Below are 288,358 nucleotides of genomic sequence, written 5' to 3' on the forward strand. Positions count from 1 at the left end.
TGTGTGCCATAGCGTGTAATGGGTGGGTGCCCTTGTACCCCAGTACTGGCATTCCTGTGTGGGGGCTTTTGTGACGGTGATTTGGTGGGGATGGGTATTGTGCAGTGGGCATGCTTTGGTGATGGGTGTCCGTGCTTTGTGGTCGCATGCAGGGCTTGGTGTTGGGATGGGTGGGCTGTGATGTGGAGACATTTGCAAGGAGCAGGATGTGATGGGGGGGAGGGTCAGGGTGGGGGTATGAGTTGGCATACTTGTGGGGTGGGGGGGATGAAGTAGTGAAGATGAGACTTACCAGAGTCCATTCCTCCGCCTACTCCTGCGAGGCCCTCAGGATGCAGGATCGCCAAGACTTGCTCCTCCCATGTTGTAAATTCTGGGGGAGGAGGTGGTGGTCCGCCGCCAGTCCGCTGCACCGCAATGTTGTGCCTGGATACCATTGAACGCACCTTCCCCCGTAGGTCGTTCCACTGCTTCCTGATGTCGTCCCTATTTCTTGGGTGCTGTCCCACAGCGTTGACCCTATCGACTATTCTGCTCCATAGCTCCATCTTCCTGGCAATGGTGGTGTGCTGCACCTGTGTCCCGAAGAGCTGTGGCTCTACCCGTACAATTTCCTCCACCATGTCCCTGAGTTCGGAGAACCTGGGGTGTCTTTGCGGTGCCATGGGGTGGTGTGGGTGATGTGTGGGGTGGATTGTGTGGTGATGTGTATTGGTGTGTTGTGTGAAGTGTGTGGAAATATTGCTGGGTGAAAGTAAAATGCGCGTCTGGGTGCTCAGTTCTCTTTTTCTCAGTGCGTGGTCCCGATTCTGTAGAAGTGGGGGTTTGTGGGTGATGTGGGTGTGTGTTTTATATTGTGTTGGGTGTGTGGGAGTGGTGTGTGTATGTGTATCAGCTGTGTGTTTTTCGATTTGTCCAATGTGGATGTGTTTTGTAAATGTGTGTGTATTTTGAGCGCGGCGTGGATTCGTGGGTCGTGATAGTGTGGGCATATTTCTGTTGGCGTGACGGTGGAGGTTTGGTCATCGCCAGTTTCTCGCTGGCCTTTGGTGTGGCGGACTTTTTTGGATGTCTGCATTTTGGCGGTTTGCCTGTTGTGGGTCAGAATGACCGTGTCGTTTTACCGCGGCCACGGCGGTATGTTGGCAGTCTTCTGACAGCGGTAAGCGGCTTTTACCACCAAGGTTGGAATGACCACCTTTGTCTTAATTCTGTACATTAGGCTATCAGTCTTCAATCAGGTTTTTGTACCGTATCATGACAGCTGATAGGGCAAATGACTTAAGCTACTAAATGGAGTGCTAAACCTGGTCAGGATATTGCAGCTGATTAAAGTTTGGCTGCTTTTGATGTAATTAATTGGTCATTATGCTCAGTCAGTCTTAAATTGCAGCAATCTAGCATGCAATCTAGCATGCTAATATTATCAATGTTATAATAATAATAATGCTTTAGTGATCGATAAGTAAATCCTGGAATGGGTTCTGCGGTAGATCTGATTTCCAAGACGGTCTGTAAAGTCTGTTGCTGAACATTGAAGTACAGCACAGATTACAAACAAGCATTCATGACAGAAGCAGGCTCACAGGTCTTAAAACAGTGCCACCCAATGGCAGGATCAAAGGATCTTGACAGTGAGATGTTATATAATCCACTGCTGAAAAGAACTTGGAACATTGTGTCTTCGGGTCCATTATGCTGCCTTCATTGAAGGGTAAATTTGCTTATTGCAGGATGAATCAATCTTGCTTACAGGAATGAGAAACTCAGTTTATCCATTTGGCATAGCAGGTATATGTAATGGATCAGCTCCTTCCTTCAGAGGGATCAATTTCTTGAAGAATGGACCGAATTAGGGGCCATATGTACGAACACATTTTCCCATAGACATAGAATGGGTAAAACCCTTTGCTACATCTGGCCCTAGGTTTCCCCACTGGAGTGCTGTGTGTGGCATGGATTTCATGTGATAACAGTGCATGTTATATGCAAGACAGGCCTGATGCATGTAAACATGACAGCATTTGATATTAGAGTAGCGAGTAATAGGTGCAGCATCTCCAAAAGCTTACTGTTTGAATAGTATATTTTCAGTTTAGGAACTCCATGTCTTCTGACACTGTTCAACATAAAGCAGAGAAGGAAAACCTTCAACTTGCAGAATGTGTAACTTGCAGAGATCTTTCTTAGAAGGAAGACGGGAAAAGCAGCATTACCTTTCATAGCTTCTGTATGCTTCTTTCAAGTGGCATTGTTTGCACATTTTAGCAGCAAATCACGAGTTAGTCACAAGTGATCCGTCATACTCCATTTGTTTGCAGTACAGCATGAACTTGACCTCAGGGTATTGGAGCACTTTACAGGAGCATCAGGTTATGTTATATAATTTAGGATTCCTTTTTCTTTTTTTAGGCACAGGAAGATTAAGTGCTTTGGCCAGAATCACAGGATGTTGAGCCAGCGCCACGGCTCAAACCTGGTGAACTTCAAAGCCAGCAGCTCTGGCCATTAGGTCACAAATCCATACAGGACAACTAGTGATAAAGCTCCATAAGGTACTGTTTCAGGGGTGGTGTTAGACACATTGACTGGTTGCTCTGAAGAGATGCTGAAGTGCTAACCTGATGACAGCATAAGGTGTGCGGGGAAAACTGTACATGGTTTGGCATAGTAAAAGCATACTAAAACTAATACAACCATATGAGTTGGACTGATGGCAACATTACGAGGCTTTGGTATGGAATATAATAAAAGGTTTGGCAAGCATGATGAAAAAAGATAAAATGTGACTGGGACCTACCCAACATCCACCTGTGGCGCTGTTTATAATTATCTTGATAGTCATGATTTGTAGACAAATACAGCAAAATAAATACTGCATACTGATATGGGGCAAAGGGTGGGACCCCATTAAATGTCAGCTGCAGATAAGATATTCTGTAACAGATTTGTGCAACCCCCTACTCCTTCCCATCTAATAAGTCATTCGAGGAGGAGTGAGAGACACCTGAGAGTTCCCCTTTTCTCTGAAAAAAGTGTTTTCTTTTGGGGCTGAGAGGAACTACCAGCCTTAACCCCGATAATATTGGGGTGAACATGATAGCAACAGTGAACAAAAATGCCACAACTATGCCAAAACAAACAAATGTTTTCGATAACCATCCTTTCGGGCTTCAAAGTCAGGATGATGCAAAAACATGGGACCTCGGCAGTTAAGACATTAGAAGGTTTGGTACACTCCACATGGTGTTCACTCTATAACGCTTTACATTAGCATTGCCTCGAGGTTATGCAGACCAGAAGCCTAGGGAATGTGGAGAACAGGCCTGTTGCAGGTGCCCATCAGAGACCAAATAACTGGACTACTAGGTCAGACCAAGAGACTTCTAAAGAAGGGTAAGCAAAGTAATTAGGGGGAGTTCGCTCAGTATACCTATGCCTGCCAGTTCTTTGTAATTTGCTCTCTGCTTCCAACTCTTGTGAGCTTGTTGTGTCCTGCACATTTGTTACTTTTCTTCCCTCCTGGTCCCTTCACATGTGGGTTCTCTGTCAGTTAGATTCCTTGCTGTTTTGCTCTTTCTTGGTGTGTTATTGCTTCATTCCATGGTAACTGCATATTACGACTACAGGGTTTTCCTGGGTTCCATGCCTACATCCTACTGGGTGTTGAGCTCATTACAGCATTCCATTCCTCAGAGAAGGGTGAGTCATACCATCATACTTACCTGCTAAATATCAATGTTTACCACTTTGTTTCTCTCTTATACCATATAATCCTTGTTTTCTGTTTGTGTAGAGCAGGCTTTTCCAACGAATAGCTTATGAACTGCTGATAGCTTTCTACCTAACTGCAAGTAGCTCTCTTGTGTGCAGCCCAGCCTACTCAATTAGAAGCTTTTTTGGTTCAATTAATATGTATAGCAAATTTGAGAGTGTGTATTCCAGACAAAAATCTGTGTATTTTCAGAAATGATGTGTGGAGAAAAACAACTGTATTTCCAAAATACATCTAAAACTGATATTTGAGTAATAAATCTTGCCATTTGTGGTTACTTATTAGAAATATAATTACTTTGGTGCCAGGGGTATGGCTGTTATGTATTACATACATAGTGGCATTGCACTCCCTCTGTTTTCCAAAGACTTCAGCAATGGAATGTGGCCTTTTTCTCCAAGTATGGTTACAGGACAACATGGACTCTCGACGGGTCCACCCAGTGTTTTGGAAGTGCGACGCATACAAAGCACAGAAACTTTTGGCCAATTTTACTTAACAATCTCAGTCCTGAATGCAATTGTCATGCTTAATATTGTTACTTGTTTATGACAACTTTGAGATTATTTTGTGTCATTATTCAGGTCTTTAGATGGTAATAATGATGTAGTCAATTAAATTTAAAGTGCTCAAGCAGATGGATACGCCTTATTAGAATCAAAGTGGAAATTGTTAACTAGTCAAGAAAACTAGTCAGTTTTCGAATATCTGTACTGTTTGATAACCTGAAGGATATCATTTTTCAGAGAAACTAGTATTCCTGTCATATTTAGGATCTGCATTTGAGCCCCTGGTGTGGGTTGGTGGGCACCACTGATTTTGAATTCATATACATTCAGATATGACCACCATTTAGGACATACCTCACAACTCAACTGGCTTTCAGTAGCACATGCTGCCAACCAAACAGTCTACAAATAAGGTGGGGGGGGGGCATTTACTAACTTTTGATGCAATACAAAACACCATCAAAATTTGCTGTGCTGTGTAGGTTCAAAAGGAGCGTAAAAAACAGCTCCATATCTACTAAAATATTGCACTGTTTTCTCCCCCAGCGCTGACGCACTTCAGGCTGCCATGAACCAAACACACACTCTTGTACCATTGTGCAAGGGAGTGTGTGTTCTTTCAAGCATAGGTTTTACACTTATATGGGAGCCTTTATTACAAAAACAATGTTTAATCAGAGGGGTAGCTTGTCAATAAGATTGGGGGGAGGGAGTGAACTTCAGATTTCCCAACAGTCATGCTGCCATATCCTATTAAAGCACATTTTCTGAAAGCAGAACATGAGGTGGGCTTAAGGGGCAGTGGAAGAGAGAGGAGGGAGGATTGTTCATTAATTAATCAACATTTTAAGGCCTTCAAAACAAGAGAGTGTGTTTGTGTTTGTCAGCGTGAACATGTAAAAATCCCAGGTGACATCCGACAGACACTTCATCTTACCCGACTGAGAACCATTGTACCCCACCACTCACTACAGAATACTTTTTTTTACAGGGGTGTAATACCCCAAACACCCCCTGAAGCTACGCCCCAGATTTTAATACTTTTCCCACCTTGCATGTGTTTCTTTACCGGAAATGCTTTATTTTTGCCTTCTGCAAGTCCCCTACCTACTAAGAGAGACAGGTCCAGAGGGGAACATCAAAGTGAAGTAGGGACTACACTACTCCTGTTCTGCTGCCAGCATGCATAAGGAGATTTAATGCAAGAGGTTTGTGCATTTAGAAAGACATTTCATAAATGGGTCTGCATGCTGACACCATCACAGTATTATGTTGGAGTGTATGTTTGATGGCTTGCAAGGCCTGGTCTTTCTCCAGCTCCCAGGTCCACAGGAACAATGACTTTGATAGGTTTCTTAGTGGGCCTGCATGGCAGCCAGGTTTGGGATAAATCTCTTTCAGTAGGTCTATGACCCACAGAAGCTTCTGACTTCCAAGGGGGATGCTGGGGTTGCTGCCACTCTGTTCTCTGCTCCTTTCACTGGGTCGACCTTGATGCCATTGCCTCAGAAGATGTATCTGTAGAACTCCATCTCCTGGCATAGGAACTGGCACTTTTTCTGACTGAGCATCAGACCTACTTTCCTGATCCATTTAAAGGGCAGTTTTTAGACAACTTTGATATTCCAATATTGAGACGGCACTAATGGCAAAGACCAACATGAGTTGAAAGGGTGGTTATGTATCGGCAGTCTTCCTGGAGCTTGAACTGGTGGTAACTTGAGTTAAGGTCCAGTTCGGAGAATGACTTGGAGCTGTTAAGTCTGATGAGGTCATTAATGGTTGGGGTGATGTAGCGTTCCCATTTAATGGCTTTTTTAGGCAGCCACATGTCTACACATTTGGGGATGCTGCCGGGATACTTTGCTATGTTTTCTACCATCATCAGTGAAACCCACAGGGTCGGGCCGGAGACTTTTTCAGTCACCACCATGTCCTCCATCCCCTGCAGTTCAGTCTCAATCATAAGGCGAAGGTGAAATGGGACTCACCTATGGCTCAAGGCTACTGGTCTCATTGATGGGTCTATGTAGTGGGGGCCCTTGGAGTCAGCCAAGCCCCTTGAAGAGGTAGGAAAACTCTTCCAAAATGTGGCTGATGCCATTGTTGTCAACAGCTGTTGCAAAGTTAATTAGTTGCTGCTTTTCTGTGGTTGAACAGCTGAGGGGAGCTGCGGTGCATTTGGAGGCGATGAAGAACTTGGTGGCACACCCCAATTCAAGATGAGTGATGGTGCAGTAGAACATGCCTTCAAGGAAGAGGGGTGAGGTGCCTCCATTTGCAAGTATCTTGGCTGCTGTGGGTAGGATTTCAGGAAGAGGTTTCAGTGCCTGGAATTGGGCTATGCTGATCATGTTTTCTGATGGTACCTGTAACAATGAGGAAAACAAGTGTACAGCCAATGTTGGCCTGGCATGTTGAGCAAGCTCGATGCAGGCCATTCTGGTTGCCCAGTGCACATGAGATGAGGAATATCTTCTTCCTTGTAGAATGGGATATAGGTGCCCCACTGGCAGAGTTGGAGCTGGCAGTGTTCACGATGGCCCGCACCCCTTGGTGTTTCAGAGTACAGTGTCTCTGCTCTGTAGAGGGCTTACGGCCACGCCTGCAAACCTTGGTGAAGTAGTTTGTTTTTTAGCAGGCAGAGCAAATTTTGCCCCTGACCGGGCACTCATGGAGGGGTTGCGATGAGAATACAGAGTAACCGGGGGGAAGTGACTCAGTTCGTTGAAGCTGGCAGTGGATTTGAGGTGCCTCCAATGGCATGCAGTGGTCTGTGCCAGAGCTGAGGCTGGGTGCCTGCTGTCATTGGTGACCATGTCTGCTGTTGGCCAGATGTGGCATTCACTCCACTCTTGCTTGCTGGAAGCAGATGCATTGTTACGTGCAGTACAGAGCAGAGCTGGTGCAGCGACAGCTGAGTGGAGCCGGGTGTCTCTAGCACCTCAGGTGTCCTGGAGTCCGTAGTCCATGGGAGGACATTTGAGGGAGTGAAATTCAGTCTCCGCCACGAGGGAGTGAAACTTGGACCCAGTTGAAAGCAGAGGCAGGCTGCAAGACGTGTACGGAGCAGCCGAGCCGCTGAGCCGTGGAAGCAGATAGCGCTCGAGTTTAAGTGGCCTGCAGACTCGCAGGCTTGCAGGTTTGTGGTCTGGGCAAGAGTGGATTGTGCAGATTGTGCAGACTGCAGCTTTGGGGGGCTTGGAGGAGCATGGCCTGCTGCGGGAGGCGTGTTGTATGGCTGGCAGTCCGGTCCCACACCCCCCTTACAGCTATCCCCATTGCCCCCAATTGCTCCTTGTCCATCTCCTCACTTTCTGCACTTTATCGCTGCCACAGCCATCGCCAGAGCCACAGATACCCCCCAGGTGCTCCTACCCACTTTAGGCCACATAAATTCAGGCGCCTAGCCATTTCGGCCTCACACTGGACTGTTACTGACCACATCTAGTTACACCTCCAATTGTTGCGGCCCGTATTTCTTACTGCATTCATCACCTGCATTTTCTGCCTGTACCTTCTGCACTCTACATTAGACCATATACTTAGCCACCAGTCTAGCCTCCACTAAGCCCCGCCACCTGCCACCCTGTTGTTACCCGCTGTTATCTGCAGCCTGACGTGCTCAAATCAAAGAACATCCATCTCAGAAGGCAATAGTGTGAGTGCAGAGGTCGTGGATGTCCTCTGCAGAGTTCCTGCCCAGGCCCTCTGTGGAAGGGGCTCGGATAGTCCAAGTGCGGCTTGCAGATAGCCTGTTGTGCCCTGCTTGCTCCATTGTTATAACAAGACTGCACAGCTAGAAGCCGATTCCTATCAAGCAAGCAATCGGCAATCGACTGCAGCACTGCTTAGATCCAATAGTCCACCAAGCCAACAAAAAAGTCACCCCCTGCCTGATTTGTACCCAAACCAGCACCAACGAGGACCACAGTTGTCTTAGAAGGCAATAATGCGAGTGCAGAGGTTGTAGCAGTCCTCTGCCGAGTGTGTGCCCAGGGCCTTTTCGAACGTGGCTCGTATAGTCAGAGTGTGGCTTGTAGATAGCCTGTTGTGCCCGCTCGCTCTCCATTCTCATAACAAGACCGCACAGCAAGAAACCGACTCTCCCGGTGATTCTCCTGAGAGACTGTTAAAATATAAATCTAAATTACTAGGCACAATGCATACTTCAATCCAGGCATTAAATATGCAGTCCGGCAAACTGGATATTCAAATTGACCTAACGATGTAATGGCTGCACATATAGTGGATATACGTGTAGGAGGCTGGCCTGGCTTATAGTGGGTACCCTGTGGTACCAGGTCCAGTTATCCCTTATTAGTAGAATAGAGGTGCTCTAGCAGCTTAGGCTAATAGAGGTAGCTATAGCAGAGCAGCTTAGGCTGAACTAGGAGACATGCAAAGCTCCTACTATACCACTTATATTATATAGCACTATATCATACTACTCAGAGTTACTAAAAATAAAGGTACCTTATTTTAGTGACAATATGCCAAAAGTATCTCAGAGGATATACTCCCTTAGGGGGTAAGTAATATGCACAAATTATATACACACAAACCAAAATCAGGTAAGTAACAGTTAGAAAAGTAGTGCAAACAATATTAAATCACAATAGAATGCAACAGGGAGAAATAGGCAAAGGGGCAACACAAACCATATACTCCAAAAGTGGAATGCGAACCACAAATGGACCCCAGGCCTAGTGTAGTGTGTAGAGGGTCGCTGGGAGCGTAAGAAAACACTAAGGGTGTCCAAGATACCCCACCCCAAGACCCTGAAAAGTAGGAGTAAAGTTACCCTACTACACCAGAAAGACAGTAAAGTCGAGATAGGGGATTCTCCAAGGACAACAACTGACTGCAAAACACTGAAGACGCATTCCTGGACCTGAGGACCTGTAAAGGAAGGGTACCAAGTCCAAGAGTCACGCAAGTGTCCATGGGGGGCAGGAGCCCACTAAACCCCGGATGAAGGTGCAAAAGGGCTGCCTCTGGGTGGAAGAAGCCAAAGATTCTGCAACAACAGAAGGGGCCAGGAACTTCTCCTTTGGTCAGAAGATGTCCCACGGCGTGCTGGAGGATGCAGAGTTATTTCCACGCAGAAAGACCACAAACAAGCCTTGCTAGCTACAAGAGTTGCAGTTGAGGATTTTGGGTGCTGCTGGGGCCCAGGAAGGACCAGGAAGTCGCCTCTTGAAGGAGGAGACAGAGGGGGAGCTCAGCAACTCAGAGAGCCCCCGCAGAAGCAGGCAGCAGCCGCAGAAGCACCTGGAGTGGCACTTAGAAGATCTGAGGAAAACAGTCAACTCAGACTCACAAAGGAGGGTCCCACGACGTCGGAGTCCAACTCAGTGAGTTGGGCAATGCAGGACAGAGTGCTGGGGACCTGGGCTAGGCTGTGCATGAAGGAAGTCTTGCAAAAGTGCACAGAAGCCCGAGCAGCTGCAGTTCACGCAGTACACAGGATTACTGTCTGGCGTGGGGAAGTAAGGACTTACCTCCACAAAATTTGGACAGAAGGGACACTGGACTGTCGAAGACACTTGAACCCAGCTCCTGTGTTCCAGGGACCACGCTCGTCAGGATGAGAGGGGACCCAGAGGACCGGTGATGCAGAAGTTTGGTGCCTGTGTTAGCAGGGGGGAGATTCCGTCAACCCACAGGAGATTTTTTCTTGGCTTCCTAGTGCAGGGTGAAGGCGAATGGCCCTCAGAGCATGCACCACCAGGAAACAGTCGAGAAAGCTGGCAGGATGAGGCGCTACAATGTTGCTGCTACTCTTCTTGCTACTTTGTTGCGGTTATGCAGGCATCCTGGAGTAGTCAGCGGTCGATCCTTGGCAGAAGTCGAAGAGGGAAGTGCAGAGGAACTGTAGTGAGCTCTTGCATTCGTTATCTGGTGAGATGCCCACAGGAGAAACCCTAAATAGCCCTCAGAGGAGGATTGGCTATAGAGAAAGGTAAGCACCTATCAGGAGGGGTCTCTGACGTGACCTGCTGGCACTGGCCAGTAAGAGCTGTCCATTGTGCCCTCACACCTCTGCATCCCATCCTGGGAGGTGCTGGTCAGGGGAGTGGTCACTACCCTTTCCTTTGTCCAGTTTTGCCCCAGAGCAGGGCTGGGGGATCCCTGAACTGGTGTAGACTAGCTTATGTAGAGAGGTTCAAAGCATTTCCAGAGGCCAGGAGAGGCTACTCCTCCCAGGCCCTTCACACCTATTTCCAAAGGGAGAGGGTGTAACACCCTCTCTCAGAGGAAATCCTTTGTTCTGCCTTCCTGGGACCAGGCTGCCCAGGCCCCAGGGGGGCAGAAACCTGTCTGAGGGGTTGGCAGCAGCAGCTGCAGTGGAAACCCCAGAAAGTTAGTTTGGCAGTACCTGGGCTCTGTGCTGGAGACCTGGGGATGCATGGAATTGTCCCCCCAATACCAGAATGGTATTGGGGTGACAATTCCATGATCCTAGACATGTTACATGGCCATGTTCGGAGTTACCATGGTGAAGCTACATATAGGTATTGACCTATATGTAGTGCGCACGTGTAATGGTGTCCCCGCACTCACAAAGTCCGGGGAATTTGCCCTGAACAATGTGGGGGTACCTTGGCTAGTGCCAGGGTGCCCACACACTAAGTAACTTTGCACCTAACCTTCACCAAGTGAGGGTTAGACATATAGGTGACTCATAAGTTACTTAAATGCAGTGTAAAATGGCTGTGAAATAACGTGAACGTTATTTCACTCAGGCTGCAGTGGCAGTCCTGTGTAAGAATTGTCTGAGCTCCCTATGGATGGCAAAAGATATGCTGCAGCCCATAGGGATCTCCTGGAACCCCAATACCCTGGGTACCTAGGTACCATATACAAAGGAATTATAAGGGTGTTCCAGTGTGCTAATGAGAATTGGTAAAATTAGTCACTAGCCTGCTGTGACAATTTTAAAGCAGAGAGAGCATAAACACTGAGGTTCTGGTTAGCAGAGTCTCAGTGATACAGTTAGGCACCACACAGGGAACACATATAGGCCACATACTTATGAGCACTGGGGCCCTGGCTAGCCGGATCCCAGTGAGACAGTAAAAACACCCTGACATATACTCACAAACAGCCCATAAGTGGGGGTAGCAAGGCTAGAAAGAGGCTACCTTCGTACAATAAGTGCCAAGCTGGAGAAGTTAGCCATCTTAATAACGCGGGTGCAAGATACAAATCCCCCATTTACATTTTCCTGTTCATGCAGTCATACCATCGATAAATTAAGCACACTCCCTACAATCCTGGCAAGCATTATCAACTATAGAAAACCTGCTTATTCCAAATAAGTATTTTACGATAGCCAAGTGTTGATTGCCTCGATCCCACAGCCCTCAATTATTCAACAGCCACAAGCGCAAACCAACTCGCTCACTAGGGCAAATGATGAAAAAGCTAACGATAAAACCATAAAGGTATTCGACTTATAAGTAAATAGCACTAATTCCAACAACCCTAATTCAGATAGGTTATCCATTCGCCAGAGGAAGAAAGTAAGAAAAGCCAGGAATAAACTTCACTACCATACTTTTGACGCACTACCAAAGGTTTTCCAATATTTGCAGTCAAGGACAACAGGAAAACACCCCCACTACATTAAATCACACCTCAGTCCACACGAACACGGAAATTGTATTAACATCTGCTCCCCATAAAGGCATCGATCAGTCCGATCATCGAACAAACGGGGTATCATTGTCTTCAGCTAAAATAATTCCAAAAAAGGACGCCCTCTCGTATGAACTGGTGGTAGCTCAAGTACAAATTGAACCTGTGGAGGACAGTATACATCAAGCACAGCTCAAAGAAAGGCCATTGCAGATATCAGCTTGGCCTGCTCCTACAGCTTTTGCGTCTGCCCAAGTGGCAGCAACAGCCCAAACAGAAATTCAAAATAGTTCTGGCTATCAAGAATAAAATTTCACAAGAGCACACCAATTGCCTACTAAGACTTCAATAGACCAGAAGACACACAGTTCAAAACCAGCAGATCAATGGAGGAAATGAGTGACCTCTCAACTGCCACATCATGCCAATCTAGCTATACGTGGGGCAGGCTAATTTCCCTTTGATCCTTTCAAAGTGGAGAAAGATAAGTTAGCAAAGCAAATACTTCTAACGACACCTCTCCCAGATTGGTGGTAAGAATTATAGACTCTGCGACAAGTCGTATCCTGCAGCTAATCAAACAGAATGCTCAAAAAGCATTGCAATACAATGCAGAGGAAGGTCCTCGAATTGGCAAGAAGGAGGACCGCAAGTTGGGCTCCTGAGCCTCCGAGGTAGTAAGATCACCTAAGCAAGGAAATGAATACCAAGACCAACAATGTATCACACAGAGTCTGGCACATTCGTCTACGAGAGCTCCCTCTAATGCTTGCATCCGCATGACGCCTGAATACATCTCACAGGGCAGTTGTGACACCTTAAACAGTGGAAACATAATGTGGCTTCTGGCCGAAATTCTGCCAATGAAGCATTTAAACTTCTCAGATCTGGTCTCAGTTAAATTTCATCCTGGTGAAGACACAGATGGCATGGAATATACATTAACACAATGGTGATCAGGAGCTATAACACAGTCAATTTTAGCACAAGTAGATCGTTTTGAATCATGGGACATCAATATCTTAGAACAAACAAAAATGTACTATCCCACTCCTTCAATACGATCACTGAAATGTATTTCTAATTCATTGTCAGCTATCTCAATCTTCCAGGCTGCAAGATGTCCCCCAATTAGTTCTGAAGACGCAGTAGAATCAGCATCAGCTGCCACTCTGCATCAAAATCAATGGGCGCGGATCGCCCCATCGCCGCTCAATCCACCAAAAAGAGGGTGACCGCGGTTCCCCTGAGGCAGCGGGTTAAAGCAGAGGTCCTCCTCAGCATTGTTTCATAGAATATTGCTGATGCCAAAATGGTAATTCAAGACTGATCAATGCCAAGAAAGTGGCAGTTATATGACATAATTGCACTGCAAGAAACATGGCTATTGGAGCCGATGTCATTAGATGGATACATACATTTCCATGTAAAGGCAAAAAAACTGCAATGTTTTGGCAGACCACAGGGTAGACTAGCAGTCTATATAGGAACATCATTAAACATCACGACCAAACAACTTTTATCACCACACCCGGGTGTTCAAATGATAAAACTGAGCAACTGGAAATCTCATAAATAAAACAGTAGTGCTTTGTAACATATACGCATGCCCCAATCTGTGGGAGAAGCAGCAACTTTATTCTAAATTGATAACAGCATTAACACAGTTCGGATTCACAAACCACAAATGGGAGTTAATCCTGACCGGGACTTCAATGCCAACCTATTTCACCACATACAAGACGATGTAAAAACATCTATAGACAACGCATTCTGGGATATTCCAACACAGTACTGTCCAGCAAGTAAACGCTGCGATATCAAAGGCGAGCGGCTAGCCACCTCACTGGAGCACCTTGGGTTAAGGATAATTTATGGTAGGTCACAGTAGGACGTTCCCCCAAACTACACTTATTTTGGTCCAAAAGCACGTTCCTTCTTGGACTTTACTTCCTTATCACTCGCATTAATGCCTTTGTTATGTATATTCAAGATCGCTTTCACCACATTAATTGATCACGCTCTCCAGCAAATAACTCTGAAGCTGAACCCCTCGAAGCACGCCAAAGCACCGAATGACACCGGAATTCTTAAATCAATCATTTTAAAAAGACTAAAGTGTTCCAGTGCCATGATAGCCGGTTTGACGACTTGGGTGGAGAGTCTGCTACAGCAAGCAAGTGAATCAGCAGCCAGACATAAGGATCTCTGGAATGCCTTTCTTGGGATCTTGCAGCTGAAAGCCCCCTGTGTAACACACCGGCAAATTGGCAGAGGCACTCCAGCATTGTCAAAAAAAGCCCAAATGCTAAATAAAGAGCTTAAAAAGGAAATTAACAGGTCAAAGAAAGTAACCGCCCCATTAACAATATGGGAGTCAATAAAGCAGCTTAGAAAGCAATATAAAAAATAGGTTTAGGAGGAACAGAGGCTCAGGAACGAGTCATTTTGGTGAAGGCTCATCTATAGTTCCAAGAAAGCAAACACCAGCCTGTTTTGAGAAACAGTAAATGCTTTAGTAAGCCCCCAGGCTATCAGATAGCTCAAATGTTTCTGAAGAATCATGGGTTATGCATTTGAATAGCACTTTCTCCGAGAACCTTGCCTTTGGGGCCTTAGGGCCATTAAAGATCCAAATCTTGCAAACAAGGAAAGTCAACAGTGCCCCACCTTGTCTAACCAACTGCTTAGCAGGAAAAATGAAGCAGTTACATTGCATGCGAGTTACAGTCTCCAAGACAACTGCTTTAGCGCAACATATTATCTGAAAGAAGCAGAATGGATTATAAAAGAAGGGAGGTCTGATGGAGCCCCAGGCCCAAATGGCATCCCACAGGCCATTTTCAAAATGGATCCTCAGTACTGGGCATGTGTGCTGGCACCTTTATTCAGAGAAGTAATAGGGTCTATTCCACCGAGCTGGAGAGGATCAATAATACATCCAATTTATAAATGCGGTGACCTGCCACCTCCAGCTAACTACAGGCTTATTGCACTTACAGATGTTGAAGCCAAGTATTAGGCCTCATTGATCTTAAAAGAACTAATGCAGTGATCAACCACTAATACGTTGGTGCCAATCAACGAAATTGGATTTAGAAGGGACTTTGGCTCGATCACTTACAATGCTGGCTGACAAATGCAGGATACAGAGGAAGAAATTGTATCTGCGTTTCGTCGACTTTAAAGCAGCATTTGACCGAATTGACTGAGGGATCTTATGGTATAAGCTAAAAGAAATGAATATTCCTCATACTCTTCTGCAAGCCATTGAAGACCTTTACTCAAACATATGGCTCCAGGTCAAATTAGGCGACGGTTCAAGGCTATCAAGGAAAATTCCTACCAAAAAGGGTCTGAAACAAGGATGTGTGTTGACTCCTCTCCTTTTGAATCGGTTTCTGGCTGACCTATCCACTGGGCAAGATAGTGTAAACTCACACTCACCATGCTTGGGACCGTTGATGTTATCCCGCCTTGCTTATGCTGATGATGTTGTATTGCTGAGTCACACCAAAGTAGGTATGCAGAGAGCAATCACTGAGTTAAAAAAAACTATGTGGAAGTTAACAATTTAGAAATAAATACCTCCTATACTAAAACAATGTTAATCTTCAAAGGTCCAGTTCAGCCATCCGCAAAAGACTGGATGGGCCTTCTTTTAACCCTTTACTGTCTATAATAACTGCCAGATCTCTACCAAGAGTAGCATATTCTAGTGCTGCCCTGCACGGAATGGATGCTCCGCTTTCGGACAGCTTGCAAATCAAAATATACAAGGCAGTATTTGGCCTCCCAAAAAATGCCGCCCCGGAACAAGTACGCTTGGAATGTGGCCTTATTGGTCAATCGCTAGGAAGAAAGTACGCAGCAATAAAGGTTTGGTAGAAATTCAGAGTAGCACAGAGCGGTGCATTAAACAGTGCTTTGTGGTCAGCCTTAGTAAATGATCCTACCTCCTGTCATCATAAATACATTTTTTTCTGCATTGAAACAAACAAATACACTTGAACTTTGGGAAAAGAATTTACCTGTACCATCCTTCAATAAAGCAATTAACGGTGCAGCAAAATTTCATTTGGGTTTGCATGATAGGGACATTTTTGGCAAACAATCTCATGCATGGTGGTCATCAACAATTATGTCATAATGAAGCCTGCTCAGTACTTACCTCAGACATTTTCCCCTTTTATCAAGCGAAAACTGATGTCCTTATGCTTTGGCAACATTCCAGCCCTAGCAGACTTGCCACATTGGAAGTATAAGGGCCCAACAAATTGTAGATTACGTGGTTTGGGAAAAGAGGACCTTATACATCTAATATGCATTTGTCCCATGCTAAAGCAAGCTAGGGTTGCTTTATTGAAAAAAATGTTGTTGGACAGAGGGGTACGTTCATTTAGGTCAGCAAATATTTGTAGTTTTAGCCCAGAAAACTCTAGACTGATTTGCAATCTGATAACATTTCTTCTGCGTCATGCAAGTGAAGTGACCTCGAAACTGATCTTGCATCAGTTAGCACCCCCAGTAGTGTAGACTTAGGTGTCTGGTGACCTCAGGGCTGCTTAAATCGTGGGAACTGAGCGAGTAAAGACTGGAAATTTGGCACAATAGTGGATATAATCATGTCAACCTCATTTATTTTATAGTTGGGTAGCTATTCTTGTTTTACTTTCTGTGTTTAATCTACCACATTTATATTACAACAGGACTATAGCAGCCAAGTATGCAGTAGGTCCATGGCCGCCTTAATCAGATTACTACATGTGTAAGTACTTTTTGCTATGACACTTTATAGCAGGATAAATATTAAATTTGCCAAAAGCTATGCTGGGCTAGCTATCAGAATATTAAGTGCATAAAGTAATAAAAGCCATCACCAATCAACTACACAGTCTAGTACAAATAGCCAATTTTAGGATGCCATATTTTATTATTTGTTTGGTACAGTAGAATTGTGAGAGTTAGCAAGTGGTTATCTATTTAACATCTTGCCCTTTAAATGTTTAGAATTAGAAGTGGTTAGAAACTCCTAAATTGTATTTAGCTCTGTAATTATAATCTAAATAGCAATCTATTTTACATGATTTTGTCATTTCTTTTACAATATGTATATTGTTATGGTTTTTAGTCACTAAACAATAAAGATATTTACAAATATTTACTGAACTGGTAACTAGAACTCACAATAAAATAAAAGATGCCACTCCCCCCAGCTGTACCCACCTTGCTCCTTGTGGATGTTCATTCTAGATGGGACAGGTGCAGGTAGTGCCCAAGAATGCAGAGGGTGCTGGTGGCTGCCCAGTGAAGGTGGTGGTCTTGCGGCAGTGGACATGCTTGGGGGAGAGTGGGGAGGGGTTAAAGAGCTGAGGCCCCCCTAACCCCTTGATCGGATCACCTTGGCAGGTGGGGCACCCACCGTGGCGCACCCGCATGCTGTGCTTGGCAAGTGGGTTGGGCATGCTGGGCAAATGGCTCCCCTCGAATTCAGTGAGCTGTCAGCGAGGGAGGGGGTCTAACACGGGCCAAATTAGGAAGATGTGCACAAGGGATTGTTGGAGACCACTCGGTATATGTCAATGTAACTCACTTATTTAGAACTCCCCTGACCTCGTGCTTGGGGTGTGGATGCCTGTGCGTGCATGTATTGGTGTAATGTCATGAGGTATGCCCTGTGATTTATTACATTTCCTTTGCATGCTGGATCTCTTATTTTTGTGTACAACTGTCCTTCTTGCAAGATGGCATCAAATCCTGCAAGTATTTACCCACTGGGAAAAAGAAGAAGAGTCAGGGTTGCACCCCTGAAGGTAGGGGGTGACAGGAGCTGCGGTGGCTATGCGAGAGCAGGCAGCTGATAATGTTGATTTTAAAAAGGCAAGGGTGTTATATTTGGACCTGTAGCTGTATGGCGCTCCTACAAAGATATAAATCTCAGATGTAAGAAAAGCCCTGTCAGGTTTAAACAATGGCTTGCATAAACAGAAAATGTTGGAGACACAGATTGCCAGGCACGACCTTTGTGTTTTACTTGTTTTTCATTTCCCATGAAATCTTTACTACAGCCCATGTAAACTGCTCATCCTGACAGCTCCTTACATTGGCCACCTGGGGGTGCTGCTGTGCCCATCTTGTCACTGATCACTGGTCATGGCTGTTGTAACTTACCCGCTTCTAAAAACAATACACATTCAAATATGTTCACATCTGTGCCTATTTTAACTGGGATGCACTGAAAGTAATTGGTATTTTTAAAAGAAGGACCTTTAATAACATTTTACAAGCCATCAGGCTTTGCCCAGACATTTGAAACGAAACAGATTTGAGTGGGCGTACAAGTTAAAATGCAGTAAAAAACAAGTATTATATGAACGTCTTACCGAATGCTAAATGAGTCATTTGTATGTTTCTCCAACCACAACGGCTGGCTTAGTTTACATCCGGGTAACCACGACGGTTCCCAACAACCTAACATTCCATTGACTTATAAATCTACCAGACAGTTGACAAAATATTTGCTCTGTGACTGAATGCATGTGTACACACAACGCACTTGGCTTAGTGACAGAAAAGACATACCTCAGATGTTGGAGCATTGCGAAAGACCATAAACGTAAAGTGCACCTACATGAAGAGCAACCTAAATGCCCTCATTACTAGTTGACTGTAAAATTCCGAGTCCTGTGCAAAACCTGTTAGAGCAAGGTTCATATAATAATTTATGCAGACCTTATTACACACGTTAATTACCCGGTCAGAGCACCGAGTTCAACTTCACCAGGCTAAAACTGGCTAGAATTACACAAACATCCAGGTTTTCCTAGAAGATGCACATTTTGATGTGGAAGGCACCAAAATCTGCATGTTATTCCACTTTCAATGAATGCCATTTAATACAACTGATACCTGGAGATTTAATCAGTGCTATTAATACCTCACCAAGTACCAGGAAACTCATTAAAGAATTTTGAAGAAATATAAGATAAATCAAGACTTGAAGCAGGCTCATACAAAAATCATGTTTTAACATATTGTATATAACAAGTGGGTTACTGGTTGTCTAAATGTTATTTAGCACTATTCTCAAACATTTTTCAAAAACACATTTTGAACATGCGATAATTCTCAAAGAGACTATAAATGTGCAAAAAATGGGATGAATGTGCGTAGATCGACTTGCACACATGCCTCTTTGTGCCTTATGACGCATGGGTGGGCAAGGAAATGTGACAATCGCATTTCAGTGGATATCTCATTCCTAAAAGCCTGTGCTGGACAGGTGAGGGCTGCCAATAGTCAAGTCACAATGCAGACAGGTTCCGAGTTGTCCCTCCTTTATTGTAGAAACCATACTTCACCCATTAAATGTGTGAATCGTGGCGTATAGATTTTGTTTTGCACCATGTACTGTAGGATGGAGCTGAAAATTAGATAATTGACATGGATTAGCATTTTAAGCCCCATAAATGTCAAGAGAAATGCATGAAGGATGGAATCTTTCTGACATCTACAGGCCACATCACCTTACCAGTAAAGCTAGTAAGAGCTACTGGTTACCAGAGAACTGGGTGTGCACAATCTACTTCGTTATGCCGAAGTAGCATCTACTCTTGTTCTCCAAAAGGTTACACCCCAGATGTTTTACCCCATTGGCTAGGGAATGCCCAGGAGTCACCTCCACTCACCAGGTGGTGGCAAGTATAAATAAGCCACTCTAAGGGACCATCTTCAGAACATTTTCTTGGCTTGTAGATGAAGAGAAGAGTACCTGCTATCTGTGATTAGAGAGGAGCCCTGAAGGACCTGACCTGCTCCGTTTTGCACCCATTTCAGAAAAATGTACTCAAAGGATCAGTTGGCTGACCTTCTGTGTGCCTACAGGGACACAAGAAGCTGCAGAAGGCCTTTCATCTAAAGTTCCCAACTGACCAGTGGCAACTGAATATGGGCAGGGTTTTGCTGTTGGCCTCGGCCTGACAATCTGAGTGCCCCTAAGTGCCTCCCTCTGTGGTACTGGAAGCCTTTGAAGTGTATTCATGTGATGTTGGAACACCTGAAAAAAAGTTTGGCAACTTTGAAAACTTTTCATCCAGAGTTTCAGGGGACCTGCCGCAAAAAGATTATGACCGACAATTTCACAATGTTGGACATAATTGCAGCTTTTTTCTGCTCAAGACTTCCTCTACCGTAAAAAAAAACCACTGAAGGCTAGGTGTAAAAAGCATAATTGCTGTTGTAAATGACCCGATTCACAGAAATGCTTTTTGTAATGTACAAACACTAAATTGTGATTCTGTAACTTGTTACCGAATTACAGTTTGAGTTTGCGCACAACAACAGAATCTCTATTTGGGGCATCCCTTCCAAATATGGAATCTGATTGGTATGTACTAATGTTTTGCGACTGAAATGCGGTCGCAAAACTTTTGCACTTTGCCACCAATCAAAAGTTATTGGTAAACTATTCAGAAATGTGAAGGGGAACCCCTGGAATGCCTTCCCCTTTGAGAATGTTTGAAAAAAATGGTTTTAAGAGAAGGCAGCTAAGAACACTCAAGAAATAAAAATGAAACGTTAAATTTTTCTGTTGCAATGCATCCCATTTTCTTCTAAGGAAAACGGGCTGTGTTTAAAAGAAAAAAGCATTGCTTTAAAAGCAATCACAGACAAGGTGGTCTGCTGACCTCAGCAGGCCACCATCCCTGTAATGGCACCGAATCCTACTGGGTCGCAAATCACAACCTAACTCATTAATATTCATGAAGTAGGTCTCTTTGCAATCCACTAGGAATCACTAATGTGGAAATCAGGGCCATTTTCACTTTAATACATTAGTAATGGTGATAACCAAATAGTGATTTGCAAAAAAACACTATTTGGTAATCGCTATTACTAATCTTCGTACATCTAGCCCAAAGTCCCATTCTGCTTCAGGACCAAGAACATTTTCAGTAAGTAATCTTTAAAGCTCCAGAGCTCCAACAGGACCAACCTGCTTCAAGTATCCATCCTTCGGTTTCCCAGCAGTGTCTGCAATGTCGCAGGTGGCCAGCTCGGGTGGAGTTTTCTCTTCAAAAAGTGACAAAGTCTCTTTACGCTATGGAACTTAGAAGAAATGTCAACATTTTCTTCAAAAAAGAGACAAAATCCCCTTCTCACGTGAGAATTAGAACTTTCCCTTGCTTTCTGACTTCCAGACTTTCACTAGAACCAATCAACTTTGTGTATCCGACCAGGGCTACATTGCGGTTGGCCTCTAATCGCACCTCTGTCCCGATGTACTACTTTGATAAAATATCTGTTCCGAGGGGTGAGGAGATTTAAAAAGGGCTTTATTTCAGGCTCAAGTCAAACTTACATATAAGAGTCTCAAACTCATAGTATAGATGCACAGAATAACCAAAGGAGAATTAAAGAGTTGCACAGTATTGAATTTAATCAGCATTTATAACACCGCCAATTCAATAGCGATAATGAAGAAAATAAGGAAAATCATTTGATGCATCAAGTCCAAATCCAGGTTTCCCTGTCTCACCATTACTTCTATATCCCTAATATTCTAAGATCTATGAAATTTAGAGAAAAAGAAGACAGCACAACAGAATTTCTATGTTTCCTGCCACAATGGCCCCGGCGGTAGTAATCCGCCAGGGCAGCGCTGCTAGCAGCGCTGCTCAGAGGATTAGAGTCCCCCTACCGCCAGCCTTTTCCTGGTGGTTTCAACCGCCAGTAAAAGGCTGGTGGTACGGGGAGTCGCGGGGCCCCTGGGGGCCACTGCACTGCCCATTCAACTGGCATGGGCAGTGCAGGGGCCCCCTGACAGGGCCAGTGCAGCTTTTCATGAAAAGCGCGACAGGTGCAACTGCACCCGTCGCACGGCCGCAACACCGCTGACTCCATTTGGAGCCGGTTCCTGTGTTGCGGCCGAGATCCCCGCTGGGCCAGCGGGGATCTCCAAATGGCTGCGGCAGGGGTGCGGCTGCATTGACGGCCGCCCGGCGGCCCGAACTTGGTGGGCGGCTGAAGCCGCCTGCCAAGGTCTTAATGAGGGCCTTTATCCTTCCGAAGTCTTTGGCATTCGACCTTGGTGCACCCTTGCACTTTGGAGTTTCAGAAAATGTACAGGTACCAACTTAGAATACTCCTTCTGTACTTGATAAAATGTTTCTCTAGGCCTTCTTATCTTCCCTCATAATGGGCTCTTTATTAACCTGGACTTGTATCCTGACACCTGTATCTTTAGGAAAATATGTAATGAACAAGCTTCCACATCGAAGGTTAAAACACAAAGAATTTGGGCCTTTACTATGGCCAGGCTTGAAACGAACATGAATATACTTCAGTTTAAATTATTTTTCACACTTTTCTCATAAATGCCATAAATTTAAAATGTTTACGAAATAACATTTCTAAAATACTACAGCATAAACTTACTTGCAGTATGATGAACAAATGAGATTACATAAAGTTATATTAATTGTGCACTTTACCAGTGCAATTTGTGTATCACATTATTATGAAAATCACTTCACATGTTAACATAGAAAAATAACCACTCCTTTATTCTAAGATTAACTAAGTTATGCTTTCTCAACTGCTGTCCCCTACCCTAAATAGTAATCTAATTTCTTACAGCACTCACAAGAAGTGAACTGAAAGTCACAGCTTTAAGTGCCAACAAGGCAGATTCTGCAAACCATGCTCCTAAGCTTGGTAAACTGAGTACCAATAATCTTTAGTTACAGTGCTTAGAAATGGCAGGTTTGTCATGAAGAGGTATTATGAGTATCAAGTGTGTTGGTTCTGTTTGTTCACTGGAAGCAAACCAACATAACAATGCCCAGAACATAGTGGGGCCTGTTCACAAACTGTATTTTGTAGTGCACAAAATAGTTTACCGGTAGTACTACTGACTTAGTATAAAAGAAAAATTCACAAACCTATGTGCAAAGGCCTCCTACACCAACTCTCCCATCTTTTCTGTGTGGAGATCTTCACCATGTTTGTGAAGATCTCCGCCCAAGCATGCAAAGTTACTAGTACTCACTTTAAAATCATAAATCCTGTTGTAGAAAGGTCCACTCCTCTATTTTGTTGGGAAAGACACTTGAGTCTCCACAGAGTTGTAACTCTGCACTCACAAACGGTGACTAGCAAAAAAGTGTAAAGTTACGCCTATGTGTACTTGTAAATATATATTTTAATAAATATACATGTGTATAGTTACTTTTGTGAATAGGCCTTGTTGGGTTTTAAATATAAATCCCTAATCTAGAAACTTTAGAGCTCCTTTAGAGTTTAGCAGAGTGGAGGTCCCGCAGTAAATTGCAAAGGCTTCTGTATTGCCACACAGTTCTCAAGCACCATTTAAAGGTGGGGGAAGTGCACGGGAGCACTGGAGGGGTTTCCACGGGTGTACAATAATTAGCAATGGTCGTATTTCCACCGGGCTGCCAGCCTAGTACAGTGGGAGGTCCTCCCTGTTAAGGGCAGTCTTCCTGATACAGACTTGTTTCTCTGCCACTGTTCACTATGTGAAGCATGGATCCCCGCATGTAAAATGAACAATGGCCACCAGGTGCTGGGAGATAGCTCCCAGCACCTCATGGGTATTGTTTTTGTCTTTCAGAAACAAGCCCTTTTTTCTGAACTAGAAAAAACACCGATCGGGCCACAACATGTCAGACTGGTTGGCATTCAGTTTTGCTGAAAGTGCCTCTGCCTGCACTGGCAGAAGCACTTTCATCACAACAATATCCACTGGACAGACCTCTATCTCTCAATGCAGTGGGCAGTACTTCATCAGGGAGGCAGGGGGAGAGACCTCTACCAATCTGACTTACTTAACAGTGCACCTGACATGGTGTAAATGATCCTCTTGGTGTTATGGTGACATGAAGTGAGGTGGCAACCCTAGTAATAACACTTCTTCTACAATATGAGCAATTCAAATTGAAAATACTGTGCGAGGCATATTGGACATCAGCAAAAATGGAAGCAGCAGATTGTGAGTGATACATTAGGATTATTAACCTATTGTATTGAGGTCTTAGGATGCAACAAAAAAGGATCCTTTTTATAAGTCATAATAAGAATAAACTTTGAAATGTATTTATTCTTAATTCATATAAAAGCTAAGCCGAGGCACTCATCACAAATCATTATAAAGTCATCAAAAATAGCATAATTTCTATTGCACTTTTATATTCAATAAATGTGAATCTGGAGATCTACTAAATCAAATGAACAGCGTTAAATATAGGGTTTGTTCAACAGCTATGTTTATAATGATTGGAGAAACAGCAATGCTTAAGTGATGGGGTGCATGGCTGCAGGAAATCAACAGAAACAAACCAACATGGACGATTTCCAAAGTTCAGGTATACAAGTAAATGTGGACTCTACTCATTAGTACACTTGTACCATCAGAAACCAAGTGAATGTCAAGTAAATGGAGGTCTTAAATTGTGTGAAGAAACAAATCATATTCATAATATGGCTGGCGTGTGGCACATTGAATTTAGAAGAAATAAAAAAGCCACTTAAAATATGTGCACACAAAGAAGCCATAGGTGCATCAAAACAGAATCTATGAAGGTAGGAAACCACTAAGGAATGGCTGTGTATCTGTAAAAAAGCGATCTCCAGTGACCACTCCACTCATCAACGAACTAAGCACTAACAATAGACTGGATCCCTTCAATGTTACATAGTTAGCCCATGCCAGTGCCCTAAATACAGTGTGGAACACCAATTCATTTCAATTAACAAAATGTTCTCAAAATAGCGGGCCTCATTTACGAGGCCCTAGTGGAACAATATGCCACAAGAGCGTATTTTTTTTTATATGGTCTGGTGTCATAGTGTGTCAGCCCATATTTTCAAGGCCACCCAAAGCCACCTTGCGTGGCTTTTCATGCCCTTGTAAATTTGGACCCCTTTCACGCATAACACTGCGTGAAAAATGCATTCATTGGGTGTTGCTTGGGCTGTTCCCATGCAACACCCATGAAATCCAAAAGAATCTAACACACTCCTAGATTTACAAGTCTGGGAATGTGTCAGATTCCTATGCCACCTCAGGGGTGTCATAAGAATGACGCAACGGGGAGAAATATATTTATTTCTCCCTTTTTTCCTCTTTCTATGTGTGCTGTATTCTGCAGTACACATAGAAACAGAAAACACCTCTTTTGATTGTTTTGTGCAAGAAGGTGTACCTTCCTGCACAAAACCAATTACCCCCTCAGCAAAGGCACCCTTGCACCATGGTGCACGGGTACCTGCATTGATGCTAGGCAGCAATTTGTGCACCAGTGTAAGGGGAGAGGACAACAATGCACTGTATCTTGTAAATACGGCATGTCTGCCCATTCCCAGTGGTGCAGGGCCTCATAAATGAGGCTCAGAGTATTTCAAGCCCGAAATACCAATTTCAACTTTTGAGCAGCTAAACTCTGTTTATAAATATACACTTGTAAAAAATGAAAAACAAGGGTATTGATTAGATGCTGGAGCTGAATGACTGCTTCCAAGTTGAGCTTCCAGACACAGAGAGATTTGCTCTGGTGTGGGAAGGAAAGCAGAGACACAGGTTTTCACCTCAAACAAAGGTCACCTAACTGATTGATGCACACAGCCTGGACGTGGTGCTTCCAGGAGTGGTGTGTGGCTCCTCACACTCCTCAGTTAGAGATTGGGGAAGGGTCCATGGGGATTCCCGGGGCCTCTTGTTGTCAATGTCTCCTAAAGGCACCAGGGCTATTGAGGGAAGTTCTGAGCGTAGAGATTACAGTCTAAGTGGGAGCTCCTCTTGGGTATGGTAAAAACAAAAAATAAAGACCTTTTCAAAGATTCCAGAACTTTAATTTTAAGTGGTCAGAAGTACCACCAACTAGAGATGAAAGGAGCTGGAGTAGTTAATGGGAGTTTTTGTGGGCTTAGTCACACAAGCCTGTGGACTGATCCTGGCTAAATTGAAGGTTGTTTGTGACAAATCTAGTTTTGTTCATTCTCCTCAATGGTTGTTGATGTTTTGACCTCAATTATTTAGAATTTGACGAGGTCATTATCAGGACTATATGATTATTCAGTCACCATTCTGAATTACATAAATCTGAGAATAAAAACAGACATACTACATTATTCCACAAAGAATATTTCTGCAGTAGTGTGATTTAGGAACTGTTACATGAGGAAACCATGGCCGTGCCATAATCATCACCTAGACTGATGTTGAACATCAAATGTAAAAAGGTCAAAGATCGTGAGTGCTCAACAAAGCTGAGTGGTAAATAAATTGCCAATGAAGGTGCCTCCACAAGCAGTAGTAGTAGCAAATCCAAGTCTGTCAAAGATCAAGACCACATTAGAATTAAAAGTGCCCCAAAATAGGCCACTACCAAAGAGTATTTAAGATTGTTTGCCTTTAATCAAATCAATCAAATGGCTGAAAGGGTGCCATGTTGTTGCAAAGCCAGTCAACTAAACAATTAGGGAGATCAACATTACTTGAACTACTGCAGAATGCATGAGAAAAGAAACCTAGGGCTTCTTTACGAGTCTGGAGGTCGGACAAGCCGACCGCCAGACCCACAGTAAGGAGACCGCTGTGGAGCTGGCAATCTCCCCACTAGCCCAATTACAAGGATTCCATTGGGCTGACCGTCGGAAACAAAGGTGGAGTTGAGGCCAATGCCATCGCACAGTGGGGCCCCCAGCACCATCGGAATGTGCACTGTCTGCGATGCAGACAATGTGCATTCCGATGGGCATGGGCAGTACAGGGGCCACCTTGTGGCCTCCGGCACTGGCTTTTGGCATCTGAGAAAAAGGAGCACCTTGGGAAGATATTTCACAATGGTCAGACTGTTTCCAGAGTTCAGTGTAATTGTAATTAATGGTCGGTAAGGGTCCATAAAGCCAAATATCCCAAAAGGGGTATGTTCTAATCCAGGAAATTCCCATATAGCATCTATGTCCTCGTATATGGAAGCTCTCATAAATTTAGATTTCCCCATCAGATAGTATCTCAGCTCAGGCACTTCACAGAGATTCTATGTGTGTGTGTGTGTAAATATTGGAAGCCATAGATGCTAGCAGGTTAACAAGTGGAGAAGGAAATGTTGTAACATTTCTGTTGCAAGAGAGACTGCTCTTTCCATTTGTTGCTGTGTCACTGGCAACGGAAACATTAATTAAATTACATAGGATTTAAACAATCCCAACAACACTTTTGGACAGCCTGGATATGCCACATCTTACCAGTAGTAGCTGGGCGAAACATATAGCTTTTGTCTGAAGTATGTGGATGTGAATCACAGTGGGAATCCCTGAATTTCAGTGGATGGCATCTGACTACAGAAGATAAAAGAAACAGTCGAATTGGAGGTGTTAATTCTGCACTTGTGGACAGAAAGCTGGGAAACTACTAGTTTGTGGCAGTACATACTTTAGACCAGTTCGGAATCTCCAACATCACATTATTTGCCAATCCATCAATGTGTCTGGTAGCCATAGAATCATCCCCATCCATCAAACACTATCCCTGAAACGAACTTATATTCACGTTCAGCATCTCAGTATTTACCCACCTCAACCACGCTCACAGCCCTCCACCACGCATTGAACTCAAGAAAGTCTAACAGATGAGGCCGATTCCCATGATCTACATTTTACCTGAATGTTTTTAATTCTGTGTTTTGATTGGATAAAAAATGGTATGACAGTGACTGGACATTGTGGTTGGTTTGTTGCAAATTAAGGATTTTTCAAGACTATGGGCAAGTGTATATTGAATAGAACAGCAGGCTTGCATTTTCTGTCCTTTCTTTGTCCTGCTATTATTTGGTTAATCATGCTCGATCTCCCATGCCTTCATGAAGGCAGCATACCATGTACAGCAGTGGCGAGGTGGAGATAATGCCGAAAGGGCTTAAAAAGAGAGGCCTCTGTACAGGTGATGTGGGTTGGGTGGAGTCAGGGTGGGGGGGGTTCAGTGAGACAGGGCCGTAGGTAGACTGGTTGGCACAAGATGATTTCTGGATGGCAGTGATTATTTTTGTGCATGGTATACGACCAGAAGCTCAAAGAAGAGGAGTTTTCACCCAGGTGCAGCACACTTTGGTCAGTGTGCTCCCATCCGTTTGCAAATTGTTACAAGCACTTCCTAGAGGGAGCTGTTGTTGGTTGTCAAGCCTCAGGGGTGCATCTGAGTCTAGGGCCAGATGTATCATCACGGCCTATTGCGACTCGGTAATAGCGATTTTTAAGAAATCGCTATTACCGACTCGCAAAGAGCCATGTATCACATTTGCGATTCGGTAATAGCGATTTCTTAAAAATTGCAAATGCTATTACCGAATTGCAAATTGCGATACCGGCCCCATTCTCAGCTATGGGCCTATTGGCCCATAGCTGCAAATTTGTTGCATTTCCAAAATTGCGATTTCTGAACCAGAAATCGCAGTTTTGGAAATGCAAAAGGCCAGGGTGCTGTGGGCCTAAGGCCCCCTCTGCTGCACCCTAAAATAATTTTTTGCAACATGTAAGGTACACACATGCCAAAAGGGCATGTGTGCTTTACATGTTCCATTTAAAAATGCAGTTTAAATGCATTTTTTAATTTTGTACCAGGTTACCACCTGGTTGCATATCATGGTATTTTGCATGTGCAAAATGCCATTCTGCGAAAAATCGCAATTTGGGATTTTTTACAGCATTGCCTTGCGACCTGGATTTTGCAAATCACAAATTGCGACTCACAAAATCCAGGTCGCAACGCAATAAATCTCAATTTTAGCGATTTCTACTTTGTGGTCTGCGAATGCCTTTCATGCATTGCAGACCACTATTTTGCACTCGCAAACGGCCGAATTTACTGATTCGCACCGTTTGCGAGTGCAAAATATTTTCAAATATCTGGCCCTTAGTTCAGTACCTAACTAAAGGAACTGGAAAGTAGTTAAGCACTTCCACAAGTTGACTACTCACGTCTGACTAATGATAAATAGCAAGAAACATGTGAAGAACTCTTTATTTCACCATAATGTTTTTTGCCGCTTGCAGGGCACCCTCGGATTCCAATTGCCTGAAAGCACGCATGATAGACAGGAATGACATCAGAACTGCTGAAAAGTAGAAATAACATGTCAAAGGAATGTTTTACTTTAGAAGAGTGTCACTCTCCAAGGCTTTTCTGCTGCTACTTTAAAGTGCCCAGCCTGCCCCATTGAGTAAAGAACAGGAGGAAATACTGAAAGAGAAGAACTTAGAAGCAGAGGGATATGAAGGAAGAAGTCTTGAAGCTCTGGGATAAGAACTGCTGAAGATTGCATGCTCTGATTAGCACCTCTCCCTTCTTGAAAAAGACTGAGTCATATAGGATCGATCCACAAGACCAGGAAAAGTCCCAGCCTTGCTCAGTGAATGCACAATAGTGGTCTGGCCCGTCTTATACTGCAAAAGGCTATGGAGCCACGAGAGCTGTTGTAGTATTGATGTAGACAGGAAGAAATCTGTCATCATCAACCAGCAGCGTTGTATCACAACAAATCACTATGAACACTATGAACTGACTCCATTGATACATGGGAGGTCTGCTCCTTTATGACTCCGTAGTGTTCTACAACTGAATTTAGTTGTCTTAACCGCATTAATGTCCATACTCCTACTTGATGTAACTACTTTGACGTGTGGAGCAACCTACCCCTCACCGGGCAAAGGAAGCCAACAGAGGGAAATACACCACCAGGTGCAAGTAGGAAGCAACAGTGAGATCAGTGCCTTGATACTACTGAGCCCCTATTCATTTCAGGCCATGGAGTGTGAGACCAGTCAACTTTAGCATAGGAAATTGACCTCAGTCAACACTTTGACCCGGCTCAGACTCCAAACGTTGCAACTCACAGAGCTCATCATTGACCCAAAAGACTTTGTTAGGCACACTCAGGATGAAAGTTTCAATAACACATGCAACACACTATCTTCAAACTCCTGCCCCTTATGTGGAGTGACCATGCTGCCATTTCTGTAAACATTTCAATGCCGTTATGCTGCAAACTCCAAATGATCGTTTTAATCCACAATACAAATTGTGTTTGGAAGTTTCGAAATCTGGACTCTGTGGAAACTACTGTTACCAACTCAAGACAATCTTATAATGTCCTAGACTCCATGGCATAACGGATTCCAAAATTCAGTAGATGGCTGACACACATTGGACACACTGATCTCACACAAAAATGTTACTACTTTACTTGCTCTCCAGGCAGCTCAGTGGTTCACCGAACAACCTGCATACCCTCCAAGCCACCAACAGAACTTTTGAATGTGCATGGAGAAAAATTTAGACTTAGACAGTATAAACTGCACATCTGCAAAGCAACAAACAGGAAACTGACAGCTGTCTTTGATGAGTTGGCCCTCTCACAAATAGTTTGCGATGATGTGGTCTCTTGTTTCCTGAGAAACACCCACTAACTATACATTCTCCTAAAATCAAAGATACTATTGAATAACCCATACTCAGTCTGTCTCAAATACTTCAACAACCGAAAAAAACATCCTAAAGGCTTTATCTTCTGCTGGAGTGCACACAGAGGTCTTCCCCTGCCTATGATTCAGAAACCACATGTGATTTGGTGAGATGTCGCAACATGTCCAATCTACACTAGGGGTCAACTGAATCTTTGGACTCATTAGGGAGGGTTGTAATCAGATTCATTCAACATAAATCAGTAAAATCAGTAACACAAGGAACATAAACAGTTTTAAACACCATGACCCATTTAACCACAGTATCAAGTCATCTTGATGAATTCATACAGTTATGGCAAAATATAACACGTGTTTATCAATTGAAACTTAGCAATTCTTTCCCAGGGTGTACAGGATGTTCTAACAATTCTTATGCAAATATTAGTTAGGCAGGTTATAATTTACAACTCCCTGTGAATGGCTACGAATTCATGGATGGAATCCTGCAAGGGACAGTAGACCTCCATCCCTGCATTTGCTTTCTGAAAAGGGAAGAGTTTTGTTTTAAAGCAGCCCATGCCCAAGAAAGGCACAGGTGCTGCTTTTGTTAAAAAAAAATCCCATTTGGGAAAATATCCATAGGAGTAATCAGTGGCCTTCTGGACCACTGCCCGCTGCCACAAAAGCTACTAACATGATTCACAACAGGGAAGGTATCAATAAGGAACACCTTCCCCTCTGCAAATCAGTTACCTCCTCAACTTCTCACATCAACTGTGGCTCTATAACTCATGAATGTTTTGCAGCAACATTTGCAGTCACAAACCATTGATACATTTTTTCCAAATCATAAATATGATAATATGTTGGAAACTTCACATCAGAATGTAATTGAAAGTAATGTCAATGAAAATGTGCTTGATGAAGTTGCCATGTCTTTTAATATCACGTCTACTGATGTTGTTGCCAGTGGGGCCGATGAGGACGTTATTTCTGGTTGTTATTTCTGAGAGAAAATCGGTCATGCCTGTTAAACTTCAAGATTATCTCCTGTATTATTTGTATTATGTCTGTTGCCTTTTTATTTCTCTTCATTTTTGTGGAAGGGGAGATATTGTATTGTGGTACTTTATTGTTTTCTTTTGATCTTATGTCATGATATTCTGTCTACCTGAGGTTCCGCTGTTGTCCAGTTGTTCTTTCTGCTTGAGATCTCTTGCTATACAGCCATGTCTCCTCAGATTCTTCACCTGCTTCCATTCTGTGAATTTGCTGTGCTTATACCAGTCTACCAATAAAGCCAGTACCAGTATTACTTTTGTATCTTTGCCTTCCTTGGATTTTGACCTGAATTACCACAGCATGTCACTGCACTTTGGCCCCTCTGGAACCCCATTAGAAGAGAGCTGGGAAATGGGTTACAGAAGTCCACAAAGTCAAGCCAACAAAAACCTAGAAGAGATGTCATAGGCACAACAGGGGCAGTTCTAGATGTGATAAAATGTGATATAGCACCCTTAGTGGAAGACTCTCATGTAGGCAACAGAGCAGATTTGTAGTGGTAGCAATGCAATGTTTCAGGGTGAATTTCCCTGTCCTATTGTGCTGGATGGTAAAAGCCAAGGACCTAAAGTATCAAGTCAGATTTTAATGACGCAAAGAGGAAAGTGATCACCAAAGATATCTACCCGAGTCTTAGAAAGGTTAAGCTTGGGCCACCTAGGTGTCATCCAAAAAGTATACCTAACAAATTGCAAATGTAATCAAGTTTACAAATTACACTTAGAATAAAACTAAAATAAAGGGCCTGATTTGACCTTGGCGGGTGGGATCACAAATGTGACAGATATCCCCGCCATATTTCAAGTTTCTTTATATCTTATGGAACTTGTGAAACGGCAGGTGGGATATCTGTCACATTTGTGACGGAGTATCCCATCCACCAACGTCGTAATTAGGCCCGTAGTGTGTTAACAGACTGGCTAACTGTATAAACTTAAACTGTTGCGTATTGTTTTGTTTTAAGATTTTGATATGAGGCCCATGGTGCAGGTTGTCACTGTGCACATGGGCAGCTGTTTAATTAACTAGTGATGTAGCTCTCAATCTCCATCTCAAAATGTTGCTTTTCTCACGCAGTATCATATCATGAAAGCAAAGTCACATATAACATCTAAACTACATGGGGCATCAGTGACTGACAGCTGTTGGATTTTAGCATTCTAGATAGGGTAAATGCATGATTTTCAACCATTCATATTGTAACCACAGGAGTAGAACTTGTGCAAACTCTTCATGTATGTAGTGAGGAAAGTAAAAAAATTGTTACAGTTGCTCTTCATCTAGTATGGAAACTTGTTACTCATCCTAGTCTTGAGATCTGCCTGCATTCTAAGATCATAGAGGTTAGTTACAACACAGAACACATGTGATTATGGACATAAAAGAAAGCAGAATGAGCTTAATATACCATCCAAGCCAATAAGAAGGCAAAGTATAGATTCTGTCAACAAATGCATAACTAGTTTGTTGAGGACATCCCGCAAACTAGTGGAGGAGATCAGTTCTCCCCAAAAATGACACTTAGAATTTACTTCATCTTACATTGGAGCTGGACCTCCAGTTCAAATAGGTTCCTTTAGCCCCACAGCACTAGTTTTAAAAGTCTGAGCTGTACTGAATAGTAGAAGAAGAATGGTGACTATCAGCGAAGCATGATGTGAAGATTTTCTCTGCCCCAAAAGGTAAAGTCATTGTATGGTATTGTTCACTTTACTAGGCAGACTGGGGCAAATCAGAGAAGAGGTCATGTCATCTGTCCTCTCATTACTCAGTACTACCAGGTGGGGGCCTTTGCCTAGCTATCTTCACCATCAAAGCATCAAGTACAACTCAACCTCACCCCTCGCATGAACCGACCACCCCATCATCCACTTCCAAATCAACAAATAACAAACCAATGCACCCATAAACAATAGCCTACGCAGCCGCAGCTGGGCAAAATCTCAGAAGCAGACTACTTTAACGCCCTCAATACCTATTAACCAAACCCAACAGACCACCTTAATGAGGATATCATCAACTTCAACAACTGGATCAAGAACTGCGCAGACTCACTCGCACCCATCAAACCTAACATACAATGAAGAACCAACAAACAGACCAGTTGTTACAAGGAGGACCTTTGAGACTCCAAACAACACAGCAAACAACTAGAAAGAAAATGGACAGCCAGCCACAAAACCACCAACAGAACTACCTACAGATCTGCACTTGGATGCTACCACCAGCAACTGAGAGAAACCAAGAAAAGAGCACTGGCTGACCACATTTAAGGAGAAACAGCTGCCCTCATCCCGCTCAACCTCTCTGTGGCATTCGACACAGTCTACCACAACAAACTCACCAGAAGGCTCCATAAGACTAGATCAAAGGACCAGGATTCAACTGGATCTGCTCCTTCTTTAGGGAAGAACCCAAATAGTCAGACTGCCACCCTTCACAGTGGAGACCAATAACCTTATCTGTGTAGTCCCCCAGTGATTGTTGTGCAGCCCAACCCTGTTCAACGTCTACATCATACCACTCACCAACATGATCCAGTCCTGAGGCCTCACTTCCATCTCCGACAGCACTCGACTCATCCTCTCTCTAACCGACAACCACCACCAGAACCAATTTCACCAACTGCACTAACATGGAAGCAGAATGGATGAGAACCATACGGTAGAGGGAGAGAACCAACTGCCTGAAGCTCAGCCATGACAAGACTGAAGTTCTAGTCTTTGGAAAAAAGACCTCCCATGGGATGCCACCTAGTGGCTGACAGACAAACATCTAACAAATATGCCAGAAATCTATAAGTCATCATGGACGACAAGCACAACATGACAACACAGTAAGCTCCACCTGCTTTCACATCCTACAAATGTTACGAAAGATCTTCATGTGGCTGCTACAGAGCACCAGATGAACCATCGCACAACACTCATCCCAAGCAGATTCATCTATGGCAATGCACTCTATGCTGGAATCTCCAAGCAGCTCCTACAAATACTTGAGATCATTTAGAAGGCTGTCATGAGACACATACTCAGCCTCCTGAGCTACACCCTTATCTCACCTTAAATCAGAGAGCTTCCCTGGCTCCCCATCCCAACTCAGCCATTCAAACTTCTTATGCACACCTACAAAGTCCTTCACAACACTGGACCAGCATATTTTCACCAGATTGCCAGACCCCTTGTATTCACAAAAAGCAGAACAGGAGGGTGCTCGTTCTCCTACATGACACCCAAAACATGGAACCACCACCACAACACTTCATAGCTTCCTCCGTGTTCTTTGAGTGCTACAAAGAGATGAAGGCCTGGTTCTTCTAATAGCTATGCGGGAACCACATGCTCATACACCTGCTCAACTGCCTGGACACATTCTCAGGTGATTAGTGGGCTCTGCAAATCAACTTAACATAACATAACAGATGCCTACAATTTCAAGCTCAGGCTTATGATCTTAATGTGGGCCTTACGTCCTACACAGTACCCACCACTTGTCTATCTTTTGCTGCCCATATACATCATTTTTTACAATAATGGCTAGTGGAGGTAACTTTCATTGTAACTGTACCAAAATCTTAATGCACTACAGATTAGACTAAAAGACCCTCTTGTTTAAGGTGCTAAATGTCTTGAAATTCTGGGTGCAGTAAAGGTTCCCCAGACCATATACAAAACTCTATCCAAGTTCTGTTAAGGTATACAGAGATACCTGTAACATAACGGAAAAAGCACTGGCAAAGCCAAGAAATCTGGCTTGTGTTTTGAGTTATGATGAAAATCAAAGAGCCGGCCACAGTGAAAAAAACAATAGGTCTAGCCCGTATTTTAAGTCCTGACTGAAACACATAAAAGCCAGCGGCAGTGAAGAAACAAATAAAAAGACAATTACTTTCGGCATTAAAATGGATCAATGAAATAAAGAATTTAATTTTTGATGATTAGATGTACCTGTGAGATGTAAAATAATATCTTATGGAATACAAAGCACACACTGCACAGAAGGTGGGGTGATACATCAAATAGCCAAGAACATGTTTTGAGACAGAAATACTTCTCTGGGTTGAAACATAGCCCATTCTTTGAATAAGAATTGATAACAATAGATCTAGCAGACTACAATACTGAGATCTAAGAAAATTGGAAGCTTGTCTTTGTCTAAGCGTTCATTAAACGTTCAACATTTTTCTACTTCTATTCCTGCAGGTATGAAAATTAAGAGATGGCAGCACCATATATTTGGGCACCGGGAAGCGGTCTTTGTGCTCACATTTAGGGGCCTATTTTTCATGCATTTCAGTGCAGCAAGCTAAGTAGCTGTGCTTCATTGCATTAATAGGAGAGATCAGAACTACATGTATCTTCAAAGAAATGGTGGTGATCTGTTCTCTCCTTGCGTTTGCACACCTGTGGCTGCCTAGCTCAAATGCAGACACCCTTGCCCCATAGAGTAAAACACTCTGGCCCTCATTACAACCGTGGCAGCAAATGCCGCCTACCGCCGTGCTGACGGCCGCCAAGATACCGTGACCGCGGCGGTATTCCGCTATGGGTATTATGACTCACACAGAGAAATCCGCCACTATACAGACACCCACACAAGTCTGCCAGACCAAAGGTCAGTGATAAACTGGCGATAGCAAAACCCACACCGTTGCGCCAACAGGAATACCTCCACAGTATCACGACCCACGAATCACCAAGGCAGTCTTTCAACCGTGGTAAACCATTGGCGGTACACACCACCACGCTCAAAATACACACACATTAACAAAACACCACCACATTGGACAATTCAAACTACACACACCTGACACCCACACACTCACAACACTATAAAACACCCACCCACATTACCCACAACCCTTTCAATGAAAAAAAAGATTGCCAACAGAGAGAGACACAAGTCAGGAGCACCCACTCAATTTGAGCCACAGAACACCATCACCCATACACCATCCACACACCTCGCAGCACACATCACAACACATCACCCCACACATCCTCACACATACCACTCACACCATATCCATGGCACCCCAAAGACACCCCAGGTTTTCAGAGGAGGAGCTAAGGGTCATGATGGAGGAAATCATCTGGGTAGAGCCACAGCTATTCGGATCACAGGTGCAGCAGAAGTCCATTGCAAGGAAGATGGAGCAATGGCGGAGGATCATCGACAGGGTCAACGTCGTGGGACAGCACCCCAGAACCAGGGATGACATCAGGAAGAGGGGGAAGGTGCGTTCCGTGGTTGGAAGACACCAGGTAGCCATATAGAGGACTGGCGGTGGACCCCCACCTCCTCCCCAACAGCTAACAACATGGGAGGAGCAAGTCTTGGCAATAATACATCCTGAGGGCCTTGCAGGAGTAGCAGGAGGACTGGACTCCCAAAAGTCACATATTACCTACTTTATCCCCCCCAAATGCATGCCATCACAAACTCCTACCCCTGCCCTCACCCCATCACGCCACCACATCACACATACCCCACCATCACAACCCACCCATTTCAATACCAAGCCCTGCATGTAACACCAATGCATGGACCCCCATCACAGACCTGCATGGACACCCATCACCACAGCATGCCCAGTAGAGAGACTCACACAATCCACAAAATCACCACGAACACAAGGCAAAGCTGACCGGGAAATCACAATCATACAGGGAAACACACCCATGCACAAGATGGCACACACAGATACACTAACACTGCTTTTGCATCCCCACAGGACCCCTACTCAACGTCACCGGAGAGGAGATGCCAGCTACATCCAGTCCCCCCCAGAAGAGGCCCCCAGTGATGACAGCAGCTCTATTCGGCTGGACCAGGATGACCAACCTGGCCCACCAGGGACCACTGGACAGTCAGTTACCCTGCCACAGTCCCAACCCACCACAGAGCATCCCCCCTCAGGAAACACCAGCACAGCACCCACCCAGCGGGCCCATGCCAATGTCCCCAGGACACGTCAATCAGCAGTGTGTCCACCACTACAGGGACCCCAGGCAACCCCACAAACCCAGGACAATCAGGAACCTGGGGCCAGAGGCAGTGGGCACACAGTTCAGGGGACAGAGGCACAGGACAACAGGGAAGCTGGGAGGACAGCGGTGCGACAGGGGGAGAACAGGCCCAGGGAACCCACTCTCCAGGAGGCACTCACCAACATCCTGGGAGCATACCACCATTCCAAGGAGACAATGGGCCTGATACTGGCAAAGTTGCAGGAGACCCAGCGGCTGCAGGAGGGACAGTGCTTAGGGATGAGGGTAGGACCTCAAACACATCTACACCATCCTGGTCACCATTGCAGGGGTGCTGGCTGACATGGCCATCACCATGAGGGAGGCAGTGGCACACCAACGGGCCCCTCACACTAGCCACACCGATGAACAGGCCTCCCCCTCTGCCAACGCTAGTGCACAGGAGGCCCCGCCACAGGAACAACAGGCCACCAGCACCCCACCCCCTGCAGAAGGAGAACCACCCCGCAATCGGTCCCTGCGATCCAGGCAGAAGCCAGAGAACATTGCCAAGACCCCCGCCAGGAAATAAGACTCTCCTGATTGTTACCCTTCTGTCCCGCTCTGTCACCCTGTCCACCTTGAACTGCCATAACTCCCCTTCCTACGCACCATTGGACAATGCACCTGTGATACTAAGAGACTGGACTCTACCCTGGACTTTCCTCCACCATCACCCCAGCCCATTGCACATCCCCCTTTACTTATGAGCACTTAAATAAACACCCTTGGAACAAATACAAATCTGGAGTCTGTCAAATGATTAAAATATGCATTAGTTCAACATTCTCAAAACATTGCAAGTTAAATGTACATATAAACATGCTTTGGAATGAGCTTTGGTGGGCAGCAGCACACATAGAGAGGAGCCAGAGTGTGGCACATAGATCTGAAAATAGAGTTGCCAAAGGGTACAGTTAGTGGCCATAGACGTAGGGAAACAAGCTGCCATGTACATTGTCCAATAGAAAACTGAAAAGTTAGGTGAACTTACAGTCTCTTACCTGTGTGTCAATGGAAGTACTGCTGAATTATATTGCTTCTGTTGTCAAAATCTTCTTCCTATGCCTCCTCTTCCTCACTGTCCACAGGCTCCCTGCTGCCACAAGACCATCTCCAGGCACATCCTCCTGCAGAAAAGACACCTGGCGTCTCAAGGCCAGGTTGTGCAACATTCAATATGCAACGATGATCTGGCACACTTTCTTGGGTGAGAAGAACAGGGAGCCACCAGTCAGATGGAGGCACCGGAACCTGGCCTTCAGGAGGCCGAAGGTCCTTTCAATAATCCTTCTTGTATGACCATGTGCCTCATTGTAACATTCCTCTGCCCTTGTCCTGGCATTCCTCACTGGGGTCAGTAGCCATGAGAGGTTGGGGTAACCAGAGTCACCTGCAAATATCGAGGGACAACGGTTAGACCACACTAACCCTTAGGGACGACCCTATACCCAGACACCTACTTATACTGTGTAGGGACCCTGGGCTCACCCATTAGCCACACCCGGTGCCTCTGGAGTTGGCCCATCACATATGGGATGCTGCTATTCCTCAAGATAAAGGCGTCGTGCACAGAGCCAGGATATTTGGCATTCACATGGGAGAAGTACTGGTCCGCCAAACACACCATCTGCACATTAATAGAGTGATAGCTTTTTCTATTCCTGAAAACTTGTTCATTTCTCCGGGGAGGACAAATGCCACATGTGTTCCATCAATGGCACCAATGATGTTGGGGATATGTCCCAGGGCATAAAAGTCAGCTTTCACTGTGGCCAAATCCTCCACCTGGAGGAATACGATGTAGCTGTGCATGTGTTTCAGCAGGGCTGGCAAAACTCTGGTCAACACGTTGGAGAAAATTGGCTGAGACATCCCTGATGCCATGGCCACTGTTGTTTGGAAGGAACCACTTGCCAGGAAATGGAGAACTGACAGGACCTGCATTAGAGGGGGGATACCTGTGGGCTGGTGGATAGCTGACATCAGGTCTGGCTCCAATTTGGCACACAGTTCTAGGATTGTGGCACGATCAAGTCTGTATGTTATGATAATGTGTCTGTCCTCCATTGTCGCAAGGTCCACCAGGGGTCTGTACAACTGAGGATGCCGCCATCTCATATTCAGCCTCAGCGGTTGAAGGCTATGGAGGAAAACGGTGAGCAGAGGGTCATATTCAAACATCTATTGCACTAATGATGATTTGTTTACTTTACAGAACCAAGATGTGAATCCGACAATCAGTTGCTGTGCCAATGTCTGCTGTGATGCAGTTAGGTGCCACGCCCTGTGCCCCCCTGAAATGGTGGCTGCCTGACCTGTGAGGCGGGACAAGTGGAAATGAGGTAATTCCACTGGTGTTGTATGCCGTAGCGGTAGGCGGTCGAAGACCGCCGCGCAATTTCGCATTGGTTATCATTGGGCCCTATGGGTTCCAGGAGCCAATGGCGATGTACACCGGCGGTGACGGTACGCACCGCCGTGAACGTGACCGTCATTTTCTATCTATTCACTTGCTACCTGATCTTCAACAGAAGAGGACCTACACTGCAACTGCTGCTGTGACCTGTGTCTGGAAGCGACAATGGCTCATGTGTCTGGGGAAAGGGCCCCTGCCTTCACTGCGGAGGAGTTGGTGAAAATGGTGGATGGGGTCCTACTCCAGTACACGTTATTCTACATGTTTGTCCTCCAGACAAACAGGTGAGTACACTGTGAGCATGATGCCTGGGCCATGAATGTATGGATTGCTGTGTGTGTAACCATATGTGGGGGGGGCAGAGGCATCCTAGCCGGAGTGCTGCATGTAAGGTGGTCACTGTATGTGCATCAGGGGATGGGAGGGAGATGGTGGGCCATGAGTGTGACGGTCCGGACGGTTGACTAATTTCCTTTTCTGCTGTCTTTTCCATGCAGGTCAGGGTCCACCAGAAAAAGGGTATTTGGCGTGCCTTTGTCAAGGAGGTGCGGACCCTGGGGGTCTTTGACAGGCGGAGCACCCACTGCCGCAAAAGGTGGGAGGACCTGCGCTGCTGGTCAAAGAAGACAGCAGAGGCCCAGCTGGGGCTGGCATCCCAACGACAAAGGGGTGCCCGTCGTACCATGACCCCCCTGATGTTCCGCATCCTGGTGCTTGAAGGCATCACAGCTGCCACAAGGGGGTGAGTACAGATCCGGGAATCTTTGCGCCCGTTAAGAGGTACCTGGATGGAGGATGTGGGCTATGGGGGCACCTAGGCCAGGGCAAAGATGGCAGGGTAGGTCCCTTGTTGGGCAGGCTCTGAAGCACTCCTACCCCAAAAAATACTGGGCAGGGTCCTGTGGGTTTCAGGTGTGCAGCTAATGGCAGTAGGCATTGCACCCCATGGGCTGAAGACTATCTTAGTAACTGATAGTGCATGGCCTAGTGCATAGGGCTGCTCCCTGTGTGTTGTGTACGCCAACGGTAGTGGTGTTGCTGGCATTGACCAAGTGTATCCTCTGTCTCTCCCACCCTTTTTTGTTTTGTCACCCTGTCCTTGTGTGCCTTAGCATCATCTGGCGGAGGAGCACAGGAACCGGCGACAGAGGGAGCTGCATCCCACATGGGCCTGTATGCTGCATCCATCAAGGGTGAGGGCACCAGTGGGACGGAGGGCGAGGGGAGCACCACAGCAGGGACAGGAGGGGAGACCACAGACAGCGGCTCCTCCTCCGATGGAAGCTCCCTGGCAGTGGTGGGAACCTCTGTGCCCACCTTAACAACAGGTACAGCAGCCACCCCCCTACCAGCACCACCCTCCCAGCAGCCCCTCAGCGTGTTTCCCGTGCCTGCTCACCCAGGAGGGTGGGCATCTCCTTCGCCCCAGGCACCTCAGGCCCTGCCCCAGTCAGCCTTGCTGCCCTCAGTGAGGAGGCTATTGACCTCCTGAGATCCCTCACTGTTGGGCAGTCAACCATTCTGAATGCCATCCAGGGTGTCGAGAGGCATTTGCAACAAACAAATGCATACCTGGAGGGCATTCACTCTGGCGTGGTGCCCAACAGAGAGCATTTCAGGCTCTGGCCTCAACACTGATGGCAGTCCTTGTACCTGTCTCTAGCCTCACCCCTCCAACTTCCCCTACCCAGTCCCAATCCCCTCAACCCCAGCCTATCCCAAGCACACCTTCAGACCAGCATTCACCCAAATCAACACCCAGAAGTGGCTCAGGCAAACACAAGCACGAGACTTAATCTCACAGGTACTCACACAAACACCATCCCCATGCAGACACACCAACATCCACTGCCTCCACTGTGTTCCCCTCCTCCTTGTTGTCCACCTCCCTCCCAGTAGCTTCTCCACTCACACCTGCATGCTGTACATCCTCATCCACAACACCATCACCAGCACACCTAGCAGAACACACATGTCACTGGCAGTCACCACCCCCACATCCATGCACACGTCCCCTGTGTCCTCTCCCACTGTGTCTGTGCCCCCTCCTCCCAAAGTATACAAACACAAGCACTCAGATACCCAACAGCCATCCACCTCACAACAGCATCCAGCCCGTGCACCTTCACCCAAACTCCACAACCAGACACCTCCTACAACCACTCCCTATGCCTTCACCCCCAAACCCTCTCCCTCTTCCCACCCCAGTGTTTCTAAAAAGCTTTTCCTGGCAAACATTGACCTCTTCCCTACCCCTCCACCCGTCCTTCCTCTTGGGCCAGGGTGCCACCAAGTTGGCGTCCGCTGTGGTACCTGCAACTCACAGAGGCTCAAAGGGGTCACCCGTCAGTCCAGCAAGTGTGCCATCAGCCCCTGCAAAAGACAAATCCATTCCACCACCTGCCAAGGTGAAGAAGGGGACAGCATGCAGCAAGGACAAGGAGCACAAACCACCCAGCAAGACCTCCTCCAAAACTCCAGCTGCTAGATCCAAGGTCACAACACCATCTGCCAAGGTGAGGAAGGGGCAGAAAACACCAGGCAAGGCACTTCAGCCATCAGAAGCTGCAGGTGAAGGCCTGGTGGCCACCAGCACAACCGCCAGCCCTGCCACCGGCACAGTGGCCAGCACTGCCAGCAGCCCCGCCGCAAGCACCACCGCAAACACCGCCACCTGCAACGCCGCTAGCACCACTACTGTCAGCAGCAGCAGCCCCAGTGGGCAGCCATCTGAGGCTGTAGAAGAAGGGCTGGAGCCTCCATCCACCGCTGGCAGCACCAGCACCTGCACCACGGCCAGCACCGCCAGCAGCTCCGCTGCAAGCACCACCGCAAGCACCGCCACCTGCACTGCCACCTGCAACGCTGACAGGAGGGTCACTACCAGGAACAGCAGCCCCAGTGGGCAGCCGTCCGAGGCTGCAGGAGACAGGCTGGAGCCTCCCACCACCACTGGCAGCACCCGCACGAGCACCGGCACTACCACCAGTTTGCAGCCTTAGCCACCGCAGGATGGAGTCTAGCCCTGCCTCCATGGATTATCATGCAACCTGTTCCCTGCAAATCTCGTGCCTCAGACACCAAGGTGAGAGAATGTGAACTGCGACACCCTAAGTGCTGCATCACTGGGCACAAGCCCCCTCCAGAATCAGTGGAAATGTGCATCCACTCACCCCCTCCTAGGCAGGATGAAGCACGCTTGGCACAAGGCCCCCTCCAGAACCAGTGGAGATATGCATCCACTCACCCACTCCTTGGCAGGACGAAGCACACAGGGCACAATGCCCGCTCCAGAACCAGTGACGAAGCCATTCACTAGAGAGACTGTGGCCTTGCACTCCCCAGGCCAGGCAGTCGGCAAACCACCCACTAGAGATACTGTGGCTTTGCACTCCCCAGGAACAAGCAGTGGGCAAACCACCCTCTTGAGAGACTGTAGCCTTGCACTCCCCAGGACCAAGCAGTGGGCAAACCACCCACTTGAGAGACTGTGGCTTTGCACTCCCAAGGAACAAGCAGTGGGCAAACCACCCACTAGAGAGACTGTGGCCTTTCACTCCCCAGGACCAAGCAGTGGGCAAACCACCCACTAGAGAGACTGTGGCTTTGCACTCCCCATGTCCAAGCAGTGGGCAAACCACCCACTTGAGAGTATGTGGCTTTGCACGCCCCAGGACCAAGTAGTGGACAAACCACCCACTTGAGAGACTGTTGCCTTGCACTCCCCAGGACCAAGCAGTGGGCAAACCACCCACTTGAGAGACTGCGACTTTGCACTCCCCAGGACCAAGCAGTGGGCAAACCGCCCACTTGAGAGACTGTGGCCTTGCACTCCCCAGGACATCGTTGTGGGCATGGAGCCCCTTTGAGGAGCAGTGGCGTTATTCCATCTTCCGGCTGATGTCCCCCCCTCTTCCCATCCCACTGAGGTGCCTGTGTGTTTTCAACCTGATGCCCCTGCAGTGTTCTCTCTGTATTGAGACAGGAGTCAAGTGTGGGCTTGGCAAATAATTTTTGGCCCAGTGGCCCACGGACATTTTGAATGGACAATGTACGGCCTTCTGTACACATAGTATATTTTTGTAAATACTGTTTTTCTATTCATTACATTTATCTGCCTATTTCTAATATATCACTGATTTAACTTAATTCCTTTTGTCCTTGCGTTCTTCCAGGGGGTTACGGGGTGTAAATGTAATGTTGATGCATGTGTTTGTGTGTATGGTGTTGTGGGTGAGGGTGAGGGTGGGGGTGTTGCGTGTGTGTGTCACTCTCTTTTTCTTCCCCACTCCCCTGTGTGCTAGGTGCAGTACTCACCATGGTCGTCGCCGCCACCTTTCGTATTCCTGGTAGATAAGGTGGTAGACCAGCATGGGCAGGACCTGTAGCTCGGGCTCCATGGCGTCCTGGTTCTTCGTTGAGTGTCAGGAGGTGAGTGCTTTCCATTTTGTGTTCTCTTTCCGCCATGCTTTTGATGGCATTGGTACTGCCCCGAAAAAGCTGGCGGATGGGCGGGTTGTAATTCTGTGGGCTGCACATTGACTTCCGCCAGTCTGTTGGCGGTTACCGCTGTGGTGTTTATGGCTACTGCAGTGGTGGTCGGAGTGTTAAAGTGGCTGTCTGTGTTGGTGGTTTCCGCCGTGGTCGTGATCCCATTTTTTTTACCACTGGCCTGTTGGCGGTATTACTGCCGCTTTAACACCAACCGCCAGGGCTGTAATGAGGGCCTCCGTGTTAAAGTCAGGATTGTTTTTGTGCAGGAAAGGCTACTTTCCTGCACAAAACTACCCTTTGAGATTATTGGGAATGCAGCACACATGCAAAAAGGAAATAACAAGGAAAAATAAAGATATTTCTCCTCCTTACCCAAGTCTCTGGGCGACACAGGATTTTAGCACAAATCCATGTCTACAAGTGTTTGCAGATATGGGTTTGCATCAAAATCCATGGGTGAATGCACGAAAATGCCCTTGCACCACCCACGGAATGCCTCTCAAATGCACAGCAAGGTAAGTTTAAGTTTTGAGTTTCCTTTTTCTTTACAGAGGAAATAGCCATTTCCGTTGCTTTGTAAATACCATAAAAAAGATTTTGCAGTGGGTCTGCGTTAAATACAATAACTTAAACCCAACAAAAAAAACATTGCAAAGATGGGCCTTAGGCCCATATTTATACTTTTTTAGTGCCGCGTTCGCGCCGCTTTTTGATGCAAAAGCGGCGCAAACTTACAAAATCCAATTGCATTTTGTAAGTTTGCGACGCTTTTGCGTCAAAAAGCGACGCAAATGCGGCGCTACAAAATTATAAATATGGGCCTTAGTGTTTCCTAATTTCATGCAACTAAATTGTGCTCAAAACCTACGCTATAAACCTGTTTTTTTTTTTCACTTGGCAAAGTACCTAAAAGAATTTCTAAACTCAAAGGAAGATGGAAGGTCAAGGAATTCATTAAACAAAAATATGATACCACTTGATTTTCTGTAAATTGCCTATTTTGTCTTCTTCTTGGTTGGTGAGTCCGTTTTCCTGAATTCTCCGCACCACCGTTTTAAAGAGCTGTGCTGGGAAATACTTGACTATGGTTACTGTGGAGTAACCAATAAAGTATTTTGTGTTTTCATACTGACATTTCACATAACATGAAACCCAAACATATTGAATCTGGCTTCGTTTGTAAATTACTGGAACAAAAGAGTAGAGACAACGGCCTTCAATTTGTAAAAATAACACATTCGACTTCCTGAACTAAACCAGTTTTTCCAAACAAAAATAACACGATTAACCGTGTACAGCTTGAGACATCGAGCCAACAGTGGCTTGAGTATGTTTCAGGCAGTACTTGATTCATTGTTGGGTTAAGAAGAGTTACTGGTAACATAGCTTTGTGAGTGAAAGAGACTGCACTGTGATGTGTCGGGTTTGGGAGTATGGACCAAGAGTTTGTGGAATCTGTGCCCCATCATTGTGGTGTTCGTCCACTGCCCACTGCCCACATTAGAGAACTGCTTACAGGAACAGATAGTGTATCTGTCAGCAACCATTTTAGTTGGAAAACCGTAAGCTCTCTCGCAATGTTCAAGAATTAAAACATGGTTCCTCCTGTGCCATAGCAGGTTCTCATTGATGCAATAATTTGGGAATTTTTCACTTTTGAAATGTTTACTAGGCTGGTGCATCAAAGAGGTTTGATATAAATTAACAAGACAAAACAAGTTACTGTATCTTGAGACCATAAGTAACACAGAACCCCAGCGTTCAGTTTTTTTAATGTCATTTAATTGGAAAAAAGAATGATTCTAGATTGCAAAAATGGGAACCTGCTTTATAGAAATGTCTTTCTCTGACCAAGACTAGAAATAAGTTGGGGAATTGATACGAAAGTCAACATAATATTTATCACTGTAACACAGAATAAAATATTGCTTAGAGCCAACCTTCACTTCTGATTCAGCAGAGATGTTTATACCCTAATCAGTGAATGAGTTTTATAGTGGGCAGTGGTAATCACACAAAACCTGTTGGCTGGTACTCTTGCACAAAAGATAAACTATAGCACTAGAACTAAGAAAATGGTCACCTCAGAATAGGAAGTTGTTGCTGCTCTGCCTAAGAGTTCCTCCACTAATGCCCAGTTATGGGTTGGTGCACAGTATAAGTGTAGCACAATGGTTCTCTTTTATGCATTCCGTGTGTGACCATCTTGAAATGAGAGGCACCAATTCTTGGCAACAGGATGTGAAGGAATTGATTAGTTATATATGATTTTTCTTTGTCAGGGATTCTGGGGTGTGCAGTGTCAGTGAGGCACTAAATGGCACGGAAGAAGGCCTTTTTGAGAATCACTATCCAATACACAATCGGTTTGTGGGACCCCTTTACCTCATAAAAATTTTGATGAGCAGGGAGGAGGTAGACAGAAGGTAGCAGTTCATCCCTGTAGCTCATCTTGGTACTCAGCTGTTTTCTCACTATCATCCCCCAGCAAATATTGGTGGCAGGAGATCTACCTTCACAAAGTGATTTCTGGCTCTGTCATTGAAGTTTCAGTGTGTGCGCCCAGAATTTGTGTGGTAGTTTGGATGTCTGTGCCAGAGGGGCTGCGTGGGGGAGGGCAGAAGATGGATGTGAGCAGTAAGTGCAAAGGTGACAAAGGGGGTTGGGGGAGGAGTGAAACAATCTGTATGATTTGAGAAAGTTGTGGTTGCTTTTGCTGGGCGACGGAAAGAAAAGGACAGCTGGTACTTCAGTCATGGGATTTCTCCACTGTGCCCACCTCTCATTTCACCTGTCCCATTCTGCAGAACATGCTTCCCAACACATGCTTTTATGGCCAACACTTTTGTTCTCCCATAACCATGCAGCGGCATCAGTGTTTACTTCGAAAAGAATAAGGCCCTCATTCTGACCCTGGCGGTGTCTCACCGCCAGGGCAGAGGGCAGAGGAAGCACCGCCAACAGGCTGGCTGTGCTTCCGGGGCATTCTGACTGCGGCGGTAAAGCCGCGGTCAGAAAAGGGGAACTGGCGGTTTCCCGCCGGTTTTCTCCTGCCCCAGGGAATCCTCCATGGCGGGAACGGGTGTTGTGGGGCCCCTGGGGGCCCCTGCAGTGCCCATGCCACTGGCATGGGCACTGCAGGGGCCCCCTAACAGGGCCCCAACAAGATTTTCAGTGTCTGCTATGCAGACACTGAAAATCGCGACGGGTGCAACTGCACCCGTCGCACCCCAGCAAATCCGCCGGCTCCATTCGGAGCCGGCTTCATCTTTGCTGGGGCTTTCCCGCTGGGCCGGCGGGCGATCTTTTGAAGATCGCCCGCTGGCCCAGCTGGAAAGTCAAAATGCTCGCGGTGTTTGGGCGGTTTACGCCCGGTGTGCGGCGCCCGCCGCCCGCCGGGGTCGGAATGACCCCCTAAGTGCCAGTGCCCAATAAGTCCACAGCTGCCACTATGAATATTGGAAGTTCCCAAAGCCAAGGCTGTATAGTCTTGATTACACCTCATTCCTCTTTAATCCACCACGGGGCACTTGCAGTCTCTCAATCTTTCAGGTTCATTTCATCCTTGCTTTCTCCCTTTGGCACTGTTTTTCTGTCTCTCTCTCTTCGTCCTTATTCCCTCCTTGTGTGTTTTTCTCTTTTGCTCCGTCTTTAAGTCTTCTGTGAATGTTAAGGAAGTTTGCACTGCTGCTGCAATGTGTGTGTGTGTGTGTAATTGCGAGAGAGAAAGAGAGACAGAGAGAGAGAGGACCAAAAACTGCTATACAACAATATAGTTACACAAAAGTTGATTTAAGACGGTAAACAGACAAACTGGCACTTTGTGCAAAATGAAAAACAGATCTTGTATAAGATTGGTAGAATCATTAAGTCAGAAATATTAATTAAAAATGAAATGGTGCTGTTCACAAAAACTATGTTAGGGTATGGGAAGCAGAGATAGGAGGATGAGGGAGGGGTTCTTTAAAATGCTTGGCTGGTACCAGCGATATTCATGCAGCAACTTCATGACTCATGTAGCAGAGGGTGTGGGGAAGCAGTTTAAAGAGAATCAACATTTTCCATTTGGCTAGTAGACAATGCTAAGGGGAGAAGAAAGTAGAGTTGGGCAAAGAGAAGGGAGCAGTAGGCGGAGTTTCGAGAGAGTGTAGTGGAGGAAGGAGGGGGGGTAGGGTGTGGAAGCTGAAGCCCCCTTCAAGGTGAGAGGAAGAGGTAGCAAGGTACATAGGAAAGGGAAACAGCTGGAGCTCTTGGAAAGTGGAAAGGAGGAGAAAGGGGCTGATGGAGGTCCCATTGAGTGAAGAAGAGAAAGAAGAGTGGACAGGGGTGACAGATTTTCATGTAGCGGAGAATAGGAAGAAGCAGCATGGGGAGAGGAGGAAGGAGCATAGATCACATGATTGTGTTTAAGCTTTCAAAGTTTGGAAAACAGCCATTTGGAGTCAGGCCTTCATTCAAAAGAAAGCAGATGGCCATTTTAGGGATAATCTGGTACTCGAGTGCGGAAAGAAAACACGAAAAATGATGATTAGCCAAATATTCAAAAAGAAATCTGTTGTCCCTCCAGCGCCAGACACTTATCTTTTCGAATTATATTGAGACGGGAAGAGATGGCAATGATATTTCCCTGACCACTGCTTTTAGTGTTTCCCACAGTAATGGGAAAGGAGTATCCTCTGTGTTGTTCGTTTAAGATACTGATGGAAGGTTTATTACATTTCTTGCTGTGTGCTGGCGTATGTGAGGAATTTGTCATTAAGTCTCCATGGACGGTTTGTGAAGGGTGGTCTGGGTGTTGTAAAAATTTACAAGATAGGGGAGTAGTCAGATAGCCCAGCAGTTCTAATATCAATTGTTGTAATCATTGTCAGTGTTTTGGGTGATACGAGGAAGTAGTCTAGCCTGGTGTATAATTATAGTTAGTCACAGAAGAAGGTGTAGAATGTAGATTTGTGGTTGTGTGTTTGCCATCCATCCATCAGATCCATGTCTCCTAGCCATTGCAAGACTCTAGTTGAGAATGCACTAGCCTGCCCAGTTCGTTGGATCACCTACTGAGGAGTGGGTGTTGTACTAAGTCAAAGTCACCTCCTATAAGGAAGCCTTTTTCTGTGATGGACAGTACTCAATGAAGAGCTGCACGTATAAATTACTCCTGGTATTCCTTGGGGGAATTAAGAGTTGCCAATGTGAATGAGTGTCCCCCCATGGAAATCTGCAGTGAGAAGAGTGTGCCTGGGATTTTAGCCTGTGTCCATAAAACCTGTTTGTGGAATTTATGAACAAAGTAAATGGTGACACCTGCTTTCTTACTAGGCGCCGGCTTGAACTGAAGTTGTATCCAATCTTACTTGAGTAGGTGAGTTTTGTGAGAGTGTGAATTTTCTAACATGTTTATTAATGATTTTAGCATATTAATTATACATTGAATTAACATGTAAAAAACGGGTGACTTTTGAAAACGGCGCCACAGTTCATTTCTGTTCCTAACTGAGAAAATTTTAATTCAATGTTGTCGTTATTTTCCATAATTCAATGCTTACAAAACTGTGTATTCGATGTTCAAATAAGATGTGTCCACAGCTACCCCTAGTGGGTTACTTCATTATGTCTTACAAGGCCATGTTTAACTGACTTTTTAAATAAGTTGAGTGTTTTATTGCTCAAGAAGGTTAGTAATACGTGGTTTCTTCCTCGAGGATTGAAGTGAATGTAACAAGTGAGAAAGTTTCTTCCTGAGAAGAGAAGTTTGGATGAGATGGAACAATGGAGCTACAGACAAGACGGAAGAGGAAAAGTTACTGTTGAGAAAATATCTTAGTTAATATGGTGTTGTCGTATTTTAGGTTATCAATTAAAATTACTATTGGCTGAAACGTAACCACCCCATGAACTGACCAATCATAAGCTTTTTGAAGATTAGTATAACAACTTGGGTAGGATCTTCTTTAGTGAGAGTGAGCGAGTGATTTAGGATTCTAGGATCAGAGAGTTCCCGTTGATGGTTTGAGTTATATTAGCAGTGTGGGTTTGGCTGTCGCTAGGCCCGATTCTTCTGAAGATATACCTGATGATGTCCCCTTGCTGAAGTAGTCTGCATGTTGTTTTCGATTAGGGTAACATATGTTATTGTAATGTTATATGTGTCTCTTTTGCGTTGCAGGTACCAGCTGCAACTTATAATTTGATTGCTGCATACTAATAATGCTTTTATAATAATTCGAGTTAGAGAGTTTTTTCCTAAATTTATGTTTCTAAATTCTTTTTACATGAAGCCCAACATGTTGATGCTAATTTGTGGTTAGTGAGGGTATTTATTTAGAATGCTCAAGATTTATATTGACACCTTTTGAATGTTGTACTAATGCATACTTTGCCATTGTTACCAATCCTGGTGCTATTAACAAGTGTAATCATTTTGGAGATTATTTGCTTGATTGTTTTGATTAAACTTAGATATATAAGACGTTCTAATCAACCACTATTAATTCTAAATGCTTATCATTTGTGTTTGAGAGTTATTTTCGTGACAGTAGCATTGTGAATCTAGGGAAATACATTTTAGAATTATTTTAATAAACTGGTGTGGTTATTGTCTAAGGATTAAGATCTTTGATTACATTGATTTATTGTTGATGATTACAATCCTCATTGATGACATCCTCTCATTCCTATGTTGTGCCGATCCATTGACCTCTAGCGCAGAATCCACTATTGAGTTTAAGTAATGGCTCGGATTCCGTAGCCCTGCAGCAGTTTCCTGCAGTAGGAAGATGTCACATGTCTCGCACCATAGCAGAGCCTGCCTATGTTGTTCTGATGCAGGCTTTGCTGGGCAGCTTTTAGTTTTCCGGGATCAGCCTGTGCTCCTAACATGTCCCACCAGCAGATGCCTATCAACTGAGTCAAATCCTGTTTTTAAGTCAATGAAGGCTATATATAAGGAGTTCTTCATCACTGGATACTTTGGGCATAATAAAAAAAAACTCATGGCGTGATCAACTGCCCCCTCACCCTTCCGGAACCCAGCTTGAAAATCAGAAAAGATCATTTACTCTTCAACCCAGTCCTGGAGATGGTTTAATAACAAGTTCCCTGCAGCACCTGAAAGGAAAACTGACCTGTAGTTAGCAGAGTCCCAGTGGCATCCTTTTTACTAGATAGGAATTATAATAGCCTGTTTCCAAGTACTTCCTGATGATTTCAGGTGGTTTTGAATTTACATGTCATGGCTGGGACCCAGTGGCTAGATTATTTCTGAAGCCATCCAATAAGCCTTTGCCCAGCCCTAAAGCTTTTCTGAGTCTCTGACTTAAAGTTGCCCTTAAAACTTAATCCTCAGTGAATTCCACGGATTCAAGACAAAAGCCTGGCATGGCATCATAGATATATAAACTGGAGACATCATTGCGTATGTCGCTGGTTCTCAGGAGTGCGACTATAGAGGTTGGTTGGAGCATGTTGTTTATGCCACTGCCCTCTTCAGCTCTCATGGCATTTGATTAATGATCACACTTGCACAGGGAAGTAAAGTGATTTCTCCATTCAGTGCAATTGGCCCATGATTCCAGATTGTTTCTTTGGCCTTCGCACCCTTATTAGATCCAATCCCAAAAGGTTGTTGTATCTTTCTGTCTGGTCGCCAACTCGAGTAAATGCCAGGCTCTAAAAGAAGGTATGGAAAACTAAGTGGATATTAGTGGACAAAATCAGCCAAACAATTTGTTAGAGAAGATGACCACATGCAAACATGCATGCAAGAGGAGATACACAATAGTTGAATGCAAATGGTTACCACCACATTCAGATTGCCTTGCTCAATCATGTAAGTTACTACTGGTCCCCAATATTGACAAGATATGTGCGCGTACACAAATACCTAACTCCCTTTAACACACATAGATTATCAAAACTGCAAATGTAAATCATGCCAAAAGAACATGTATGGCCATAGAAACTAAAATGTACAGAAACAATTGAAGCAAGCACAGGACAGATGGTTGTGGCAAGCACAAAAACATTAAAAGTAGAGGCAACTGTAAAATAACATGGTAAACTAGTAGATAGAAGAAAGACATACTAAACATCTTCAAAATGAAAACACCCAACAATATCGCAAACACAACACAATTAGTCACTGTGCAGTTCAATTTATGATATACCCCTTCAAGAAACCTATTGAAACAAAGGCTGGAAACTCCACAGCGACTGCTGCGTGGTATGTAAACAGGTAAATATAATATGACACGAGAGACACAGAACAAAACAGAAATACTTGCAACTACACCTGGCACACATATTCAGGGGCCTCATCAAAAGTGGATGAAAACACGAAAAGAGAATGAGTATGACAGCAGACATCTAATTACAGCGGCATTCATTCCCACAGTTTCTTTGACACTGCTGAAAGGTCACGAGTTCCCTTTGGCCATTAAGCATTGTGCATCATTTTAAATTCGAAGGATTGCCGTTTCTGTGCTGGATGCAGATATAAATCCGGACTTTAGTTCATCAAATCAGTTACAATGTGCAATTAATTATTCTACTTGTGATGCTACACTGTTTCGTATGATTTTTTTTTCTAAAAGGGGGGAAATGGTTACTGTCCAGTTCAAGACAGTCCGAGACTTTGGCTTGAGTCAAGGAAGGGTTGCCCCCATTTGTGCGGAATGGACCAGGGTTGGGCTACTCACTTATAGTATGTTGGAAGGAAGTGGATCAAAGAAGTGATAAAAATGGTCTAGAATTCTTTACAGTCTTAATGAGTTTTCCTTCCATAACTTCTCTGAAGTTGCTCCAGACCTCATTTTCCTTTTTTTAAATAGCACAGTGTTTTACCAACTGATTGTGTGGGTGTAGAGGGTTTAATCTTTTGCTCAAACATACAGATAACTCTGCAGTTTTTATCTTTTGCATCTTTTGCGTCTTTTGATAGATCAGTTAGCGGAGGTTTATTGTTTTAAAATGTCAAAACGTTTTTGGGACAGTGTTTGGTTTGGTTTAGTTGAATGCCAAAAAAGAGACCTTTACCTCTGACCTTCTTCCTACAGTCATTAAGATCTTCAGAGTACCATTGTACTGATTTTTTGATTTCGGAATTTTTAACTTCCTTGAAGCTAATGCTAACCCACCCACAATATCCTTCTTCATTTTGTTTTGCTGTACTGTTATATAGTCACTATTAACTTCTCATTGGGGGTTATAATTTGAATGCTGTACAACTGGGTAAAGATATCAGTAGGTTTTGTTTCACTGAACCATTGCTTGGGTTTATTCACTGTGCTATTTGTTACTACTTCCTGTGAGATTAAGGAGAAAGGCATAGGGTGATGGAATGACAAATCTACTTTTATATAGGGTTCTATCTTCAGAACACCTTAATTTATGATAAGAAGGCCCAGTATAGATCCTTTGATATCCATGGGTGCCATACAGAGTCATGTCACATCAGCGTTTTTAAGAAAAGTGCCCATTTGATAGAGGTAAGGGTCATTTGGAATGATCCACTGTAAGATAATGTTTACAAAATGTTACTTATACTTTGTCAGTGATAATGCCTATCACCTGGTGGGTGGTAGGCAATGTGTATTTGCTGGTGGTCATGTTTGTTCTCTCCTCTTCTACTCAGGGTCAGCTTTAGGACTGGTGGCACCATGTGCAACAGTTTATTGTGGTGCCCCTCACCCCATGACCTCTTCCTCGGTTTCACTCACTACCACCCAGCAAATGTGCCCCTCATCTCTCCATCTCCATCGCTCCTCTGTCACCTACATTCATGTGTTTTAAAGCTCTAGTAAAGGCTGGCTTTACTAATCCACTCAGCTTGCCACATAAAATATAGGGGCATATTTAAAAGCCCCTAGCGCCATTCTAACGGCAACTTAGTGTCATTTTTTTAAGCTAATGTGGCGTTAGAAGGCCTAATTTGCTGTGCCATATTTACAAAGTGTCACAATGCATGCATTGGGCCACTTTGTATCCCTTTGCACTACATTATGCCTGCACAAGGCATAATGTATGCAAAGGTGGCCTTCCGCCGTTGGGGGGGGAATTGATGCAAAGAAATCTGACAGATTTTTTTGCATCATTTTTTCCTAGCTCAGAGCAGGCATTAAAATGAGGGTTCCATTGGTTACAATGTGCCTCTGGTTTCTTTGCAATATTAGTATCAAAATTGTTGACGTTAATCCTGCAAAGCGCCAGCCTAGCGTAAAAAATTCTGACACTAGTCCCCTAACTATCGCCATGGTGCCCCGTATTTTAAATGTGACCCACCCATGGTGGCGTTAGGGTGGCGCTAAGGGGTACAAGAAAAGTGGTGCTGCACTGTGTGCAGCGCCACTTTTCTTAAATATCCCCCATAGTTCTGTTTTTTGTAGCAAGCATATTAACCCTCTATGCTACTTCATGTTGAGTCAAAGGTGCCACTAGACAAAACTCCCATCGCTCTCTCTAGCAGGAACATTAATCACAAGAGGTATCTTGACCTTTTAATTGTTTCTTGAGGGCTAAACACACAAGGAACTTTTCAGCAGGTGCTTTTAAATGGCAGGTTTCAGAAGTTATTGCTAAACACAGCGCCCACCTGAGGTCAGCGCGCGGTGCGGTCGCACCGCTCGCACCGCCCAAAAACCGGCCTTGCTTCTACTGCCACATTGGAACATCAACCAACTTCCAGAGGGCCAGCAGATAACTGACACTCTTTGGAATGCCACATAAGGGGCACGAGCACCACATTCTAATGCTGCAGCATAAGTTCAAGAAACAAAAGAAAATTCCTAATCGTTTTCAGCTAGTGACTCACAAATGGGTACTCGCTTGCCCCATCTTTAAGCACCGATCCCTCTTTTGAGACATTCAGAAAGGTGTTGGAATACCTGTCAACTGTAGGTTTAACTTTCTAAAAGGAGTACAGCAGAATACAGTAGCTCATATATATATTATATATATAGCCTACTGGCGCTTGCCAGTAGGTAGTTACAGTAAGGACCATGTTTCCATAGAAAAAGTGTTTTTTGACTTGCCTATATCTTTGGCACTGTTTGATGAATTGTCACAAAAGTTTCCAAAAAAGTGCCCCGGTGATTCTTTTTGCGTACAGAAAGTTTTGGGGTGATCCGTCAAGTGGGGGCTGAGAAAAAGTGGGGGAGGAGGGGGGGTAAAAAAAAGTGTGTTTCCTATGTACATTCCTATGGACGTTTTGAACTCAACTACAGCCCAAATCACTGGACAGAATTACACCAAATGTGGTGAAAAGGTAGGTTTCGGCACGTAGGTCATGCTATTTCATATTTGGTGTAAATCTGTTCAGTAGTGTTTGAGAAATTGAAGAGGAAAAACATTTGTATATCTAGGGCTGTGGATCCATCGCAATGTTTTCGTGGTGATCGAGGCATAATCGCAAATGCACATGCCAACAGTAATGCTGTGATTGGCTGGCCACAACCTGACCGGAGTTTTGAGGCCGCCATTTTAGGTGTCGGGACACGGTCCCCCAGGCCTGAAAAATAAAATCAATAGTGGCATAAGGGGTCAAGGTGGAGGTACCTGACCACAGAGCTATGATATAGGGGTCTTTGAGGGTGAAATTATGTCCCTAAAATTTTTTTTTTTTCACACTGCATGATTTTCATGAATGTCATGATGGTGAGCGCGCCCCCGTGTAACATCATGACAAATTTGTGAATATCGGCAACAGCAAAAAAAATTCTGTCATTCATACACTAATTAATTGATTCATAGTAGCACTCTCACACTCACTCACAAACCCACTCAGACACTCAAACACCCACTCACAGACCCACTCAGACCCTCATGTGCTCACTCACTGACCCACTCAGACACTCTTACACACACTTGCAAACCCACTCAGACCCTCAGGCATCCACTCAGAGACCCACTCAGACACTAATGCCCCCACTCACAGACCTACTCTGACACTGACGCACCCACTCAAGAACCCACTTGACCATCACACATCCACTCACAGAACCATTTAGACCCTCACGCACCCACTCTCACACCTAGAGAGACACTCTCACACCCAGAGACACCCTCTCGTACCCAGAGTGACTGTTAGGGTTTGTGCACAGCAAAGAGCATGTCCCCTCTCACTGCACTAGTGGGTTCTGTAATAGCTCCCTTTTAAACTTACTATTCAAACCCTTTCTTGTTATCTCACCTTCCCCCCCCCTTAGGCTTCTGTGTATGTTGTTTAATGTGCTGTTTTGTTTACACATTGGGCCTTGCTTTTACCAAGGCTTCTTTAAAACACTCCTCCTTAGGCCATGTGTTAATTCAACTCATTTGCATAATAACTGAAACTCTGCACACCTTTCAAGAACATGTGCAGCATGTGAGGACCACACCCAGCCCTTCAAACCACACCCAGCTCTTCGAACCACACCCAGCCCTGTCTATAAAAGGCAGCCCCCGAGCCTCACCCAGTGCTTGTGCTCGTCTACCTCCCGCTTACCTGAGAACAGATCCCTCGGCACTGGCACTCCTGCTCTCTACAGACTTTCATTGGCTTCAATGCGCGCAGCTGCTGGCTCTTCCTTCTTCTGGTTTCCGGTTCCTCCTTGCCTCAGCCTCTCTCCTACAAACAACCTGCAAAAGAGAAAGAAGACAAGGTTAGACTGATCAGTATCTCTTGCCAGCAACAAGTAAGTGCAAAACTTTTTATTACCTGAAGGAACTTTGACAACAATTTCTGGATTCGTGTGTGGACGGTTTGAAGCAAGATACCTTCCACGAACATTGTGATTCAGGCTCTTTGTTGCAAGAATACCTTGCGGAGCTTTGTGAAACAAACATTGTTTTTTTTTTTATGGAACTTTTAAGAATCGAACAGTGGAAACCATTAACAGCAAGGCAAACAGTAAATCAAGGACTTGCACAAATTACATGCTGTATTTTGATGTAAAAGTACAGTATTTGTTTTCCAAAAGATTCTGGAGATATGGGAAAAGTGAGTCTGCTATTGGGAATTTAGGCTTTAGTTATATTAAGATGAATGTTTGATATTGGTAATTCTGATAACGGTATTTGTTTAATGTTTTAGAAGCTTTACAGTAATAGAAAGCACATCCCAGAGCAGTAACACATTCCAAACCTGGAAACTCGAGACCAGGATCCAAGAGGTACTTTTAGAAGAGAATTTCTAATAAATAAAGGGATAGTCAGGAACCCATTTAGGAATAGGTTGCACTTATCTGTTCTTTGTTTATGTTTCATTAGGCACCAGTTTCTACGGAAGTCAGAAAGGGCCGCAGATTTGTGCAGCACTTCAACAGTGGAAACGCAAGAACGGTGTTGTCTCTCTTTTTTTATTTTATCCACTTCCCCCCTACCCTTGAGCTTCTGTTCTTAGTGCACTGTGTTAAAAACTAGTGTGCTGGAACAAGCAGTTTCAGGGTGGGGTCGGATTGTCTTCAACCTCCATCAGAACTGAACAAGAACTCAGGTGAGCTGGGCTTTGACAGAAGCACAAGCCTTAAAAAAATTCAGTTCTGGTGGACGATGAATACCGGGGAAGAAATAGAGGGCATTGACGTCACGGATATGGCGCAGGCCCTAAATGAGGACTTGGCTCATAATGAATCAGTGTCTGGCATCTTACAACATATGCAAGAGGAAATAGAGAGATTAAAGATGGAGAATACCTCTTTAACACAGGATTTAAGCAGGTATAAATTTAGGGGATCTCAGTGGAACACAGCTTTTACGCCTTTGTTTAAAACCACCTCAGAGACAGGGGCGCCATCAAAACATACAACTTTGCCTCCCCCAGTTGAGGTTACTGTTAATGTTCCTAATGCTGTGCCCTTAGCAGCACCTGAACGTTTTCATGGAGATAGTAACAAATTCCATGTTTTTATCCATCAATGTCAATTACACTTCGTTTGTAAGCCACAACAGTTCCCTACTGATGCTACGAAAGTGGCATTCGTCTTGTCTTATTTGGGTGGCACAGCAGCCAATTGGTCAATTCCTTTCGTGGATAGAGATGATCCCATCCTCCATAATTGGAATCAATTTAAACGTACCATGACCAGCCTTTTTGCAAAACACACTTTCATGCAGGCAAGTGATAATGAGCTTTTAAATCTTAAACAAGGTAACAAGGATTTATTGACCTATCTCACTAGTTTTAATCGTTTACTCACCGAGACACAGTGGCCAGAAGGAAAGCGTGTCTCCCTTTTTTCTAAAGGTTTGAGAGACGAGTTAAAAGACGCGCTGGCTCATATCGTTGATTTGCCAGAAGACTATTCGGACTTTGTAGATTTAGTTGTGAAATTAGAACATAGACTAGGAGAAAGAAAGGGAGATAAATACAAACTGGAATCACGGTTAACTTTTATTAAACACGAGAAGAAAGACTCAGATAATAAACTCCCTGAACCTGAGCCTATGCAAATAGGGACACTCAGAGGTCCACTCACATCAGAGGAAAAAGAAAGAAGGAGAAAACTTCAATTATGTTTATATTGTGGCAGGGCAGGTCACTTTGCCAGAGAATGTCCAGTAAAGCCTAAAACTCCACAAAAGGGTGCTGTTTCCTCCACCTCCTCAACTGAATCGGGAAACGATTAAGCTCGACAAGGGGAGAGGTTACTTGTTCGAGAAAACATCTTAATCAAACCTCTAATGCTGCAGCCTTCATGGTACCGCACATACCTAGACATTTCATAATTCAGGTCGTTTTAATTGTTACTACCCAAGTGAGGCATTCTCTCCCTGTCCTACTGGACTCAGGCGCGACAGGAAATTTTGTGGATAATAAGTTAGCTGAAAACTTAGGACTTCCTATGTGCCTAAAGCCTTGTCCAGAAGCAGTATGTGCAGTGGATGGGTCAGAATTGACCTCTGGATTAATCACAAAACAAACAAGTCCACTTGTTATGGTCTGTCAGAACAGGCACACAGAGGTGATTAGCTTTGATCTGATAGATACTCCTAATTTTGGTTTGATTCTCGGGGTACCCTGGTTAACAACTCATAACCCAAAAATTGACTGGGTGAATAGAACTGTTACTTTGGATTCCTCTTTCTGTAGAACCAATTGCTATCAAGAAGCAGGTACAGAACAGAGCACAGTATTACACTGTGCTAGTGTTACACAAGATGAACCAAGTCTCCCTCCTGAATATTCTGACTTTAAAGACGTCTTTGATCCAGTAAAGGCTAGTGTGCTGCCCCCACATCGGTCTTATGACTGCCGTATAGATCTTATCCCAGGGGCCCCTTTACCTAATAACAGAGTATATGCTTTGACTGACGAAGAAACCAAATACTTAAGAACCTACCTAGATGACCTACTACAGTCTGGGTTCATCCGTCATTCCACATCTCCGGTATCATCTCCACTCTTTTTTATGCCGAAGCCGGATAAATCCCTGCGCGCGTGTATCGATTATAGAGGACTAAATAAGGCTACAATAAAGAATAAATATCCTCTTCCTCTAATACCTGTGTTGTTGGATCAATTAAGACATTCTACTGTATACACTAAACTAGATCTGCGGGGAGCTTACCACCTGGTCCGAGTAAAAGAGGGGGATGAGTGGAAGACAGCTTTCAAGACAAAGTTTGGTTTATTTGAGTACACAGTAATGCCCTTTGGGTTATGTAATGCCCCTGCGGCCTTTCAGTTCTTTATAAATGAGGTCCTACACGAATTCCTGGACGTTTGTGTCATAGTATACATAGACGACATCCTCATTTACTCTAAGAACTCAGAAGAACATACCCAACATGTTCGTGCAGTATTATCAAAGTTAAAAGAAAATCATCTTTTTGCTAAGTTAGAAAAGTGTACTTTTAATGTCAGCAAGGTGGACTTTTTAGGATACTGCCTGTCACCTCAAGGAATAACTATGGATGTAAAGAAAATCAGTGCTATTGCTGATTGGCCAGAACCATCCTCTGTAAAAGATATTCAGAAATTTCTGGGTTTCGCCAATTTTTATAGGAGGTTTATTGCACATTTTGCAGACATTGCGGCCCCAATAACTACCTTGTTGCGGAAAGGGCAACGATTTCTTTGGACTGATGAGGCGGCACACGCCTTTCAACTCCTAAAACAAAAGTTCACTTCAACCCCAATTCTGAAACATCCTGATCCTGACTTGCCCTTTTTTGTTGAAGCGGATGCTTCACAAGTAGCTTTAGGAGGAGTTCTCTCTCAACGAGATATAGTAGATGGCCAGTTACATCCTATAGCTTTCTATTCCAAAAAGTTATTACCAGCTGAACAAAATTACACTGTGGCTGAAAGGGAACTACTAGCTATCAAAGTAGCCTTTTCAGAATGGAGGCATCATTTAATGGGAGCCAAGTACCCAGTTACAATCTTTTCTGACCATAAGAACCTACAGTTTTTTGGATCACTTAAAGCACTAACACCACGTCAGATGCGCTGGTTAAATTTTTTTAGCACATTTGACTTTGTTATAACCTATAGACCAGGTGCACAACAAATTCAATCTGATGTGTTATCTAGATACGGACATACCTCAGACATGAAACAAGATAAAATAGGAGAACCCATTATTCCTCCCCAAAAGTTTTTGGCACCAGTACAACAGAAGGATTTCATCACAGATCTATATAATGCACACATGCAAATAGCACCTCAGGATTGGTTAAAGGATTCCCATAACACAATACAACGAGGTTTATTGTATCACGACAACATGCTGTTAGTGCCCACCTCTGAATTACAAACACAGGTGATAATTTGGCATCACGCCTCACCATTGGCAGGTCATCCTGGTTGGGTAAAAACCCTGGAAAATGTGCAAAAACACTTTTGGTGGGACACTATAAGAAAGGACATTAAGCAATTTGTCACCACCTGTCCAATTTGTGCAAGACATAAATCTTCTCATAAGGCCCCTGACGGCTTGTTAATACCAATGCCAACACCCAAGCAACCTTGGCACACTGTGAGCGTAGACTTTATTGTAGGCTTACCACCTGTAAAATCCTTCACAACAGTGTTGGTTATAGTGGATTTTTTATCTAAAATGGCACATTTTGTACCATTACGGAAATTACCCACGGCGGCAGAATTTGCCGATATTTTTATAAGGGAAATTGTGCGTTTACATGGTTTGCCAAGCAAAGTGGTGTCAGATCGAGGGAGCCAGTTCAACTCTAGATTTTGGAAAAAATTATGTGAAAAACTGAAAATAGATGTGGCATTATCCACTGCTTTCCACCCAGAGACAGATGGACAGACTGAACGACTGAACCAAACCTTACTTCAAACGCTACGTTGTTTATTGGCTGATTATTCTAGTGAATGGTTGGAAGCTCTCCCTGTAGCGGAGTTTGTTTATAATAATACTGAGCATTCAGCTCTACTTTGCTCACCATTCTATTTCTTGCAGGGGTATCATCCAAGAGCTATACCCATTTTGTTAGAAGAGTCCCTGTTGCCTACAGTAACGGATAGACTAACGAGGTTAGGTGACATACAAGACAAAGCCAGGAAACATTTATTAAAGTACAAGGAAAGCATGAAAAGACAAGCAGACAAACACAGATCTGAGGCCCCAATGTATAAAATTGGTGACAAGGTATGGCTCTCCACAAAGAACCTAAACAAAGAGGGATCCCGAAAGCTGCAACCACGTTTCATTGGACCCTTTAGTATAACTGCCATAGTAAACCCGGTAACAGTAAAATTAGATTTACCAAAAGAATATCCAGTACATACTACATTCCATGTGTCCTTGCTTAAGCCGTACAACCCAAAAACCCGACCTGAACCACCACCTCCACCCATACCAATTAAGGGAAATCTAGAATATGAAGTGAAAAGCATAAAAGACTCAAAAAGAATTAGTGGACGTCTGTTTTATTTAGTAGAATGGAAAGGATATGATGAATCTGAGAATTCATGGGAACCAGCATCATATGTACATGCCCCACAGCTGATTAGACGGTTTTATTTAAAAAACCCAGGAAAACCCCGTCCTGTAGGAGGGCCTTTGAGGGGGGCAACTGTTAGGGTTTGTGCACAGCAAAGAGCATGTCCCCTCTCACTGCACTAGTGGGTTCTGTAATAGCTCCCTTTTAAACTTACTATTCAAACCCTTTCTTGTTATCTCACCTTCCCCCCCCCTTAGGCTTCTGTGTATGTTGTTTAATGTGCTGTTTTGTTTACACATTGGGCCTTGCTTTTACCGAGGCTTCTTTAAAACACTCCTCCTTAGGCCATGTGTTAATTCAACTCATTTGCATAATAACTGAAACTCTGCACACCTTTCAAGAACATGTGCAGCATGTGAGGACCACACCCAGCCCTTCAAACCACACCCAGCTCTTCGAACCACACCCAGCCCTGTCTATAAAAGGCAGCCCCCGAGCCTCACCCAGTGCTTGTGCTCGTCTACCTCCCGCTTACCTGAGAACAGATCCCTCGGCGCTGGCACTCCTGCTCTCTACAGACTTTCATTGGCTTCAATGCGCGCAGCTGCTGGCTCTTCCTTCTTCTGGTTTCCGGTTCCTCCTTGCCTCAGCCTCTCTCCTACAAACAACCTGCAAAAGAGAAAGAAGACAAGGTTAGACTGATCAGTATCTCTTGCCAGCAACAAGTAAGTGCAAAACTTTTTATTACCTGAAGGAACTTTGACAACAATTTCTGGATTCGTGTGTGGACGGTTTGAAGCAAGATACCTTCCACGAACATTGTGATTCAGGCTCTTTGTTGCAAGAATACCTTGCGGAGCTTTGTGAAACAAACATTGTTTTGTTTTTTATGGAACTTTTAAGAATCGAACAGTGGAAACCATTAACAGCAAGGCAAACAGTAAATCAAGGACTTGCACAAATTACATGCTGTATTTTGATGTAAAAGTACAGTATTTGTTTTCCAAAAGATTCTGGAGATATGGGAAAAGTGAGTCTGCTATTGGGAATTTAGGCTTTAGTTATATTAAGATGAATGTTTGATATTGGTAATTCTGATAACGGTATTTGTTTAATGTTTTAGAAGCTTTACAGTAATAGAAAGCACATCCCAGAGCAGTAACACATTCCAAACCTGGAAACTCGAGACCAGGATCCAAGAGGTACTTTTAGAAGAGAATTTCTAATAAATAAAGGGATAGTCAGGAACCCATTTAGGAATAGGTTGCACTTATCTGTTCTTTGTTTATGTTTCATTAGGCACCAGTTTCTACGGAAGTCAGAAAGGGCCGCAGATTTGTGCAGCACTTCTACAGTGGAAACGCAAGAACGGTGTTGTCTCTCTTTTTTTATTTTATCCACTTCCCCCCTACCCTTGAGCTTCTGTTCTTAGTGCACTGTGTTAAAAACTAGTGTGCTGGAACAAGCAGTTTCAGGGTGGGGTCGGATTGTCTTCAACCTCCATCAGAACTGAACAAGAACTCAGGTGAGCTGGGCTTTGACAGTGACAGACCATTCGGCTGTGCATGGTAAGGGATTGAGTGGTTATGGGGGTTGGTTGGAGGGCATGGCCGAAGGCCATGTGCGACTTGGGGTTACATGCTTATAGGAGGGTGGCCACAGGGCAACTCATAGAAAAAGTGTTTTTTGATTGGCTTATATTTTTGGCATCGTTTGACAAATCTTGACAAAATTCCCCCCAAAAAAGTGTCCCAGTGATTCTTGTTGTGCATGGAAAGTTTCGGGGTCACTTGTCAATCGAAGGCTAAGAAAAAGGGGGGGAGGGGTCAAAAAAGTTGTGTTTTCCCTGTTAATTCCCATAGGACCTTTAGACACAGCTACATCCTGGACCGCTGGACGGAATGACAGGAAATTTGGCAGAAAGCTAGCTTTAGGTACGCAGATTACGCTTTCGTTTATTTGGTGTAAATCCATTCAGTAGTTTAGGAGATATTAAAAGGAAAAACAAGTTTTTATATTTAGAGCCGCGGATCCATTGTGACGTCTTTTCAAATAATGACGAGCTTCTGCAAGGAAATGCAGAGCTCTGATTGGCTGCCAAAACTTCAACCAGGAAGTGTTGGCAGCCATCTTGGGACTCAGCTCCCAACAAAAAATACCAAAAAAAGGAAAAGGGACCAGGATAGAGCCACCCTGACCCCTTAGCTCTGGTGCTGGGGTTCCAGAGGGACCCCCCCCAGTGCAAGAGACCACTTTTTAAAAAGTTTTTACTGCAAATTCACAACATTGTTGCAAATTCACAGTAATAATTTTAAAAAAAGACAAGTGCTGTCTCCTATGCCTGTTTTGTAGTAAGCCCCCAGGTGGGTCAGGTCTCAAGGACATTGAAAATATAAGGAGGAGGCGTATGGGCCCCCCTCCTGGTCTTATTGTTGTCCTGGGGAGTGCCTACTCCCCGGGGTTCAAATGTAAAGAAATGCCCTCCCCTGCAGTCCCAGTGACTCCTATCTCCCTTGTGCTACCATAAAAGAGTGAAGGGGGTCCATTTCAGCACCCGGAGCCCCGGGGACCACCACCTCCCTGGGACAATGAGGAGCCAATAATGGCCTTTGGGACCACCCCCCCCCCCCAGGGCCAACTCCTGCTATGTCCCAGGGTGCCCACCCCTGGGGCATATCTGTTTGCTTTTGCTTGGTGGGAACTCACAGCTCCCAACAAGCAAAAGCAAACAAATTCTGCTTTCTGACAGCGGGAGCTGTCAAACAGCTCCTGCTGGCAGAAAGCGGAGTTTTCATTTGTTTTCCCGCACATAAATGTGCAAACAGATTAAAATATTGTTCCTGCAAGCAGGGCGCTGCTATTTAAAGCAGCTCCTTGATTGTGGGAGCAATGCCAAATCCCGCAGGACATCGGGAGCAGGCTAGGACCGCTGGGGCCTTGAGGCTCCCCCTCTGTCCTGTCACTCTCTCTCTCTTCTATCCATAAATGAGATGGAAGAGAGAGAGAGAGAGATTGTCATGGCAATGGTCTCTTCATGCAATGAATTGAAAGTGTCACATTGGGCAGCTGTTAGGTTCAAATGTCGTAGACATGTTTTGTTAAACAGCACAAGAGGGTGGCCTGGTGGTAAAGCATGTTAACTGTCTCCCTGTAAATTGAAAGTTCTAATCCCTGTAAGGTGTTTGTTTATTTACTATTTTTTAAAAATATTAAAGATGCCTATTCCTGCAAAATTTACGCGTTTTCCCATCACACCTTTCAGTTTGAATGCCATAGCTATGTGTGGATACTGTGTACAAAAGAGCCGTTTGTGGCTTATTGGTTAAGGTCCCGGGCCTCTACCTCAAAACCTGAGGGTTCCAGTGTAGGTGTATTAGAGATCATTTCTCTGAATTCTTTTCTAATTCAAATATTTAAAATACATACCGAAAGGCTATCTCACTCTTTTTAATTGACAAATATATTTTTCTTTTCAATTTGTCCAGAAACATCTCATTCTAAGTATATCATTCAGCAAAGCCTAAACAAACTCTCTCTCTCCCTTTCACTCTCTTTCTCTCTCTCTCTATCGCTTTCAATCTTTCTCCGACTCACACTCCCTCTCAGACCCTTACTCACACACTCACAGAACTACTCAGACACTCATGCCCCCACTCACAGACCCATTCAGACCCTTGTGAACCCACTCACAGCTGCATTCAGACCCTCATACACCCACTTACAGACCCACTCAGACAATCATGCACCCACTCACAGACCCACTCAGACTCTCACGCACCCACTCACAGACCCACTGAAACCCTAATGCACTCACTCACAGACCCACACAGACACTGACACATCCACTCACAGACCCACTATGACATTGACGCACCCACTCTCACACCCAGACAGACACTCTCACACCCAGATACACGTTGTCACACCTATTCTCACACCCAGAGGCACAGGCCACAACCAACTCCTGCAGTGCATGGCCGAAGGCCGTGCGCAGCATGCTGTTGGGTGGTTAGGAGAGTTGGCCAGTACACACAGACCCACTCGGGCACCTCTCACACCCAGACAGACACTCTCACAGCCACTCTCACACAGACACTGAAACACCCACTCACAGACCCACTAAGACACTGACACCCACTCTCACACCCTGACAGACACTCTCACACCCAGATACACCCTGTCACACCCATTCTCACACCCAGGGAGACAGGCCGCAGCCAACACCCACTGTGCATGGGTGGGTGGTTAGGGGAGCTGGCCGCAGCATCTGGCTGCACCATAGGCCCTGTGGCCAACCCCTGCTGCGCCAGGCCTGCAGCCAACCACCACTACGCACAGCCAAAGGGTGTGCATGGCTGTGGTTGAATTAACGTATGGTAATGAAAATTACTTTACATTTAAAAAACATTGAAATTCACTGAAAAAATCAAAGGTTACAGGGACGTTATTGTTAGAAAATAGAATTTTAAAAAACATAGAAATTCATCTAAAAAAATAAAGGTTACAGGGATGTTATAGTTAGGCTCACATTTTAAACGTACACAACCATAGAAATGTACCTATTATAGTTAGAGTTATCTCAAGTAACTATAAGTCATAGCCTAAGGAAACTATATCTCGCGCCCTCGCCATGCACTGCTAATTACATCCCCACAAATGACGGCACTCATGACACCTTTGATAACATCACTGATAATATCAATGTAATATTTGCAGTAAAATCTTGGAGATAACTATAACTATAACAGGTGAATTTGTATTGTGAGTTTCTATGTTTTTTTTAATTCTATTTCCTAATATATATGTATATATATTTTTTTTTATTTTTTTACTGAAACTAATAGGTTAACACTTAAGTAAGTAGTGAGGTGGCAGGATAGCTAGCAGTAAAGAATAGAGAAAGGGGTAGTAGGAGAGCAACTAGGAAAGAAATTAGAAAAAGCAGAGGGATAGCAAGCATATGAAGGAAAAGGAAAAAAGAGAAAGTGGTGTTAGAGAGAACGGGTAGGGAGATACAGGAGAAGGGAATGGATAGGAAAAGACTGGTGGACACAGAGAGAGACTGAATTCATTGGGGAGTAGAAAACTAGAGGTGGAGTTACTTGGAGAGAAAGGTAAATGGTTTGAGAGTGAGGCAAGAAAAATGAGATCAATAGTGAGAGTGTCACAAAGGTAGAAATGAGAAGAGACATAGAGATCTAACTTGAGAAAGGTATGGCAAGGCCAGCGCACAGATATCACAGGACTAAATTCACATTCATTTTTCAAAGGGTATTAGTGTTTTTTATTTCTTACTTACTTTGTGACTTGGACCAATACCTCACAACCTATCAAGACAGAGAACTGATTTTAAAATTTCTATTATTATTTGTATTACTATAAGTAATGAATAATCACTATAAATAGTACTACTACTAATAATAATAATAACAATTATAGTAATATTGTTTTTCTTTATAGCTCGTCATACCCAATTCATTCCCTTTTTGTCTGGAGGTAGTTCATCAGAGCCATTGCTGATTACCGGAGGGGGACTAGGGAAGCAAAGTCCAGTAAGAAAGTTTTGGGAGGGAAGCCGGCTTGGAAGAGGAGTCTAACAGACAAAGCCTGATGGAGTCAAGTACGCACATATCGCCTGGTAACAGTGCAGAAGGATTTGTCTGTTGTCACCTTTGCCCGTGTGACTGTTGGGAGGTGGTCAGATGAATTAATGCTACTACTTCACAAACTGTCAATATCATCCAGCAGAAATGGATGACTTGGGGTCACATTTACTGATATTTCACAGAACACAGCGCATCAAGGGAACTTGCTGGGGGAGAGAGCTCAACTGATCCATATATATGAAGTTATGGAGCATTTCTGCTCGCTCCTTGCGCAATCACACTGTGTGCTGCCTAGAGCCAACACAGGCACCCTTGCACTACAGTTCAAGGGGGCCTGCTTTATGGGCAGGATTGTTGTTATGTAGGATGGGACACCTAACTACACAAAACAATGCTTACAGACATATTCCTACTTCTATGTGTGCTTCATTCTGCAGCTCGCACAGAAATAGGAAGTAACAAAGAGAGTAAAGATATTCTCCTTGTTACACCTCTGTCAGGAAGGGGCACCACTTTGGTGCAAACCCAGGTTTACACGTCTTTGTAAATCTGGGTTTGTGTCAAAATACAAGTGTGGATACATGGGAACGCCCATGCTCCACCCATGTTACACCTACCCAATGCAAAGTTAGGCGTTAGATTGCTCCTCATCAAACTTATTAAATTTGAGGATCTGACTCCTCATTGCATCAGTCAAGTCTGGCTCTCCGCTTGACCCAGCATCCCCCTCCATTTTGTAGAGAGGGGCTGAAGCTATCCAGCCTATCCTTTGTGAGCTACTGAATAGCTTCCAACACCAGGCCAGGTTCCACAGCAATGAAAGCAAGCAATGGTGATCCCATTGCTCAAAAAACCTTTATTAGATCTCACCAAGCCCGAAAATTATCAGCCCATCTTGCTATTATCATTTTTCTCTGCGGTTGCAGAATAGTATGTCAGCCAGCAGCTCTCCACTTTTATTGAGGCCAATGACCTACTCCAAAGGATGCAGTCGGGCATCCGCCCCTCCTATAACACAGTCTGTGCTGTCACTTGCCACAGCATCTATTCAGCATATTTTGGACTGGGGTGCCACTGTAGCACTGTTTATGCTAGATCTCAGTGCAGCTTTCAACACTGTGTCCCACAACCTCTTGATCAAGCATTTGTGGAGTTGTGGTGTCGACTATAAAGCCCTGCAATGGATTGCCTCCTTCTTGCAGGAGTGCACCTTTCAGGTGTTTCAAAACATTTCCTTTCTCAGGTTTTCCCATTGCAGCAAGGAGTGCCACAAGGTCCTCCCTGAGCCCAACTTTATTTAATGTATACATCGACCCCTGGCAGAGGTCATTGAACGTTACAGTTTTAACATCAGTATGTATTCAGATGACACTCAGCTCATCATCACCCTGTCAAAGAATTCCATCAAATGGCTTCTAAACTGAGATCTTGCATCATGGAGGTCACCCAGTGGATGGACCTCAACTGTCTAAGGTTGAAGGCAAAGAAAATTGAGGTGCTCATCTGGGGCAAACAGCCCTTCATCTGGTCCACCGTGTGGTAGCTGAACTCTCTTGGCCCACCACCCATGCCCAAGCCCAGGGTTAGAAACCTGGGTGTTTGGTTTGGAGAGATGCTCACTTTGGACAGCCAAATCACAGCTCTGGCAAGGAAATGTTTTAGGGTCTTAAAGATCCATATAACAAATCTTCGGATTCCTGCCAAAGTCTGCAAAAAAACTGTATTCCAGGGACTGGTTATGTCCAAGCTGAACTACTACAATGTCCTGTATCTAGGAGTGTTTAAACCCTGGCTGAAGAGACTCCAATAAGTGCAGAATGCAACAGTCCACCTTCTGTTTGGTATTCCCAGATGGGCTCCTATGGGATCTGCATTCTCCAAGCTGTATTGGTTACCTTTTAAACAGAGAACCTCTTTCAAAGCCCTTTGTATTTGTTACAGGGCTCTTGCTAATAAGGGTCCTCTCTATCTGCATTCCTTCATTGCTGGAGGCTGGCCCTCCATGCAGTGTGCAAAACCAAGCACACTGTGCAGAGGGTTAAGGCAACTACACGTTGGTTTCCAGAGGTAAAAATTAGACCACCTAATGCTCCAATTTTTAAGGTAGCTGGTCAAACAGGCTAATCCAGGAGATGTGCAAAGTATTTGTTGCACTCACAAATCCAATCATGCACCACACACACTCAATGAATAACTCGAGACCAGAATTTATAAAAATACTTCAGACTTTTATATACATTTTTAGACCATGATCTTTAGAATACGTTAAGTACTTTTCTTGTTATAACTTTTGAAAGTTTTAGCAAAGTTAGTCTTTCTGTGCGTAATTACGCACCATAGGAATCAATAGGCAGTCACTTTTAAAAATGCATTAAAAATTGCACGATTGATTTACTAGTCTCTTCTTTTGCAGGGTGGTCGAAGCAGTCGGTGGGCACCCTGTGCCAGCTGGACAGTCTCAGGCAGGTTCCGGATCCGGTGGGAGCAGCGTTGGAGATGTTCCTGGGACAGGCACAGGGCCAACTTGAGGGGCCACTTGGAGAAGGAGCTGGTTTGCAGATTGAAAGTTGGTGCCCGGGGGTCCCTTTGGGTTGATATGTGAAGCTGCAGGTGACTCCGCACACTTATAGCTCTTCAACCTCTCTTGCACAATGTCTGTGTGACTTTTAATCACACCATTTTTTAATAATGTCGCAAAAATAATAAGCCTTGAGGTACAAAATATGTTCCTCATTAATTAATAATCGTTTATATTGCCATCGCTGGTAGCAGTGACCTCCTGGTCCAGAAAGAAGTTTTATGTTTATTTCCTCAAAGTGCGTTTGGCATTTCCATTCCTCATAAAGCTTCTTGACGTGGTATATTAATGTTGGGCTCTTGGAGTCAACAAATACACAACCCACTGTGGCTGAAAGAATGTTATCAGTCTCGTTTTTAGCATAACAGGAAGCTACAAGGATCAAGGGCAGCATGTTACATTTCATTGTTAATGAGCTGCAAGAAGAGATACAGAAATTTGAGCTAGTGACAGATTCCAGAGGCAAATTAGTTTACCTGAAAGTTGTTTATCAGGAGCATGATTATAATAGCAAATCCTGCACCCGCCAATGGTACAGGCAGATAGTAAGGACTGCATGCAGGCACGTGCAGGCGAGCACACAAACACTCTCTCTCTCTCTCGTAGAACAGACGTGTGATTAATACAGGAGTTCATAGAAGTGTCAAAGTAGAATGTGCCGAAAATATATTTATCGTTTTGTTTTGGTTTGTAGATTTAATTGCGGCTCAGCTTTCATTCTTCCTCAGAAGCAGATAACTATTATCTTTCAAAATTCCAGAAATCCATCATTCTCAGTCCAAGTGAACATCGAAAAACAGTTTCATCGCGTACTGTCGTAGAAAGATACAGAAGAATTTGGAACGCTGGTAGCATTCTGGCAGTGACCGGTATGTCAGTTCGAGGACACAGAATATGTCGTGGGCGTGTATAGAGAATAAATTACATTTATCCTATTCGCTACATACTATGGCATACTATGGCTGCTTACTTCATTTTGGCACGATTGATTCAGCCTGCAGCCACTCTGTACATGCCCACAGGAACGAGAGACTTCCTAGGTCTGTTTCGTGGACAGGCCACCTCAGAGTTCTTCTTGTCTGGCATCATTCATGTTTGTGCCGAACATCAGATGCAGTAAGTAAGTTTCTTTGGACAGCATGTTCAGTGTGCGCCAACAAATTTGTTTCTTTTAATGTGCACCTTGTCTACGCGTGCACCTTGATCCCAAGGAAGTTTGCGCGTGATAACGCGTCCTTTTATGTTAATTTATTACACATTAGGACTCGTTTTAGGCCAATGAATCTTGTGACTCAGTTGAGAGACACCGTAGGACAAGATAGCTAATCAATATATCAAGCAATATATCGATAACATCATCAATATTTATCACAAAAATACACTTTACTTTGGTCAAAGACATTAATCAAATTGTCGACGTAACCATGACCTTTCAGTCATGAATAACCACACCTTTTAATAGATTTTTATGAATTTTATTCCCTATTAGTTACAATCTACGAGCAAAAGGGTCAATCTTAATACCAAGAAGCATAATAGCATAGCCACAATGTGGTAACTGTGATAAGATTTCATTAATGCGAGAATCACAAATATTAGAACATAACACGGCATAAACATAGATCAAGATAGCAGAGTTCTGAACACACGTCAGTTCAACATAGCATAATGTCAGTCGCTTGTCTATTTGCGTCAGATTAAGTGAACCCCTGTCCTAACCACTGATTAGCATTAGCATGTTGGGCTTCATGCAAAACAATTTAGAACACCAATTTGGAAAACATCTAGCTATGGTCTCTATCAAAATGAGCAGTTGGTACCTAGAGGAAAAGCAAACAGACAAATTACAAATTGCATTGTCATAATTACCCTCCAAGGATTAGGTCAGCACTCAGGATCAGTCTTCGTCTTCAGGACATCAATCAAAACGGCAACAGTCTAAGCTCAACTAAACGGCATAGGGGACACTTCCCTCATAAGGAGGAGAAGGGTAAAATGGGCAGTCTATGGGTGAGGACGGTTTTAATAAGTCTCAAAGTCACCAAACAGAGTGACAGAGTTTCTGGATAAAATCAATAGCATTCCCTAACTAGTTCTAATGACCCCCTGTGACATGGGTTTTTATCCCTTTTCCGTAGTACATTCCCCCAAAATTCTATTGGACATTTACTGTACCCCACTATCTTTAACCTATCAAACTTAGCATTAGCATTAGGTAATCCCAATTGTCACCCCACATTTATTCATAACACTTTGATTGGTCTTCGTAATTGACGTCTTCGGCGGTGGCACGTCCGGTGTTACTTCACTCCTTGGCATGTTGTGGTATGTCATAGATTGTAGAATTTGCGATATGTTATAGCTTGTAGTATTTAGAATTGTCAGGCGTAAGAGTGGAATTCAGTGGAGATGGTCAGAGGGTGAGGAGCGTTGAGAAACTGGCAGTTGACAGAGCTGGATGGGGCCTCTGTAATAAAATAAATAACCTTTGTGAACCTTATGCAGCTTTCCTTCATTTACGGACACAATCCTTCACTGGCGACGAGGGACGGGGTCGTTTTTTTTCTTCCCCATCTGCGTAACTGCACACAGACACACAGAGGCCTCAAAAGGATTACTGTTGCGGAAGAGCAACGGAGAGTTCCAAGAACAACGGAAAGGTGAGTGCCTTTCGCGAACTACAAGCGACAAGCGTTTCCAGGGAAACTGACCCGTTCAGCTGTATTTCCTTAAAACTTGCACTTGACTCACATTCTTGCTCGCGTGCAAGTTGCCATAGCAACGCTTACAGCGTCCTTCTGACAGAGCTCACCTGCTGAGCTGTGTTTACTTTAAAAACGCGATTGTCTCGCTTTATTGCACGTGTGCGAGTTACCTATGTAAACAGTGGAATACGCTCGGGCTTGTGCAGTGTTCCATCAAGTAACATATTAACGCTGACAGCATTTATATTTATACATTCTGACGTTTATATAGAAATATACATTTATTTGAGAAGATCAAGTTGCAGTTCTGCTTTTCTTCTACCACTGCCCAATTAAACTGTCTCATGGAAATCTTCATAGTGCTGGATTATACAACACAAACTAACAGTAAGTAACAGATATTCGACCTTCAGGATCATTAAAGCATCTTTACAGTTAAGGAACTCTTTCAAAACTTGTATGCATAAGGAAGTGACACGTTTAATATTTTTTTTTCATCTTTGTATTCTGAATGGAACATTAGTGTGATTACTATGCAGAACGTCACTGCGCCCCCCTTTTTCCTCGCTTTACCAGGAGATCCACCTATAAAGTGGCAAAAGTGGAAAAAGGTCTTTGAAAGATATTCCAAAGTCTGTGGTGCGTCTCTTAGTGTAGAAAGAAAAACAGCTCTACTGTTACATTGCCTAGGTTCTGAAGGACAGGAGGTTTTCGATAATCTTCCAGACATAACTAATGAAGATCTAAATGAATATGAAAGTTGTATAGAGAAATTGGACAGACATTATATTCCCAAAATTAGCACAATACTTGAGAGATATCATTTTGGAAGGCGAAACCAAGAGGAAAATGAATCTGTCGAGGGATATGTCACAGCGCTAAGGAAATTAGCTTCATCTTGTAAATTTGGAATTTTGACAGAGGAAAGAATCAGAGATCAATTTATGTTAGGCTGTAACATAGAAAAAATAAGAGATGAAATTTGGCAAAAAGATGATCCATCACTAGAGGAAGTTTGGGTTTTGGCAAAGAAAATTGAACATTCTCTCAGATGTGTTGAAACCATCAAAAAGGAGGAATACAAAAATGATACGGTACATATTATTCAGACTCTCACGGGAAAAAAGAAAGATCAGAAGGACAAAATTATAAAAAAGACAGAAAAAATACTTTTCAAGGGAATTGTTTTCGCTGTGGCAGACAGGGTCACATGGCCAACGACAAAAACTGTCCGGCTATAAAGGTGACATGCAGGTTGTGTAAGAAAAAAGGCCATTACTCTAATGTGTGCAGAACGAGAAGCGGAAAAGGCAATGTTTTTGAAGTTAAGAACGGATTAGATGTAGAAGAAAGCGATGACTTTGAATGTGGTCAAATAATCCTACAGGTTGAAGTGGAAGGTCAAAAAAGAAGGAAAGGTCCAATTGATGAAGTCATGATAGACGGTGAAAGAACCAGAGTATTATTTGATTCCGGAGCCAAGATCACAATTTTCTCAATGGAGTTCTATATGGGAAAATTAAGAAACAGAGTTAAGTTGTTCAAACCGGATATCACACCTATGGCCTATGGTGGTGAACCAATTAAGCTCCACGGATACTTTTGGGGTTTGCTTGAGTTCAAGCAAAAATTTACCAATGCAAAGATCTATGTTTCCAAGAAAGGAGACAGTGTGCTCAGTTGGTTCCACCAGAAAGACTTGGGAGTAATTCTTGATCCCAATAGTGATCCACCTGTGAAGATAAGGGATCAAATCATCATCAACACATTTGTGGATCAAGGAAACCCTATTAATCAAAAACTCATGGACAATGATAACCTTGTTATGAGATTAAAGGCAAAAACTCAGTTGGTATTTCGAGAGAAATTAGGATGTCTTCAACACTATGTTCATCATATTTGTCTGAAGGAAGGTGTGAAACCTGTATGCAGCAAAGTTCGTGGAGTACCTGTAGCTGTACGTGAAGACATGAAATTGGAACTGGAGAGGCTACAGAAGGAAGGAATCATAGAGGAAGTTGAAGGAACTGAATGGTTGGCGCCAGTAGTGGTAGCCAGGAAACCGAATGGGACTATACGCCTATGTGTGGACCTTAGAGAACTAAATAAGAATGTGATTGTAGATAGATATCCCATACCCAATATTTCTGACATGCTGTTACTTCTACAAGGTGCAAAAGTGTTTTCTACCATAGATTTAACGTCAGCATATCATCAGATTAGGTTGATTGAAGAATCTAAAGATCTCACTGCATTCATCACACCATTTGGCACTTTTAGATATACCAGACTACCCTTTGGATTAGTGTCTGCGGCCTCTGTATTCCAACAGGTCATGGAAAAGATATTGAAAGATCTTGTTGGTGTGAGAGTATATCAAGATGATGTTTTGGTATTTGGGAAAGATCAGGTTCAGCATGAGAAGAGGGTTGTTAGTGTATTGGAAGAATTGGGAGAATTTGGGTTGACGATTAAGATGGAGAAGTGTAGGTTTTGTAGCAAATCTATAGAATATTTGGGCCATACTATAACTGGTGATGGCATATCCCCAAAGAAGGAGCTAGTAGATGCGATTGACAGGTTACAATCACCATCGAATAAGGAAGAACTTATGACATTTTTAGGTATGGTTGAATATTATAGTAAATTTGTGAGGAATTTTGCAGAAAGATGTGTGAACATGAGAAAGTTGTTACGGAAAGGAGTGGAATTTGTGTGGAATGAAGAGTGTGAAAATGAATTTGGAGAAATAAAGAAGGAAATTGTTAAAGCTCCTAAATTGAGAAACTTTAACCCAAATCTGCCTTCGGTTTTAATAACCGATGCAAGTGCAAAAGGATTAGGGGCGGTTTTACAACAGGGTGAACAAGTAGTACTATTTTTGTCACAAGCTTTAAGAAATGCAGAATTGAACTATAGTGTTATTGAGAGAGAGGCGCTTGCTGTTCATTGGGCAGTGAGGAAACTGAAGAATTTGTTGTGGGGAAACAAATTCAAGGGAAGGACTGATCATAAGCCCCTTTGTGAAATTTATAAAAAGAAAGGGGTGGATGCGGTGTCTAGCAGAATCACCAAATGGGTGGTGTCTCTACAAGATTTTGATTTCGAGATAAAGTATATTCCAGGTGCACAAAATAAGGTAGCGGACACGCTATCAAGATTAGTGGTAATAGGCGAATTGGAAGGAGAGAGAGAAACAGATTGGGATGCTGAAATGGTATGTGAGGTGGAAGAGAATGGATTTGATGAAGGTGTTGTGACAAAGGAGAGATGGCGGGAGAGAATGTGAGTCTGATAACTCGATAATGAAAGTGTTGTCTTTAATAAAGGAAGGTTGTAAAAACAGGAGTGAAGGGAGTAGTGAGACACAAAAATTCTGCCATGTGAGAGATGAGTTGTCTAGTAATGATGGATTTCTGTTCAGAGGTACAAAGTTAGTTCCCCCCGCCACATTGAGGCAGGAACTTATTTCTCTTGCTCACTCAGGTCATCAAGGAATGTCCAAGACCAAAGGGAGATTGCGTTTGACTTATTGGTGGCCAGGTATGGCCTCCCAGGTAGAAAGGTCAATCCGAGATTGTATGCAATGCATTATGAGCGAGAAGACTGTGAAACCTAGGGTTCAGAGCCCATGGAAATAAGAGAGCTCCCCACTCAGCCATGGGAGGAGGTTGCCTTGGACATTCTGGGACCTATCCGTGGAGAAGGTGGTGAAATATATCTATTGGTTCTAGTTGATCTGTTTTCCAGGTGGCCGGAGATTAAATTTACCAGGAACATTGAGACTAAACAGGTAATTGGTTTTCTTAAGGAAGTGTTTGGGAGAGAAGGGCTACCTAAGAGCATTCTTACTGACAATGGAGTACAATTAGTATCGAGGGAGATGTAGCAATATTTGGCAGACTGTGCTATAATACATAAGAAGTGTGCGCTACACCATCCCGAAACCAATGGCATGGTGGAACGATTTAATAGGGTGTTGAAGGAAACCATAGCTTTAGCTAAGGTTAGTGGATTGAACTGGAAGAAAGAAGTGATTAAGAGGGTTGAAGCTTACAGAGTCTCACCTCATGCCATTACTGGTAAAACACCTTTTGAATTACTCAGAGCCAGACACCCCAATACTTTGGTGTCGCCTAAGTGGGTCAATGACATGGAAGCAAGAACTGGGGGGGGTGGTGTCGGATAAGTCTTGGAGATGAGACGAGGAGGGGAAGATGAAAGCTTGTAAGGAATATTTTGATCGCAAGAAATCATCTCGTGCAACCAAAGTTAAAGTTGGAGACTGGGTGTTGATTCGCAAGCCGGTGGGTAAAGGAAGGAATGTGGATAAAGTTAAACCTATAAGGGTAGTGAAGTTGTTCAACAATGCAGTAAGAGCGGAGGATTCTAAGATGTGGAATTTAAATCGTGTGGTAGTACTAAAATGTAAAAATGTGTGGAATTAACTTATATATATATATATATATATATATATATATATATATATATATATATATATATACTGTTGTTGTTTGTTTTTCTCCTCCCTCCCTTCCTTGTGTTTATTTTTCTTTCTTTTCCCTCTTTTCTCATTTTCTTGGTTTGTAAAGGGGGGAGGTGTGTGGTATGTCATAGATGGTAGAATTTGCGATATGTCATAGCTTGTAGAATTTAGAATTGTCAGGCGTAAGAGTGGAATTCAGTGGAGATGGTCAGAGGGTGAGGAGCGTTGAAAAGCTGGCAGTTGACGGAGCTGGATGGGGCCTCTGTAATAAAATAAATAACCTTTGTGAACCTTATGCAGCTTTCCTTCATTTACGGACACAATCCTTCACACGTCTTTTCGGGTCAGCAGATCCATTGTCCATTGGTCTAAATGACCTTGCATATTACATTAATCTACATTTGTTTCAATTTGTACTCAATTCTTAGACCAAGGCACCAAATATGCGCTTGGGAACGGAATCAACATAGATACATTCATCTTCCAAGTTGAAGAAAAAAAACATTTGCAGGGTCATGGCCCTTTTCGAATCAGCACACTGGAAAAACAGAAAAATGCATTTAATATGAGAGCTAGGCAACTAAAACCCACAGCTTATGCTAACTTAAGGCCTATAAGGATTTTCGATATAAATTCAGTAATGCAAATGTTAATATAAGTTTAATCAAGTATAACATAACATTTTATTCATTATTATTATTTGCATGTACATTGGTGGCCACTCACTGTGGTCACAATTCAAGTGCACGTTTTAAACAAAACCGCTATTAGCATCGTTATTAATTGATATAAGCATTTCATTTTAGTATATATATATTATTTAAACTAAGCTCTCTCACGTGCTTATGCACGCTCGCAGCGACGCTCATGCTTCTATTACGTTACACGACGTCGCTACAGCGTCTCCCTGGCTACATAATAAACAAACACACGGCACTTCTACAGCGTCTTTGTTCCTAACACATCCGTCTCACCAACAACATTGGAAATTTTGCAGCAAAATAATTTCCATTAACTTATTTACTGCCTGTGTTTTCGGTGACAGGCACACCATTTTATGAAGTTCAATGACATCATTTCCATTGACTCATTTACCTCCTGTGTTTTCAGTGACAGGCACCCCATTTTAAAAGTTCACACGATTACTACGTTTTTCTGAAAATTGTTCAGCGCATTTGTGTATTTAGTATTTTGGATACAAAATATATCTAAATTTACTGTAAAAGAACGTCATAAATATGACATCTCTGCAAACAATTCAACACCAATTTATTCAACTTCCACCTTTTCTACAGCGACCTGGGAAACCACCACTTAAATGGAAACAGTAGTTTCAATTATTTCAGAATTATTTGATTGCAGTAGACACAACTACATATTCTTCAGCAAGAAAATTAGCTTTATTGTATGGCAGCTTGGGACATGCTGTCCAAGAAGTTTTTGATAATTTACCTGCAGTGACTACAGCAAGAGGGCAGCAGGAGATAATGCTGCAGAATTCGATCAATATCAAGAAGCAATTGAAAGGCTTAATAAACATTATTGCAAAGAACCTAGTATTTTGCTTGAAAGACATACATTTGTGAAAAGAAAACAGAATGTAGACGAGAGTGTGGAGAAGTATATTTCTTCCCTGAGAATATTGGTAGCAACATGCAAATTTGGGGTGAATATTGACACAGCTATTCATGATCAATTTGTGTTTAATTGTTATTTACCTAAAATTCAGGAAAGGTTATTAGCATGTAGAAATCCAACGCTTGTAGAGATAATAGATGTAGTCGAAGGTATATGAACGTTTGATGGTTTCTTCTAAAGCATTAAATGAAGATGTCCAGTAAACCTATTAAACAATAAAATGAGAGACATTGAGGAATCTACACAAATGATGTGGGCAGTGTCTAAGTCCATTCTTAGACATTCTATGTACAGTGTAGCCATATTGAGTATATTGTATGGAAGTTTGTCATTACGAACTCCACAGCTCCATAATGACTACACTGAATACTGGGAAGTTTGGTATCAAACTTCTCAGCACAATAAACCCACACTGATGCCAGTGTGGGATTTATTGAAAAATTCACACAGAGGGCATCTTAGAGATGCCCCCTCTGTGTTAGCCAAATTGCTAGTGTAGGACTGATAAGTCTGTACCAGCCTGCCACTTTCAGACAAGTTTCTGGCCACATGGGGCGAGAGCCTTTGTGCACTCTGTGGTCAGAAACAAAGCCTATCCTGGGTGAAGGTGCCTCACACCCCCCCCATTACAGGAACTGTAACACCTGGTGGTGAGCCTCAAAGGCTCAAGCCTTGGAGTACAGTGCCCCAGGGCACTCCAGCTAGTGGAGCTGCCCGCCCCCGGACAAAGCCCCACTTTTGGTGGCAAGTCTGGTGGGAAAATTAGGGAAAACAGGGAGCTGAGAGGTGACCCCTCCTTGCAGAATCCTCCATCTTGGTTTGGAGGACAGTGACCAACAGATTTAGGCTTGTGCCCCCTCCCCAAAGGGAGTGGGCAGAAGGAGGATGTAGCCACCCTTATGAACAGTAGCCATTGGCTACTGCCCTCTGACTCCTAAAACACCCCTCAACCTAGGATCTAAGGATCCCCCTGAACCCAGCTCACCAGATTCCTGGCGACCTGACAAGAAGAAGGACTGCATAGCTGAAACCCCCAGCAGAGAAGAAGGAAGAAGACAACTGACTTGGCCCCAGCCCTACCAGCCTGTTTCCTGTGTCAAAGAACCTGCACAAGAACAGCGGCACATCCAGTGAGACCAGCGACCTCTGCCAGGCTCCAGAGGACAGCCCTGCACCTAAAAGGACCAAGAACTCCAGTGGACAGCGGCCCTGTCCAAGAAGAAACCAACAACTAAGGACTCCCACCTCACTCTGAATGCGTAAGTCCTAACCACTCTACACCCGACGCCCACGGCCTGTGTCCAGGTGGCCCAACCAGCTAGAGAGGATCCCCAGACGATTCTGAGCAAGCGCCCACCCTGGGATGACCCCTCCACAATGACGCCTGTAGAGGGAATCCCGAGGATCCCCCGACCGTGAAAGCTCCAGACAAAGGTAATCAACACTCAAGGACCCACTGCACCCCCAGTCCCCAGGCCTTGGAGAAACCGAGACCCGGTGCAGTGATGTTCAGCAGGCGGCCCTCCTCCCTGTTCAGACGGTGGTGTGCCGGAGACAACCCCCTGAACCTCGCCTGCAGCCTCTGAGTGACCCTCTGGGTCCCCTCAAAGAGAATCATTGGAGACCCTACATCTTGTTTGCACCCTGCACCCGGCTGCCCCATTCCCACTGAGGGTGTATGTTTGGAGCCTACTTGTGGCCTCCCCAGTGCTCCTCTAAACCCCCAGGTCTGCCCTCCGAAGTCGTGGGTAGTTACCTGCCTGCAGATCTGAAACCGAGTGCCCCCAGTCTACATAGAAGCCCAAATTAAGTCTGCCCACACTTTGACCTCTGCACCCGGCCGGCCCGTGTTGTTGGTGGTGGGTGTTTGGCGTTAACCTGAACCCCAACCTGTGGACTTCCTAACCCCCAGAGACTGGAACCGTAAGTGTTGTACTTACCTGTAAAACAATCTAACTTTTCTCTCCCCAAGGAATAGTTTCTGAGAATTGCAGTGTCCATTTTTAAAACAGATTATTGCCAATATTACAAGAACTGTATAACTTATTGATTTCAAACAAAGAACTGTTGATACATGTGTAAAATATGAATCTACTAACTGCAACTTGAATCTTGTGGTTTTAAAAATAAATTAAGAAAATATATTTTTGCTATATAAAAACCATTGGTCTGGAGTTAAGTCATTGAGTGTGTGCTTCTTCTTTCATTTGTGTGTGTGCAACAAATGCTTTGCACTACCCTTTGATAAGCCTAACTGCTCGACCACACTATTACAAAAGACAGCATTAGTATTATCTACTGTAACCAGGCGTCTATCGCCTCGGTTACACTTCATCGCCCCGAGCCGACAAACCCATACCCCCAGGGCACTCAGAAAAGGAAAGCATTGATTGAGGGAATGACGTCAGACGCAGAATGCGCCAGAGAAGAGCTTGAAATGGAAGACGGACACCGGACTAAGTCGTCGGAGAAGCAGGAAGGAACCCTGCCATCGAGGACCGCGGAGAAGGAGATGCCGCTAGTGCCGAAAGACGAGGAGTCCAAAGAAAAGGAAGCCTGCGACGAGAACCCGAGGGAGCTGGAGGACGGAGAACCACTGTACCAGGTGCAAAAGAACATCAAGGAGACGCCGGGGAACCACGGAGGGGCCCGCCACGTCCCAGGAGGGGCATGGCATTCTCAGGTACGATCGTACCTTAAGCTTTCTTTTCTACCTAAATGGTTACCGGGCGGGAGGAAGTATACGGGGGCTGAAGGGAGGAGTGGGGAAAGGTGCTGCAAAGAAGGGGAGGTACTTTGAGCCACTTGAAACTATTAATCCCACGAACAACTGTGTTAAAACACACACCCCCAGCTATAAAAAGTCACGAAAAAAGAGAGAGAGAGAAAATACTCACAGGAAGGTGAATTCACTATCGAGATAAATACCCAACCACAACCCTGCACTCCTATCCTCCCACTACCCCTACTAACCATCCTAAAACCCCCTGAAATCTACCTCTACACTTACCTGTTGTCCCGTTCTTTCTGTTTTGGGGAAACAGGTCCATTATCACGGGAGAGAAGATCAGACCCTATTCCACCAGCGGACAGACACGGTTGAGATCTCCATCCGAACACCTAAAAGAAGTAAAAAGTGCCTTGGTGAACTCACTAGCAAGCAAACAAGAAAACCCAGCAAAGTGATAAGAAGGAACTGGAAAACCAATAATAATAAAGAAACTATCCAACCAAAACCCGGGGCCTATAGCATTATTCCAATATCCATCCCATATAGACTTAGAACCCATTACATCTACTTTAGCCTCTGTTAAGCCTCTGGGGAACCCCGGGACTCTGTCCACACTATGGGCAGCATTAAGACATTGGCGATATAAGCGGCCTACTGCTGCGGTGACGGCCGCCAAAAGACCGTCACCGCGGCTACCATCTGTTTGTCAGATTATGACCACAGCCAGACTTCCACCACAAGAAGGGAGGAAATCCAGCTGTGGCCATATTGATGGATGGTGGTAAGCTTGCGCTGCAACCACCAGCAACGCCACGCCAGTAGACCACCGCCAGCCGTATCATGACACATGATACTGCCTGGCGGTGGTCTGCTGGCGGGCACTGCTGGCGGTAGCAGCACCCCGTCCCGTTCCCTGACAGAAGACCACCTGGATGCACGTAAGTTGGGCTTCCGACAAGGGAGGGGGGTGGCTGGTGTTGTGTGTGTGTGTGTGTGTGGGGTTGTGTGCATGAATGTGTGAGTGTGTGCGTGAAGGTGACTGTGTGTGTAGTGTTGTTTGCGTGGGTGAATGCATGTGTGTGAATGCATGTACAAATGGAAATGTGAATGTGTGTATGGATGTGTGCGAGAATGAATGGATGCATGCGTGAATGAATGGGTGTATGCCAGTGTGAGTGAGTGTGTGCATGCATGGTGCGTGTCTGCGAGTGTGTGTGTGTATGGGGGTAAGGGATTGGAAGGGGGAGCGTGAATGGAGGGGGGTGGTGGGCGTCTGGGGAGTGTTTGAGGGGATGGGTGAGCCTCCTACCTGTGACAGGGAAGGAATTCCCTGTCACTGGTAGGACCTACCACCATGGTTTTCGTGGCGTTGCGAGTGCCACGAAAACCATGGCGGTAGGCAGGCTCAAAATGTCGCCAGCAGTACAATAGCGGCCGCCGGGCTGGAGATTGTTATCTCTGGCCCGGCGGCTGCTACCGCCATGGCGGTACAAATGGTAAATTGGCGGGTTTGGCAGTAGCCAACCCGCCAATATCATAATGTGGCGGTATGTACCGCCAGCCTATTGTCGGTACTGCTGCCACATTACCACCTACCGCCGGGGTCATAATGACCCCCTAAATCTTATTTTGATATAATATATACAGAGCCAGCTTCCTACAGTAGGTACATGCGACATGAGTAAAGATCATTTCAATAAACTAATAGCTAATATAGAAACCATTTCTCAAGACATTGAAGTTATTTGCAAGAAATTTGAAAATGTTTTGCAGAGAAAATCGGTTTGGTTAAAGGATTTGAACATCATATTAGACTTAAATCTGATGCCCATCCAGTTATTCAAAAAGTACGAAGTGTACCTCTTAGTGTAAGAGATGATTTGAGGAAAACATTGAAAGATTTGTGTTTGCAAGGTATTATTAAACCAACGGAATCATCTCAATGTGTTTCTCCAATAGTCGTAGCTAAAAACAAAATCCGGTGAACTGAGATTAAGGCCCTCATTATGACCCTAGCAGTGAGGGATAAAGTGGCAGTAATACCGCCAACAGGCTGGCGGTAATTACCGTCAAATTATGACCATGGCAGAAAAAACTCCCATAGACAGCCAATGTACCACACCAACCGCCACTGCGTTAACAACACTAACCACTGTGGTAGCCATCAACAGCCAGGTGGAAGACAAAGTACCGCCCACCATATTTTGACCCTTCAATCCGCCACGATTTCCGGGGCGGTACCAACGACATCAAAAGCCTGGGGGAAACACTGCACAGAAGAGCAAAGACTCACCATCGGGAGACACAGGGAAGAACAGCGCCGCCATGGAACCAGAACTGCAAGTCTTCCTGATGCTCATCTACATCATGCTCCACCTGGAGCACCAAGAACGACGAAGACGACGATGGTGAGTACAACCACCTAGCACACAAGGGAGGGAGGGAGGAAAACGAGAGTGAAACACACATGCACAACACACACCAGACACACACCATACACACAACCAGCTGCAGATGAAAAGCAATGGCACACGATACATGACAGAATAATGCAAGGACAACAAGAATGCAGTAATGAGAATGTACTGATATAAACAGCTACCAAATAAACCAATTGTAGGAAAACAGATATGTACAAATGTACACAAAGTGCCAATGCCCAGTCCAAAGTACTAAGGGCCCACATGGCCACAGGGCACAGTCCAAGGCCCAACTCGAATCCTGACTTCATCCGGATAGAACTCTGCAGGGGCATCAGTTTGCAAGTGGGCAGGCACCTCAGGGGGATGAGGGGTGGCGGCTACCTCAGCCGAATATGGGAACAAGCCCACTGGTTCTGGAGGGGGCTCCATGCCCATTTCTCTTTGCTGGGGAGTGCAAGGCCACAGTCCCTCAGATGGGTGACTTTCCCACTGGTTCTGGAGGGGGCTCCATGCCCATTACTCTGTGCTGGGGAGTGCAAGGCCACAGTCTCTCAGGCGGGTGACTTTCCCACTGGTTCTTGAAGGGGCTCCATGCCCATTTCTCTACCCTGGGGAGTGCAAGGTCACAATCTCTCAGGTGTGGAACATGCCCACTGCTCCTGGAGGGGGCCCTTGTACAGCAGTCCCTGCAGGGTGGCCTACATGGCTTCCACTGGTGGTAATGGCTGCACTGTGTCATCTGGAGGTGAGGGCTGCACTGTGTCAGCAGGTGAAGGTGCCTCCTGGTCAGCCTCTGCTGGAGGTGAGGGTGGCACTGTCTCGGCAGGTGCATTTCCTCAGCTGGCAGTGAGGGCCCCGTGACCACTGGTGTTAGCGGAGGTGGTGTCACCCTGACAGCCTACGCTGGAGGTGAGGGCAGAACTGTGTTGGCAAGTGGAGGTGCCTCCTGGGCACCCTCTGCTGGAGGTGAGGGCTGAACTGTGGTGGCAGGTGGAGGTGGCTCCTGGGCAGCCTCTGCTGGAGGTGAGAGATGCACTTCCTTGTCTGGTGGTGGGGGCTGTGTGATCACTGGTGGTGGTGTCACCCTGACAGCCTCCGCTGGAGTCGAGGGCTTCTTCCCCTTCATGGCAGAAGGCGTTGGATCCTTACCCTTCCTGCCAGGGGTTGAGGGCTTCTTCCCCTTCATGGCAGGATGTGCGTGTTCCTTAGCCTTCTGGTAGGAGTCGAGGGCTTGTTCCCCTTCATGGCAGGAGGTGTGGGCTCCTTCCCCTTCATGGCAGGAGGTGTGGGATCCTTAACCTTCTTTGCTGGTGGAGTGGGATCCTTCACTGACTTACCAGCACAACTAGGTGGTGTCATCACTGTCCGCGTGGACTGTTTGGATGAGGTGCTGGGCTGGGTCATTGGGACCCTGCTATTACGGCAGCACAGGGAGGAGGGGGAGGGAAGAGGTCAAGTTGGGCAAGGAAAAACTTCTTAGGGACGGTGGGGCGGTAAGAGGGAGGAGGGATGGGAGTGATATTTGAGGGAATGGTTGTAGGAGGTGTATGTCTGCTGGAACTGGGTGCAGGTGCATGGGCAGTGTGCTGATGTGAGGTGGATGACTGTTGGGTGTGTGAGTGCTTGCGTTTGTGTCCTTTAGGAGGGGGCAGACAGGGTGGTAGAGGACACAGGGGACACGTGTATGGATGTTGTGGAGGTGTCTGCTAGTGAGGTGTGTGTGCTGGTTGGTGTGGTGATGCTGGTGGTGGATGTTGATGCAGTGCATTCAGGTGTGAGTGTGGACGTGATTGTGAGGGAGGTGGAGGAGGAGGAGGTGGGGGAGACAGTGGAGGAAGTGAATGTAGTTGTGTCTGCAACTGTCTGGTGTTTGCATGTGTGCTTGTGGGCTGAAGTGTGGTGCCTGTGTTTGACTGTGCCACTCTTGTGTGTTGTCTTGGGTGCATGCTCGTCTGTATATGTGCATGGGATGGGTTGGGGTTGAGGAGACTGGGACTGGGAAGTGGTAGTTGGAGGGGGGACGGTAGGGAAAGGGACAATGGATGCCATCAGAGAGGAGGCTAGAGCCTGACTCGTTCTCTGTTGGGCCGCCAATCCACCGTGAATGCCCTCCAGGAATGCATTGCATTGCTGCATCTGGGATGCCAGCCCCTGGATGGCATTCACAATGGTTGACTGCCCTACAGAGATGGATCTCAGGACGTCAATAGCCTCCTCACTCAGGGCAGCAGGGCTCACTGGGGCAGGGCCTGAGGTGCCTGGGGCAAAGGAGATGCCCACCCTCCTGGGTGAGCGGGCATGGGCTACTCACTGAGGGGCTACTGGGAGGGTGGTGCTGGTACGGGGGTGGAAGCTGTACCTGCAACTGGGGTGGTCACAGAGGTGTCCACCACCACCAGAGAGCTTCCATCAGAGGAGGTATCTGAGTCTGTGTTGTCACATTCTGTCTCCAACATGGGGCTCCCCTCGCCCTCTGTCCCACTGGTTCCCTCGGCGTCAGTGGACTGTGCCTCCTGGGTCCTGTGGGATGCAGTTCCCTCTGTCGCCAGTGCCCCTGCTCCTCCACCAGATGATGCTAATGCACACATGGATGAGAGAAGTAAAAAGGGGGAAAAGAGAAAAAGTAAACACTGGGTCAATTACTGCACCAACACCACAGTTGGCATACACAGCACCATCACACACAGGGACCGGGCTTGAGCACTATGCATTGCACTGCCAGTGATTTGGCTAGATGCCATGGCAAGATGAGGGCCACACACTGCCAACTGCACTCCTCCTGGTACCCACAAAGCCCTGACTGACATGGAAAGCTAACAAGCTACGTTACCTGCATTTGCCATACACCCATTACCTTTGAGCTGAATCACACTGCAATGTCTGGCCTGGCCTTAGGGGCACCCACTGAGTCACATTCGCCACCTGGATCACATGCCACCTGCCAATTATTGTAGTAATGCCCACTGTACTCACCCCCTTGTGGCTGCTGTGATTCCCACAAGCGCCCATCCCGTTCTGGGTAGGCCACCGCCAGTATATGGGCCATCGGGGGGGTCAGGTTCTGACAGGCACCCACAGTCTTCCGTGCCCAGTGTCTCATGTCCTCCCATCATTTCCGACACTGGGTGCTCCACCTGTCATAGACCCCCAGGGTCCGCAGGTCCTTGGCGACGGCACTCCATAATCCCTTCTTTTGATGGGCGTTGGCCTGCAGAGGTAATACAGACAGGAGGACACCATTAAACATACAATCCAGCCTGTCACACATATGGCCCACCAATCCCGTTTCCATCACCAGTGGCACACGCATCAGGTGGTGCACACCATGTACACCACCACAAGACCCCCCCAGATAACACGATGCCTGCACACACATCTCCATGCATCCTTCACAGGTGAATCATGCCCTAGGTGTAGTCACCTGTTGGTCTGGAGGCCCATACTGCAGTCCATAATAGGGTAGGACCCCATCCACCAAACGCTCCAACTCTTCCGAAGTGAATCCAGGGGCCCTTTCCCCAGTCATACAGGCCATGGTAGGTTCCAGTCACAGGCCACAGCAGCACACACAGTGTAGGTGTTCTCCTGTTGAAGGACAGGAAGCAAGTGAGGAATCAGATAGAAAATGGAAGTCACGTCCATGGCGGTGTACACCTTCACCGTCAGCGCAGATCGCCATTGGCCACTGTACTCCATGGAGCCCCATATTATCCAATGAGGAATTGCACGGCGGTGCAAGAGCGCCTTCCGCCACGACGCCTAACATCGGCGGAGTTACTTCACTTCAACCTGTCCTTACATACAGGACAGGTGGTTGCCATTTCATGGTGGCGGACAATGGTCAAATCAACCTTAACTGTGTCACAGCTTAGATTAGCACATACCTTGCCATTCCGACTGTCCCATCACATAAATGCACTATGTACACTGAGTTTGGGGTTCCATTGTTCAAATTGTGACAGCCTACTCACTCATGTGTCCCTTAGATGCCTACCGCTTTGGATAAATAGGAGGAGGAGACATACCCCATGTATAGAACCCTTATGGGCTTGGCTATACTGAAGGACAGGCACATTATCCTCACCTATAGACTGGACAGGACCACAATCACAGAGCTGTGTTCCCAATTGGAGCCTGACCTGATATCTGCTATCCGTCATCCGACTGGGATCCCCCCTCTTGTGCAAGTTCTATCAGTGCTCCATTTCCTGGTGACAGTGGGCTTGGCAGCAGGAATGTCACAGCCAATGTTCTCAATCATGCTGGCAAGAGTTTTGTCTGCCCTGGTGAAACATATGTGCAGCTACATAGCTTTCCCCCAGGTGGAAGATCTGGCCACTGTGAAGGCTGGATTCTATGCAATGGGCCATATACCCAATATTGTTGGGACCATTGACGAGACACATATTATGTTAGTTCCCCCCCGCCAGAATGAACAGGTGTTCAGGAATTGGAAGAGTTTCCACTCACTGAATGTGCAAATGGTGTGCCTGGCAGACCAGTACATTCCCCATGTCAATGCTAAGTATCCTAGGTCGGTGCATGATGCCTTTGTTCTGAGGAATAGCAGCATCCCAAATATGATGGCCCAACAACAGAGGCACAGGGTGTGGCTAATAGGTGAGCCATGGTCCCCACCCACTGTATGTTAGTGTCTGTCTGCCTTCAGGTGTCATCCCCAAATCATTGTGTGGGGCTAAATGTTGTCCCTCAATACTTGCAGGTGAGGAATGCCAGGACAGGGGCTGAGGCACATGGGTGAACCAGAAGGATCATCGAGAGGCCTTCGAGCTCCTGAAGGCCAGGTTCAGGTGCCTCCATCTGACAGGTGGATCCCTGTGCTACTCACCCGGGAAGGTCTGCCAGATAGTAGTGGCATGCTGCATGTTGCACAATCTGGCCCTCAGATGGCATGTACCCTTTTTGCAGGAAGGGGAGACTGGAGATGCCTCTGTGGCAGCAGTGGACCCTGAGGACAGTGAGGATGAGGAGGCAGAGGATGAGGATGAGGGCAACAGAACATCAGTTACCCATCAATACTTCCAATGACACACAGATGAGACAGTACAACTGACCATTCCTCTAACTATTGATGTTTTCTGTGTGGCTGTAGCATGATGGCATTAACTTTCATTGCATCTCAACTTACTGTCAGCTGTGGCTTGTCATTTTACAGATGTTGGTGAGATAAGAACTGTGTACTGATGTGATGACTACAGACAGCTACAGATCATTATTTCTATGCTCTCACAGTGTTCAGATCATTTGCACTAGATGTGAGTGTTTCCATAACTGCACATTTTTAACATATAAAATACTAGTAGTCAAATTGTGTTCAAGGGTGTTTATTGTAGTGCTATAAAATTGAGGGAAACGTGCAATGGAATGGGGTGATGATGGAGGAAAGTCCAGGGTATTATTCCAGTCTGTTTGTAGCATAGGTCCAGTGTCCAAGGGGCCATAGGAAGGGGAGAAAAGGCAGTTCAAAGTAGACAAGGTGATAGGGTGGGACACAAGGGGGACAATCAGGAGAGTCTAATTTTCTGGGGGTGGTCTTGGCAAGTGTCTCGGGCTTCTGCCTGGGTCGCTGGGAACGTTTGCGGGGTGGTTCACCCTTCTGCAGGGGGAGGGGTGCTGGTGGCCTGTGGGTCCTGTGGTGGGGCCTCCTGCCCACTAGCTGCAGCGGAAGTGGAGGGCTGGTCAATGGACTGGCTAGTGGTAGGGGCCCGCTGGTGTGCTGTTGCTTCCCTCATGATGTTGGCCATGTCTGCCAGCACCCCTGCTATGGAGATCAAGGTGGTGTTAATTGCTTGCAAGTCCTCCCTGATCCCGTGATACTGGTCCTCCTGCAACCGCCTGTTCTCCTGCACGTTGTCAAGGATCTACCCATCGTGGTCTGGGAATGTTGGTAGGCTCCCAGTATCTTGGTGAGTGCCTCCTGGAGAGTCGGTTCCCTGGACCTGTCCTCCCCTGGTGCACAGTGGTCCTCCCAGTGTCCCTGTTGGCCTGTGCCCTGTCCCCTGAACGGTGTGCCCATTGCCACTGACCCCAGGTCCCGTATTGTCTTGGGTATGAGGTGTGGACTGGAGTCAATGCACACTGCTGATTGACATGTCCTGGGGACAGAGGTGTGGATTCGCTGGGTGGGTGCTGTGGTGTTGGATACTGATGGGGGAGGCTCTGTGGTGGACTGTGAGTGGGCTTGGGTGACCGACTGTCCAGTGGTCCCTGATGGGCCAGGTTGTTGGTCTTGAAGTCCAGAGTTACTGTCATCAATGGGGGCACCGTCTGTTGGGGGACTGGATAGTTGTGGCACCTCCTCTCTGCTGACATTGGCTGGGGCACCTGGGGGGATGTAAGTGATGCATTATGCTTCATGTCTGTGACACATTGTACATCACTGGCTTCCCCTCTATCGTTGCTGTTGCCCTGTCACCTTTGTTTGTGTATGGTGATGTATTGTGTGATTATTAGTTTCTATATGCTGTGCGTGCTTTCGTGATGGGTGTCCATACCGGGCTGGGAGGGCTGTCCAGGCATTGGTATGGCATGCAGGGTTGGCATGGGGTTAGTCATCTGCGTTGGTGCAGTGTGTGGGGTGGAGTGGAGTGATGGGAGTGAGGATGAGGGGTGTGATGGCATGCAGGTATGGGGGGTAAATGTTGACTTACCAGTGTCCAGTTCTCCGGCTACCCCAGCGAGTGCCTCAGGATGCAGTAGTGCCAAGACTTGCTCCTCCCATGCTGTGAGCTGTGGGGGAGAAGTTGGGGGTCCACCGCCAGTCCTCTGTCTGGAGAGCTGGTGCTTTGCTGCCACGAAACGTACCTTCCCCCGTAGGTCGTTCCACCTCTTCCTAATGTCGTCCCTTGTTCTTGGATGCTGTCCCACGGCGTTCACCCTGTCCATGATTCTCCGCCATAGCTCCATCTTCCTGGCAATGGACATCTGCTGTACCTGTGCTCCAAACAGCTGTGGCTCCACCCTGACAATTTCCTCCATCATGACCCTTAACTCCTCATTAGTAAAACAGGGGTGCCTTTGTGGGGACATGGGTTTTGTTTGGTGTGTGTTGGTGAGAGTGTGTTGAGTAATGTGGTGTTGTGGGGTGTGTGAGGGATGTATGGGTGTATATGGAATGTGTGTCTAGTTGTCTCTGTGCTGTTCGCGTAAATTTTCTGGCAGTAATTGCTGTTTGGAAAGAGTTCTGAGTAATATGGGTGTGTGTTTTATAGTGCTGTGGGTCAGTGGGTGTGGTGTGTGTATGAGTGTCAGGTGTGTGTATTTAGTAATGGCCAATGTAGAGTTGTTTTGTATGTGGGTATCCAGTCTGAGCGCAGCAGTATGTACCACCAATAGTTTAATGTCATTGAATGTCCGCCGTGGTGATTTGTGGGTCATAATGTGGTAGGTGTTGTTCTGTTGGCATAACGGTATGGGGGATGGGAACCGCCACTTTAGCACTGACCTTTGGGCTGGCGGATTTGTGTATGTGGCTGTATTCTGTCTGATTGGTGTGTGTGTGATATAATATGGCGAATGGATATTCGCCACCACGGCGGTATGTTGGTGGCCGTCACCACTGTCATAATGAGGGCCTATATGCTGATTTACGCACAGTAAATAGGAACATCATAGTAGACTGCCATCCTATACCTAAAATTCAAGATTTGTTAGCAAACGTAGGTGGAGCAGAATTATTTTTTCTGCTACATCTGTGTTCAGCATATCACCAAATTGCTTTGACATCAACATCTAGGGAACTCACAACATTCATTACACCTTTTGGAGCCTTTGAGTATTGTAGACTTCCATTTGGGTTGGCGTTAGCAGCTAGCATTTTTCAGAAACTACTGGATAGGTTGTTTGGGGATGTGCAGGAAGTGCAGGCATATCAAGATGATATTCTAATATATGCAAAAGATATTCATAAGCATAACCACATTTTGGAGAAAGTTTTAAAAACATTGTCAGATACTGGAATGACAATAAGATGGAGTAAATGCAAATTTGGTGTAAGAGAATTAGAATACTTGGGTAACACCATTTCATCGTCTGGTATAACACCTAAATTTTCCCTTTTAAAAGCTTTACAGGAAGCCAAAGCACCAGTGGAAAGGGATAGTCTTGGGTTGTTCTTAGGTCTTGCTGAGTATTATGCAACGTTTGTACAAGGATACTCATGCAAGGTAGAACCATTAACAATGCTATTAAAAAAAGGGGCAACATTCGAATGGACTGAAAATTTTAAATACACATTTAAAGATGTAAAATTGAGGCTCCTGCATTACAACCTTATAAACCTGAATATAAATTTATGGTTACTGTTGATGCTAGTTTAACAGGTTTAGGTGCAGTTTTGAGTCAATGGGTCAATAATAAGGAACAAACAGTTGGGTTTGCATCAAGAACACTTGAACAATCAGAATCATCATATAGTACTATTGAAAGAGAGGCATTGGCAGCCATATGGGCAGTTCAAAAATGTAAAGGGTACATAAGGGGATGTAAATTTTGCCTTTATATTGACCATAAACCGTTAGTGCATATTCCCAATGGTAAAGGATCGAGTAATGTTTCTTCAAAGCTAGCACGATTATTATCCGAACTTCAAGATCACGATTGTGACGTCAAACATTTGTCTGGAAGCAAAAATGTCCAGGTTGATTGTTTATCAAGAATATCAGTAGAAGACAATGATACAGAGATGCTGGAAGATACAGAATGTGTAATTTCAAGTTTAGATGCAATCAAAGAGAGTGGTGGCAACATTTCAGAAGGAAAATGGGAAGAAGCATGATGCTCTGATGCAAAGTTGTCTAAAATAAAACATTATATTACACAAGGATGGCCTGAAATAAAATACTTACCTAATGATTTGAAGAATTATTTTAAAATAGCAGATGAATTGTCAGTAGTTAATGGTATAGTAATGAGTGGCGAGGTATTTCTTCCACCAGACGATATCTGACATGAACTGATTGTTTTAGCTCATCAAGGACATCTGGGAAAGTCTAAAACATGTAAAAGAATTAAACTGTTTTAGTGGTGGCTATCCTTGGAGAGTAATGTAAGATCATTAATTGATAAATGTCCTGATTGTTTAGTATCAGATAAACATTGGAAGACAAAAGAATCTCCTTTGCAACATGTTCCATTTCCTGTAAATGCATGGGAAAAAGTAGGTTTGGATTTCTCAGGACCATTCACGTTGCTGCCTTATGATATTAAGTATCTTATAATTCCAATAAACTATCATTCAAAGTGGATCTATCATTCATTTGTTGAGTCTCCTAGTACTAACTCTGCTATTACATTTTTGGGAAGTGTATTTAATAGAGGGTTCACCACGAAATAGTAACTGATAATGGGACCCATCTTGTTTCAGAACACATGAGAAGTTTTTTAAACATTATGCCATTACACATTAGCAATTTGCATTGTATTCACCCAGTTCCAATGGATTAGTAGAAAGAGCTAAGAGAATTATGAAAGAAGGTGTACAAACAGCAGTCACTTCAGGACAGAAGAAAATGCGGAACTATAACATCACTCCGCAGTGCACAACAAATGAGACGTCTTTTAATTTATTAAGAGGACGCAGAGTACACTCAAGTTTATATCCGAGTTGGTTAAAAAGTAAAACCAATATTGAACAGAAAATAGGAAAGTTTAACAAGGTGTCACACACAGTAGCATTTAAACAAGCCAAGATGAAAGAATATTTTGATCAGAAACATCGTTCGTATGATGGAAATTTCAATACACGAAATTAGGTTTTAATCAAAAATCCTAGGAAAGTTTAAAAAAAAGGGGAATCCTAATTTTCCATTCCTGTGCAGGTAGTGAAAGTCACGAAAAAGTCAATTTTATCAGATGGGAAATGTTGGTGGAATAAAAGACAAGTTGTCAAAATTTTATCTACACAAGCAAACATTATTAAAGATAAAAGACAAGTAGAAAATGATTGTGATTGGCAAACCTGGTATCAACCACAAATAGAGATGGACAGTCATAGTGTTGTAGAAGTAAATGGTCAAAAGGTATTTAATTAACAGCCAGTTAGTAACACCAGTATTGTTTCATCTTGGTTAAGATATATAAGGATCCCAAATAAGTTTAAAGATTATATAATGTATCAGAGGAAAATCGTTTCCTTTTTGTTTATTGTAAGGGGAAAGATGTGGTAGAAAGATACAGTAGAATTTGGAAGGCTTGAAGCATTCTGGCAGTGACTGGTATGTCAGTTGCGGCCAGGATGCTAGGAGTGGAGGACGCACAATATGTTGTGGGCGTGTATAGAGAATAAATGACATTTATCCTACTCACTACAGACTGCTTACTTCACGTACTTAATGGAGTGAACTTTACTATACTGTAGAGGACATGAAATTTGAACGTTGACAGTTTTTATCTTTCAAATATGGGTTGTGGTGGACCCAAAACATTGGATTAGGTACATTCTTAACTGAACCTCAACTACTTAAAATAATAATGCAAGTGGGTTTGTCATTTACTTCAAAGCCAGATTGTGAATATGGTGGATATCAATTACAAAAATCCTGTTTTTGACTTGATAGTTTTATTAACTTGATAAGTTGGATAGGATATACTGTGTATGGCACCTTTTAGTATTAGTTTAGTACTGACCACTGCTTTGAAGTTGAAACTTCATTGCTCCCAACTGGGTCACTATGAATTCCGAAAGAGCAATGTGTTGATTTCAAAAGGGTCAAATGTTGGACACCTTGGGCCCTCATTACAACTTTGACTGAGTTTTGGTGCCAGTATACTGGGTGATAGGCTTCTCGATTCAGAACCAGAATCCGACAACTACAGGACATATCACTGGGATGTTGATTAACCCCAGAGACCTAGGAGTTCCAGGTGTTTCTTCTGGTGGTTTAGCTTAATTCTCAAGACAAATCATCGCTCATTTTGTGCCTGCTTAGAGGAGACAAAAATGGCATCAGAAGGGCTTGAAGGGCGAGGGGCTCAGGGCAGCCTAGCACAGGGTAGGGTTATGGTGGGGAACACTGTATGGCCCCTCAGTGGTGCTGGAGGGGTCGGGAAGAGGCCAGCCTCCTGCCTGCAGAAACTGGTCTCAGTGTCTGCAGTCCTGGAATTATTGGGGCCATAGTCATGGGGTCATTGTGAATAGCCCAGACTTAAAGCTGCAGCGGGAATAGAACCACTCTTAATGAGGGCTTTTGTATCTTATAATTTAGTACTTTAGTTGCACTATGTACCTCTCCTTGGACGTCAATTCACAAAACTACATGGGTCCGCACTTTTTTGCTAGAAGACAAAACGGGATTGACGCATAGTGCCACAACAGCCTCCTATTTGATGGTCTGAGATTGGAGGAAGGACAGAGGCAAAACTAGAAAAAATAAATAGGGCTCTTAGAATTGTGCTTCCTTTATGTTCCTGCTTCTGCCTTAATGACCCCAAGGACTAAGGATAGCAAGAGCAATGCAAGGGGAACCAAAGAGCAAGCTCAGATTAGAAGCTGCTATCTCTGGGGCCTCCTTCATTTCCAAATAGTGCTCTGTTTTATTAAGATTATACTGTGCTAGACAGGAGAATGCACTAAAACAATGTAAGCAGAATTTCGTACTTAAACTGTATATTTTTGAGAAATGGAATACTATTAGCCATACTGAGGTTCAGACAGGGACTGCTCCCTCGCACGTGGCGAAGGAGCGTCACCCACCCCGGCTAAACCAGATGCTGAAAAATAAAATGATATATCATTATTGTTTTATTTTTTTAGCTCCTGGCTCAGCCAGTATCATGTGCAGGTAAGAACGCGGTTGGGTCAGGAGAGGGGAAGGGAAGTAGAGTCTGCACTTCTAAGTGTGCATGTGTGTTTGGCCGGCAGTCTCACGCCAGCCAAACACACATGCACACTTAGGTTTCTCCATCCCCGCTGTGTTACACATTGGAGAACTGGAACAGCCTCCAGTGCACTGTCTAAGTGCAGAACAAGGTGCTCAGACCAATCCTGGGCCTGCTCTCATGCTATGTTTAGCATGAGAGCAGCACCAGGTTTGCTGGGGAGCCCATGCTGGTGTCCCAATGAATGCTGGGACACCAGAAGAAAAGCAGAGGAGTGAGATGGTGAGGTGGCAGTCGGTGGTGACGGAAATAGGTATTCTTTCTCACTATAGACAGCAAAGCTCTGGAGACCCTCTACGTCCAGATGAGATGGATGGGAGATGTTACACAACGCTCTTTACAATACTTTCAAGCACAGAAGCATTCTGGGCTGCTTCTCAGCCTTCTCTCAAGATTTCACAATTCATGAAATTGGAATAATTCAGGTCACCCGCTTTACCTCTAAAATGTGGAGTACCACAAGACTCATTCCAATTCCCCTGTCTATTCAATTTTTACATGCAACCATATTTTACAATGGTTCAAGAAAAAGAATTCAACATCCATCAATATACTGATAAATACACTGGAAATCCTATCAACTGGATGAATGCTTTCTTTTTAAAGTTCATCCCAGCAAAGATGACAGTCTATCTCCTTTGTATAAATTCACCAAAGCTAGTTTAAAAATGGATAAAACAAATGTCATGTAAAGCACTGACCTTCAGCCTTCCTAGTTACCTGAAAAATAAACACTGCACCATGGGGTGGAAGAATCATTACCTTCTTAAATCAATCCACATTTATTAGCGTACATGAAAACTTGCCTTTTCAGAGTGTACCTTAAAAGGTGAAAATTGTTCTCGCTATTACTGGCCACTATTACTATTCTTTTAAGTTTTTCCATTTGTTGTAAGTGAAATGCTCTGTTGCGCAGCACCTACTTCAGAGTTATATTAATACTATTAATAGATAAATAATACTTACATAGCAATTCTCTCCACTCTTTTGGAAACCTGAAGAGTTGAAAAGATTTTGCCGTTCCTCTCTCCTGGTTGAACCAGTAATGTTAGTATCAGGCGTGATTTGCCCGCACCATATTTATCACAAGATGGCTTCTAGTTCCTGGCTGGTGGCAATGTGTAAAAATTGGAAAGATCCACTGGAGGAGGTATTTATTTATTCTTTTGATACTTTATCCAACTTGCCCTCCACTGCATCACTGGCAGCACCAAACCCACAGTGACAAAGCAGTAACACCCATCTGGCTTTCACCCATGGACCTAACTCTTTTCACTTAACATATAGGATTATATACACTCCACCAACCGTACGTGGCCTGGTTTGGCTTTCTGGACAAAGTCATCTCACAATTTAAGGCTAGTAGTTGTAATGCCCTAGGGATACACAATATAGCTGTATATATGGCTTAATGACTTCAGAAATCACAGAATACTATTGCTAACTTTCGAACTCCACAAATTTCAGTTCTTCCAAGCTCTGTGAACTGAGTACTTTAAACTATGCAATTATAATATATATTACAATGGAAGAATTGCAGTATGAAAAGCTATAAAACGTTATTATTAACATTATTATCATTATCATTATTATTATTATTATTATTAATATTATCAGAGTGGTAAATGCTCTACTTTCTTTACAAAATGGTAATTTGTTCCCCTCTTTCCTTTCATACCTTTTAGTCAGTGAGGTTAATTGTGCAATGAGCTGTAAAACATCTGGAGGACCAGAGTAGGATGCATGTTGTTCAATCCTGACATAGACTATTTTATTGTTAAGTAATGGAAACTAATCTCAAAACAATAAAACATAGAAAAGTTTAATTAAACTTCTATATCAATAGCCCAAGTAAACCTGGTTGCATTATTTACTGTCCTGTGGGATTTGCGTGTCAACACCAGGTATTCTGTCATTCAACTAATCTGACTAATGAGCCTTTTAAAGTAATTTATTAGTTAGCTTTCTGTGTCTGTTATGAATTGCTGTTTATTAACATGACACAGACTATAAAAAGTAAATGTATAACACAACATTGTCATGATAGTGTGAGGTCACTTGTGATTTCATCTGTGGATGAAAGGCAAGAAATGCCACTTCGGCCACATTTATCAAGTAATTGACACCAAAGTTGAAAGTTTATTTTTAATTGACACGGTTAATTAAAACCATCGCAATTCCAAAATACATAGGTGGTCATTCCAACCTTGGCGGTAAAATCAGCTTACCGCTGTCAGAAGACCGCCAACATACCGCCACGGCCGCGTTAAACCGCCACGGTCATTCTGACCCACAACAGGCAAACCGCCAAAATACAGACATCCACAAAAGTCCGCCACACCAAAGGCCAGCGAGAAACTGGCGATGACCAAACCTCCACCGTCACGCCAACAGAAATACGCCCACACTATCACGACACAGGAATCCACGCGGCGGTCTTTCAACCGCGGTATTCTATTGGCGGTACACACCGCCGCGCTCAAAATACACACACACTTTCAAAATACAACCACATTGGACAATTCAAAATACACACACCTGATACACATACAAACACCACTCCCACACACCCAATTAAATATAAAACACACACCCACATCACCCTCAAACCCCCACTCCTTCAGAATCGGGACCACGCACAGAGAAATAGAGATCCGAGCACCCAGACGCACATTTTACTTTCACCCAGCAATATTACCACGCACTTCACACAACACACCAATACACATCACCACACTTAGCACCACACAATCCACCCCACACATCACCCACACCACCCCATGGCCCCGCAAAGACACCCCAGGTTTTCTGAGGATGAACTCAGGGTCATGGTGGAGGAAATTGTACGGGTAGAGCCACAGCTCTTCGGGACACAGGTGCAGCACACCACCATTGCCAGGAAGATGGAGCTATGGAGCAGAATAGTCGACAGGGTAAATGCAGTGGGACAGCACCCAAGAAATAGGGACGACATCAGGAAGCGGTGGAACGACCTACGGGGGAAGGTGGGTTCAATGGTATCCAGGCACAACATCGCGGTGCAGCAGACTGGCGGCGGACCCCCACCTCCTCCCCCAGAATTTACAACATGGGAGGAGCAGGTCTTGGCGATTCTGCATCCTGAGGGCCTCGCAGGAGTATCTGGAGGAATGGACTCTGGTAAGTCTCATCTTCACTACTTCATCCCCCCACCCCACCAGCATGCCAACTCATACCCCCACCCTCACCCTCACCCCCATCACACCTACTCCTTGCAAATGTCTCACCATCACAACCCACCCATCCCAACCCCAAGCCCTGCATGCAACCACAAAGCATGGACACCCATCACCAAAGCATGCCCACTGCACATCCCCATCCCCCCCCAAACCACCGTCACAAAAGCCCCCACACAGGAATGCCAGCACTGGGGTACACGGGCACCCACCCATTGCACGCTATGGCACACACAGATGCAATAACCATCCATTTAAACCCCTGCAGGACCCGAACGCCACGTCACCCCGCAGGAGGGTCCACAAATGTCCACTCTACCCCCAGAAGAGGCCCACAGTGATGACAGCACCTCTGTCGACCTGGATCTAGATGACCAGCCCGGCCCATCGGGGACCTCGGGACAGTTGGTTCCCCTCAGACAGCCACAGCAGACCTTCCCCCCTCTGGGAACACCAGCACAGCACCCACCCAGCGGGCCCATACCTCTGTCCCCAGGACACGTCAATCAGCGGTGTGTCCACCACTACAGGGCACCCAGGTTAACCCACCACCACAACAACAACAGGGACCTGGAAGCAGTGGTAGTGGGTCCACGGTCCAGTGGACAGAGGCCCAGGGAAACAGGGGAACTGGGAGGGCTGCTGTGCGACAGGGGGGGGACAGGCCCAGGGAACCCACTCTCCACGAGGCCCTCTCCTCCATCATGGGAGCCTACCATCATTCCCAGGAGACAATGGCGACGGTATTGGCCAGGTTTCAGGAGATCCAGCTCCTGCAGGAGGAACAGTATTTGGGGTTCAGGGAGGAACTACGAACCATCAGTTCCACCCTGGGCACCATTGTAGGGGCTCTGAATCAGGTAGTCACCACATTGCGGGACACTGTGGCACCACAAAGGGCCCCTGACACTAGCATGGACCAAGAACTGCCTACCACCTCTGCCGGCGCTCGTGGACAGGAGGCCCCGCCACAGGACCAACAGGCCACCAGCACCCCACCCCCTGCAGAAGGAGAACCACCCCGCAAGCAGGCCCTGAGATCCAGGAAGAAGACAGAGAAAGATGCCAAGACCCCGCCAGCAAAGGATACCTCCCTGATTGTCATCCCACTGACCCACATTGTCACCCTGTCCATCCTTAAACTGCCCCTGCTCCACTTCCCACAGCCATTTGGACAATGCACCCGTGATAATACTAGTCTGGACTCTGCCATGGACAATCCTCCACCATCACCCCTCACCGATTTGCAACCACCCACCAATATAGAGCACAGAAATAAACACAGTTATTGCACAAAACATTCTGGAGTCTGGCTGTGATTTAGTACAAATGTATTAGAGATTACTGTGCCAAAATGCATATTTACATTGTGATGCCAACATACCACTGTCACACAGCTGTAGTCCATGGGGAAACAAAGCAGATGTCACGCAGTGGGGCCCACATCTCTGAAATCGGAAGGGAAAGTCACAACTCAGTTACCATACACTGGGGGAAAAGGACAGACAGTAGAGACGTAGTAGTGGTTCAGTATATGTAATATGCCGGTGTGGATTCTTACCTGTGTGTCACTGAAAATACTGCTGTATTACTGTGTTCCTGTTGTCTATGTCGTCCTCTTCGGCTTCCTCGTCTTCACTCTCCACAGGCTCCACAGCTGCTACAATACCACCATCTGGACCATCCTCCTGCAGAAAAGGCACCTGGCGTCGCAAAGCCAGGTTGTGAAGCATACAGCAGGCCACGATGATCTGGCACACCTTCTTTGGTGAGTAGTAGAGAGAACCACCTGTCATATGGAGGCACCGGAACCTGGCCTTCAGGAGGCCGAAGGTCCGCTCGATCACCCTCCTAGTTCGCCCATGGGTCTCATTGTAGCGTTCCTCTGCCCTTGTCCTGGGATTCCTCACTGGGGTCAGTAGCCATGACAGGTTGGGGTAACCAGAGTCACCAATTAGCCACACACGGTGCCTCTGGAGTTGACCCATCACGTAAGGGATGCTGCAATTCCGCATGATGTACGCGTCATGCACTGAGCCAGGGAACTTGGCATTCACATAGGAGATGTACTGGTCTGCCAAACACACCATCTGTACATTCATCGAATGATAACTCTTCCTGTTTCTGTACACCTGTTCACTCCTGCTGGGGGGTACCAAAGCCACATGTGTCCCATCAATGGCACCTATGATGTTGGGGATATGTCCAAGGGCATAGAAGTCACCTTTCATTGTAGGCAAATCCCCCACCTCAGGGAAAACGATGTAGCTGCGCATGTGTTTCAGCAGGGCAGGCAACACTCTGGACAACACCTTGGAAAACATAGGCTGAGACATCCCTGATGATATAGCCACTGTTGTTTGAAATGACCCATTTGCAAAGAAATGGAGCACTGACAGCACCTGCACTAGAGGGGGGATCCCTGTGGGTTGGCGGATTGGTGACATCAGGTCTGGCTCCAGCTGGGCACACAGTTCATGGATAGTGGCTCGGTCAAGCCTGTATGTCAGTATGACATGTCTTTCCTCCATTGTCGACAGGTCCACCAGTGGTCTGTACACGGGAAGATTCCTCCATCTCCTCGCATGTCCCAGCGGACGGTGCCTATGAAGGACAACAGCGAGCACAGAGTCAATCAACCCACAGGTACGTAACCACAGCTTGCACATAACACGATTCCCAATGCATTGAATGGCTTGTATGAGTGTTGATGCAAGGCCTAGGTATGTGTGAAGCAGTAGAAAGAAAGCCATGTGGGCCCCTGAAATGGCGGCTGCCTGACCTTTGAAGTGCGACAATGGGATGTGAGGTAAATGCGCTGGCGTGGCACACCGTGGCGGTAGGCGGTCAAAGACCGCGGCGCTAAGCACCATTGGTTAACATTGAACCCTATGGGTCTCAGGAGCCAATGAAGATGTGCGCCGGCGGTCGCGGTACGCAACGCCGCGGTACGCACCGCCGCGGGCGTGACCGCCATTTTCTATCAGCTTAATCACTCGATACCTGATCTTCGACAGGAGAGGACCTACACTGCAAGTGCTGCTGTGACCTCGGTCTGGAAGAGACAATGGCTCATGCGACTGGGGAAAGGGCCCCTGCCTTCACTGCTCAGGAATTGGAGAAACTTGTGGATGGGGTCCTCCCCCAGTATGCGCTACTCTACGGTCCTCCAGACCAACAGGTAAGTATACTGGGACCATGCTTTGTGGGCAATGCCTGTTTTGAGTGGGGTGGATGAATGATGGTGGGGAGGGGAGCGATTGAGGCATGCATCAAACGACGGATGAGAGCATGTGCCACATGGCAAGGGTAGGGATGGGGGGCCACTCACATTGAGCATGCAGATGGTGATGACTATTTTTCCCCCCCTGTACATTTCACATAGGTCAGCACCCACCAGAAGATCGATATTTGGCGTGCCATCGCTAAGAACGTCCGGACCCTGGGGGTCCACAACAGACGGGGCACCCACTGCCGGAAGAGATGGGAGGACATCCGACGCTGGAGCAGGAAGACGGCGGAGGCTCAGCTGGGGATGGCCTGCCAACGTGGGAGGGGTGCCAGTCGGACTTTGACCCCCCTGATGTCCCGGATCCTGGTGGTGGCCTATCCCGATTTGGATGGGCGCGTGAGGACATCACAGCAGACACAAGGGGGTGAGTACACTCTCATTCTGTTGACTTTGCGCGCAGTGGAGGTGTCTGGGTGGGGGAGGAGGGCTGTGGGTATCCCTAGGCCAGGGCGATTTCTGTAGGCTACGCCCCTCCCTAAAGCATGGCCCTGTGCCCTCGCCCCCCACCTCTGTAGGGTGCCAAGTACAGCTAATCAAGGCCCTGTGTCATCTATGTGTGCAGATGTCGTCCATAGGCTTGCAGGCCATGTTCCACGGATTGAGTAGTCGACCCCAAGTGCGCGGCGTAGTGCAGGGGGCTTCTGTGTCTGTCCTGTCCGCCAACGGTGTCGCCAATGCATGCACTCAACATGTCTTTATTTTCTCCCCCCCCCTTTTTTGTGGTCTTCCTGTTCATGTGTGCATTAGCATCATCAGGCGGAGGAGAAGTGGCATCGGAGCACGAGGGAGCTGCATCCCACATGGCCATGGAGGGCCATGCAACGGACTCCGAATTCACCAGTGGGACAGAGGGCGAGGGGAGCTCCACAGCGGGGACTCGGGCAGACATCAGCGACATGGACTCGTCCTCTGAAGGGAGCTCCCTTGTGGTGGCGGCAACATCTGTGCCCCCTGCACCAACAGGTACAGCCGCCACCCACCGCACCAGCACCGCCCTCCCAGCAGCCCCTCAGCGTTTGCCCCGTGCCCGCTCACCCAGGAAGGTGGGCATCTCCTTCGCCCCAGGCAGCTCAGGCCCTGCCCCAGTCACCCCTGCTGCCCTCAGTGAGGAGGTCATTGACCTCCTGAGGACGCTCACTGTTGGGCAGTCTACCATTTTGAATGCCATCCAGGGTGTAGAAAGAGAGGTGCACCAGAGTAATGCAGACCTGGAGGGCATTCATTCTGGTCAGGCTGCCCTACAGCGATCATTCAACACTCTGGCCTCAGCACTGATGGCAGCCATTGTCCCTGTCTCTAGCCTCCCCCCTCCAACTTCCTCCACCCAGACCCTATCACCTGTACCTCTGCCTATCCCTGACACACCATCAGACCAGCCTGCACACACCTCAACACCCAAGGGAAGCTCAGGCAGACATAAGCACCACACATCACACAGGCATTCACACAAGCAACATCCACATACAGACATACCAACACCCACTGCCTCCACTGTGTCCCCCTCCTCCTCGTCTCCCTCCTCCCTCCCTGTCACGTCTCCACTCACACCTGCATGCACAATATCTTCAGCCACTACGTCCATCACCAGCACACACACCAGAACCCCCCGCACACGTGCAGTCACCACCCCCACTACCATTCACACATCCCCTGTGTCCTCTCCCAGTGTGTCTGTGACCCCCTCTTCCAAGATACACAAACGCAGGCAGCCACCCGCCCAACAGCCATCCACCTCATGACAGCCTCCAGCCCAAGCACCTGCACCCAAAGACACCAGACTTCATACTCCTACAACCACAACCTCTTCCTCCACTCCCATACCCACCACACCTACCCGTCCCACTGCTCCTAAGAAGCTTTTCCTGTCCAAACTCAACCTCTTTCCACCAACTCCCCCACCCCGTCCATGTCATAGGACTATAGTCAGCACCTCAGCCACGACAAAACCGGGCCCTGTCGTGACAGTCTGCCATGGACTGTGGCGTCCCCCACCCTCCAGGGCAGCAAGTTCAGTACGGAGCCAAGGCACGGGCAGCCCACCCCCGGAGAAACATCCAAAGATAGGCAGTGGCCGGCGCGAGAGGGTGAAAACAGCAGGGACTAAAACCCCTACCATGGCTCCGGCAGGAAGTGTGGAGACAGCTGGCACACCGCCCAAGGTGGGGAAGGGACACAGGCGATCAGGGAAGGCTGGGAAGGGCAGCACGCCCGACAACACCGCCATCAGCCCAGCTGGCCAGGAGGGCCCCGCCAGCCCCATCCCAGGTGGGCAGGAGGGCCCCGCCATCCCCATCCCAGGTGGGCAGGATGCCACCAACAGGCCCGGCACTGCAGCCCAGGAGGCCCCGCCAGCCACAGGACAGATGGGCAGGAAGGCTCCGCCTGCCACAGGACAGGTGGCAAATGACCTTCACGCCATGGCCAGATCCGCTGCACTGGGCACCGCCGTCTCAAGCACCACTGCACTGGGCACCGCCGTCTCAAGCACCGCTGAACAGGGCACCGCCGTCTCAAGCACCGCTGAACTGGGCCCTTCATCTCAAGCACCGCTGAACAGGGCACCGCCGTCTCAAGCACCGCTGAACTGGGCCCTTCATCTCAAGCACCGCTGCACTGGGCACCGCCGTCTCAAGCACCGCTGAACAGGGCACCGCCGTCTCAAGCACCGCTGAACTGGGCATCTTCATCTCAAGCACCGCTGCACTGGGCACCGCTGAACAGGGCACCGCCGTCTCAAGCACCGCTGCACTGGGCCCTTCATCTCAAGCACCGCTGAACTGGGCCCTTCATCTCAAGCACCGCTGCACTTGGCACCGCCGTCTCAAGCACTGCTGAACAGGGCACCACCGTCTCAAGCACCGCTGAACTGGGCACCGCCGTCTCAAGCGCCGCTGAACAGGGCACCGCCGTCTCAAGCACCACTGCCCCATGAGCGTCAGGGGCTGGCCCGCATCTGTGTTGGGCAGGGCTGCGCGAAGCACTCTGGGCACCAAGCCCCCTCCAGAACCAGTGGAGACTGTTATCCACTTGTGAGACTGTGGCTTTGCACTCCCCAGGATGGTCCAGTGGGCAAACCACCCACTGCAGAGACTTGTGAGACTGTGGCTTTGCACTCCCCAGGATTGAACAGTGCCCATGGAGGCCCCTCGTGGATCTGGCGTCGTTCACTCATCTGGCTGAGGTGCCTCCCCTTCCCTTCCCCCTGAGGTGCCTGTAGTTTTGCTATCTGATGCCCCTGCAGTGTTCTCTCCGTTGGAGTCAGGTATCTTGTGTGGGCTTTGCCCATGTGATTTGGGCCCAGTGGTCCACGGACAATGCATGCTACAATGCTCAGACTTGTACATTTATGTATATAATTTTTTTTGATGTGTAGATATATTTTTAAGCCAGTTATACAATATATTCCAATGTTTCATTTTGTATTTGCATTATTCCAGGGGGTTTGGGGGGTGTCACTCTGATGTGTTGCTATGCATTGATGTGTGTGTTGTAGTGGGTGAGGGTGGGTGTGTTGCGTATGTGTGTACCCGTAATATGTTCTTCTCCCTCCTCCCCTGTGTCGTAGGTGCTGTACTCACCGTTGTCTTCTGCGCCGGCGTTCGTGCTCCTGGTAGAGGAGTAGGAACACTATCGCTGGGAGTATGTGGAGTTCGGGTTCCATGCTGTCCTGATTCCTCGTGGGGTATATGGAGGTGGGCGTTTTCCCTTCGAAATGGCTGTTTCCGCTGTGTTTTTATCGGCGGGGCTACCGCCCCGGAAAAGGTGGCGGATTGGTAGCTTGTGATACAGTGGGCGGTACATTGTCTCCCGCCTGTCTGTTGGCGGTGACCGCCGCGCTGTTTGTTTGTGCCGCTGTGGCGGGCAGTGTGGTAATGTGGCGGTCTCTGTTGGCGGTTTGGCCGCAGGTTTAACACCGACCGCTAGGGTTGGAATGACCCCCATAATGACATAAAACTTTGCCTTTTCATTATGTTAATGGAGACCCGTAAAAACATAAAAGCTTAAAGCTAAAACATGGCATGATAAAGAGTTGTGCATAACTAAAATGTCTCCACTGATTCTAAAACTTGGTCTGAAACTTCACTATAGGACTTTCTTGCTCCCTTGCAAACACTATAGTAGTAGATGAGTGAAGCTGAGCGAGCATCTTAAATAGTGCCTAGGGCTGTTTCCTGGCTGGAACAAAGCTTTCGGAGCTTTACTAATCGTAAAATGATGGCCCTTGCACACTCGGCTTCAACTTTGTTCACTAATTCTTTCCGGGCCTGTACCATGACTTTGGTCCCTAAACAAGAAAACAGGATTGAAAGTCCGCTGAGCCAGCTAATAATGGGCGGTCTACATGAACATTAGTTCAGTGTCTTAAAAATGTTTTTCAGATAAAATGTCCTGTGGTTTTGCAAGGCCGGGCACACACAAAAAATATGTTCTAATGACTCTTTACTGAACCCACACAGTCGACAGGAGTGTGGCAGGTCCTTCTGTTTCCATGAAGGGACCATATCCTTCGTTTCAATCAACCCAAAGCGGAAAAGCATGAACCGATGTTTCAGCAACTGGTTGAAGGTTGCTGCTAGATATTCCTGTGCCCGTAAAGTTTTGTATGATGTTATTATAGTCCAGGCATGCTGTCTACTTGCCAGTTTTTGTTTGTCAGAATTGAAAGATTTCTTCTTAGTGACAGCATTTGCCTTTCGAAAAAACTCCTTTTTGTCAGATTTCAGGTCCCACGCTTCTAGCAAACCTACTGCTAAAATGCAGTAATTTAAGTGATGACCCCAGGTTCTTTTATCATTATGATGCTGTTGCTCCTCAATTTCCATCCAACATAGGTTGTTTAGTGTACCTGTCACAGCTGCGCGCATCCTCCAGCATAGTTTAATGAAAGCACATCTACTCTGAAATTCATATTTTTTCAGACCCAATTCTAAACAAACCTGGGCTAAAGATACTGCTCGTGGTATCCGAAAGACTGTTTTGTAAGCCTTCGCCTGGACTCGATTGATAAAAACTGCCTCCTTCCCCAGCATGATTTCAGCGCCATAAGTGATGGTGGTCATTAGCCGCGCTGCCATGGCAGAAAGCAAGTGAGTGTATAAGGGGAAGCTCAGTTTTTGTTTTAGAACTTTAAAGCCATAGGTCAGTGAGAGAGCTTTTGCTTGAGCGACAGTAAGCTGCGGCTTGAAAGACAAGAGACGGTCCATAGTGAATCCCAAGTACTTATATGTGGGTGCAACCTCCACCCGGGATCCATTTATGAACTATGAAGCAGATTTAAACTTCCTGTCAACTAGGCGGACAATCTTAGTTTTACCCAAATTCAATTCTAGGCCTTGTATTGTTATGTAAGTGTAAAATGCTTCAGTGCTATGCTGTAGCCCAACAGGTGTTTGGCTTAGTAGAACTATGTCATCTGCGTACTGTAGCCATGCGATTCCTTTCTTGGCCAACACTGGCGGATGGCTATTTACGGGAGCTAGTGCCTCGGCTAGGTCTGCAAGATATAAGTTGAACAGCATGGGAGCCAATACACACCCCTGTTTAAGTCCTTTTGCTGTTAATGTTCTGTTGGTGAGGTGGCTGCCCTCTCTGATTTTTACTTGCGCCCAAGTACCTGTGTACAAGTCCATCACTGCGCCAAGAAGGCTGCATGGTAGGCCCCAACCTTTCCATTTCTCCTATAGGCGGGTTCTTGGTATGCAATCAAAAGCTGCCTTTAGATCAATAAAGCATGCAAGTAACCTTTTTTTCTTAAGCCTGGCTTTGTTTCCCAGCAGAGCTAGGGTTGCCAGGTTGGTGGAAGCACCCATACCAGCTCTGAAACCTGTCTGGCATAGTGGAATTAGTTGTCTGTCATGAATCCATTCTGCTAGTTGTTGTAGGAGACAGGATTCGTAGAGTTTTGCTTCCACATCTATCAATGCAATTAGCCTATAGTTTGAAGAATTTGCAGGGTTACCAGCTTTGTATATAGGGTGGATAATGCTGCCTTTCCATGCATCTGGAAGACCCGTTGAGCCTTGGAGATCATTAAAAAGCAACACCAAATAGTGCACAATGAAGGGTCTCCTCTAAACAAGGCGTTCGGAATACCGTTCTGACCAGCTGCCCCTTCCATTTTTAGTTTCTTGATAAGGTTTATCAGCGTTTCTATGTCAATGCTCATTAATGCATGCTTTCCTTCGTTTCCGTTTGGAGATGAGTTTGAAGCCAAAATTAATCTTACTTATGTCATTGGCTATCTGTGTGGCCTCCTCCTTCACATGGTGCTCTGGAAGTGAGAACATTGTCTGTACGTGGGATTCCCATGTGGCTGCATCAATACCTGCATTCGTGTGTCGATTTTTTCCCTTAGTAAGTCCATTTATTAGCTCCCAGAACTTTTTGTTATTTTTCTGTTTGTTGGACATAAGCATCTTGGTCCATAGATCCTCGTGAAAACTCTGTTTTGCCATCCAGCAGTTTTTCTTATATTTGGCTCTTCGTTCAGAAAGCCTTGTGTCATCAGATTTCCTCCCCCGGTGTACGTCCTTTAGGACTTTTTTTTAATTCTCTAGAGACTTGATTTTTCTGATTGCGCAATGTCCTGTTGAACCATGGCTTTTCTTCTGTGCGACTCTTGACTTTATTTTTTGACTCTATGACCGAAATTGGGAGATCGCTCTCTGTGCGTTGTTGGATCCTATCCAGTGGCAATGCGATTCCGTTTATTAATGTAAAATCAATATTGGATTTTTTTGTGTTACTTTTACAATTAAGTGACTTGCAGACCATACACTCTAAAATACAATCTGTATTTGGTATCTTTAATCTAAGGTGTGGGAGTTGCTAAACATACTCATCACCAAAAAAAGAAAAGCAGGTGCATCATACAGGTTGAGAACGCCTGTATTCTTCTTCAGACATCAAAGGGTTTGTTCTTTACACCCAGGTCAACCATGAACACACTTATAAATCACTGAGAACATGGCTGTTCTATATCTAGACCAGGTGTTTCTATTAGTTAGTCGATTGCAAGTTACCAAGTTACCAGTAGCTTGGAGACACCTTCAGAGTAGCTCACAGTCTTGAGTTAATTTATAAATAGACCATGGGTCAATAAATAAGTGTTGCTTTTATTTTTGAAGTTAAAGGAAGGCTGTGTTTATTTTACATTCTCATCATTAGGCTGCAGATAGCAGGGCCTGATAATGAGCAGTGCTGAACTCAGCTTTATGAGATAGGGTGAGGCACAGAGGTGAAGAACTGAAGCACAGAGATTTTTTATCTCTTAAATAAAAGTCCTTATCAACTCAGTATTGGAGCATGAGAATAAAATGATATTTCCAAATGCTTTTAAATGGGAAAGCATTAAAGTGAAGAGTTAACTTAAAGACTTAAAGATTACGTTAACTCTTCCTCTTATTTTTCTCCCATTTCAAAGTGTCACATTTACAAACAGCTGGCATTTTGCTCCCAGTGACCAGTAGACACTGAGCCATATTTATAAAGGAAAAATACAGTAATTGTTTTTTAACTGGATGAAATCTTAAGTGAATAAAAATAGTTCTATGAAACACTAGGTCTTAATTGTTCCACTTTCAATTAAGCCAATTGCCTATTAATGTTATCTGAAGCATGTTTCTACCCATTAAATTCCTTCCATTTAGGCAAATGGCAATATTTGCTGTCAAAAATATGGCACCATGTCTATAGACCACTGGGAGCAAGATGCTTTGCTGGTAGTAAATTTAGCACTTTGAAATACAAGAAAATTAAAATGATGAATTTTATGTAATCCATTTAAACATAAAGTTAATACTTCAATTTAATTTTCTCCCATTTCAGGGTTATATTTAAACACAACAGGCATCTTGCTCCCAGTGGCTGGTAGACAGGGTGCCATATTTATAACTAAATAATACAGCAAATAGGAGAAATTTAAAGTGCAGAAAAATGTTCCATATTAGGAACATTTTTTCAGAACGTTTTTGCACTTTAAATGTCTCCAATTAAAAAGAAAATGTCAGTATGATAGAGTTATACATGCAATGCTGCCACATTTGGTGAAAAGTATGGCATGTGCTAGAAGTACATATGACATAGGTTGTCAGTCATCCATACACATATATCCCATTCATACACTCAAATGTTCATACATCCTCACAAACCACACTCTCACTGAGGAACATGGCAGCCCTGTCACAATGCCTCTAGTTAAAGTATTTTGTTAAAATCATAGCATCTGGTGCTATTGACATTAGACTTAAATCAATGAAGATAGGCATGAGGGTGTCTGATAACAATACATGAGTTGCTTGGTCTTTAGTGGCTCACAATAATTTTCACTGATCAGAAGTAGCTCTCACTACAGAAAAGGTTGTAGACTGCTGATCTAGACCATTCTACTTCTGTGTGAAACTGCAAAACAGACTTGGAAATATCTCCTTGATTATGAATGTGACTAAAAAAAATTATATTGGGGAAATTTCCTGTAAAATAAGTTATTCAGGAGAAGCCAAGGGGCCTTATTTAGAGTTTGGTGGAGAGGTAACTCCGTCACAAACATGACGGATATCTCGTCTGCCATATCACAATCCCCATAGACTATAATGGGATTATAATACTGTGGACAGGAAAGAGTAACCCCCCCTCTGCCAAACTCTAAATTAGGCCCAAAAACTAGACTTCTGCAAGATGTTGGCTTACATATAGACTTCAGATAACTTCTTAGAATAAACTTTGCATCTCCTAATGCTGAATGGTTACAAGGAAGTACATAAAGGAAACGCCACAGATATTGATCAAAGAAAATTCTTTATAATGTTTTTTAAATGTTTGATTAGGTATTTTCATGACATGCATGAGCCAAAGCATTACATAACATCTTACATGAATGGTAGGTATCAATGCCTAAGTATTGTGAAGGGTCAGTCTTCAGTTAGTAGGTATGGAAAGTGGCCATGTGTGGACACAAGGGCGGTGTTTAACTGGGTGTAAATGGTTGGCATGACAGGTGTAAGAAAAGCGATTGCATTGAGGATGATAGTAGAGCCATGATACTTTTAAAAAAACAGAGGTTAAATGCTGGAGGGGAGATGTGGTTGAGTTGATTAGTTGTTCACTTTTTGTGGAAAAATGCAGTTTTTCACAAACTGTATTTTGTAGTTCATTCAGTACTACTACAGTCAAACTACTACATATGTACTACATAATACTATTTACAAACCTCTAAGCAGAGGTCTCTGCCTCTCCTATTTTTGATGTGTGGAGATCTCGGCCACAAGATCTCTGCACATGTAAGTATACATTTCAGTAGTAAATGCGGGATGTGCGGGATGTGCAAGAGAGTGGCTGGCTACTGTGGAATTTTTACAAATAAATTTGAGGGGTTTAGGGAAGAGTAAAGATGGATTACAGAAGAAAATTGCAACCATCCAGAAAACAGTAAGTCCATTGCTACTTGTAAACAACACTTTTATACTTACTACAGCCAAAAAAGACCAGAAACAGTCACAAGTATATTCCAGCTCAATACGGGAGTAAATCCAGCACCACACATGGCCAACCCCTTGAACTGCAACTTTCTCCCTTAGAGAATAATGGAGGTTGTGACTTATGTTTTTCAAAACGAATTCAATTAATTAAAACTAATGCTATGCATACATTTTATTAAGTTTGAATACAAAGTACAACACTTTTATTTTCTGTGGATTTATTTTTTAAATACAATAAAAAATTAACTCAATTTAATAGAAATAAATTAATTATATGTTTAATTAAAAATTATGTTGAAAGTGCAGTAGAATTTTTTTTAATGTGTCCAATTTTACCATAAATATGCATAATTTACATTCACATTTAATGTTAAATAGGTTAAACTATTTTATTAATTTCAATAAATCCTTATTACTTTCCCTATGCTTTATCAAAGAGAGAGCTTCACCCTTACAGCAAAGGTCTCCACCAAGTGTACATACCATCAAATACAGTTGTACTATTAGTAATAACCTTAGAGTCATGTATAAGACATTTATGACTTTTTACTTACTTCATGGGGACATTTAAGTAATTTTACACTCATAAATGGCGAACACCAAAAGTAGTAAAGTTACTCAAAAGTGCAAGAGTAAACTTGTACATGTAGATTTGCTCATGTGTAAGTGAGAGAGCATAACGTGGCTGTGCCATTGTGTCTCTTAAAAACGTGAAGCAAAGACGTGATTCTTTTTCTATGAAAACTTGTGAAAATGGCTTTTCATATAATGTGGTGCACTGAAATTCATATGAGTAAAGTGCACGTATGAATATAACTTTTCATGTAAACCACATTTATTCATCGTTTTGCAAGCACGTTTATGTTATAGTTTTTAGAAACATTACTTTCATAATCATTTTATATTCACTATGAGAAATGTGTGGAAAATCATTTAAACTAAAAGAATGTTCATGTTTATTTTAGCTTGACCAGAGTGAAGGCCTGAGTTCTTCTTTGCACTTCTAACCTTCAAAGTGACAGCTCGTTTTATTGCATATCTTTCTAAGCTGCAGATGTCATAGTATGAATCTCAGGGTTAATAAAGAGGAGAGATAAGGGAGCCTGAGAAGACATGTTACCAAGTACAGAAGGAGTATCCTGAGTTGGCAGCTTTAACTCTCCTCTGAAATTCCTGAGTGCGAGGGTGCACCAAGTTTGAATGAGGAGACTTAAGAGATATGCAAACGCCAATTAAAATGTGTGATTTTGTAACTTTGTTTTTCAATGGAAAGTTTTGAATGTAATGTCAGCTTCTAGAGGACTCACGATTTAAGTTAGTTGTAGATCAGATTCCCCTTGCCCCTTAATCACAGCGGACCTTTCTGAGGTACAGACCACACACTCAGTTTTCTAGGTAGCCTTATGCTGCTCACACCTCTCTTGACAGAAGCTTCTACAGAAGTTCTGCTGTGCTGACCTTTTTCTCTGAATTTCATAGCTATTAGAATAGCTCAGAATTTAGATCTAATGGTTAGGCAGAAAAACGTGGATTTGGATTTAATGCATCAGACGCTTTTTCTCATTTTCTGCATTATTGCTATTGAAATATTGATTCTGCACATGCTGATTAAATTCAATGTTGTGCAATGCTTTAATTCTCTTTTGGTGATTTTGTACATCTATACAATGGTTTTAAGACTCATTTATGTAAGTTTGACTTTGAGTCTGTAATAATGCTCTTTGAACTTTATTTTTGGTCTCTGAGATTCAATGTGTGGCAGATAGGATACACTGAAATTTGGATTGAGAAACTTTGATTGTGTGTCTCCTCACCCCTAAGAATTTGGAAAAAGATTCATTGATTACCTGGCGATAGTATTCACAGACTCACTATGTTTAGCAGAAGTCATTGATCAGATGAGAGACAAGACAATAGTAGACTCCTGTGTCTGTTTTCTGCCTTATGCCATTCCCTTCACCCCACTTCTGTAACTAACCCTCATATCTGCATATATATGGGTGGGGATGCTAAAGCCTTTTGTGCATTAAAATTTGTGTGCATCATTAACAACATACAGAATGTTGTTTTATTGTCAATTTTACATGTACAAATTAACAATTGCAGTTGAAATTAATTTCCTATGACATGCCTAGTCATCATCCTTTTCTAAATGAATGTTTCCCCTGCACATTTCACTGTTCATTATTTATATAGCACACAGTCAAGCAAAGTCATGTTTGTTTATTTTCATTGACCTTGCTCTTGCAGTTTTCGTTGGAAACTTTCTAGCATAGTCACAATAATGTAACTTTGTTCAAGGATCTTCTGATAGCTTGCTGTGCCTCATTCATTCACATAAACCTGCTCCTGTTCATGTAACTAGTTTATCCTACCACCTTCGGATAGCATCAGCATAGACTGGGCAAAATCAAAATTCATGTAGTGGGATAGTACTTAGATGCGAAGGCAAATGTAACACCAAGAAGAATTTAACACTTTTGATCATTACTACAATGATTTTGCAGTTTTATTAATTTAATGTACAAAAATGGTGTATATTAATCCTTGATTTTGGGGGTGAGCCAGATCCTTTCTAATGTTACTAGGGATTCTGTTCATTTCTCTGTTGACTTTGCTGCCCAGGTGGGATCTAAAATATTTATGATTTAGCACTACTGTGTAATAATGTATTCACTGACAGATTTCTTGACAATGATTTAATGCATTTGCATTTATCATTTCTGTACTATATCATTTGAATTTTTATAATGAATCCTTTAGATTTACTCTGCTGAATTAGAAATCAGTTATTGAGTGGGCCCTTACCTGACTGTATTTTTGATATCTTGGGAGGTGCCTTACCTCGGGACAGATTGACTCATGAAAATGAGGTTTAACATCATCTCTGAGTCATCAATCTCTGGGTGTTCTGATCAGGTAAGGTTTTGGAGGGTGTATTTTTCGAGGTTCCTCGAGTTCACAAAGGGGGTGAGAGATGGAAAAATGCATCACTCCTGCTGCATCCGAAGCACACCTTTATGACAATCTGACAAGGAGCTATAGAAGGTGCATGGAAAAGAGAGAGAAGGTGTCTTATCCAGGACGTTGTGCTCCTTGTGATGCTGTTGTCAGCACGACGAACAGCGTTGAAGTCCCAAGGTGTGGCTCCAGATTGGAATGCGTATGCCCTGTAAACAAAGGGGCACCTTATTAACCTACCATCTGAGGGAGAGTGCAAGACACACATGGAGCCATCAGATACAGAGAGAAAGTGATAGTGCAAGAGAGAGTGTGCAAGAAAGGTGGAGATACCGAATGCCAGAAACATTGAAAAAATAAAACATAGACAGTGAGAAGGAGGAGAGAGCTATTTATTTTCCCACCTGGTAGGCCATATCGTTCTTTTGTCCTCTTCTTTGTCTAAAGAACCATGAGCTGCCTTTTAGTCCAGAAGTGTCACTTGGACTTCAATGAATATATTATTTTAAGATAAATCTTGGTTACATTTGTGTTTGCAACAAAGCCTTCTTCAGTATTTAGGCCCTCGAAATAAAATAATTGTGAGAAGAGGATAAAGAATTCACTCAGGCCGGCTCATGGCAGGCTCTGTGCTCCTTCTGTCCTTCCCATTCCACTGCAAATTGAGGAGCCTTCCAGTCTAGAAGTTTCATGATAGAATGCTAGCTGCCATTTTCACGAAGAGCAAGGTAGCTCTAAACATTCTTCACTTCTTCTTATTTCAGGTCCCTAGTTATAACAGGCTTTCACTGAACTCTCCAAGAGAAATGAGTGCAAAATACAGAAAATCATTTAGCAAACCTAAAACAATCCACAAAGCTACTGATATTTCAAAGGTTTAGTAGCAGTGGTTATAACTCGAACTCTCTTTAGTCGAGACAAAGAAAAATACACTGAACGTATGTTCAATGTTTGCTTCCATCAAGCAAGTTTAAAAGTGGCTCAAGGTTAGTGAATCTGCAGGTTCGCCTTAAGAATCCTACCTGTAAGAAATCCTTTTATCTATGGACCTCACAACCCCAGTGATGAGCTCAATAAACAATTCCCTATTATCTTCCACCCTTTCCTGAAAACTAAAGATGCCTTACCTTTGACCACTCATCAAGAAGACCAAACTCACCCAGAGACCTGGCAAACAAAGCCCAATCTTGAATTCGCGAGCTAATTGAAAAAGCAGCATTTACTCAGAAGAAAACAACCTGCTTCTGCTTTCAAGAGGCGCAGAATCCACTCCGATGTATATATTCAATAATCTGAAACTGACCAGGAACTGAAATGGCACTGCCATGCATCTTTCACTGGACCTATCCTCTGTATTTGGCAAAGCCCATGACCAATCTCCTATAGAGGAACAAAGAAAATCTGGCATCAAGCACAACTTCCTCTATTTACTGCCCTTCTTCCTCGCTGACAGATCAAAAGTCTTCTCACTACTCAATTCATTACTGCCTTTCAGCAACAATGTCACCCCACCCAACTATCGGAACTCACCAAAGTCTTGAAGCTGATATTTTATATCGAGGCCCATCATATTTAGATTATCCTAAATCAAGGAAACCAGAAGGAACTTTACAAATTGAGATTAGACACTGCCTTCAAGCTATTAGTCAGTTGATTGATGCCAATCATCCTCAACTAAATGCATTCAAAGCAGTGATCCTGAAATGCAGAGAATAAGAGAGCTACCAATTCTTAGCAGTCTGGTTCCTGGAACTTGAACTGCTGCTAATAGTGTCCTGAGAAACCTGTGAGTGATCATGGAATACACCCTATATGGTTACCTGGTTATACCAATAAACAAAGTCACAATTAGTGCCTTCTACATCTTGCATGCCCCAAAGCAAACATTTCTGCATTTCCAAAACAAGATTCAGGCTATCATTTCCCTCATTCTGTCCCTTTGTAACAATGCAAATGGAATCTTCAAGCGGGGGATGGGTCACACTCTCTTTATTGGGATGAGTATAAAGAGTGCAGAATGCTTTAGCAAGACAACTGGTACATAAACCACATCTACATGACCTCATCTAACCAAGTACTTTTCAACTACTGCTGCTTAATCTGGTGTATAATAGGAAACCCACTGGTGGGCCATTCTTCTGTATACAAGCCACGCAACTAAGCTGTGTAAGTCTCTTTCCTTGAAGATAAGTACCATTGAAAACTCCCTGGAATTGAGAAAATATGTGAATACCTAGCTTTCCCCAGGATGATTCCACAATGGCGAACCTAACCAGCACCCCTGACGGAGAAGAAGAAGCAATGGTACTCAGCTGTTTCTAGGTGGGCTCTGTAGGGCATAAACTGCGGCTGCAGTATAATACCTAAAGCTCAGAGCCATCCTGACAAGGTGGCCAGTCCCTTGAGATTCAGAGCTTTCAAACCTTTTTCAAAGTTCAAAAAAAAGTTTATTTAGGCAATAGTATATAAAAATAGCAAGAGATGACAATTGATAATCCTTATAAAAATTGCATATACAATGCAATCCTACATAGAATGTATATTTACTGCCCTTAAAAGCAAGCTATACCTACTATTACACCTGAAAAAATAGACATTTGAGCTTTGTGTATTCGTTCTAGACAGCCACACACAATAGGGAGCATAGATGAGCATAGATGTACCTTGATGGGTCATTACTGGCAGGATGGGAGGGCAAAGCTGGGTACCACCCTACTAACACTTAAATAGGATGTCTTGCCTCCATACAAAGGGCTGCATACCCCCTGTAATTAGTCTACAGCCAGGGATGCCGGAAACCTATGCACTTGCAAGGGAAAACTCTAGACGCTTCTCTCACTTCAAATGCGTCACCTGAGATGAATATTGGACCTCAGACATCAACTCTCAAATGCACTTCTGGACCTGGGAAGACTCTGCCAGGAAGAAGGACTGCTTTGCTGCTGAAAGGACTTCAACTCTTCTAGACTGCTGTCCTGGAGGATTGCTGCCTGCTGTGCTGCCCTGCTGCACTCCTCCCTGGGTGAGAAGGACTGGACCTGGAACCTGTACCCAAGACCACTAGTGTGATTCAAAGGGCCAGTGTCTTGTCAGCAGCACCTGGACTCTGCAACTGTGAGTTCTACCCTGCCAAGAGGTGCCATCCAAGTAGTGAACCCTTGGAAGTGGGACTGAAGGTGTTCTGCCAGCCCATTTGTGGATCCAGTAGAACCAATGCATCTCCACTGCTGCCCGGTGCAACCCTGAGCAGAACCGATGCATTGCATTTGCCGCAAGGATTGTCCCAGAGCAAGGACTGCCCACATCAGAACCGCCACTGCACGACGCATCTCCGATACAGACCCTCGATTCCTCGTTGGTGGTAGACTTGAAAACAATGCAGGTTCTTGCATCAAAGCTCCTCAGAACAGACTTATCACCTCAGCTGTGCAACACATCCTTAATGCCAGAATTTGCATTGCAAGCCCTCATTGATAGCATCCTTGACAATTATGCAGAAACTTGCACAGCAGTCTTTCAGCTCCTTAGAACAGAGGCCTTACCTCGGATACATGACATATTCTTGGTGCAGGACTTTGCAACACTCCTCAACCAGGCTTAAGGTACTTTTGCTCAGTGGGCCTAACTGGGTCTCTATTGCTGGCCAGCGCTCCATGGCGCCACCCTGAATATGTTACCAGTCCAGCACGATCAGATATCCACAGTTTCCGCTTTGTGCTTTTTGGTGCTATTTGTACATAAATATTTAAAAACTTAAATCTGGTTCTACTGACTGGATCTTTGTCATTTTGACCTTGTTTTATTTATTACAATCTACTCTATGCTTCCGATCTGGTGTGGGATCCCTTTTGTGGTGTGTTTTTATTTTCTTACTATTTAGTTGCTCAGTGCAACACTACCAGAGGATTGACCACAGGTTAATTTTGGGTTTGCTTGTGACTTCATCATGACAAGAATTGTGATTCCTGCTTCATGCTATAACTCAACTTTTATTTTCCAATAATATTAAATCATTGGCGTATAAAATGCAGGAAATGAGGATGACACTCATTTGTGGTGGAAAATATTGCGAGTCTTTTAATAAGGATGGCCAAAAAGGGATGATTCAAATAAACATCATTGCTGAAGCACTTTCTCATTTTATATTCTTTTCGAAAGTCGTACTGTATGATCAAGTTCCACTTGTGCCCATTTTAATCTATAAAATGCATGGATGAGTAATAGCAAGCCCTCAGGGATTTTTTTATTTGATAACTTTTGTGAAAGGCTTCTTTAATTCACTGGGTGGAATACTGTTCTAAAATCTATAAAACAACAATATAATCACCACAAAGCAGTGATCTGTAGTACAATGTCCTCCACGGAACCCTCTTGCTTAATTGGGAAAAGATTATTAGTCTTAATCTGTTTATCTAGATATTACGGTGTTCCTGAAGCACTTATGCAAACACTTTTGAGTTATATACCTTACATTGACAATTCTATCATTTGTAAACATACTATAAATACCTTTTTTTTTAAAAACATAGATGTAGCAAATGTTGAGATTTGTCTGGTTTTAGCAATCCACCTGCATCTATAATATATTGTCGGGGCTGAACACTCTCCTTAATTTTACAGCTGAGATATAATTTCTTATTTTATCCATATAACAGACTCTTCTGCTAATGTACAGAAAAGAGAACCCGGGTTTGTTTCACACATACAATTTGTGAGTTTCCAGAATGGTTTCTGATCTCTCTCTTTTAGAGTTTCCATCATTATTTCCCAGTGCTTAGTAAAAAAGGATTCCGACTTGTACATTATGCGACTCATATTCTTTCTTTAAGTATTTCAAATCCAATATATATTATATGTTCTCCTTTTTTATACACTTTTCCTTTTTATGAATTGTACTGTTTTCCCTTTTTGGAAAGAGGACTCATACCAGATGCTTCTTTTAAAGCTTAGGGGTGAACTTCTGTGACCATTACCATTACAAATTGAAACATGTTGGCACACGAGTAAATGACCCATAAGCAGGAAAACCAAATTAATTTATTTTCATTTAGCTCAAAATCATTTGTAAACTGCTGACATTTTGACTTTTTGGATAATCTGCTAAAAGTAAAATAGGAACCATATCTAACCTTGTTGCAAGTCTTCTTTGATATTCAACAAATAAGGGTAATACTCTAATGGATATAGATTATTTAATGAACAGTAACTTACTCTGTATTGCTCAGTGGCATAGCCCTTCAGATTTTAGGATTTTAAAATAACTGAATGAGCCACATTGACCAAACATATAGTCAATAGGGAAAATGTGATACACATAACAGTAGGTTTGCCATCTTGGAGAATCAGTTTAACTATGGCCACTTAGGCCCACTAACACATTTGAAGCAGCCAGTTACTAATTTATCAACCTCTTTAAAAATTAATACTTATGAGACATTTGACTAACATCTGATTTTATAAGGTTCAACTTCATATTAAATCTTCTGCTATAAATTTAAAGAAACTGGATATTCTTTCATCTGTTTCCCTATGTCAAGTTCTACATTTTCCAATATGTCTCCTATTGTTTGTATTGCAGACATATGCAGATAAACATTGAAAACTATTAATACCATTGCTCTTAATTTGTTTTTCGATTGAGATTTTGATCACACAAATTTGAATCAATATAGTAGCTACATTTACTTGCTCAATATCTTTGCACATTTTCTTTGGGATTAGGCTCTATAATTCCCCAAAGGACCACCCACCATTTGTATAAATCAGTTGTCATTGTTGGTAGTGAAACCTACAATAATGGGGTTCCCTCGCAAACATGTGTTTTGGAACAGGATGATATGGCTTTCTCTTAGCACTAAGTCAAGATGGCCTTCATTTATCATACCTGCAAAGAGAAGTATATTCCAATGTACTATTTTTGAGTTGAGGAAGAACTCATGTTAAGCCACCTCATCAAAGAGAGAAAGAGACTCATGGTCTACAAATTCTTTAAGTAGTGCATATTATTATTAAACTGCAACAGCGAGTGATGTCTTCAATTGTTATTCACATGCTTATTTGTTATTGCGATCTGTAAATTCTCAAGCTTCTGTTGTTGATAGTTACTGGGTTTATTTTGTTTATCCTCAAACCTCTGATCAAAAGCTTTTTTATTTGATGGCCATATACTTTGGTGTTCCATGAGACAGTGACATGTTCTGGAATGAAACTCACTTAGTCATTTAAGATATGGCTTACTTTAATGTGCACTAAGCATACTTTCACTCCTTGAGTTTAATTTCGATCCTAAGACTAAAACCTCTTCCAAGGCTCCATTTGTTACATTAGTTTTCAATAGCAAATTGAAAGAGATATTGATTGATTAAAAAAATAAAGAAAAATCAATGGTTTTAGATCAACTGAATTGAATGAACAAAATTCAGGGATTTGTTTAAACAAAAATAGGAGTTTTTATCTATACTGTGTTTTTTGTTTTTTCCCTCTTTTTCTATTCCTCCTGATGTCCAGATTCTAATCTAGATCATTTTCTTCTTTAAGGTCATTTAAGGGTACCTGCTTTCTTGTTTTTACAGAGGTTATATTGCCTGCTGAAACTGTTACACTTGGTTGCTTCATATCTGTTGATTTGATAGTAGCTACTCTATGATCTTCCATTTCAACAAATGTGCATTTTTTAGGGGTTTTCAATTTGTTTAACTAATATCTTTTGGATAGATGGCATTTCTACCTTTATCATATATCCTTTTCATTTTTGTGATTCTTGTTGTGGAACCTGATTTTGAAAATTGTTGACCAGGTTTACCCATCCCTTTTTCTTTTAATCAAGAGTACCAATGGTCTGTATCTTGGCTGGGCTCTTTGCATTTGGATGTTAAATTTTGATGATGTCTTCAAACAACCCTAATTAAATAATCTTTTTAATCATAATTGGACATTACAAGATATATTCTGAGCAAAAATAACTCAATTTCAAATTATGTTGAAAATTACGTGCTGGAGGATGCCTTGTTTCGTTAACTTCATCACATATTTGAACTACCTTACCTTCAACAAACAAAAATAGGGGTGAACTCTATGAGAGTAAATGGCGCTCTATTCTCAAAAGTATCCCTTACCTATTCTACATTCAAACAGTGCCTCTAAATGCCCTTTCTGGAGTGGCATCTGATGTACTTGCAGCAGTCAAAATCAATAAAATAAACAGGATACGCCGGCCATTTTCCGAACAAGGCATCCGATTGTGAATTTAATAAGTCAAGAATATATGGCCAGGTAAATCGATATACGCTTTGATATTTGGAGAAAGAATAGCAACAACATTTATAAACAGAAGGAAGTCAAGGGGTATTCCCCTGACGAAACACGTGTTGACGAACAAGTGGATTTGGGAACATATTTGAAGATTGGAGATGTGGATTATTATTTGGAACGCAATATTTTATTCAGAATAAATATTTTTTCAACACATGGAACAGATATATCATGGACTTTACATTTATTTGTGTCGCTGTTATGGAATTATTTTTATGATATAAACGTGTGCTACTACAAATTGTCTTACCTTACCTTCAATTGGGTCCCCATTAATCACTTCATCTTCGGTTGTAACAGGCACATGTCTTCAATGTTCAGAGGCATTACCTTTCTGCAGATAGCAAGGGGAAGAGTTTTTTTGGCTTTCAATTGCCATAATCACACAAATCAATTTGCAGCTATATTTTTATGTCCATTAATCACACAATACATCTTGCAGTCCTAATTAACTGGGTGTTCACAAAAATTAGCTTTGTTCGCTACATTATCTAATCTCAGGTTTGTGCACATGTAATTTACAGAAAACACGAAATACTATGATTTGTCTTTGTTGCAAGCGTCTCACCTGAACTCTAGGTGGTTCCGATAATCCCTGAATCCAATGAGAACTGATAGGGCAGAAATGAATGACACACTGCAACCTTAGGCGTTTCAAAGGGCAAGGGGGGTTGGGATGAGAGAGAAAGAGGGAAATACCGGGCACTGCTGGCCTCAAGTATATTTGTATTCTGGTTCTAGATACAGGTTACTGGCAAACAGGATTATTCAGATACAAGGTTCTGGACTTGGATTCCCCTGTAATTGAACATCAAATTAAAACAGAAACAACTAAACAGATCTTTGGCATTAACTAACGTCAAATCAACATACCAATAACTCACACTAGAAACACTCCCCTGTGTATTTGAAGAATTATACAGGAATTACGAACTGGAATTATCATGTACAAGGATTTCACAAAGAGAAAATAACTGGGTTAATAACACCAAAACTACTTTAAATTCCTTAGTAGTTCAACAGTCTCAAGAGTTCAAGGTTCATTAGCAAATATGCAATCAGATTATAGTTCTCAATTGTCCCAGGAAGGTGTTACAATGGCCCCAAAAAAAGTAGAAGCCACTCATTCTTGGCCATCACCTACTTCTGTTAAGGAGATCCAGAGTTTTCTTGGTTTTGCCAACTTTTATCGGAGACTTATTGAAGGTTAACCAATTACTCAGTTATTAAAAAAAGGAGAATCCTTCTTGTTGTCAGAAGCAGCTGAACAGGCCTTTCAAACCTTAAAGCAGAAAATCACAACAGCTCCCATTCTGTCACATCCAGACCCTGATCCTCCATTCTATTTAGAGTCCACACCCATTTATTGTGGAAGTTCCTGTGATAAAAAGAGACATCTACCAATTTTTGGTGGATGTCCCATATCTGTTAAACTCTTAATAACCTGCTAAAGTTGTATTATTTTATTTTTTGAGTAAATGTTTGAGTTTCGAGGAAGATGATTCTTTTAAAAAAATCTATGCCAATGCAAATAGCAAACCAAATATATGAGCTCAAGCTGTCTCCCAAAATCTAACAGGCATTACATAGCCTGTTCCTCATACATTTCATAGATGTTGATCATTTGTAGGACTTTCTTGAATTAAATTACATGTGTCAAGGACCCTTTAGCAGTATGTCAGAAAACTCTTGCTATTGAATATCTGGAAGCCTATCTGCAACTCTTGGTTCTAATATTAAACAGGAGTTTGACACACTTGTTTTGTAAGCTCCTGTTTGGGTGTGTAAATCCATCATTTTCCTCCTTAAGGGCCTTTTCAGAAACGAGATAGTGAATTTTAACTTCTTGGACCAGATGAAGTAAGTACATAGATATCGCTGTGGACTTCCTTGTGTCTCTTACTTAGAGGGATCTGAAAATAGCACTTAGTTTAAAGGCCAAATCCCTTTTCCATATGTAGAAGATGAATTGCTGGCAATTGTGCTGATAGGGTGTTTTTGTATGCAACTTGGATGACTGTAGCTACCACAGACGAATAATTTGCTACAGACCATGTTTAATCAGCCACAAACCAACTAGAGTTATTTTGTCAGAAGGCAGCTTGGATGGAAATGTTTCTTCTAAATTTATTTTCATTTGGTGCTCACAGAAATATATTTCTCTGCAACAGAGTCATACAATCCACAGGTGCAAACAATTTGCCTAACTACAGCCCCCCTGAGATTAGGTGGGATTATTCATGTTTCACTAGAGGTCTAAGATCTAGCATTATACCATCTGCTAAGCATAATTACTGTTAATTTGTGGTCGAATCTCTCCTTCCCGTCTCTACTTGATAACGCTTCCTTTCCTAACACTTCCCGTTAGACTATCATTAAAATGATAATCTGATTTCACACTGTACAATAATTCACCTCACAACACTAACTTCCAAAAGTTTTTTTTTAAATTAAGTGCCGCGCATTTGCGTCATTTTTTGACGCAAAAGTTGCGCAAACCCGCAAAAGACAATTGTATTTTGTAAGTTTGCGCCGCTTTTGCGTCAAAAAGCGGCGCAAATGCGGAGCTAAAAAAGTATAAATATAGGCCAAAATTGGTTGCCTTACAACTTCATGTGTCTGATTCTCCATTTCCGCATGCCCTACTCATCCCAGCTCTTCCTCCAGGCCCTACTCATCCCAGCTCTTCCTCCATTCTTTCCTTTCCCATGGCTTTCCTTGTCACGTTCTTCCCTCCTCTCTACCTTAGAGCATCACTCAACGCTGGACTGAGTTGCATTTTTAAGCGCCCACTTACATGCCCATCTCTCGAATGCGGGGGCAATGACCTAAAGGACCATCTGCATGACAGTTTTCATACCCTCTCCGGAGCATCTGGCCTGGTTGTTTGTGACAGCTTTATACAACGGATTGCATGACAAGTTGTTTGCAGACGGTTTGACCGCTGCATGATAAACAACATGAAAGTCATAGGTTAGTGTGCAGGACAATTGGGTGATAATCAGCTTAAATGTGTAAAAAGGTCTTCATGAAAACTGTGCGATTTACAGCATTACAATTATAGCTCAATGTGTATGACAACGGTGTGATAAACAGCAATACAATTGTAACTCAATATGCATGAAACTGTGTAATAAACAACATGATAATTCTAACTCAGTAATCATTACAACTGCGTGATAAAGAGCAATACAAATGTGTGAAAAACAACTCGGTAATTGTGTGATGAACAGTAATATGCATGACAACTGCTTCATAAACAGCTTGACAAATGTGTCATAACCAGCATGGCAGCACATTTATTAAAACGATTACTTCATCGTTTTGTTATGTTTAAGCTTGGTAACACTGGGCATTGGTTGCATCTCTTTAGTTCCAGTTTGATACCCAAATATAGCAATAAGCAACAGAAAGGCCAAGCTTTCCACAGGGCCTTCCACTGGCTGCATTTTTAGTAACTTGAATCGTTTGAGCTAAAAACAAGTTTTTTTTGTTAAAATCTCCAGATTAAGCGGCAGATGATGGATTAAGTGGCAAATGCAGCAAATCTATACCTGTGTGAAAATTGCTGCAGCCGAACAGTCGCATAGTTCCAGTGGCCCTGCCACAGAATCTGCCCTCAGGACATTGCATGTTGAACCGAAGTCTCCATTAGAGTTAGTGAAATTAGGACAATTGTATGACAACAGTTACAACCTAAATCTCAAGCAGACATTCATGCTCCCAGAACGATACCGTTCTACCCATAACATATGCTGTTTGAGGGGGCCCAGCTAGGGTACTAGTATGACAAGCATGGGCAAAGCCAATAGGTCTGGCCAGGGTAAGGTAGAACAATGGTTAATTTTAGGTCTGGCTTGAAAGTGAAGTTGTCTGAAATACCTATTGTCATCCATTCCTTAAAATATACACAGGGCAGGCATTGCCTCTGTCCAGGGGGCACTTCTTTTTCCCATAATTGGGTGTTTCGCTCTACTGCTTATGGAGTGCTTGCATTGCAATGCATGAGGGACTTCTGTACACCTCAAAAGTACATTTAATCATCAAACATTAAATTCATTATATCATAGATGCACTGTATGCAGAAAACAATATTTTTGTTTGTTTTTTCCACTGTAGCAAGTTTTCTAATTTTTTAGATGGGGCTCAAAATTCTACCCATGCTTATCAACCTTGTCAAGGTGTGTTATTTTTTTATTACAAGCATGAGTTACAAAAATAGAAAAGCAAAAAAGGAAAACATGCAGTCTCTCAAAAGTGTAAGCCATGTGCTTGAAATAACTTTCCATTAGAAAATGCCATGTCATTTTAATGGAATAGTTTAGGTGCTTCCTATCAGACAGGAGTGCAGGGGTAGAAATCCTTTTTAGTTTTAATGCATATCACAGGAACATAGAATATGGTTTCATAAATAAAAGGCACAAGGTGTTTGAATTACTGTAACCTACAGACTTAGGTCCTGATTTAGAATTTGGTGGAGAGGGTTATACCGTCACAAATGTGACAGATGTCCTGTCCACAGTATTACCATCCTATTATGGCCTATGGAGATCGTAATACAGCGGACAGGATATCCGTCACATTTGTGACGGTGTAACCCCACTACCAAACTCTAAAATAAGCCCATAGTCTAAATTCACAAAGGTGACTAACAAAATGAAAAAAAGTCTAAAGAACGGTAAAATAAGGTACTCATACATGGAACTGGGCACCTGGGAGTCAGATAATGTTACACTTTAGAACGTTCCATGGTTGCATCTCAAAGGACTCCTGTATGCTCCCAGATGTTGACCTATATGATGTTTTTTCTAATTCTTGTTCATTCTTTGTTAGAAGTAAAAAGAACCACATTTCTAAAACTCGCCCTCACTTAGCAATTGTCACAGTCTTTGCAATAGTGCTTACCTTTTTATACCAAATACGTGCATCAACTTCATTTGAGACATCGTCTTTCACATCTGCATCATGAGCAGCATGGTACAGTTGGTAGCTTTTGTTCCAGTCTAATGTGGGAAGTGGTGTGCGTTAAATGATGCAGCACCTAGCAGTATGAGGTATGAAGAAGTGTGAGAAATAGGTATGTAGTTTAGGATTTTCAGTAAGCTGGCAGCTTAGAGAAGCTCTGCAGGTCCCTTTATGGTATTTCTTATGACCACAATCCACTTGGCCAGTTAATGCACCGAGTTGTCTATTCTGAGATATTTGTTTGAAAGTTTATGGTCTGAGAAGGCATAGGGTGGAGGGAGAGATGGGTGGAGAGATCTGGTGGAATGGACATTGTTAATATCATCTCATACTTAATGTCATGGAGTGGTTATCATATGTTGCTTCTTGGCTCCTACAGTGGTGGACTAAATTAAAGACTTCAGTTGGCTAGCGACATGTGGCAGATCGCTTCAGTGTTTTCATGTCTGATGTGTGTGCGATGTGTGGTTTATTACTGTAGACTGGTACAGTACTGGGTGATGGACGTGACCAGTAGCAGTTTTGTGTAGGTGTAAGAGTGTCAAGCAGTATCAGGGAATTATTTTGCAGCCTGTATAAACTATAATTGATTATCTGACCACTGAGTGTTATGTATAGTACTAGCATGTGCCAGAAAAGTAACACATTATATTGAATTTAATTGCATTTATATAACACTTAATATCCTTGATGGGTGATGAGGCGTGAAAAGGAGCTTTACTCTGGGCAGAACACAGCTCCAGAATCCAAGGTTAATGTTTTTAGTGGGTACTTTAAAGGAAACCAGTATATGCATTTATTCCAGATTCTGTGTGATTAATTAAATTAATAGGAGTTAAGTATGATCTTTAGTGGGTGGGCATGTGAATTCATGCAAATGGTTAGGGGAAATAGAGAGATGAGATGAGTAACAGAATCTTACATAGTGTTAGGTGGCAGGGTATAACTTTCAAAAAGGTGTTCTGCTCTTTCAAATAAGATGTGAGCAATTTACAGAAATACAATAATAGAGATTAAGCAACGCATAAGACTGACTTAGAGTAAGCTGTGTTCAGAAAGATGTAGCATGCTCAGAGTGGAATCTAAGCGGAGGTTCATTTGAAAGAAAAGGAGAGGCAACAATTGGAAGTTTTAAGTCAAGGTCAGTTTTCATGGGAATACAGAGGGGGCGTCTTTAAGATTGCATGGACCCTGATGATGCAAAATAACATTATTTGCATGTGAGATAGTGCTATATTAGGTATCTTTGGTAAGAAATAGAATCAGGCCAACAGTCTATCCCTGGAAATGCTACCGGTAGATCACTGCTTTAACAAGAACAGCTGATCAGTTCAAGGGCTAAAAGCATAACATAATGACTGGAGTGATATATAGGGAAATATTGAGGATTTAAAGTTGATCTCAAAGGCAAAAGTAACCTCATGAACATAGTGATGAAAGAGTCTATATGGGTAAATATTGCAAACAACGAAAGGGAGATTCTGCAAATAATGGAGCGCATGTCTTTTGATCTTTACTGTCTAAGCTGAACTCACAGTTTTATATTGATGTATATATGGAAAGGTGAAGGTGTCTAATAACACATACTGGGGTCTGTAAGAATCTTAATACCTTGCTCAGGTGTATGCATCAAAAATCCTCCCATCTCAGAGTGAACTTTCTGTTTTTTGTTTTAGTTGGAAATATTAGTAGTACTCTTTTTTAACATATGTTATGCACCAAACATTCACTTTCTTTGTATTCTCTGCACTTTCCTCTATACCTTGATGCAGAGCCACATTGTCCTCGCTTCTTTCGTCTTCTTCATCCATGATCTCAGCTGTCTAGCAGTTTGCTCTGTATAATTCATTGTGCTGTTTTTTTCTGAAGGGGTAACTTGTCTACATGTGCTGGAATTTCTTTGGGCCCCTCCAAGTGAAGATGTTTGTAGATGTAGATGAAAATATTCCAGGCTGCTCTCTAAACTGCTCTCTAAACACAGCTTTTCTGTAGCGAACCACTGAGAGTAGGATTGTCTCTGGCCAGAAGCACCCACAACAGAGGCACAAAGAGGTGTGAACGTTCTGTATTTAGTTTGTCATCAGCCCCATTGAAAGTGTGATCAGGGAAGACAAAAGGCTAAGTCTCCCTTAAAGGGTTGCCTTCATGTTGCACAACAGTATCTGCAGTTCCACAACTAACCCCAATCATCAAACAATGGCCACTGCTTTATGAAGTCTCATCAACGGCCCCTTACTAACAAAGTCTTCAGCAAATTCTGTAAGGGGAGCACAGTCACCGTCTTCCTATCCTCGGAGTTTGGATCTCCACCCTCCAGCCCGAGGAATGCAGATCATACATTTCCACTGTAAGGGGAGGCTCTCATCACCCTCTATCTTGTGCAATGTCAAACCAGAGGGATCCAAAATGGGCCCACATTTTCTTTGTAATTACTACTGTGAATCAAACTCAAGGATGAACATCAGAAGACTTCCACTCCAGTATTTGCAATAATTCTTTCTTGATTTTTTGCATTAGTTTCTCATCTATTTTCTCACATTGATATGATTGTGACATTACTGCCTCCTTTGAGCACAGCCTAAAGCTCTCAAGGTTTCCATATATACGGATCCATAAACTACCTTACACTTCCAACCACTGCAATCTATCAATGGGCAGAGTGTTCGCCTTGCGGCAGAACAGTTGAAAACTGCTTTCTGAAGCATTACACTACTAAAACATTCATGAATAAAGGCATCATTAAGTTTCCTGGGATGGTTTGTAGAAGAATATTGAGTGCACACAAGTGCTCAAGTGACTATAATACGTACCTAATATATCACAAACTTCACATGCAAATAATGTTGCTCCTTTCTACAGTTGTGCACCATCAAATTGAACGAATGCTATCTCAAAATGCATCCTCTGTACTTAAATCAAGCATGAAAACTGACTAAAAGTTCTCATTGTTGCATCTTCTTCCTTTCAGTCCTTCCCATGCATCCTCACTTCGAACATGACCTTCTCTAAGTCACATGCATGTTTGCCTTAATCCTTATTAATGCAATTTTGCAAATTGCCCACAAATCATTTCAAACTTCACTACCTCTCCCTAGAAAAGCATGCCCCTGTAATCTAACAATACTTAATCACCCCTAGTACGTCTGTTAACCTCATCAAATATTATAGGGAACATTTAAAGGTTTAGTAAATGTTTACAAAAAATAGCAAACCTTTTTTTAATGTTATATATTTTTAATCCATTTATATTGAATGCAGAACAATTTTAAAATAATTTACTGTATTAATACTGTATTTCTAAATAATACAGGTAATTATTTTCACTATATTAAACTTACATACAATTATTTTTAGAGGTATATATTTAAAAAGATTCCACTTAAAATAAGATTATTATATTTATATCATGTAACAAAATTTATGTAAGAAAATAAAATGAATTTAATTTGTTATATTAAATAATAATGTGACTTTTTTTTAAGCAAGTTAATAAAATATCTAAAAATGAAATGTCATTTCTATGTACTTTTTTAAACATTTACTAATATGCATTTATATTTTTAAAGCATTACATAAATTCAATTTATTTTAACAGTAGTTCCTATGGAGTTTTATTTTAAGTCCTTAGTCTCATTATTTTCAGAGGGACGGTGTTGCAGCACCAGTGGTTGGCCCTGCGATATTTTACACATACTCCAGCTCTGAGCTGGAGTACATTTATGATTGATTTAGGTCCTTTTTGGCTGTGGTAACTATAGAAGGGCAGTGTGTGAATAGCGATGGGGCTTACTCTTTTGTAGGCAGATGTTTGTGCCTCCCCAAGCCCCTTGCTAGTCCTCATTAAACCCAACCTTAATGGTCCCTTCACTCTTCCCTGTAGTCATAGGTATTCCCCAACCAGCCACTCCCCTGTGATTATCCCACATTTACTATTAAAAGTAATAATTACTTGTGCCCACAGCCGGGAGAATATCTCTGCACGTAAAAGATAGGAAAGGAGTAGTGAAGACCTCCACATGCACATGAATAGCATTTTGTAGTACCTTCACTGTACTATTGTAGTATCTCTAAATGTACTACAAAATGCACTTTGTGAATAGCCCCACAGTGTCCATCCACATACTACTTTATGTTGCAAGTTGCAATTAAAAATCTATACCACAAATGTAAACATCCACAAAATACTGTAGGATGGACCCAAACGTGAAGACAGCCCACTAAGCCATCCCTCCAAGGTGGTGTTGGGCAAGCAAGTAACGGGTGAAGAGTACTGTCTGAAAGCCTTTAATGTAGGTATGGGTGTTGTATGCTATGTGTTATGTATTGTGCATAGTGATGACATGAGTTAAAGTCAACAAGCTAAAGCTGTCTAGCCAGATCTAAAAATAAGGCTGGGTGGCCCTCAGCCTTGTATATACACTTGTTGACATTACAGCACTCCATTAACCGATTTCACCATCCGCAATGCATGTCAAAGCTGTACACAAACAGCTGATAATAAGACAGAAAAATATAAAGAGATGGCTTTACAAATACATCCATGATAATAGAAGTATCTCCGGCTAATACTTAAGTTTGGAGAAATTTTAAATATGTAAACATCGACCGTGTCACTGCATTCACACAGAGGGCAGAGGGTGACGATTCCATGTGCACAACAACTTTAAGGTACAACAGAATGAAAGCAGAATCTTATATGTGAAAAAAGTTTCTGCTATGCATTATAAAGATATTGCAAGCCACTCAGGACTTCCATGGCCATATACAGGAACAATGCCAATGGTCATGTCCCTTCATAAGGTAACAGAACTTCGTTCTACTGTATGTTGAAGTCACCAATGAAATGATTTTCCTGATGGAAATTATTTGGTCAGACACAAAGTAAATAATATCATACTGAAGGGCATTATCCGTCTCAGGAGGGTAGTGGCTAGTGTTCATTCTGACTCGAGTTACCTTGTTAAGAGAATGTTAATGGAGATACATTTAACTGAGGAGAAAAAGTGTATTTTGAAGGTGGAGCCGTTTAAATATTATTTAGAGATGATTGCAAATCCTCCCCCGACTTTGTAAGATCTGTCTGTACATAGACTTGCCTCTGCAATAATATGTCAATTATAGGTTGAGATGCTGAGTTAACCAGGCTTTCGTTAACATGAGCATGTCAACGTCACTGTAATGTAGCAAGCTTGAGATCAAAGAATTAATGGTGATTTTCGATCTGTTGTTTACCAGAGCATCTCTTTTAAGTTAAAGGGTCATGGGTGCTGGTGGTGTGGGTATGGCTGCAATTTAATGTTGAACTGTCCTTCCTTGCGTCTTCTGGATTTTTGTACATGTTCAAGATTTAACAGCCCTCAAGGTTGGTTAGGGCGTTGTACAGGGCACCCTTGCAAAAATGGAAATGGAAATTACTTGTTGTTTGGAGCAATGTCGATATCCATGTCAGGATAGATAACTTTGGCAGATTTCGACATAGGAGAGGTGGATGGAAGATCTGCAGATGATGTATTCAGTGGGTTATGCGTTAAGTTGCTTGAGCGGCGTGCCTTTACCAGCGATATCAGACTTGGTGTCATTGACAGGAGCCTTAGGCGGCATATTAAGTGTCACATTTTGGGCTAACTTTAGGTGTTTATTCTTGGAGTCTACTGGCATTCCAAGGTAAATAATTTTGCTGATTAGGATGTGTATGTTGTCTTTAAGGTTTTTTTTTCATCAGCATGAACACCCCATAAAGGTTTTCATGAGTACTGCAATCATTACTGATGGTCTGCCTGGTTAGCGATACCAAAAGTGCCACAGAGGCACACTTAGTTTGTAAGATTCTGAAGTAAAAGCTATCACTTCTAATCTTTATCTTGGTATTAGTGGTGGAGGGGTCTATCCCTGTACAGTTTGAGGTGTGATCTAGGTCATGGAGGTGAATGGACTATTAAAAGGGTGGGTGGTCTGTGTGCAAGCTCCTACTATTCCCATTATGAGTCAGCATTGCACATGGCTTAGTGGGGTGGAGGATAACTGTGATTCTTGATAGAAATGGGGGGGGCTGTTTGCTAGACAACATGGGCAGGACTTGGCAGCCTCTGTGCACAATAAGAGACCCTGATTGGACAGATGAAAGGATGAGTGCGCTTGAATTGTGCCTAGGCCAAAATGTTCTTGGAGTTGAGAGACAGTCAAGTGCTGGAGCATGTGCAACGATGGAACCACGAAGGAGAACCACATAATTGTGTTGATCCAGGGAGCCCCGTTTATGATGTAGTGGTTCCCTCGGTATTTTGAGTTGGGCTCAGTGTGTATGGATGTGTTAGCAACACAGTGGCTTGGTCTCCGAGACAAGGATAGTAAGTGGCAGGCATGCAAGGAATACACTGTAGGGACCACGGCGCCACACCTCTTCAAAGTCCTAGCCAGGCACTTGTCTTTAATTTTGGCTGAAAGTCGGATGTAGGCCTAGATATAGTCTTGGATAAGTAGTCTTGGCAGCTGAGTCTTTTAGCTGTTCCGTTAGAAAAGGGGAGGACAAATCCCCTTAAACTATACAAACAGCCATGATACTGTCTACCCACCGCAAGACTGTCCTTCATTGCTCCTCGATCAGGTGGAAGCTGCAACCTAGGAAAGCTGTATGGACTGAAGAAAGGGTATCTTAGACCCTCGGCGTCATTCTGCTTCACCTACTCTCTATACTATATGTATGCGCAGAGGTCGCTAGGCTGAGCATGTGTGTTTGTCTATGCAGGAGCTTGTGTGAGTGTTTAATCGCCCATGTAGTTCTCCTGCATACTTAAATTATTTCCAATAAAGAAGCATGGCACAGAGACTACACTGTCGGTGCTCATCCGGAATCTCCAACAATGCACTTCCTGGATAGCAAAAATCTCAGTAGAGACATTAGCGAGTTACTGAATGCTGTTGTCGCCCACCATTAGGCATAGGCACTCACTTATGCCTTATCAGGTCGCACCACGTTTTGTAAGAGCCAAGGCGCAATATGGGGTATGTCCAGCCTGCTGGCGTTATTTCACTCAGAAGGACTACACGCACCAGGGTTGTAGAGGGCTCAAAATGCTCTCAAGTATCAAGGATAGTATAATCTATTAATACAAATGTTCTGCTTGCCAGATTTTACATTGCAATATTTAAGACTATATACTATTTTTCAGGGTTTGTAACAAATGAAAGATTGCTTTGATGATCCCTTGAAAAAACGGGCAATATTCCTAATATTTAGGCAAGGAAATATCCTGCAGTTTTAGAATGGCAGATTAATGAATGTCGGACTATTGATTCCTTCAGTATTTTCTGTTGTTAAGGCTAAACAAAAAAGATAACGTGTATCTGTAGAAATTTTTGAGGGTGAAAGGTTTTGTATTTCCCAGAAAGAACAACTCTTTACTCTGAATCATCCGTTCGCCCTGAGGCTTTCAAGGAATCCTGTAGTGTAACCTCAGTTTACATTAAGATTAGGACAGTGAGCTGGGAGTAAAAGAATGCTTTTATGTAGCTGGAGTGAGTCCAGCCGCGGCAGTGGTCGCAGGAAGCCATCCATAAACTGCTGTGTTTCTCTGACCCCTGTCTCTGACCACTACGGCCTCGTTCCGAGCTCTGTGGTAGTCCGGAAATATGGGGAAAGTTGCAGTAAACCGTTTACTATATTTCCCGTTTGAGCACATTCTAAGCATGAAGGCAAACCCTTCTGGTCCAAATTATAGCCCTGAGGGTGGCAGGTTCTTGTGGATGAAATACAAGCTTTGTCAGCTTCCAGTCCCTCAAAGTGAGATCGGCACATGAAACTCACTATCGCAGGCTCCTAGGTAATAACATCCCATGTCAATTTCGTTGAAATGTTGGTTTTTACGTTTCTGTGCCATTTGGCAGTAGAGAACACTGTGCATGACCACACCCTTACCCATGTGGGTCCTGGGGCTCAATTCCATGTTTAAGTCTCACCTACAGATAGCCATGGGCGTGTTAAAGAAATCCAATGTCAATCTCAAGTCTACAAAATAAAAATAGATCTGTGAATCACAGAGTTGGGTGACAGGAGAATCCCCCGGCACCCGGAATGACCAGAAGCAGATCATGCAGAAACAAGGCACACATTTATAAATGTTCTTCTACAGCGCTTAAGTGAAGATCCTGTGATGAGAGCAAAGTAAAGGAGCTACACAAGTGCAGAAGTCATGAGAAAGTACGTAAACAACCTTCAGAGACCTATAGAAATGTAAACATTTGCTGAGTGAGCTAATCAGAAATAATTGTGGGGCAGTCATGGAAATGAGTCATTACTTGTCATAGATAGGCATATCTTGAATGCATGGTTAAATTGGTTAGCAGATGGCTGCAGCATTTACTGTTCAACTAAGCAATATTTTATAGTTCACAATCCCTCCATTTGTCATGCTTTTATTGTGCAGCCTCTAAAGTAGATTGATTATCATTAACACATTTGGGGCCATATGTACGAAAGCTTTTTCCATAGACACAGAATGGGTAAAATCCTTTGGTACACCTGGCCCTTGCTTCCTCACACATATCATTGTTCACATACTTCAGTCATCTGTTATCAACTTTCTTATCTGGGTCCAAGTGCTCATCAGCCTATGGCAATTTGAGAGGAAAAAAGGGGAAGGGTCTCTATTTCTAGTGACATGATTAATGGCACACACAGGCTTCGGCAGGGGTGTAAAGCGCTGGTGTGAAAGACAGAGAGCCCACAATTGGATCATTTGCTTTATAGGAAGCAAATATATATAAATATAAATAAATATTTATAGGTAGAAAAAGTGGTGAGAAGACATGATTATAACAATTCTAAAGACAAGCCTCACTAGCTTATTCGGGAGACAGTTGAGTTTGGAAATCCAATAGTTCAGAAGCCTGAGAGATAGTATTGCAGTAGTACAAATAAGAAACATACAGCCCCATCTATGTTGGTGTGCGTGGCTAATAGTTTGGTTAATGTGGGATGAATGAAAAACAAAGGCCTCTTGTCCAGTTTCTCTTCATTTCCAGTCTGCCCATCGTGAGTGCATAAAATACTAGTTGTGCCTGGTGACTAAAGCATAACCTTTCACTCCAACCCCAAAATAAGTATTGGAAGGTTTACCTCTATCTTTTGAAGTAACAAAACGTTTAAGGCCTCTGCAACTGAATCCCAAATTATCATTATATTACTACATGAATTAAGTATATAGGTGAGTGATGCCTCAGGAGCTCTGGCCCATATTTATACTTTTTGACACAAAACTTAGCAAATGCAGTTTTGGGTCAAAAAGTATAGCGCCAGCTTGCATAATTCCAGAGCGCCAGCCGGGCGTCAAATTTATGGAATCCCACAAGCCGGTCCAAAGGGTGAGCTAGCGTCTGGGAAAATTACATTAGCCAGGTGGGGATGGCGGTATGGGGGAGGTGGGTTTTGCACCAAAAAATGAAGCTAGGCTGGTTAGAGGTAAAAAAAAATCTTTAACCAGCCTAGTGTCATTTCCTGACGCAAAATCATCCATACCACATGACTCCTGTCTTACAAAAGACAGGAGTCATGCCCACCAATGGCCAGCACAGGGGACAAGGGTGTCCTGGGCATGGCCATTGCACCTAGTGCTATGTAGGGGGGCCCTTTTCAGCGCCTCCAATGGCAACTAATATGTTTTTAAATTCTTACCTCTACTTACCCTACTTACCTGGGATGGGGGTCCCCCCATCCTCTGGTGTCCCTCTCCTGGGGCTTGGGGTGGCCACCTGTGGGCTCTTTCCATGGTGTTTGACCATGGAAATGGGTACACAGGTCCCCTAACACCTGCCCTGACCCAGGCATTAAATAATGGTGCTAAGCAGGCTTAGCACCATTATTTAGGCCCACCTGTCCCCCGTGCACCTTTTTTGCATGGGAGGATAAATTACTCCCTATGGGCTTTGAGTCATTTTTTGGATGGGAACGCCTACCTTGCATCTCATTGATGCAAGGTGGTTTCACGAATCCCAAAAATGACTTTAACTCCGATATTTTGACACTAGACGGGTCTAGCGTAAAAATATAAATATGGAGTTAAGTTTGCGCTGAATTTGCATTTAAAAAAATGAGCTCAAACAAAGTATAAATATGCCCTTTTATGTTTTGCTCAGGATTTGACTTGACCAGTGTTTTCAGTCAGCCAATCTGAAGAGAAATAAAAGAGAAGGACAACAAAATAATGATGTATCTTATAATTTGCAGCTCTGTCCACTTTACGTAGGAAGAAGTGTGATTATAATCAATGCTCGTCTTTCAAAGGGAATCGTAATTCTGCCTTCCACTTAGCTCTCATTTTCAAGTCTGATTCATTCACCTCAAGAAGAGCAGAGCATATTGAAGATAGCTATCCGACCTCACCTTACATGAAAGTAATTCCTCCTCCAGCTATGAACCCCTTATGTTCCAGTCTGTATTGTTAAGCCTTCTTTCAACTGTTTTCAATATCATATGTACTAAACATAAGAGTCCACCTGCACCTAATTGAACCAGTAGAGGGCAAAGGTTGGGTTTTCCAACAATAGATCCTGGATCATTTTAAGATCCATGGGCCCAACCAAAGCCCAAAAGAAATGCACTCTTTATGAGCTCTGTGTAATGCCCTTATTTCTTCAGCTGGCATCATTTTATCATGGCGGGAGATTTCTGGGATCTGTACTAATTTTGCTTTATGAAAGCAGCTTGTTGTTTTGTCTCTCTGCTCTTCTTTCCTCCCCTAAAAATACCGGTTACCAAGCCCATGATGGCTGAGAAATCTGTTATTATTTTAGAAAGAAGTACCTTTTTCTATGCTGTTGTCAATTTTTGCGGGCCTAGCTGGGTTGTAGGTGCTTGTATAATGTGTTCACTTAAAAGATAAGATCTAGTTTCAATAAAGGCATTTTAAATGCATCTTTCCTGGTGTAGTGCGTGTAGCTATGTATCCCATAGAGGGTGCAGTTTAGAAAGGCAAGGAATCTTGAAGTTCTGGTCCCACACTACCACCACCACCACCACCACCAGAAATCTGCTTTCATGATATGGTGGTGAAAGGTGTTTGCAGGTGTTAGAAAGAAATCTGATAGCAAAAAAACGAAAAATGTTTTGTGATCTGACCAGTTGTCCAAGATGAAGAACCGTCATTCCAATGACACAGTAATGCAAACAACTACAACAATGTATTATCAATACAACACAAAATATACTCTTTAATGTAACATACCTTTATATTAAAACCACAACATTACGAAAATATAAGTAATATTTTTTAAATCTAATGCAGTGTTACACAAACTCCTTATTCACTGTACATAACTGAGGTTAAACGAAGTAGACCTCCAATTTGCAGATTCTAAAATGGAATATTTGAGCAGAACTTCCAAGATGGCGTCTACAAAACAACATTGATAATTTGTGTCAGCAAAAAACACTTGGATGCTAAAAATCGACATTTTTGCAGCATACAAAACACAAAAAAATAAAAATGAGATATGTATTTTACATTTATAACCTTTAAAAACATAAATACATACTCACAACCAGTCAGCATTACTCCTGACTTGAACTTCTACCAGAAAAGATGCAAGGAGCAACTCCGACACTATCACTACACATGAAACCCCCAAAATAAGTCACAGTAACACAAAATACATTAATGAAATAAAAAATTGAGAAATTTACTAATAAAAACAAGCAAACCAAAAGATATTTTTCTCACCACCAGCAAAATAGAGACATTTTCAGACAATTTCAACTCTTCTTCACCCAAGAACAACAGAGATTAAGAATAAAATAAAAAAAAATACATGAAATCGGAGATGAAGAAATTAAATACAGATTTGAAATTAATTAATTTTTATGTTAAGGTAATAAAAAAAATAATACAAATGTATGTTCTATTTTTCCAGTAATTAAAATAAATAGATGACAAGAGGCAGTATTATGGAAAGTGCCCCAGAGGCGCAACAGGCATGTGCGCTCGCTTTTTGTGCCCCCGGAGAACTTTGATATTACAGAAGGGGCAGAAGACCCTGTAATATGTGTGCTGGCACACATAAAACACCAGCACTATCTTCGAACACAGTATCCTCATTTGCATGGGGGTGTGTTCCCATGCAAATGAGAAAACCACTTAGCCTCTGCACCATATTACTGATGCAGATGCAGAGGCAAACATGCCCATAGGACAGTGTGCAACAAAAAATGGTGCATTGTCAGTATGCCCCTTGATGACAGCCCTCTGGGGTGGTGAAATGGGGTACAGTGGATGACCAGACACCGCCTCGCAGGCAGGAGCAGTGACCCACTGCACCTGCCTGCAAGGGAATCTCGCTACCCACTTCAAAGTTCAGATGAGTTGCTGCCTGCAAGGAAAAACACAGAGCAGCTTTGAAGGAGCCCCTCCATATTTCACTGAATGCACTGCCCAGGGCAGCATGAGTTCAGAGTGGCCTCGAGTCCAGGGCATTCATCACCATAGGGTGAACAGTTTCCACCCAGTGTACATTTTTAGAAGTGTTTGGCACAGAATGTTTTAAATGAATCAGAAAAAGGCATTAAAGAGAATATAACCCTTTGTTTGGAACAAATCTAGTAAAATCAGTGTAATATTGTATTTACTAATACAGTCAGAAGCTAACAATCATTACACAAAGCAATTTTACTGTCACATTTTTTATAAAGGGAAAGGCTGTCATCCCCAGTGAGCCCACAGGAGCAATGCTAAAAGAACAAAACCTAAATGTACCTGTGCGTGTTACAAGCAGGTTGTGGTTTATACCTAACATTCAAAGAGCTTCAAATCAAGAAAGACAAAAAGTAAAAGACTACCCTGCCCAATATTTACCTTATAATCAAATGCTAATAATAAACACATTGAAAATACCACCCACTAAAAAATGTTTTCTACTCCATAACAATAAATGTGCAGAAAAAAGAATACTGATATTTTCCACAACAAACAAATTTCTTCTAACATTTGAACAGAGTCCATATGCATCTTTAATGGAGTGTTTAAAAGTTGACTACCACCCTTCAACCAAATTTGCATTGGAAAGTAACAATATGACATTAATATGTGCATTACTGTCCGATAAAAGTACTCAAGACTTCAATTAATTGTTATATTTAGGTTAACTCAAAAGCAAACAAAATCCAAACAACACCAATTTAAATCTACTTCAAACAACCTTCAAGAACATGATAGCTATTTCCAAAAACTCAAATACAAGGCTGTTCTTTTCCCTTTTGGACAAACAATCTCACAAAAAGTCCAAAAAGGCAGCCTTTTGGAGGAGTACATATCTGACATCAAGGTGGAACATGAAATTAAAAAGCTAACAAAGCTGACTTTTGTCTTACAAGTACAATAGCGTTATAACGCACTGTGCAGAATGAATACAGTTTAGAAACTAAGGAACAATTGACAAACATTCATAACTAATTTGAAGACACATGTATAGGTATTCTAAACTGGTAGGGTAACTCTTCCAAATACGATGGTGGAGCTATAAAATGCCTACTTAAGAAGAAGAGGCAAAAACAATCATGCTATTGAAGTATGGTATAACTCATATTCAACCGTTGGAAAGTACCATCTCTCTCTATACAATTTCTTGGAAACTCTTAGGAACAGAGATTCAACAAATTGGACAAACACAAGCATTTGCATGTAGTCTAACCCCACAAATTGTGAAAAAACCCAAGCACAATTACTAATAAAATGTAGAAAGATCAGAACTATATTTCAGGTTTAGACTACTAAGAAGAAATGCTTGCATTTTACAATGGAGCACGAAACAGAATAACTCTAAAATAAAATGACTTAACCATGTAGCTAAAAATCACATTTAAATAAATTAAAATCCCATTGAAACAAAATTAAATCTTTACTCATAGTTCCATCATGTCTGCCTGGGATTATTCAAAGCCACTTTATGCTATAAGGAAATCCCATGATGCAGACTGTAAACATTATAATTCAAATTCTTGGCCATCCACAAATCCTGAAAAATGATATAACATTTTTAAAAAACACTCCAGGGAAATACCATCAAAAACCCAAAAGTTATTTACAAAGCGATAAAAAGCACTTTAGGAAACACTTTGCACACCCAGGGTAACTCTAAAAAAACAGAGAAAGTCATGAATTTTTGAAAAAAACACTCCAATGAAAGGCCATAAAAATCATAAAATGGTGAAAAAAATAAAACATGTTCCAGAAACTCTAACATGAAATGTTGAAATTAAAGCATTTTTCCTGATCTAAACCACCTCCTCCACCATTTATTGTGACAAATGCAATACCTTCAAAACAACTGATTTGCATATGTCTGGGTCCAAACTCGGGTGGCAAGGTGAGCAAAGGAACCATGGATTGAACCCAGATCTGTGACCGGGGGTGAGTGAGTCAAAGGTTTCAGCACTCCATCCATGAGCCTTTTGTGTTGTTAAAATCACCCTAAGTGGTCAGGGCACCCAAGATGGGCACTGGCTTGGCATCACCTGAGGAGCCTCTCTAGTTGGTTGAGTCACCTAGACACAGGTCGTAGGCATCTGGTGCAGAGTGGTTAGGACTCACGCATTCGGAGTGGGTTGGAGTACTTAGTTGTTGTTTTCTTCTTGGACAGGACCGCTGTCCACGGGAGTTCTTGGTCCTTTTGATTGCAGGGCAGACCTCTGGAGCTGGCAGAGGTCGCTGGTCCTGTTTGATGCATCGCTGTTCTTTTGCAGGTTCATTGAAGCAGGAGACGGTCTGGTAAGGCTTGGGCCAAATCAGTTATCATCTCCCTTCATCTCTGCTGGGGGTTTCAGCTATGCAATCCTTTTTCTTCTTGTCAGGCCACCAGGAATCTTGTGAGCTGGGTTCAGGGAAGCCCTTAAATACAAGATTTAGGTGTGTTACAGGGGTCAGAGGGCAGTAGCCAATGGCTACTGTCCCTGAGGGTGGCTACACCCTTTCTGTGCCCACTCCATTTGGGGAGGGGTGGCAAACAACTAACCCTCTTGGTCCCTCTTCTCCAAACCAAGATGGAGGATTCTGCAGGGAGGGGGTAACCTCAGCTCTGGACACCTTAGGGGTGGTCCTAGCGGAGGGAATCCCAGTTGGGGGGTGGGACACTCCTCCCTGTTTTCCCGCCAGACTTGCCACCAAAAGTGGGGCTTTGTCCAGGAGGTGGGCAATGCCACTAGTTGGAGTGCCCTGGGGTACTGTAACCCAAGGTTTGAGCCTTTGAGACTCATCACCAGGTGTAACAGTTTCTGCAGGGGGAAGTGTGAACTACCTCCACCAAGGACAGGTTTTGCTTCTGACCAGAGAGCACAAAAGTTCTCACCCCATGTGGTCAAAAACTTCTCTGAAAGTGGCAGGCTGGCACAGACCAGTCAGTCCTACACTAGCAGTTTGGCTAACATACAGGGGACCTCTCGAAGATGACATCTGTGTGCATTTTTCAATATATCCCACACTGGCATCAGTGGGAGTTTATTGTGCTGAGAAGTCTGATATCAAACTTCCCATTATTCAGTGAAACCCTTATGGAGCTGTGGAGTTCGGAATTACAAATTCCCAGACCACATATTCAATATGGCTACACTGTACTTGCAATGTCTAAAAATGGACTTAGACACTGTAGGGGCATATTGCTCATGCAGCTATGCCCTCAGATGTGGTATAGTGCACCCTGCCTTAGGGCTGTAAGGCCTGATAGAGGGGTGTCGTACCTATGCCACATGCAGTGATTTGTGGGCATGGCACCCTAAGAAGGGTGGCATTCAGACTTTGCCTTTTTCTCCCCACCAGTACACACAAACTGCAAGGCAGTGTGCATGTACTTGGTGAGGGGTCCCCTAGGGTGGCATAATACAGGTTGCAGCTTTTGGGTACCTTCCCTGACCACAGGGCCCTTGGTACCATGGGTACCTTTTACAAGGGTCTTAACTGTGTGCCAAGGCTGGGCCAATTGTAGAAACAAAGGTACAGATTTTGGGAAAGAACGTTGGTGGGGCGTGGTTAGCAGGATCCCAGCACACTTTCAATCAAAGTTGGCATCAACACTAGGCAAAAAGTGGGGGGTAACCATTCCAACAGTGGCACTTTCCTACAACAGCGAATACCATGAATACTTGCTACAATAGGATTAACTGCAACTTAACTTTGTACAAGGAACCTGCTTACTGTAACACTAAACCGTTGGAGGTAGATGTCACAATACAACCAGTAACATTGTATGTTTTACATCAACAGGTTCGAGCTACCACTGGGAAAACAGAGGCCACAGAACAGACTTCCACTACCCCCCTAGATGAAGCCCTTAGTGAGAAGACACTCCTGGACATCTGGATGTGAAAGACAGTTCTGGTCCATCTGGGCAGACTGGCAAGATGGCAACAGTGAGTCTCACTTTGCCCACAACATCACCTCCCAGCTCACTAGCCTCAACATCACAGGCAACCATTTGCCCCCCAAACTGTGTCCCTAGCACAGTGCCTAAACTCTTGTGACCCCCCAGTCCTAGATCCGGAGTTGCAGCGGGCACCGTGTGGGAGGTAGCGTGCATAGGAAGGATGCTGTGGGCCAGTGGGTGAGTCCACTGGGGCTGCTGTCGGCCACAACACCATCAGCCATGTCTTGCAGGTCTATCATGAGTCCCAAGGTGTGATGTGCAAGGTGTTGACTGAACTCTGGGAAAGCAAGCAGCTACAGAGAGAGCTGCACAGAGACATGCGGGAACAGATGGAGACCCACAATATCAACATGGCCTCCCTAACAGGGGTGCTGAGGGACATTCATATCACCCTGACCAGGGCTTGTCAACAGCAGTCTACCCCTTCCTTTGGCTCATCAACACCAGGCAAATCAACATTGGTTCCAGCCACTGTAAGGGAGGCCCTGCCAGAGAAAGAACCGGCCCCAGACACCCCTGCCTCTCTAGCAGCAGATCCTACCTCCCTACCAAAGCGGGACGTCCAGCAAAGAATCCAGGAGGTCCAGATGGTAAGACACCCACTGGTGCCAGCAAGGGTCTCTTCCCAAAGGACCTCCTTTGTGTGCCACACATTCACTCTGTTGACTGATCCTCAACTACCTACTAGTTCCAATGGGAGAAGTACTCTGGCCTTTAGACTACCAATGGTGTGGCATCGCCTCCAATGATTTCATTCACCATGACTGTCCCTGTCACTTTACATCTGTTGTTTCTTTGTGTCCACAATTTATTTTCTGCATTAGCATTGTAATAAATTCACCTATCACAAACTCATTGTCTGCTTGCTTAATTTTCACACTCCGCTATGTAGAGATGTAAGACCATGTGAACCATATGATGAAGACAAAAGCTACTTGTGCAAGCAGGGATATGTTAAAGGTCTAGTGTCCAGCTCAGAATTGCAACCATTACACACCAACACATTAGTACAAGTGGATGGTCAAACCAAAATATTACTCCAGTGTACAGCACATAGGCTGTCAACATGTATGGACTTTTAGAAACAAGAATGTGTGCCTCAAACTGAGTCGAAGTAAATATTTCAAGGTACAGACCCCCACACCACGGAAGGAAGGGATTTTGCTGACATTTTCCTATAGAATAGGCAATCATTAAAGTGGTTGATGTCAGCAGCTTAAGCCTTATAACATACCACACTAAAGTAAACCAACATCACATAATCCAAGATACAGACAGATGGCAGTACAACAGTCCCTGATCACAGGCCCATCATAATCCAATGCCTATGCATCTGGTGGTATGACACAAACATATGTCAGTGTTGTGGCACAGGCACTGTGGCCTCTAATGATGAAACACACCTACAGCTACATACATGTCATACAAAAATAGTGTTTAGCCACTGTGAAGGAAACTTTACTTGGTCAAAAGCTAGGACTACATATTTTCAGATCCCATGATGACACAAATGATGCATCAGGCCTACCACAAGACACAAATCGAGTGCAATGTGCAATCTGTACCTCAACCCAAACACTGCCCAAACAATCTTGGTACAGGTCTCATACATCTAAACACTGCGACCTACATTACCTTGAACAGTCCATGCTCACTTTGTATGTCAGTACAGCATCAGATACCTGACAAAGTCACAACTCTGAAACACCCACATGAAAATGTCATGGTCAAGGTACCTGTACAAAGAACAAAACAAGGAGTTTAAGCTTGACACAAGTCACATAGCAAACGTCTGGAGAACAAATTACATTGCAAGGAAAATGACACAAACAAAACAACATCATCAAGGTGGAGAAGTTTCAAAAGCTATCTTATCATGCAACCTCTGGCTGAATGTTACAGAGTCAACTCCACACATTCTCACAACTACAGTTCATCGTACAGTACAGTTATGACATCATATGACATATTTACACTCATGAAAAGTAGCTGTTGATGAGATCTCCCTGCAAGTCAGCACCTTCCTCTTCATCACTGTCATCCTCACTTGGCATTTCAGGTGTTTCACCCGGTGGCACTGCAGGCTCCACCTTCTCTGGGATATATGGGTTATTCCTCCACAGGACAATGCTGTGGAGCATGCAGCATGCCACAGTGATCTGACACACTTTCCCGGGTTAGTAGAGCAGGGATCCACCAGTCCTGTCAAGACAGCAAAATCTAGCCTTCAGGAGCCCAAAATCTGGCCGCTGTGTTCTTCCATGGGCCTCATTGAAGCCGACTTCCCCTGACGTAGTTGGATTCCTCAGTGGAGTCAACAACAAAGGAGAGTTTTGATATGTGGAGTCTCCTGTCAAGGAATGGGACATAAGTGCAACAATGAGTCACTTACTTCATGATTGTAACACCTGACATTGCACACAAATAATCAGGACAACCACGACTTATCAACCAGCCAGCCCCTTTCTGGATGCCTTTGTGACATCAGCTGGGGTATGGTGCTGTTCCACATTATGAAGGAATCATGAGCTAAACCTGGATAACAGGCACAGATATGTGAGATGTAGAGATCCGCCAAACAGAAAACGTGCACGTTAGAAGTACTTTCTGTTGCGATAAGCTTGCTGAGTTGCCTGCGGTGGCACCAAGCCAACATGTATGCCATCAATGGTCTGCAGCACATGTGGGAGGAGGACAAAACCATAGAAGTCAGCTTTCACATTGGCTAAATCCTCACGTCGGGGGAACCTGATAGCTGTCAATGTGTTTCAACATTGCTGAGAAGAAATCCGTTAACACCAGGCTACACTTAGGTTGGGACAATCCAGCAGATAGGGCCACTGTATGTTGGAATGACCCTGTGGCTAGAAAGTGCATTATTGACATAACTTGTACAATGGGTGGTATGCTGACTGGTTAGATAACTAATAGCTGGCATCAGATCTGGCTCTAACTGGTCTCACTGGATGTTTGCCTATCCAGGTGGTATAACATAATATGCTGTTGCTCCATGGTCTGAAGTCTGGCAGTGGATGGTAGACAGTAGGTTGTTGCATCCTCCTTCTCCTAGGGTACCTAAGTGTGACAAGATATGATTTGTACCATTAGTCAGTGTGTCCACAGCAACATACATGATGCATACCAACAATGTCACATGACAAAGATTTCTAAATGGATAGACATGTCACACAGTACACATCATAGCTGGCAACTACACAAGGGTTCCATGTGACTGCCATGGTTTTCAACACATGTGTGCAAAGCATGGAATTGGATGAAACTCAAAGACGTGCTACATAATTGCCCCTCGAAATATGACTGTATATTCAGATCACCAAAATGACCGTTGGCGACCCATGAACCGCTATTAAATGCCATCTGTGTCCTGCAACAAACTACAATGGTGGTTGAGTAGAAGGAGCTACATGACAAGACAGAATAAGGATGCTTGTGATGCAACAAAACATATATTGTAGGTGTGACACAGTTTATAAAGCCTAATACAGCATTTCAGCCTGCCAAAATGGCAGATGCCTGACCTACTCCAATGGACATTAGGAACCACCTATGACTGCTGGCAGAAGTCCTCAGGGCTGTAAGCAGTTGCAATCACTGCGGACACAGCCAAAGGCTAAAGTTGTTGCCTGTGGAGGTCGTGGCACAATGGCATTGTCCGCCGGCGGTGACGACTGCCTACGTGGCAGACGTGACCACCATGTTGTGCAAATTCATTCACTTGACTTCTGACACTGATGCCAGCAACACCTCTATGACCTGGGCTGCTGTGTGCCGCCTCTGGGAGCAATCATGCCACGGCCAGCAGGTGATAGGGCCCCTGCCTTCTCTCCAGAGGAGCTGTAGAAGCTAGTTGATGAGGTCCTACCCCTCTATGAACAGCTCTATGGCTCACCAGAGGAGTAGGTAAGAATCTCATAGGCACAATTGATACTGTTCGACACCCTCCTTTCCCTCCTCATACACTACAATGTGATCCTGTGTGCCAGTTAGACTTCTTGTGTGCCTGTTGTTGCAGTCTGTGTGGCATCAATGGGATGTTCATGGTGCTGGTATTGGTGGCCAGAATGATATGTTAAGTTCAGTGACACTGTGGTATGTGAGGTTTTTGGGGTCCTAGATCCTTCTTATGATGGATGCACATAACTAGGTAAGGAGATTTTAACCGCCATCCACTGACATATTTTTCTTTATGATGATAAATGTTAGACAACATGTATGTGCATTACAGCACAAGCTGTGTATGCATTTTGCATGAGTCATTTGAGGATCTTGTAAGCAATTGTATAGTACCACAGATGTTTCACTCAACATCTGGCCTTGCCAATCTGTAGTCTGGAAGGCATATCCCGACTCACTCTGCCCTTCAGGTTGCCACACACACCACATGCCAAATTGCTGATGGCCACATGATATACTGTTATGCATGGAGGTGATGGAAATGGAATGACATATAGGTTCTGTATTACCAGCCTGCAGAGAATAAGGCCTGTCACATGGATCTCACAGTATAGAACATAGTCTGTGGTAGGGTCACTGTGTCTATGTCACTGTGGCACTGTGCCTACTCTCTGTACACCAGCAGATCCTCTCTTGTGGGCAATATGAGGCTGTAGTGTAAAATCTGCCCTGAATGCCTTAGTCCATTGACAGTCCATTGTGAATGCCTTAGTCCATTGCCAGTCTATTGACTAGATTGGGAATGGGTACCTATGCCAATAGACGAACAAGTCCATATGTGCAGTTAACATCATTGTCAATGTGGGTCTTTGACTCATGACAGGTCCCTTATTCCTGCAGCTCTGTTGTCAAATTCATAGAAGTCATATTTGTCATGTACAGGCTTATTGCACTGATGACAGTCCCACAGTGCAGACAGTGTGTTGATTTCTGGGAGGCTATGACATGTGACTCAGTAGCTTGGTTGCATAGCATAAATTGTACAACGCATACCTTTGTATGTTGGATGCCATCTCTATCAGACAGACACATATGTCCAAAGGAGTGTTCTGTGGCACAGGTACATATTACAGTACCCACCCCCTGAAGTGGCATGAGTCTACAATTTTGTAGGCCACATGTCCTCACATCAACACGGAAGATACTTTAGGTACCCACCATGCCACTGTCACTCAAGTGTAAGGGTGAAGTCTGTGCTATGGCAGTTGGTAAGACAGTTGCCTGTAGGGACTGTATGCAGTGAGTCAAGTCTCACAGAGAGTGAATGTGTTGGTCCAGTCAGGCCTCAGGAGTTTACCCTTCAGAAGCCACATATGTGTAGTGTTTCATTGTGGCTCACATCACAGTACCATGAGCATGGGCTACCTGATGTCAGAAGGCCTGCGTTGTCATTTTAGGCCATGAGCAGGGTGATGGGTTAGTCTGTATATATATATATATATATATATATATATATATATATATATATATATGTAGTCATGTCCCTGATGTCCCTGTACTTAAGGACTTGTGTGCTTTAGACTTGTGGTGTGTTAACCAATTCAACATTTTTAACTTGGTGTTTCTGACATGAGTATGACTCAACCATTTGTTCCAAAACCTGGGATTGTAATCTCTTGAATTATTTTTTGCATCCATGCAGGTAAACGCCCATCAGAAGAAAGAGATCTGGAGAGCCATCCCCTGAAGGCGTGGACCCTGGGGGTCCACAGCCAGTGGAGCACCCACTATTGCAAGAGGTGGGAGGATCTGAGACGCTGGGCCTGGATGTTTGAGGAGGTCTAGCTTGGGCTGTCCTCCTAACATGGGTGGGGCGCATGTTGGACCATGACCCCTCGAATGTCATGCATCCTGCCAGTGGCTTTCCCAGACCTTGAAAGGCGTTTGAGGGGACCACAGCACCCACAAGGGGGTGAGTACAGGGCATAATCCTGCCTGTCACATTGCCATGTTAATGTGCTAGGTTCTGACATTAAGGATGTGCCATATGTGACACAGTAGATGAGTGACTGTTTGTGTAGATATGTAATGTGGTGCATACTGATGGGCCTAGCCCATTGGACCAGGGACCAAGGACACAACTGTGTACAATCCACAAACAATTTACTCTCCAGGGACAACATATGGCTGTGTACATTGATAAATCAAGTACTGTTTCTTGTTGTAATGGGTGTAAATTCTATGCAACAGACCACTACTCCTCAGTTTTACAGTGCAAAAGAAAGGATGTGATGGATCACTGTCCTCAGCCATGTGTCTGGTTAAATTAGTATATTGGCATCTGCCACCCAGAGGCTACTTGTCTTCAGTGTGTGGTGGTAACTGGCGCCTCACTACTGTCTATAATGAGAAGATGGCCATCATACATATGACAGCGCATACATTGTTCTTTGGGTGCAGCTACATATATATACTTTCCCTTTGTAAGTGGGGAATGTCCATGGACATGATTTGTGTGCTATTACTGTTGCCAACATTCCTTGTGCCTACATGTTGGCATGTGTCCCTTTCTCGTTTGACAAAATGTGTACCCTGATGTTCTATGCATAGTCTACCTGTGTTCATGGGATGATTCCTGTATTCCCTCACATATATGTGCATGCCAACCTGTGTATAGAATAGGGCATTTGCAATGGGAGTACATTTCATGGTGTGCCACAGACAGGAGTGTGTCACCATTGATTCTTGGCTCACACATACCCTCAGCCGTACAACTGCAGTAGCAATGAGGGACACGATATGTATGTCTAGATTTGTCAGCCTCAATGTGCATTTTCATTCCATTGATGTGGTATCATGTAGCAAAATGCACTGCACATGTGTAATGGGGAAGGCTTTTTACCTGACTTTTGGCATGCATCCTGGAATGACTGGCAGGTATGTTGAAATCACATGTGTTTGGGTACAACCTTTTATCCACAGACATCTAGGGTTGCAGGACCAAAATGAAGACACCAATGTAACTTTCCATTGGGCAACATGTTGAGGGACTTCTACAGATGCTTGCAAATATCTGTGTCTCTCCAACATACAAAGGACTAATGGCTGATTCAATCAGAGTATGTAATTGTAAGGGGTGCTAGATATTTGTAGTGGTTTCCTTGGGGCTTGCTGATTTATTGTGTTGTGGATTTTAGGGACATATCTCCCTGACAATTTGCACATGATGTCTACAGTGTACAATTCCATGCCAAATGTATGGCCCATCAGAGCAATATTGGTACTACATCCATGATTCCATTGCAACAAATTACGCATGGTGAAGTGTGCATTGTGGATATGTTTCCAGTATGACACAAGCATTTCCATGTCACCTTCTCCAGGCTATTATACTGGTGTCAGCAACATGGCATTTTCTGGGAGCATCATTTCTTATTGTTGTGTTTTTGTGTATATGATAAATAAATGTCTGCATGGCCTTGTGTTGGATCTGTGGGAATGCAGTTGGCATTGGCCTACTATAGTATGACAACAGGTAACTGAGGTATGCTTCATGAGGCATAGCTTTGAAGGTGATGTTGTCTCCTACGTGTTCAATGACTACTGTGATTGTCCAGGTTCACCCATGCAATTTGAGTTGTCTGAGATCCTGATCTTTCTGGAGGCAACTGTTGACAGTTCCGATGGCATGCATGCATATGGCATGGTAGAGTTTGTTGCTGGGGCCTATTTGACTTCATGGTAATGTTTGCTAATCAGAGCTGTTGTTGATCAGGGACATGTGGTGACCCTAATTCTCTTTGTATTTGCAGCATCAGCCCAGGCAAGTGAAGGAGACAGGGCACAGCTGAGAGGGGAAGCATCTGGCCATGATACCTTCAGTCAAGACACCACTGGCACAGAGGGACCCAGTGGCCCAGATGGTGACGGGAGTGCCACGGAAGACACTGGATCTACATCTTCATCATTGGATTCTTCCTCCAGTGGTGACTCCCTAGTGGTGGTGGACCCATGGGGACATACTCCAGTACCATCGTTGTCCACCACCCTCTGTTCTATCACTGCCCTCCCACCCTCCCTGTTGCTCCCCACCCAGTTGGCCATGCCCACTCACCCAAGAGGCTGGGTGTCTCCTTTGCTGCAGACACCTCTACCCCAGCCTGTTACCCCTGCTGCTCTGAATGAGGAGGCTACTGATCTCCTGAGGAGTGTCGCTGTGGGTCAGACTGCCATTGTGAATGCGATCCAGGGGTTGGCTTGCAACTTCAGCAGAGCAATACATTCCTGGAAGGCATTCATAATGCCATCTGTGGCCCACATAGATCTTTTCAGGCTCTGGCCTCCTCACTGATGGCAGCCAGTCATCCCCCACATTCAACCCCCTCCATCGCCCTCTTCCCAATCCAAATCCCCATTCCTCTACTTATCCCAAGCACACAGACAGATCTCCATGCACCCACCTCAACACACACAAACAGCACACATAATCACAAACAATACAAGACACACAGGCACACAAGTACTCAACATACATCCTCACACACACCATCAGCCACCACTTCCTCCGACACCCCCACAACACACACCGCCCCCACGCACCACATCAAGCATACTCACAGGCACCACAACAGCAGGCAGTGACACACCCACTACACCCACCATACCCGCAGACACCACCCAAACAGACACACAGACATCCATCACACCCACCATACCCACCGACACTACCCCAACAGACACACAGACATCCACCACATCTAGCATACCTGTAGACACTACATCAACAGATACACAAACATCCACCACTACAAGCATACCTGAAGACACCACCCTAACAGACACACACGCACATCCACCACTCCCACATCACCCAGCACCTCCACCTCCCCAAGATACGCAAGCCCACACTCACACATGTAACAGACACACAAACACACACACAGACACCACCCAAACATAAACATACCTCACACATGCACACACCCAAGACATCAACACCAACACATCAGACAACCACTCCCTCAACCTCCAAATTCCCATCCCCTACTGATAACCATCCCCGTGTTCCAAAGGAAAGCTTCCTTTTTGACTTTGCCATTTCCCCAGTTCCCTCCACCCCCTTCCCGCACACAAGAGGCCCCAACCCACATCCCAACCCATCCCTTCCACTTCCAAGTCCTCCCCGTCACACCTGCCCCCTGCAAGCACCCATACCTTTCTTCCAAAGAAGAAGAAGCCCACCCCTCCTAAGAAACAGCCTACCCCTCCCAAACCCAAATCCAGGCATCTCAAATCCGATCCCACCTGCCACAAAGAATGATACCTAAGGTGCCTGCCTGCCTGCCCACTTGATGCCCTTTCCTGTGGAGGTCCCTGACAGTAATAGGAGTCAAGTGGGGGCACAGTACTGTGCACTGACAATCTTCTGGACTGGCCAATGACCTTTGACATTTTGCATTTTGTTTCAAATAAACCCAAACAGTTGTTTTGTGGGTGCACATTTGTCCTGCAATTCCCTTTCTAGCTTTATGTTGTTCCTGGGTAATTTGAGTGAATGCCTATAGTTGTATGTGTTTCAGCCTGATTGCTGATCCATTTGCTGTTGTTTGGGGCAGTGCTGCTGTCACCCATGACAAAGGTAGCTGTTGACTGTATGGATATGTGGATGTTAATGCAATTGGGGTGTCATTTAATTGTGTTATGTTTGTTATGGTAAGTATTTCATCTTGTGTTGGCCAATGTCAGCATGCACAGTGTTAGACCTGTCCCCCAATATGGATTGAATATTCATCTCATGTGTGGATACTCAAGTTTTGTTTGCGGCAGACATGGAGGGTATTCAATTGTATTAGCATCCTTTGCATTTGACTGGGCATGTGTCCATTTTGCTGTGTGTACCTTGCAGCTACTTCATCTAGATGTTTGGCCCATGCTGTTGCAGTTGTATGTGCTTTCTTGACTTACACTTCCACATTCTGCAGATAGGCATGTCACTTGACTCTAGTATTGTTTGTCCCTGAGATACCTGAAGGACCAGTTCCTGCGCAAATGTTGTTTCAGGAGAGTGTGCAAAGTGATATGTGTCCCAGTGCAGCATGCTTCCCTGCATGCTCCTGATGCCCCCATCCCTATTGTGCAGGTATTGTTTGCTTAGTGAGCTTTGTATATTTGGCTCTCTGACTATTGGACATCCCATTGACCTTCCATTGTGTTGTAATGTGGGTGATGTGTGGGTCCATTGCAGGGCTGTTTAATGGGAGTGGTGTTTGTGTTCCATGACACATCCATACATATGTGTGTTGAATCTGATGACAGCCCATGGCATATGAGAAATGTGAGGGCTTCAGTTGTATTTGTTGATGTGATGTTGCTGTGTTGTTGGTGTTGTGTGACACAATGTGGTGTACACTTCATTGTCCCTTTGATAAGATGTGCAGACGTGTGTTTTTGTGTAGTTTTGCAGTGCAGTGTGAGTGACCTGCCCAAAGGGGACGTTTAATGGCTGTGACTGTGTCCTTGTTTTTGAATGACTCCGATCCAGTACACAATGACACATGCTTGGTGCCCATAGCATAACCCCCGCATCATGTGGACAAGGGCGCAACGATCTATTGTTGGTAGTTATGACACAGGAAAGTGTGCGTACTTATGGTCGGTTGCGTCCACGGCAGCTTGGATTTTGAGCACCTTCAATGAGAAGCAGCAGCAGGACGTGTGTGATGGACTCCATAGCTGCACAGTTAAAGCCGCCTGCAGCTCAGTTGCTTCTTTTATACTCTCCATTTCCACCTGCTGGGATGTGGTGGTTGGACCACCACAGTCACATTGGCGGTTTGCAACCTTGTAACGTGTCCCATGGAAACACAGGCTATGCCTGACTGTTTGTGCTGCCTTGTGACCACAGCGGTGTGCAGGTGGGACAGTGGAGGTCTTTGCTCCTTAGGCCCGCATGACTCGCAATGGTCCGACCGCCACATTGATGGTGGTCAGACCCCCACCGCCGCGATGCCAGTGTACAGATCCCAAACTTGTAATGAGGCCCTGTGTTTTTTCCCATAGATATAAGCAAGGAACTACAATAATTATAACTACAAAAAGTATTTTAACTATAACTTCTAAAAAAACAAATATTACTCTTCTTAACTATTTAACAGTACAAATAAGAAATTGAGCATTAATGAAATGTAAAAATGACATTTACAGAATATAAATTGCCTCAAACTAATTCTGTACTATTAAATATTATTTCAGTTCAAATAAGCAACAAAAGTAATGGGAAACACCACTTGTTAATCAATATCTGCTTTTGTTATTTTTGACTCTTGTCCTTTAAATTGTTAATACAAAATATTAAAGCACTGCCTTTCATTTTATTAAACTATGTTTACATTTGTTTAAAACAATAACAACTAATATTTGCAAATCAATTTATGTAAAATAATTTTGTAAAACCGTATGTGAAAGTATAGAGGTAAATATAAAGACTCCACTACTAAAACCAAATACTTAAAATACTATAATTTTATTCAACTTATTGTTCGTATAATAGAGGAGTAAACACCCTCAAGTTCCAGTCCACAATTTACAGTGAATTGCTGATGTAAATACTTCAGTAATAATGGGGGAGGAGGTTGAACCCCTTCCTCCCTCGCCCAATTTCCCTAACATTATTAAAAATGAGACCAATATATTTTGCATAGGTATGTATACTTTAATGGGGGGACCCCAAACCTAATCCATAATTACAGTTATTACACTGTCTTTATCCTTTTTTACATATGAGGGAGTCAACCTCCGACCCGCATCCATATTGAAGAATAATGCAATATTTTCCCTTTTTAAATATATATGGAGGTAAACCCTCAACTCCATCCATATTTAAAAAGTATATAGGCCCTCATTACAACATTGGCAGTAAAGGCCGCTTACCGCCGTGCAGAAGACCGCCAACACACTGCTGCACCGCAGAATTCCACCACGGTCATTATGACCCAAAGCCCAGAATGCGCCAAAATCTAGACACCAACACAAGTCCGCCACACCAAAGGTCAGTGATAAACTGGCGATAAGAAATCCTCCACCGTCACGCCAACAGGAATATGCCCACACTATCACGACCCACTAATCCATGCGGCGGTCTTTCAAATGCGGTATTCCATTGGCAGTACACACCGCTGCGCTCAAAATACACACACATTTACAAAACACATCCACATTGGACAATTCGAAGTACACACACCTGATACACATACACACACCACTCCCACACACCCAATACAATATAAAACAAACACCCACATCACCCACAAACCCTTATGACCACAATTGCGACTGAAGGCCACAGAGAGACACCACCATCTACAAACGAGCATCCACAGGCACTCAACACCATCACCCACATAACATGCACGCACCTCACACAACACACCTCTAAAATCACCCCACACACGACCTACGGGGGAAGGTGCTTTCCGTGGTCTCAAGACACCACATCGCGGTACAGAGGACTGGCGGCGGACCCCCACCTCCTCCCCCACAACTAACAACATGGGAGGAGCAGGTCTTGGCTATTCTGCATCCTGAGGGCCTCGCAGGAGTAGCTGGAGGAATGGACTCTGGTAAGGCAAATCTTAACTATTACATCCCCCACCCTACCTGCATGCCATCACATACCCCCACCCTCGTCCTCACCCCCATCACTCCTAATCCTCACACATGTCCCAATATCACAAACCATCCATCCCAACACCAAGCTCTGCATGCAACACCAAAGCATGGACACCCGTCAACAATGCATGGCCACTGCACATACCCATACACCCCCCTAAACCATCATCACACAAGGTCCTACACAGGAATGCAAGCACTGGGGTACACGGTCACCCACCCATTGCACACCATGGCACATACAGATGGAATAATCATGCCGTTACACCCCTGCAGGACCCCTACCCAACGTCACCGGACAGGAGGGTCCAGAGATGTCCACTCCACCCACAGAAGAGGCCGACAGTGATGACAGCAGCTCTGTCCAACTGGATCTAGATGACCAGCCCGGTCCATCTGGGACCTCGGTACAGTCGGTTCCACTCACACTGGCACAGGCCACTACAGAGCCTCCCCCCTCTGGAAACACCAGCACAGCACCCACCCAGCGGGCCCATACCTCTGTCCCTAGGACACGTCAAGCAGCAGTGTGTCCACCACTACAGGGAACCCAGGCTAACCCACCACCCCAACAACAACAGGGACCTGGGGGCAGTGGTAGTGGGCACACCGTTCAGGGGACAGAGGCCCAGGGGAACTGGGAGGGCTGCTGTGAGACAGGGGGATGACAGGCCCAGGGAACCCACTCTCCACGAGGCCCTCTACAACATCATGGGAGCCTACCACCATTCCCAGGAGACGATGGCAACGGAACTGGCCAAGTTTCAGGACCCAGCGGCTGCAGGAGGAACAGTATTTGGGCTTCAGGGAGGAACTCAAATCCATCAATTCCACCCAGGGCACCATTGTAGGGGTGCTGAAGGAACTCGTGAACACCAGGAGGCACACTGTGGCACAACAAGGGGCCCCTGACACTAGCCTGGACGATGAACTGCCCACCACCTCTGCCGGCGCTAGTGGACAGGAGGCACCGCCACAGGACCACCACACCAGCACCCCACCCCCTGCAGAGGGAGAAACGGTCCCTGAGATCCAGGACAAAGACAGAGAATGATGCCAAGACCCCCGCCAAGAAATGAGACCACCCTGATTGTCATCCTTCTGTCCCACTTTGTCACCCTGTCCATCCTTAAACTGCCCCAGCTCCACTTCCTATGCCCCTTTGGACAATGCACTGTGAGACTAATAGACTGGACTCTGCCATGGACATTCCTCCACCATCACCCCTCACCATTTTACAACCCCCTCCAATATTGAGCACTTAAATAAACACCCTTAAAGCACAAAACGTTCAGAAGCCTGTCTGTGATTTTGAAATAGTGTATTAGCAATTACAGTGGCAGAATGCTCTTTCAAATGTAATTCAACATACCTATGTCACACAGCTCTAGTCCATGAGGAAACGAAGCAGATGTCACACTGTGGGACCCACATCTGTGAAATCGTAAGGGAAAGTGACAACTCAGTGACCATACACTGGGTGAAAATGACAGACAGATGAGAGGTAGTGGATTAAAATCAGATGTAGCAGACAGTGTTGTCTTCTTACCTGTGTCTCACTGGAAGAATTGCAGGATCATCGTGTTCCTGTTGTCGATTACCTCTTCTTCTGCTTCCTCGCCTTCACTGTCCACAGGCTCCACAGGTGCCACAGCACCTCCACCTGGACCACCCTCCTGCAGAAAAGGCACCTGTCATCGCAAAGCCAAGTTGTGAAGCATACCGCAGGACACGATGATCTGGCACACCTTCTTTGGTGAGTAGAATAGGGAACCACCTGTCATATGGAGGCACCGGAACCTAGCCTTCAGTAGGCCGAAGGTCCGCTCTATAGTTCTCCTAGTTCACCCATGGGCCTCATTGTAGCGTTCCTCTGCCCTTGTCCTAGGATTCCTCACTGGGGTCAGTAGCCATGACAGATTGGGGTAACCAGAGTCACCTGCAAATGGCGAGGGACAACTGTTAGACACACACTGACTCATAGGGACATCCACAGCCCCAGACAACTATTCCCACTGATTTGGGTCCAGGTGCTCACCTAATAGCCACATCCGGTGCCTCTGGAGTTGCCCCATCACATAAGGGATGCTGCTATTCCGCAGGATGTAAGCGTCATGCACTGAGCCAGGGAATTTGGCATTAACATGGGAGATGTACTGGTCTGCCAAACACACCATCTGCACATTCATCGAATGATAACTCATGGCACAATGGCACCTATGATGTTAAGGATATGTCCCAGGGCATAGAAGTCACCTTTCACTGTAGGCAAATCCTCCACCTGAGGGAAAACGATGTAGCTCTGCATGTGTTTCAGCAGGGCAGACAACACTCTGGACAACACGTTGGAAAACATAGGCTGGGACATCCCTGATGCCATGGCCACTGTTGTTTGAAATGACCCACTTGCTAGGAAATGGAGTACTGACAGCACCTTCACTTGAGGGGGGATTCCTATGGGATGGCGGATAGCAGATGTCAGGTCTGGCTCCAACTGGGCACACAGTTCCTGGATTGTGGCACTATCAAGCCTGTAGGTGATGATCACATGTCTTTCCTCCATTGTTGATAGGTCCACCAGCGGTCTGTACACCGGAGTATGCCGCCATCTCTTCACATGCCCCAGCGGACGGTGCCTATGTAGGAGAACAGCGAGCAGAGAGTCAACCAACTCTGAGGTACGTAAACACAGCCTACTCTGAAAATATTCATAAATCGAAATTTGCCTTTATGAGTGGTTAGGAAAGGCCTAGGTATGTGTGACGCAGTCAAAAATAATGCCATGTGGGCCCCTGAAATGGCGTCTGCCTGACCTGTAAGGTGGAACAAGGGGATATGAGGTAACTGCGCTGGCGTTCTACACCGTCGCGGTAGGCGGTCGAAGACCGAGGCGCAATTCTGCATTGGTTAACATTGGGTCCTATGGTTCCCAGGAGCCAATAGCGATGTACGCCGGCGGTGACGGTGCGCACCGCCGCGGACATGACCGCCATTTTCTCTCTGTTCAATCACTCGATACCTGATCTTCGACAGGAGAGGACCTACACTGCAAGTGCTGCTGTGACCTCAGTCTGGAAGAGACAATGGCTCGTGTGTCTGTGGAAAGGGCCCCTGCCTCCACATCGGAGGAGTTGGAGAAACTAGTGGATGGGGTCCTCCCCCAGTACACGCTACTCTACGGTCCTCCAGACAAACAGGTAAGTACACTGTGAGCATGCTGTATGGGCAATGCCTGTGTGGAGTGGGGTGGATGAAAGATAGGGGGGGTGAGAATGAGGCGTGCATGAAACGACGGTGAGTGCATGTGCGTCATGGCAAGGGCAGGGATGCGGGCCAATGACTGTGACGGTGCAGTTGGTAATTACTTCTCTTTTCCCCCATACAATTCCTGTAGGTCAGCGCCCACCAGAAGAAGGACATCTGGCATGCCATCGCCAAGGAAGTCCGGACCCTGGGGGTCTACCACAGACGGAGCACCCACTGCCGGAAAAGATGGGAGGACATTCGCCGCTGGAGCAAGAAGACGGCGGAGGCCCAGCTCGGGATGGGCTCCCAATGTGGGAGGGGTGCCCGTCGCACCATGACCCCCCTGATGTTCAGGATCCTGGCGGTGGCGTATCCAGATTTGGATGGGTGCTTGAGGGCATCACAGCAGACACACTCTCATGCTGCTGATTCAGCGCACATTTTAGGTGTCTGGGTGGGGAAGGTGGGCTGTGGGTTCCCCTAGGCCACGGCGATTTTGCTAGTTAAGTTCTCTTTTTCAGGCAGGCCCTGTGGCACCCCACCCCACCTGTGTACAGTGCCAACTACACCTAGTCAGGCTCCTGGGACATCCATGTGTGCATAAATCGGCCATAGCCTTGTAAGCCATGTCCCAGGGTTGCATAGTGGAGCCCAAGTGCACGGCGTAGTGCAGGGGGCTTCTGTGTCTGTCGTGTCCACCAACAGTAGCAGTATTGCATGCACTCAACATGTCTTTCTTCTGTCTTCCCCCCTCCTTTTTGTGGTCTCCCTGTACTTGTGTGCATTAGCATCATCAGGCGGAGGAGCAGTGGCACCGGAGCAGGAGGGAGCTGCATCCCACATGGCCCTGGAGGGTGACACTACGGACTCCGAATTCACCAGTGGGACGGAGGGCGAGGGAAGCTCCACGGCGGGGACAGGAGCTGACACCAGCGAAACAGACTCCTCCACTGATGGGAGCTCCCTTGCGGTGGCGGCACCATCTGCGCCACCCGCATCTACAGGTACAGCCGCTACCCCCTACCAGCACCGCCCTCCCAGCAGCCCCTCAGCCTGTGCCCCATGCCTGCTCACCCAGGAGGGTGGGCATTACCTTCGCCCCAGGCACCTCAGGCCCTTCCCCAGTCACCCCTGCTGCCCTCAGTGAGGAGGCCATTGACCTCCTCAGGTCCCTCACTGTTGGGCAGTCTACCATTTTGAATGCCATCCAGGGTGTAGAGAGGCAGTTGCAACAAACCAATGCATTCCTGGAGGGCATTCACTCTGGTCAGGCAGCCCTTCAGCGAGCTTTTCAGACTCTGGCCTCAGCACTGATGGCAACCATTGTCCCTGTCTCTAGCCTCCCCTCTCCAACTTCCTCCACCCAGACCCACACCCCTGTACCTCAGCCTATCCCAAGCACACCATCAGACCAGCATGCACACACATCAACACACAAGGGAAGCTCTGACAAACATAAGCACCACACATCCCAAAGGCACTCACGCAAGCATCACACACATGTAGACACTCCAACATCCACTTCCTCCACTGTGTCCCCCTCCTCCTCGTCTCCCTCCTCCCTCCCTGTCTCCTCTCCACTCACACCTGCATGCATTACATCCTCAGCCACTACGTCCATCACCAGCACACCCACCACCACACCCTGCTCACGTGCTCTCACCAACCCCACTACCATTCACACATCCCCTGTGTCCTCTCCCAGTGTGTCTGTGAGGCCACCTCCCAAGGTACACAAATGCAGCCACACACCCACCCAACAGCCATCCACCTCACGACAGCCTCCAGCCCATGCACCTTCACCCAAACTCACCAAACGTACACCGCCTACAACCACTACCTCTTCCTCCACTCCCAAGCCCCCTCCATCTATCCATCCCAGTGTTCCTAAGAAACTTTTCCTGGCCAGCCTTGACCTCTTTCCCTCACCTCCCCCACCCCGTCAGTCTCCTAGGGCCCGACTCTCCAGGTCCCAACCTAGCACCTCAGCCACAACATCGGCGGGACCAGTGGTGCCAGTAGTCACCGGATTATGGAGTGCACCAGGCAGCAGGGCAGGCAGTGTGGCAAGGAGCCAGAGCACGGACAGTCCCCCACCTGTCAAGCATAAAAAGTTGGACAGTGCCCGGCAGGAGAGGGCAAAGAAACCAGCCATCAAAGCCGCTCCCAGGGGTCCAGTTGGGAGTGTGGAGACAGCTGCGACACCATCCAAGGTGGGAAAGGTGCACAGTAAAAGCAGCAAGTCTGGGAAGATCAGCACGGCGGACAGGAAGCGACCGCCAGCAGCAGCCCTGCTGCCCAGGAAGCAACCGCCAGCAGCAGCCCCGCTGCCACAGACAGGACCGCCAGCAGCAGCCCCGCTGCCCAGGACACCGCCGCCAGCAGTCACACTGCCCAGGAAGCGACCACCAGCAGCAGCCCCGCTGCCACAGACAGGACGGCCAGCAGCAGCTCCGCTGCCCAGGACACCGCCGCCAGCAGCCACACTGCCCAGGAAGCGACCGCCAGCAGCAGCCCCGCTGCCACAGACAAGACCGCCAGCAGCTGAACCGCTGCCCAGGACACCGCCGCCAGCAGCCCTGCAGGCCAGTCAGCGCAAAGGATTCCGACGCTACTGAGTCCGCCACGGGCAGGATGAAGCACTCTGGGCACAATGCCCCCTCCAGAACCAGTGGAGACTGTCATCCACTACCTCAGTCCTTGGTAGGATGAAGCACTCTGGGCACCATGCCCCCTCCAGAACCAGTGGAGATTCACATCCACTACCTCAGTCCTTCGCAGGATGAAGCACTCTGGGCACAAGGCCCCCTCCAGAACCAGTGGAGATTGTCATCCACTACCTCAGTCCTTGGCAGGATGATGCACTCTGGGCACCAAGCCCCCTCCAGAACCAATGGAGACTGTCATCCACTACCTTAGTCCTTGGCAGGATGAAGCACTCTGGGCACCATGCCCACTTCAGAACCAGTGGAGATTCACATCCACTACCTCAGTCCTTGGCAGGATGAAGCACTCTGGGCACCATGCCCCCTCCAGAACCAGTGGAGACTGTCATCCACTACCTCAGTCCTTGGCAGGATGAAGCACTTTGGGCACAAGACCCCCTCCAGAACCAGTGGAGACTGTTATCCACTTGAGAGACTGTGGCTTTGCACTCCCCAGGATTGAACAGTGGGCAAACCACCCACTGTAGAGACTTGAGAGACTGTGGCTTTGCACTTCCCAGGATTGAACAGTGGGCAACCCACCCACTGTAGAGACTTGAGAGACTGTGGCTTTGCACCCCCCAGGATACATCAATGGGCATGGAGCTCCCTCGTGGATCTGGCGTCGTGCACTCATCCGGCTGAGGTGCCCCCCTTCCCTTCCCCTTGAGGTGCCTGTTTTATTTCTATCTGATGCCCCTGCAGTGTTCTCTCCGTTTTGATCGGGTATTGGGTGTGGGCCTCGCCATGCCTTTTGGGCCCAGTGATCCACGGACTATGATGGTGGAATCCCTGGGACTTGTGTTCTTGGTGTATATAATTGTATATAGTATAAATGTTTGTATTTGTAAATATTTTTGATGTGTATAATTGAATATATCACAAGTATTCGACTCGCTTCCTTTTGCCCTTGCATTCTTCCAGGGTGGGTTGGGGGTGTAACTGTTATGTATCAATATGTATTAGCGTGTGTGTTATAGTGGGTGAGGGTGGGGGTTGGGGGTGTTGCATGTGTGTGTCACTCTCTTTTCCCTCCCACCTCCCCTGTGTCGTAGGTGCAGTACTCGCCGTTGTCTTCGCCGCCGGCGTTCGTGCTCCTGGTAGAGGAGCATGAAGATAAAGGCTGGGAGTATTGCTGTTCTGGTTCCATGGCGTCGTGGTTCCTCGTGGGGTGTGTGCAGGTGAGCGTTTTCCCTTCGAAGTCCTGTTTCCGCCGTGTTTTTGTTCGCGGTGAATCCGCCCGGAAAAGGTGGCGGATTGGTGGGTTGTAATACTGTGGGTGGTAAATTGTGTTCCGCCAGTCTGTTGGCGGTTACCGCCACGATGTTTGTTTGTACCGCCGTGGCGGTCGGAGTGTTAAAGTGGCTGTCTATGTTGGCGGTTTCCGCCACGGTCGTAATTCCATTGTTTTTACAGCCGGCCTGTTTGCGGTTTTACCGCCGCTTTAACCCCGACCACCAGGGTTGTAATGACCACCATAATGTGCTCTATCTTTTTTTTTCTCATTCGGAGGTAAACTCCCCTAATTCCCTCCCATGATTAAAATGATTTCAATATTGTCAGCCTTCTTATTACCTATGGGGTAAACCACCTCATCTATATTTAACATTATTATTTTAGTTTTTTTTTCATATGGGGTAAATCCCCCAGGGCCATATCCACATTTACATTATTACAATAGTTTTAGCCTTTTTTCATATAGGGTAAACCCCACCAACACTCAATTTAGAATTACAATTATTACAATATCTTTAGCATTTTTTTACATATGGGTAAATCTCACAAGCCGTGACCATTACTAAATTAAGATATCTTTAAGAATGCACATTTTAAAAAAAACGTATTCTGTTGAACTGTCCTATGTTATAGTGTCCCAAGTTGTTGTAATGTCCTGCCTGACCATGTCCCACTAACTAAAGGAACCTGCATTGTACAGCATTTATGGTAATTACCCTAAGTTGTACTGTATGGGTGGTAATGGATCCCAATTCATGACAGAGGTGACCAAACAGCAGCAGACAGGCATAGATCCCTAACAACTTTATTGTTAAGTAGGCCATCCACAAATCTACTAAAGAGTATAAACACTGGTATCTCAGAAAGGATCAAAGTGGATCAAAGGTGCAGAAACAAGATGTTGAGAGCATCTTACCATACACCAGCAGGTCTCAAGCACACATACACAAGACTATTGCCAACTGATTGGAAAGACAACTAGAGCAATAAAGCAACATGAATACTCTCACGGAATGGCCTTAGAGCATTCCCAAAACTATATACAGAGGGGATCCAGAAAACAAAAACACTCTAGAAAGAAGGACAGAAAGATAGAGAATCGAAGTTCAAGAGGCGTCACTTTATACCCTAAGATTCTAATAATAAACCTGTAACACAAAGATCAAGAATTCATCAGGACTCCTGATAATCTCTTTGTAATCTGAAAAACAAGCCACAGATGACAATTATCAAGAGTGTTGACTTCTGCACTATGACAGAGGTAATGTCGGTGCTGTATGCCTTATAAGGTTAGGGACTCCAAGGCCTGATCTGCAAACAAGCTGGCAATTACAAGAATATTTTGACTTTCCCTTGAACACCTATTCATCAAACATGTACTTTAGGTAAGTGGAATTCACTTATAAAAAGGTAGCAGCAAAATTCAGGACAGCTCCCACTAAACACCAAGTACAGAGAGGGCTAAGTCACCATGGGAAGCTCCTCTACAATGGCGGAGGGGCGTTGCCCACTGGCTAGGAACCAGCAGATGAAAAATAAAACTATAGCTTACTATTGTTTTATTTTTCATCTGCTGGCTCAGTCAGCAGAGGACAGAGGGGCGGGGCTGGGCCACGGAAGGTGGGAGGGGGAAGGAAGAGAGAGTGCACCTAAGTGTGCATGTGTGTTTGGCGGCCCGTCTCAGGCCGTCCAAACACACATGCGCACTTAGTTTTCTCCAACCCGGCTGGAGAAACTGCACAGACCCCAGGGTTCTGTCTGAGTGACTGTCCAAGCTGCTCAGACCAATCCTGATGCTGCTTTTATGGTATGTTTAGCATGAAAGCAGCGCCAGGATTGCTGGGGAGCCTGTACTGGTGTCCCTGTTGCTGTCGTCGCCTCAGCCACTCCCCCCACCCTAGACATATGCGGTGGCCACCGCTGTAAGCCATGCATTACAAAAGGATTGGTAAAGCAAGAGTAATGCTTTGAAGTAAGTTTTAGCTCTGCTGGCACAGCCAGGCCATAGTGTTAATGAAAAACCACAAGCACCTGAAAACTATGTATACTTTTCATCACAGCTTTCATTGATTTCATTTTTCCACAAGAGAAAAACATTCTAAAGGTTCTTCGTCAGCAGCCAATATGCAGGTATTCATGAACGTCAATTCACCAAAATGCCAGGGGCGGCGGAAGTGACATCACATGCAATTTGGCCTTTACATTCACTCACATAAACATGCTTACAAGTACACAGATTATCACACATACACACACTCTATCACATACATACACCCTCACCTGCAAGCACACACAAAACATACATTTAAAAGTATTTTTTACTTACCTCAGCTGCCATGGAGGGTCTTATTCCCGCTAACTGCACCCCATTTTTTATTACACTAATAGTGAGCAATTCAAAACTATTATTCACTATTAGTGTAACAAAAAAAATGATAAAAAAACAAGGAGACCGGAGCCCCAATCGATGTCCATAAGGACGAGCTGCCTCTGTGTTCCTGATGTTGATTTTGTTAATGTCTAGGCCAGAGGTTGGAAATGCAGTGCCAGGAGTCCAAGGGATAAGCCAGATGGGCGGCTGCAACCCATGGCTTCCCCTAAATGACCAGACATGTATTTAGCACAGTCAGTCTGGCAAGTCAGAGAAAGATCTGGAGCATGTTCACACACTTAAACCAAGACATAGAATACCAGTACAATCTCATTTCACAAGAACATTAATGCTTTCGTTCTGAGTGACCCGGTGTTTGGAGTGTGTTGGACTTTTTGCCTTACGCAGGGTCATCCACAGTCTTTTTGCTTCCTTCCTCCTGGTTTTTCTGACCTCTCGCTGTTGGCTCTAGGACTCTGAGCACTTTATCACTGCTGACCAGTGCTAAAGTGCAGGCGCTCTCCCATCTAAAGTTGGTATGATTGGCTTATACCTAATTGGCATATTTAATTTACATGTAAGTCCCTTGTACAGTGGTACCTCTGTACCCAGGGCCTGTAAATTAAATGCTACTAGTGGGCCTGCAGCGTTGCTTGCACCACCCACTGAAGTAGCCTTTCAAACCTGTCTCAGGGCTGCTAGCGGAGGGCCTGTGTGCGCAGTTTCTGCCACAGGGACCTGGCATCTAAATGTACTTGCAAGGCCCAGAACTCCCCTTTTACTACATGTAAGTCACCCCTAAGGTAGGCCCTAGCTAGCCCTATGAGCAGGGTGCCATGTATGTAGAAGGCAGGACATGTGCCAGGTTGCGTGGCCTGTCCTGGTAGTGACAAACAGCCTAACTTGGTGTCTCACTGCTGTGAGTGCTGCCTCCTCACAGGATTGCATTAGAAATGCCCTGCTGTATGTGTAAGTGGTATTGTCTGATTTATGAGAGGTAGCGTAGGCATGTTTGGCATGGTTGTGATGGTGATAATAAATGCTGCTTACTGGTGTAGGTGTATTTTTATTACTATCACAGAAATGCCACTTCTAGAAAGCGTGCATTTATCTGTGCTTATGACTCTGGTGTTTTGCAGCTTCACTCCAATCCACGTATGGGCAGAGTGACAGTTGGGGCTTTGTGCATACTTTTCAGACAGCCTGTACACAGGGGGGGTGGAGGTGTCACAGAGCGGCATCTGCATACTGAATAGTCTTCCTGGGCTGAGAGAAGGGAGAGGCGGGCGCACCTACATTTGTAAAGGCTGTGCCCTGGCCTCGCACAATAGGGTCGTTTACCCCCCACTGATGTTTGGAGCCTGTGCTGAAGGAGAAGATGGGGCACTCCCAGAACCAGTTGTAACTGGTTGGAACCTCCTCTCCCTATCATTGTAAAACACTGTAAGAACTGACTATAAGTACAGGGGAATTTTCCCCACAATTTGGAGACTTTTTGAACTTACCCTGGAACTGGACACAGACTGCTGGAAGGACTCACCAGGAACCGCCATGGACTGCTGCTGCTGTGCTGACCTGTGACCTGCTTGGTCACTGTAAGGACTTGCCACTAGCCTGCACACTCTTTGCGCTGGCCTGTCGCTGGGCCCCCCTCCACCTGTGGGCCTGCTTCTCAGGATCTGCTCCCCAGGGGCAGGGTGCTGTGGCCCCTGACCCCTGTATCCATCCTCAGCACGGGCAGTGCTTCGCTTCTTCACCAAAAGTAGCGCTTCTAAGCGCTGCCCCCTCTTGTTCCTTTGCGCTTTGAAAAGCGCTCTACTGCAGGGAGACATCACCACCGCAACCCGGGCTCCCTTTAATGCAAAAGCGCTTTTAAAAGTGCATAGTGGTGGCAGAGATCACCGCCGCAGCCCGGGGAGGCTGTTTCCTTTTAGCGCGAGTGGAGCGCGGTTACAGGTGCCCCCGGGGCACAAAGAAAACCTTCTTGTTGTTACCTAGAGCAAGCGGGCTCCTATTGGTGCCCCGGGGTGAGGAATGCTCCTTGGAGCACCCCCCGGGCACCGGCCGGCCCTGCCTTGGGCCAGGACGTCATCAGGAGCAGGAGGAAGAGGAGGACGCCTCTCCCTCGCCTGTGGGAGTCCCGGAGGACTCTCCATTGATTTGCCTGCCTGGCAGTAGCCTCACCGGAGGCTCGTCCGTGCCGCCGGCTCCCTTGTTGGCCCCATCGTGGGCCAGTGGCATTTCTTTGGTGGTCTCCCCCTGGTGAGGGCCGGTGGAGGCCTGGGTAGACCCCAGGAGTTCGCGGGTCCCTGGAGGGGCCCGTTTTCAATCCAGAGGGGGTGCGTGGCACCCTCCTCCTCCCTTGAGGATTTCCCTGACTTGGGCCCCCCTCGTGAGGGCTGGTGGAGGCAAGGGGGGCCCCCAGTAATCACGGTCCCCAGAGGGGCCCATCAATTGTACAGGGGAGGTGCGTGCTGCCCTCCTCTCCTCAAAGGATGTGCGAGGCCCCCGGTTTGCGCCGAGGAGCGCCGGGGGCCCCATTGTTAGTCTTTCAGGCACTGGAGGTGCCTTCATCAAACCAGGTACTCTTAAAGAGACAATATAAATTCTAAGTTCTTGCTAGAGACTTTGCTAGTTTATATGTTGCCTACCTGTTTGATGTGTTTTTACATATGTATGAAAATGTTCCTTTTATGGGCATGACTTGCTAATATGTTTTTCTAACTTGCCATATGTTTTCTAATGTTCCTACTATGGGCGTTTCATGATATTCTTATGACAAGTGCTTTAATGTGATAACGTGTTTCCTGACTACTGCTTATTTTGCAGAATATTGAGTAACCTGTGTGTTATTTGTGACTACTGCTAGTTCGCAGAGTAACTAATGTGTAACGTTCTGACAACTGCTAAGGTAGCAGGATGCTACTGTTATGCGATGTTGGTCTAATAATTATGTTGTGTACAATACAGTATATTTTCATATAATCTGGTGTTGTGTTTCCTTTGTGGTGGGGATATTGCATCACATGTGTTGTGTGTGTTGTGCAAACGCTTTACACATTGCCTCTGGGTTAAGCCTGACTGCTCGTGCCAAGCTACCAAGGGGGTGAGCAGGGGTTATCTTGGACGTGTAACTCCCTTGCCCTGACTCGAGTGGGTGGGTTCTGCCTGGCTGAGGTGCATACCCTAGCCAGCCAGAAACCCCATTTCTAACAGAGTGATATTATTATTCACTCAATAAAACCTGACCATGCACGGGCTGAAATGTAGAGAGTGTGATAGATAGGACCCCTTCCAGGTTGTTGAGGAATAAATAACGTGTCGATTTCTGTGCCTAACTAACCGAAATTGGTACTTCAGGTAATTACCCAGCGTTTCTTAATTTTAACATTTGGCAGATTTGCCCTACAGAAATTTAACTTTGGAGTTCAGACATTTTCGCACTCAAAAAATACTGGGAAAATAAAGGCTGCTTAATTTATAGGGCCAGGGGCTACAGGTACATAGCAGTTGCACATCGCAAACAGGGAATCAGGCCGTTTGCGACGTGCAAAATGCACTTTGGCATGTTCAAACCTATTTTTGAGATTTAGTAAACTATTTACCGAATCGCAAAAAGGGATTGCGAGTCCCAATTAGGAAGGGGTGTTCCCTTCCTAATTGCGAGTCGCAGTCCCATGTATAATTGTTTTGTGACCGCGAATGCGGTCGCAAAACAATCGCAGTTAGCACCAGTATCACACTGATGCTAACCCAATTCGCAAATGGGAAGGGGTCCCCATGGGACCCCTTCCTTTTTGTGAATGGCAGTAAAAACATTTTTTCAGAGCAGGTAGTGGTCCTACAGATCACTGGCTGCTCTGGAAAAATGAAACAAAAACGTTTCATTTTTTTTTTTTAAATGCATCTCGTTTTCCTTTAAGGAAAACGGGCTGCATTAAAAAAAAAAAGATAAACTGCTTTATTTAAAAGCAGTCCCAGACATGGTGGTCTGCTGTCTCCAGCAGGCCACCATCCCTGTGAGGGCGGCCATTCCCAAGGGGTTGCAAATTGCGACCTACCTCATGAATATTCATGAGGTAGGGCATTTGTGACCCCCTTGCGAATCGCAAATAGTGTCATTGACACTGTGCAACATAAGGTTTTGCGACTCGCAAATTGCGACTCGCAAAACGAAACTTTCGTACATGTAGTCCCAGATGTACACAGATTAGGAATAGCGAATTCCAAATAGCGATTTTATCCAAATCGTTATTTGGAACTAGCTATGCCTTATGGATGAAACATTTAGTTCTATGCTTGCAAATCCTAGTGGATCGCAAAGAGACCTACCGCATGAATATTAATGAGGTCGGTCGTAGTTTGTGACCCATTAGGAATGCCTGCCCTTACATGGATGGTTTCTAACATGGATGGTGGCCTTCCAATAAATGTTTTTTGTTAAAATGCAACCCGTTTTCATTAAAGGAAAACGGAATGCATTTCAACAAGACAAAAATGAAAAATGTTCAACTCTCATCTGATAAGAAATTAATGAATACATTCCTCCCCTCGATGCTCAATAATGAGCGAATATTTGCATTTCATAATAGTCAATTATGTGCCTACAACCTTACTATTTGAAAAAGAAAACTCTTCAGGAATATTTCCTAATTATAAGTGCAGATTTTCTCATTTATTTGCAGTTTAAGTAATCATTTTGTACACTCCATGGTGATTTAGTTTTCTTCGTGGTCCATTGCTACTTAATAAAATAAACTGTTGTCATATTTTGAAACGATTTCAGTTCATATATATGCATGGCACTTATAATATCAAAATGCGTATTTACGGAAATGTTCCTTAATTCCATTGTGTTCATAATATCATGTGAACTCTCATTTTGTCGAGCCACTTAAGTACGAAATGGTGAAACACTGAGAGAGCTGCAAAATAAATGCATTCTCCTCTCCGATAAAAGCTTTAGTGCATCACAAAGGCTGGGGAAGGGAAGCAATCTATGGTAAATAGGATTATTACTGCTGGGAAAAGGCTACATTCGTGCCAGGTTTTTTTCATATTAGTTCAAACCAACTGAAACAAATGTCGTTTAGAACGTAGATCAGAAAATGGGAAACCGTGAAGATCAGTGCAATACCAACGACACAGAGGCAGTAGCAACAATCACCCCCCATTAGTCATTTTATGTCAAATAGCTTGTTGACATGCCCCAAAAGCTTTTTTAATATGACATCTAAATAAATGTAGAGCCAGCGTTTCTATTAAAAAATCTCTCCTCTTTTGTCAACAGTTCTTCCGTATTTCTGACCCAGAACAGCATTTTGTAGACCATTGAAATAAAGGGTATCAATGGAATAAAAGTCCCAGTTATCTATGGCAGTGGTTCCCAACCTTTTGACTCCTGTGGACCCCCACTGAATCACTACTGGAAGCCGGGGACCCCCAAGGAATTTGTACAATTTACATTTCAAATATTAAAACGGTAATTCACAAAAAAATACACAAACAGGTACACACCAAACAAATACTCAAATTAGTAATGCTATAATTATTTTATATTGAAAACGAATATAAAAATCAAAAGAATGTAATGAGAAGTTTGCTGCTGCATCTTGGCAACTAACTTTTCAATATTTGGATTTATTTAGGAAAGCTGAATTCTTAGGTCAGAGTCTACTTTTCTCAAGCGATTTCTGTTTTTATTTTTTAAGTACATAAAATATGAGAAAGCTTTTTCACATAAATATGTGGTGGGGAAAGGAAGTAAAGCCAAAAGGACTTCTTATGTTTCCATGGCCTCTCTGTCACATGTAATTCATTTGCTTTATAGCACCTCGCATACCAGTGTGGGGTGTTGGAGCACTTTACAGGGGGCTGCCAGGTGTAGGATTCACATGTCATCCACAATGGTAGGCACCTTCTAAGAGTGCTTGGTCTGAAGAAGTACAGACTCAGGATTCAGAACATAACACAGTGATTAGCGTGGACTTTAATAATAAAAATGTATTTTTACAAAAGCAAACCTTTTTTTTTAGCAGCATAAGGATAATGAAAGGCTGGGAAAAAAAAACTTTCTAATTTGTGTCATGCAGCTTGCATGCAGCTCTTTGGTGGCTGTACATAGCTCACTGTGCTAGATTAGGATTGTAATTTATGAACTGCACAGTTACAAAAGAATCTCTGTGATGAAAGGAGTTGTCGTAGTTTGGACTTTTGCTCTGAGCAAGCCTGCTGGTTTAAGGATGACAGTGCTTTTGTTTGTAGGCGACTGCGTCTTTCCTACAACAAGTCGCAACTGTTGTCCCAACCTTACCGGCTCACTAGCAGCACCTCACCAGAAACACAAAAGAAAAAGGTGATTTATGGCAGCCGTTTACGCATGGACTCGAAAATAAGATATCTCAGGGAGTGTCGTGGTTAAACGGAGATTACCCTTTTCTCACAGATATATTATGTCTCATGCAAACACAAGCAATGACACAGATACAGTAAAGTTACAATAGTTTTTATTTAACATAACTGCAATTTGCGATAAATTGCATGGGCTGCAATGATTAGGATAATGAATAAAGCAAGAAACAGTATTGTGAAGACGAGAGTCATTATTACAAAGACCCCCACCATCTTGCAATACATAGAAAAGATATATGAGATGTAATATGTCCTAATACCCTAATGTGAAAAGGCCTCACCTCCTACCTAAAGGAGAGCTGGGTTTGTTAAACCTAATCTGCCAATGCCATGTCCATGAGAGGAGCCCCCAACCCTTGTTACCTTGGAATGAGGTCTCTATCTCAGACTCCGCAGGGACACGAAGACTGGGTCAGTGTCAAGACGACTGCAGCATCGGTATCAGCGATGGTGGCGATGCCCTCTGGTCGGAATCCCTCTGATTATCTGTCTAAAGTGTGATGTATTTATACAGATCTACAAGGTCCCCTGACGTAGGTGTGTTCCTAAACAATAGATAACAGACATGCTTGGGACGGCAATTAATATAAACAATCCCTCGAAAGTATAGAGAGGAAAAATCCCTAAGTGTGAACACCTACTCTTTGTTTGTCTTTGGTGCTTGATCTTGACGCCTTGGCGCGGTGACACTGATAATGTTACCCATAACAAGTGAGCTAACTATAAACAAGGCAGCCATCTTAGAAGAAATAAATAATTAAATGGGCTTAGACAGAGCAAGCTAAGTGGGTTAAAAGTCACTAGGTGATGGGGGCACGAGTCTGCAAGCCAAAGGCTAAGCTAACTCCTGTTATCCCATTAAAACGAACTAGGATTCACTACAGAGTATCTCACTGTGCTGGGCACATAAAATAATTTTCTTTGCATGATAAATGTTCTCTGCATCAGGCATATTAACCATCTGCCCTACCTTAGATGACCCAAAACTGCCACTAGACAAAACTCCCATCTCTCGCCAGCAGGAACATAAATCACCAGAGTTATCTTGACGCATTTCTTTTCACTGGAAAGCTGCTGTTTGTACAAGGAGCTTTGATGTGCTTTTACAACTGCTGCACAAACAAAAACACACGTGTTTCTGTCAGGCCCCAGCTGGAGAAGTACCTTTCTGTCATCCCAGGCCTGCGGACCCCCTGGGAATGTGTCATGGACCCCTGGGAGTCCACGGACCACAGGTTGGGAATCGCTGATCTATGGAAATGTCCAGATTACTTACAGGTATTCTTCATTTTATGGCATTTTACCCTTCCTCGTCACATTCATAGTAATGAAGGTTACTAGTAATTAATCTGAGCATTACAACCGCGTCCACTCATTCTCATCACGGTAATTAATTAGAAGGATGTAGCAAGCTCATGGTAGGTGCCCGACTAAACAGACCAGACCAAAACATACATGTGAATCATAACAGTCTTTAACGGAGGGGACAAGGACCCATGTCTCCCAAAGAAAATATGACATTAAAGAGAGAACTTGAGAGATATTTGCAAGATTAAATACAGATTTCCTGACTGGAGCTTCTGAAATGTCCAACCAATAATGCAAAATAAAAGTATTAAGGCCCATATTTATACTTTTTTAGCGACGCATTTGCGCCGCTTTTTGACGCAAATGCCCTGCAAACTTACAAAATACGTCTGTATTTTGTACGTTTGCGCCACTTTTGCGTCAAAAAGCAGCTCAAATGCGCTGCTAAAAAAAGTATAAATATTGGCTTAAATGTAGCCCAAGTAGCACCTTTGCATATGTCAGCCAGGGACACTGCTTTGCATTCTGCCCATCTTGTTGACAGCCTCGGGACAGAAAAGGGAAGAGAAAATCCTGCAAAAGAATAGAGCAAAACAAAATATCTGTACGAATCCACCCACTTACGGTGGTTACTGAAGTTTTTTCACCCAAATGTTCTGTACTAAAAGACACAAGTAAAGCCTCAAGACCTGATCTAGAGTTTGGTAGATGGAATACACATTCAAATACATTAAATGCTTCTGCCAGTCACAAACCTGATGGACATTCTTCTGCCGCAAGTGAATTTTGCCTATAATACTTTGTTGGAAATTGGGCTATTAGTTGTGTGACCAGTAGAAGTAATAGTTCCTCATTTGTCCTCAGTGGGAACGAAACACCGCATTGTAGCGCTTGACTATCACAAGGCAGTGAGGCGGAGCAGTCTGAGGCCTATTCAAGGGAGGTGGTCGGCTAGTAATCACCAATCACTGGCACACAATAGTAACACCCAAATAAATGATTGTCCAGTCAGTACTTTTTATTTAGAAAAAGAAGTACATTTATTAAGCACACACTACTAAATACCATGCAGTAGTTCACAAATATACATTGGCAGATGGAACATACCATAAATGACATTGTGTAATCATTATTGACCCCATAAAGGGGTCATCAAAACATATTAAGTGAGTTTCAACAGTCATTGTGTAATAACTATTTGACTTTGGCATGAATCTTTGTCATAATTGCGATAAGGATGTATCAATAAAACATGTGCAAATATCATGAAAACCCAATAAAACACTTATCAGGAATAAACTTTGTGTTTGTGCATTCTTTTATATATTCAACATAGAACTGTAGTGATCAGAATAACCACTGGAGAGCATCACAGTAAAACAGTATGGTGAAAAAACCTTGCGGTGTCACCATACAATCATGCAGTGTAACCATACAATCAGCCCCTAGAAGGTGTAACCACATAAACAGTCTAGTAAACATTTTTAGGCCTTCAGCGCCTTTTCAAATGTTCCCATATGGGAGAGCCATGGTGATTTTATTGCTCTTTTTCTTCTTCGTACGTGGCCCCTCCCTGTGTTTCTCTCTTAATGGGGGGTGCCCGGTCCCACCCCAGCACCCCAGAGCTTGCTATAGTTGGAGGGAAGCATGTGGAGCCCACCCCCAGATGCCCTTGCTGACTCCCCGCGCCTGCACCATTGTATGCTAATGCAGGTGCTGGCAGAGCTTCTGTATGTGTGCCCGCTCCAGTGGGCAGACATGAGTTGTAGAGACCACCTTCTGTGGCATCCCGGAGTCCATGGCTGGGGTCCTGGGCCCCTCCTGACTCAGTGGGGGAATCATAATGGCGCTTCCCCACATTCTTGTGGTGCTGAAGGTCCGAGGATGGGGTCCCGGCTTCCTTTGTCATAAATCTGCCTAGGGGATGGGGTACCTGGGTGAGATAGGAACACGGGGAGAGGGCCCCATGTATGCCCTATCGCCTAACAAGGTGAATTCAGCTTTCATGTGCCATCCCCCAGGCCTTGATCCACCCCAGGGGGAAATTATTAGCACAACAGTGGATCCCCACGCACTCCAAGGAAGGAAAGTAGGTCAAAGGTTGCCAAACTTTAAAATGCCATAACTCAGGCCCAGTTGGGCCGATGTGAATGACCCAGGGCTCATTTTAGTCCTGGTGGTGAGCTCGACCTGAAGTGGTGAAGTCCTCCAAAAGCTGATTCTCCTGTCTCCCAGTGCCAGTTCTCCATTCTCCAGGACTTCCCCAAACTGGTCCTCAGGGGGAGAAAGGAGGTCATCCTCACTGGCCCTTGGGGAGGCTCACTGGTCCTGGGGTCAAATGGACAAAGTCTTGGGTCCTGAGTAGTTCCATGATCCAGCAGCACAATAGTTAGAACATCCACAAACAAGAGAGAGTATTTGGCTTGTGCAAGAGTTTATAAAAGAGAGAGGATTTTCCAGAAAACAGGCACCCCCTAACCATCACCTCTCCACCCCTGTCCCAACCCTCCTGCAAAGCATGTTGGGACAATCCAAAATGGCATCATCCTGGAGCCACTGTTCACATCAGCTTCTGGGGTTTCAGCCCCACCCCTCGCTGACATCGCTGCCAGGGACTTGCACACTAGAATTGAAAAGTGCCCCCCCCTGTGGTTTGGCTCCAATTGTCTGGACACTCTGCTTTGTTCAGTGGGCTTGGTAGGACCCATCCCCGGTGCAGTGTGACAGCTCAGTGATTGATACAGATCATTTCACCCCCACCTCTTTCCTCCTCAGGAGCTAGGAGAAGTAGTGCTAATTGCTATTTTTGTTTGTACACAGCCTTTGTTCCTGCTGCTGGAGAAAATGTAATTACTGGACACAGCAGGGTGAGAAAAGGGCTGACATCAGGTCCTGAGATGAGTTAGGGAAAGATGTAAACTCTGAGCGAACCACAAGATGTACAGTTATCATTTTGAAAGTTATACATTACATTTTTTCACACAGGTTGCACTATAATTCAAGGCCTCAATGGTCTCTGTAGGCCAAGGGGAAGGGACACTACACTCTAAGCCAGTTCCCTCCTTATGTGTATACTGGAGTGACACCATAGTTAAAACAGTAAAGCACACTGACTTTCCCAATAGTGTACACTACCCTCATTAGGCCTATCCCAGATGAAAAACTAAACCTGCAGAGTCCTCATTGCTCCAGGGTACCTGTGTGATGTTACCACGCTGGGTATGACAGTAGTCTCCCCCGCGCTGCCCACACCTGTGTACATGTGTTTATGTGTAACCAGGCAAGCGCACTTTACCCTTGCTGCATTGCAGCAGCCTTATCCTAAAAGACAGACACTGGGGATAAACATTTACAGTTCATTTATTATGTGATTAGCATGGGTCAGACACTGGTAGTGAGATTCACCCACAGTAAAAAGTCCAAAAACCAGGTGGTCGGGAAATCTCAAAAAATCTTGGCATACTGCTGGGGCAGAACCCAGTGCAACACACTTGTAATATGGTGAACGGGATACCTGTCATGTTTTTAGATTCTGTCCCAGCCCCCAAACTCTAAATCAAGTCCTTAGTCTTTCTGATTATGTATGAGAAACATAAACGTTCACTCCTCCTTTAACATCAAGAGTGTGAGACTTCAGAACCTATTGACAATAAGTATGATCTCTTGTAAGCAAGTCAGGCAGAAAGAGATGTCCCGAATGAACAGACTGACCCTTTAGATTAATATTGGGTCGAGGGACTCCCATTGGCTTGAGACTAGAAAAAAACTTGAATACACTTAATTTTTTTTCCTCAATATAATGTTATCTTAGCCATCGGTTGGTTAGGCCTGCACAATCTGAACATTAACTGGTCGGCGAGAGCCCTTATCACTCCCCGCGCCTGCCCTCCTGCTCCTGCCTCATCCCCCTCCCTCACTCTCATCCCCCTCTCTATCTCCCCTATCTAACCCGTTCACTATCTACCTCCCTCACTCCTCCTATCTACCTATCTCTCTATCTCTCTATCCCACTATCTAACTCCCTCACTCTCCACCTCCTCCTATCTTCCTATCTCTCTATCTATTTCTCTATCTATCGATTTCTCTATCTATCTATTTTCTCTATCTATTTTTCTATCTCTCCCCCCTCCCGCCACCCCCTCTATTACCTATCTTCCCATCCTCTCACTCTACCTCTAACCCTCACCCACCTCTACAACCCCCCCTCCCCTATCTTCACAACCCTACTCCTATCTTTCTCCCTAATCTCCTAAACCTCCTAACACTCACCCCCCTCCACCCTTAGACCCCCCTCCCCCAGCTCTTCTCACTCTACCTGTCCCCCCCTCCCTCGCGCTTTCCCACCGTGACCTCCTGCTCGCCCCCGTCCCCCAGCTCCCATTCGCCCCCAGCTGACCCCTCCCCCCCTCCTACCTCATATGGCGGCCGCTGCGCGACTGAGGCAAGCCCGTCTGCGCCCGTCCGCGCCTGGCCCGTGCCCAGCGCCACGACCCCTGGTCCCCAGCTCTCCCAAGCCCCGCTGATCCGCTACGACCCCACCACCCTCCACGCCCTCAACCCAGGACGCTCCAACACCTGCTTCCAAGCTCACCCCAAACGCACCCATGGACCCTTCACCTGCAACTCCTGCAAACGCATCTTCCACCACGCAACTACCACGACCACAAGCCCACGCGCCATCAACCACCTCAAGTGCATCCTAGTCAACGCTCGCTCCGTCCACAAACACGCCGTTGAACTCTGGGACCTCCTGGACTCCACAGCACCGGACGTCGCCTTCATCACGGAGACCTGGATGAACGCCTCCTCTGCTCCAGACATCGCCATCCCTTGTCGACAGTGGAACAAGATCCCTGAAGAGCAACTCCTCTCCGCACTCGCCGCCAACCAACCCACCCTCACCACCGACCCCAACGACGCAGCCCTCAACCTCACAAACTGGATCTCCAACTGCGCAGACAACCTTGCTCCCCTCAAACGCACGCATCGACAGACCAACACCAAAAAACCTCTCTGGTTCTCTGACACCCTCAAAGAATCTAAGAAAACTTGTCGCGCCCTTGAGAAAGCCTGGCGCAAGGACCACACCGCTGACAACATGACCGCCCTCAAAAACGCTACCCGCGAACACCACCACCTGATCCGCGCTGCCAAAAGGAACTTTTTCACCGACAGACTGGACAAAAACAGCCACAACAGCAGAGAACTCTTCAGCATCGTCAAGGAGTTCTCCAACCCCAGCGCCAACGCCAACGCCGTCACGCCCTCACAGGATTTGTGCGAATCCCTCGCCACTTTCTTCCATCGCAAGATCAGCGACCTCCACGACAGCTTCGGACACCAGACCCAACCAAACAACACCGAACCCGCATCCCCGCCCATCACCCTCAACAACTGGACCCACATCAACACGGAAGAAACCAAATCCATCATGAACTCTATCCACTCCGGCGCCCCTTCGGACCCCTGCCCGCACTTCATCTTTAACAAAGCCGACGACATCATCGCCCCGCACCTCCAGACCGTCATCAACTCTTCTTTTTCTTCTGCTACCTTCCCCGAATGCTGGAAACACGCCGAAGTCAACGCTCTACTAAAGAAACCTACGGCTGACCCGAGCGACATGAAAAACTTCCGCCCCATCTCTCTTCTGCCTTTCCCAGCAAAAGTAATAGAGAAGACCGTCAACAAACAGCTGACCACCTTCCTGGAAGACAACAGCCTGCTCGACCCCTCACAAACCGGATTCCGAACCAACCACAACACTGAAACCGCCCTCATCTCAGTCACAGACGACATCAGAACCCTGATGGACAACGGTGAAACAGTCGCCCTCATTCTTCTCGACCTCTCAGCTGCCTTTGACACCGTCTGTCACCGCACCCTAATCACCCGCCTCTGCTCCACCGGGATCCAAGGCCAGGCCCTGGACTGGATCGCCTCCTTCCTCGCAAACCGTTCCCAAAGAGTTTACCTCCCTCAGTTTCGCTCAGAACCCACTGAGATCATCTGCGGCGTACCTCAAGGCTCATCGCTCAGCCCAACACTCTTCAATGTCTACATGAGCCCCCTCGCCAACATCGTACGCAAGCACGACATCATCATCCCCTCCTACGCCGACGACACCCAACTTATACTCTCCCTCACCAAGGACCCCGCCAGCGCCAAGACCAACCTACAAGAGGGTATGAAGGACGTCGCAGATTGGATGAGGCTCAGCCGCCTAAAGCTGAACTCTGAAAAAACGGAAGTCCTCATCCTCGGCAACACCCCGTCCGCCTGGGACGACTCCTTGTGGCCCACGGCCCTCGGCACCGCACCGACCCCCACAGACCACGCCCGCAACCTCGGCTTCATCTTGGACCCTCTTCTCACCATGACCAAGCAAGTCAACGCTGTGTCCTCCGCCTGCTTCCTCACCCTCCGCATGCTCCGCAAGATCTTCCGCTGGATCCCCGCCGACACCAGAAAAACCGTGACCCACGCCCTCATCACGAGCCGCCTGGACTACGGCAACACCCTCTACGCCGGGACCACAGCCAAACTCCAAAATCGCCTGCAACGCATTCAAAACGCCTCGGCCCGCCTCATCCTCGACGTACCCCGCAGCAGCCACATCTCCGCACACCTGAGACACCTGCATTGGCTCCCAGTCAGCAAAAGGATCACCTTTCGACTTCTCACCCACGCACACAAAGCCCTCCACGACAAGGGACCGGAATACCTCAACAGACGCCTCAGCTTCTACGTCCCCACCCGCCTCCGCCGCTCCTCTGGCCTCGCACTCGCTGCTGTCCCTCGCATCCGCCGCTCCACGGCGGGTGGGAGATCTATCTCCTTCCTGGCGGCCAAGACCTGGAACTCCCTCCCCACCAGCCTCAGGACCACCCAGGACCACTCCGCTTTCCGGAGACTCCTAAAGACCTGGCTGTTTGAGCAGCGATAACCCCCCTTTTTCCCCTAGCGCCTTGAGACCCGCACGGGTGAGTAGCGCGCTTTATAAATGTTAATGATTTGATTTGATTTGATTTGATTTATTCCAATCAATTTTAATTTATCAAGAATTCTGCCAACTTACTTATCAAGAGTATTGTGATTTGATTTTATTAGCATTTTTATAGCACGCTAATGACCTGAGAATATATCCAGGTGCTCATAGCTGGCATTTGAGGCCAGCGCCGGAGGTCTTACTCAAAGAACCAGGTCTTTATCTTCTTGCGGAAGCCAAGAAGCGAGGAGGAGAAGTCTCTGATATTTTGTGGGGGGTCATTCCAGGATTTATGGGCCAGTTATTAGAAAACATGATTCCCTGCTCTACTTTTGTGTGTGCTTTTTCGGGAATCTAATTCTAAGGAGTTAAAGCCCCCTTTGATTGCAATATTGAACTTCTTTCTGAAGCCGTAGTTCCTTATGGGTGAATTTTTTCGTTATCTCTTTAAGGGAAGCAGAATGTAAGGTGTGTCTCCTTACCTCTTTTCTGCTCTGGTTTGAGAATGAGACCACAGCGGCATCACCCTCTCCTGACAGAGACCCACAGGAGGCAATCGTTCTCTCCTGTTGGCTGGCACCCCAGTGGTGGCTGGCTTGTATTTACAGCAAGGAGACGGGAGGCAGGAGGCGTGGAGGCATAATGCAAAATACACAATTACAAAATACATTAAAAAAAGTCACTTACCTGCAGTCTTCCTCACAACATCCTCCTGCTCCCGGAAGCTCCAACACAGTGCCACGGAACATCACTAACACATCCTGATGCTGCTTTCATGCTGGTAATCAGCATGAAAGCAGCATCAGGATTGTTGAGAGCGGCCTTTCTCAGCGGACACAAGAGTGCTAGAGGCCTGTGCTTTCTCTAACCTAGCTGTCATAAGCCAGCTGGGTTACAGCAGCTTAAAGTCTGCTTGTCAGGCTGGCCGTCACAAGACAGGCACCCAAAGGGATATGCACACTTTAAACAAGTGCACAGCTCCCTTCTGCCACTCGTCAGCAATTGCCCCGCACTGACACTAAGTTCAGGACAGGGTGCTGAAAAATAAAATGGTAATAAAGAAAGCTTATAACCATTTTATTTTTTAGTTCTGGGGGCATTTTGGGGGGTACTTTTTTTAGCAGGGCTACCCTCCTCCGCTCACGTGGAGGGGCCACCCCTGTTGCACCCTCACTAATGCCGATGAGGACCACAGCACCGTCCTTGCATCCTCCACTATGTCCTTCCCCTTCGCATCTCGACGTTTGGCCGAGACATATGATTAGCATTCCGGGGCGATTTTCCTTGTATGCAGGGGTTTCTGCAACACCACATGCAAGGTGGCATTAAACCTGGCCTGTGGCACCTCAGAAACGTCACGAGTCAGGAAAACATATCCTCATTTTTCTATATTATGTTAGGAGATATTCTTGCCCTGCATTAAAATTTACATAAGCATGTTTAAATAAATGCACATTTTTTGCACTAGAACTATGGATTATTTTCCAGTTCTACTTCCTGGTTCTTTCCTAGGTCACATCCTATTCCAGGGCTATTTAAAGGGAATTCATTTTCAGTCTGGTTGGACTCATCTGGAATTTCTGTCTTCTTTGTGTTCCCACATTCTCTTCCAGTTCTTCACATTGCGGTTTGTCCTGCGCCGTAGGTAGGGTTTTTCTGGAGTACAGTTTTTTTTCCACTTTCTGCTGCATCTTGTTACAGGACCAATCAATGTAAACCTACCGCCTGGCGTTGTTGCTGGTAATAACAGGCAGCACCTATGTGGTAAAAAGGTCCTTCATTCATTCATTGCCAAGAAGTCCTGCTCTTGCCATCTACATCTAGTCAAGCCTTTAGAAATCAGAGTCTAGCCGTGAGGATTGCAAAACATACTGACACCTAGATGTGCAGAAGTGACATTGGTTGAGAACCAAAAACAATTCACCTAGGTGAGGTAGACTTCTACAAATACTTGACTGCAATATTCATGAATCTTCTTGCACTTGACAAAAGATGAATAGTGTTGGTATCTGGAGAGCCACGTCTTAAGCTGAGCAACTTTGCTCTACAGCCACATTTATGTACCGTTTTGGGAAATAAATTCTGTATTATGGTATACTGATGAGTCGTAAGTTCGCAAATTTCAAGTATGGCATGGCCACTAGCAATACTATCATACATTCTTTCTAGTTTCATATATATGTCTACTTTAGCTGTCCAGTTGTCTGTCAAGTGTTGTAGGTTATGCAGATGCCCAGTTATAAAAAAGATTATAATTACATCTAGTCATGCTCTTGTGGAATGGAGATGATAACAAGTCTATTAACGGGATGGAAATGAAACTTTTTTCGTTAGACAACAATTGTGTAAATAATTTCTGCATTAGGGGTGCCTAAAGTAAACGGGCCTACCGATTGCATAATCCAAAACAAACTTTTTAAATGAAAACAATGTCAGATAATATTCTGTCAGCAATATCCTAGTACCAGACCCTTCCTATTTCATGCAGTTCACTACGTGGAGACCCTTAGTGCTATTAAACATAATCAAAACACACATTATTATAAACACACATAGCGAAGATGGGAATTTTATAAACATGCTTCATGTACTTTATTTTTATAATATGAGGCAGGGAACTGGTGACTTCTGCGCAACAGGCATGCTGTGAATGTGTTGTAAGCAGATAGGAATCCGAAGGAGTGGTTTCTTTTTTTGTCTCATCAACGAGGATCCAGGGTGGGATCTAGGGTAGTTGATCCCATGAAGATCTCTCAAAGTCCAATGAAAGACTCACAAAATCTCATGAAAGACTCTCAAAAGTTGGGTTTGACAAATCTGTCAGTTGAAGAAATGTATTCACGTGTAGTGAAAAAACAGTTGCTTGTTGCTTCTCATCTCAAATATTTTGTCAAAGTATGATATGTATGGAATCAGCTAGCAACACTAAAAACCTAACCCTAGTGTGCATGTTCTCACATGTACTTTTTTGCCAAAACAGAATCATGTCAAGGACTGGACACTGGGAAGGTCTGGTTAGTTACCTTCTTGTTTGCCGAAGGGAAGGTGACTCCTTCTACTAGCCACGATGCCACCCTGCACAGAACGGTATACATGCAAAATATTAGGGGCCTCATTTTCAAGGCCTCAGGTGCAGGGCGGCACAGCAAGTGCCTAGCTCCGCTGCTCTGAGCCACAGGGAATGGGCAAAAATGTGCCATATCTACAAGATACAGCGCATTTCTGTCCTCTCCCCCTGCGCTGGCACACAAATTACTGCTATGTGCCAACGCAGGGTCCCTTGCACTATGGTGCAAGGGTGCCTGCATTGTGGGGATGATAAATAATCACAAGAGGTGTTTTCCTCTTCTATGTGTGCTGCAGAATGCCTGTCACTATGTGTCACTCTCACGCCACCCCTGAGGGGGCGTAGGAATCTGACGCATTCTCTAACATGTAAATGTGTCAGATTCCTTCGGGTTCCATGGGTGTTGCGTGGGAACATCCCAAGAAACAACCATGGAACTCCCCTTTCATGCAGTGTTATGCGTGGAAGGGGTCCATAATTACAAGGCCCTGAAAAGCCACGCATAGTGGCTTTGTGTGGATTTGTAATCATGGGCCGGCACACTGCGCCACCAAAGCGTCAAAAAAATATGACGCTCTGGTGGTATAGTGTGTTGCTAGGGCCCTAGGTGTCTTCTTAAGAAGATCACAGTTAGGAAGGAAACCCCACAAAGAGAAAAACATCCTCCTTGGCAATCTTGTAGCTCCTGATTTAAAAAAAATGTGTTTTAATGATTTTCAGAGTCAATGCACGGCAACAATGATAGGTATAATTATTGGCAGAACATTATGGGTCTACAAGCCATGTATTGGGTAATAGCTGAGTGGGACATGACAGCCATTATCGCACAACAATATTGTTAAACAATGCAAAAAACACATAAATAATAATCTGAAATTAGTGCAACTGTGGAGTCTGCTTAGAACGAGAATGTGACAGAGTGCATAACATAGGCTCGCGGGAGTGTGTTGCAAGGGTGGGACACCCTGCAAGGGTGGCACACTGGCACGTAGCGTGGGCAATCCACGACCTGGGTAGAGTTGCACTGATGTAGTGACGATGAAGTGTGCTTTTGGGCAGCAAGGCCAGAGTTACAAAGGGTGCAGGTTGTGGTGTGCATGTCATTGTTGTGTTGTATGCAGGAGATACAGTTATGCAGCTCCACCTGAGTCGTGAGGTTTACCAATAAGTGTGAGTGTGTGAATTCAACCATGTGTGGGTGAAACTGAGTGTGAAATGAGTGTGGAGCAAGCCTTTCTGCCTGTTTGTGCGTCCCCTCTCATGCGGAGGAGCCTAAAAGTGTTGGCTTCTGCTTGTGGCCGTGTCAGTAGAGTGGACAGCCAGCACTGAAAGTCAGGCAGGGCAGGTGCCTTCAACACCATAGCAATCTGTCTTTTAAACTGGACAAAGGTGAGGTCAATAAACTTGTGGAGGTACCTGTCGCCTTTTGCATGGGTGCATATGCCCACTAGCCAGGATTCAGGGGAGCAATCCAGGTTGTGGTCCGCCAGTTCAGACACCACCACGTAACTACTTGCCATACTGGTTTTAGTCTCGGGCAATCCCACATCATATGGTAGAATCCAGTGTCTGGCAGTTTGCACCAGGGACACTGAGGGGACAGGGCTGGGTCCATGCGTTTGACTCACTGAGGTGAGAGGCAGGCTTGGTTCACATAGTTCAATTGTGTGAATTAAAATCTAGATTTATGGGAGACTTCCTTTACCAGTTGCATGAGACCAAGTTTTATTCAATAGATGCTGTGGTAATACAGAGTCCCATCTGGTGTGCGCTCCTGTGGCATAACTGGATGGGGCTTGAGTTGAGGGACGTGTAGAGGAGGTTGATCCTGTGACGCGAGTTGTCCAAGGTCAGGAGCATGTGTAGCAGGTAAGATGTGGGAGATACCACATTGCTGCCACCTCACGTGGTGCGCAGTGTATGGCATATCATAGGAAATTCTAAGAACTGGCCTGTTCCTATTCCCTACGTGTTCATGACATCCTTGAAGCTGAGCCACCACGTAATAAAGCTCACAATTTGCGCACACAAGACCACCTTCAATCAGTGGACGTTGTAGGGTGGTGAGCGCAACTCAGCGCGCCCTCACTCCATATCAATTAGAGCAATAAGCCATGCAGTTTGTGAAAGAAGCTCTTGGGAAGCACTATTTGGAGTGCAGCAAAAAAAGTAGAACAGGTGGGGGAGCACCAACATTTTAGATATCGCCAAACGTCACAGTGGGAACAGGAGCAGTGACTGCCAGAAGGGCAAGAACCGACAGATAGAGCCAACTGCTTTGGCCATATTGCCCTCCTTAGGGTCTTTCTCCAAGTGATAGTCTGAAATCCTGAGGTCAGGCATATTTCCATCTTTAACATCTACATACGCTCACACCCCACTCAGTCTCAATCAGCCACTGTTGATCAACTCTCACATTCGATTCCCCAGTTGCACTATGACAATAACTGCAGGGGATTGCAACACTCCAGTGCAGGTTGGGATCATGTCCACAGGTACGACAGAACAAGTTTATGAATCTCGGGTGGTGCCCCATGCTGTTGAGGACACAGGTCAAAGGAAACTAAGGTTGCAGATCAGAGTGCAGACCTGATGGTCACACGTGAGTTGAGGCCATTGTACGGCAGCACCCCAGCTGACACCCCCCCTTCAAACTTCAAAAGAGGCCTACGTAGAAGTAACATAAATTATCTCTTTCTAGACATCAAACTTTGGCTTCACATGATTGACATGGAGGTGGTTGACATCTACTGTACATTGGACTTGAAAGTTCTAGCCTTAGACAGCCACCACATTCTCTCGTAAACAGGTTAGTAGTCTATTTTTCTCCTTGATGCCCTGCCTTTGGGGAGTCTTAACACCACAGGATGGCTTCAACGTGAAGTTCTTCTGCAGGTATATTCAACCTTTTCTCATAAAAGAATAAAGCATCTAGATATTTTCGGATATTGGAATTAACTGCCTGCTTGTGTTGTGTGTCTATAGTTAATGTACACCTTTTAAGTTGGTTCAAAACTTTCTGTTCTACCTGTAAACCTAAGGATGGCATTGTCCAAACCAAAGGGGCTCTGTTCTTTCTCTTCTAGCTGGTCTAGGTACAGAGAGATGGGTTCCCAGAACGGTGGGAACAAAATGACAACAGAACATGGCGAGAACTGGCACATGTCACGGATTAATTGTAGACCCATTTAAAGAACTGGATCCATACTAGAACTGGATGCAGTGCTGCTTCTATGTAATGCCTCCAATTAACAAAGGCTTCTTTAATGGTGCGAAGCCCATGCTGCATTTATGAGAGTCTTGGAATAAAAAGCTGCTGCGTTTGGGAAATAATTGCCCCAATAGTGAATGCATATGCATTTGTTCCACTCTAAACTGTAGATCTGTTTTTGGATATCTTAAGATGGTGTCTGTTGTAAAGGTGGCATTTGCCTACAAGAAGCACTGTCTTGTTCTTACCCCCATTTGAACTTAGTTCCTTTCAGAAAGATATTGCAATTGGTTAATAATATCAGAATGTTTTCTATGAAGTACTGGGAATCTTTCTCTTCACATTTTTCATTAGAGGCCATTCTTGTACTTCTATGATTTTGTGATCCATGCTGCTTCTTTTGTCAGAGATAAAAAAAACAACAAATGTTACTTCAGAGGCTTCAAAAATGCATTTCTCTATCTTAGCATAGAGACAATGTACCCTTTGATGCAATAATACTCTGCCGAGAAATATCCAATAGTGTTCTTATTCTGAGAAAACCAGTATATCAACCAGGTAGATAATGACAAAAACATCTAATATGTCTCTAAAAGTGTAATTTACAAAATGTTCATACATGGTGTTAAATACAGTCTTCCACTCATATCCCTCTTTGATATGTACAAAATTATAGATGCCTCTGAAATCCAGTTTGATGAATATTTAGCAGTCTTGATTTGATCAAGTAAAACAGATGTTAATAGTAGAGGATAATGGTTTGCAAATGGTGATTGCATTTCATTCCCTATCCTTTATAGGTCTATATCTTCTCCAGGTACGAGTTTAAAGACGATTAGAGCCCAACGGGAGAAGTGAAGTGTGGAATGAAACCCATAACAAAATTCATCTTCCAATACTCTTTCAAAACTTGATCTTCTTTAGCACTGAGTGCATTTATTTGGCCATGTGGTATCTTTGCTCCCAGAGTTAACTGAATCTTATAATGATAAGCAGAGACCTTTTGCCATCCCAAAACTAACAACTTGATAGCATGCTGAAAGTATACTACACTTAGCCATGGCCCCACAGAATAATGTTGAAACAAAGATACACAAACCACCTTGGGCCAGAAAAGGAAGAAACTACAGGTCGGTGATATGCGATAAACCTGTTAATATGCAGGCTTTCAACTTCTCAGGACTCCTGTTGGCACTCAATAGTGTAATCAGCTAAAACCAAGAAGTTTGCTTTTCAAGCATGCCACATTCCAGAATAACATATTATAGCCTTAGAGCATGCAGATGCGGGCTATACCGGCCTTTAAAGGTCCCCTCCAGCGTTAAAGGCCCGAGCCGAAGTCGAGGGCCTTTAACAATGGAGTAGAACTTTAATTCCTCAGGCTCAGTGAGGCCTTTGTTCACAACTGTTGCTGTGAACAAAGAACATTGGAATGTTGATGCTTTGGGCTTTTACCAGCCATTAGAAGCCCGGAGCCCTCCATTGTCTCCAATTGAGCTTCCAATGTTCTAATAATTTGAGGGGCATGGGAGTAGATATCAATAATATATCATTATTAGCAGTATGGGTAGTCCCAACAATTATATCCCTCCCAGATGATCTTTATGGGTAACATAAGCAGTCCAAATATCTGTGTCCTTTTCCAAGCTGCGATGTTTGCTTCTCATCTCAGCTGCCTTTCTGTCTATTGGGAGGCGATAATTCCCTCCCTTAATGGCTTTCAGGCTGCTGTTCATTTCAGTCCTTGTTACATGTTCAGCAGGACCCTGCGAGCCCAAAATAAAGTTAAAATATTGGCCACAGCGTGATTATATGCAATAGATCAAATTAATTGTGTTGATTTCAGCTTTCATGTTCTTCTAATCAAAACCATTAAGAAAATTAAGAATGTGAAAGAAATGCTGTCATTCCCCTCCTACTCGCCCATGCTTTGAATCTTCTTCCAATTACTCCGCCCATATTGTCCTTTCTTTCCTGTTTTTGACCTAATGGAGTAATTTAGAAAAACATGAACTCTAGCTGCATATCCTCATTTTTAATATTTCTAATTTATTTCGCATTACTTTATCTACAACGATATTAACATTTGCATGATTCAGCTGTTCATCAGTACCTCACTGAAGCAGAAAATCATTTGTAAGTGTGAAAAAACTGTAGTTCAAACAAGTATTTCCGCTCAGAACGGTGAAGGAGACCTTAATGGTGCTAAGTGTTTTTATTGCTGCACACAATCCTTGTCAAGCTCAATACCATAACCATTAGTTTTTAAATAATTGATATGAGGCTGAAGGCTAATGGACTGAGGCAAGCTTGGAATTATTCAAAATCTTTTTCTGTGCATTTCATACACAACCCTTGGTTTAAAGATATTGCATGCATAATACGACCTAATCTATAGCGTTTCATCATGAATTGGGGGATGTTTTCGTCAATTTCATAGTCACTTAATGATTCGATGGTTTTCAAAAATCTTTATGGAAGAAGGTGTAATCCTGATTTCCATATTTTGTGGTGCCCGCTCCTTTTCAGTGATAAATGTGGTTTTGGTTCTCACCTGTAGATGTACAGATGGAAAATGATTTCTAAATTGACTGTATCTATGTCAGGAGTGTGGACCACGTATAGGCTGTGGAGTAGAGGCACAGCCAGGTTTGATCACCCTAGTTGTGGTCATCAGTACTGCATCACCTACTTACTGCTCGACTAGACATTGCCTGGTTAGGGCTTGGCTGACTCCTCTCCATCTTCTGCATTTTGTCCAATGTGACGATGGGTTGGACTTGAATGGCCTCTGGGAACCTGCTTTGCTGTGACTTGGAACTCGCCTAATGACATACTGTCCAGCACTGACTCATCATGGGTGTGGTACATTCTTCAAAAAGGGGCACAGTCCCACTCAAAGGAACATCTTTATTCTTTCCTATACCACTAATCAAAGTTGCTCGACCAAGGCTTCATGAGGGTGCCCAAAAGGCAGCTCATCAGAAAAAGTCTCACTTTGTATTAGCTCTCGCCTAACTCACAGGTAAAGTCTAGAGCATTCACATTCCTTTAGCAACCATTCCCTTGTAGAAGCACACCAATCACATCTCTGCAGGAACTGTCGCCCACTCCATATTAAGCAAGGACATAACTGATTTTTCATGCTCCCTTCCGGGAAAGGTACAAAATCTTGTAACTTCCTCTGGGCTCACTAATAGTGGCACCTAGTGGCGTGCAATCGAAGTGCAGCTGCTGCAGTTGCTCCCTGTTCACTTCAGACACTCTATAGGGAAGAAAGCTCTACACACATAATATTATTTTTATAAAATTAATAGTAGGGCATAGAGGGCTGTATCCCGATTTATGTTGTGCCTAATCGGCCCGTGGAGGTAAATTGCTCCACCTAAGCCTTATCCTCTTTTTCACTTCAAAGACATTGCGCTTTGAAAGCTATTCCAGAGGTAACTGATGTGTGAAATCTAGAGTAGGAAGTTCTTAAGGTTTCAAAATTTCTGCCTGGGCACTGGGGCCTGTTCATTGATGTGTATCAGCCACAATGCATATTAAGTGACAGTGGTGGATTAATAATATTCTATACAAACACAAATTTTGTTGTAAATAGATAGCTTTCCTCAGGGATACTCGTAGCATAAAACAAACACCAGGTAAAAGACTGGCACTAATAGTCAATAGGCATAGAAAAGTGTACAGCAAAATAACTTAGTGAACGTAAAATTAGGAAACCTATTGGATGAAGGTGAGTTTTCTCTGCACCAATATGTCTTAAACTGCCTTTGGTGATTCACTATTTACGTGTGTAATGTACCTACTATTGAGAGATATACTTTTGAGTAAGTTGCACATATAGGTTTACTCTTAGACTTTTGAGTAGCTTTACTATTTTGGGCTATTCACAAAATCTGAGTCTAAAGTGACTCAAAAGCATTGACTCACAGGTAAGTTGCGACTGCCGAAAAGAACAGTAGCATCCCATCTACATGTATAACACAAATAGCTACCCACTGGTACTGCAACACCCTCCAATAGCAAACAAATAATGGAGGCAGGTACTTAAAATAAACCCAATGGGAAATAATGTTAAACTGAATTATATTATTTAAAATAGTTGAAAATGTAAATTAATTTAATTTAATGTTAAAAAAGATAAATATAAAACATATTTTTTAATTATAAAATATCTTCATATTTTTTACATTTTATATATTTCTGTGACATTCATTTTTACTAAAATGTAAAAATTAATTAATTCTAGATATCACTTTTAATAACTTGAAAGGCATGATTAACAAAGGTAAGTTGCACTTCTGAGTAAGTTTACAGTTTGTAAGAAGTTTACTACTTTTAATATTCACAAACTACGACTGTAAACTTAACACAAAAGTGTAAGTTACATGCCTTCACCCCAGAGTAATGCACTTGGCTTACTCTTGTGATGGTAGGTGATGCCTCTCCCTGGCTCTATATAAGCCCTTCTTACTCCTCTCTAATCACTTCCCCTTTAGTAGTAAGTCTGCCACTGTCCCACCCACTCCTCTGTGTCGCTCTCACATTTGCTACTAAAATCTATACTTACATGTGAGGAGACTCCAAGTTAAGAGGACTCCACAAATATAAGTTTAGGCAAAAGCTACATGTAGTAGTACATTTTGCAGTACATTTGTAGTACTAAAGCATACTACAAATTGCAGAATGAGAATCGTGCCGTACATTGTGTTTACTTTAGGTGGGAATTATTTTTTAATTTAAACTGCAGAAAAAATAATTGTATATAATTTTACATATTTGATATTTAATATATTTAATAATGTAATACAAAATAGGTTTCTAGTGCTATCGTTTTTTGAATTTCGTTCTATATTTAAAATAAGTATGAAGTGAATTTACATTAATACTTAACATGAAAATATGCTTACTATTTTATTATCAAGTTGAATAAACCTTTTCAACTTTCTCTGTACTTAAGCACTGGGTGACCTCCACCCTGATCGTGGAGTCTCCCAATGGTAAAGTATAGGGAAGAGTAAAACAGTTTACTTAACTTAATAAAAATAATTCAGAAATTAAAATGTAATAGTCAATTATTTCATACTTAAATAATGAATATGCTTTAGTTTTAGAAACATGTATTAACATTAAATTATAATTATTTATACTTTAACTATATCAAAGTATTAACGTTATTTAAAATAATAATTATTTAATTATTATACAATATTAATATACAATTAAGTATTATTAAATAATAAATTATGTTTATTTATATTTTAACTATTTTAAATGATTAACATTATTTCCTACATGTTTTTATGTTAAGTTCCTATGTTTAGTATTTTACTTGGGATGGTTTTGTAGTACCACTGATTGGGTGTATGTGGTGTTGGAGCTATTTCAGTTCTGAGTATTTATAACTGTTTTTGGCTCTGCTGGTTGTAGTAACTCTAGAAGTGCACTGTGTGAACAGAAATGGGCTTACTCTTGCAGGTGGTTGCATGTCCCTCCCTAAACTCCTCTCTGGACCTCCTTTAAACCCCTCCCCTATCCTCCATATACCTTCCATTTAGTTGTAAATATTCCCCATTTTCCAGTCCCTTCACCCTCTACCCTGCCACGTTTGCTCCAAAAACCACCCCTACATATGAGGATATCTCTGATACAGGCAGGTCGGTCCCCAACACCGCTGCCTCTGCTCCAGGTGCCTGTTGAACTTGGATTCTTTTCTCTTTCTTTTTCCCGCTCCCCTCGGCCCCTGCTGCTGCGTCCCCGCCCCTCTTCCTCCACCTCAGTTCTCTTTCCTGCTGCTGCGTCCCTGCGGCCCTGCGGCCCTGCTGCCCTGCTCTCCCATTCACTGTTTCCCCTCCCTCCTCTCTGCTGCCACTCCCTCCCACCTCCCCTCATATGGCAGCCATGGCGCGGACACGTCGCTGGGTGCCAAAGGTGCGCCTAAGGCAAGCCCATCTGCGCCCGTCCGCGCCCAAAACGCGCCCAGCGCCAGTCCCCCTGGCCCAGGCACCCCCGCACTACCAATCACCGCTACACAGCCAATGACCCCCACGCCCTCAATCCAGGACGCTCCTCCATCTGCTTCCAGTCCACTCCAAAGCACATCAAAGGAGCCTTCTCCTGCAGAGCCTGCAACTTCACCTGCACCCTAACCACCAAGCTCCAATACAGAGCCGCAGACAACCTCCTCAGCTGCATTCTGCTCAACACCCGCTCCTTCCACAAGCACGCAACCGAACTCTGGGACCTACTGACCTCATCATCACCTGACGTCGCATTTCTCACTGAAATCTGGATGAATTCGGCCTCGGAACCAGACATAGCCATAGCCACACCTGAAGGCTACAAGATCACTAGAAAAGACTGCACCAACAAACCTGGAGGAGGAATCACCATAGTCCACAAAAGCACTATCAGAGTCTCCACTAGCTCCCACGACACCATCAACTCCGCTGAGCACCTCCATTTCAAAATCCACGTCAACGCCAACACCACCCTCAGAGGAACACTGGTCTACAGACCCCCGGGGCCCCCGACCTGACTTCTGCGACAACATCGCCAACATCATCAGCGCCCAAGCCCTTGCCTCAACTGACTACATCCTCCTCGGTGACCTGAACTTCCACCTAGAAAACGATATCAACACCACCAACCTACTTGACAACCTCGCCAACCTCGGCCTCAAGCAACTCATCACGTCGCCCACCCACACCACAGGACACACACTCGACCCCATCTTCTCAGCCAGCAACCACATCTCCTTCATCCATACCACCGAACTCCACTGGACAGACCATCGCTGCATCCATTTCTCCTTCCAGAAGCCGGTCACTCACCACCTCACCACTCAACCCCCCGCCGATATTGGAACAGAATCTCGACAGAACAACTGATCTCCACCCTCGCCCAGGCACCTCCTCAAGGACCCGGGACCCCAACACAGCCGCCACCAACCTGCATCAATGGATAGACGACTCCTCCAACACCCTCGTGCCACTCAAACAACCCTCGGTCATCCACCAAAGAGCCAAGTCCAGCTGGTTCACCCCGACCTACAGGCCTCCAAACGGGAATGCCGAAGAATGGTGCCTTTTACCTGCCGAATCCAACCAGATCGCCCTCAAGACTGCCATCCGCAAACATCACCCGCTGATTCGCTCCACCAAAAGAACCTACTACAAAAGCCGCATAGACACCAACGCTCACAACAACAGGGAGCTCTTCAGGACATTAAAGAACTCTTCAACCCCAGGCCCTGCTCCTACGAACCCCAGCCATCACAGGAGCTCTGCAACTCCCTCGCCACTTACTTCCATCGAAAGATCGAAGACATCCACCACAGCTTCAAACCCCAGACCCACCAGCCAACCACAGACAGCCACAAACCCGACGCACCAAGCAACATCAACCCTTTATGCGCATGGATCCACGTCAACGATGAAGCCACCATCAACACCATGGCCTCCATCCACTCCGGCTCCCCTTCGGACCCCTGCCCACACCAGATCTTCAACAAAGCCAGCGACATCATCACCCCCCACCTCCGCACCATCATCAACAGCTCCTTCGAGACAGCCAACTTCCCGGAGAGCTGGAAGCACGTCAATGTCAATGCCCTGTTGAAGAAACCCAAGGCGGACCCGGATGACCCCAAAAACTACCGGCCCATCTCCCTCCTCCCCTTCCCAGCAAAGGCCATTGAGAAAATCGTGAACAGCCAACTATCCCGCTTCCTGGAAGACAGCAAAGTGCCTGATACCTCCAAATCCGGATTTTGCAAGAACCACAGCACTGAGACCGCACTCATTGCTGCTACAGATGACATCAGGACCATGCCCAACGAAGGCGAAACCGCAGCGCTTATCCTCCTGGACCTCTCTGCAGCCTTCGACTCCGTTTATCACCACACCCTTCGAACACGCCTCCACAATGGTGGGATCCGCGGCAAGGCCCTCGACTGGATCGCTTCATTCCTCTCCAGCAGAACCCAGAGAGTCCGCCTTACCTGTCCGAATCCTCCAAAACAATCTGTGGCGTCCCCCAGGGATCCTCCCTCAGCCCAACACTCTTCAACGTTTGCATGGGTCCTCTCGCCAACATTGAACGATCCCACCACATCAACATAGTATCCTACGCAGACGACACCCAGCTAATCATCTCTCTCACGTAAGACCCTCAACCGCAAGAAACAACCTCCACAGTGGACTTTACGCCATCGCCAACTAGATGGAATCAAGCCGCCTCAAGTTAAACACAGACAAGACAGAGATCCTCATCTTCGGCAGCAACCCCTCCGCTTGGAACGACTCCTGGTGGCCTCCCTCCCTAAGTGCCGCACACCCACCACCCAAGTAGAAAACCTGGGAATCATCTTGGACTCAGCACTCAGCATGATTCAGCAGGTCAACACAGTCTCCTCTTCCTGCTACAACACTGCAAGATTTTCAAGTGGATTCCCATCAAAACCAGAAAGACAGTCACCCACGTCCTGGTCACCAGCCGACTGGATTCCGGCAACGCACTCTATACATGAACCACAGCCAAACTAGAAACGAAAATGCAACGTATCCAAAACGCCTCCACCCGACTCATCCTCGACGTCCCATGCAACGACCATATCTCTGCCCACCTCAGAGACCTACACTGGCTACCCGTATCGAAGAGGATTACCTTTAAACTACTCACCCACGCACACAAAGCCCTCTACAACACAGGTCTGGCCTACCTCAACGACAGACTCACCTTCCACACTCCCGTCCGCCAGCTCCGCTCCGCCAGCCTCGCCCTTGCCTTCGTCCCCCGCATTCGCCGCACCACCGCCGGAGGAAGATCCTTCTCTCACCTCGCTGCCAAGACCTGGAACTCCCTACTGCTCCACCTACACCAGACTCAGGACCTCCTGACTTTCAGGAAACGCCTCAAGACATGGCTAGTCGACCAGTAGCTCCCCCCCAGCGCCTTGACACCCTGACGGGTGAGTAGCACACTTTATAAATTACGTGATTGATTGATTGATTGATTGAAGTCTGGGCGGCGTTTTCCACACACAAAAGTTAGGAAAGGCAGAGGCATAGATCTCTGTATGTAGGTTAGTGAATAGCATCATGTAGTATGTGCATAGTACTACTATAGTTTGTCATTAGGCTTCTGTGTTGAAGGTACAGCAATTCCAGTTGATTCAAAGTCTTTTTATAAGAATATTTTTTTATTAATTTTGAGTTAGATAGATATAAATTTTGTTATATCACACAGGATTAATCAATTAAGTGTATTGTATAACTTTTTGCAGGTTCACTGTGCTGTATGTGTTTGTAGTCTTCATATCATGGTTTCCGACATATACAAACTACAGCTTGTTTATGCAAGTTACTAAATCCAATTTAGGTAACAACAGCTTATTTCAAACTTCAAACAATTACTAGTGGTGTCTGTAGGAAGTTGGCTCTGTATATACTATTTCAAAGTAAGAAATAGTGTGCACAGAGTCCAAGGGTTCCCCTTAGAGGTAAGATAGTGGCAAAAAGAGATAATTCTAATGCTCTATTTTGTGGTAGTGTGGTCGAGCAGAAGGCTTATCAGAGGGTAGTGTTAAGCATTTGTTGTACACACACAGGCAATAAATGAGGAACACACACTCAAAGACTTACTCCAGGCCAATAGGTTTTTATATAGAAAATACTATTTTCTTAGTTTATTTTAAGAACCACTGGTTCAAGATTTACAAGTAATACTTCAAATGAAAGGTATTTTACTCAGGTATTCTAGGAACTTTGAATAATCACAATATCATGTACAGGTTTGACAAAAATGGCAATAAGCTATTTTAAAAGTGGACACTGCAAAAATCAACAGTTCCTGTGGGAGGTAAGTACATTTTAAGTTCACAGGTAAGTAAAACACTTACAGGGTTCAAAGTTGGGTCCAATGTAGCCCACCGTTGGGGGTTCAAGGCAACCCCAAAGTTACCACACCAGCAGCTCAGGGCCGGTCAGGTGCAGAGGTCAAAGAGGTGCCCAAAACACATAGGCTTCAAAGGAGAACAGGGGTGCCCCAGTTCCAGTCTGCCAGCAGGTAAGCACCCGCTCCCTCGGGGGCAGACCAGGGGGGGTTTGTAGGCACTGGGGGGGACACAAGCAGGCACAGAAAGTACACCCTCAGCGGCACAGGGGCGGCCGGGTGCAGAGTGCAAATAGGCGTCAGGTTTTGTATTGAAAGCAATGGGGGACCCGGGGGTCTCTTCAACGATGCAGGCAGTCACGGGGGGGCTCCTCAGGGTAACCACCACCTGGGCTAAGCAGAGGGTCACCTGGGGGTTGCTCCTGCACTGGAGTTCGGTTCCTTCAGGTCCTGGGTGCTGCGGGTGCAGTGTTGGTTCCAGGCGTCGGGTCCCTTGTTACAGGCAGTCGTGGTCAGGGGGAGCCTCTGGATTTCCTCTGCAGACGTCGCTGGGGGGACCCAGGGGGGTCGTCTCTGGCTACTCACGGGCTCGCAGTCGCCAGGGGGGGCCTCCCTGTAGTGTGGGTTTTCTGCAGGTCGAGCCGGGGGCGGCGGGTGCAGAGTGGAAAGTCTCACGCTTCTGGCGGGAAACGTGAAGTCCTCAGAGTTGTTTCTTTGTTGCAAGAAAGTTGCAGATTGTTGAACAGGGCTGCTGTTCACTGGAGTTTCTTCATCCTTGGTTGCAGGGCAGTCCTCTGAGGCTTCAGAGGTCGCTGGCCCCTGTTGGATGCGTCGCTGTTGCAGTTTTCTTCGAAGTTGGGAGACAGGCCGGTAGGTCTGCGGTCAAAGCAGTTGTTGTCTCCGTCTTCACTGCAGGGCTTCAGGTCAGCAGTCCTTCTTCTTGTTAAGGTTGCAGTAATCTAGTTTCCTAGGTTCTGGGTGCCCTTAAATACTAAATTTAGGGGTGTGTTTAGGTCTGGGAGGGCAGTAGCCAATGGCTACTGTCCTTGAGGGTGGCTGCACCCTCTTTGTGCCTCCTCCCTGTGGGGAGGGGGGCACATCCGTAATCCTATTGGGGAATCCTCCAAAATCAAGATGGAGGATTTCTAAAGGCAGGGGTCACCTCAGCTCAGGGCACCTTAGAGGCTGTCCTGACTGGTGGGTGACTCCTCCTTGTTTTTTCTCATTATCTCCCCTGTACTTGCTGCCAAAAACTGGGGGCTGTGTCCAGGGGGCGGGTATCTCCACTAGCTGGAGTGCCCTGGGGCAATGTAACATGAAGCTTGAGCCTTTGAGGCTCACTGCTAGGTGTTACAGTTCCTGCAGAGGGGAGGTGTTATGCATCCCCACACAGTGCAGGCTTGTGTTTCTGGCCTCAGAGAGCACAAAGGCTCTTACCCCAGGGGGTCAGAAACTCATCTCTCAGCAGCAGGCCGGCACAGACCAGTCAGTCCTGCACTGAAGGATTGGGTAAAATACAGGGGGCATCTTAGAGATGCCCCCTGTGTGCATTTTTTAAAAAATCCAACACTAGCATCAGTGTGGGTTTATTATTCTGAGAAGTTTGATACCAAACTTCCCAGTATTCAGTGTAGCCATTATGGAGCTGTGGAGTTCATTTTTGACAAACTCCCAGAACATATACTTAATATGGCCACACTGTACTTACAATGTCTAAGAATAGACTTAGACACTGTAGGGGCATATTGCTCATGCAGCTATGCCCTCACCTGTGGTGTAGTGCACCCTGCCTTAGGGCTGTAAGGCCTGCTAGAGGGGTGACTTACCTATGCCACAGGCAGTATTTTGTGTGCATGGCCTCCTGAGGGGGATGCCATGTCGACTTGGCCTTTTTCTCCCCACCAACACACACAATCTGCAATGGCAGTGTGCATGTGTTAGGTGAGGGGTCCCTTAGGGTGGCATAACATATGCTGCAGCCCTTAGGGACATTCCCTGGTCACAGGGCCCTTGGTACCACTGGTACCTTTTACAAGGGACTTATCTGTGTGCCAGGGGTGTTCCAATTGTGGAAACAATGGTACATTTTTAGTGAAAGAACACTGGTGCTGGGGCCTGGTTAGCAGGGTCCCAGCACCCTTCTCAGTCAAGTCAGCATCAGTATCGGGCAAAAAGTGGGGGGTAATTGCAACAGAGAGCCATTTCCTTACACAACCCCCCCCCCCCCCCCCAGCCCACAGGCCAGGAGACTCAGCCAAAGCTGGGAGAGTCTTCCTAGTCTGTCAGGCGAGGAAGAGTAGGGGAAATAGGCTGGTTTGTTGCAGGGCCTACTCTGCCTTACATCCTCCTGCTCAGGTCATTCCCTCTGGGCAACTGACCCACTTCCATAGTTATCAGACCTACTCTGAATTGCCTCTTGTGTGTGCTTTTAATGTCTTCACCCATTCTCTCTATTTTGGAGTTAGAGGTATCCACCTCTGCTAATCTTATCTTAGCCAGGGTCACCCCTAGCTTACCCAAATAGGTTACCCAGAGCTGAAGTAACCCCACCATGACCAACAGGGTCAGGGGGCCTAACTTGTTATTTGGCATGGGGTCAGACACCATGCCAAGGATAGTGCAGCCATAAAGGCTAACACTCAGCATAGGCCACAGACAGCTGTCAGTGCCCAGAACCACACCTTTAGCTCTTCACCTGCAAGGGAAGGAGCTAAGTTACAGGCTTCTTTGGGTTCAGGGTGCCTGTCTGCTGTGTAAGAGTGGGGGTTACTACAGCTTGTAGTAGACACCCTTCTTCTACTCTTTCTTCTGTTAGCTGAGGAGCCACCCACTCAGGTTTAACAGTTGCCTGACTAGCCAGGACTTCTTGTGGGTCAGGTTGGACTTTACCAGTGCCCCTTTTGGAGTTCTCCCCTGCTGGAGCAGAATCTCCCTGGCTTGCTGGAACCTTTGCTAAAGGTTGCCCACCCTTCCCGCACTGTTTTCTTTTCTTTTTCTTCTGGGGCCTACTTTTTCTTCTGGGGCCTACTTGCAGTTACTGCAGTGCTATCACCTCCAGAATCCTTGGGAGAGGGCTGGCACTAGACCAGTTCCTCTCTTGGGCTCTGACTAACCTCTGGGTAGTCATTTCCAAGGAGACAATCAATGGGGAGGTCTGTACTGACTACCACCATTCTCCAGCTAAAAGTCCCATCCACTTCTATGGACACAAAAGCCACAGGCCTATCAGTGACCATGTCTGGGCTAACTCTTACTCTGGCAGTCTCACCTGAGATGTACTGGTTTGAGAACACCAGGCTGTCATGCACAATAGTGTGACTGGCACAAATGTCACTCAGGGCAGTGGCTGGGATTCCATTCACCAGTAGGTGGTGGAAGTGTCTACTTCCCTCTGGAATTTCCAACTCACCTGCTGGGCCCTTTTTCCAGTTGAAGGCTATGAAGACCTCCTCATCTGAGGAGTCATCCCCAATGGCTACACTGGTCACCCCTGGGATTTTGCTAGGGGGTTTGTTTTTGGGACAAGAAGTGTCCTTGGTGTGGTGCCCTGTCTGTCTACAGTTTTGGCACCATGCCTTAGTGGCATCCCAGTTCTTACCCTGGTACATACCTTTGTTTAGGGTTGTGCCTTGGGGCCAACCCACCTGGTCTGATTTTTGGGGGCCTACAGAGGACTCTTTTTCTTTGTTTCTAGTGTCACCCACTTTCTCCTGGGGAGGCTTTGTAACCCCTTTCTTCTGGTCACCCCAGTGGAAGTTTTGGTTACCCTAGTCTTGACCCAGTGGTCTCCCTTCTTTCCCAATTCTTGGGGAGAAATTGGACCTAGGTCTACCCGATACTGATGCAACTTTTAATTGAAGCAGTTATTTAAAATGTGTTCTTTCATAAACAAATTATAAAGCCCAACATAGTCATGCATTTCATTTCCAGTTACCCAACCATCCAGTGTTTTCACTGAGTAGTCAACAAAATCAACCCAGGTCTGGCTCGAGGATTTTTGAGCCCCCCTGAACCTAATCCTGTACTCCTCAGTGGAGAATCCAAAGCCCTCAATCAGGGTAGCCTTCATGAGGTCATAGGATTCTACATCTTTTCCAGAGTGTGAGGAGTCTATCCCTACACTTTCCAGTGAACATTTCCCAAAGGAGAGCACCCCAGTGAGATTTGTTTACTTTTCTGGTTGCACAAGCCCTCTCAAAAGCTGTTAACCATTTGATGAAGCCATCATCATCTTCATATTTTGTTACAATCCCTTTGGGGATTTTTAGCATGTCAGTATTCTCTCTGACCCTATTTAAGTTGCTGCCACCATTGATGGGAGCTAAACCCATCTCTTCTCTTTCCCTTTCTATGTCTAGGAGCTGCTTCTCCAAAGCCAATCTTTTGACCATCCTGGCTAACAGGAGGTCCTCTTCATTGAGGCTGCCATCAATGCTTTCAGAGGTACTGGTCTCCCCTATGGAAGAACCAGTCTCTCTGACTATGATTTGAGGAGTCAGGGTTTGAGGGACCCTGTTCTCCCTATTTAGGACAGGAGGGGGAAATTCATCCTCCTGTTCACTAATTTCCACATCTGAAGGATTTTTCTCAGAGGGGTGGTCCCTTTTGAACTCTGCCAAAAGCTCCTGGAGCTGTACTTTGGTAGGGTTGGACCCAGCTTTTATCTTTTTTAGCTTACAGGGAGTCCTTAACTCTGACATCCTTAAATGCAGGTTGAGTTCCACCACCATCTCATCTGTGCTAGACATTATCACTCTAAAAGTTGGGATTACTTTTAAAGAATCTAAAAACTACATCTAGAACTTAAATCCAAACTTTTACAAACTTTTAAACTCTAAAAGAAATGCTAACAGGGACTTACACAAGGCCCTAGCAGGACGTTAAAAAAGTTTGAAAAATAGTTCAAATTGCAAAAATCTGTTCCTAGTGACAATTGTTGGAATTTAGTCGTGTGATCAGGCATTGCTTGAGTAGTCCACCGCTGATCCACCAATGTAGGAAGTTGGCTCTGTATATACTATTTCAAAGTGAGAAATAGTGTGCACAGAGTCCAAGGGTTCCCCTTAGAGGTAAGATAGTGGGAAAAATAGATAATTCTAATGCTCTATTTTGTGGTCGAGCAGTAGGCTTATCAGAGGGTAGTGTTAAGCATTTGTTGTACACACACAGGCAATAAATGAGGATCACACACTCAAAGACTTACTCCAGGCCAATAGGTTTTTATATAGGAAAATATATTTTCTTAGTTTATTTTAAGAACCACAGGTTCAAGATTTACAAGTAATACTTCAAATGAAAGGTATTTCACTCAGGTATTCTAGGAACTTTGAATAATCACAATATCATGTACAGGTTTGACAAAAATGGCAATAAGCTATTTTAAAAGTGGACACTGCAAAAATCAACAGTTGCTGTGGACGGTAAGTAAATGTTAAGTTCACTGGTAAGTAAAACACTTGCAAGGTTCAAAGTTGGGTCCAATGTAGCCCACCGTTGGGGGTTCAAGGCAACCCCAAAGTTACCACCCCACCAGCTCAGGTCCGGTCAGGTGCAGAGGTCAAAGAGGTGCCCAAAACACATAGGCTTCAATGGAGAACAGGGGTTCCCTGGTTCAAGTCTGCCAGCAGGTAACCGCATCCTCGGAGGGCAGACTAGGGGGGTTTTGTAGGGCACCAGGTGGGACACAAGCAGGCACAGAAAGTACACCCTCAGCAGCACAGGGGCAGCCCGGTGCAGAGTGCAAACAGGCATCGGGTTTTGTATTGAAAGCAATGGGGAGACCCGGGGGTCTCTTCAACGATGCAGGCAGGCACAGGGGGGGCTCCTCGGGGTAGCCTCCAACTGGGCTAGGCAGAGGGTCACCTGGGGGTCGCTCATGCACAGGAGTTCGGTTCCTCCAGGTCCTGGGGGCTGCGGGTGCAGTGTTGGTTCCAGGCGTTGGGTTCCTTGTTACAGGCAGTCGCGGTCAGGGGGAGCCTCTAGATTTCCTCTGCAGGTGTTGCTGTGGGGGCTCAGGGAGGTCGTCTATGGCTACTCACGGACTCGCAGTTGCCGGGGAGTCCTCCCTGTAGTGTGGGTTTTCCACAGGTCGAGCCGGGGGCGTCGGGTGCAGAGTGAAAAGTCTCACGCTTCCACGGGAAATGTGAAGTCCTTAGAGTTGTTTCTTTGTTGCAAGAAAGTTGCAGATTGTTGAACAGGGCCACTGTTCACAGGAGTTTCTTGGTTGCAGGGCAGTCCTCTGAGGCTTCAGAGGTCACTGGTCCCTGTTGGATGCGTCGCTGTTGTAGTTTTCTTCGAAGTTGGGAGACAGGCCGGTAGGGCTGGGGCCAAAGCAGTTGTTGTCTTCGTCTTTACTGCAGGGCTTCAGGTCAGCAGTCCTTTTCTTGTTAAGGTTGCAGGAATCTAATTTCCTAGGTTCTGGGTGCCCTTACATACTAAGTTTAGGGGTGTGTTTAGGTCTGGGAGGGCAGTAGCCAATGGCTACTGTCCTTGAGGGTGGCTACACCCTCTTTGTGCCTCCTCCCTGTGGAGAGGGGGGCACATCCCTAATCCTATTGGGGGAATCCTCCAAAATCAAGATGGAGGATTTCTAAAGGCAGGGTTCACCTCAGCTCAGGACACCTTAGGGGCTGTCCTGACTGGTGGGTGACTACTCCTTGTTTTTCTCATTATCTCCCCTGGACTTGCCTGGCAAAAGTGGGGGCTGTGTCCAGGGGGCGGGCATCTCCACTAGCTGGAGTGCCCTGGGGCAATGTAACAAGATGCTTGAGCCTTTGAGGCTCACTGCTAGGTGTTACAGTTCCTGCAGGGGGGAGGTGTTAAGCATCTCCACCCAGTGCAGGCTTTCGTTTCTGGCCTCAGAGAGCACAAAGGCTCTTACCCCAGGGGGTCAGAAACTCGTCTCTCAGCAGCAGGCTGGCACAGACCAGTCAATCCTGCACTGAAGGATTGGGTAAAATACAGGGGGCATCTTAGAGATGCCCCCTGAGTGCATTTGTTAATAAATCCAACACTGGCATCAGTGTGGGTTTATTATTCTGAGAAGTTTGATACCAAACTTCCCAGTATTCAGTGTAGCCATTATGGAGCTGTGGAGTTCGTTTTTGACAAACTCCCATAACATATACTCAATATGGCCACACTGTACTTACAATGTCTAAGAATAGACTTAGACACTGTAGGGGCATATTGCTCATGCAGCTATGCCCTCACCTGTGGTGTAGTGCACCCTGCCTTAGGGCTGTAAGGCCTGCTAGAGAGGTGACTTACCTATGCCACAGGCAGTATTTTGTGTGCATGGCATCCTGAGGGGGATGCCATGTCGACTTTGCCTTTTTCTCCCCACCAACACACACAATCTGCAATGGCAATCTGCATGTGTTAGGTGAGTGGTCCCTTAGGGTGGCACAACATATGCTGCAGCCCTTAGTGACCTTCCCTGGTCACAGGGCCCTTGGTACCACTGGTACCTTATACAAGGGGCTTATCTGTGTGCCAAGGGTGTGCCAATTGTGGAAACAATGGTACATTTTTAGTGAAAGAACACTGGTGCTGGGGCCTGGTTAGCAGGGTCCCAGTACACTTCTCAGTCAAGTCAGCATCAGTATCGATCAAAAAGTGGGTGTAATTGAAACAGGGAGCCATTTACTTACAGTGTCCTAAATTATTGCCATGGTGGCATATATATCATGTCATAGTCCGTATTTTGTGGTTCCAGCTGATGTAAAGTATGATGGCAGATTTAAAGGACCCTAAAGATTGAATATTTGACAATTGGCAGCCAATGAAGAAAAATCAGATGGCTACATATGCATGGCCAAGCAGGACGATTCAAGATGAGGAAAGCAGCAGAGTTCTGAATAATCTGCAGATGATTGCTTAGCCACATGAACAAAGGCTCTTTTGAAATCCATGTGGAGCACAGGGGTGAATTTACAGAGCATTATGAACTGGTAAAAACAGCAACTATATATGTTACTTGATTAATTATTCACAAAGGCGGCTCCTGTTGGGGCAAAGCGGGGGGGCGGGGGACACAAAATATAGACAACAAAATTAGAAATTAAAATAACAAAAGTACCTGATCCGCCACATTGTGGCTGGCCCACCACACTTCTGGCTCCACTCACTGCAGGCGCAGGCTCCCAGCCTGCCCTGCGGCCAATCCTAACACTGCACTCATGCTGCTGGCAGCATGAGAGCAGTCTTAGGATTGGCCTGATCGCTGTGGCTTTGAGCTTTGAGCTCCCACGCAGACTGGGAGACTATGCCTGCTGTCTCCAACCCGGCAACAGAGCTTGGGTTCGAGAGAGCTCAGTGAGCACTGAGGTGAGTGCACAGCACTCCCCGTCCCTGCTTGTCATCCCCCGTTGCCTCACCCCTTGAATAATAAAACTATAATAAACATTGTTTTTTTTTAATTTAATTTTTCAATTTGCAGCTGCTGCTGTAGGGGGTGGGGTGCAACGCTCCTCCGCCAGAGTAGAGGAGCAGGCGCTGATTATTTATATTGTTTTAATGTCATTTTGTTGAATGTTTAATCATTTTATGAATGAAATCATAAATGTTAATTTTGAGTTATGAAGTAATTGAAGTTTAGGTGGATAGTCGTTAAACAAAATATACAGAAATGATAGTAACTGATTAATGTATTAACTATGCAAATGATTTAATTGAAAATTAATTGTTTAATTCCAAACTTTTCTGTACTGAGAGCTACTTCTAATCAGTGAAAATTATCATGAATTTCTGAAGGCTAAGCAACTCGTGCATTGCTACCAGACACCTCCATGCCCAACTTCATTGACTTTAAGCCTAATGTTCATAGGCCAAATACTATGGTTAAAACAAAATACTTTGACTAGGGGCCCTATGACAAGTCTGACATGCGTGTCAGTAAGAGCGTAGTATGAATATGTGTGCCTATGAATGGGATATAGGTATAAGGGTGACTGAAAGCCTTTGTCATATGTACTTGTGGCACAGGACATACCTTTCACCATGTGTGACACTTTTACATGTATAAAACATGTATAAAACAAACATTTTTTGAATGGGAGAAATTTCAAGCATAGAAAGTATTCTACAAAAATGTACATAATATGGAATATTTTTCTGCCCCTTAAATTTCTCCCACATAAATAATGGCTGTATTTTCAGTTCTAAATATGTTACAGTGTCTGCTAGCCACTAGGAGCAAATTGTCGGCTGTGTGTAAATGTGCCACTTTGAAATGGGAAAAAATGAAACTGAAGAATGAACTTAATGTTTATGTGGCTTTCATAAAATTCATCATTTCAATTTTCTCCCCTTTCCAAGTGTCACATTTACAAACACCAGGCATTTTGCTCTCAGTGCCATATTTATACCAGAAAAAATCAAGCAAATTTTCTAAATGGGGGGAATTTATAGTGGACAAATATGCTTCATGAAACTTTAAGATGTAATGTAATAGGCTTAATTGAAAGAGGTGAAAGACATTAAGATTTAGGGCCTGAATACGAGTACAGATGTCCAAAGGTCCGCCATACCTGCTGTGGCGGTCCAACTACCGCATCCTGGGTGGTCCACCTGCCAGATTACAATCTTGGAGGTTGGACCGCCAGGAGACCCCTTCCACCACCAGGATCAGGGATCCCGATGGGTTGGCGACGGTGAAAGTCGTGATCACGACTTTCCTTTCCGTCACCCTTTCCATGGCGGAGTCCCCACCAGGAAAAGCCTGACAGAAAGGCAGAGTTGGGGCCACAGTAGTGGCCCTGCACTGCCCACAACCATGTCCTGGGCAGTGCAGCCCCCCATCATCACAGTCGGAATGCCGTCTGTTGGAAATGGCCTTTCTGTAGGGTTATCCCTAGACTGCTTTCCTCCTTCTCTTTTTCTGACCTCATTTTGGCTGGCTTTGGGACTCTGCGCACTTTACCACTGCTAATCAGTGCTAAAGTGCGTATGCTCCCTCCTTAAAACATGGTGACATTGGCTCATACCCAATTGGACTATTTAATTTACTTATAAGTCCCTAGTAGAGTGCACTATATGTGCCTAGGGCCTGTAGATTAAATGCTACTAGTGGGCCTGCAGCACTGATTGTGCCACCCATTTAAGTAGCCCCTTAACCTTGTTTCAGGCCTGCCTTTGCAAGGCCTGTGTGTGCAGTTTCACTGCTAATCCGACTTGGCATTTAAAAGTACTTGCCAAGCCTACAACTCTCCTTTTTCTACATATAAGTCACCCCTAAGGTGTGTCCTGGGTAACCCCTAGGGTAGGGTGCTGTGTAGGTAAAAGGCAGGACATGCACCTGTGTAGTTTACATGTCCTGGTAGTGTAAAACTCATAAATTCGTTTTTACACTACTGTGAGGCCTGCTCCCTTCATAGGCTAACATTGGGGCTGCCCTCATACATTGTTTGAGTGGTAGCTGCTGATCTGAAAGGTGTAGGAAGGTCATATTTAGAATGGCCAGAATGGTGATCCAAAATCCTGCTGACTGGTTAAGTTGGATTTAATATTACTATTTTAGAAATGTCACTTTTAGAAAGTGAGCATTTCTCTGCACTTAAATCTTTCTGTTCCTTACAATCCACGTCTGGCTGGGTTTAGTTGACAGCTCCTTGTGTATTCACTCAGACACACCCCAAACACAGGATACTCAGCCTCACTTGCATACATCTGCATTTTGAATGGGTCTTCCTGGGCTGGGAGGGTGGAGGGCCTGCTCTCACACAAAGGACTGCCACACACCCTACTGGGACCCTGGTAGACAGGATTGAACTGAAATAGGACCTGGTGCACTTCTAAGTCACTCTTTGAAGTCTCCCCCACTTCAAAGACACATTTGGGTAGAAAAACAGGGTCTCTTCCCTACCACCTCAGACACTTCCTGGAGAAGAAGCCTGAACCAGAACCTGCACCCTGACAAGAAGAACCGCATGGCTGCCTAAAGGACTCACCTGACTGCTTTCTGAAGAGGACTGCTGCCTTGCTGTTGCCCTGCTGTCTTTCTGCTCTCTTGCTTTGCTGCAGAACTGCTCTCCAAGGGCTTGGATAGAGCTTGCCTCCTGTTCCCTGAAGTCTCATGACAAAAAACACTTCTCTCCTACAGCTTAAATCCTCGTGCGGTGAAAATTCGATGCACCGCCTGCCAAGAACGACGCACAGCCTGCTCACGGTGAAAATTACATCGCACGCCAAGTCCGGAACGATGCAGCCCAACTTCGCGACAGAAGAGCGACGCAGCACCAGTGACGCAACCGGAACTTCGAAGCACGGCCCTACTGGATCGACGCAAGCCGACTCAGAAAGACGCCCCCTGACTTTCTGAGAGGAATTCCACGCATCGCCTACTGGAATCGACGCAGCCCTTGTGACTTCGCTCCACAAGCCCAAGATTCCACGCATTGTCCCCGGGGTGTCTGAAAACCCACAACCCAAAGAGGATCCAAGCCCACGTGCCAGAAATCAACGCAACGTCTTCCCTGCGCGGAAAGTAACAACGCTAGTCCGTGTGCAAAGGGGCGAAACCGACGTACACTCACTGCTTTCCATGCATCTCCTCCTCTGCAGTCCCTTGCAAGGATTTTTCAACGCAAACCAGGTACTTTGCCCTGCAAGAGACACTTGTTGTTTCTAGGAGAACTTAAGACACTTTTGATTGCTTTTACAGTAATACTTTAACTTTAAAGGCACTTGATATCACTTTTAGTAACATCCCTACATTTGCTTATTTCATCTTTAATCGTTTTGACTTGCATTTATCCAGATAAATATTATATATTTTTCTAAACACTGTGTGGTGTATTTTTGTAGTGTTATATTGTGATATTGTATGATTTATTGCACAAATACTTTACACATTGCCTTCTAAGTTAAGCCTGACTGCTCAGTGCCAAGCTACCAGAGGGTGGGCACAGGATAATTTGGATTCTGTGTGACTTACCCTGACTAGAGTGAGGGCCCTTGCTTGGACAGGGGGTAACCTGATTGCCAACCAAAGACCCCGTTTCTAACACCGTCACACTATTTTCGTTGATCAGCCAGGCAGATAAATCATACTATGGCAGTGGTGAGGCCGCTGGCTTGACGACCGTCTCACCACCACCATATTGGAGTTCGGGCGGTCCAACCGCCAAACTCATAATGAGGCCCTCATTGTTTCGTAGAAATATATTTCTTCACTTTACATTTCTTTCACTGAAAACAATTTACTGTATTTTTCAGTTCTAAATATGACACACTGTCTACTGGAAAATTTGAGAAAGAGAGCTGCTGTTTTGAAATGGGAGAAAATTAAAATGAAGTGTTAACTTCATCATTAAGGTAACTTTTCATTTTGATTTTTTCCCATTGAAAAGCATTCAGAAACATTATTTTGTTCTAAGCTTCAATATTGAGATGACAAGAATTTTTAAGAGTTAAATACCTCAGCGCTTCGTTTCTTCACCTCTGTGCTCCAGCCTGTGTCATACATTTGACTGGACACTGCACTGCTTTTTATCAGGCCGTGCTATCTGCAGCCGATGATAATAATGTAAACATAATGGCCCTGTACTTATTTAAAAAATAACTCAAGGCTGTGAGATACTGGTAACACAGATCAACTGGCTGGAGACACCAGGTTTAATTAGTATTAACATTTGAAAATATTTCTTATTCTTGAAGAAATAGTACAATAGTAATTTATAATTAATTAAATGATAGGTATGTAACATTTAACAAATAGATTTTTTGTTGAACATATTTTTTCAATGCCATAACTGATATTTTAGGTCTGTGTCATTATATGGACGTTTTTATTTTAAACATGTTTATAATTTGAATTTTCTAAATACTTTAGTTTATTTTGTAAATTTAGAAATGTTTAATTTTCTCAATTTTCTGCTTTTATTTTGACTTTTAGTTTTTTTTCTAATGTTTGTAAATAGTGGGTGTTTATAATATTTGGATTTAGTAAATTTGAACCACCAATGTTTGTTTGACTAGTTTTCGTCACATCTAATACCATCTCTTCCTAATGTATGCACTTTGGCCACTGTTTGTTACACTGAATGGAATAGTAAATGAGAACACTTAAAATCCTTCCACCCCATATGTAAGCACAACTTTCCCCACTGTTAATTGGGCAGGAGTTACATTAGTAAATTTCCACCCTCTCATGTATGCTCTTTCTCTTGGGTTTGTTGGATTGAAGAAGGAATAGTAAATCTGATCACCCCCATCCTCCCATTACTTGCTCTTTCCTAAATTCCCAATTTTTTGTTAAAATAAAGTTAGAATATTAAATTTGTCCCACCGCTGATGTAAGGACTTTCCCAACATTTGTTGGGCTGGAGCTAAAATAGTCTGTCTGACTCCCACCAATGTATGCATTTTCCATGTTCGCTTGTAAAGTATTAGAATAGTAAATGTGCCTTCCCCTCAATGTATGTATTATCCCCAATGTTTCTATGACTGTAGTTAGAGTACTTTGTTTGGATCGTTTCTATTTGTCTATATTTTTTATTTTTTTGATTGCAGTTGGAGCACTATTTTTGCCTCATTTTGGATTTTATTAAGCTATTGTGAGGGTACTTTATTTAACCATCAACCAATCAATCAAACATGATTTATACAGCCAGCTACTCATCCCTCTAGGGTATTCAGGGACTGAGAACATTGCTGCTAAGGGGTTCAGCTGAACAGGCAGGTCTTGAGTCCTTTCCTGAATTCCAGATTCCAGGATTTCACAGCAAGGTAAGAAAAGGAGCGTCCTCCACCGTTGCTTCAGCAGATGCAGAGGGTATGTTCAAGGGAGAGGGTAGCGGAATACAGGTGTCTGGAGGGGATGCTGGAAGGTCAGGTGGTAGTTGAGGTATGCTAGTCCTCGATTGTGAAGGGCCTTGTAGGTATGGATTAACATCTTAAATAGACATCTCTTCTGAAGGGGGAGCCAGTGGAGCGTCTTGAGGTGAGGGTGCTGTGGGTCTATTTGGGGAGGCTGAGGATGAATCTGGCCACTTAATTCTGTATGGTCTGTAGTCTCTTAAGGAGGTTTGTGGTGATTCCAACATAGAGTGTGTTGCCATAGTATAGTCATTCCGTGACTAGGGCTTGAGTGACGGTTCCCTTGTGTTGACTGGGAGCCATTTGAAGATATTCCAAAGTGTGCGAGAAGTGAGGAAGGGGGCAAAGGAGACTGAATTGATTTGGTTTTTCATGGTGAGCTTGCTGCCCAGAATGATGCCATCTGCATTGGATATGATGTTCATTCCGTGGGCTCTGACGATGTTGGCCAACGGGGTTGTGTAGATGTTAAACAGTGTAGGAACGAGCCTTGGCGGATGCCGCAGATGATGTTCTTAGGTTAAGGGGTGAAAGGAGGTAGGTGGATTCTCTGGGTTCTTCCAGTGAGGAAGGATGTGATGCATTTGAGAGTGTCTCCTTGGTTTTCAATGTGATAAAGCCTCTTGATAAGGGTGTGGTGGGATACAGTGTCAAATGCTGCTGAGAGATCAAGGAGGATCAGGGGAGCCATTTCTAGATGGTTAAGGAAGTTTCTGATAATTAGTTGTCAAATATTGTCACCTCTAGATACATTTTGGCCCAAGATGCTTTTGCTTTCCATGCCATATATAGTAATGCCTAGTAGCAATTAGCACAGTAAATCATAAATCATTATTTGCAGACATATTTTGTGTCATGCTTTCATGAGTCCTTGGTATCCCTAAATTAGTACCATATATCAACATATTAATGGACACATATAATCATTTTTAATTTGAGAAAAATAATAATTTCTTTTTTACTCAATGACAATAACTATAGCATTATAACTGAGTGTACAAAAAATTGACTAAGGTCCTGATTACGAGTTTGGCGGTCGGAAAGCCCGACTGCCAGACACGTGGTGAGGAGACCGGCGTCAAGGTGGCGGTCACCCAACTGGCCTTATTATAACTTTTCCACTGGGCTGACGGGCAGGAATCATGTTCCCACCCACCAGCCCAGTGGGAAAGGTCCAGCAGCATTGTCCCCAACTCGTAAATGAACTGACGGCAATGCTGCTGCATGCAGAGTGCACCAGCACCCTTGAAATGTGCACTGTCTGCACAGCAAGGGTGCTGGGCAGGGGGACCCCAGCACTTGTTCTCCACCAACCTTTTCATGGTGGTTGAACCGCAATGAAATGGCTGGCGGGGAACAAGGTTGTAACCAGCAGGGTGGCGCTTACTTCAGTACCGCCCTGGATTATTACAACCAGGACCGCCATCAGCTCATGGGAATCACTGATTCTGGCTGGGATGGCGGTAGGTTGGCAGGACTGCCTGTCAACCTCGTAATGTGGTGGTCAAACTGCCACAGCCACTGCGATCTAACCACCACTGCGAGGCCACCAGCATTGTAATAAGGCCAAAAGTCAGGTGTTTTAACACATCATTTGGTAAGAACACAGTCCAATACAAATATTCTGTTGGGGTGTATGTACGTTTCTCTAGAGTCCATAAATACACTCCGACATAGTTCAAGATAATCAAGTCCAAGGGTCTTACTCTCAACTGCTTCTAATTCCCAGCCCCGCACTTCACCCAGATCACCAGAGGTCAGTTACGAACCACTTGACAGCATGTCCATCCAAGATGAGGCCTGCTGGCCTATATGGAGAACAGTATGCTCCCCAACAGGCCAAGACTTCTGTAAGGACAATAACAGAGACTGGCATGTGTTGCCTGTCACATGATTGAATGTGTCACAGGCTCCAGCCTTGTCTTACTGACCAGTCATTGTTACCTGGGCATGGATGTTGATTTACCAAAAATGCGAGGGGTAGCGGAAGTGACATCATACCTTAATGCCATCGCTGGAAGTGACATCATTTAACCTTTGACCCTGAATAGCACCAGGAAATTATATAACATGACAATAATTGTATTGATAAAGTACCATAACTGCTTGATTACTATAACACAACACAAATTCCCATTTTATAAATCACCTACATTAGGGTGTTGTCATGACCTTTGACAGTGGTGGAAATTAATAATTGCCTTGAATTTCTACAAGCCATTCCTCTCCTAGGAAACCTTGAGGGTTCTCCCCTGAGACAATTTTGAGTTAAATGGGATCAAATAGTGTATTTAAAAGCACAATTTTCACATAACTTTGCTAAAAAGCCATAAGGCCTAATTACGAGTATGGCGGTCACTAGACCGCCAGACTCATGGTGGCAGTTTGGCTGTTGAGCCGCAAAAAGACCGCAGTCTCCGCCAGGATCAGTGATCCCAATGGGATGATGGCAGTCATAGTTGTAATCAGCCATGGCGATGCTGAAGTCAACGCCGCCATGCTGATTACAACCTTGTTCTCTACCAGTCTTTTCATGGCAGTCTGATTGCCATGAAAAGTAGATACTGACCTGAAAAGGCTTGTGGAGAACAAGTACAGAGGGCCACAGGGGTGCTCCTACACTGCTCATGCCAGTGCCTTTGAAATGCATATTGTGCAGACAGTGTGCATTTCAAAGGTGCTGGTGCGTCCTGCAGGAACCAGCATTGCTGCTGGCTCAATTATGAGCCAGGAACAATGTTGCCACACCTTTCCCACTGGGCTGACCGGTGGAAACCAAGGTTTCTGCCATTCAGCCCAGTGGGAAAGTTGTAATGGGGCCGATGGGGAGACAGCCAGCACTGCCGTGGTCTCCTCATCAGGAGTTTGGCGGGTGGATGTTTCCGTCCGCCAAACTCCTCATTACCCCAAAAAACTCTGAAAGGGCACACATTCATATTCAAGTCCTTACATGGTGTGCCAAGGTAACAAAACCTGACACTAATGTTTTCAGCATTTGCTATGGGTTCCCCCATAGGTAAAAGAATACCTCCATTGTGCCTGGGACAGAAGTTATTAAAGCCATGGATGCCCCCTTATGCTAACGACTTGCCAGTGTCAGAATTTTGCAACTAATTCCATTAATATATCTTATGTCAAAGTTACCTCTAGCATGTCAGGGTCAGTATTTTATCCTGGTACCCTCCTCCCATATGCCACAGTTTTCCTCTCTTATGTCATGAATTATCTCCAACAATCTAACTCCATAGATGCCCTAATGCCAAAATCTTCCTCAAGTATGCCAGTGCCAGCATTTTTCCATGGGCGCCCCATAGTCCAAAAATGAAGGGCCTCATTCCGAGTTTGCCACTCGGACTGCCAGACTGCCATGTTGGCAGTCCCAAAAGTCCACCATGTTGGCAGTCTAACAGACTGCCCTATTACGAGTTATACAGACAAGGCCATCGACAGCCAACCAAAAAATGTAGACCCCCAGGGGTGCAGAGGCCTGGAAATAGGCGGCCCAACCACCAGCGCTGATGCACAGCGACCAACCACTGACCTTATTACAAGCACAAAGTCACAGTGGTAGACACACATGGAGGTCAGCCAATGGCGGTCCGAACCACAATGGTTCGCAGCCACAAAAGTAATGCACAATGACACATTGGATAGATTTGAAAGCAACATAGCTGACACATTGCCACACTGAACACACCTGCAAAGGACATTAGAAAACACACCCCTTCATCACCACAATCCTCTGCATTTTCACAGCAAGACAGAGTGAATTTACTAATCCACACACCATAAATGAAGCACCCCTTTTTTTCAATATCCCACCTAACGCCCTGCACACACTTCACTCCATTCACACCCTATTGACCTACCCCTGTTTAGTAAGTCACTTTCACATGTTGTTATATATATTTTTGTTTTTCCACCATGTCACGTTAAAAAAATCCCTGTTTTACGGAAGATGAGTTGAGAGTCATGGTGGATGAAATCATAAGGGTAGAGCCACAATTGTTTGGAGCACAAGACCAGCACACGCCTCTCAGTAGGAAAATAGAAATGTGGGACAGGATAGTTGACAGAGTCAGTTCTGTAGGCACCACTCTGTGCACAAGGGAGGACATCAGGAAGAGGTGCAACAACCTCAGGGGCAAGGTCCATTTCCTGGTCTTCAGGCACCAGCTGCAGGCCAAGAAGACTGGTAGTGGTGACCCATTACATCTATTTCCCTGTGAGGAGAAGGTCTTGGCCATCCTACTTCCTTGACAGGAATACCTGGGGGAGCGGAGTCTAGTAAGTCACAGCACGAAAAATGTCACCAAAATGCCATGTCATGCATGCTCATAGCTCACCTTTTGCAACTTTTACTGTTACTCCACTCACCAGCCCAGAGTTTTCTTGTCCAAAGATCCCTGTTTATGAACTCTGAATTGAAGTGTACTCACCTGGGGGGAGAACATTTGTATGTGTGTAGTACAGGGACTGACATGATAACAACTCCCAGCAGGCACTGTTACTGTTACACAAACCACCAGCCTAGAGTTTCTTTTTCCAAATGCCCTTGTTTGTTAACTCCCAAATGAAGTGTACTCACCTGGGGGCTCAACATTTGTATAGGGTGCGTAGTACATGGACTGACATGACTGCAACCCACAGGAGGCACCATTTGATAACTCCAACCACCAGCACAGTGTCTTCTTCTTCAAATACTCCTGTCTGTGAAGTCCCAATTGAAGTTTACTCACCTGGGGGAGTAGAACATTGGTCATATGTGTGTGGTACCGGGAGTGGCCTGACTGCAACTTCCAGCAGGCCCTGTAGCTGTGACTCCAACCACCAGCACAGTGGTCACATGCCACAATACATCTCTTTGTCAACTCTCAAATGTGTAGTTCACTCACCTGGGGGATAACCTTGGTCAAGTGTGTGTAGTTTGGGGACTGACATGACTGCAACCCCTAGGAGGCACTGTTTAAATAACTCCAAACGCCAGCACAGTGTCCTCTTCTCCAAATACTCCTGTTTGTGAACTCCCAATTCAAGTGTTCTCACCTGGGAGGATACCATGGGCAAACAGTCGGGAAGTAGAAGTAGTGACAGGACTGTAAAGTACAATAGCCCCTGATCCCCAAAACCAAACTCCAGCCCAGTGTACACTTACCCATATACCACTGTTTGTCATCTCTCTAATGCCCATCAGTCACCTAGCATTTATCAAATGTTGGGAAGTAGAGGGAGTGGCCTGACTGCAAAGTCCCATAGGCACTTTTACTCAGAGTACAAACAACAGTCCAGTGTTTCCTTCTCCAAATGCCATTGTCTGTCAACTCCCAAATTAAGTGTAGTCACTTGGGGGGGCCACCTGACTGCAACTCACAGGAGGCACTATTTCTCTGACTCCAAACACCAGAACAGTGTACATTTGATCAAAGAACCCAGTTTGGCAAACTACAATGCACGTTTACTCAGATGTGAGGATACCATTTGTAAAGTGTGTGTAGTAGAGGGAGTGGCTTGACTGCTAAGGCCAGGAGGCTCTTACTGCAGACACAAGCCTAGGGTCCACCTGCCCAAATAGTCATGTCTGTGAAATTCTAATTGGAATTCACTCACCTGGGAGGATACCATTTGAAAAATGGTGGGATACAGAGGGAGTGACCAGAATACAAATCCCAATTGGCCCTGTTTACCTAACTCCAACAATGCAGCCAATTTCACTTGTCCAAATAAATCTAGTAGAGAACTCCCAAATGATCTCTACATACCTAGGAGGATGGAAATGGTTCTGTGTGCAGTAGAGACAGTTACATGATTGTAACTCCAAGGAGGCACGGTTTCGCCAACTCAAAACCCCACACCAGTGATCACTTGATCAAATACCTTTACCTTCTAGGTCAGATCTGAGGTGTACTCATCTGTAAGTGACCAGGATAAAGAACATGCCCAACTCTGAGATGTGTCTGGCTACCCAGCGTCATCTTGACCTCTTAATCTAAGATGTAACTATTGAGGACAGAAAGGACAGCTTACCCGATGTTTAAAACATAGATCCCAAAGGCCTCAAGGTGCTTCACCAGAATGGTATTGGCAGTAGACACATTAGCACTGCAGTAACCACATGTTGACTCCTGTCACCTATACAACAAACGCTTGGATCTGCCAGCAAGTGACCTCTTCCAAAATGACCTTCTTTGTGTGCCACATATTCACTCTGATGACTGTTTTTAAACCACCTTCCATTCCCAATGAGAGGAGTACACTGGACTTTGGACTTCTAATGGTGTGGCATCTACTCCAATGGTTTCAACCGCCATGAATGACCCCTTCACTTTTCTGTTCCATTATGCCCCAATTTATATTCTGCACACATTTTTATTAAGTTCACCTTTCACAAAGTCATTGTCTGTTTGCTTGTGTTCCACACTTTGCTATGTAGAGATGTAAGACCATGTGGAGCAATTGAGGAAGACACAGGATACTAATGCAAGGAGGGATATTTTGCAGGTAAAGTGTCCTGCTAAGGGTAACTACCAACACACACAAACACATTGCTACAAGTGTCTCGTCACACCAAACATTTTATTCTGGTCGAAATGTCTGGACTGTCATAGCCAACAATGGCTGACTCATATTGAGTCAAGGTACAGCCCCCCAGACCACGGAAGGAAGGGCCTTGTCAGACATTGTTCTGTAGCATAGGCAAACAGAAAAGTGGATGGTGTAACCAGTTTGAGCCTTCTCACATACCACAGCAGAGTAATCTAGCATTAAATAAACCAAGGTACAGAAAGAGGGCAGTACAACAGTCCCTGATCACAGGCCCATCATAATCCCAAGACCATGCATCTGGTGGAATGACACAAGCATATGTCAGTGTTGTGGCACAGATACTGTGGCCTGCAATAACAAAACACATCTACAGCCACATACAGGTCATACAAGAAGAGTGTTTAGCCAATGTGAAGGGTGAATGCCTTGCTCACAATTGATGACTACATATTTCATGCCCACATGATGACACACATGGTGCAATCGGCAAAAACACAGCACACTAAACAAGTACAATGTGCACTTCAGACCTTCCACCCAAACACTGTTCAAGCTGCTTTGGCACAGGTCTCATACACCCCAAACTGTGACCTACATTACATGGGACAATCTATGACCACTGTGTCTGTGAGAGCAGCATCAGATGCCTGCCAATGTCACAACTCTGAAATGTGCTCTTGAGGATGTCACAGTGAAGGTACCTGTACAAAGACAAAATAAAGAGTATAGACTTGAAAATGTAACTATTATACAAATCACATAGAAATCATCTGGAAATTAATTTACATTGCAATGAGACTGACACAAACAAAGCAGCAGCATCAGGGTGGGGATATGTCAAAGGCTAACTCTTCTAGCACCCTTTGGCAGAATATTGCAGAGTATCAGCTCCCTAGTTGTTGCCAAAACACTCAACTCCACTCATTCTCAGACCTCTAGTACATTGTACAGTCACATACATTGCATCACATTACATACTTACACTCGTGAAATGTAGCTGTTGATGAAACTTTCCTGCAAGTCAGATCCTTCCTCTACACCACTGTCATCCTCAGTTGGCATTTCAGGATTCTCACCCAGTGGCACTGCAGCCTCCCCCTCCTATGGGCTATCTGGGATATTTCTACAGGGCAATGTTGTGGAGCATGTAGCATTTCAGTGATCTGACACACTTACCCGGGTGAGTAGAGAAGGGCTCCACCAGTCTGGTCCAGACAGTGAAATCTGGCCTTCAAGAGCCCAAAAGCCTGCTCCCCTACCCGCCATGTTTGTCCATGGGCCTCATTGAAGCAGACTTCCCCTGGCGCAGTTGGATTCCTTATTGGCGTCAATAACGCAAGGATGGTTTGGATATGCAGAATCTCCTGTTAAGACATGGGACATATGTGCAACAATGAGTCACTAACTTCATGATTGTAGCACCAGCCATTGCACACCCACACAGGATAGATGAGACTTACCAACCAGTCAGGCCCTCTCTGGGTACGGTTATGACATCAGTTGGGGTATGGTGCTGTTATACATTATGAAGGAATCATGGGCTGAACCCAGATAATGGGCACAGACCTGTGAAATGTAGAGATCCACCAAATATACAACTTGCACATCGATGGATTGGAAGTTCTTTCTGTTGCAATGTACTTGTTTATTGGCTTGTGGTGGGACCAAGCCAACATGTGTGCCATCAGTGACCCCCACCACATGTGGGACGCATGGAAAACCATAAAAGTCAGCCTTAACATGGGCTAAACCTTCACATCAGGGAAACTGGATATAGCTGTCCAGGTGTTTTAACATTGCCGAGAGGACATCCTTCAACAACAGACTGAACATAGGTAGGGACATGCCAGTTGATAGAGCCACTGTATGTTGGAAGGACCCTGTGGCTAGGAAGTGCAATGCTGATATGACTTGTACAATGGGTGGTATGCTGGTTGGATAACTAATGGCTGGAATTAGATCTGGCTCCAACTGACTACATAAGTCCACTATTGTTTGCCTATGCAGATGCTATAGCAGGATAATATGGCGTTCTTCCATTGTTTGAAGGCCTGGCAGTGGACGGTAGAAAGAAGTTTGTCACATCCTCCCTCTCCCTGGATACCTATGTATGACAAGACATGATTTGTCACAATAGTCCACAGCAACATACATGTTGCAAGATAATGATATAATGTGACAAGGCATTTCTGAATGGATAGATATGGCAAGCAGTACACATCACAGCTGCATATAACATAAGGGTCACATGTGGCCAGCATAGTTTTAGACACATATGGTCACAACATGTATATGGATCGAATTCAGAGATGTGCAACACAATTGCCCTTCGAAATGTGACTGGGTATCTCTACCTCCAAAATGACCATTGGCGGTGGTGGTCTGTGTTAAATGCCATCTGTGTCCTGCAACATACTACAATGGTGGTTGAGTAGTAAGACATGACAAGACAGGATAGGGATGTTTGTGAGCTCAAAAATGCATTTGTGCAGTTTCTACAGCCCAATACAGTATTTCAGGCAACCAAAATGGCGGCTGCCTGACCTAATCCATTGGACATTAGGAACCGCCTGCAACCGCCGGCGGAAGTCATCATGGGGGTTGCAAATGTGGTGGACACAGCAATAGGCTAACGTTGTTGCCAGTGGTGGTCATGGGCCAATGGCTGTGTTTACCGGCGGATATGACCGCATACATGGTGGACGTGACCATTATACTCTGCAGATTCATTCACTTGACTCCTGACACCACTGCCAGCAAGCCCTCCACGACCTGACCTGCTGTGTGCCACCTCTAGGAGCAATCAGGTCACATCCTGCAGGTGATAGGGCCCCTGCCTTTTCTCCAGACAACAAGTATGTGCTTGACAGCATGAGCTGTGTATGCATTTTGTATGAGTAAATTGAGAGTCATGTGAGCAATGTTTATAGTGGCACAGATATTGCAAACCACATCTGCCCTTGCTAAACTGACTGTTGTTTGGAAGGCATATCATGACTCACTGGGACCTTCTGGTTACCACGCACACCACATGCCAAATTGCTGTTGGTTACATGAGGTACCTTCTTACACTGTAGTAATGGGAATGGGGTGTCATGTAGGTTCTGTTAGCTCATCCTGCAGAGACCAGGGCCTGTCACATGTATCTCCCAGTATGGGAACTAGTCCAGGCTGTGGGAGAGTCACTGTGGCTATGCAACTGTGGCACTGTGCCCACTCCCTGTACCCCCATTAGATCCTGTCATGTGGCCAATGTGAGGCTCTGGTGGCACAATCTGCCCTGAATGCCTCATTCCTTTGACTAGATTAGAAATGTATACAGATGTAAATCAATAATCTAGTCCATATGTGCACTTTGCATCATTGTCAGAGTGTGTCTTAAACTCATGACTGGCTTGTTACTCCCACAGCTCAGTTGTCACCTTCATACAGGTCATATTTTTTCCTGTACAGGCTGCTTAAATGACAGTCCCACAGTGCAGACAGTGTGCTGATTCCTAGGAGGCCATGATATGTGACTCAATAGCTTGGTCACCTAGTAGAAACTGTACAACGCATGCCTTTGTTAGTTGGAAGCCATCCATGTAGGATGGACACATTTGTCCAAAGGACTGTTCTGTGGTACAGGTATGTAGCACAGAACCCCACCAATGAAGTGGCATGAGTCTGCATTTGTTATTCCACAGGTCCACACATGGACAGGGAATACACTTTCTGTACCCACCATACCAGCCCCTTGATTGTTACTCATGTGTAATTCTGGAGTTTCTACTCTGGCAGTTGCCTGTAGGGACTATATGCAGTGAGTCGTTCTCACAAATATTAATGTGTTGGTCCATTGATGCCTAAGGAGCTTACCCTTCAGAAGCCACATAGGTGTGTGGCGTTTCATAGTGGCTCACATCACAGAACAGGTTGCTATGTCATGGGCTTCCTGATGTCAGTAAACTTGCTTTGCTTAATCATTGTAGGTCATGAGCAAGGTAGTGGGTTACTCTGCAGATGGAAATATATATGTGTGTAGTCATATCCCTGTACTTATTAGCTTGTGTGTGTCACACTTGGCAAGTATTGACAAATAATAATGTCCTAGCTTGATGTTACTGACATGCATGTGACTCAACCATTTGTGATGAAACTAGTGACCATGATCTCTTGCTTTGTCTTTTGTATAATGCAGGTCAATGCCCATCAAAAGAAGACACTATTGAGAGCCATTGCCCGGAAGGTGCGGACCCTGGGGGTCCACAGCCGGCAGAGCACCCACTGCTGGAAAAGGTGAGAGGACCTGAGATGCTGAGTTTGCAAGATCGCTGAGGCCCAGCTGTGGATGTCTTCCCAATGTGGGCGGGGTGCCTGTTGGACCATGAGCCCCCAAATGGTGGTGGCCTATCCAGAGCTTGATGAGCGTTTGAGGGCAGCACAGCAGCCACAAGGGAGTGAGTATAGGGGATATTCTTGTATGTCACATTGACGAGTGAATGTGTTGGGTTCTGAAACCTCCTCCAGATTATTAGGGATGAGCCACATGTCACACAGTAGATGAGTGATTGTTTGTGTAGACATGTCATGGGTTGTATACTGATGTGCCTTGACGATTGGCCTAGGGACCTAGGACACAACTGTGTACAATCCATAAACCACTTGCTCTCCAGGGACGACATATGGCTGTGTATATTGATCAATTAAGTACTGTTTGTTGTTGTAGAGTGTGTAAATAGTATGCAATATACCACTACTCCTCAATGTTACAGGCCAAAGTTGAGTAAGTGATGGATCACTGTCCTCAGCCATGTGTCTGGGTAAATGAGTGTATTGTCATCTGCCATCCAGAGGCTAGTTGCCTTCAGCGTGTGTATGATGGGTGCTGTTACCACACAGTCTGTAATGTGAAGATGGCCATCACTCATGTCATAGAGCCTACATTGTTCTTTGGGTGCAGCTACTGATCAATACTTTCCCTTGGTAAGTGGGGAATGTCCATTGACATGATTTATATGGCATTGCTGTCAACATTCCTTGTGCCTACATGTCGGCATGTGTCCCTTTCCCTTTTGAAAAACATTTGTAAGCTGCTGTTTCATGCATGGTATGATTTCTTTACTCCCTCGCATAAATATTCATGCCAACCTGTGTGTGGAATAGGACATTTGCAATGGGGTAGATTTCATGTTGTGCCACAGACAGCAGTGTGTCACCATTATTTACTGGCGGACACATTTCCTCATGCGTCATAGCATGTCATTTGGCATGTACAACTGCATTAACAATGAGGGGCATGACAGGTAGGCCTAGAGTTTTGAGCCACAATATGCATTTCTATTCCCTTGATGTAGCGTCATGTGGAAAAGTGCACATGTGTAATGGGTAAGGTTTGTGACCTGACTGTTGGCATGCATCATGGAGTGACTTGCAGTTATGTTGAAATCACATGTGTTCGGGTACCATCATTCATCCACAGATAGGCATCGGGGTCTGCATTACCATAATGGACCATAATGGAGACAATGATGTAGCTTCCAATTGACCACATGTTGATAGCCTTCAACAAGTACTTTCAAATCTCAGGGCATCTCCAACATCCAAAAGATTGATGGCATCTGCTGATGCACTCAGAGTATGTCATTGTAAGGGGTGCCAGAGATTAGTGGTAATTACCCTGGGGCTTGCTGATTCATAGTTTTGTGTATTTTGGGGACATCTCTCCCTGACATATTGCCCATGATGTCTACAGTGTCCATTTCCATGCCACATGTGTCTGAGCAACATTAGTACTACCACCATGACTCTCTTGGGACGAATATCACTTGGTGAAATGTGCATTGTGGAACTGCTTCCAGTGTTACATGAGTATTTCCAAGTCACCTTCTCTAAGCTATTATACTTTTGTCAGCAACATGGTAGGATTTTGGAGCACCACACTAACATCAGAAGCACCACACCTACAGACACCACCCAAACAGACACCAACCACTACCAGCATACCCGCAGACACCACCGCAACAGTCACACACACATCCACCACTCCATCCCCCAGCACCTCCACCACCCAGACCCCAAGACACAAAAACGCACTCACTCACCCATGCAACAAACACCTACCAAACACAAGCATACCTCCCAGAAGCACGCACCCACGACATCCGCAGCGACAGAGCAGACAACCACTCCCTCGACCTCCAAAGTCCCACCCCCTTCTGCTGACTACCCTCCATCCCTAAGAAACTTTTTTTTGTTAGACCTTGACCTTACCCCTGTTCCCTCTACCCCCATCCCATACCTAAGAGGCTCCCACACAACTCCCAGCCCCTCGCTTCCACCTCCAAGGCCTCCTGCCCTGCAGCACCCATACCCCTCCCCGAAGAAGAAGCCCACCCCTCCCAAAAAGCAGTCCACTCCACACAAACCAAATATCAGACCCTCCCTCCTATATCAGACCCCCCCCCCCAAAGATGATCCCTGAGGTGCCTGCCTGCCCACTTGATGCCCCTTCCTGTGGAGGTGCCCTGGCAGTTAGGAGTCAAGTGACGGCACCATGATGCACCTGTCCCAACAAACATGGACTGGCCAATGGCCTTGAACTTTTCATATTTTCAAATGTAATAAACCCAAGCAGTTGTTTTTTTGGGTATACATTTGTCCTGCAATTCCTTTTCTACCTTTATGTTCCTGAGTGACATGTGTTGTCTGCATACAGTTGTGTGTGTTTCAGCCTGCTTGCTGATTCATTTGCCTCTGTTTGCATCTGACTGTGTGGGCAGCACTGGTGCCCCCCAAGCCAAGGGTATGTGTTGATTGTATGGATATGTGGATGTAAATGCAATGGTGGTGTAATGGCATTGTGTACTGTTTGTTATGGTAGGTATTTAATCTTGTGTTGTTCAATCTGAGCATGTATGGTGTTAGACTTGTCCCCCTGACATGGATTGTGGATTCATCTGAAGTGTGTCAGCTTGAGTTTTGTTTGTGCAGACATGGAGTGTGTTCAATTGTTCCACCTTTGTTTGCATGTGCCTGTGCATGTGTCCATTTAGCTATGTGCACCTTGCAGCTACCTCATGTAGAGGTATGTCCTATGCAGGTGGAGTTGTATATGCTTTGTTGATTTGCACTTACACATTGTTGTTAGACCTGGCATCCTTGGCGTGGTTTCCCATGACTTTTTGCCTCTGCTTCCTGTATTTTTGACTTTTGGTACTCTGGCCACTTTACACTGCTGACCAGTGCTAAAGTGCAAGTGCTCCCTATGTAATTTGTGATTATGATTGGCTATCCATGGTTGGCATATTTGGTTTACTAGTAAGTCCCTAGTAAAGTGCAATATATGTGCTCAGGGCCTGTAAATCAAATGCTACTAGTGGGCCTGCACCTCTGATTGTGCCACCCATGTGAGTAGCCCTATAAATATGTCTCAGACCTGCCACTGCAGTGTCTGTGAATGTAGTTTTAAACTGCCAGTTCAACCTGACAGGGGTACCCCCTTGCCAGGCCCAAACCTTCCCTTTTATTGCATGTAGGTAACCCCTAAGGTAGGCCCAAGGCAGCCCCATGTGCAGGTTGCAATGTATGTAAAAGGTAGGACGTGTATTGGTGGGGTTTACATGTCCTAATAGTGAAATACTGCTAACTTCTGTTTTCACTATTGCAAGGCCTATCTGTCCCATAGGATAACATGGGTATTGCCTTGAAATATCTTTCAAGTGCAGTTTCCCATTGGGAGCAGATGTAGATAGGGAGTTTGGGGTCTGAATTCACAATTTTAAAATACACATTTTGGTAAAGTTGGTTTTTAGATTGTAAGTTTGAAAATGTAACTTTTAGAAAGTGGGCATTTTCTTACTAAACCATTCTGGGCCTCTGCCTGGCTGCGGAATACAAGTCTGGGTCAGACTGACATTTGGGCTGTTTGTGAATTCACTCTAGACAGTCACACAAAGGGGGCTGAGGTGTGTCCTGCATATCCTTATGTGTCTTCCTGAGCTAGAGTGGGAAGGAGGAGCTGACACCTGCACTTGAATAGAGCTGTGCCTATCCTCACACTCTGCAGTCTCCAACCCCCTAAAGTGTGTCTGGGACGAGGGCAGGAAAGGCAGGGTCTTGTGCACTACAAAGACTTTCCTTTGGAGTTAGCCTACTTCAAAGGAAGAAATGAGTATAAATATTGGACCCAATACCCCAGACTTTCAGAACACTTCTGGATCATGAGGAGATTCTGCCAAGGAGAAGAGCTGAAGAGCTGTGAGGTAGAGTACTGCCCCTTTGCTGTGTGTGTTGTGCTGGGTTGGCCTGCAGTTGCTGCTTTTGCTTTGGAGATGACAAAGACTGGACTTTTCTGTGTACCCTCCTTGTGAAGGTTCTCCAAGGGCTTGGACGAAGCTTGCCTCCTGTTGTGATGTCTCAGGGACATCAAAGACTTCAACTACCAGTGCCTGGGACTCCTCTGCTGGAAGCCCTGACTTGCCAGGTGGTGCCAAATCTGGTCCCTGGGCCCTTGGAAGTAAAAGCTGGTAACCTCAGTGAAAATTCATGCATCGGAGCCGTTGCGGCAGAAAACTCAACACAGTGCCTGCACTGTGGCTAAAAAATCGACTCAATGGCTGCAAAATGTACACATCGCCTGCTTCAGCATGGATCCATCGTAGCAGTATGTCTGGATTTTCAACGTATTGTCCCTGGGCGTCAAATCTCCAACATCACCGCAGGGACCCAAGGCTGCAAGTCTGAAAATTGACATATTGTTCTCCTGCGGGGAAAGAATTGACGCATCACCTACCCGTCAAGGAAAGAATTAGCAAATGCCCTCACTTGTGAGTAAGAAATCCACGCACTGCATGCTTTTCTGATGCATCACCCCTCCTTCTGCTTTATTTTTGACACATACCAGGTACTGTCTGCTAAAACAATACAACCATTGACTTTTATGGATTAAGACTCTTTAAACAGTGTTATCTTTATTTGTGCATGTTGGTATTTTGTCCTTTTCATATTGTTTTACTCAGGTAAATATTGGTTATTGTTCTAAATGGATGTTGAGTACTTTTGTGAAGTTTTCACTGTGTTACTGTGTGTGTGTGTGCAAATACTTTACACATTGCCTCTGAGATAAGTCTGACTGCTTTTTACCAAGCTACCAAGGGAGTGAGCAGGGATTATCTTAGGTGTGTGGGTCTCTTACCCTGACTAAAGTGAGGTTCCCTACTTGGACAGGGTGCAGACCAACTGCCAAATAGAGACCCCATTTCTAACATATGTTATTTGGGTCTAATATTGTTTGTTCCTGAGATACCTAAAGGACCAGTTCCTGTTCAAATGTTGTTTTATGGTCAGTTGCAAGGTGATATGTGTCCCAGTGCAGCCCCCTTTCATGGGTGTTCCTGCTGGCCCCATCCCAATTGTGCAGGTATTGTTTGCATAGTGTGCTTGGGATATTTGTCTCTCTAACTATTGTGCATCCCATTGTCCTTCCATTGTGCTGCAATTTGGTGATGTGGGTTCATTACAGGGCTGTTTATCAGGAGTGTGGTTTATGCTCCATGCCACATCCATACGTGTGTTGAATGAGACATATGTGTGTTGAATGTGACAACAGTCCATGGCATGTGTGGATGTGATGTTGGTGTGTTTTTGGTGTTGTGTGAGACAATGTTGTGTACACTTCGCTGTCCCTGTGCCTGAGATGTCAGACATGTGTTTTTGTGTATTGTTGCGGTACGGTGTGAGGGACCTGCCCAAAGGGGACATTTTGTAATTGTGCTTGTGTCCTTCTTTGTGAATGACTCTGACTGTGGACACAATGACACAAGTACTTGGTGCCCGTAGAGTGTTCCCATATCATGTAGATGGTGGCACAATGATCTGTTGGTAGGGTTAATAACACAGGTAGGCGTCTGTACTTTTGGTCAGTTGCTTTCATGGCAGTATGGATTTTGGGCTCCACCGATGAGCAGCGGCAGGGTGTGCCTGATGGGCTACATGGCGGTACTTGATGTGTGAGGCTGCCTACAGGTAAGTGTCTCCCTTTATGCTCCCTGTTTCCATCTGCTGAGACATGGTGGTTAGACTACCACGGTCACCTTGGGGGTGTGCAACCTCAAAATGGGTCTGTCGGAAACACAGGCTCCGCGAGCCTGTTTGTGCAGCCTCATGACCGTTGCAGTGTGTGCTGCCTAGCAGTGCCAGCAGGATCACAGCTGTCTTTGCTCCATAGGCCAGCATGACTCTGGTGGTCCGACCACCAACCCGATGGCAGTCGGACCACTGTCACCACCATGGCTGTACGTGAGGCCCTAATTCCAGTATGCCACTACCAGTATTTTACTTAAGGGTGGCCATTATGCCAATAACTACTTCCAGCATGCCAGTGCCAGTATTTTGTCACAGTTGCCTGTTATGTTACCATCAGTATGCCCAGATTTACAAAATGTTGGCACAGAGCAGCGCTGCAAGTCATCTTGCTATGTTGCCCTGCATCAAAAGAAAAGGGCAGGAATGGACTGTATCTATGCAATACAGAGTATTCCTGTACCTTTCCATTGCACTGGTGCCATTTTGGCTGCCTAGCTCCAATGGTGCAAGGGTGTCTGTGTTCTTGACAGCATTGTTTTTGTGTGGGAAGAGGCACCTCCCTTCACAAAAACAATCCTGCCTGGCTTTTTCCTGTTTCAAATAGGAAAAACGACGAGAAATGAAGATTTTTCTCCTTGTTGCACCTTGCTTGGGGAGGAGTAAGGTTTTGTGCATCTCCAGGTTTACAGGCTCTCGTAAATCTGAGGATGCGTCAAAATCCATGGGTGTTGCATAGGAAAACCCACAGCAAAGCCCATGGAATGTCTCCCTGGCGCAGAGTAAGGCAACGCAACGACTTGCGCTGCCTTGCCTAACTCCATACCTATGAGGCCATTAAAAAATCACTGAGTGGCTGTGCTCCACCTCATAGATATGGTTGAGAGGTTTGCATTGCCACTGCATCACTAAGAGTGATAAGACGGTGGTGCAAGCCGCTCATAAATATGCCCCTAAATTCTTACCCACGCTCACACTCACTCACACTCCCTCATTCATTCTCACTTACTTGCACTCATTCACTCTTATTCAGTATCTTGCACTGGTTCGTACTCACTCACTGACTCTCAATCGTCCTCACTCACTACCTGCCAATGACTCTCACTGACTGTCACTGATGCTCATCCGCTCCTTCGCACAAGCTCACACATATAGACACATGCTCATAAACACACTTTTGCAGACGAACACGCTCACATCCACAAGCACGCACACAACACACATTTCAAAAGCTTGTTCCACTTACATCATGTGAAACTGGAGATCTCGTTCCAGCTCTTGGTGCTATGAAGGGACCCGCGGAGAGATAGACGCAGTCTAGTCTCTCTGCGGGGGGATTCGGGACGGGGGAAGTGGCGCACTAGGCGCCTGATTGGATAGGGGTAAGTGGGGGTGGGGGTTAGAGTAGGTTTATAAGGGGGGTGGAGGGTGGGGTCGGGCCTCTTTGCGCGCCGACTTAGGAGGGGGAAGGATTTAATTAAGTGAGGTGAGGCAGGAGTAATAACAATTAGTTAGGCCTTTTCTGCAGCGTGAGGTTTTTACCCGGTTTTTATTTCACCGGGTCGCGGGCGGTAGAGTGCGGCAGGCAGGGGAGGAAAGGGAGGGCGGCCCCGCGGGCAAGTCTACGCCAGCGAAGGCGTGCGGAGCCGGGAAACCGGGGAAGCCCATAAGGGCAGCGCCGCGCCAGTGGGAGCCGGCCCCGCGGGCATTTGAAAATTTTACAACGAGCGGAGCGCGCGCGCGCGGCTAATCAAGTCGGCCCCTTAGATCGCGGGCAGCAGGGAGCGTCGGGTTTCCTGCAGGAGCCAGATACGGCGGGCCCAGCGGCGGGCGGCGAGCACATTTCCCCGCGGGGGGGGCACACAGAGCAAGCGGTGAATCGCACGGGGCGGCGAGGGCCCCCCGGTATAAAAAAATAAAAAATAATAATAATTTAATTACAATTTCGGCTTTTGTATTTTGAGATCGGGGCACCCTTGGGCAGCGTTTTCCCCCACCCCCATTTATATATATTCAATAGGGCAAATAGACATTAGCTGCAGGTTTAAAGGGCACACCCAGGCCACAGATACAGACAGACAGACAGATAGACATACAGAGTTTAGGCCAAGGGGATCAAGTGTTTCATTGGACCGGCAACTGATAGTGCAGGCCGGCGGTATGGCCACAGGCCATGACGCGGAGGCGGTGAGGGCCGCACTGCGCGTTTTGGGTGAAGCGGGCAGGGCAGATCTGCTCAGGCCAGGGGATTTAGACCAGGCTTGGGTAGGGATGACACGCCCCACCAGGGCGGCATCTGGCCGGGTCGCGGCTGCAGTAGCGGCCTGTGAGTCACAGGAGTCTGACGGGGAGAAGGATGAAGGGACAATTCCCCCGGGGCAAGGCACTGCGGCTCAATTAAGGTACGGGGCTCAGAGCCCTCTGATGTTCGGCGAAGAGACACTAGCCTCTCAAGGCATGGGCACAGATAGCGCACAGGCGGGCCTTAACCCCGCGGGCCCGGGCGGCCAGGCGACGGGGGAGGCCGGGGTGGAAGGAAAAGGTAAGGAGGCAGAGCAACACGCACCGGGGACTAGCGGGGTTTGCGCCCCCCTAGATTTGTCATATCACAGGGGGGAGGCACCCAACCCAAGTTGGTTTGGGGCGCCACTGAAGAAAAGAGGCAAGTACGCCGGGAAGAACAGGGGGGGACGGGGAGGGCCAAGACGGCGCCCCGCCAGGCCAGGGGGGGGAAGTCAAGACACCGCAAGAAGCAAGGGCGGGTACGAGCCAGGTTTCACACACACATGGGAATTGGGAACAGGCAGATACATGGGATTTGGAGGCTAGAATCAAGGAACAGCGCAGGGTGGTATTAGAGACGGAGGCCAGGTGGGCACAGCTGTGCAAAGACAGGGAAGAGGCGAGCGCACACAGCGAGGCAACGCCTAAAAACAGAGAGGCCAGAGGGCAACCAGGTATGCAACAGCCAGGTCAAGAGAGCGGATCCTGGGTATGGGTACCACGGGTAAGAGGAGAGCAGGGACAAGAGGCTAGAGCGGCCGAGGGGTTAGTCGGCGCAGGGAGACCCAGTGACGCAGACGGTCATGGGGACAACAGGGCAACAATGTCAACAACAGAGGTTGGCAAGAGGCGGTACACGCCGACTGGGTGCAAGACGGCCCAAACACGTTGGCACGAAGCACTGGAGGGGTCTATGGCGGCCCTCTCCACACCGAGGGACCAAGGACGCCGTCACGAGGACCTGCCTTATGCGGGCAGGGATGCAAACGAGGGTACATCAACCAATGTGAGAGACGTGGGCCAACGCACGGGCCAGTGGGAAGGAGATGATGTCTTAGAATTGGATTATGAGGAGGAAGGGGATGAATGGGAGGATGGCGAAATACGCGATTGGGAGGTGAGCGCTGTGAAAAAGGGTGGCGGACGAGGGCGCAAGAGCGGCGCAACCTCTTCTTCGTGCTCTGTGTTACAGGTTACAGCACCTTTGGAAGGCCCCACGGGGAGTAGGCAAGGCATGCAGCGTGGCAGGAGCTGGAAAGGAGTACCAAAGAACCTGGGGGACACTGCTGGAGGTAGGAAATGGTGGTCAGTGTGGGGCGAAGGGGGGGGACAATAAAGGAGGCTACCACGAGTAGGTCCATCGGAGTAGGTGAAGGGTCAGTACTGGAGATAGCAGGCAATAGCAGTACGCAAAAGGTGGGCGAGAACAAAGAGAAGGAGGGTACCGCCACGATAGATACGGCAACGGCAGGAAAGGAGGATAAAGGGGAAAAGGCGGTAGAAGATAAGGAGGGGGGAAGTCACAAGAAAAGGCTGCCGTACATGGGTTTGGCCATGCCGCTGGGTTCACATGTGGCCGAGAAGACAAAGAGTAAGATATGGAAGCATGAATACGTGGATGTGTTTAAGCTATTACATAGAGACATACAGGCGAAGGAAGGGTCTAAGGAGGAAGAATGGGAGTTGGCACGCAGGCCCCGGGTACCCATAACAATGGATAACTGGACGTCGGCCTTTTTGATATTCGCAAGCATATACTGCGAAAAATACCCAGACAGGGCTATCGCCCTTTTTAAATACATGGATATAATTAGAAAGGCTCAAATGCATTTTGGGGGTTTCGTGTGGTTAAGTTACGAGGAGGAATTCAGGGCGCGGGTAAGTGTTAACCCGGAAAAACCATGGGGTGATGTAGACTCAGAACTGTGGATGCAATGGATGGCATCGGCACAGACAGCGGCGTCCACTCATACGGCGAGCGGTTTGCCGGTGACCTACAGGCCCTTTCAAGCGCGCCCCGCCCATGGAGGGGCGGGCACTGCAACTAAAACAGCGGGGGCAACCGCGGGGGCTTGCTGGAACTTTAACAAAGGTTTTTGTTCCAGAGCGCAATGTAGGATCAAGCATGACTGCTCCAAGTGCGGGGGCCGTCATCCAGTCACACAATGTTTCTCATTATCCAGCCCAGCGGAACAGTGGAGGGCTTCTAGAGGGAGAGGGGCTCATGGCGCGCCTGCGCCAAAAGGGGCCTACACCAGTTAAACTGGAATTTCTGCGGCCATGGTTGCGCTTATACCCGGATAGGGATAAGGCACGGCTATTAGAATGGGGCTTTAGAGAAGGTTTTAGATTAGGCTACCAAGGCCCACGACAAAGGAGATGGGCTGACAATTTGCAGTCAGACAAGGAGCACCCACAGATTGTGCGCAATAAAATAGCAAAGGAGGTAGCTTTAGGCAGAATAGCTGGCCCATTTTACGAGTGGCCAAGTGATGCGCTAATGATATCACCATTGGGAGTAGTGCCCAAGAAAGCGCAGGGAGAATTTCGTTTGATTCACCATCTGTCATGGCCGGAAGGGACGTCAGTGAATGATTTCATTGCCCAAGAGGACTCTAAAGTAGTTTACATGTCAGTAGATGACGCGATAAGGCTGGTTTTAAAGTGCGGTAGGATGGCGGAAATAGCAAAATGTGATATTCAATCAGCTTTCAGATTGGTTCCTATCCATCCAGCAGATTTTGACCTCTTGGGCATGCAGTTAGATGGCAACATCTACGTGGATAGAGTTCTGCCCATGGGTTGCTCGATATCATGCGCCCTGTTTGAGACATTCAGCACCTTTTTGCAGTGGGTTTTTGTGAAGACAAGCGGGCATAGATGGGTGACACATTATTTGGACGATTTTTTATTCGTAGGAACGGCGGCAACGGGGGTCTGTGGGTGGTCCCTGGACACGTTTCAGAAGCTTGCACAGCAGGCGGGTGTGCCTCTGGCCCCAGAAAAAACAGAGGGCCCCGCGCGGATCCTAACATTTTTAGGCATCGAACTAGACACAAGGATGCTGGTCGCCAGGTTGCCAGCGGCAAAAGTGAGGGAGATACTGGATTTCCTAGCAGTGGTGCGCACTCTGCGCAAGATGGAGTTGCGGCAGCTCAAAAGCTGTTAGGTTACCTCAATTTTGCTTGCAGGGTAGTTAGAGGAGGTAGGACTTTTTGCAGACGTTTAGGACTTTCCATGTCAGGTGGCGTACTTCCGCACCACAAGATACGAGTGTCGTTGGCATTACGAGAAGACATTAGAATATGGGAGATTTTTCTGACAAAGTTCAACGGAGTACCGATGTCTTTTGGTGAGTCGGACACAATATGGCAAGTACAAATTTTCTCGGATGCGGCAGGAGCGTCAGGGTTTGGTTTATACTGGGATGGGAGGTGGTGTGCAGAATCTTGGCCAACATCCTGGAGACAGCAAGGGAGAAGCATAGCGTTCTTGGAGTTTTTTCCCCTTTTAGTGGCACTTGCAGTGTGGGGACAGGAATTAGCCAACAGGACAGTGATTTTTCAAATAGACAACATGGCAGTGGTAGAGTTGGTGAATAGACAGAGAGCTAAGGACATCAGAGTTTTGCGCTTGTTGCGGCAGTTTATGCTTATATGCTTATCTTTGAATGTCATATTTAAAGCTACACATATACCAGGGATTTACAACGAGATTGCAGACTCCCTATCTCGTTCACAGTGGCAGCGTTTCCGCGAATTGGCCCCAGGAGCAGATCAGAACAAGACTGTGGTCCCGGCAGACATCTGGGATTGGGGGGCATGACGATCACAGGGCTGGTGGAGATGTCATTAGCGGTATCCACGCGGCGTAATTACAGACTGGCATGGTTGGAGTTTCAATCTTTTGAACAGTTTGGGGGCAATTTTTGGGAGCAAAGCTTGCCGGTATTGGAGGTACGGACAAGACGCTTCATGCTGTTTCTGATCAGGGAGGGTTTATCTCCGGCGACAATTGGCGGAAAGCTGGCTGGAGTGTCTTTTTACGGAAAACTGTTTTTCGGTTATGACCCAGCACACAGTGATTTATTGGGTAAAATGCTGAAGGGATGGAGCAGAGTTAGAACGAGTGGGGACAGACCAGCAAGAGAGCCCATTACTTTCGAAATGTTAGTCGAGATGACACGGGCGTTACCAAGTTGTTGTAGGGATCAAGATGAGGTGGGGTTATTTCGTTTATGCATGTTGTGTATGTTTTTTGGGGCGTTCAGAGTATCAGAGTTGTTGGGAGTGGGTAAGGAGGTTGGGGTAAGGAGAAAAGAGGTGTGCATACACAAAGAAAGGTTGGGAATATGGCTAAGACGGTCCAAAACGGATCAGCTGGGTAAGGGAAAGTGGATATGGCTAGAGAAAGGGGGCGTGGAGGAGGCTTGCCCGGTAAAGGAATGGGTCAGTTTCAAAACGAGGTGGCCAGGAGCAGGCGAATCAGGGGTTTTTATGCATGCGTCGGGGAAAAAGTTGACTAGATACCAATTGCTACAAGTGATGAGGATGACTCTTATAAGGTTAGGGCGGCGCGCAGGGGATTATGGAACACACTCATTCAGAATTGGCGCAGCGACGGAGGCGGCACATATTGGTTGGGATTGGGCTAAGATCAAATCCATAGGGAGATGGAAGTCTAGATGCTGTGAGCGTTATGTTAGGCCTTGATAAGGGCAGAACAATCGGGGGGGGTGCGTTTGGCGGTTAGTTTATCAAGACAGTGGTTACAATGTTTTTTCTTTGCAGGCTGTGTGGCCGGGCCAGAGAAGGAAAAGATGACGACGTGGTTGGTCGGCCATTCGTTCGTTCATTGGGCGGCGAAATTTGCAGAGAAGCAAATTTACGGCAGATCGTTGGGACTGCCCAGCAGAAGCCATGAAGTGCATTGGTGGGGCAAGAGTGGTATGAGGTGGGGGAGCCTGCTCCCCTTTATCACGGGTAACTTGCCGCAGTGGGGATGCCCAGATCTTTTATTAATTCACTTGGGAGAGAATGACTTAGTGAAGCTATCGGGGCTCACTCTGATACAATTGATGCAGAGGGATCTGGAGCTCCTGAAACGGAAGCTATGCGGGACAAGTTTGGTTTGGACAGAATTTGTGCCAAGAAGGGCATGGAGAGGGGCGATCAACCATGGAGCCATTGAGCGGGCTAGAAAGAAACTGAACAGAGCCATGAGAGTTTTTTGTTGGGATCAAGGTTTTAAGACACGGGGACATAAAAGAGCAGGAGCAAGCTCTATTCCGTGATGACGGGGTGCATCTGTCACAGATAGGGAACGTTTTCTATATCACAGAACTGAGATTAATGCTGGAAAGCATATGGGGTACGAACTTGTGTACCCGAAAATGAAAGTGGTGGGGCAGCGAAACGCCTCACGGGTTTCCCTGGGTGGCAGGAGATGGGGGAGGGTGGAGAGCCAGGTGCGGGTTTGTCCACCCTTCCAGGGGGAAAACAAGGAGGTGAAGCATCAGAGCAGGGAGGGGTAGGCTACAGGCAAGGAAGGCATGGGCGGAATAGGGGAGCATATACGGCAGGAAAATTGAAGGGAGACATTTGTGGAGAAAATGAAGGAGAGGGAGTTCTAAAAGTTAAAGTTTTGCTTTAAAAGATATACAGTTAATGTTTTGAAGTATTGTTGTGTTAAATCCTGTTCTAATAAATGACCTTTTACACCAGCAAGAGTGTCACGTATGTATGTCCCGATGAAGGGACCCGCGGAGAGATAGACGCAGTCTAGTCTCTCTGCGGGGGGATTCAGGACGGGGGAAGTGGCGCACTAGGCGCCTGATTGGATAGGGGTAAGTGGGGGTGGGGGTTAGAGTAGGTTTATAAGGGGGGTGGAGGGTGGGGTCGGGCCTCTTTGCGCGCCGACTTAGGAGGGGGAAGGAAGTGACCACCCACCCACCCAGCTTAGGAAGACAGGGGGAGGAAAGGTTTTATTTAGGTAAGGTAGCTAGGTCAGGTAGGTTGGGGTCAACAGTCATTTAGGACAGGTGAGTTGTGAAGAGGTAGCAGGAGATGGGGGAGGGTGGAGAGCCAGGTGCGGGTTCGTCCACCCTTCCAGGGGGAAAACAAGGAGGTGAAGCATCAGAGCAGGGAGGGGTAGGCTACAGGCAAGGAAGGCATGGGCGGAATAGGGGAGCATATACGGCAGGAAAATTGAAGGGAGACATTTGTGGAGAAAATGAAGGAGAGGGAGTTCTAAAAGTTAAAGTTTTGCTTTAAAAGATATACAGTTAATGTTTTGAAGTATTGTTGTGTTAAATCCTGTTCTAATAAATGACCTTTTACACCAGCAAGAGTGTCACGTATGTATGTCCCGACGTTTCATATCAAGCTAATAGTGGATAATAAACTATTATTCGCTATTAATATAAAAAACCATGAGCAGAAAACAAGAATGGAGCACCAACGACCAAAAGAGCAGGCTGCCTCAGTCTTTTTTTGCAATGACTTTGCTACCTCTCAGGTCAGGGGTCGCAAAGGCAGTGCTAAGGGCTACAAAGGGCAAACCAGAGGTCTCAGCTGCAACCTCTGGCGACCTCTAAACGACGTCCATGTACCAGGACTTAATACATGCTGAATAGGCTTTAAAAGGCAGCCACATTCAGCACTGGTGTTCCACATGAAGAAAGGCTAACCCGTAAGACTGGCGAGTGAGCTTCGCAGTTACTGCTGAGAATCGTGGCAGACACGGGTTTACTGCATGATTTCGAGGACAACACAACTGAGATTAATAATAGTGTAATCTGCTGTTTAAAGTGATGAGATTGCAAAAACGAGTGTATTTATAAATAAGTTATTACATGCATCTAACCAATATATAACACGATGGAGCACATGATCCCACACCACCTCCCCGTTCTAAGAAGAAGCTTATCTGTTTACATAACCGTGGCTCGCTACTCTTCTTTAACTTGAGTTAAAATTGTAACAAAAGGCCAGATGTAGCAAAACGCCAATTTGCGACTTGCAAATTGCGAGTCCCTGCGACTCGCAATTTGCAACTCGCAAATTGGTATGCAGAACGGTGTCTCAGACACCGTCTGCGAGTCGCTATGGGGTTGCAATGACCCACCTCATTAATATTAATGAGGTGGCTCGCAAATTGCGGCCCCATAGCGAGTCTAGGCACTCGCAAACATGGAGGCCTGCTGTAGTCAGCAGACCTCCATGTTCGTGACTGCTTTTAAATAAAGCAGTTTTTTTTTTTTTAAGTGTAGCCCGTTTTCCTTAAAGGAAAACGAGCTGCACTTAAAAAAAAAAACTAAACCTTTAGTTTCGGTATTGTTTCGGTATTTTTTCAGGGCAGGTAGTGGTCCCTTGGACCACTCCCTGCCCTGAAAAAATATTTGTGGGTCCATTCACAAAGTGGAAGGGGTCCCATGGGGACCCCTTCCAATTTGCGAGTGGGTTACCATCCACTTCAAGTGGATGGTAACTGCGACTCCATTTGCGAACGCATATGCGGTCGCAAATGGAATTGCATTCCACTCCGAATCGCAAATAGGAAGGGAACACCCCTTCCTATTTGCGATTCTGAAATGCATATTGCGAGTCGGTCCCGACTCGAAATATGCATTTCTGAATAGCAAAGATGCTTTTGCGCCTCGCAAACGGCAATTTTCGCAGTTTGCGAGGCGCAAACCCTTTGCTACATCTGGCCCTAAGTGAGAAGCCTATAGGGGTTTGCATGCTGCCTGCACCCACTTCCTCTATGCCGCAAGTATAGACAAGGGCGATTGCATGAGCGCCCTTCCCTCGCCTCACCCATCTCACTGCAATCACCAGAGGTGGAACGCTTATGAATACCGCTGCTGATCTGTCCATCCTTCCCCAGGCCATGCCCATTGTGCCATTTGCAACCGGTAAAATTATATTTGGCATGTATCAACCATATTTTGTGAGTCGGTAACCTATTACAACTCGAAAAATAGGGTTTGCGACTTGCTATTAGGAAGGGGCGTGCCAAAGGCGTCCCTTTTTAAAAGCGAGTCGCACTGGTATGTAGGAATGCTTTGCAACAGGTAATGTGGTCACAAAACATTTGTAGATTACCACTAACATCAAGTTGGTGGTAACCCATTCGCGAGCAGGAAGGGGTCAAGGGACCCTTTGTAAATGTGGGTGAAAACATGTTTTAAAAGCACAGTGGACCCATGAACCCCTGCCTACTCTTAAAAAATGAAAATAAAACTTTTAAATTTTCTTTTTATAATGCAACACGTTCTCCTTTAAGGAAAACAGGCTGCATTACAAAAAAAAGATTGTTTTATTTAAAAAGCAATCGCCGACATGGTGGTCTGTTGACCCCAGCAGGACACCATTCCTGTGATTGTGGCCATTCCCAAATGGGTCGCAAATTGCAACCTGACTCATGAATATTAATGAGGTAGGTCTTCTGTGACCCATTTGGAAATCGCAAACACAATTAAACACACAGTTGTACATAGTTTTTTGTAATTTACTAATAGCGAATTGAAAAAACTTGGTAGTAGAAAATTGCTAAGTTTCAGCTACGTACATCTGTACCCAAATCCTCTTTCTTAGGTGTCAACCTGCATCAGCTTTAACCCCTTCTGTGCCGAGGACGTAGTGGTTACGTCCTTCGGCACAGTGCTGCTGTGCCGAGGACGTAACCACTACGTCCTCGGCACACAGTCCAGAGGGAGCGCTCTCGCTCCCTCTGTGTGCTTCCCCCACCCCCCAAAGTCAGGGATGGAAGGGGAAGCCCTTCCCCTTCCACCCCCTTCCACCCCCACATAATGACGTCGGCGCACGATCGCGCACTGACTTCATTATGGGGATCTCGCCGCACAGGAAGCCATTTGCTTCCTGTGCAGCGAGCGGAGAAGAGTTGAGTTCCTCTTCCCGGTGGGTGGGGGGTTTGGGCCAAAGGGGCACCGGGGGAAAGGAAAGGCTTTTCCTTTCCCCCGTTGTCTCTTTGAGCATTCCTGCTGCCCGATCACATTGCGATCGGGCAGCAGGAATGCCCACTAGACACCAGGGATTTGTTTTTTTTTGTTTTTCGTTCTGTTTCTTGTTTTGCGGGAAGCAGCCCCTTGGGCAAGGGTCGCTCCCCTTGTGGGGGCAATTATTGACGGTCATTTCTGCCCCCCATTGGCCTACTTTTTAGGCAGATCTGCCCCCAAGGGGGGCAGAAAACACTAGATCACCAGGGATTTTTCTATATTTGTTTATTTATGTGGGGGGGTGCCCCCTTGGGCAAGGGGCGCCCCCCCCAAGGGGGCATAGAACTGTTGGCCTTTTCTGCCCCTCTTGGGGGCAGATCGGCCTATTTTTTTAGGTCCATCTGCCCCCAAGGGGGGCAGAAGCCACTTAGGCACCAGGGATTGTGTGTGTAGTGGATGGGGGGTGGCCCCTTGGGCAAGGGTCGCTCCCCTTTGGGGGGCATGTCTTTTAGGGCCATTTCTGCCCCCCTATTTTTTTAGGCCCACCTGCCCCCAAGGGGGGCAGAAGCCACTTAGACACCAGGGATAGTGTGTGTGTGTGTGTGTGTTAGTGGATCGGGGGGGCCTTGGGCAAGGGTCGCCCCCCACTTTGGGGGCACATGTACCCAGGCCATTTCAGCACCCCTTGGAGACAGATCAGCCTTTTATTTCTAGGCTGATCTGCCCCCAAGGGGGGCAGAAACCACTAGATCGCCAGGGATTTTTTTTATTTGTTTATTTTTGTGGGGGGGCGTCCCCTTGGTCACGGGGCGCCCCCCAAAGGGGGGCATTGACCTGTTGGCCATTTCTGCACCCCCTGGGGGCAGATGGGCCTATTTTTTTAGGCCCACCTGCCCCCAAGGGGGGCAGAAGCCACTTAGGCACCAGGGATAGTGTTGTGTGTGTTGTTTTTTTTTTTTTTTAGTGCTGTCCCCTTTGGCAAGGGTCGCTCTCCAAGGGGACAAACTACTAAAGGTATTTTCTGGCTTCCTTGGGGCAGACAGGCCTATTTTTTTAGTAGGCCCATCTGCCCCTATGGCAGAATCCACTTAGGCACCAATTTCTAAATGTTTGATGGTGGGGTGTTTGTCAACTGAAGAAGTCTTTGCATTTGTGATAAAAAAAAAATTCCTCCTTTTTGTTCTAGTTCAAAGCTTTTGCTTTATTTGCTGTGGCTCCTTGTGGTTTTGGCGGTGGTTGACCTGCAGTTTGCACAGTTGCATGTTTTAGGTAAGTAAAAACAATTTACTCCAAAGCAGTATTGTTGCCATGCATGAATGACATGTTTGTAGGGGGTGTACTAAATGCAGGATTGTGTGTGAAATTGCCCTTAGGTTTGTGCACAATGATATTTGTTTTGTCTTATTTCTTATTTGCCTTTCTTTCTTTCTTTTTAGTGGGATATCATTGGTGATTGCTGTGTAGTTGCTGGTGAATCAAGCTTTTTCAGGCAAGTGAGCGGTATCGTTTTTGAGTTTATAACTCTTACTAACAAAGCTACACTTTGTTACTTGTCTTACACAGTGCTGGTTGTTGGTGGTGAATTTGTCCAGTTAATTTTAGCAGGAGTGATCATGGCTAGCCGCAGGATGACCGCTCAGCAGGTGGTTGGTATGCTTTTTGAGTCACAGTCTGATCATGACTATGAGACGGACTCTGCATCTGAGGCAGAGGAGGAAGTCAGAGATTCTGGCAGTGATGTTTCTGTTGGAGGGGAATCTTCTGATGATGAAGCCACACTCAGTGCAGATGAAGGGCCCGTTTTAGAGGAGGACATTGATGTGCCAATAGTGCAGCAACCTGGGGCTGAAAGGTTTCCCGTTATAAGACCTGATGTCTGGGTTGCCCCAAACATGGAGCAGCCAGAGTTGCCTGCCTTTACTGGTCTCCCTGGGTGTAACGCCAATACAGAGAACTTTTTGCCTATCAATTTCTTTGGGTTATTCATGGATGATATGTTTTTGGAAGAGATTGTTGAGCAGACTAACTTGTATGCGGAGCAGCATTTGAGGGACAACACTGTTAGACTTAGGCCACACTCTAGAGCTGCCCAGTGGATTCCCACAAATTTGGAGGAGATAAAAAAGTTTTTGGGTTTGACTTTTTTGATGGGGTTGATAAGGAAGCCGTCACTGGCTTCTTATTGGTCTACTAGTCCCTTGATGGCAACAGCTATATTTCCTGCGACCATGAGTCGTAATCGGTATTTGCTTCTTCTTAGGATGCTGCATTTTGTTGACAATGCATTAACCTTGCCACAAGATCACCCAGATTCTGACCGTCTTTTTAAGATTAGGCCTGTCCTTGATCATTTTGTGAATCGGTTTTCGGAGGTCTATGTTCCAGGCAAAGAGATAAGTGTGGACGAGTCTTTGGTCCTCTTCAAGGGTCGTTTGGTTTTTAGGCAGTACATTCCTGGCAAAAGGGCACGATATGGAATTAAATTGTATATGCTGTCTGAAAGTAGGACAGGATATGTGTATAGTTTCCGTGTGTACACTGGTAGGGATTCCAATATTGACCCCCCTGGTTGTCCTCCCACTTTTGGAGTTACTGAGAAAATTGTGTGGGATCTTGGTAGACGACTATTCAACAAAGGTCACCATTTGTATGTAGATAACTTCTACACTGGTGTGCAGTTGTTCAAGAATTGTTTAGAGTGGACACAGTTGCTTGTGGCACAATCTGTTCTAACCGGAAAGGCTATCCAAGGGAGCTTGTCTGTAAAAAACTTGAGAGGGGACAGTGCTGTGCCTTGCGGAACGAGGAGCTGCTAGCTTTGAAATTTTCAGACAAGAGGGATGTCTACATGCTAAGTACCATCCATGATGAGAGTACTTCCCCCGTGACTGTTTGGGGCCAGGTTGCTGAAGTGCGCAAACCTGTGTGCATTTTAGATTATAATAAGCACATGGGAGGTGTAGATAGAGTTGACCAGAGGTTGGAACCTTATACTGCTATTCGTAAGTCTTACGTTTGGTATAAGAAGTTAGCACTTCACCTCTTCCACTTAGCAACCTTCAATGCTTTTATTGTGTTTAGGGATAGGTCTCCAGAGTCAAAGATGACATTTGTGAAATTTCAGGAGTCAGTGATAGAGAGCCTTATTGTGGTGGAACAGGCCAGAGTTCCTAGAGAAGCAGTGGTGGAGGATGTGGCTAGATTGAAAGATCGCCACTTTGCTGAGCACATTCCTCCCACACCCAAAAAAGACTTTCCAGCTTAGAAATGTAGAGTGTGTTTTCGAAGAGGTATCAGGAGGGAGACTCGAATGTACTGCCCAGATTGTCCTTCAAAGCCTGGGCTGTGTGTCGGTGGTTGTTTTAAGAATTACCAAACCCAGAAGAATTTCTGGGAACAACCATGAGTGTGAACTCATGTCTGTTTTGTATTTTCATGTGTTCAGTTTCATGGTTAGCATTTCTGTCATGTTCTTAGTTAGAGCTTTTGTGTTTGTAGTTTTGTAATTCTTTCTACTTAGTTAGGGGTTCCTCTGTTTAAAAAAAATAAAAATGATGCCATTGTGTGTGGAATGGGGCTTGGCTGAGAGTGTACATATTGACTTGCTGTTGGCTACTGCAACACACTGCCAGCCAAACACCTGTCCACACACTCCCATCAGCTGGTGTGATTGTTGTATCAGGCATGTGGGCGTATGTAAGTGATGGGCCCTTGAGTGGCGCTGTCTGTCGATGTGAGTGCTGTAATGTGCTGGGCCCGTGGCTGGCGGTGTGAATGGTCTTGTGTGTGTCATGTATGAAAGTTGTGTGAATGGACTGTAAAGAGGTTGGTGCCTTGTCGCGGCTTTACAGCTCACAAGCTGTGAGTCATTGGTTCAGTTTTTTGCCTTTCAGTTATTAATAGTGCATTTCATTTTTGTGAAAGCTCTTGTTAGCAAAATTTGATCCACTGAACCATCACTCACACTCGTGCCAAATCCAACCAGTATGTGTGGTAAAAATGACAAAACCTGCTCCGCTGTAATCAGGCGTCGCAGCACACCTGTGACACGCTAGGTGCCTCAGGTGGGACCCCGATGATGAAGCATGCCACCAACTTGGTTGGTGGGTGAGGGGTCTTTTTCACATAACCTAAGTGCGTTTCTTTTCAAAAATTTTGTGTTTGGCACATCACGGACGTATGTGGACACATCAAAACGATATATTACAAAACTACCTGTGTTTGGGGGGAGAGGGCACCTATGTTTTTGGTCCTGTGTGCGGCCTTCATCTAGGGAAACCTACCAAACCCAGACATTTTTTAAAACTAGACACCCCAAGGAGTCCAGGGAGGTGTGGCTTGCGTGGATCCCCCAACATTTTCTTACCCAGACTCCTCTGTAAACCTCAAAATTTGCTTAAAAAAGCATATTTTCCTCACTTTTCTTCGTAGGATCACCACTCCAGCACAAAATTCCTACTCCCCAGTGTTCCCCTCAGTCTCCCAAGTAAAATGACACCTCACTTATGTGGGTCCCCAAAGCAGAGTCAGTCTAAAGATGTATAAAAGAATATGTCCTTATAAACTCGCTATGCTATCCCCTCTATCTCTACAAGTTTTGGGCCTTATTCTGTTGCAGGCATCTGCCCCACCCACACAAGTGAGGTATCATTTTTATCGGGAGACTTGGGGAACGCTGGGTGGAAGGAAATTTGTGGCTCCTCTCAGATTCCAGAACTTTCTGTCACCGAAATGTGTGGAAAATGCGTGTTTTAGCCAAAATTTGAGGTTTGCAAAGGATTCTGGGTAACAGAACCTGGTCAGAGCCCCGCAAGTCACCCCATCTTGGATTCCCCTAGCTCTCTAGTTTTCAAAAATGCACAGGTTTGGTAGGTTTCCCTAGGTGCCGGCTGAGCTAGAGGCCAAAATCTACAGGTAGGCACTGTTTTCAATGAAAAAATGTAATGTGTCCACGTTGTGTTTTGGGGCGTCTCCTGTCGCGGCCGCTAGGCCTACCCACACAAGTGAGGTATCATTTTTATCGGGACACTTGGGGAAACGCTGGGTAGAAGGAAATTTGTGGATCCTCTCAGATTCCAGAACTTTCTGCCACAGAAATGTGAGGAAAATGTGTTTTTTTAGCCAAATTGTAAGGTTTGCAAAGGATTCTGGGTAACAGAACCTGGTCCGAGCCACACAAGTCACCCCATCTTCGATTCCCCTAGGACTCTAGTTTTCAGAAATGCACAGGTTTGGTGGGTTTCCCTAGGTGCCGGCTGTGCTACAGGCTAAAATCTAGAGGTAGGCACTTTGCAAAAAAACACCTCTGTTTTCTTTCAAAAATTTGGATGTGTCCACGGGCGCTAGGCCTACCTACACAAGTGAGGTATCATTTTTATTGGGAGACGTGGGGGAACGCTGGGTGGAAGGAAATTTGTGGCTCCTCTCAGATTCCAGAACTTTCTGCCACAGAAATGTGAGGAACATGTGTTTTTTTAGCCAAATTTTGAGGTTTGCAAAGGATTCTGAGTAGCAAAACCTGGTCCGAGCCACACAAGTCACCCCATCTTGGATTCCCCTAGGTCTCTAGTTTTCAGAAATGCACAGGTTTGGTAGGTTTCCCTAGGTGGCGGCTGAGCTACAGGCCAAAATCTACAGGTAGGCACTTTGCAAAAAACACCTCTGTTTTCTTTCAAAAATTTGGATGTGTCCACGTTGCGCTTTGGGGTGTTTCCTGTCGCAGGCGCTAGGCCTACCCACACAAGTGAGGTATCATTTTTATCGGGAGACGTGGGGGAACGCTGGGTGGAAGGAAATTTGTGGCTCCTCTCAGATTCCAGAACTTTTTGCCACAGAAATGTGAGGAACATGTGTTTTTTTAGCCAAATTTTGAGGTTTGCAAAGGATTCTGGGTAACAGAACCTGGTCCGAGCCACAAAAGTCACCCCATCTTGGATTCCCCTAGGTCTCTAGTTTTCAGAAATGCACAGGTTTGGTAGTTTTCCCTAGGTGGCGGCTGAGCTACAGGCCAAAATCTACAGGTAGGCACTTTGCAAAAAACACCTCTGTTTTCTTTAAAAAAATTGGATGTGTCCACGTTGCGCTTTGGGGCGTTTCCTGTCGCGGGCGCTAGGCCTACCCACACAAGTGAGGTATAATTTTTATCGGGAGACTTGGGGGAACGCTGGGTGGAAGGAAATTTGTGGCTCCTCTCATATTCCAGAACTTTCTGCCACAGAAATGTGTGGAACATGTGTTTTTTTAGCCAAATTTTGAGGTTTGCAAAGGATTCTGGGTAACAGAACCTGGTCCGAGCCACACAAGTCACCCCATCTTGGATTCCCCTAGGTCTCTAGTTTTCAGAAATGCACAGGTTTGGTAGGTTTCCCTAGGCGCCGGCTGAGCTACAGGCCAAAATCTACAGGTAGGCACTTTGCAAAAAACACCTCTGTTTTCTTTAAAAAAATTTGGATGTGTCCACATTGCGCTTTGGGGCGTTTCCTGTCGCGGGCGCTAGGCCTACCCACACAAGTGAGGTATCATTTTTATCGGGAGACTTGGGGGAACGCTGGGTGGAAGGAAATTCGTGGCTCCTCTCAGATTCCAGAACTTTTTGCCACAGAAATGTGAGGAACATGTGTTTTTTTAGCCAAATTTTGAGGTTTGCAAAGGATTCTGGGTAACAGAACCTGGTCCGAGCCACACAAGTCACCCCATCTTGGGTTTCCCTAGGTCTCTAGTTTTCAGAAATGCACAGGTTTGGTAGGTTTCCCTAGGTGCCGGCTGAGCTAGAGGCCAAAATCTACAGGTAGGCACTTTGCTAAAAACAGCTCTGTTTTCTGTGATGTGTCCACGTTGTGTTTTGGGGCATATCCTGTCGCGGGCGCTAGGCCTACCCACACAAGTGAGGTATCATTTTTATCGGGAGACTTGGGGGAACATAGAATAGCAAAACAAGAGTTATTGCCCCTTGTCTTTCTCTACATTTTTCCCTTCTAAATGTAAGACAGTGTGTAAAAAAGACGTCTATTTGAGAAATGCCCTGTAATTCACATGCTAGTATGGGCACCCCGGAATTCAGAGATGTGCAAATAACCACTGCTTCTCAACACCTTATCTTGTGCCCATTTTGGAAATACAAAGGTTTTCTTGATAGCTATTTTTTACTCTTTATATTTCAGCAAATGAATTGCTGTATACCCGGCATAGATGGAAAACCCACTGCAGGGTGCAGGTCATTTATTGGCTCTGGGTACCTAGAGTTCTTGATGAACCTTCAAGCCCTATATATCCCCGCAACCAGAAGAGTCCAGCAGACGTAACGGTATATTGCTTTCGAAAATCTGACATTGGAGGAAAAAGTTACAGAGTAAAACGTAGAGAAAAATTTATGTTTTTTTCACCTCAATTTCAATATTTTTCTTTTTCAGTTGTTATTTTCTGTAGGAAACCCTTGTAGGATCTACACAAATTACCCCTTGCTGAATTCAGAATTTTGTCTACTTTTCAGAAATGTTGCGGTTTCTGGGATCCAGCATTGGTTTCATGCCCATTTCTGTCACTGACTGGAAGGAGGCTGAAAGCACAAAAAATTGTAAAAATGGGGTATGTCCCAGTAAAATGCCCAAATAGTTTTGAAAAAATGGGTTTTCTGATTCAAGTCTGCCTGTTCCTGAAAGCTGGAAAGCTGGTGATTTTAGCACCGCAAACCCTTTGTTGATGCTCTTTTCAGGGAAAAAAACACAAGCCTTCTTCTGCAGCCCTTTTTTCCAATTTTTTTAAAAAAAACGAACTTTTCACTGTATTTTGGCTTATTTCTTGGCCTCCTTCTGGGGAACCCACAAAGTCTGGGTACCTCTAGAATCCCTAGGATGTTGGAAAAAAAGGACGCAAATGTGGCGTGTGTATCTTATGTGAACAAAAAGTTATTAGGGCCTAAGCGCCAACTGCTCCAAATAGCCAAAAAAAGGCTCGGCACAGGAGGGGGAAAAGGCCTGGCAGCGAAGGGGTTAAATTTGTTCTGGAGAGATCCCTCGATTAGAGATGCCATAAAAGCCACAGCTAGCAGCCCTCTGATCTGTAGCACCACTTCTAGTGTCACGCTAAACTTACTTTCTTTGTGCAAGAATGGCTGATGAAATCATCAACACAAAACTCCCTAAATATGGTGCTGCCCAAAGGTTTACCCTTCTAACAACAACTGGTGATTTTCAAGCAGTGCGTTGTGAATTGTAATCTTTGGTGTGGCTGCCCAATTATGCAAATGCCTTTGTGGCACTCATTTGGTCCAGCAGCACTCGACTAAGCATCTGGCACAGCATTGGCCCATGTTGGCCCCTGACTTCTTGTTTTGGTGAAGGGCCTTGCAGAGGCATAAGTCAAAGTGCTAGGGTGACGCTATCTGATAAGCAAGGGATAGGCAAGTCCTTATATATGTACAGTTCAAGGGACACTGCCCGGTCCTCAATGTGCGTGAGCCACAGGGCCACATGACAAAGTCCAAGGCCCCACTTGTCACCTGCAGCAACACGGAGAGAACACTGGAGGAGCATCATTTGGAAAATGGGCAGGCACCTCAGGGGGATGGGAAACGGGGGGCACCTCAGCTGGCAGATGATAGAAGACTACTGGTTCTGGAGGGGACAACATGCCCTGTGCTTGGTCCTGGGGACTACAAGGCCACAGTCTCTCAAGTGGGTGACTTGCCCACATGCTCTGGTGGGGGCAACATGCCCTGTGCTTGGTCCTGGGGAGTGCAAGGACACAGTCTCTAAAGTGGGTGACTTGCTCACATGCTCTGGAGGGGGCAATATGCCCTGTGCTTGGCCCTGGGGAGTACAAGGCCACATTCTCTCAAGTGGGTCACTTGCCCACATGCTCTGGAGGGGGCAACATGCCCTGTGCTTGGTCCTGGAGAGGATGGGGTGAGTGGGTGTCATACCCACTGGCTCTGGAGGGGGCATTGTGCCCTGTGCTCTTGTTCCTGGGGAGGATGGGTTGAGTGGGTGTCATACCCACTGGTTCTGGAGGGGGCATCGTGCCCTGTGCATCAGATCCTGGGGAGGATGGGGTGAGTGGGTGTCATACCCACTGGTTCTGGAGAGGGCATCGTGCCCTATGCTCTTGTTCCTGGGGAGGATGGGGTGAGTGGGTGTCATACCCACTGGTTCTGGAGGGGGCATTGTGCCCTGTGCTTCAGATCCTGGTGAGTGTAAGGTCACAGTCTCTCAGCTGGGTGTCATTCCCACAGGATTTGCAGGGGGCAGGCCGCACAACAGCCCATGGAGGCCGGACTACAGACCGTCCGCCGGTGGTGACGGCTGCTCAGTGGTGGTGCCGCTGCTGGTGGTGGTGGGGGAAGCTCCAACACATCCCCTGCAGCCTCAAACGGCTGCCCACTGCTGGTGGTGGTGGTGCTGCTGCTGGTGGTGGTGGGGGGAAGCTCCAGCACATCCCCTGCAGCTTCAGACGGCTGCACAACCATGGTTGGTGGTGGGGGCTCCGACTGAGTCCCAGCACCAGGCCCCTTGTCCTTCCTGCTTGCTGTTGTGGGCCCCTTGCCCTTCCTGGCAGCAGCTGGGGATGTCTCCTTGCTCTTCTTGGCAGCAGCTGGTGATGGCTCCTTGCCCTTCTGGGCTGCACTTGGGGCAGGCTCCTTGCCCTTACTAGCAGCAGCTGGGGATGGCACTTTGCCCTTCAGGGCAGCAGCTAGGAAGAGCTCCTTGCACTTCAGGGCAGCACTTGGGGCAGGCTCCTTGCCCTTCCTGGCAGCAGCTGGGGATGGCACCCTGCCCTTCAGGGCAGCAGCTGGGGAGGGCTCCTTGCCCTTCTGGGCAGCACTTGGGGCAGGCACCCTTTCCTTAAGGCTGCCTGGTGCCCTGGATTCTTTCCCACCATGAGTGGGTGTGGAGACTACTGGGCCCGTGGACTGGGTGCCTGATGTGCTTGCCTGGCCAGACGTGAAGGACGGGGAGTGTAGGGAAGAGGTCAATGGTGGAGAGGAAAAGCTGCTTAGGGACATTGGGGCGGGAAGAAGGAGAAGGTTTGGGAGTGGAGGAAGAGGGAGTGGTTGTGGGAGGTGTCTGTCTGCTGTGTTTGGGTGCAGGTGCATGGGCTGGATGCTGTTGTGAGGTGGATGGCTGTTGGGTGTCTGAGTGCTTGCATTTGCGTACCTGGGGGGCAGACACAGTGGGAGAGGACACTGGGGACGTGTGCATGGCTGTTGTGGTGGTGTCTGCCAGTGAGGTGTGTGTTCTGCTAGGTGTGCTGGTGATGCTGGTATTGGATGATGGTGTAGTGCATGCAGGTGTGAGTGTAGACGCAACTGGGAGGGAGGTGGAAGAGGAGGAGGAGGGTGACACTGTGGAGGCAGTGGATGTTGGTATGTCTGCATCTGGATGGTGTTTGTGTGAGTGCCTGTGGGATGATGTGTGGTGCTTGTGTTTGCCTGTGACACTCTTGTGTGTTGTCCTGTGTGTATGCTTGTCTGCCTGTGTGCTTGGGATAGGTCGAGGTTGGGGGGATGGGATTGGGAAGAGGAAGTTGGAGGGGGGAGGGTGGAAACAGGGACAATGGCTGCCATTAGAGAGGAGCCTAGAGCCTGGATTGATATCTGTTGGGCTGCCAAGCCAGTGTGAATGCCTTCCAGGAATGCATTGGTCTGTTGCATTTGGGCTGCCAGCCCCTGGATGGCATTCAAAATGGCTCACTGCCCTACAGAGATGGATCGCAGGAGGTTAATAGCCTGCTCACTCAGGGCAGCAGGGCTCACTGGGGCAGGGCCTGAGGTGCCTGGGGCAAAGGAGATGCCCACCCTCCTGGGTGAGTGGGCACGGGCAACTCGCTGAGGGGCTGCTGGGACGGCGGTACTGGTACGAGGGTGGTGGCTGTACCTGTAGCTGGTGTGGTCACAGGAGTGTCCGCCACCACCCGGGAGCTTCCATCGGAGGAGGTATCTATGTCCGAACTGTCCCCTCCAGTCTCTGCCGTGGTGCTCCCCTTGCCCTCTGTCACACTGGTGCCCTCACCATCGGTGGACTCTCCTTCCTGGGTCTTGTGGGATGCAGCTCCCTCCATCGCCGGTGCCTCTGCTCCTCTGCCAGATGATGCTAATGCACATCAGGATAGGATCACAAAACAAAAAGGAGGGGGAGAGACAAAGAATACATTGGGTCAATGGTTGCACCAACACCACCATTGGAGTACAAAGCACCCTCACACACAGGGAACAGCCCTGCCCCCTATGCAATGTGCTACCAGTAATAATGCTAGTCACCAGGGCATGCTGAGGGACACATCCTGCCAAATGCAGCACACCTGGGACCACACAGCCCTGCCCAGTAGTGGGCTAGGTAGCAGGAATATCACTTCAGAACCCTGCCCAACATGGGACCTACTCTGCAATGTCAGGCCTGGGCTAGGGGCCCCCACTGACACACATCCCCCTTCCCGGGTACCCCCCTACCATACGTAAGTTGTAATGGTGGGTACTGTACTCACCCCCTTGTGGCTGCTGTGATGCCCTTAAGCGCCCATCCAGCTCCACATAGGCCACCGCCAATATGCGGGCCATCAGTGGGGTCAGGGCTCGACGGGCACCCCTTCCTCATTGGGAGGCCATCCCCAGCTGGGCCTTTACTGTCTCCCATGCCCAGCGTCTCAGGTCCTCCCACCGTTTCCGACAGTGGGTGCTCCGTCCGCCATAGACCTACAGGGTCTGCACCTCCTTGGCGATGGCACAGTGATGGCTGACTTCTATGCAATGGGACATATCCCCAACATCATTGGGTCAATTGATGGAATGAACAGGTGTTCAGAAATTGAAAGAGTTTTAATTCCATGAATATCTAGATGGTGTGCCTGGAGGACCAGTACATCCACCATGTCAATGCTGGGTATCCTGGGACTGTGCATGATGCCTTTCTCCTGAGGAATAGCAGCATCCCAAATGTGATGGCCCAACTACAGAGGCACAGGGTGTGGCTAATAGGTGAGCCCTGGTTCCCACCCAGTGGATGTTGGTGTATGGGTATTTGGTGGGCCATATGGGATAGTGTGTCCCTCGATATTTGTAGGTGACTCTGGTTACCCCAACCTATCATGGCTACTGACCCCTGTGAGGAATCCCAGGACAAGGGCAGAATAACATTACAATGAGGCACATGGGCGTACAAGAAGGATTAGAGAACGTACCTTTGGCCTCCTGAAAGCCAGGTTTCGGTGCCTCCATCTAACAGGTGGATCAATGTGCTACTCACCCAAGAAGGTCTGCAAGATAATCAAGGCATGCTGCATGTTGCACAACCTTGCCTTAAGACGCCATGTGCCTTTTCTGCAGGAGGAGGCGGCTGGAGATGCCCGTGTGGCAGCAGTGGACCCTGTGGACAGTGAGGATGAGGAGGCAGAGGATGAGGACAACAGAACAGCAGTGATTGGACAATACTTCCAATGATACACAGGTAGGACAGTGTTACTTACTATTTCATTTACATTTTCTTATTTATCTTTGTCACTGGCCTGCTGTTATTTCCCACTTCTATGCCCACTCATTGTACCCTTTGGCAACTCATTTTTCAGATGTTGGTGCCCCACTATTGCTCCTGGTGTGATCACTGCAGCCAACTACAGGTCTTTCCTATGTGAACTGTACAGTTTAATTGCAATGTTTGAACCTGGTTAAATTAATACATCCTTAAATCATTTGACATACTCCATACTTATTTATTCAAAGGGTATTTATTGAAGTGCTAAGGAGGAGTGGGGCAAGTGCATTGGGATGGGGTGATGATGGAGGAAAGTCCAGGGTATAGTTCCATTCTGTTTGTAGCACAGGTACATTGTCCATGGGGACATCGGAAGGGGAGCAATGGCAGTTTAAGGTGGACAGAGTGACGGAGTGGGACACAAGGGTGACAACCAGGAGAGTCTCATTTCCTGGTGGGGGTCTTGGCAATAGTCTCTGGGTTCTGCCTGGATCACAGGGAATGTTTGCGGGGTGGTTCAACTTCTGCAGGGGGAGGGGTGCTGGTGGCTTGTTGGTCGTGTGGCGGGGCCTCCTGTCCACTAGCCGCAGCGGAGGTGGAAGGCAGTTCAGATGTCTGGCTAGTGGCAGGGGCCCGCTGTTGTGAGACTGCCTCCGTCATAATGTTGGCCATCTGTGCCAGCACCCCTGAAATGGAGACCAGGGTGGTGTTAATGGCCTGCAAGTCCTCCCTGATCCCCTGGTACTGTACCTCCTGCAGCCGCCTGTTCTCCTGCACGTTGGCCAGGATCTGGCCAGCAAATCCTGGGAATGGTGGTATGGTCCCAGGAGCTCAGTGAGTGCCTCCTGGAGAGTCGGTTCCCTGGGCCTGTCCTCCCCCTGGCGCACAGCACTCCTCCCAGTTTCCCTGTTGTCCTGTGCCTTTGTCCCCTGAACCGTGTGCCCACTGCCACTGACCCCAGGTCTCTGATTGTCTTGGGGGCGAGGTGTGCTCTGGGGTCCATGTAGTGGTGGACACACTGCTGGTTGACGTGTCCTGGGGACAGAGGTATGGGTACGCTGGGTGGGTGCTGTGGTGGTGTTTCCTGAGGGAGGAAGCTCTGTGGTGGTGTGTGACTGTGGCTGGGTAACCAACTGTCCAGAGGTCCCTGATGGGCCAGGTTGGTCATTCAGATCCAGGCAACCAGAGTTGCTGTCATCACTGTGGGCCTCTTCTGTGGGGGGACTGGATATTGCTAACACCTCTTCTCTGTTGACATTGGCTGGGGTACCTGTGGGAATGTAAATGCAGTGTTATTGTTTCTGTGTGTGACATATTGTGCATCGGTGGGTTGCCCTCCTTGGTTGTATTCGCCCTAGCAGCTTTCACTTGTGTGAGCTGGTATGTGGTGGTCTAGCTGATTCCCTCTAGTATGCATGCTTTAGTGATAGGTGTACATGCAGAGCTGTGAGTGATGTCCATGCGTTGGTGGTGCATGCAGGGCTTGGCATCGGGATTGGTGAGATGTGAAGGTGGGGTGTGTGGGAGGTGGTGGAGTGATGGGAGTGAGGGTGAGAGTGGGGGTATGTGATGGCATGCAGGTAGGGGGGGTGATAGTAATAGAGAGTTGACTTACCAGAGTCCAGTCCTCCTGCTACTCCGGCCAGGCCCTCTGGATGCATGATTGCCAAGACTTTCTCCTCCCATGTTGTTAGTTGTGGGGGAGGAGGTGGGGGTCCACCGCCAGTCCTCGTACAGCGAGTTGGTGTCTTGCTGCAATGGAATGTACCATCCCCCGTAGGTCATTCCACCTCTTCCTGATATCATCCCTTGTTCTGGGGTGCTGTCCCACGACGCTGACCCTGTCCACGATTCTCTGCCATAGCTCCATCTTCCTAGCAATGGATATCTGCTGCACCTGTGCTCCAAATAGCTGTGGCTCTACCCTGATGATTTCCTCCACCATGACCCTGAGCTCCTTCTCTGAGAATCTGGGGTGTCTTTGTGGTGCCATGGGTGTTGTGTGAGTAATGTGAGTGAGGGTGTGTAGGGTGATGTGTTGGGGTGTGTGATGTAAGGTGCGTGGGTGGTATATAGGTGATGGTGGTGTGTGGCTCTGGTCTTGTCTTTGGTCGTGGTGTCTGTCTTGTGCCAATGGTTTGTAATGTAAAGGGTTGTGGGTAATGTTGGTGTGTGTTTTATAGTGGTGTGAGTGGGTGGGTGTGGTGTGTGTATGGGTGTCAGGTGTGTGTTATTTAAATTGACCAATGTAATGTTGTTTTGTATGTGTGTGTGTATTTTGAGCACGGCTGTACGTACCGCCAGTGGTTTACCACCATTGAATGTCCGCCGTGGTGATTTGTGGGTCATAATGTGGTGGGCGTTGTTCTGTTGGCATAACGGTGTGGGTTTTGATACCGCCAGTTTATCACTGACGGATTGGTCTGTGTGTGTCATAATATAGTGAACAGATGTCCGCGACGGCGGCAGTATGCTGGTGGCAGTCAGTGTGGCGTAGGTGGGGTTTACCGCCAATGTCATAATGAAGGCCTTAATACCTACCTGTACGTACCTGCAAAACCTTTATCACGCATACACCTTCACCATTCATGCCTTTACAAAATTAAAAAAATAATACTTACCCTTAAAACCTTTACCATGCATATGCTTTTACCATTCATGCCTTTACAACAAAATTCATTATAAAGATATGCATGGTAAAGGTATATTCGTGATAAAGGCACACATGGTAAAGGTATATGTGTGATAACTGTTACGTGGTAATGGTCATGTGTGGTAATGACCGCGTTGTAATGGCTTGTTTCCCCCATGCTCATTCTGTATCTTGAATGGAATTATCCAGCCAAGCCCCCATGGTGCCAGAAAGGATGTTCAGCTGAACAGGAGGATTGCTGAGGAGCTTGATCTTCAAAGGGTTGCCAGGGCAAGTTCTGTCATTCTAGTGGACATTCTTTGAACTCTACAGAAAGTATGTTTTTTCACATAAACTTGCAAATGAGCACTTTTGTGACATGCATCCAGTTATAACCAGGCTGCAACCCTAGGTGGTTTTCTCTTTAGATAATTTATGAAAAGAGGAATATCATTTTAGAAGTAAGAAAAGTAATTCGTGTTTTGTAAATTGAGGTTTATCCCTGTATTCCATTGTTTATATGAAAACCAACGCATTACTTTTTATATACTAATAAAAACTAAACATGCAACAAATGCAGCAACACAACTGATCAGCAAGATTATTTATTGAATGTGAGCAATACAGATCAATCCTGAAAACTCGTTTTCTAAAGAAATAGAACAGAAAAAAACAATACAGATTCAGAAAATCACATGTTCAATATTGTTCAAAGAATGATGGCCAGATGCACTTCAATGTATACAATACAGTCATCATCTTGAAAGGAATGCTTTCCATTACTGCCTGCAGTATCCACATCACGGTTTAACTTGGACAAGGTTTTCCAAAGCCCCATTCTCCTCAGAATTCCAACACTTCTAGGTGTACAGGATTTTTTAATGCTGTTACATTTGACCTAACTCGTTTCATTGCTTTTAGTGACTGATATAGATGAACCAACATTCAACTTATGCAGAACCAAATTTAACATATCCAAAATATTTTTCCTGAAAAGCAATCAATGACTGCTTCCTCCGGTATATTAACACTTTTAAACTAGCCTGAACAAAGCGTATCTGTGCCAAAGACAACTTTCTTAGTAAATGTGACTCATATTCTATGCATCTCGTTCACCATTTCCATTATTCACCGTCTATAAATTGTCAGTGACCAATTCTTACTCCGGATTGCCCAGTATTTTTCTAACGCCTAATATTGGAATAATCTATTTCCTGTGAGGTTGTTAGATAGCATAAGTGTATCAGTTATCCTTTCTGTAATTTACCAGAAAGTATTTGTGTTTCTGAATTATTTTACTTTTCTCATTTTCTAACTGATCCATAATTTCTAATCAGTGCCATTATGCTGTTTTCAGAGTTTAACTTAGTACCTACATGGGTAATGAAACATTATTCATATTCGTATCTATGATTCTTTTATTTATTTAATTATAAATTCATTTGATGCTTTTTAAAGCGATTCTCAAAATGTTTTATCCCCTCAAACATCTTTTATTGTGAGTCAAAGGCAACGTACTAATAACGGATGTACTGATGTACGATCTGACATGCCAATTACCCATCTTAAAAATGTCACAAGCATTGCACTTTGAAAATTGTAGAGATGCCTTTCTACATCTTCAAATGCTGCCTTTAGATACAACCATTTTTTAAATTGCGGTTTCTAAGTTGTAAATGGTAATAATGGTTCTCCTTTTATGTATTAATGTTTATTTTTATGAAAATAGATATTTATGCACTATTAGCTGTTGCTTTTATGGCTTTTAATAGCCAAATGAAACTATTATGAATGACTGCTTGAGGCCCATTACTCGGAGGGCTGACAGGGTCCCACTGTATACCATTTGAATAATATTACTGGGACATTCCATAGAAAGAGTTTGAATGCTAAAAAAACCAGTGTGAACTTATAGAACATGTAACAGAACCCATAGCTATAAATGGGAACAAGGAACTTAGGGCCAGATGTAGCAACATTTAGAATTGCGACCCACAAATTGCGAGTCAGAGCGACTCGCAATTTGCTAGTCGCAATTCTGAACGTTGGATGGTGTCCCTGACACCATCTGTGATTTGCAAGGGTGTGGCAAATGCCCACCTCATGAATAATCATGAGGTGGGTCGCAATTTGCGACCCCCTTGCGAATGGCGGCACTCACACGGATGGTGTGACTGCTTTTTAATAAAGCAGTTTTTTTTTCTTAATGCAGCCAGTTTTTCACAACGGTCTCATGGGGACCCCTTTTCTTTTGCGAATGGGTTAGCACCCATTTGAAATTGGTGCTAACTGCGATTGTTTCGCGACCGCGTTCGCGGTCACAAACCAATTCTACATTGCACAATTAGGAAGGGAACACCCCTTCCTAATTGCAAGTCGCAAACCCGTTTTGCAATTCGGTAACCAGGTTACCGAATCGCTAAACGGGGTTTGTGCATCGCAATGTGCTTTTTGCACGTCGCAAACAGCCAAATTCGCTGTTTGCGACATGTAAAAAGCTTCGTACATGTGGCCCTAAATGAACAAAATAGGGACTGCAGAACTAAACTTTCATTAGTTTAGGATGGTTAATACCCCAATCCCCACCACCCTGTGAAAAGTCTTAAACCAAAACATGACTCCAAGAAAGATTAAGCAGCAAGTTATGTTAAATAATGAGTGTACGGATTTTGAACCAATCCGTAGCTGTTCAGTGTGGACATTATCCCAGAGTGCCACCATGGGTTATAATTAATCATAACTAGTTCATATCAGGTCATGTTAGACCTGTCAGCCTTAGGGTGGTCTTCCCCTAAACATTTTGCCTTCACTCCTCCTGCTTTGCTAAATGTGTTTTTGCTGGCCTTAGAACTCTGTACACTTTAACACTGCTAAACAGTGATAAAGTGATTGTGCTATCGCCTCTAAACATTGTAAAATTGGCTTACACCCCATTGGCACATTTAAATTACTTGTAAGTCCCTAGTAATGTTCTACTACAGGTACCCAGAGCCTGCAAATTAAATGCTACTAGTGAGCATGCAGCACTGAGGGTTGTTTCTAAATTGGTGTGGATGTTTTTTTGAGTTGTGTTTTCACTTTACTACTGTTGTGTGCTGCATAAATACCAATTTAACCTTGTAAAATATGTCCCAGGCCTGCCACTGAAGCCTGAGTGTGCAGTTTTAAATTGCCATTTTGGCCTCCCAGAAAAAACATTTTGCCCGGCCTAAAAACTCCTTTTAATACATATGTCATCACTAAGGGTATGCTCTAAACAGTCGATATGACAGGGTACATAGTATTTAAAAAGTTTGGCATGTACTTTTCAGTTTTACATGTCCTGGTAGTGAAAAACTCTAATATTCATTTTTCATTATTATAAGGACTGCCTCTCCCATAGGAGAACATTCACTTACCATATTACATTTAATAAGTGATAACTTTTGATTGAGAGCAGGTGGTAAAGTCATGTTTGGTGTCTGAGGAATTATAATTCAAGCCTTCTTTTGCGGTAAAGTGGATATTTTTAATCAGAATTCGAATAATACCACTTTTAGAAACTTTTTCATGTCCTAAACAATTTGGTGCTTGCTGCCTGTCCCTGCATCACATAACTAGGTGTAGTTGATAGTTGGCATCTGTGTATTCCTCCCTGAAAGCATCAAAGTAGAAGGTCTGGGTGTTGGCAGGATGGGAGGGAGCTGTCTTCCACCACACTTAGACGTCTAAGCCACTGGCTCGGCTCACTCAGAAAGGACTTCACCCCAATCTATTGTACTGGCAGACAGACTGTGACCAGGGCAGGGAGACAGGAAAATCCGGACACTTCTGTCAGGGGAAAACTCCAGAAGCTTCTCCCACTTCAAAGTGGGCACCAAGCGGAAAAAGTGGAGACTCAGACCCATTTTTCGGTGCACTTCTGGACAGGTAGATACTACAGAACAAGGACACCCTCCTGCTCTGATGCTTGAGGCCTTCCCTGCTTGCTGAGGAGGAAGACTGGACCTGCACTTTCATCGTATGCTGAATTGACTCCAAGGGTTAGCTGACAACTCCTGTTCTGAGCGACCTGCAATGGGACCTACCTGAGCCCCATTAAAGGGCCAGTTTGCACCAAGACCTTGCCACCCAAAGAGACTCTAAATGTGAAGCTCCTGCGAACGTGACCACCAGTAACAACTTGCAATACCAGATCTGCACTTCATACTACAGCACTGACAAATCGCAGTGACCTCCAACGTGAATCTTCAGCAATGACCGTCTGTGACGCGCAACAAGATCTTTGTGCTGCAGCGATGACCGACTATTCATGACACACTCCCTGCTCCTCGTGGCCTCCTTCACCACAAATGGAATTTCTCACTCTGGACTTGGAAGGTAATTATTTCAGCTGGACAAACCTGGTCCCTGTATCTGGCCTTTGCACCTGAACATCTAACTCTCAGCTGGTTCTAAAATGATCAGATAACTGTGAGTGGAGCTTTGTGCTTTTCGGCACACTACATACCTTAAATCTTTGAAATTATCTCCGGTTCTACTGAATGGATTTTTGTTGTTTTGGTGTCGCCTAATTTATTAAAATGTACTCTATTTTTCTAAATTGGTATGGGTTTTTGTTATGTTGTGTTTTCACTTTATTACAGTTTATGTGTTACATAAATACTTTACACAATACCTCTAAATTGTGACTTTTGAGCCAAGCTACCAGTGGGTTAAGCACAGGTTAATTTAGTGACTTTTGTGGTCCACCTTGACAAGGACTGTGGCTGCTGCTTGAGAAGGGCTCACAACCCCTCAACCAACAACTCAGTTTCTCACAGATCACATATAACTACCTAACTGTACTTAAGCAGGTAAATACAAATGAAGGTATTCTGGAACATGAGGAATACTAGAAGATATTGGTCTATGCCTTTATGGGCGACTTTGATTTGCCTTTGCATTTATGAATTTGGTTCTCTACTGTTCTTTATGAGCCCAGTGTCTTCTTAAGAACTCCAAATGCTCAATTTCTGCACGCAGAACTTCTTCTGCAATACTTGTGGCAAGTGACGCTGTCAAATCTTTCTCATAACAGGTGTATGGATGCAACTCATCCATGGCAAAGTCTTCTGAAGATTGTAGGAATTTCATACAATTAATTATTCCTCCTGTCTATTGTGATGTGAGTTACGGATGACTCCAGCTATTAATATCTAATTTCCCATTTCTTTGAGTGGATGTAGTGCCAGAAACTTCCTGTTTCACTGATTAGTCTCTTGCGAAAAATCTAATGAGGTAACAATCTTGTCGTTTATCAATATGCATGGACAACTATTTTTTCTTGTCAGAGACTTGCTGTGCCTGCTGCTGGCAGATAAAGCAAGCTGTGATTGGTTTTGGGGCATCCTGTTTTCGGTGGAAAGAGGAATAAATCTTAGAGACCCCTAGATCTCATATTGCCATACTTCTGGCAGTATTGTCGACAAACAAGTTAAGATATCGGACTGTTTGGCTTCCTCCGGCACCCCCATTAATGCAACATTGTCCTGTTGGCATCCGTCTTTCTTCTGCATGTTCCAGAGCTCGTCTGTAATCCGAGCGCCTGTTCCTGAGTTCCAGCTACTTCTCCAGAGCCTCCATTCTTTTGGTCAATGTCCTGGTCTGGACTGGAACGTTGTGCGGTCTCATCTGACCAACTTCACCTGTGTTGCTGTTTCCTTAGTGTTGTCTTTGACTGATCATTTTGCTTTTTAAATAGGCATTAGTTCACACATCAAGGTATTCAATGTCATTCCCGTCATGTCCATGGTTGGTTTAGGCACACGTCCATATTTCTATGCCGAGCCACTGCTCTTGAGACTTGTCACTGAGATGTATGTTTAGACATATATGATAGCAGTGCAAACGCTCAAGAGCAGCCCAGCTCACTTCTTGCAGTGACAAATTTAGTAGGGGCATGTTCCAGTAGTAAAGAGGAGATCAGGAGGTACGTCTATCACTTTTCAGTGGTGTGACAAGAGCTACGTTCATGTTACTGGTGGTACACGGGGCACTGCTAGAGTACTGAAGCCAACCTCAAATGATTCTTCATACGGTCACTATTAAACTAGGGGCGTCACAATCACATTGTTCACAGCACTGCTCACTTTATGATTCAGCTTTGCTGATATGCCATCTCATCCCCTCTTCAGGTGTACTTCCACTAGCCAGCTAGTTACCCATAAGATGGCCCCAGTGGGACTAACGAATCATTTGCAAGCCACATATGTTTGAACCAGTAAACTAGTGTGAATCAGTAGGTTTGTATGATATTTGCTTGTGATTGATGACACCTCGGGCTGTCCAAGATAGGTGCTTGTTTATGAGCATTGCGCAATCAAAAAATGGTGGTCAGTTTCCTTCTTCACCAGGGCACAGTATCAATGCTGTACAAGGGTCTTAGGTTTCCAGTAATAGGCAGTGAGTGGGTGAGGGAGAGATTCTATGCAGGACAGGGAGTGGGCCTCCTTTCTCACCTGTGGTACCTTTGGTGTTTCTAAAGGGCCTCTGCTTTGTGTTAGCACTAGGGTCTCTAGTCGCTTCTGTAGCTTTCCCCTATTTCCTGCCTTCAGGTGCTAGTCTCCACCACAAAGCGTGCCCTTTCCTTTCCTCCAGAGCAACGAGCTCTTCATCCGATGGTCTACCCTGTTGCTTGTCACTGCCACTGGTCTACCACTACCTGGGCATCAGCAACTATGCTACAGTACTGGAAGCACCTCAGGACGATTGCAGCTCAAGAGGTCAACCATTCCAGGAAACCAGGGCAGATTTTCTGCAGGAGCTTTGTTAGAAAGCAATTGACTCGGTGGAGCCAAGCCCCGTCCAAAATACCATTTTAGATAACCATAGTTAAGGGCCACTCTGCCAGCACATGTATTAAGGTATGAGAACTTACATATAAAGGAATGACAGAGATTAAAAAAACATAAAGGCAGATGAAGAACATTGTGAGAAGATGAATTACACCTACCAAAACAATTCAAGAGGATTGTACTGAAAAGAAACTGGGACTGGTCAGGAACTTCTCAGTGATGAAGAATCTACAACACAATTATTCAAATACCTGATGTAAGAAATTTAGCTAGGGTGTCAGGTAACTACCCACTTCAAGTACTAATCACAATCCTTGGTGGGTGAGCTGTGAAGGTCACTAAATCAACCTGAGCTCAACCCCCCAGTAGCTATAGAATAGAACAGACAGGCTTAGCTTAGAGGCAAGGTGTAAAGTATATATACAGTGCCAAATCAGTAATCAAGCCAAAACACAACATAGTAAAAATCCCAAACCAATTTAGAAAAATAGAGTAAATATTAATAAATACAATGACACCAAAACAACATACATTAAGAAAGGTAACTGGAGATATGAATTTTGTTTTAAGATTTCAGTAAAAATAGCACCAAAAAGTGTCAAGAAACAACCACAGTCCATTGGTCACAGTAGACTGGATCTACTGTGATTTGTGGCCAACCGTGATGGAGGGTGGCTGACTACGAGAACAAAGAATGGGCTTGTGTAGGTGTCACCTGACCTGTCTCTGACAGGGAATGCCCCATTGAAGCACGTGTCTCTTCTCTGGTAGTAGTTTTTCACGCCTCATTCAGGGTTAAGCACACAGTGGGTGGTAGCGGGAGGCCAATGCAAATTAGTATCCAGAGTTTTTAGGCAACAAAACAGTAATTTTCTAAAATTACCTTTTTCATAATGTTTAGAACTAATCCAACTTCACAAGCGAATTGGGCTTTTATTAAATATTACAAAGAAGTAAAAAAAGAAAATTCTAGATGTTTCCTAGCAGGAGATAGCATTAATAAATGTTATATTTCATACCGGTGTTCTCTTATGAGACAGCCACCTTCCTACAGTGAAAAATGCTTTTGTGGCCTTTTTACTGTGAGGACATGTAACATTAAATTTCAAAATGTCATTCATTTAAATATCATGTACACTCCCCTATGGAATAAGGCCTACTTAGGGGTGACATTCATATTTGGAAAAAAGGTTTAGCTCTGTCAAAAGGGTTTATTTTGACAGAACAAATTGCTGTTTAAAAGCTGCTTTAGTCAACCGTGAAATGCCTTTGACATGCTCTGACCCATTCTGCCCCACAGATTTATGCAAGTGATTAATATCCAACTGAAACATTATTTCCTTACAGCTGGACATAAAGACATAAATAATGTTTCAAGCCATAGCAATAGTGCATTGGGGATGAGTACACACGTTGCATTGTTATTTTGAACAGGGTTGTAGCTTCAAAGGAGGGCTGCGGTGTGACACCCCTAAATAAATGCATTCTTGACTTGGTAGTTGGATCTAGAGGCCTTGGGTCTGGTTGCTATCTCTTTTGGATCTAGGGGCCTTGGGTCTGGTCACTATCTCTGTTTTTTTTTTTTTCACATCAGCCTGATTTCACTAAGCAGTTTTAACTTGTTGTGTTTTTTGGATCAGGAATTTAAATATATATAGTACTTATTTACCAAACAAGTAGTAAATCTGCACCCATAGAAATACTCATTGAATCAGTGCAAATTTACTACTTAGTAGAATTCACAAACATTGGCAGTAGTAGGCTAGGAAAGCTGCAGCAGTCTAGTCATACTACTGGCAAGCAAACACCCAAAATGTGATGGGAGGACTGCATGCAAATACGCTATCCATTGGCAAACGCTTGGGGTAGCACTTTAACTCAAAGTTTTGGGCTCCCTGTGCCACTGTAGACAGTCGCACCTAATGCAAATCATTACTGACCCTGGTCCTCAAAGGAACAGTCTATTTCAAACCTTGGTCCTCTCACTCGTTTAACCTGAGGCGCAATACTTTTAAGTTGGGAAATATACCCTCCGCCTCTGATGTTCAGTGAAATCACACTCTGAAAAAAATAGTTTCTTTGTAACCCAGTACTGGCAAGCTTTCAGCAGATTACTATCTTTAACTTTACACACGGTATTATTTAATTGAATAGCACAACTAAGACAATGTAAAATGCCGTTTTTTATGAGACACGTTTATATACTTCAGGCATGTAGTACAATATTGTGTGTAAACAGCATGCAGGATGACCTAACTTTCAAAACTGGACTCAGAACAGTTTTCTTAATGCACATTGCCATCTAGCAGCTGAATACGGGATTTCTTCTTGCCGACTAACTCTAAACAAACATTTTACAACTAATTCAGGAAAAAAGCAAAATATTCAACATGAATATAGTGGATTATTTTCTATATGAACTACGCAGTAAAATTGCATACCATTCACCTTCCACAGTACATACATACTTAGGACAGAGAGTAACATAGAGAGAATGATAGCTTGCTTTTCCTTCTGTTCTGTTTCTGGAACCGTAATAACCAGAAATCAAATATTATTCTCACCATGTTTATTTTTAGTGCATACTGTTTGTCATTCCAGGAAAGATGGAATCTTTCTGCAGGTTTCTACACAATCTGATCTACATAACTTCTTTAATCTGACCTACATTAAACTGATTCTCATATCTTTTTGCAAAAAATTACTGATTTGTGGGCTGTTTAGTTTCACACTACAGATTCCGCTTTTACTCTTCTTCTCTGTAACCACAGTATCTCTTTCAGAGGAAAGAGCAAAACACCAATAATTTAAGCATTTTGTGCGAAGGGTAATGTGTCCATGTATTATAAGCAATAAAATACCCTTTGCTTCATTTCTCTATATGGTTGTGGGACTCCTCGGTGGCTTTCAATAACCTTATACTGTTCAGCAGGGGGTGCTTCATCTCATACATAAAGCACAAGCATGATAAACTGCTTTAGTTAAACAGCTTCAGTACCACAAACCATTGTACTATGCAATATGAGTGTATGATGGGAATGTTCATATGGTAAGCATTTTAGAAAAGATCAGCATAGACATTGGAGCTAATCATTGTGCACATTATTGAGGGTGCATTCTTGAACTGATGAAAACATTCAATTAAAAAATTAAACAGGCCTTGGAAACGCCAATAGGTCTGGAATGGACTACTGACCTTTGGGCGATGCCAATGAGTATTTTGATTGTGAATTTGTGTGAAAGGACATATTATATGAAAATAGGCATGCGTAAATACCTAAAAGTGTATTTGTATATATATATGGTATGCACCATTAATCCACTGAACTGAAGGGTACTACTTATTATTTAGATTGTACATTGTGCAAAATAAGAATACAGTCACCCACAGTCAGTTACTCTAAAGGCTCAATTGGGCAGATTGTGTGCCCCATGCTATAGGCTGTGATGGATGGAAATACATTATGAAAGACTCTACAGCAGACCAGTGGATGAGGAGGGCTGACTGAAAATTCCTATAAATACATTTGTACAGTATAGAATATATTTATAATTGAAAACAACATGATTTGGGTAACTCCAAACCTAAAAATGTACCACAGTGTGTCTAGTTACCGTCACCCATAATATAAATGAGTAACTTTAGGGGAAAACCCATATTTTTGAAATTAATTTGCTTAATATTTTTTAAAGAGTCAACCATAATCTCATAGGGGAATGGAGCATCCTATAGACAAATACAATGTAAAACTTTATGTAACAAAATATAAACTACTTATGAAAGTAATAAAATCAAAACATTTGAATTTAAAATAATTAATAGAAAGCAGAAAGTTAATGAAAGACACACACACGTCATCCCCTACAACATAGTTGGGCATCAGATGTGAGCTTTCCTGTCCCCTTCAGACACTGCAGGTAGGCTACCAAAAAGAGGAAGGTTATGGGGCATGAGAAAGCAAGTTGATCCAGGTTGATGGGGCTCCTGAGGAAGATACCCTTGTGCCTACCAGGAAGGACACTGCCACCCTGGGAGACATGCCTGGGCTTGTTGAATGGCAAGTTGAGGGTGGGTTCACCAGGAAGGAATTCTGCAAGGTGCACAAAGAGTACCCACTCTAGAGGGCTTGAGGTGGCAAGCTGAGGCCCCCGCAGCAGGTCATACCACTGGAGATCACCTTATCTAATGGCAGAATTACCTCTTATACAGTGAACCTAAGGTTCCTGGACCTGGGGCAGTTTGTGTGCTGGTGGTCCCTCAGTGTTACATGGCCTTCCTACTGGGGCTGCCTCATGAAATACCCCTGGCAGGACATCTGGGTGAGGACACGACCTATGCAAGACTTGTCCCCCATGTCCATTGGCCCCAAATGAAGACAACCTCAGACATGTTCTGCAGGTCCACTTCCCCCTGCCAGGCAGGGAAAACCTGAAGGCCCTTGTTCCCGTGCCTGTCGTTGGCACTCTCTTTGAAAGGGTGGACATCAACATTGTTGGTCCCCTGGATCCCAAGACAGCCATCAGCAACAGGTCCATCCTAATCTTGGTGGTCCATGCCACACAGTACCTAGAGGCCATCCCTCTGAGGTTGGTGACTGCATCAGCAGTGGCTAGGGGCCTGATGGGGATCCCCAAGGAAGTGGTATCTGACAAAGGCAATAACTTCATCTTAGAGTACATGAAGCCCAAGTCTGATAATTTTTCCCACCCTATTAGCCTCAAATAAAGAGGCTTCTTGAGAGATTCAACAAGAGCCTGAAGGGCATGAATATAGGCAGACCTAGCCCATGAGGTGGAAATAGGATGTCCTTTTACTATAGCTTCCATTTGCCTACAAGGAAGTACTGCAGAATGTTTTTTTTTTTTTTAGCCCATTTGAGTTCCTCTACAATCATCCTGCTAGGGGACCTCTGATCCTTGTGAGAAAAAGGTGGGACAAGCTTCCTGGAAACACCCAGCTACATGTTGGCTCTCCCCCAATCAGATGCAACACTTCTGGAAGATGGCTAAAGAAAATCTCAAGGCTATTCAAGAAGTATGGAAACTCTGGTACAACCAGAAGGCCAATCTGGTGGAGTTTCAGCCTAGCCAGAAGATGTGAGAAATGGAGCCTGTAGAGCCCAAAGCTCTCCAAGACCATTGGGCAGATCCATAAGAGGTGCAGGAGCGAAAGGTGAAGACCACCTACCTGATGGATCTCAGGACACTTAGGAACCCTCTAAGGGTGCTGCCCATAAAACACCTCAAGCAGCACTTCGGGAAGTCTGAAATCACCTTGCTCTTGATGACAGGTGCAAATTGAAAGAGGAAAGTGAACCTCTCTCTGACATCCTGTCTACCCAGGAGCATGATGGGTCAGTACAGGATGTTAACCTCTCCTCTACTCTGACCCCAGAGCAGCAGAGTGACTGTCACCAGTTACTGAGGTAGTTTTCTTCTCTGTTCCCTCTCACCCCTGGGCTCACACATTTGTGTATCTACAACATAGATACTGGCAACAGTGTGACTCGAAAAACAAAATTAACAGGTTGTTGGGCTAGGTGCGAGCCAGTATTAAGGAGGAGGTGTCCAAGATGCTGTTGTAAGGGGTGATAGAGACCTCTAGCAGTCCCTGGTCCAGCCCAGTGGTGTTGGTACCCAAAGCTGCCCCACCTGGCCCCAACCCAGAATTCAGGTTCTGCATGGATTACAGGAAACTCACTTCAGTCACTAAGGGCCAGATGTAGGAAGTTGGCAAATTGCGACTTGCAATTTGTGAGTCCGAGCGACTCGCAAATTGCAACTCGCAATTTGCTATGCAGAACGGTGTCTCAGACACCGTCTGCGAGTCGCTATGGGGTCGCAAAGACCCACCTCATTAATAGTAATGAGGTGGGTCGCAAATTGCGGCCCCATAGCGACTATGGGCACTCACGGGTATGGAGGCCTGCTGTAGTCAGCAGACCTCCATGTCCGTGACTGCTTTTAAATAAAGCAGTTTTTTTTTTTCAAAGTGTAGCCCGTTTTCCTTAAAGGAAAACGAGCTGCACTTAGAAAAAAAAACGAAACCTTTTGTTTCGGATTTTTTCAGGGCAGGTAGTGGTCCCTCGGACCACTACCTGCTCTGAAAAAATAATTTGGGGTCCAGTCACAAAGGGGAAGGGGTCCCATGGGGACCCCTTCCCGTTTGCGAGTGGGTTACCATCCACTTCAAGTGGATGGTAACTGCGACTCTACGCGGTCGCAAATGGAGTTGCATACCACTGCAACTCGCAAATAGGAAGGGAACACCCCTTCCTATTTGCGACTCTGAAATGCATTTTGCGAGTCGGTTCCAACTCGCAAAATGCATTTCTGCATAGCAAACACACGTTTGCGACTCGCAAACGGCGATTTTCGCCGTTTGCGACTCGCAAACTGTTTGCTACATCTGGCCCTAAGACTCATGCTCATCCCATCCTTGAGCTGATGAGCTCATGGACAGGCTGGGCGTTGCTAAATTCCTCAGTACTTTCGATCTCAGATCAGGGTACTTGCAGATTGCTCTGACTGTCTGAGTGTAGGACGTTGGCTCTGTATATACTATCTCAAAGTGAAAGATAGTGTGCACAGAGTTCAAGGGTTCCCCTTAGAGGTTGATAGTGGCAGAATTAGATAATTCCAATGCTCTATTTTGTGGTAGTGTGGTCGAGCAATAGGCTAATCCGAGGGGAGTGTTAAGCATTTGTTGTACACACACAGGTAATAAATGAGGAACACACACTTAAAGACTTAACTCCAGGCCAATAGTTTTTATACAGAAAAATATATATTTTTAGTTTATTTTAGAACCACAATAGTCAAGATTTGAGGTAAGTACATGAAATGCAAGGTACCTCACACAGGTAAGTAGGGAACTTTGAGTTAAAACAGTAGTACACACAGTTTAGGTTAAAATGGCAATATACTATTTTAAAAGTGGACACTGCAAAAATTAACAGTTCCTGGGGAGGTAAGTTTTGTTAAGTTTCTCAGGTAAGTAAAGCACTTACACAGTCAGTCTCCTGGGCATAGGCAGCGCACTGTTGGGGGGGTCAAGGTAACCCCAAAGTCACCGCACTAGCAACACAGGGCCAGTCAGTTGCAGAGGTCAAAGGAGGGCCCAAAACACATAGGCGCCTTTGGAGAACAGGGGTGCTCCGGTTCCGGTCTGCTGGCAGGTAAGTACCTGCATCCTCAGGAAGCAGACCAGGGGGGTTTTGTAGAGTACTGGGGGTGACACAAACAGGCACACAAAACACACTCTCAGAGGCACAGGGGCGGCCAGGTGCAGTGTGCAAAGTAGGCATCGGGTTTGCTATAGGAAGCAATGGAGGGGGCCGGGGATCACTTAGGCGATGCAGGTAGGGCATAAGGGGGCTTCTCGGGCCAGCCACCAACTGGGCTAGGAAGAGGGCCACCTGCTGGTCACTCCTGCACTGGAGGTTGGTTCCTCTCGGTCCTGTGGGCTGCAGGTGCAGTGCTTGGTCCAGGTGTCGGGTTCCTTGTTACCAGGCAGTCGCGGGCAGGGGGAGCCTCTGGATCCTCTATGCAGGCATCGCTGTGGGGCCGCAGGGGGGTCAACTCAGGTCACTCATGTCGTCGCAGTTGCCTGGGAGTCCTCTCTGCGGTGTTTGTTCTCTGGAGCTCAAACCGGGGGCGTCAGGTGCAGAGTGAGAAGTCTCACGCTTCCAGCGGGAAGGGAGAGTTCTTTCAAAGTTGTTTCAAAGTTGCAAAAATGTTGCAGTTGGCGAACAGTGTCACTGTTCTCTGGAGTTTCTTGGTCCTTCAGATTCAGGGCAGTCCTCTGAGTCCTCAGAGGTCGCTGGTCTCTGTCGAATGCGTCGCTGTGCAAGTTCTTTGAGTCTGCTGGGTTTTCAGGTCAGCAGTCCTTCTTCTTTGTGTAGGTTGCAGGAATCTGATTTCCTGGGTTCAGGGTCACCCGTAAAAACTACATTTAGGGGTGTGTTTAGGTCTGGGGGGGCAGTAGCCAATGGCTACTGTCCTGGAGGGTGGCTACACCCTCTTTGTGCCTCCTCCCTGAGGGGAGAGGAGCACATCCCTAATCCTATTGGGGGAATCCTCCAATCTCAACATGGAGGATTTCTAAAGGCAGGAATCACCTCAGCTCAGGGCACCTTAGGGGCTGTCCTGACTGTTGGGTGGCTCCTCCTTGATTTCCTCATTATCTCTTCCAGCCTTGCCGCCAAAAGTGGAGGCAGTGGTTGGAGGGGCGGCATCTCCACTAGCTGGGATGCCCTGGCGTGCTGTAACAAAAGGCATGAGCCTTTTGAGGCTCACCGCCAAATGTTACAGGTCCTGCAGGGGGAGGTGAGAAGCACCTCCACCCAGTACAGGCTTTGTTCCTGGCCATAGAGTGACAAAGGCCCTTGTGGCCAGAAACTCGTCTGGTTGTGGCAGGCTGGCAGAAACTGGTCAGCCTAGCACTAGGAGTCGGACTGGTATTCAGGGGACATCTCTAAGATCCCTAGGTATATTTTACAATAAATCCCACACTGGCATCAGTGTGCATTTATTGTGCTGAGAAGTTTGATAAAAACTTCCCAGATTTCAGTGTAGCCATTATGGAACTGTGGAGTTCGTGTTTGACAAACTCCCAGACCATATACTCTTTATGGCTACCAGGCACTTGCAATGTCTAAGGGTTTGCTTAGACATTGTAGGGGCATAGTGCTCATGCAGATATGCCCTCACCTGTGGTATATTGCATCCTGCCTTAGGGCTTTAAGGCCTGCTAGAGGGGTGACTTACCTATGCCACAGGCAGTGTGAGGTGGGCATGGCACTCTGAGGTGAGTGCCATGTAGACTTAGTCATTTTCTCCCCACCAGCACACACAAACTGTGAGGCACTGTGCATGTGCTGAGTGAGGGTCCCCAGGGTGCCATAAGACATGCTGCAACCCTTAGAGACCTTCCCTGGTAACAGGGCCCTTGGTACCAGGGGTACCATTTACGAGGGACTTATCTGTGTGCCAGTGCTGTGGCAATTGTGGGAACAAAGGTACAGTTTAAGGAAAGAGCACTGGCGCTGGGGCCTGGTTAGCTGGGTCCCAGCACACTTTCAATCATAACTGGCATCAACAAAAGGCAAAACGTCAGGGAGTAACCATGCCAAGGAAGGCATTTCCTTACACTAAGGGGGCAAAACAGAAAAAGAGAGGTCAACATTCTCAACCCAGAGTGCCACTTCCAATTCAGGGTGATGCCCTCTGGAATTTCAGAATACCCCTGCCACCTTCCAGAGGTTAGTAAATAGCGTCCTAGCTGGGAAGAAGGCCTTCTGTGCCCACCTATTTCAATTACATAGCTGTCTTCAGCTCCAGCTGGGAGGAACACCTGTACCACTTCCAAGAGGTGCTTCTGGCCCTGCAACATGACAGCCTATAAAGGGCAGTAAGTGACAGATAGGTCAAGGTACCGTGGTGTAGCTGGGCCATCTGGTAGGCAGGGACAAAGTGCAGTCCCTCTAGGCTAAGATTGAGACTATCCGGGCCTGGCAACCCCCAAACACAGACTGAGGTGAGGAACTTCATTGGTCTCACAGGATTTTACAGGAGGCTTGGTAAAGGATATGGTATCATTGTTGCCATCTTAAATGAGCTAACTTAAAAAAGCAGCCCAAAAAGGGGATATGGACAGAGGCCCTGGTCAAGCAGCAGACACAATCCCTGGCAGGGTGAACCACAAAAAGTCAGTAAATTAACATGTGCTGAACTCTCTGGTACCTTGGCACAAAAAGCAGTCAGGCTTAACTTAGAGACAATTTGTAAAGTATTTATACAGCACACAAACAGTAATAAATTGAAATCACAGAACAAGAAAAATCCCACACTAATTTAGAAAAACAGTAAATTTTAATAAATTATTTTACACCAAAATTTTTAAAATTCAATCAGTAGAACCGGAACTATGAATCTTTAAAGTTTTTAGTAAACACTAGTGCCTACAAGATCAAAGAACCAACCGCAGACATCTATTCATGCAAGACTGGATAAAAGTTGAAAAATATGGCTGACCTCAATAGAGTGCGGGTCGTATACAAGAAGTGGATTGGGCCAAGTCGGCACTTACCTTTGGACTTTGAAAACATTTTGAAGAAAAGGTTCTGAGAAGGTAAAGTTCAATGGGGCAAGGCGATGTCTGATGTCAAGCATCATCATTGTAGAGCAGCCGGATGAAGTTGCAGTGACGATTTCTACGTTTGGACTTAGTCTCTTTTTTAGAAGTCAAAAATCTCCACTGGGATGGGGCAGAATGCTGTAGCTGATGAGAGTTTCAGTAGTCTGGATTCCCCTTTGCTGAAGGACCGCTGAACAAGATTTGCTTTCTGGAGAGAAGTGCAGCGGGATGCTACTGGGAAAGTCAGGCCTACTGGTGATGTATCTTGGATGAACTGGTGAGCAAGTTTTTCCCGTTCTTCCCCCGGTTCTCAGAGCAGTTTTTAGCCAAGAATATTCTAGCCACAAAGTTTGGGATTTTGGCTATCTGAGCACTTTTAGCACCAGCACCAACTGTCCAGGACAGGAGGGGCAACACCTGGCGGGGGGCTTGGATTCACACAGACAGGGTCCAGGTGCAAGTTCAAGATGTTCAGGGACACAGGGACACCCTGTGTGTCCCTGTCGCTCTGAACAGGAGGCCAGCAAACTAGTACTGACGGGATAATATGATAGTCCTGGGTTCAGGTGAAGAAGCCTGGTTCAACTGCAGCGCAGGTTTCTGGGGGATCAAGGCAGGCTCCAGGCAGCAAAGGAGTCCTTCCGGGTGCAGCAAAGGAGTCTGGTGGCGTACACAGCAGGTCACAGTAGCATCCAGTTCACTGACTGTTCTTCTGCAGGTCCAGAAAGTGAACTGATGAGTGAGTCCGAGGGCCCTATTTTATGCCTGTGCCTTCTTTGAAGTTAGGCATAGTTTCTAGAGGTTTATCTTTGAAGTGCTTTAAAATCTCCTGACTCCGCTGCCCTGACTCCAAGGTTTCTGCAGAGCCAATGTAGAGGTGACAAGCTCTTTGTGTGAGGGCAGAGCACAGCCTATTCAAATGCAAGTAGGGCTGTGCAAAGCTCCACACCCCATCCTGCCAGCACATGGCCAGTTCAGGCACACCTAATCCCTCTATTGTGTGACTGTCTAGGATGAATTCACAAAGTCTCAACTGCCTACTACATCCAGTCATGTGTCCCACAAGAGGTAGCAGGCCCCAAATGGCTAGGGGCAGGAAAATGACAACTTTCTAAAGGTGGGAAGTTCAGAATTGAAGTTCAAAATCAACTTTAACACTAAAGCAAATTTTTAATTACAATTTTGTAGATACCAAGTATGAAATGCTTATCTTTCCCTAATCAGAAGTTAGAACTTATTAAATGTAATAAGGCAACCCAATGTTATCCTATGGTGCAGGTCATCCTCACAGTAATGAAAAACAAATGTAGGAGTTTTTCACTACCATAACAGGTAAAACTTAAAAGTACGTGTGCACCTTTTATTTACAATGCATCCTACCCAATGGGCTACCTAGGGCTTACCTTATGACTTAATTAACCTTTAATTTTTTAGGCCTTTTCTCCAAACCTATGGATGTCCACCAGTATCTCCCTATAGTCAGGTAGCTCTAATGATGTACTCCTATGGCTGTGGATTTTTTACCACAGCATGAAAATCATAATTTGTTTTAATAATCAAGGATTTCAAGATGGTGAAAAAAATCCCTTTCGTCAGCCTGAGAGGATTTGCCATTTTATGAATCACGACTTTAAATGACAGAGAAACATGAAAGTGTGAACCCTTTTCAAGCCCATGGGCAGCTTTTTAAATTCTTGTATCTCCAAAACCTTTGAGTGGATATACACCAAACAAATGAAAGCACACTATCTGAGGAACGTTTTACCTTAACGCCAAGTTTGTAGTAAATTAGTTTATCAATTTTTTGCTATAGGGTCAAGCAAAATTTCCCATCGGGTCTAAAATTTGAAAACACATTTTTTACCCTCACCTTTTTTCCCTTGCTTGGATCTTCTCTAAAATTGGCATGCCAGAGCTGCGCTGACTATGCTACATGATTACCAACATGTGTTTTGTCGAATAACATTCTGCATTTGATGTAGAGCATCCTTGATTGTTCTGGTTTCAGCTGGCCTTGCGCAGTATCTCAAATGTATTACTTTAACTGATAGTTGGAAAAAACATGAACACATGGGCACAGGTTAATGTTTGGCTCTGGTGGAGAGTGTCCAGCCGGACTACGAGCGTGCCCCATTGCTGTTTTCTTTGTTCATGCATGACACCCCTTTCCACATTACCGAAAGCTAATGGCCTCCTCTCAGAAATAAATGATGAGTAAGTAAGTTTCCTCCTCTATGCTGATGTCTTGGTTATTTTGTATTGCACGCCCATAGGCTGCAAAGACAGCTGACGGCTTTGGAAATGTATTGTAGTACAACCTGGCCTGCCATTATTATAACAAACACTAAGGTTCACTTAAGCATAAATTGTCATTTACAGGGAACATCTCAAACTCTACAGCCTATAAATACCTTGGTGTAGTGTTTATTGAGACCATGACCTTCACCATTTATGCCCATCAAGCATTCGCCAGGGCACACTTTGATTTAGCAGGCATTTGCAGATTTAATTGTAAATATGGAAGCTCTGCAGCTAGTCCACTATTGAAGGCCTACCTTACAAATGCAGTGCATTGTGCTATTTACGGCTATCTAGAGCTGTTTAAGGCTCTTACTGATTTTAATATATTTGAAAAGAATGCATTATCAAACGTTTTGAGCATGTCTCATGTGGAACGAGATGAAGCCAGTGGTCTTTGTCCCTAGCAAAACGCGTTGCATGACATCGACCCTGTTACATAGTTTTTTTTTAATGTGAATGGCGACTGCCCTTTCACAAGTATAGTATTTTGAACAGTAGACATAAATGTGTTTAATTTGGGGCTTGTGGTACAAGGCGATTTTCAATTAAACAGCTCTAACTTTGTAAACTCTGACCCGGGAGGGGCATATTTAGAAATAACAAAGAGCCACCCAGGACGCTGGCCACCCTATTATAGGTCACATGTACAGCCCATCACAACACTCCCTGAACTCATGGTGTGTGTAGGAGCTTTAATGGCGGTGTCTGTGATATCTCGCTCTCCACGCTGACTGCCACAGGTTCTGTTACGCGAGGCCAGGGCAGGAGGCTGCTGCTATACTCTGTCCGGCAGCTGGTTGGGAAAGGCAGGAGCCTTGCTTTCTCATGTGGCCTCCGCTTCTCGGCAGACGGCCCTGAGAGGGACTGGCAGCATTGTCTACTGGCTGTGTTCACATAGCGCCTAGAAATGCAGAGCTATAGCGCTCCCTGGAACCAGGTTTGCCGTTCACTCACTCTAGTTCCCTCGTTCTGCTTGTCCCTGAACGTACCTATGGAGGCAGGCCTGCTGCTGTAGTGTATTTAGTCATGTTGGAAACCAGGCCTGTTGGGAGGGCCACTAGAGCTATGTGGCAGGAGAGGGCCAAATTATGCGGCAGGGTGAGTAAATTGTGCGGTAATACTGTAGAAGGTAAATTATGCGGCATTGTGCGGCACCTTTGTAAACATATTGCTTCATGTTTTTGTCATTTTTTAACCTGGTAACACTTTCTGGGCAATATGTGTAATTGTATTACTTTTCATTTTCAGTTTTTGTGGCAAGAAAAGACCAGTTAGGAGTTTACAACGCTAATAGCTCTAACTCGAGCAAATGCGAGACCCTTTGCATTGCAAATGCTTGTTATTTTTAGTGCTTGCAGCAAAGGTTTGCTTTGACTTTTTTTAATGCTTTGTTGAAATGTATACAAATATTTAGAGCTTCTTTTAATCATTAACTTTATTCATATGAAAAGTGTGAGGTGCGTGTATGGTATTTTAAAAATGGTGTGTTTTTATATAGACAAAAGTCTAATAAACAACTTTTTGAAGCGAATTGAATTGATGGTCAGTTTCGGAGCAAATGTGTCTATTGTCAAAAGGGCATCAGATGTTGCAGGCAGGTAGCAAATTACACACAGTGCTAGCATTTTATGTTTCATGCAAATGTATTAGAGAAGGACAATTTTAGAGGGGAGTGAACAAAACATTTTGACTTACTTTATTTTTTTTAAGTTCTCGATTGCCATTTTTTTCCGCAACTTCTTACAAAGTACCAGAAAAGAAGGAGGCATTTCAATGCATCTTCTATATTTGTGCAACAACTTTAACAGGAGCTGTCATAGTCACGAATTGTAAATGCAACGCTCCTTAGTCCCGAACATTTCCATCATATAACTAGTCTCACACTTAATCATAAAACACATCGAACCATTTTGAAGAAAACTCTTCCCACCACCACGTCTTACTTATTTAATGTGGTGATTTTCACTTTATACAAAGAATTTCATAATCTGAGATTCTCAGTATGGTCTCTATAAGTACAACAGCCCTGTTTATAGTATCCGTAACATGCCTGTGACCCATGAGCATATAATCCCCGTGCAATGTCCACGTCTTTACAAAGACCTATCATCCCCTCCACCCTTTGGTTTTTGTATTTCTATTATGGATCATCCTCCCAGAGCGTTGCCAGCTCCTGTGTCAACACGTCCCAGCCGAGAAGGTCTTCTGCTACCCTCTCATCTCTCCTTGTCCTGCTTACGTGTGCCTCTTCTGCCCCGACCATTCCAATAAGTCTACTCCTCAGCTTGCTATCTACGGGGGTTGAACGCCTAGCCAGTGGATTGCAATTCGTCATTTTGCTTTTATAAGGCCTAACTGCGCAAAGTTCCTGACTAACTTCTTTTTGGCCTTGTCTGGCAGGAAGGCCAACAAGCATTGATTTAGTGTGTGCAAAACCTCCCAGCCCGTGACTGGTTTGATGTGACCCAGTATTTCTGTCCAATATATTTGAATTGCTAAACAGTTCCATAGTACATGAAGAAATTCAGCGTCCAACTGTCTACACCTAACGCATGCAGAAGGCCTGGTAGGGAATATGTAGTGTAACCGTTTAGGCAAAGAAATGTCCTGTGAACATTATATGATTGGACCGGTTAAACCTTGCACTGAGTGCAACTTTTTACACTGTTTTGTGTATTTTACCCCACTCTTTGATGGGAATGGGCTCCTCGCTGGCTTGTTGCCAGACCTTTTCCTAACAAAGTGGCGGTAGATTCCTATCCGAGAGTAGGACTCAAAATATAGGTGTGAATATTTTTTTACTTCCTGCCTGTTTGTACCATCTTCGAGGGTTCAGGATAGGAGCCCCTGGAAACGAAGGCCACAGTTCTCTCACAGTGGCAGCAATTGTTGCATATTGCAAAAACTGTCCTCTGCCCAATCCAAAAGTATCAATGGCGTTTTGGATAGTTATACCCCCTGGGTATAGGGCAGAGGGCATTACATTTTGACTTATAGCTTTTGATGTCTTTTATGGTTTTATATGAACCGAATAAAGTATTTGATGAGGATGACTTATAGCTTTCGCACTTTTTTTTAGCATGATTAGCCATCTCTCTGTATTCTCATTTTCATGCTGGTGCCTCAAGGGTCATAGCTTTAAATAGGGGTCAAGATAGTGTTTATTGTTAGACTTATTTTGAGGACAAGCGGGAACTAGGGGCATACGACCATGTGGGTTGAGGTCATTTACCCATGTGCTCTAGAGTTCTTCTACTATGGCTCTGTAATCTGGACTATTCCGCAGTTGGCCCTCAAGGTAGTGAGGACAAGTAGTTATAGGCTACTCAGGGATGCAGTGAAAGGGTGCTCAAGCTCATCAATTATAACCCCAGTAAAGTGAATGTCAAGCCCAGTGCTCGTCTTTCTTATAAAAGTATTTATTACATAATGGCACACAATACCACAGACTACTAGAGGATGAAACAAAACTTGTCTCTGGGTACTATCTGCCAGATGCTACACTCACCTGCTCCCAACTGTACCCTGTCTCTCTGTGGGTGGACCAGGGGATAAAAGGAGTGGTGTGAATCTGGCACAGGTGCAGTTTAAATTATCCTTAAAACATTGTGTGTGCTTAATTGTGTTAGTCTCATTACCACTCATGAGTGAAATAAATTCATACAGGTTAGCTTCAGACTTCTGGTACTTTAGGGCAAACCTACATGCTCCTATGAATGCACGAGCAGGCAGTCCTTGAGTGTCTTGCGCTTCAAGCTCTCAGCTGCGTTTGTCAATCCTCATGCCGCGCCGACCCATCTAGCCTCACAATAAGTATCCTGGGATTCTGGATCTGATGATGGGCTACATTGATGCTGGATGGTCCACGACAAAGGGCCTGATTTAGATCTTGGTGGTAACAGTCGTGCCACCCATTTTCGGTCTGAAAACCTGCTCACCGCAATGATGGTCTACTTGCCCTATTTAGATGTTAGCGGGAGCATAGACAAAAGACTGCTGATCACTGTCAGCATCAATAATCACTGCTGGCATCAATGGGGCCATAGGCAAAAGCAGTTGGCAGCAGGACGCCAGCCCCTTTTCCCACTGAGCCAATCGCGATGTGCATTCCCGCTGACACAACTGTGGCGGTTCAATCTCCACACCTGAGTTGGCATATTGGGAGGGATAAAAGGACAAAGCTCAACTTTTTTCTGAGTTTTCTCATTTCCTGCTTGGATCAAGGTGGAAATCAACTTCGTCATCGCTGGAACAGAAGGTAAGTCATGGTCATACTTCTCATCTTCAGGATTGTTGCGGTACAGTAGCACTAGACTCATGCATGTGTAAAATTGTTTTGCAAACAACACCATAATGATGAGCAATGCTAATGTGTGTAATGTTGTACTTAGAAAATGGGTTCTAACACACCTTAAGATATTAGTACCACCCATCAATCTGGTACAAACTGCCTTCATGGCAATGGACACCTATACAAAAAGTCACAGCAATTACAAATAGAAATGTGTCCATACAGGAGTATGCAATACTGTCCCAATAAATCATAAACATAAACAGTATCCCCAATAGGAACTACTCAATCACATGATAATGTAGCACTTCCACTACAACATGCTACAAGAGGGAGTACACAAAATGTACTACCAATCTTACTTCTAGACTGCAAACATGGCAGAGATGCATGAGGTCACCTGTTCCCCTGGGGTGTGTTTTATATATTACAAACATTAGATGTCACTGAACTGTAAAGTGCCAGGTTCCCAGTGTAATGCCTATGTGCATTTCATTAACACATCATGTCAAAAATAAAGACACATGCATTCTCCAGTCACAATAACAAAAACACCTATCATTTTGGTGTAAGTGTGCAGCAACAAGATGAATGCTTGTACCAAAATTGACATGTCCATCACAAATGTACAAAGGTAAAATGTCACAAATGAAGGTAAGTGCATGGCACACACATTAGCAGTATTAGCATCATCACCAAACCATTAGTAACAATCATAAAATAAGACCAGGACAAAGGTATTTTCAAATTAAAATATGTAATAAAAATGAAATAACTCTCTCATAACTAAATGAATTGATACTACGGTTGGCATGCCCAGAAGTTGCCACTGCAAAAATAAGCCTTCTCTGTAACAGGCATCTATGGGGCAGAGAGCAGGCAACTCAATGATATTACTATGGGGCTGGGTCCTCCAGTTTGGGAGGTTTCTTTTTTTGGGGGGTAGGGGTGGGTTGGCATTTTGAAGTGGTTTTTTGGGATGTAGAAGGGGTGGAAAGACATTTGGGAAGGGTGGCTTTACATTTAGGATGGGTGGTCTGGGATGTGGAAGGGACCAGGGCCAGGGACATAAGAGGCCTTCTTTGGGAAAAATTGGTAGGTTGATTGGCAGGAAGTCTGGGTTGGGAGGTAGACAGAGTGGAAGTATCTGATGTGCATGTGTCTGTTGAAGTTGTAGGTGCCTGAGGGTCCAGTGTATGTGCTTTATGTTTTGCTTTGTGTTTCTTACTGGGTGTCTGTTGGGTGAGTGAGTGTGGGGGTTTGTGTTCAGTATGTGTGTGTGGATGTGTCTGTTGTGAAGGTGGTGTGTGTTGTGGTTTCTGTAGGTGTGCTGATGGTGTGTGTGGATGTCTGTGTCATGGTGTGTGTGCTGGTGGTGAGTGGGGATGACTGTGTCATGGTGGGTGTGGCGTATGCAGGTGTGCTGGTGGTGGGTGTGTTTGTGACATGGTGGGTGTGGTGCCAGTGGGTATGCTTGTGGTGGTGAGGTGTGGGGTGTCTGTATGTGTCTGCTTGTGTTTCTTGCTATGTCAGTGAGTATGTTCTGCTAGTGGTCGTTGTAGTGGGTGCATGCAAATGTTTGAGTGTACTTGGGATAGGGCTGTGTGGCTGGAATTAGGATGGGGAAGGGGTGGGAGTCTGGTCACAAGTTTGCGGTTGGTGGGATGCTGTGCTCAAAGAGGAGGCCATACCCTGAATGACTGCCTTAGGCCAGACAGGGCATTGTGAATGCCACCCAGGTAAGCCAGCATCTTGGTATTCTGTCTGGCCAGCCCCTGGATGGCATTCAGTAACGGCCTACAGTGATAGCCCTTAAAAGATCTACAGTCTCCTGATTGAGTGCAGCCTGGGACACCGGGGCAGGGGGGAGGTACCTGCAGCGAAGGTAATGCCGACCCTTTCAGGGGGGTGATTACGGCAAACTAGGGGGAGCAAGATGGAGGGTGGAGATTCAAACTTGGGTGGTGGACAACAATGCAGGTGCAACAGTCGCTCCAGGGTCCACCAGCACTAGGGACTGGTCTTCATTAGAGGCCCCCAAAGAAGATGTAGAGTCACTTTTGGCCTCCGTGCCAGTTCCCTCACCCTCTGTGTCACGGGCTCCCTCAGTGTCCGTGGAGTCCACACCTGAGCCACAATGGCCAGTTTCCGTTCCGCCGACATGGCGGGTGTCACCTTCACCTTGCCCACATGATACTGAAAAAACAGATACAACAGTTTGAGTGTATTTGTGTAAATACAATTGGACATGAACTTTGATCACACAACAATAGCTCAAAGTCTAGAAATTCCCCATGCTAGTTTCTATACCATGTATGCCTTTGACCCTTATGCACTTGTATTCCCCTCCATGACAAAGGGCTTCAATAGAATGAGTAAACACATAGGCTTGAGACATTTCTAACCCATTACAGTACAGAGCTAAAATGTATTCACATTTCCAAAAAAGCCAAATGTTGGGCTGGAAATGGACTGCTCAAGATGGGATACCACAACATCTATGTGATTCAACCTTCCATCTGCAAATGTCCCATTAAGTATCACATTTCTCACCATCTTTGATTTCTCATTTGGACAGAAAGAAGGACACCAAAATGTTGTTAGGGGGACGTGTAACTCACTCACCAATGTCGACACATTCCTGTCTGTTGCAATCAATACAGTTTGGCATATAATATCACATTGTTTTACACAGACTGGCTGACAGTCACATTTGTGAAGGATTAAGGTATCACGCCAATCTGCCACTGTCCACATGAAGTGACTTGAAGTTAGGTGTACAAACAGGTTTCTAAACAGTTCTAGACTAGGAATGATGCCACTGTACGAGTTTCCAGTCCTTTTGGAACAGATGTTCATTATCATATTGTCAGAGCACCAACTTACAAATGTCAAGTCTGATACATCAATGGTATCATCAGTGCGCAGTTTGCCTTGTAACCAGTAATGGGGCCTACATTACCTATTCATAGATGTGATGGAGGATCTCACCTGAACCAGTTATAGGATGGGGCATGTAAGGTCCAAATGTCCCTCATGAATGGAGAAAATACAGATACCCTTTGTTTGCATGCAGTCATGTGTCTGCTCAAAACAGTACTTAGCTGGTGATGCAGAATCTAGTGACAACCTTTAGCACAAAGCAATACACCAGACACAGCATCAAACACTGTCTGATTAACTTTCACCTCCAGAAATCCTCATGTGTATTAGAAGCGTGTCAACCTTCATGCTGATGCCATACAAAATTTCGGAAAATGAAAAAGGTTAAACAACAAAAATAGCTGTTGGGCCCTCAGCTACCCATCAAGGTCTGGGTAGGCCACCACAAGAATGCAGGCCGCTTGGATCTTTGGGAGGACTGCCCGAGGGGTCCTTCTGTAGACTTCCGTGTCGAGCATCCCAGGTCCTCTCACCCCTTCCGACAATGCAGGCTGTGCCGTGTAGGGACTCCACAGGGTCTGCACCTTCTTAGCAATGGCCTTCCATATTTTCCACTTTTAATGGGCATTGACCTGTATGGATGATAGATAAAAACAACATTTTAGAGCAATGTGGTTTGTCTGTAGTGCTGTGACACACATGCGTTCACCAAACAGTAACTTCAGCTTTTCCTAAAACATTTAGAGGTTCCTAGGAAATACTGATTTGCAGTAATCATTTGATCACCCTCAAACTTTTGTATCTTCTCATGATACCAGTTTAGGCCCAAACATCATCTGGGCCAGGGCTATGAAATATTTCCTGTTGTGAGACCCACTCCTGATTAAGCACAATCATTGTGATTTACTAAAGGCTAAACAACCTCTACAATCCTTGAACATAACCCCAAACACAGGTATATTGGCTTCATGCCTAAATTCCTAAGAGTCAGAACCCATAGTTTGCATCACATACAGTGACTCAGTATGGAAGCGCAGTTATGTGTCAGCGAGAGCAGGGATTTGGGGTGCGTGTACGAATGGGACATACTTGTGTAGACGATTGAGAGCCTGTAGCATATGAACTTGCAACACAGGAAATAACTTTCCCTGTATGTGGCACCATGACATGTATGAAATCATACAAAGCATCCTATTCCACAATATGGGCTGTAATCCCACCTGACAGGACAGCATCAGACAACTCCATAACTTAAAACAATTTCTTCCTTCCACTTAACATCACTATCATTTTGATATTGGCTGTATGTTGTCACTCATACTAATGGCAAACTGTCTACTGGTTACTGGTAGTAAAGGGCCTGCAGCTTGTCTGATGAAACTAGAATTGTGAGATACATGGACAGATATTACAGCTTATCCTTTCAGATGACTTTACATTTCCATGTTCAGACATTTCTAACAGTGGCAAACAACATTCTGTCCCCAGCTAAATCATTCAGTTCACTACACTCCAATCCCAACACTTCACCCATGAACAAAAAGGGCAAAATTAGGCTGTGGACAAAAAAATGGACCAATTAGTTAATGAAACATTTCCCAATCAGACAGGTACCTGTTTCTCTGGGGTCCCCTAGACCTGCCTGTTCAGGGACAGGGCCTCCCTGGCAAGGGGCTTCAGCTCCTCCATGCTGAAGGCAGGGGCCCTGTCACCTGCTGTGCCTAGCATCCTTGCTCTTAGAGGTCTGTAACAGCAGCAAAAAAACAAGAAAGTTCTGTTGGCTGCAGTGTTAGAAGGCATGTGAGCTTTTTTTCAATACGCCACATACAAGTATAGGGCAGACGCGATCTATGATGGAGACGGACACAGATACTGGCTCCCAGAGGTCAGTAACATCAGTGAAAAATGAGAAGGCCCTGTTGGCTGCAGTGTTAGGAGACAAATTTTATTTTGTTCAATACGCTGCATACAAGTACGGGGCAGACTTGATCTGTGATGGAGAAAGACACATCCATTGGCTTTCATGCGTAGGCTATGGCAGGATCAATCGTGAAGGGTACCACCTACTACTTGGTCAACCTATGTCCATGGCCTTTGGGTAGCCAATGTCCTGATGGCAAGGTCAGACATACGTTTTTTTAGGGTGTGAAGCTGTGCATTTGTTTATTGTTATTATGTCACCAGCACTCAAAATGGAGGCTGGTGTATTTACAAATGTCAAATACAAGCAACATTGTTCTAGGCAAGATATGACACAATAAAAAGTGAACCATGACTCTGTTTGACATTGATAGTGCCGGGGGGTAAGTAATACCTCAGTTGACTGTATTTAAAAAAAAATAAGTTTAAAAAAATGTTGTGCAAATAATACATTTCAAACATATTATTTGCACAGAATTAAAAAAGAAAAAAAGAAAAATTAATTCAGAAGTTCCAGTCATTGGATAACAATGTGTGTACATGTATTACACAGTGACATTCCTGATGTTACCAAGAATTAAGATATCTGTTGAAGTTCAAAGTATGGTATGACCATTTATGCTATTATATTCCATACATGCAGACTGTTGAACCCAGGCATGGGTAAGAGACGACTGCCTTAGGTGTTCTGGCTCTTTCCAGACCTTGCCACCATGGAGGAAAGGGATGTAATAAAACCTTTTGGCTAAATAGGCAAACTATCCTGGATTTGTGGCAGCAGTTGGAGCCTGATCTCCTCCCTCACAATAGGAATACAACAGCAATAACACCAATATAGAAACTCATGGCTGTATGTTTGGGTGGACTACCACATGTTGTTGGAGCAACAGATGGAACGCATATTTCCTTGGTGCCATCAAACGCAGGTGAACAGGTTTACCACAAGCGGAAGAACTTCCATTATATCAATGTGCAAGTTGTTTCCTTACTCAATTTATACATCTCAAGTGTGTGTGCCCGCTTTCCTGGGTCAACATTTGTACTACGGAACAGCACTATACCCCTGCAGATGTCACAATTTGGACCCGAGAGGGCCAGGCTTGGCAAGTACAATATGACTTGAGGATTATTTGTTGGAATGTGTATGTCAAGCCATAGCACACCGTTCTTCCTTCACACTGGCTAAATCTTCAATTTGTGTTCAGTGGAAGTAGCTGTTAATGTGTCTCTTCATAGTTGATTGAACTTTTTATTAGCTCACCAGTGAATGGTGGTCATGTCATTGCACCAGAGAATGCCACAGAGTCCTGTAATGGTCATGTAGCGTCAAATCTTGATACTGTCATGATGTAGACTATTGGTGTTATTGATGTAGGATGCCTATTGTGAGGGGAGGATATATGGCTCCAACTGAGGTCATTCTTCAATGATAATTTGCCTATTTAATTTGCTCCCAAGCAATAACCCCTTTCTTCCTTGGTCTCAAGATTGTGGAGCTTCCACCCCTAAATGACACATACTATTGGTTTTATGCATGGTTTGTCAGCCCCTGGATGGCATTCAATAATGGCCTTCAGTGATCAGTGATAGCCCTTGAAAGATCTACAGTCTCCTTATTGAGTGCAGCCTGGGACACCAGGGCAAGGGGGAGGTGCCTGCAGCGAAGGTGATGCCGACACTTTCAGGGAGGCAGTGATTTTGCCTAAGACTTGTTACCTACACATGTATGTTACCAGTATTTTAGATTTTGCTTTTTTTGTTTGAATGAAAGGGGTAACACATTACCTCTTGGTCATTTTCAAATTTTCCTTTGCAAATAATTGTCCAAAAGATTTGACAAAATGATGTCGGAAGACAGACATGAAAAATGAAATGCCATTATAAATGCAAAAACAGTAATTTGTGTCCAAATCATTTTTTGCATGACACAAAGGAACAGAAAGGTGTCTCAAATAATGAGAAAAGTTTACTGAAAAATAAAAGTCTATCATGGTGGATGAAAGTATAGTAGTAAAGTCAAAAACTGTTTGGAATCCAATGTACAAAATAGACCTGTCCTCACAAAAGGTAACTGTGCCCTTGAAATAGTCCACAGAGTGAATGGTAGACACACACTGGAGGAAATTAGGATCTATGGGGGTGATTCTAACCCTGGCGGTCGGTGATAAAGCGGCGGCCAACCCGCCAACAGGCCGGCGGTCCAAAAAATGGAATTCTGACCCTGGCGGGAACCGCCAACTCAGCCCGCCACATTAACACTCCGACCGCCACGGCGGGACCGACAAACACCGTGGCGGTCACCGCCAACAGGCAGGCGGCAGACAATGTACCGCCCACAGTATCATAACTCACCAATCCGCCACCTTTTCCGGGGCGGGAGCCCCGCCGATAAAAACACGGCGGAAACAGACTACGAACGGGAAAACGCTCACCTCTACGCACTCCACGAGGAAGGAGGACAGCATGGAACCCGAATTAAACATCCTACCTGCTCTCGTCTACCTGCTCATCTACCACGAGTACGAACGCCGGCGCAGACGACAACGGTGAGTACTGCACCTACGACACACGGGAGGGGGGAGGACGAAAGGTTACGTGCACACACATACGCGATACACCCACCCCCCCAAACCATGTACACACCAATGCAGAGCAACAAGTCACAGTGACACCACCCAAACCCCCGTAAAAAAAGCAAGGACATAATTAAATTGTGACTCGAAATTTATGGGAAATAAAAACCACTGATAAGTCACGGTCAAATAGCAATAACAATTCAAAAAAACCAATTCAATATCCAGTGCATACGATAAACCGAGGCAATAAGTCCTGCACATTTAACGATATTCCAAGTGTCCGTGGGCCAAAGTGTATCAACACAAGGGCAAAGCCCACACAGGAGACCTGAGTCCTTTGGAGAGAACACTGCAGGGGCATCTGATGATAAAACTACAGGCACCTCAGGGGGAAGGGAAGTGGGGGGGGGCACCACAGCCACATGAGTCCACGACGCCAGATCCACGAAGGGGCCACCATGCCCACTGTGCCATCCTGGGGAGTGCAAAGCCACAGTCTCTCAAGTCTCTACAGTGGGTGGCTTGCCCACTCGGCCATACTGGGGAGTGCAAAGCCACAGTCTCTCAAGTCTCTACAGTGGGTGGCTTGCCCACTCTGCCATCCTGGGGAGTGCAAAGCCACAGTCTCTCAAGTCTCTACAGTGGGTGGCTTGCCCACTCTGCCATCCTGGGGAGTGCAAAGCCACAGTCCATCAGGTGGATAACAGTCTCCACCGGTCAAGGAGGAGGCATGGTGGGCACAGTGAACCGTGAACAGTAGCTCGAGACAGATCCGGCACTGTCATTGTGCCAGTGGTGCTTGAGACGGCGGGGCCCAGCGGAGCGGTGCTTGAGATGAAGGGCCCAGCGGAGCGGTGCTTGAGACGGTGGGGCCCAGCGGAGCGGTGCCTGACAGGAAGGGCCCAGCGGAGCGGTGCTTGAGACGGCGGGGCCCAGCGGAGCGGTGCTTGACAGGAAGGGCCCAGCGGAGCGGTGCTTGAGATGAAGGGCCCAGCGGAGCGGTGCTTGAGACGGCGGGGCCCAGCGGAGCGGTGCTTGACAGGAAGGGCCCAGCGGAGCGGTGCTTGAGACGGCGGGGCCCAGCGGAGCGGTGCTTGACAGGAAGGGCCCAGCGGAGCGGTGCTTGAGATGAAGGGCCCAGCGGAGCGGTGCTTGAGACGGCGGGCCCAGTTCAGCGGTGCACTTTTGCACGGCGGGGCCCTGTTCAGCGGTGCTCTTCTCCACGGCGGGGCCCTGTTCAGCGGTGCTCTTCTGCACGGCGGGGCCCTGTTCAGCGGTGCTCTTCTGCATGGCGGGGCCCTGTTCAGCGGTGCTCTTCTCCACGGCGGGGCCCTGTTCAGCGGTGCTCTTCTGCACGGCGGGGCCCTGTTCAGCGGTGCTCTTCTGCACGGCGGGGCCCTGTTCAGCGGTGCTCTTCTGCACGGCGGGGCCCTGTTCAGCGGTGCTCTTCTGCACGGCGGGGCCCTGTTCAGCGGTGCTCTTCTGCACGGCGGGGCCCTGTTCAGCGGTGCTCTTCTCCACGGCGGGGCCCTGTTCAGCGGTGCTCTTCTCCACGGCGGGGCCCTGTTCAGCGGTGCTCTTCTGCACGGCGGGGCCCTGTTCAGCGGTGCTCTTCTCCACGGCGGGGCCCTGTTCAGCGGTGCTCTTCTCCACGGCGGGGCCCTGTTCAGAGGTGCTCTTCTGCACGGCGGGGCCCTGTTCAGCAGTGCTCTTCTCCACGGCGGGGCCCTGTTCAGCGGTGCTCTTCTCCACGGCGGGGCCCTGTTCAGCGGTGCTCTTCTGCACGGCGGGGCCCTGTTCAGCGGTGCTCTTCTCCACGGCGGGGCCCTGTTCAGCGGTGCTCTTCTCCATGGCGGGACCCTGTTCAGCGGTTCTCTTCTGCACGGCGGGGCCCTGTTCAGCGGTGCTCGTCCAGTAGGTCAAGGGAGCCAGACCTGGCCTGGACTCCCTGCTCAGTCGCCCTCCGACCGTGCTGTTGCTGGACCCTTCGGTGACGGAGTCCTGGGCCCTTTGGTGTTCTCCCTAACACCCGGGATGGGGCTTGTGGGCCCCTCCTGCTCCGCGCTCCTGCTGGCTGACTTTTCCGCCCTGCTGCCCTTTCGCTCCTTAGATGGGGCTCTCGGGCCCTTGCCTCCCCTAGATGTTGTGGCTGGTGAAGTGGGCGAACTTTGCTCCTTGGGGGCAGCCGTGTCAGTCCTCTCACGGCGGCCCTTTAGCTTCCTGGTCTTCTTGCCTGGTGGGGGGCTGGCTGTCCCCTTGCTGCTGATTGAAGTGTCACCTCTGGCAAAGGGTGGGCTCCAGAACCCATGCACCACAGTGACACTCGAAGCTGGGCTGGTGGTGGCTGAGGTGCTCTTGGGACTCTTTGCAGATGGAGGGGGTGGGTCAGTGGAGGGAAAGAGGTCAAGATTAGCAAGGAAAACTTTCTTAGGACCAAGGTAAAAGGTAGGAGAAGTGGTGATGGAAGTGGAGGAAGAGGATGTGGTTGTAGGAGAGTCAGGTGTGCTGTCTTTGGGTGCAGGTGCTTGTGCTGGAGGCTGTCGTGAGGTGGATGGCTGTTGGGTGGGTGTCTGCCTGCGTTTGTGTGTCTTGGAAGAGGGGGTGACAGACACAGTGGGAGAGGACACGGGACGTGTAAATGGTAGTGGGGGTGGTGACTGCACGTGTGCGGACTGGACTGGAGGGTGTGCTGGTGATGGAAGCACTGGCTGATGGTGGTGTGCATGCAGGTGTGAGTGTAGACGTCACAGGGAGGGAGGAGGGAGACGAGGAGGAGGGGGACACAGAGGTGGTAGTGACCGTTGGAATGTCTGCATCTGGGTGTTGCTTGCGTGAATGCTTGTGGGTTCTGTGGTGCTTGTGTCTGGATGAGTTGCCCTTGGGTGTTGAGGTGTGTGCAGGCTGGTCTGATGGTGTGGATGGGATAGGCTGAGGAACAGGAGACAGAGACAGGCTGGAGGCAGTCAGAAGAGGGAGGCTGGAAACAGGGACAATGGCTGCCGTCAGTGCTGAGGCCAGAGCATTGAACGATCGTTGATGGGCAGCCTGACCAGAATGAATGCCCTCCAGGTAGGCATTGCTCCGATGCACCTCCCTTTCTACCCCCTGGATGGCATTCAAAAGGGTAGTCTGCCCAACAATGATGGTCCTCAGGAGGACAATGACCTCCTCACTGAGGGCAGCAGGGGTAACAGGGGCAGGGGCAGAGGTGCCTGGGGCGAAGGAGACGCCCGCCTTCCTGGGCAAACGGGCACGGAGCGCAGGCTGAGGGGCTACTGGGAGGGCGGGGCTGGTGCGCTGGGTGGCGGCTGTACCTGTAGAGGCGGGGGGCCCGGATGTTGCCGCCACCGCTAGGGAGCTCCCATCCGAGGATGTGTCGCTGTCGCTGGTGTCACCACCGGTCCCCGTTGTGGTGCTCCCCTCGCCCTCCGGATCAATGGTGCCCTCGGTGTCTGTTCCTGGGCCCACCGGGGCCTTGTGACTTGCAGATCCCTCGTGCTCCGATGCCAAGTCTCCTCCGCCTGATGATGCTAATGCACACATGCACAAGAAGATGAAGAAGAAGGGTGGGGGGAGAAAAACGAAGACCAGGTTGAGTGCATGCAATGTCAACACCGTTGGCGGAGAGGACAGACACAGGAGCCTCATGCACTAAGCCGCGCATTCGGGG

This window comes from Pleurodeles waltl, chromosome 1_1 (genome assembly GCF_031143425.1).
Source record: "Pleurodeles waltl isolate 20211129_DDA chromosome 1_1, aPleWal1.hap1.20221129, whole genome shotgun sequence".
Lineage (NCBI taxonomy): Eukaryota > Metazoa > Chordata > Amphibia > Caudata > Salamandridae > Pleurodeles > Pleurodeles waltl.